Source organism: Manis pentadactyla, chromosome 6 (genome assembly GCF_030020395.1).
Source record: "Manis pentadactyla isolate mManPen7 chromosome 6, mManPen7.hap1, whole genome shotgun sequence".
In the NCBI taxonomy this organism is placed as follows: domain Eukaryota; kingdom Metazoa; phylum Chordata; class Mammalia; order Pholidota; family Manidae; genus Manis; species Manis pentadactyla.
In genome coordinates this window covers 126,562,713-126,851,070 of record NC_080024.1, presented here as the reverse complement: position 1 = coordinate 126,851,070, position 288,358 = coordinate 126,562,713, and the positions used below count along the sequence as shown (strand labels likewise).

At 37.5% G+C, this 288,358-nt stretch overlaps 1 protein-coding gene across 1 annotated transcript; it reads left to right on the top strand.

Annotated features, from left to right (window-relative positions):
- Nucleotides 1–12,568: 12,568 nt before the first annotated feature.
- Nucleotides 12,569–13,642, top strand: LOC130684246 (uncharacterized). Its single transcript, XM_057504359.1, has 2 exons — nt 12,569–12,665; nt 12,889–13,642. Exons 1-2 carry the CDS (start codon nt 12,569–12,571, stop codon nt 13,491–13,493), a joined length of 702 nt encoding a protein of 233 aa, XP_057360342.1. The 3' UTR covers nt 13,494–13,642.
- Nucleotides 13,643–288,358: the final 274,716 nt, after the last annotated feature.

The following is a 288,358-nucleotide window of genomic DNA, read 5'->3' as shown; positions in this document are numbered from 1 at the left end:
CCCTCCGGAAGGCCAGGCTGCTTTAGGGAGGGGATGTGTTCCATGCCAAGTCAGTTGGTAGAACTCCCAGATCTGAGAACAACCTGAAGTATTAACTGGGAAACACAGACAGAAGACAAATTAGATGGAGAAGGAAAACCTGGTGAAGTGTGTGTGTGTGTGTGTGTGTGTGTGTGTGTGTGTGTGTGTGCATGCATGGGTGTGTGTTTAAAGAAATTTGCGGTCTGTGAAAGGGCTGGTTGTGCAGATGGTTCATATTCATAAACTGCAGATTAGAAAAATCAGATCAAGAGAGGAATTCATGATAAAGAGACTGTATCAGGAATTCATTAAACAAATGTGACTTCACAGGGTACAACCATGTTGTCATTGTTGGAGTACAAGTAGGATAAGTAGGTAAAAATATTTAAGATGTATTTGCTTGAAGAAGCCAAATATAGTGACCTGAGTGGAGAGAAGTGAGTAGAAGATGAAGAAGACAGACAAATGAGATTATTTTAATACAGAGGATGAAGCTGCTAACCCCCTCTGAAATTCCCAGACAACACCTGCTGGGGTAAGTAAGCATTCTCTCCACAGAGAGTGAAGATGCAAGTGCTCATGTAGAACACTTTGCGGCCTTACGCAAGTAGCATTCGTACAAAAGGACTCCATCACCTAGTTCTGCTAATTCCAGGTATTTCCCAAATGTCCCAAATGGAACTAAGCCCACTCTTACTGAGTACAAGAAATTATTTGGTGTACAATTTTTTCTCTAAAGGATCCTACAGAGTCTGACTTATGCTCCCACAGATTTTTCTCTATTCAGTTACTTTCTTAGTTCCTATTGATTTTTCCAACATCAGTTTAAAGTCAGATACAATCTTTGCAACAATTCCATACCAAGACCGTGACCATCAATATGTTTAAACTGCCATAATAGCTGTGGCCAGATGGTGCAAACATCCCCAAACTTGTGTAGCATTGTTTGTTGCATAAGGATTCCCAAGTATCCTTAACTTTATTTCTACTCAGCTCTGGGCATTTAGTTACTCAGTCATCCCAAATTCCAATGCTGCTTAATAAAAATGAATGCTTCATATGGTTAGATAAAAATTTTGACTTTAATTTTTGTGTATATCGTTTGTAAATAGCTGCTAAATTTTAAAAATTGCATAGCATATTCTGGGCCAAACATGGTGTTATTTGTTCAATGATCACTTCTTGTGAAATGACTTTGTGCTTCTTAGTTGAACAGATGTGAGAAATGCCATCGCTGCTATAGAAGGGTTTGCAATCCAGTATGGAACTAGACAGACAAGTAGCTATAGCTCAGTAATTCTGTGAATGAGGTGTGCAGACTACACAAATGATGGTAGTGATGAAAATAATTAATGTCTTATAAAGTCCCCAGCTAATGTTAATACAAACCGCAAATAACCGGGGCCTCTGTGGATCTAAAGTGTAACTGAATGGACACATTAGTACAATAATAATTCTGCCATTACACAGGTTAGTGTAAATAACTTCATTTCTAACTTCTCTCTGAATTCTGTTCCCTCTACCTTAGATAGATTTTAAATTTCCCTGGGCTTCAGTTTCAATCTACATTTATACAAGGGAACTGCTTTCTCTCCTGGGTCTGTTTGAAGGACTAATTCAGGGAGGCAGTGGGGCTTTTGGGAAAATAACTCAATCTGGTGTCCTTACATTTTCCTGGGGGCAGCCTTGAATCTGTGACCAGTGCTTCTTGCCTTAAATTGTTTCCTGCTTTCTTATTCAACTGGTTAAAATTAAAACATGGACATTTGTGTTGGCAGGACTATAGTGAGAATCTTGAGTTCAGGGGTTTGTGTCAAACAAAGAGACCAGGATAAGAACGATTTATACATCATTGGTTACATATTTTGGCCAAGATGAGAAAAGCACAATCAATACTCTGTATAATTGTTGATTAGTAATAGTGTTTCTGCTAATTATATTCTGAGATGTGTTAGGAAAATTTTATTCCCCTAGAGAAAGCTGCTCAGGAGTTATTTTATATAGTATCTATATTGATACTATAAAATTAGAAGTATGGGATATAAAAATGAGAAAATCATTATTTAATCTCAGAAATTGTTTTTTTTTTCTTTTTTAATTTAGCATCCATGAAATAGATGCAAAGATTATTACTGAAAAAGAAAGTTGTCTGAGCTTTTATTTACCAATGTCTTACAAACTATAATGAGCAATTCACTTTGTGGCAGCTGGACACAGGCTGTTGGCATCTTAACTATCAGGCCCAAGAATGAAATATTGATGAAAAGGCTGGTTGATAAGGGGTTTCACTAGAATTTATTCAGAGGGGGGTAACATAATCATTCACCAAACCTAGTGAAGCTTAGAACCTTAAAGTTTTCTTATGGGCCCCAAATCTAGAAGGAAGTCTTTCCTTCCTACATTCCTTCTTCTTTTTTCTCTTTTTATTTTATCCTGAAGAAATGGTGTCTCCAGATACCCCATCTGAACCAGTCTGGAGACACCTGAGCCCTAGAAATTCTGCGAGGTAACCATGGAGATGCTGACATGTTCTCTCTCAGTTCTCAATGACCACACTGCTATCTACTGATGTGAAGAGCCACCCCACCCAGTGAACTTCATGAACTTGGACTTCAAGGTTCTCCATTACCAGTATGAGTGCTTGCAAAACACATGTTCCACAGCCATCATTCAGGACTAGTGGAATCACTGGACTTTCTATCCAAGCCATGTAAATTTCAGACAATTTCCATTTCACAAACATTCAGTGTTTTTTATAAACTGAACATATTAGTAGCAAAAATATAAATAAAATATACTCCATTGGAGGTGGGAAATCCAGTGCTTAAGAGCAGTAATAATGACAATTGTGTGCTTAACATACGGCTGTTGTTATATAAAGTTCTTTGTTACATTATTACATTTAATCTCCACAACACATCAATGAGTTAGTTTATATTACTATGGTCTTGTTTCAGATGGGAAGTTAAGGCTTAAAGAGATTAAATAATTGTCAGAGTCATATAGATTCAGACCCAGGCAGTCTTACTGCAGAGGCCAAGCTATTAGCCACTGTACTTTCCTCTCTCTGTATCTCATGGGAGGTAATATGTCTCATCCCTGCTTAGTGAGGTGACACCAAGGTGTTTCAATTTCACAATGTGATAATGTCATCATGCTGTGAGTAGGGCCACAGATTCTGGCTAGCTTTAACTACTCACAAAGTATCTTGGAGATCTGTAGGCATTATTCCACAGTGTGGACTTATCTATTCCTCTGCTTTGTTTGCAAGGTATCACTGTCCTCTTCCCAGCTCTGACCCCATTCTAGGACATGGTGACAGTAGTTATTACTCTCAGAGTCTATCTCTTCTACATATCCATAAAAATGACCCATATACCAACTACACTTCAATTTAAAAAATACATTTAAAAAAATGACCCATATTTCCCATCCAGTGAAGCTAGCTTCGGCTTGAGAAATTCATTCAATTTCAAAGCTTCCTGATCAAATCTAATCAAAGCCCAGGGACATCAGAATCTTACTCCCAGGATTCCTTCTTTATATATTACCCTTAATCCAGTGGCCGAGGCAAGAACAAAACCAAATACAGCAGCACAGCTATGCTTCACCAATGTCTAGGTTATCTTCCTTTCCCCAGGGATCTTTGCCAAAGTATTTAATTTTCACTCAAAGCAAAAACTACTTTCTGTAGCAAATATGGAAACTTGCTTAGCAAATGGAAATCTATTCCATCCTAGTTCTATCACAGAAATTTGTCCACCGTATTTGCCACCATAACACTGAACATTCTCGAGACCATGCTTTGTGGGTGAAGCTTTTGACAGGCACCTTGTATGACATGGCCAGGGGAAGCTCCCCCTATAAACAGACACTATATGGTGTTCCCACGGCATCTCTGCTGCTCTGTCATCACTAAAACCCTGCCTTCTTGCTTATGACTCTCATTGCACATTTCCCTGCAGGGCTTTGCCTATAGGATCATAGTGTCTAAGAGTCTCCCTTACCTCCACCTTCTGTATCCACAGGAGATGACAGTGAACTTTTACATAACCACTAACTGATGCTAGGGTTTTAGAGTGAAGACCCTGACACACAGAGAAATATGGGCTAATAATTAGTCTCTTACTACATGGTGTTTCCAATTTAATGTCTCTTCCAGTACTTTGGGAGAAGATCTGGGTGTTTTGGAGGCTTGAGGCCTATCTAAATGAACAGTGTCCTTAAGAAAACAATATAAAACACACAAAAGTAAAGATAAAGAAAAATTATATACTATTATGGACAAAAAATCAGGTACAAAAATTAATACAGAGTATAATAAAAGAAATCAAGTTAAATAAAATGTTTTAAAAGCTTAAGAATCCCACAGATATTCCTATATACAGATATATGATATCAATTTTTAAAAATATTTTAATATAAAGTATTTTTTAAATTTTTAATTGACACTATAAAATCAAGTTTAAGTGTATTAATTCATGAATTTTAACATATATAGATTAATATAACAAATATACAGAACAGTTCATCACACCCCAAAATTCCCTCATATTTCTTCTTTTTGGTTAAGCACCATCCTCTGAAAATCTAACCCTTGGCAAACACTGATTTGTTCTTCTTCCACATAGTTTTGCCTTTTCCAGAATGCCATACCAATGGAATCACATACTACTGGAAACTTTTCAGACTGACTTTTTTACTTAACACAGTGCCTTTGTGATTCATCTAAGCAGTGGCGTGTATCTCCAGTTCAGTCTTCTTTATTGTTGAGTAGTATTCCATTGTGTGAATGGATCCATAGATTAATGATCTCTTCAGAATATTTTTTTTCTACATTTTGTGACAGCACACTATTTATAAGACAAAGACTTTGTCATATTCTAAGATAATAGAAAATTCAGTCTGTCTTCTGGTATGACTGAAATTTGATTTTTACTGCTGATATTTTTTAAAAGTCTGTTTCATGAATTTGTTTTGGTAAATTTGAGCAAAATTCTCAAACTCTATCAAAGTTATCAAACTCTATCAAATATCCTTAACCTTGAGCAATATGTTTTGGAAGAACTTTCTGCAGACAAGTTTTGGTTCCATATATTTGTGATTTTGTACATGCAACTTTGATTTTTCTCCAGTCCCATCCCCCTTTGGATGTTAGGTACCACATGGCTCCTTCATGCTGAGGTGTGGCCTCTGACCTGCACCTTCATCATCATGTCATCAATCCCTAAGTCAGCACAGGGGGCAGTAGGAACAGTCCTGGTAGCCATGACTACTCTGGAATGGCTAGCAGGGTCTTAAACATACATGGAAGGACTGCTAATCACAAACTATTCCATTATATACTAACCAAAAGTATCCCCAACTTAGCTTCCTCCTAGCTGGATCCTAAAATTTCCTGTAGTCACTCCTATGCCATCCCCAGAAGGACACTGTCTGTCATGGGGAGGAACTCAAATTGCAAATAGAGAATGGTCTTAACTGATAGGAGTTCAAATATCTTATTCTGTAAATGTGTAAATATGTAAAACCCAGAGATTTCATTCTTCATCATTCTGCTGCAGCACCCTCCACAGAAACTAGGCCACAGCATTAAGCCCGAGGCCCAGCTGTCTCTAGAAAACCCATTCCATTCCCATGTCACTCTCAGAGCCCCTGCTCTGGGTACAAGAAATGTCACTGCATAGTAGATCCTGTAATTTCTCTTTTTAGTTTTAGAGAGAGTTTCTTAATTGCTCTCTTCTTTCCCAGGCCTCTCTTACCCAGGGTTTAAACTGGTGACAAACTCTATGCTGTTTGCTCACCACTGCCAACTCTTTTCTTTCTCCTTCTCTCTCTTTCAATCTTTCATTTTGTCCCTGAGAATCTTTGGAACATTTCTCACATGTGCTCCCAAATGAATTAGGACACTTTCGAGGAAACCTCAAAGTATTTCTTGTGCCTCCTGTTGCTTGTCTGTGCAAGTTATGTAGAGTTTCAGCGGTCTTGGTAGATGCTAAAAAACACTCTCCTATAACACCGCCACCTCTAGGGGGCTTCTTGGGAGTGTAGCCACGACCTGTAGCTCTAGACTGGCTGTTTCTGGAAGGGTCCACTGGTAAAGCTATATAAAAAACAGCGGTGCTGTCCTGGGGTAGAGAAAGATCTTGTTTCTTACTGGTGAACAAAGACCTGATTAACTGCTTTGAAAAATCAAACCAAGAAAAAATAACACAAACATGCTAAGATAAGACGTTAACAAGCTGAAGGACCCTTGTAAGCACAATATTTCCCTTTCCAGCTGACATGTAGATGTTAAAAGTGTTCTCTAGAGACAGTTCTGTAGTCTTTATTTCCCTAAGAGGAATCTTCTGATTCTGGGAAGCATCTTCTATACATTATTGAGATGGATAAAATACAGTCTGAATGAGAGTGAACTTATTGCCTAGTGAATAACCATAGTGCAAAATGTATGCATGTACAACTGTTAGTTGGAAAGGAGGTCCATAACTTTGGGCTTTAGGGCACTATTTTTGGTCTTGTGTGGTTCAACACAAAGATAAAGAATAAAATATATTACATTTATGGAATGAGAAAATTGTAAAGGGTAATCAGCATCCCCTGTGGTAGAATCAACTTTATAAGCTACTAATAATTTTGGGGCCCAATAATTCTTGGCATTGATTCTGAGGAAATCATCAGTACTGTAAATGATTATTCATGTACCAGAATGTACAAGGGTTATTTATTAAAGCAAATATTGTGAAAAGATTAATAATCACTGTATTAGTTTGCTAGGGCTATCATAACAAAGTACCACAGACAGGGTGGCTTTAATGATAGGCATTTATTTTAACACATTTCTGCACACTGTGAGTTTCAGACCAAGGTTTTAGCAAGGTTGGTTTTTTTTGACTCCTCTGTCCTTGAGTTACAGATGGCCATCTACTCCCTGCTTCTTCCTATGGCCTCTCTTCTGTGTCCCTCTGTGTTCTGATCTCTTCTTCTTGTAAGGATATCAGTCATCAGGTGTTAGGGCACACCCTAATGTCCTCATTGTTAACTCAATTACCTCTTTAAAGACCATGTCGCCAAATACAGTCCCATTGTGAGATACTGGGGGTCAGGGCTTCAACATATGAATTAGAGAGGAAACAATTCAGTTCATAGCAGTCACATAACTGGAAATTCATTAAAATCACTATGGTACAGGTACTTGATGCTTTTCAGATACTAAACATAATGATATTTTGTGAATATTTAAGGATGTAAGAAAAGGTTCATGGTAAAGAGTTAATTTTAAAAATGGGTTATAAAATTCTTCAGCATATAATACCAATTTTATAAAGTTATACATATACAAAAACAGATCTATATTATATACCTTAAATTAACCTAATTTTTGTCCCATCTGTTCACATGTACCTAACACCTATATCAAATCTCACTGTCAAACATTTCATGGAATTGTGTGAGAGTTCAAAGTTCAAAGTCATCATCAAAGGTGCATCCTCTAAACCTGGCCAAACAGTCCTCTGGCCTGCCCCAGTGGCCCTGAGTCCCTTCAGGGGCCACTGCTCCTCCGGCATGACAGTGATGCCATCAATCTGCTCCGGGCATAGCAGTGCACTCTGCCCTGCTTCCTCTTTCTGGGTCCAGGGTTAGCCCCAGACACTGCTTGCGCCCACTGCTCTCTGGTTACCTTCCTGGGGCCCTGTGACACCACACAGCTCTCTGAGGGCCATGGTTGAACCCAGCAGTGTTATCTTCTGGTGAAGTGGAGAAGGGTGTCTCCTTCCCATTGCATTGCCAATTGTATTGCTTGGGTCTGATAGGGTAAAGAATTATAGGTGAAATAGCATTTTCTGTTTCAAATTGTATCTCCTCTAGTCCCTACAGCTCAAAGACATGAGTTAAAGGGGTTAGGCTGCAAGACAACCCAAGAGACAGGTACTTCTGAAGGATTTCTACCTAATCTACATCATGGTGCTTGGATCCTTTATCTTTCCAAGAGATTTTCATGAAGTTTACTTAGACTCAAGCTGGGACCCCTAATGTATGCATATGTGCGTTTTCATCACCATTTGTCCCAAATAATTTAACTGATTATATGTACATACATCCATTATATAACAAAACTACCCATTGCTATTTCCTCTGGGTAATCAAATAATCAAAGGTATTTAGTTTTCACTTATGCTTTCTTATTTAAAAAGTTCTCTTTAACAAGCACTTGTTATTTTTGCCTGGTTTCATTTTAGACCTCTAAAATAGAGGGGAAATACCATCAAAAAATAAATAATGAAAGAGCAAAAGCCAACAGGCCAGAGCTAATAATGTCAGTTTTACCCAATTTAAATTTAAAATTCTCAGTTTACTTAAATATTATTTTCATTTGTACAGGACAGGGAGATATGGTTTATTTTTCATATAATATGTAAATGTCCTGAGATTTTCATTATTCTCAGCCCAGAAAGAGTCCACATCCAGAGGAGAGTGAACAGGGACTGGCCAAGACTGGGGATAATATCTTCGTAGGTAGAAGTGGGAGCACCAACCATCATTAACCTAAAGAGGAGAGGACTTAGACATCTTAGCGCTTTTCACAGATGTGTTGGACTGCCTCCTAGGACAAGGATTAGATGGATTTATTGGATTATATAGGTATATCTAGAAGGCAAAACTAAGACCAACATTTTCTTCCCTTTAATATAAGCATATTGACAGCTTACTTACAGTATGCCAGGAAATGAAGATAATTTAATCAAATAAATACATTCTATAGAAGCAGGTATCTGCTCAATACAATTTTAAAAGGACTTTCTATCAGTTTTTCTTAATAAAACAGGTTGATTTTAATGTACTGAGTCTCCCATCTCTCAAATGTTCTGAGTGAGACTGTGTGACCACCTCCTAGGAACACAATATCAGAAATTTCTGAATCCAGGTAGCCTGGAGCTATGTTGCTCTCAAACTTTAGTATTGAGCAAAACCACCCAGAGGTCCTGTGAAAACAGATTCCTGGGCACACCCCCGAAACTCTGCTTCAGCACAGCATTCCCATTTTGAGTAAGCATGCAAGAGATGCAAATGCTGTTGGTCCATGGAGGACCATGCTCGCAGCAACAGTGGCTGATGTTACGATTTCCCAGGTTCTTCTTTCCAAGGTCAGTAATCCTAAGAGAAAAATGTCTGCATCCTCAAGTGTATTAACTTCAGCTCACTGCAAGGGGAAAGAGGTTGAGGGAAGGAAAGAAACACAACTGATCAAGAGCAGAAACTGCCCTAAGTGATAGACTTGTTTCTCAGGCATTGAGATGTTTAGAAGACAAAGTTTCAAGCAAGCTTCCCTGGATGATTTTTGTAAAATGCTTTCAAATATAATTTTTTTCTAAGTTCCCCAATTACACTCTACACAGTTCTTAGATTGTACCGACAAAGCTTTAAAAAATGATGCATTTACTACTTGCAGGCAGCAGTCTCTGGAGCTGAAGCCTCCATGCTAGTGATGTGTCGCAGCTGGTTTCAGGGCTGTGTTGAAAGCTTCAAGCTTTGGCACGACTGAGCATTAACTCAGCATTAAGTAGAAGCTTTGACACTGGAGACTGCAAACTTGGATGGATTAAATACACATTTTGAATATCTCACAAAATACTAGCAGTAAGGGGGAGATAGAGATTTTAAAAAAATAGAGAGCTAGAGAGCAAATAAAAAAAGTGCAATGTAAATTAGAAGATGTTGGTCTGGCAAATCCTAGCTGTCCACTTTTACCACAGCCTCCTTCCCATTCAGACCATGCAGCATTTTTGTCCACCTTTTCTACAGGAGTGTTTCTTTGAGATTTTGGCCTATATGTGTACCACTGAAATACAATAAAAAATATTTGTAATATGACAAACTCTAATCTAGGACCTTTTATTGTTGAAGAGATTCAAGCCTGCTCCTGACCTCAGTACAGCAAATAAAGTCATCATACCATATTCATTCAGTATCTTCACATAGGTTACTGAAGTATAGTACATTATAAGTGCCATCTTCTAGTTCTATTGTGCATATAACTTTTTCACAACAGTTTCACAGATACTGACTCATTTGATTCTTAACATAATCAACGTGTTAAAATCAGGCTTATTTCACCATTTCCTGGAAAAAAGATATTTGAGTATCTGAGGGATTTAGTTCATTGCCCAAGGTTATATAGAAGATTTAAGGAAGTGTCAGGGTAAGATTCCAGTTTTACTGAAATCCATTCCACAGACTTTCCCCTCACTGTGCATAGCCATAGGTTCCAATTAGGTATATACTACCCTTTTAAATAAAATCTTAAAAAAAAGTCATGTGTTTACTTTCAATTCATATATGTGAGAGCCTTATAAAGATTCTAGACAATCTCTTTCCAGAAATAAAATACAATAGTAGTAAAGGACAATAATGCACTATTGTAAACATGCCAATGTTCTTAAGGCAGGGATTTAAAAGATGCCCTTTAGAGCAAGACAATTACTTTGCCAGAATTCCACTCTAAGTAGATTTATCAGTTAAATAAAGCTGATTTCTATCTTTCCATTCCTTCCCTCTCTCCATCACTTTCTCTCTCTGTTTCTCTCTCTGCCTCTCTCTTTTTTACTGTGAGTGGTGCTGGGGTCAGGGAACTCTGGAAATGATTAAGAAACCCAAGTGGGCTAAGAAAATAGTAGGTCATGACAGTACATTTTCATTGTAACCCTGTATTAAGTAAACAGCCTCTCCAGATAAAATAACATTTTGGGATTTACATGCATATCTACAAATTCTAACACAACTATTTGAAGGTATTACTTCACCAAGCCATCTGGCTACTTTTTTGCTTGCCCAATACAACCATCAGTTTGGTTTTTATCATTAAACTGCATTGGAAATTGTCTAGATGTTATGCTGATACAGCCTAAGGCCCATTTTCTTTTTCATAATTCTTCAACTTCCAATAATTACTTGTGAAACATCTAGTCGTAAATTTCTGGGTTAGAAAGACATACGATCCTTGTTTACAAGAAGGTTAGTGAATAAGGGAGGACACATATATTGCACACAAATATGTGCAATAAATTGTTACAGATATACAATAGAAGTTTATATAGGAACAAGTGCTGCCCAAAGAAAAAGGCATCAGTTGTATCTGGGCATGGTAAGAAAACTTGCATAATAGACCTTTAGCAAAGACATTTAATTAAGAACGGATCTAACAGAACCTGTATTCATACAGGTTTGAGCTGGTAGAACTCCAAAGTGCAAAACACAACATTTATGTCTTTAATCTTACCAGTGAAGAAAATGCACTAGAATTTGTAGCAAGTCAAATGATTCCCACTAGGCAAACCTACTCTGAAAGTACGATTCTTGAGGAGAAGATTCACTGGGGCCTTACAGGAAGGGTTACAACCCAGTATCTGGGAAATAAGGTGACAGGTATTAGACAGAGAGCCCAAAGCCACTAGGCAGGGAAGTAACTGGCAAATGAATGGAGCAGAACAGCAGAGAACGTAGGAGACACTCAGACGGTGGGCACAAAGAAGCTTGCATAGGGTCCTCTCCCTGCGCCATTCTGCAGACTAGGGAACAGTGCTAAGAACAAGACCAGGTTCCATGCCCAGAAAATTGAACTGATATGATTCCCTAATCAGGGAGAGGGCCTATAACTCAAGAATTATAGGTAAGGTAATTTAGTATGTGCTTATCCTGTTCATGTGGCACCTCATGCAATCTAAACAGTGATTTTAGGAGGCAGATATGCCCCTTTTTATAGATGAGGAAACTAAATCTCAGGAAATTTAAAGAGAGAAAAATAGCAAAGCTAACAATGCTGGATCACTCATCTCCTGCCCAAAGCCTCCAAAATTCCCTGTAACAAACAAACAAACAAAACCCTGACCTGTTTGAAGCCTATGGGACTGTGTCTCTGCTATGAGGATGTGTTTGTGTGCACATCCTGTGTGTACGTGTGCCTGTTTCACAGGGAAATAAAAAGTGGGAAAGGGGAATGAAGATGGTCAGGTTATTACATTACCCTTTAAGATTTTAAAACACGGCATTTATGACAATCATATTGTGACCCATCTACTAAAACATAAAAACATGGAAGCCTAATCTCCCTAGGTTTAGGATGCAATTCTGTCTCTGGAATATCAAGTAACAGTATCGAATGCAAAGGCTGCCTTTGACTGAGGACACTCTGAGAAAAAATTTTCCACTGCATGTCAGCGTATCTGCAATCAAAGTCTGTATGTAGCTGTGATTTTTTTTTAATCCTTTCACTTCTTTCTGCCTTTTTTTCTTCATTATGTCCCTACTTCCCCGCCTCCCAAACACTTTTCTCTCCTCTGTGGAGATGGGAACCAAAAAGAAATTGATGCAGTGGCGGGTTTAATATGACATTTGAAAAGTGACTTTTTGATTTTCAATTAACCTTGCACAAAGAGGAAATATTGAAATTCGCCCCTTTGTTCTTGGCTGGATCTGCAGACAGGATGGTTGGTACCAAGAACTAAACGGGTTTGGGGTGGGGCCACGGGGAAGAAAGAGGCAGGAGAATATGAGAGAGCCTGGCACCTACCAAAGCGCGTTGCTTCTGTTCGCACAAAATGCGACAAGATCAGCCTGTAGTAATTACTCTCAGAAGAGGGAAACAGGTAGGGGAGAAAATGTTCCTGTCATTTGTTTGACTTAATTGTATACTTTTATGAGCCGTCTGTCTGGAAGGATTAAAGTTACTTTTAATAACACTTCCTTTCAGAAAGAATTTGGTTTGAAGTTTCCCAGCAGGGCCTCCCAGTAGGCAGCAGGGCCCCTTCCCCGATCTGCGTCCCCCTCCTCTCCCCTTTGCTTCCTTTAAAGCCCCATTGTCGTTTGCAGAAGAAAGCGCTGCTTACACCAGAACACAATGCGCAAAGTTAACTCCACTCGCGTCCTCCTTCCGGATCCTCTACGCAACTGCTGAAACGGCGTGGTCCGCCCCCACCCCAGGAACCCGTGAGCACTGTGTATGCAAAGCAAAGCCGCGGGCGGCTGTGCAGCTCGTTAGGCGGCGCGTGGAGAGCCGCGCGGCGGCGGCGACCAGGGTCCGGACCCGCGCCCGCCACGTGGGTAGGGCGCACACCGCCTTCGCCTGCCGCCGCTTTCGGTCGCTTCTCCCCTCCTGTCTCCCGCGCTGTGTGCCCGCCTCTGGCCCCCCGGCTCTCCTCGCCCTCGCCTCCTTCCTTCTTTTGTTTTTGTCTGCGTCTCCACTCGCTCCGCGGTCGCCCTGCAGAGCCTGGGGCCGGGGCGGCGCGGGGCGCGGGGCGGCGCTTGGGGTCCCCGCGGCCGAGCCCAGCCGGGCCGGGCCGAGCCCAGCCGCCAGCGCCCGCCGCGGGGAGACGCGCCATCCCATCCCTAGATGGCAGCAGGATCCTGAAGCTGGCGCAGCCCGCTGCAGCCCTCGGGTTTGTCCTGCGCAGATTGCCCGGGGGCACGGCGGCTAAACAGCCCGGCGCCTCCCCGGAGTGCAGGTCAAACAGAAGAGCGAGCCGGACAGCCGCAGCTGGCGGGACCTCGGGGTCAGATGCTGCCGCTGCGGACGCCACATCCTCGCTTTGCCCAAGATGTGCTAGTATGTTAAAAAAATAAAATAATCGAGGGGAGTTTAGCCTCCTGGAGACGGTGTCTTGTTAAAAAACAGTGATTCGGACAATGACAAAAGTCCTCGAGATCAGAGTGCGCACAGGACACACACACACACACCACCAATCCGCGAGAACTCCTGGGAAAGCACTTGCTTGCCCCAGAGGGACGGGGCCGGCTGTGCAGGACGGCGGCCGGCTCCGAAGATTGGCTTCCGTTCCAGCTTCTTCCCTACAATCCTGAACACTCTGGGGGAAGGTTCTTTCTGTCCCTGAGCCTCAGTTACCTCATCTGTAAAATTGGGGTTCTTAGGCAGTTTTCAGCTCTGTGTACATACAAAAGATTGTCAGTCAGCATTATCGAGAGGAACAAAGAAGAGAAAAATGCACTTTGGCTTGAAGAGCCTCAGTGCTGCAGCGTTTGGCCCAGAAAAGGGAATTTTCCTTCATAGGATACATCCAAACAGTGCAACAGTGTTTACTATGATCAGCCAGAAATTACTTATGTGAAAACAAAGGGCAGAGGTTGTTTCAAAATGTAAAAGCTGGGGACCTTTATCTCTAAACCACTTTGATTATCTACACCCAGGTCCCATCATTGACCTTGTCATCATCTGGAAATCCTACAGATCAGAAATCTTTATTGCCAGAAACTTGCAGCAGCCTGATACTTGTGTCCCTGAAGAGTCCCAGGATTAAATAGGAAAGGCAGAAATTACCCTGATGGATGGTATTTTGGAAAACATTACTGTTAACATGGCATACAACACACTGTGTGAGTCAGGAAATTTTCTCACTGAGCCTGACTCAGAAAGAAATACTCAAAACACTTTTTAAATCTCTCATAATAGACTCTATTCTCTTTGCCATGAGTTCTCTACCTTTCTGGTGCCATGGCAATCTTTGTAACAAAAGAAGCAGTTGGATAAAGGTTTCTGATGCTCATCTCTTTATTTTGTCTGGTGTCTTGTTTCTTTTACTCTTCCCTAATCCACAGTTTCATCAAATATACCAGGGCAAGAAATGTCCTCTCTTTCCCCTGCCTCAAAGAATTATGTAATATGTGTGAAATATTAACTAATCTTTATTTACACCAAACAGATGATAGTTTCACAGTCTACAATTTTGTTTAGTGGAGGTTTTATCGGACCCAAACAAAGAAAAGCTTTTCCAAAGTGATATTGAGGTGACAGGAAGGTGGGGGAAAACAAGAAGATATTAAACAAGAGTCTAGCCATTAAGGGTCACCCTTCCTTAAAAAGGTCGTTGCCCAATTATGGCATTGGAGGCAAATCAGAAAGGTTCCAGTCATTTGTATTCTTTCCTGTTCTGCTTGAATATTAGATCTATTTAATGTTGCTGTTAGACCTCTGAAGCATCAGCCACAATAATATTATATCTATAATTTCAGCAATGTTATGACACAATATTGACTCGTCACATACCACATCTTTAGAGCTTTCTAATAGCCACTCTCATAGGGATGGTTCTCCAATCTCAAGATGTCCTCCACTTCGATGATCCACAACGCTATCCTGGAAATTGATTTCCCACCACTCTCCACCTTACTTTTTCCATAAACTTCGCCAATATGATCTCTGAATCATTCTGAATACCCTTTACCTGCTCCTCTAGAAAAAATACACCACTAACCAAGAACTTCTCATGAAGAAATGTGGGGAAGAAATCAATACTCCAGTCTGCATTCTTTCCTTCTAGAGTCAGAGAACAAGACTGTTGGTAAAAATCACACAGCCTTTCTTATTGTTGCCAAAGTCATAGCATGCAATCTCAGATGGACCCTTTATGTTGCCTGATACTTTATTTACATTGCATATTTATTAATCACTGCTGGCTTTATTTGCCCCTAGCTGTGTTTTTCTCCCTAGTATCTTTAGTGCATATGCCAAAGCTTCGGCCTTCTCATAATCTCTCCACCTAAGACCCTTCCACACATCAGATGAGCCCCTCAACTGCTTCACACAGAATTAAAGCCTTTAGGCAGAATGTAGACCAAAGCCCTGCTCCCAGTCTAAATGTTTGTCTACCAGTCATCCTCTATTACCTCTGGTCTCAAGGGAAAGAGGCACTTTATCTGCTGCAAGGCACCCTGTCCTGGAATTCTCCTAATCCCATCTTGATCATTTTATCCCAGGACTTTCTCTCTCTCTCTTCTGACTCCCTAGCTACCCTCACGAACTACCACAATTTCCTTGTCTTTCTCTTCCCAGTCCCTTTTCATACATGCATCAATCATCTTCTGGACTGTAGATGTCGAATACTGCTGAGCAGCTCACAGGGTGGCGCACACGCCCCACCGCTCCACCGTGCCTCTCTGCCTTTGTCCACGCATGTCACTGCTGCACAGTGACTTACCCACACTCTTTTGTCCTTTCTGATTCTTGCTCAAGGTTAGGAACCATATCCTATGACAAATTTTCCCTAACATCCATAACAAGCTAAGTCCTATTCCTTTATTTCACCTTGGCAGACAGCACATGCCTATATCATAGCAGTTTAACACAGTAGACTATGAGCTCCCCAATGGCAAAAAAAAAAGTGTCTTATTTGTCTTTATGTCTTTAGTGCCAAATGCTTGCCCAGGCACATCATATTAAACTTGATTTTAAGTGTTGTCAGTCATATTGCCTCTACACCTGTCGCTTTCTAAGAAAAATGTTTGCTCACATTACCCTATGGAACAGAGAACTCTGAATGCTATTTGGTATTATCTGTCCCCTTTCTCATTTCAGTTGTTTGGACTGTCCTGAGTACTATTCCCAAGGCTAGCCAATCTAACTGGTCAGTGGTCTATGAGAGGGCCTGGTAAAATAACAATTTAAGATAACAATCCATCCCAAAGTCTCATACAAAGTACCAAAATGTGAGCTAGAACCCATGTCTCTTCACATTAAGACTGATGTTCTTTATAGACCATTTCTGTGCTTTGCTCCTCCCTGTATATAACCCAATGGCATTGTGAAGGTGAATGTCAAATGATTTATTACTTGAAGTACAAAGGACCAAAAGTGTATATTTAAATTAGAGTCATTCATTGAGGATGTAAGTTAATGATCATAGTTGACTGATGTTTACTATAAGCCAGGAAGTTACTACTGCATCACCACCACCACCATCATCATCATGGATACTCACCAGGCACTGCACCAAGGGCTTTAGATGTGTGATGTGTTAACCTCCCTAATAATCTCTTGAGGTAGCTGAGGCACAGTAGTTAAGTAAATTGATTAAATTACACAACTAAGAAGTGGAAAAGTGGAAGCCTGCTGGAGGTAGATATAGTCATGTGCATTATCTCATTTGATTCTCATGGCAATTTTAAACAGTAGTATTCCTTATTTTGTATATGAATCTGAGGGACAGTTGAGTAATGTTTTGTGCTAGTAGCTAGTACTAGTAGCTAGTAGTTAGTAGTAGACCCTGTCATGTCTGATATCAAAATCCATCAACTCTTATATTCTAAACTGTATTATGTCTCTGTCTTTCAAAATGAATACAGGCACACTTTGTTTTATTGTAATTCACTTTATTGTACTTTGCAGATACTGTGTTTTTTCAGACTGAAAGTTTGTGGCAACCCCATATTGGTCAAGTCTATCTGCATCATTTTTCTAACATTTGCTCCCTCTGTGTTTCTGTGTCACATTTTGTTAATTCTTTCAATATTTCAAATTACTTCATTATTACTATATTTACTATGGTGATCTGTGACCAGTGACCTTTGATGTTACTATTGTAGTTGTTTGGGGGCAACGTGAACCATGCACATGTAAGATTGTGAAATTAACTGATAAATGTATGTTTGTTGACTGCTCCATGAACTGGCCATTCTTTTATTCTCTCCCTCTCCTCAGACCTTCCTTTTCCTCAAAACACAACAATATTGAAATTAGGCCAATTAATAACCCCACAATGGCCTCTAAATGTTCCATGAAAGAAAGAGCTACACATATCTCACTTTGTCATAATCTAGAATTGATTAAGTGTAGTGAGAAAAGCAAGCTGAAAGCAGAGGCTGAAAGCCAGCCTTCTTGTGCCTAACAGCTAGCCAAGTTGTGAAGCAAAGGGAAAGTCTTGAAGGGAATTAAAAGTGCTACTTCAGTGAACATGTGGATGATAAGGACACAAAATGGCCTTATTGATGATATAGAGAAAGTTTCAGTGGTCTGTATAGAAGATCAAATGAGCCACAACAGTCCCTTAAGCCAAAACCTAATCCAGATGGAGGCTCTAACTCTCTTCAATTCCGTGGTGGCTGATCAAATTGAGGAAGCACAGAAGAAAAATCTGAAGCTAGCAGAGGTTGGTTCATGAAGTTTAAGGAAGAAGGCTGTCTCCATCACCTGAAAGGTATAACAGCAAGTGCTGATATAAAAGCTGTAGCAAGTTATCCAGAAGATTTTAGCAAAGATGATTTATGAAGGTGGCAATGCTAAACAATGGACTTCTGATGCAAACAAAAAACAAAATGCCATCTAACTCTTTCATAGTTAGAGAAGTCAACATCTGGCTTCAAAACTTCAAAGAATAGGCTGACTTTCTTATTAAGGGCTAATGTAGTTAGTGACTTAAAGTTGAAGCCAGTGCTCATTTACCATTCAAAAATCCTAAGGCCTTAAAGAATTATGCTAATTCTACTTGGCCTGTACTCTATAAATGTAACAATAAAGTCTGGTGACAGTGCATCTGATTACACCATGATTTACTAAAATATATAAGCCCACTCTTGAGACTTACTGTTTAGACAAAAAAGGATTCTTTTCAAAATATTATAGCTTGTTGACAATGTACCTGGTCACCCAAGAACTTTGATGAACATACACAATTAGATCAATGTTGTTTTCATACCTGCCAATACAAAATTGATTCTGTAGCCCATGGATGAAAGAGCCATTTCAACTTGAAAGTTCTAGTATTAAAGAAGTACATTTTGTAAAGCTACAGTTGCCATAGCGATTCTTCTGAAGAACCTGGGCAAAGTTAATTAAAAACCTTCTGGAAAGTATTCACTGTTCTAGATGCCATTAAGAATGTTTGTGATTCATGGGAAGAGGTCAAAATATCAATATTAGCAGGAGTTTGGAAATTGATTTCCACCCTCACGATGACTTTGAGGAGTTGAACACCAGTGGAGGAAGTCACCAAAGATGTGGTGGAAATAGCAAAATAACTAAAATTAGAAGTGTAGACTGAAGATGTGACTGAATTGCTGCAATCTCAAACTTTAACAGATAAGAACTTACTTCTCTTATGGATGAGTAAAAATGTGGTTCCTTGAGATGTAATATACTCCTGTTAAAGATGCTGTAAAGATTGTTTAAATGATAACATTGAGTTTAGACTATTATATACATTCAGTTAACAAAGAGGAAACAGTTTTTGAGAGGATTTACTCTTATTCTGAAAGAAGTTCTACTGTGGGTAAAATGCTACCAAACAGCATTTCATGCTATAGAGAAATCATTCGTGAAAACAAGAGTTAATCAACGTGGCAAACTGCACTGTTGTCTTATTTTGATAAATTGCCACAGCCACCCTAACATTCAACATCCACCACCCCGATCAGTCAGCAGCCACCAACATGGAGGCAAGACCCTCCACCAGCAAAAAAGATTGTGATATGCTTAAAAGCTCAAATGATGGTTACATTTTTTAGAAAAAAAGTATTTTTTAATTAAGGTGTGCACTTGTCTTTTTAGTCTTCATGCTGTTGCACTCATAACAGTTTATATGCACTGAGAAACCAGTAAGTTCCTATGACTCACTGTATTTCAATATTTGCTTTATTGATGTGGTTTGGAATCAAATCTACAATATCTCTGAGGTATGTCTGTATTGAGGAATGAGTAAGTTGTTACTGAGTATGAATCATTAAATTATTTTCATATAGGATATTTTTTGTGCTTATGTAAATAATGGATATCTTAGGGAAAATTTCAACAATACATCAGGTAATAATAATAATAATAATAATAATAATAATAATAGTAATAAATACATCAGAGAATAAGCTAGTATTTCCCAGTCTGGACAGGGTCTTCAGGATCACTTCAAAGAGGGAAATTTGCCTTTAGAATCTTCCTATGAATCTTTCAGTTGCAGCTTCTCACCCCTTCTCCTAAAACTTTCCAAAGTTGTCCAAAATTTTTCCTAGGAAATAAAGTTATTATTCCTTTGGATAATTTTGCTTCAGGTGCCTCCTTGCAAATAAATTAAATCCGTGTCACTCTGTCCTATACGTAGGAGTAAGGATTACAGGAAACCTGAGGCAGAGCTACAGCAGTGGCCAGAGAGTCAGAGAAGAATCCCTGGAATGTCCCTCCTCAGTACCATAAATAGAAAGCAACACTTACTGATTGTTCTAAGAGAATGTTAATGAGCAAACAACTTTTGCTTTGTTGGAAAGCTTAGAAAATCTGTTTTTCTATTGGTGGAGGAGGAAAGGATTAATTTGGATAATGAGCTGGAGGTGTAGAAATGAACAGCAGATTGATACTTGCCTCCATCCAGTGACAGAGGAAGTCAAGCTGTTTCTCAAAATAAAATTACTGGAAGGGCAAAGAACCTAGGTTAGTGGACCTGCCCTCCAAGAATTTTAGACTCTAAGATTCTTGGGAAGTCTAACTTTTCTATTGGGACTCTGTGGCTGAACATGAGATGGTATGGTAGAAATAAAGGAAAGAAGGAGTCAGTACTTCTACAGACTGGGAAGACCTGGACTACAAAAGCATCCTATAGACACTGAGAAGGATTTCACTGAATTAGGAACGCTGATTTTACAGTGATGCCTTGAGGCCAAAAAACAAGAACTAATCTCTTCCCCCTTGGCTATGTGAGAGAGCTAAGACTGGCTGGATAAATTCTTGTGCCATTAAGAAATTCCAAAGGGAAAGTGATTTCCAAAGGATGCTTTTCTTCAAGGAGGTTTCAGCAGGTAGTTAGATTAAGGGAAAAACTAAAAAAATGAAGGGTATATGATTCTGAATTTGTAGAAACAGGTCATATTGATCATGCCCTGAAATTATGGAGCTCTGATGACCCAAATATCCATTGTTTCCAAGTGGATGAGTTTCTAGGGCTAGGAAGAAGTTGTAGACAGGGGTTTTTAAATCACAACACAGAGGAGAACCAATCAACGTGCTCATATTGAAAACCCTCCTGCCTCTATAAATCACTGCCTTCAAACCATGACACTTTTTATCAACAGCTGTAAGTATTTCTCAGTATTTATCTCATGGTCAATTTTAAAAAGACTTGTTTTTCTAGTTGGAAAAGTTAAATCTTACAACAACCGAGAGATGTCGTTTGTTTCAGCAGCTGCAGTTACTGACCTAGGAATGGTGTTGATCACATCTGACACAGAAGCGACTCCAGGTAAGCTTCATGTTCTGCAACATAATGGCTTTAAAGCCTGCTGCCTCCAATGAAACTTACTCCAAATTTAATATTTCATCACTCTTGGAGCATTTCTCTGATTCTTTTAATTCTTGTTATCTGCAGTATTCATCTTATTACTTTTTTATAGATCACTTTACCCTACTGTTCGATAGCATGCATAAGGAAACTTACATTCTCAAGACAATATAAAGTTTTCAGAAACGCACTTAGTGCAATGTTTATCAAATTTTGTTCAAAGGATCACTATAATTTCATAGGTAATTAGGGGTGTTTTATAGGAAATAGGTAAGAAGTTGTGTTCTTTTAAGCATTTTGACAAGTTATCTATTTAAAAATTGAATGTAACTTTTGATTATCAATTTGACTTTTAAATTCAAAATTTTGAAATTCATTCTCTGGATTTATCGCAGTTTACTATGAAGAAGTTCTTAACATCTTCCAAGTTTTTGTAATTATGAATAAGGCTGCTGTAAACATCTTGTTCAGGCTTTTGTGTCAACATAAGTTTTCAACTTCTATGGATAAATACCAAGGAGTGAGATTGCTGGATTGTGTAGTAAAGATATGCTTAGTTTTGTAAGAAACTGACAAACTCTCTTCCAAAATGGTTGTACCATTTTGCATATCCACCAGCAATGAATTTGAATTCTGCTTGCTCCATAGCTTTTTCAGAATTTGGTGTTTTCAGTGTCCAGATTTTAGCCATTCTAATAAGTGTGTGCTGGTATCTCCATATTGCTTTAATTTGCATTTTCCTGATGATATTTGATATGGAGCATCTTTTCATATGCTTATTTGCTATCTGAATACGTTCTTCGGTGAGGTGTCTGTGAAGGTCTTTGGACCATTTTTTAATCAAGCTGTATGTTTTCTTACTGTTGAGTTTTAAGGGCTCTTTATATATTTGGATAATAGTTCTTTACAGATTGGTCTTTTGAAGATATTTTTTCCCAGTCTGTGATTTGTCTTCTCATTCCCTTGACATTGTTTTTGCAGGGAAGAAACTTTTAATTTTTAAGTCCAACTTAGTGATTATTTCTTTCATGGATTGTGCCTTTGGTGTTATATCTAAAAAGTCATTGCCATACGTAGATCATCTACATTTTCTCCTTGTTATCTTCTAGGAGTTTTATAGTTTTTTACACTGAGGTCTTTGACCCATCTTGAATTAATTTTTTGTGAAGAAGGTAAAGTCTATATTTTAATTTTATTTTTTTTCATGTGGTTGTCTAATGGTACCAACATCATTTGTTGAACAGTTTATCTTTGTCCTTTAGTTGGAAGTCAGTTGACTATATTTATATAGGTTTATTTCTGAACTCTCTTTTCTGTTCCATTGATCTATTTGTCTATTATTTCACTAACACCACATATCCTTGATTACTGTAGCTACACAGAATGTCTTAAAGTTGGGTATTGTCAGCCTTCCAATTTCGTTTTTTTCCTTTAGTATTGAGTTGGCTATTCTGGGTCTCCTACCTCACTATTATAAACTTTAGAATCAGTGTGTCTATATCCAAAAGATATGTTGCTATAATTTTGATTGGGATTGCATTGAGTTTATAGATCAAGCAGGGAAGAACTGACATCTTGATAATATTGTCTTTCTATTCATAAGCATGAAATACCTCTCGATTTATTTAGATCTTTGATTTTGTTCATTAGGGTTTTGCAATTTTTCTCATATAGATCTTGTACATATTTTGTTGGGCTTATAGCTGAATACTTTTTTTATTGGGGTGCTGAGATAAATAGTAGATATTTTTAATTTCACATTCAAATTGTTCATTACTAGCATATAAGAAAGTGACTTTTATTAACCTTTTATCCTACAATCTTGCTATATTTGCTTATTAGATTTTTTTATCAATTGTTTCAGATTTTCTATGTAGCCAATCATGTCCTCTGTGAACAAAGAGAGTTTTACTTTCCCCTTTCAATCTGTATATGTTGTATTTCCTTTTTTTGTCTTATTTCATTAGCTAGAAATTCTAGTATGATATTGAGAAGGAGCTGTAAGAGGGGGCATCCTTCTTTTGTATCTCATCTCAGTGGGAAAACTTCAAGTTTCTCACCATGAATTTTCATGCTGGCTATAGGATTTTTTTTTCTCAAGCAGGTAAAAGCAAAGAGTAGTTTAATAAAACAAAGTTCGTACTCAAGCAGGGAGTTTAGGCATGCAGCAGAGGTGAGCAGTGAGCTGTAGTTTTTAAAACATATTTTTTATCAGGTTGAAGTAATCCTTAGTGGCCTTTTCTGCAATGCAAATGAAAAACTGGGGAAACTTCCTTAATATGTAAGATGGAGAAATTGGGGTTTGAGCAAAGATGGTTGAAGAACCATATCCAAAGAATGTTCAAGAATAAATCACTATCAGTTTGGAGAGATGTCATTTGGTAGGGGTATGGAGTTTTATATCTGGTTACTTCTGTTTAATATTCTTATCAGCATGTTAACTAAGAATTGCTTATCAAAACTGTAGATTGTATATAGTTAAGGAAGATAGTTAGATATATCAAGTCAGCACATCTATATTGGCTTCCAAATATATGAAGTACCTTGTCAGATATTGTGGGGGCTCCAAAGATGCAGCATGATCACTAATCTGGATAAGAATACCTTTCTTTAAGGGATATAACTTATGTATGCAAGCAAAAAGTGTCAGGTCATTAGAGGATGTCCTTTCTCTTACCTCTTCATCTGTCATTCTGTGTCTTCCTCACCACACCAAGGATATTGGATTCTGCTTCTTTCTTCAAAACTTCCAAGCACCCTTAATGGTTTTGAACCTGATGTTTCTTTCCACAAAATACTCAGTCCATCTATTCAACCCCTCCAACTGCCTGCTGTGTACTCCAGTCCCACCAAAACACACACAAACATTCACATATACATTTTAGATATATTCTAGATATTTTACACAGATTACATAAAATGCCACTGTACAAGTACACTATTTACCATCTTATTTACTATCTTAATATCCTGCTTTTTACCTCACAGAATTTGTAATTACACATGGATTTGCATATGTGAATTTGTATATATTTGTATAATGTCTGCTTCTGTATGATCAAAGGAGGCTTCCTGTTTTGTTCTTCACAATGTGTCTAATAACTGGACCAGGTCTCTATATATTGTAGATGACATATTTGCTATAAGAATGAATATAAAATTGCTGATGTTTACTGCCCAGTTGAGTGAAGACAGTGCTTGCATAAAAGTGGTGACATCTGAGCTAACACTTGAAAATTGCATAGGATTTTATAAGCAAAAATTGAGAGAACTAATAGACCCACTATGTTCCCCACTATCTAGCCTATGACTCATGTATTTCATAAAGTTTTGACTGCCACTTTCAAAAATGGCATTGATAAATGAGAGTTCAAGGGGAGAAAAGCAACCCAGATAGTAAAGTGCAAGACATATCAGATGTGACACCAATGAAGTACTTGGATGCTTTGTCTGAAGAAATGAAGACGTGATGACAGTTTTCCATCATTTTACAAATATAGGAGAGAGAATAAAATTATTTTTTGAAACTCTAGATTAACATATGACTAATGGCTAGACTTATTGGGAACCAAAATAGGATTCAGTATGTAAAGACTATTCTGATGAGTATAGTGAGCTAAACATAAAACCAGCTGTTTCTTATATATTGGGATCCTTGATTTTGGGAGGGTTCATGTGGGCTGTATGATCTTCTACTTAAAAGTTATATAGGGAGCACTGAGCTGGGTACCTGATGCCACAGATGATCTTAACTCTCGTCGAACTCTTATTGGTTCTGAGTGGCAGAGATGATGTTTATACTTGTAAAATAAAGATGATGATAATAATTAACAATAATAGTAATAATAATAATAGTCCTATGAATTGCTGAGAAGATTAAATAAGAAAGGTATCTTATAAAATACTGTCATATATTGGGTAAGAAATCACAACAATGATAAATAATGTTTATTAATCATTTATTAACACTCGGCACTGTACTAATCACATGTTGCATTGGATGCATTAAATATTGTTTATTTTAATGTTTCATAATAAAATAAATGGCTGCTCTTAACTGAATGACAGTTATGCCCTCTAGATCATGGTAGATTCATTCTGCTTTCATTTTTTTTCCCAGTTGCTGTGCTCACTCAGTACAGGGACCACCCACTGTAGTCCATGTTTGAGTCTGCAGCAACACCGAGAGGGCTATAAACACACCACTGTTTCTCATATGTGCACATGCAAGAATTGTTTAATTCAGAAATAGAAATTGGCCCATGGTGTGGTGATTAAAACCATTAAATAAGAATCACTAGAACTTGATTCTAGTCACTAATTTATCATTAACTAGTTATGCCACCTAAACTCACAGGTTGTTTGCATAGATTGGAAGTGAGAGTTATTTACCTTTGTCCATTTTATTTCTGTTATCTATTTTAGGTCAATATTCTGCTTTCTCCTTAAAAGACGACTGTCTGATAGAACTGAAAATTGTAAACTTTAAAGTCATTTTAAATGGGAATCTAAAGAGCTAGCAAATGAATTCTAGTACTAGAGGACTGGTATGGGAACAAATTTATGCAAATGCAATGCATAGATTAGACTGCAGAGAGTCAAATGCCTTAAGAACAGAAATTATAAGACAAGGCAAACAATTTAGAGAAAACTCACTTTCTCATTAGGCAAAAGACAATAGGATTTCTTACAGATAAGGAATTCTGGGTTATCTGTAATTTGTATCTATTCTTTTGTCCAGGTAGAAACTAAATATAAGCATAGAAGTCCTTAGGTTTTAAACTACTTTCAAATTTTCTTCCTAGGACATATGTGGTGGTAGGGCAGGGACATGGAAGGAAAGCTCTGGTACCTGAAGATTCCTGAGAAGCTTTAGCAAAGTGCCAAGAAGGTTTAATCCATAACTCTTCTCATTGTGATAGTTCTCCTCCAGCCTGGTTACAGAACCACTGTTGGAATAAGAAGTCATTGATCACAGGAAAAAAAAAAAATGCATTCATATTTGAATAGAGGTGTATACAACAAACAAGAGGAAAGGAAAGAGGGATGAGAAATGATTATAACTGAGGTCCTATTTTTTATGACAAAATGCTTAGGAACTTTATCTTCCAATGACTTAAATATTAACCTGGCATTTATAGTAAGAGAAAACTGAATTTCTGAGAGTTAAAATTGTTAAAATTTCTCCAGTGTCCAATGTCATGCCACTACTGAGGTTCTCAGAGGTAGTATTTCAGTAAAGACCTGCACATGCATGTTATCATATGTAACATTATTTAATACTTTTAATTGCTATGCGTAGTTGTTTTAATATAAAGTTCAATTCCTACAGAAAAAGTGAATAATCTTATTTCTGAATTAAACAGAAACTTTTTAAAAACTAGTGGTTTAGACTATACATTTACTAGCAACTGTGGCTTGAGTGTGTTGGTCTAGGGGTGGGGCAATAAGTCAAGAGTCAGAGGTAGACTGCAGCCAGATTATGGGGATCTTCACAGGTCCCAGTGAAAAATCTACATTTTATTTTAAATATATCAAGAAACTGTTAAGTTTCAAACAGGGAAGACATGATGCTATTTACAGTATTACAGATTGGGCTACTGTGTGAGACAATGGACCATGCAACGGCAGGACAATGGGTCTGGAGGCCCTGTAACACCCAGTGGACAGATGACAGAGCTTTAGTAGATAAGGTTGGCAGAAACAGGGATGAAAAGAACTAAGCAGGTCTCAGATAGGATTTGATAGCAGAGTCAGCAAGTCTTTTGTGAGTTTTATGTCAAAAGAGAAGAAAGAGAAGAATCAAGGGTACCTTTTTTTTCTTTTCTTTAAATTGAACAGTGGACTTGTTTGGTCAGTGGGTTTGCTAGTGGACATGAGACAAACTGAGAAAGAGGTCACTGAGGGTGAGGGACGGGAAAGGTATTGGAGAGTTCTGTTTTGAGTATGGTGAATTTGAGATGCATATTAGAAATCCCTTAGAGATATTCTCCTGGAGATGGGGGAAGAGGTCAAGGCTAGAGACACAGTTTGGGAGTCATTATCATATAGATGAATTTGAGGCCATGGGAGTAGATAAGATTACCTATGGAGAGGAGCTACAGGATCCCAGGAATGAGCCCTAGGGCACTTCAAATTTTTAAGAGCAGTATTTTTCCTTAAATAAATGTCTTTCTATTTAACTAGTAGACCTAATTTTAGAAGTTTTCTATTTAAGGGTAGTTAAGCCAAAGCAAAGCAATCAGTATTTTTTCCTTGAAATCTTTAATCCCTTTGCCCTGAAGGCCATATATAAAGTTATAAATAAGTTTAATAAAGGAAATATAAAAATACACACAGTTACACAATTTATTTAAGAGCAGCTTTTTGATTGTTGCTTTATACTTGGTAACATTTCTGTCTTTGGCCATTGCCTGTCATTCAGCCTTTCCTAATAAAAGATTGTGATTGTGCATGTTATTATATCTTCCCAAATTCAGAAGGAGGCATTAGGTTGTATGAACTGTATCCTCATGAGTTTAAACCCTGTCAGAAGTACATCTAGGGTGTACCTTTGTCGTTGAGCAATTGCAGCCCAGTATTACTAAAATCTCCTTTAAGCTGCTCATTGAATAGCACGGTGATGCCATTTCCATCCCAAGTAACTCCCAGTTCTGAAGCACAGTGTTATTATACTGTATCAATTCCAAGGCCTGCCAGCTGCAGGTTTGAAATAGCTGCACTCTGTGAAACCCAACTTTTAAATCCCAGGAAAGGGAGTTCAGCCCTTTTATTGTCCTAAAATAGACCAATGTGGTATGGCACAGTAAGGGGTCTTTCTGATGGCACCTTCAAAATTACCATCCCAGTATTCTATGTGGGAAATAAAAGTCCTGGAAAACTTAACACAAGCAGGCTTTTTGGGCCTGTGGCTCTTGAACAAAGTCTTTTCAGTTTCTCCTTGTCTCTGTACAGCATGATCCATGACTGCTTATCACCTTTGCCTGCTGAGGGGAAAATTGCAATATTTCCAAAATCTCCTGCCTGGCCTTAGTGCATCTCCATATCTATAGGTGTTTCCAAGGGGTGAAGAGAAGTAGTCCATGTCCATATCAATAAGTGATTGCAAGGGTCAGGGGAATGAGGATATATTTGGACCAGAGAGGTTTGGTGGGATCCCTTGTTACAGCCAGGTTGCAAGAGACACAGGTGAGCAGAAGTGGATGACTGCTTGCAAGCTATAAATGGTTTCTCCCACTTCATTTCTCCCTTTGACTGATTTTGGCTTCAAAGGTAATTTTCCCCAGACTGGGAACTTATTTGACCCCCAGAGTTACACCTGGCATAGGGACTATTATTATGAAGGTGCATGGCTATTTCATCTGCCTAGCTATAGTGAGGGGGTTGAATTGCAGATGTGGTTTATGATTGGTGATAAAGGGATTGGTTGCTCAGTTTTAAATATCCAACAATGTTGCATAAAATACATTCACATGACTGTACAGGAAATAGGGTGGAAAACTGAACTGTGTCATTTCCCAGCCAGATTTGTGTCCTGAGGTACACTACTCAAAAGCCCACTCCTCAGCCCCGCTCCCTTTTCTGACTTTTCACAAATACATACAGTTGTCTTCCTTCACATTTTTGATGTTCATATCCAGTGCTTCATTCTGTGTCTAACAGGAAATACTAAAATCCCCTTCCTGGGTTGTAAATCTGGTTCCTGGTGAAGGGAGTAAGCTTTCCTGCTCTGCAGAGCTGCCTTCCAGATCTGCCTCCTATTCTGTTTTCTAATACTTGCATGACATCCTTATCTTTCCTGCTTGTATCCCCAGTCTGCTTTCAGGTCTGACTGTTATTATCTGAGGACAATCTTACCATACCTGTTCCTGTGGCCTCAGAATTCCTGAGGCCTTTCCTCTGTTTTATCCACTCCTTTCATCTTTGGGCTCATTATCCCTAGATTTTCTCTTTTAACTGAGTTTCATGGTTCCCCTATTTCCTGAAAGTAAACAGTTTTATATCTGGCTCTAGAAAGTCAAAGTTTTACAGAGAATAATTTTCTTATATCCTTTAGAACATGTACCTCAATTTGCTTTGAATGAAAATGAGAACATCTGTGATGATATTTTTCTAAAGTACAAACATTAATACCATTCCTGATCCTCTATTACATTTTGTAAAATAATTATCTAATGGATGTTTTTCATTTCATTATTCTTACCATATTCATACTTTTAAAATATAATTTAGTTTTTCCTTTGAGAATTAAGAAGGATCTGATTTCTTTTTCTTTTCATATCCTGTCTCATTGACCTTTCTAAAGTAGAGGTGATGACCTGTAATATTTTTTTCTATGCTGATCTCCCACTTCCTGTGCCAGTTTTCAGCTCTTTACAAGTAAAGAAGTTAATAAAGGAAAGAGAGGGAACTTTGATGTTGCCAACTCTTAAGCAATTTAAGCTGTGACTTTACTAACCTTAAAGTAAATGAAACCAGATCCAGTAGCTGCACGATCAAATGCTGTTACAGGATAATTTAGTCCAATTGAATATTACAGTAATAGGGGAAATGGATTCTGTGCACACTGAAGTTTCTGCTTCTCCAGAAGAACTGAACTGCTGAATGCCTGTGTACCCCATTGAAAGTATTTAAAATACACCTCAGTCTGTTGTATGAATGTGAAGGTCAAGTCTCTTGATCTAGCTTTCTGCACAATACCTCCAAAATGAAACCACCCATTTTCACCTTTTTAAAAAGTTCAAGTGTCATCTGTATAATTTCAAAGGGCTGGTTTAATTTCACAAATGGATTATGTTTCATAAAATTATTCCCTTCACTTAGCTTTATTGTTCCAAAGATCCTATAGAAATTAACAATAAATGACTGACATACAACTGAAGTTACACATATGCTAACTTACTAAGCCACTGAGAGTCTACTATAAATGTTAACTTTCCTTCTATGTAGTGAATGCTGAGTTTACAATTTTATGAAAACATCTTAGTTCCAAAGACACATGTAGAAAAGATGTGGAAAACTACTGAATGTGAATCAGGCTTAAAGATGGTGGTGTGAGAGGTGAGATAGAAACCTCCCCCCAAAACCACATATAATATGACAATATAGCAAACACTTCTAATCCTGAAAGAGCAACAGGAAAGAGGGCTGCTCCAGACTTTCTACACCTGGGAAAAACAGCAGACCTCAAGGAAAAGGTTAAAGTACCAAAGCCATGTTCCAGAGTGATGCAAGCCATTCCCCCACCCCAGCTCACCATCAGGAGGAAGAGAAAAGGAGCAGGGAGGGGATGGAGGCTTACAACTGCTGAACATTCATCCCTGGAGATCTTCTCTGAGAGCACAAACCTACATTACATGGTGCTCCTGAGATTAGTAGGGTTGGAAAGCTAAGACAGGTGGAATACTTGAAAAGAATGAGATTCCAGCTGCTTGTGAAAACTCATATCCACAACAGGCAGATCTGGAACAAAAGAAAGTTGGGCAGTCTGAGAGACTTAACTTTAACAGCGAGACAGCTGCTTAAGGGGCAAGGATTGCACAGAGCCTGCTGCTCAGGACAAAGGACAGGGGAATAAAATTGTCTGGGTGCACTCTGTCTAACAAGTTGGGAACTTAAAGGAGCCTCAGGTGCTCCATCCTCCTGGATGGTTATGCAATTACAAGGCCCCCATTTTGATACAAAGCCTGCTGTGCCTTCCTCCCAGGCAGCACCAGCTTGTAAAATGTCTGGGCCTACCATTGCACCAGGCCAGCCAGAGGTTGGCCCCACCTGTTGTAACTACCAGCAGATAGCATAGAAGCTTCTCCTTGTGTGCTCAGCCCACTGGCCTGGGCAGTGGAGGTCCTGGAAGTGGAGGCAGGCACTGCAGCAGGGAAGAAGGGAAAAGCTCTTTCCTAACAAAAGGCACCAGTGCCACTCACCTGAGACCCCTGCCATTGTTCCAGGGGCTGAGCAGCTCCAGAGAGTAGAGCTTTTAGGCACTAAAGGGCAAGACTTAAAAATATGAAATGTCAAAAGAACCTGTTTAAAACCCAAATCCCACCAACACCAGAAAGAAGGCCAAGTGAAACTGAAATCAGTAATCATCCTGAAAAAGATTTCAAAATAACAACATGTTCATGGAGCTACAGAAAAATATTCAGGAAATCAGGTAGGAATTCAAGAATGATATTCAAATGTTGAAGAATACAGCATCTGAAATGCAAAGTAGATTAGATGGAATAGAGGAGATGGTAAATGAAATATATATTAGAGAAGAGGAATACAAAGAAGCTGAGGCATAGAGAGTTAAAAGGATCTCAAGGAATGAAAGACTATTGAGAGAACTGTTTGATCAATCCAAACAGAACAATATTCACATTATAGGGATACCAGAAGAAGAAGAGAGAAAAAAGGATAGAAAGTGTCTCTGAGGAGGTAATTGCTATGAACTTCCCCAATCTGGGGAAAGATATAGTCTCTCAGGCCATGGAGGTGCCCAGATATCTCAACACAAGGGACTCAAGGAAGACAAAACCAAGACATATAATAATTAAAATGGCAAAGATCAAGGATAAGAACAGAATATTAAAAGCATCCAGAGAGAGAAAAAAGATCACATACAAAGGAAAACCCATCAGGCTATTATCAGACTTCTGAACATAACTTTACAGGCCAGAAGGGAGTGGCAAAATGCATTTAATGCAATGAAGCAGAAGGTCCTTGAACCAAGATTACTCTAACCAGCAAGATTATCATTTAAATTTGAAGGATGGATTAAATGATTTCCAGATAAGCAAAAGCTGAGAGAACTTACCTCCCACAAACCATCTCTGCAGTGTATTTTGGAGGGACTGCTACAGATGGAAGTGTTCCTAAGGCTAAATAGCTGTTACCAGATGAAATAAAGCCACAGTAAAGAAAGTAGACCAATTAGTTACTCAACAGATGCAAATCAAAACATCTACCCACAAAGTCAGTCAAGAGATAGACAAAGAGTATAAAGTATAATGCCTAATATACCTTAAGATTGTGTTTGTAACAGTATATTAAGTGAGTTAAGTTAGATTGTTAGATAGTAAGGAACTTACCCTTGAACCTTTTGTAGTCACAAATCTGAAGCCTGCAATGGTAATAAGTACATACCTATTGATAATCTCCCTAAATGTAAATGGTCTGAATGCACCAATAAAAAGACATACAGTCACTGAATGAATAAAGGAACAAACCCCAACTATATTCTGCCTACAAGAGACTCACTTCAAACCCAAAGACATATACAGACTAAAAGTGAAAGGATGAAAAAACATATTTCATGCAACTAATAGGGAGATAAAAGCAGGAGTTGATGTACTTGTATTAGACAAAGAAGCTTCAAAACAAAGAGAGTTACAAGAGACAAGGACATTACATAATGATAAAGGGGGTCAGTCCAACAAGGGGATATAACCATTATAAATATCTATGCACCCAATATAGGAGAACCTACATATGTGAAACAAGTACTAACAGAATTAAAGTGGAAAATAGAATGCAATCCACTCATTTTAGGAGATTTCAAAACACCACTCACTCCAAAGGACAAATCAACCAGACAGAAAATAAGTAAGGAGACAGAGGCACTGAACAACACTAGAACAGATGGACCTAACAGACATCTACAGATCACTCCACCCAAAAGCAGCAGGATACACATTCTTCTCAAGTGCCCATGGAACCTTTTCTAGAATAGATAATATACTAGGCCACAAAAAGAGCCTCATTAAATTCAAAAAGACTGAAATTGTTCCAATCAACTTCTCAGAACACAAATGTATGAAGCTAGAAATAAACTATGCAAAGAAAACGAAAAAGCCCACAAACACATGGAGGCTAAACAAAATGCTCCTAAATAATCAATAGATCAATGGCCAAATTAAAACAGAGATCAAACAGTGTATGGAGAAAAATGACAACAGTAACTCAACACCCTAAAATCTGTGGGACACAGAGAAGGCTGTGCTAAGAGGGAAATATATTGAAATACAGGTTTACCTCAGGAAAGAACAATCCCATATGAACTGTCTAAATTCACAATAAAACAAGAAGAACAAATGATGCCCAAAGTCAGTAGAAGAAGGGACATAATAAAGATTAGAGCAGAAATAGAAAAATCCAGAAGAATAAAACAATAGAAAGAATCAATGAAAATAGAATCCAATTCTTCACAAAAATAAACAAAATAGATAAACCCCTGCCAAACTTATGAAGAAAAAAAGAGTCTACACACATAAACAGAATCAGAAATGAGAAAGGAAAAATCACAATTAGCACCACAGATATACAAAGAATTATTAGAGAATACTATGAAAACTATATTCTAACCTATTGGATAACCTAGAAGAAATGGATGACTTTCTCGAAAAATACAACCTTCCAAGGCTGACCTGGGAAGAAACAGAAAATCTTAACAGAACAATTACTAGCAACAAAATTGAACTGGTAATCAAAAAACTACTTAAGAACAAAACCCCTGGACCAGATGGCTTCACCACTGAATATTATCAAACATTTAGAGAAGACCTAAACCCATCCTCCTTAAAGTTTTCCAAAAAGTACAAGAGGAGGGAATACTTCCACACTCACTCTATGAGGCCGGCATCAGTCTAGTATCAAAACCAAGCAAAACACCACAAAAAAAGAAAATTACAGACCAATATCCCTAATGAACATAGATGCAAAAATACTCAACAAAATATTAGCAAATCAAATACAAAAATACATTAAAAAAATCATCCATCATGATCATGTAAGATTTATTCCAGGGATGCAAAACTGGTACAGTATTTGAAAATTCATCAACATCATATACCACATCAACAAATAGAAGGACAAAAACCACATGATCATCTCCATAGATGTTGAAAGAGCATTTGACAAAATTCAACATCCATTCATAATAAAAACTCTCAACAAAATGGGTATAGAGGGCAAGTACCTCAACATAATAAAGGCCATATATGACAAACCCACAGCCAACATCATACTTAACAGCAAGAAACTGAAAGCTTTTCCTGTAAGATTGGGAACAAGACAAGGATGCCCACTCTCCCCACTTTTATTTAAAATAGTACTGGAGGTCCTAGCCATGGCAATCAGACAACACAAAGAAATAAAAGGCATCCAGATTGGCAAGGAAGAAGTTAAACTGTCACTGTTTGCAGATGACATGATACTGTACATAAAAACTCTAAAGAACCCACCCCAAAACTACTAGAAGTAATAACTGAAATCAGCAAAGTTGCAGGATACAAAATCTATATACCGAAACCTGTTGCATTCCTATATACTAACAATGAACTAAAAGAAAGAAATCAGGAAAACAATTCCATTCACAACTGCATCATTAAGAATATAATTCCTAGGAATAAACCATACTGAAAGAAGTGAATGACCTATACCCTGAAAACTACAAGACACTCATGAGAGAAGTTAAAGAAGATACCAATGAATGGAAATACATCCCGTGCTCATAGATACGAAGAATTAATATTGAGAAAATGGCTGTCATGCCTAAAGCAATCTACAGATTCAATGCAATCTCTATCAAAATTCCAAGAGCATTCTTCAACAAACTAGAGCAAATAGTTATAAAATTCATATGCAACCACAAAAGACCCCAAATGCCAAAGCAATCCTGAAAAGGAAGAATAAAGAAGGGGGGAATATGGACCCTGACTTCAAGCTCTACTACAAAACCTCAGTAATCAAGATGGTTTGGAATTGGCACAAGAACAGATCCATAGGTCAATGGAACAGAATAGAGTCCAGATATAAACCCAACTATATATGTCCAATCAATATATGATAAAGGATCCATTGATATACAATTGGGAAATGACAGCCTCTTCAACAACTGGTGTTGCCAAAACTGGACAGCTACATGTAAGGGAATGAAACTGGATTATTGTCTAACTCCATATAGAAAAGTAAACCCCAAATGGATTGCAGACCTGAATGTAAGTTATGAAACCATAAAACTCTTAGAACAAAACATAGGCAAAAATCTCTTCAATATAAACATGAGTAACTTTTTCCTGAACACATCTCCTTGGGCAAGGGAAACAAAATAAAAAATGAACAAATAGGACCAAATCAAACTAAAAAGCTTCTGTGCAGGAAAGGACACCATCAGTAGAACAAAAAGGCATCCTACAGTATGGGAGAATGTATCTGTAAATGACATATCTGACAAGGGGTTAACATCCAAAATATATAAACAACTCACGCTCCTCAACACCCAAAAAGCAAATAAACCAGTTAAAAATGGGTGGTGAATATTAACAGACAATTCTCCAAAGAAGAAATTCAGATGGGCAAAAGGCACATGAAAAGAGGCTCCACATCTCTAATTATCAGGAAAATGCAAATTAAAACAGCAATGAGATATCACCTCACACCAGTTCATGTGACCAACATTGAAAAGACTAGGAACAACAAATGCTGGCAAGGATGCAGAGAAAGGGGAACCCTCCTACACTGCTGGTAGGAATATAAACTAGTTCAACCATTGTGGAAAGCAATATGGAGGTTCCTCAAAAAAGTAAAAACAGAAATACCATTTGACCTGGGAATTCCACTCCTAGGAATTTACCCAAAGAAAGCAAGATCTCAGATTCAAAAAACATATGCCCCCCTATGTTTATTGCAGCACTGTTTACAATAGCCAAGATATGGAAAAAACCTAAGTGTCCATCAGTAGATGAATGGATAAAGAAGAAGTGGTACATATACCCAATGGAATACTATTCAGCCATGACAAGAAAACAAATCCTACCATTTGCAACAACATGGATGTAACTAGAGGGTATTATGCTCAGTGAAATAAACCAGGTGGAGAAAGACAAATACCAAATGATTTCCCTCATTTGTGGAGTATAACAATGAAGTAAAACTGAGGGAACAAAACAGCAGCAGACCCACAGACTCCAAGAAGGGACTAGCGGTTGCCAAAGGGGAGGGTGGGAGAAGGAGATTGGGCATATTATGATGGCTATCCATGGTATGAGGGGTGGTCACAGGGAAGTCAGTGAAGACAAGAAGTGACTGTGTGGCTTCTTAATACACTGATGGACAGTGACTTCAATGGAGTATGGTGGGGACTTGATAATATGGGTGAATGTAGTAACCAAAATGTTTTTCATGTGAAACCTTCATAAGAGTGTATATCAATGATACTATAATAAAAAAATTTAAAAATACTCAATGTGGAATAAAAAAATAATGAAATTCTCATCTCATGGTCATATAAAGAAGAAGGAAGTAGCTGCAAGCACTAAAAAGTGAGTATTTATCCTGAGCTAATACAACAAATAGGAGAAATCTTAAACAAGGCCAATAACCATTATGGTTCTAGAAAGTAAATGAAAAGAAAAATTTCATACCCATAACAGGGAGAAGCAGGAGGTGAAGATAGTTTGTGGAGGGAGGGTAGGACTTGACACAGTAGGTCCAGAGAAGAAAAGAATAGAAATATTTAAGGAAAGCATTGATAAATATAAATATACAGAATACACTTCAAGAATAGTGAATAATATTTACTGTAATATCAAATATAGTAGGTATGTGCATAGTTATTTTGCACAGTTTCAGAAAAGAGAGAGAAGAGACATTCTGGATACCCCTTCTAAATTGGCATCTCAAATAATTGTGTAAGCCAGCAAACAAAGTTTATCCGAAGGTATTTGTTTCTAAATACAGCCACTGCAACTGTATGCATCCTATATCTGGTCCGTAAACTATTTTCATAACGAAAGGCTGAATTATTAGTGTGTGTTCAATAGACATCCTAACAGATGCTGCCCAAGACCTGTTGTTGGGCAACATTCATATTACAATCTCCCCTTGATGGTGCAGAATATGTTGACTTAATTCAAGCCATTGAGTGAGACAGTGTGGCACTGAGAACATCCTACCTCAGATACTAACCTCTAGTGCTTTCAAAATCTTAGGGTTCGTCCCTGATTTTGTGCTGACTATTGCCTTAGACAGAGCTCATGGCATTCATCTATGCACCCATCTATCCATATGTGCACACATCATCTATTGAGCACCATTCTTTATCCAACACAATTCTAGGAGCATAGGAACATATAACAAAAAGTATTCAAAATTGCCTTTCATCTCATAGAATCCATCAACATTTTCCAAAAATCACATCAAAGTCTCATTTTCATTCTATTTTTCACAACATAATGATGATTAATCATTCTGGGCATAATTTGCTAGCTCTAATAGTTCCTTTGTTTTCATTCCATCTGCTTGCTACCTTGCTTACTTTACATCATAATCAAAGATTGCATAATCTCTCATTTTTTTCTAGAAGCACCACTTTGCACACATCATTTTAGCAACGAAAATCTCTTCTTATGCCCTTTACTTCCTGCCTTTTTTTTAATCCCTCCACTTTCAAATATACATATCCCAATTCCATTCACAGTTTGATGCCTACAATTAAAATGCCACTATCCTTGTAAGGTTGCGTTAGTGGTGTCATTCCCTGCCAAAACCATGAGCTTTCAAATCTCAAAATGAAATTTGAGACTCATTTTCTTCATAGACCAAACAAAACTTAAATTTATGTGCATAAACTGGTGACCAGTTTTCTTTTTTCTGAAACGAAGATACAGTCAGGTATCCAGGGACACCCCTTTGAGGCCTGTCTACACAGTGAATATTTACCATCCTTTTCATCCTTTTTGTCATCTGCAACATTCTATTGGCTTCCCTGATGTCCCTATCATGATGATGATCATCATCATCATTAGACTCAGATCTTCTGAGTTTAACCGAAAAATTCAATTTGTCCAGGCACAAAAGCCTCTGTGCCTGTGACTATGTCACCTTCTGTATAAGCAGGAAGAGGATAAGGAAGAGAAAATATTTAAGTTGAAAAGAAACATTAAAAAGAGTGCTTATTTAAACATATTCTAAAATATGTTTGTCTAGTTGGCCTAACTACTGACTTAAACGCAATAAGAAGGCATTTTAACACCATTAGTATTTGGATTTCTGCCAGAGAAGGCTCCTTGTTTTATATCCCCTTAGGCTGTACTGATGAAACTACCTAAATATGGGGTTGAATAGCACTTAATTCATTTTAAATACTGAAGCAACCAGTAAAGTGTATCAGATGATGAAAAAAATAAGACTTTGGAGGTTAAAGAAAGTATTCTAACTGGGACTTCCTTGCTTATTTATAAAATGTGTCGTGGAGTCATGATGAGGACTCGCCTTTCACCAGGCAGTGGTTTCTGGCAGGACTTTGCTTTGTTCTAATAGCAGTAATGTTGCTGTTTCCACTGGTGTGTTTTTCCAGACGTCCCACTCCAGTTATAACTGCAGCTGTGGCTGCTAGGCTGGTGGTCCTGGCGGTGGATGGAGTAGCAGCATGCTAAAATCCTTCCCATGCATTAAAATTAAGCAGTCCAAATTTCAGATGCAAACAGCTCAGGGACAAGATGCTACGTGCTTCTAAGTGTTTTGTTGAGAGCCAGTGTTTAAGTAAACATTACAAATTATGGTTGTCTAGTAAATAATACGGACAGGAGTCCTTGAGAAATTTATTATTCATAATATACATCATTTTGTCAGCTGGATCATGTTGCTTTTTTCTCAGAGAAATTGATGGAGGTTTTGGTTTGATCACCAGCAAGGAAAAGTAAATGCTCTTCCAAGACCCACGCAAGGCCATGGTTTAATAATCTCCCAACCTGAACCTCTGTCAGAAAAGGCAGCCCAAAGAGGTAGCCCATCCTCTCTTTGACAGTGGCTTCCGGTGCTGGTGAGCTCAGCTGCTACCTTCTTGGAAGGGTATGTGGTCAGTCAAGGGCCTCTTCTACTGTGTTTGCCCTGAGGAGTCCAGTAGCGCTGCTTCACAGGACTTGAGGGTAAGTCACTTGGGCAGACTTTCAGTTGAATGTGTTTCTTCTCTTTCAAGCCCTCTCATGTATGTGTGTGTGTGTGTGTGTGTGTGTGTGTGTGTGTGTGTGTGTGTGTGTGTGTGTGTGTGTGCATATGTTTATATGTGTAGTTAAGTGAAATAAAGTTTGAAAATAAATTTTCAACCACATCTGGAGAATCCTTTCTTCTTTTTTCATTTATTGGCCTGCATAATGCCCTTTCTGTTAGTATTTTTGTTTCAACATGGAAGAGTATTTGGCTTCTAGTCATGAATTTGTTCCCTTATGAAGTGAATATTCCCTGCACTCCAGCTATTGAGTAAGTACTATACTGGACCCTGGAAGACAGACAGGCAGAGAAATAAAAAATTCAATAATGTACTTACTATGGTAGAAATAAGAATGTTTGGGAAACAATAAAAAAAAGCAAAACGAAACAATTCAATCTGCCTTTCAGATCAGGGAGATCTTCCTGGAGGAGGTAAACCTTTAGCTGAGTCTTAAAATAGGGGTTATAACTATAGAAAGAGAGGTCAAATAGAAGGAAGAGTAGGTTTAAGGTCAAAGAGAAGAAAGGGAGGCCACATCAGGGAATTGCACTCTGTCGGGCCTGCCTGGAGCTCAGCCTTATATGAAGGTGAGACAGGGAATGGGGTATTGGAGAAAGTGAAGATGCTAGCTTTGGTATATGGGAGTTATCTGTGAGAGAGGAGACTAGAAAGTACTTTCTTAGTTTCCTTTGTGGAGACAGCAAAATCAGTTTTCAGCTTTCTCATGTGTAATATGAAGTATAGGAGTCCCCCATTATCCATAAAGGGTGTGTTCCAAGACCCCCAGTTGGATGCCTGAAACCTAGGATAGTATTGAACACCCTATATTTTTTCCTAAAAATACGTAACTATGATAGAGTTTAACTTATAAATTAGGCACAGTAAGAGATTAACAACAGTAACTAATAATAAAATAAAACAATAATAAAATCTATGTGAATGTGGCCTCTTTCACTCAAAATATCTTATTGTACTGTGACAATATGTGATGATAAAATGCCTATGTGATGAAATGAAGTGAGGTGAATGACATAGGCACTGTGACATAGTGTTAGGCTACTTCTGACCTTTGGACAATACTTGAGAAAGAGGATCATCTGTTTTCAGCCATCAGTAACTAAAACTGGGGAAAGCAAAACCGTGGGTAAGGGGGCAGCTACTGTATTCAGACTTTGCAATCACCAAGGCCTTTTCCAGCTATAAGATTCTGTGATTCTATGAATTTTTGGTACCTTGCAAGAAAACATGAAAGCATTTATGAGCATATGAGTCAATATTCTCTCCTGTAAGATGAAATGATTTCATTATCCAAGATTTGTATTAGGGACATTGCTATGATATTAGATGTGTTTCACAAACAATCATGCCACATTACTATTAAAATTGTAACTATTGTTGGTATAAGGAGAAAAATAGATATTTGTAAATACTGTTATTCATGGAGAAAACGTGAGCTCTCTCAACTTGTGTTTGAAATTACTTAGTAAGTTAAATGTTAGTTGAAACTAGTTTCCTGAAATGAAAGGCAAGATGTTTTAGTAGAGTTATAATGGTGAAAATTCAAGAAAATATTATTATTATTTATCAATGTAAAAGCTACACCTGTAAGATTTAACTTTGGAAGTATTTATATGAACAGAAGAAATAATTTACCAATTTTCTTATTTCTCTGCTTCACAATAGAACTTCATGTTTGCTGTTTTCAGCCTCATCATTATGAATAATTTCTATGTCTTCAAAATGTCAGTCAACTTACACTTAATTAGATATATGAACATATACATCCAGACACATACTTTGTTTTCTGTTACCAGAAATCTATAATTACTGTAAAAAAATGACTGCATATGTAATTTTATCTCAAAGACCTTTTCCAAAGCCCTTTAACAAAAAATTGAGTCAAGTAGTTTAATTATTTAAATATTTAAGAAAAACCCCACAAAGGACCTGAATTATTTATTCAGAAACACATAGCCAACCCAATGATGAGATGAGAACAAAATTTGGTAGTTTAGAGCCATTATACTGACCTTTAGACATATTGGCCCTATGGAACGCATTAATATACTGGTCTTCAAGTATTCCATTTTTACACTGTATAGACTAGAAAGGTTTAGAAAATAAGTATTTGGTTATAGTCAAAGTAAGCAATCTCATTCATTTAACATGTATTTAAAACATGACTAAGTTTTTCCAGGCATGGAAGTAAGCATTGAAATTATAAGAGCAAAGCTCTGCAATCCTTATTCCCAGGAGTTCATAGTATCATGAGGATATTATCCTGTAAATTTTCAATGGCAAGCTTTGGAATACATGCACATAGGAAATAAGCTACAAGTACTTTGGAAGGAGTGGATACAACCCAATTTGTACAGGTCTTGGAAGGTTCCCTGTGGGAGTGATTTTTCAACTGAAGTCCATGGAGTTAGAAAGAGAAGTTTGGGATTCTGAGAAGTATCAGAATTTGCAGGTTATGTGGAAGAAGAAAAGTGCAAAAACGTTTGGACAGATGCACTATAGGGATGATACAAGATGCAGGAAGCATGATTTTATGGAAGCCAAGAGCATAGAGAATTTATAGAACAGAATGGTTGTCAAAGTTGAAGGTTATGAAGAAAATGATCAGAAAGCAGGTGATAGATTTAATAACAACATCATTAATCTCTTTGGCAAGGGTTAATTCATGAAATGATAGGAATAGATTCCAAGAAGCAATGGATTAAAAAGTCTCTGTGAGGTAAAGACAGGTGGCAAATCTTTTTATAAGTGCGGTTATAAAAAAAAAAGAGGTAAGGTGGAAAGAGGGACAGGTTTGTGGGAGTTGGGTTTTTTGTTTTTGTTTTTGTTGTTTTGTTTTGATCTTAATGATATAAGGGCCTGATGATGTTTAAATACCAGTGAGGAGTATTTGGGATCAGGTGTCAAGTAGAAAACAATTTAAGATAAGGCATATTTGACCAAAAGAGGGTTGAAATTGTAAGGTTCAAGGCAAACAGTAAGCAATAAGCTTTAGATGAGGAAGAAGGACTTTTTCAAACACAAAGAATGAACTGTTAGAAGGCTGTCTTGTAATCAAGTACTGAAAGTTGATGTAGTGCCTGTCTAATATCTTCTACTTTCTCTGCATATAGTATATGGAGCCAAAGCTGGAGCAGAAGGGACAGGGTGTTGGAGATGAGATGTTTTGAAACAATGCTGGATACAGCACAAAGGTCTTAGTTATGCCTGGATATGCTTAATTTATATTCATATGATATTGAGTGATTTTTTCCAACAGTATTTAGAAACCAGGTAGAGAGGGGGCTCTTAGACGGACAACAGGGATGATATGTTGAACAACAGAGGGCAGACTGAGTGGTAAGGGACAGGAAGATGGGAGAAAGATGATAGCAAGAAAAAAAAATAAGCAGGTGAACACACTGGAGTATCAATGAGATTGGAATTTAGATGTATTTGTGATAATAACCAAGGAAAAGAGCTGAACAACAAGGTTGGAATTTCATAGTCCAGAAGTGGAGCAGGTTAGTTAGTTCTGGTCTGGTTTAGTCTGGTTTTGGTTTTATTGACAAAGCCTAACCATTGGCCTTGAGAGTGGGTAGCTGAAAATAATGAAGTTACTTACTGAGATGAAAATTTTAAGGAAATGAAGAATGAATGAGTGGGATGAGTGACAATGACATCATGTGAGCAGTGGTAAAGTCCTATTTCTCCCCAAGTTCTAACACTGAACTTAAATGTCTGACAAAACCCTCCTGTGTGTTCTGGCTCATAACATCTCACCATCCTACACTCCACCTCTCTTGTCACTGTCAATGACCACTGTTTAGTAATGTCTGCACACTGTTTACTGGGGGATAGGACATCCACCACCCACGGAGAAAAGTTTAGAGAGGCAGGCATGCAGTGAGATGTTAGAAAGGAGTATATATCATCTGAGAAAATACAGCCCAGTTTGGAATAAAAATTCAGGTGACAGGAGGGACTTAAATTTGGGACTGGGAAGCATTGTGGGTAAGATCAACTCTCCAAATCTTTCCAAACTAAATAGTCCCTGTGATGACCTAATAGATGGAGAAAGGGCCAAGGTGGAGGCAGAAGAGAACACATATCCTTTCTAAAAAGGGTCACTGGTGTATCTACCTTAGTGTGGGTTAAGAGAGAATCCTACTCTGCTGAGAAAGGCAGACTATAGGACTATTTAGTTTCCAAAAGTCTTACCAAGTATGAATTCTCTTTTCTCTCCTTTTTATCTCATTGCTTCCCCTCCCTCTCTTTCCCCCTCACTCTGCCTTTCCTTCTCTTTCTTTGTTCTGTCTTCTCCATACTCTTTTCTATTTCCTATCTCTTCCCTCACCAGAAAAAAGTAAAATTCAGTAAAGCAGAGGGATATAAAGCTGTGGCCAAGGAATCTCTGTTGAGACTTTCTTTGCCTCCTGTGGGCACTGTCTAGAAGGGTCCACAGTGTTCTCTGCCTGACTCATGATTAACTCATGTTACAATCCAGCCCAAGGCCAGCTGGCTTGGCTTTCAGAAGCAGCTCCTTGCAAACATGGTACCCTTAATTCAGCTTGCCATGACCTTTCAACAAAGTGTAATTCTGCAAAGCTCATACTGGTGCTTTTTCCCTCGACCTGCAAGTAACATGCAGACACATATGGATGTACTCTTACGTTCGTCTGTGCCATCTGCCCTCTTCCAGTCTCTGTCACTCAGCCTTTGCTCTTTGACTGCTTGTATGTCCCATTGGAATGGCACATATCCACTTCCCTCATAATAAAAGAAAACTCATTCCATATATGATTGTCAAATTCTGAAGTCCTCAGCCAGCTAGAGGTTCCCATCAATTGTTGAGCAGTGACTCATTTCATTGCAGGACATCACCTTTTCCTTATTTCAAATAAAGTGGCAGCTGGAGGGAATTGGCAGGGGTGCTCTCCTTTCCTCCTTGTGGGAGAGATTAAAAAAAAAAAAGGAAAGAAAGAGAGAGAGATACCTTCATGAATCATGCAAGTTGTCTCCTACCATGCCAAGGAAATTTTCTTCTCTATACTACCCATCAATACCATTGACCTTTGTCATAAAAAGCGGGTCGCTTATATCTATATCCCATTAAAAGGCATCATCTTACAATCACTTCTTCAGTACTATTAAAGTCGTGTCAAAAAGAATCATTGACTTATTGTCAAACACTTCCAACCTTCCACATTAATGTACCTAGAGACACCTCACTAATCAGCAGGCAAACAATGCCAGACACCCAGGAAAGCCCAGGGAGCCAGAGAAAAAAAAGTCTCTGATTTTACCCTCCCTGGCTGACCTATACATTTTCTCTCTGTCTTGTGCATTGGCTTAGTTGATGATATTTAGTTTAGCACATCAGTCCTTATATATTTAGAATGAATACTACTATTTTTGCTATCACTGTCTAAAACATATCGGTAGCTGAAATTCCATAGTACTTCAGGGGATGCACATGAGTCTTCATGACCCCTCTGACACTAACACGGCAGTGGGTATGAAATTGGTGATAAATGACTGCTTGTTGAATATGTCTTTTTGTAGAATTAACAGAAAAATAGAGTTGTGAGCTTGCCAGATGACAGAGGTAATTGTGTATGACATGAATTCGAGGAAATAAAACAATTCTTTGGTCTATCAGTCAGGTAAGGCTTCCTGCAAAAGGAGATTTCAACTGGGGACTTTAATAAAGGTGGAATTTGAATATCTGAATAGGACCAAGGAGAGATTTCTGAACAGGAGCTAGTAAAAAACTAATTCCAGACATGAGAATATGCAAGGAAGTGGGGAAATTATGTCTTGTTGAGAATTAGGAGCAAATTGGTGACATGATCATTAGAAAGACCACTTCACATTTCCAAGTCCAGTGATCACACAGAACTATTCAATTTCATTGACTAATCTCTTTTTTGAATCATATTTTTTTCCTTAGATCTGCATGACACATCTATGGCTTTTATTTTAGCTCAATGGCTGTGTGATCCCAGTGTACTGGATGGGTTCTCTGGTTTCAAACACTAAGTGTTACAGGGTATAAAGGTTAAGGCCTAAGGTCCCCTTTTGTGATGTCTATTCTTTATCCCCAAGTATTTTTATCCAGTTCCATTTATATGCTGGTAATTTCAAATTTATATCTCTATTTCTCACCTTCACTCAGAACTTCAGATACCTCCTGGACATGTCTTTTATCATGGCTTAAGTGGAACTTTTGATTTACCTTCCAAAAATCTGGTTCCAACAGTCTTTAGTGAGTTAGTTGATAGGACTATCATCTCTACCTAGCAACTCCAGCTAATAAACTGAAGAAATTTTTACTTCTTTTCTTTCTCTTACCTCTTAATATCCAATCCATCAACAAGTAGAAACAAAAGCAAAACATTTCTTTCATCTATCTACTTTTTTTATAAATCTCCATTGCTATCATCCTAATCTTAACCACCATCATTTCTTATTTGGACAACTACAATAGACTTTAACTGCCCTCTTTGCTTCTACTTTATATTCCATTCTCCACCTTATATCCAGAATAATCTCAGAGAGTATAAAGTAGATCATTGCTAAAAAGTCTGCAATGGTTTCACTTAACACAGAAAATAAAACCCAGTTCCTTATTCTGGGTTTCATGACGTGACCCTGATGCTTTCTCTCCCCTTGGCTCACTGGATTTAAGTCACCCTCTCTCATTCTCTCATGTCCTTTGAAATAACCCCTGCCTCTGCCTAGAATGTTCTCCTAACGGATCTTCAATGAGTAGTTTCCCCACTTACCCATAGCCTCATGAGAAAGATCTGCCATGACTGTACAATTGAAAACTGCCACTAATAAATAGCTATGACTTGCTGTTCAAAGTGTGGTCCAAGGACCAGCAGCCCTGGCATCACATGGAAACTTCCTATAAATGCAGATTCTGGAGACTCACCCTGAGACAACAGAATCTGAATCTGCATTGTAACAAGATCCCTGGTTGATTAACTTTGCACATTACAGTCTGAGATGCAATAATCTAGCACATTACGCTCCTTTATTTTTCTTTTGGCATTTATATTTCCAGACTTCCTCTTGTCTGTCAGTGTGTATGTGTATGATACTCCTCCACTGAATATAAGCTCCATGAGAATATGGGCTTCATCAGCACTGCTCACCCCAAACATACCTAGGGACAAGAGCAGTGCCTGACATCCATATAGTTTGTTGAATGAATAAACAAAGCACCCACATTTGTCTGAGGCCATACTCGTAAGGGAAAGAACTGGGATCCAGACTTTTCCATTCACCTCACAACTCTCAGTTCATAAAATAAATTATGCATATTTGTGTCTCTTTGGAAGGGTGAGAGGGGTTCATAGTCCAAAAGGCAACACCTTCAAACTGAACTGAGATTGAATAGAATGCCAGTTGCTCTTCAGCCTTCTTCTAGAACAACTGCAATATATGAGTTCCTGAACATAGTCCCCAGGTTTCCTGTGAGGGGCTCTGGCCTGTGTGGAGCCACAACTGAAGATAAAGTTGTGTTTACTCTCTTGACAGGACAGTGGATTCATTTCATTGAGCTGTTTACATGCAAAGAATGATTCATAGCAGGAGGACTGACAGACTGGAATGAGGGGTACATGTTGTGATGAAACCAGGAAAGAGTAGAACAAAAGATGGAGGACAGTACGTGGGAATGTGAATGGCTGGAAAAGTCAAATTCTCCAAGAGATACATGGTTTTGTGGGGGAGAAAGAAGGTATAATTCTACTTTTCTTTCCCCATAATTATTTTGTTTCTATGTCATCATATCACATTCTTATTGCCCCACATGTGACAAATATGTAAATCCAAAGAGTCAACCACTGAATATATAATACATTTTTACTTTCCCAAACATTGACTTTAACTCTGCAACCAATGCTAAAATGCGCAGATTTTCATTTTCTCCATTTGTTGTTTTCCCTTCCAACATTAGCTCCCCTAGTTTTTCAAACAAACTTCATTTCCAGAAAACTTACATCTCTACCACAGAATAGAGCTAAGCAGCTCAATCCACACACTTAAAATCAGAATTTGCAAAGGTAATTCAGACAGGTTGTGGCTCTTCTCTTTTATAAAAGCAAACATAAAGTTAGCCTTAGGTATAAATAAAATGGAACCAAAAATGTGACATGAAAGATGAGCTCTGAAGTGGAAAAGGTAAAACAGATTGCTATATTTTGGGGGGTAAAAAAGAAAGAACAAAAAGAAAAACAAATGACAACCAAAAAGAAAGTGGTGTTTGTCTCATGAGCCCATGGCTCTGACTGACCACGAGAAACTCCGCCCTCCTCTCCTAATCATTATCTGTATTTCAGATCTGCCGAGACTGTCAGGCTCCATCTTCAGTTGTAATTATTGGGAGATTTCATTGATGGGAGTGGTCATCAAAACCTTCCAGAGTGAAAACATATGTCCTCGTGTCTGGAAAGACAATTTGAATATGCTTATATCATCATACTTTGTTTAACTAAAGGCATTTCAAAGGAAATTAAGATAGTAATATAAATATGGTTGAAAAAATTATAAAAAGAGCCCATTCTTTCAAAGATGTGGTTCAGATGTCCTGTGCACCCCAAAGTCCTCACAACAAATTTAAGGAACTTCACGCCCTCTCTGCTCTTTTTCTGGAAGTTTAACTCCTATGTTCATGTTGAATGATCTTAGCAATTACTTTTGGACTAGGCTGATAGATCTATTTGGTAAAAATAGGCATCTGCAGATGAGTTGGATTCCCACACACATATACATACACTATGGACACAGGCTAGAGGACATTTAGGAGAACAACATTAAACTCAACTGAATGCTTTTCAAACCTATTCGTTATGCTCCTGAAACACATTTCACTTTGTCTAGACCCTAAAGAGGCAAAGGCAGCAGTGGAAAGAACAACAAAAAAACAATGAATAGCAAATCTGGTGTTTTCCAACTCAAGAAGCTGCAGTTGATTTGAGAAGTGGCAGAACATATAAGCTGCTTCCAATTTTATTCATGCAAAATCTTCCATCCCAGCCTTTGTATATGCCTGGCCTCACACATCACGGTTACACACCAAAGCCCCCAGGAACTAGGATTTTAGATCAGTGTCTGACCATTTATGTTTTTAAAAATATCCTGAAAATGCCAGCACTGCCCCAGCTAGGACTGCCTCCCCCGTGTCCTGCAGCTGGAGTTGTCAGCATCAGTAATATACATGATGTTTGAACTTCTTCCACGTGACTTACCTGCACACTCACTCTCCTGAAAAATTTCTATGTCTGCCCACCTGCTGTTCAAGTACGGAGAAGAGATGAAAGATTCTTTTTCCCTGAAATTTTAAAGAAATGAAAACAAACAATTGCAACTGAATACCTCTTGTGTCAGGATCTCTTTTGCCCCATCTTGTCATTTAACCTGCTAATTCTCGTGACATCTTTTTTTAACAGAATCAGATCCATTGGAAATTTTTTTAAATGACTCTTGTGTTGGTCTGATAGGCTGCAGTTATTACAATATGACACCTAAAATAGGTTTTTGCACCTAACACTTTTTTTGGGGTGATAAAAATAATTGTAGCAGCTTCCAAAGGATGATTCAAGGAACCTAATCTCAAAAGAACTAATGCACAAGTTTTACTGCTTTTCTCATTAAAAAATGGGGAACCTTCCTCTGCAGTTCCTCTGAGCAATCTTCTTTAAGCTCTTGACCACACTACATTTATTCATTCTTTCATTTGATTTTTGATTACTCATTCGTATTTTTTTCTGTATACTATTACTCAGGGATAATATGTGACAAAAGAAAGATAATTTAAAAAAATGAATTTCCCTCACTTGTACTCAAGGAACTTATGTTTTAGGGGGCATGAATTAGATATACACACAGATATACAGGTATTTATATAGGTAAAATAACAATGCATTAACTAACAGTGCAAGATTTGGGTATATAGATAACATTTGGTAGTATTAAGTACAAAAAAAATGGTCTGGGAATTTAGTGAAGAGATTATTTGTATAGGCAGAATATTCAAGAAGATGGAAAACTTCAACTGGGTATTTTATAAAGAGGTAGGATTTAAATAATTGGATAGAAGTGAAAAGACATTTTCCATATGGAGGCACTTGATCAACTGCAGGGAGGTGGCCATGCATGTAATTCATTAAGTGGGAGTGGTTAGTGTGTAATAATGACATTCTTTTGATAGTTTAAATTATTTATTTGCTCCACAGGTCTTATATTTCTGTAAGTATTCCTAAGGCATTTTAGTTAGACTGAAAGTCTTAATTTGTTACAAGAAACTCCTTTATGCTCAAGAAATAGTAGGGTGGGGAAATAGCAAAGGAGTACATAGAACTTACTGTCCCGGAAGTCAGGAGAGAGAAGCCTTGGTGCTGGGATTCTCTGGGGGAGGAACCCCAGTTGCAGCATTTCTAGGAATCACAATGGCAAGAATTTGTGGCGGATATTCCTTCCGGCTTTCCATTGGTCTATTTCCTTAATCTTTGCTTCTTTTCATATACCTAGTTGTCTTACTTCTCCCTCTATTCCTTCCCTCTTTACCGTGACCTGTGTTTGCCTTATCATTTCTGTGTCTCTTATCATTTCTCCTCCCTGTCTTGGCTTACTCTTGATATAGGCTTGTAACTTCTCACTCCCTACTCTAACTAATGAACTGCATTCAGTGTAAGCTCTCTCTCATAACTGACTGACTTCCTCACCACCCCCATCCCCTATCTTTCTCCATTCTGTTTTCTAAAAGCAAGAATCTAGTTGTTCCAGGACAGATGGTTCATTTCAGGCTGTTCATGCACTGTTAAATAGCCTAACATTGGCTGCCTTTTTGGAGCACTTCCTATCTATACAGTTATATCCAGGGAATAGCAGGAAACAGGCTGATGGGGGCTCCTCTCTCAAAGAGATCAATGTGATCAGTGAGCAGTTCAGCTTTTTTAGAAGGGGTGTGGTAATGGAAGTCACCATGGTTGACACATCTAATAGACAACATAGAGAGAATGCCCATTTGTGTGGTAATGAGTTTGTTTACTATGCTATAGTACAGTGATGGGATGTTTACTTTCATTAGATCATTTAATCTCCAAAACAATCCTGCAAATAGTTAATATTGTTCCCATTTTAGAGATGAGGAAACTGAACCTCAAGAAAATTAAGCAATTTTTCCCAAATCAAGTAACTAAAAATTGATGTAACTTGGGTTTTAATGCATTCATTGAACTTGAAAGAGGATTTGATTCATCCATCCCTAACTTCCCCACTCCCTTATTACACAACTCTCATAATTTCAGAGGAAATTTAATCCTGTATGTGGTAACTTCAAACTGGTGTAATCAATCATTTGATGAACCAAATAATTGCTTTTGCTCTCTCATTTGCTTTGATTATAGACAAAATTGGGTAACACTGGTTCATATTTGTCAAATGTGAAACTAAGAAAAAAAGACTTTTAAACCTATTTTAATTTTAAAGTACTTCTTTTGAATTATCCATTGGTTCTAGAGTAGGATGCTCTACAAGTATGTTACTGATGATATTGCTTAGTAAAACTATTCCTTGATGTCAGAGACTGTTTTTTTAATGAACTTTTGCATAAAAAGTCAAAATTCTCCTAACAAAAATACTTGCGCTTGTAACCATTTAGCAGTAGTAACTTTTGGTTTAGGGAATATGACATATTTTTAAATCATTGCACTATAATCTGAAACAGGAATGCATGGAGTGTTTTCTGAAGTACTGCTTCTTCCTGGACATTCTAGGGTGTCTAAAGTAGTATTCATGGTTTCTGGCTTAAGTGAACATGAAACATTTCACATGTGAAATGTACTCAGAATAAATAGAGCATAAAAATAAGGTATAATGTAGGTAACAAAGAAAGTATGATGGGATTAGTGGTTAAATAATTAAAATAAGAATTTTCTTTCATTTTAGGATTGGACATTCCACAAAATATATATTTTTTAACTCATTTTATAAAAATCATCCATCAAAAATTCCAATTGTTCTATTCCTGCCTTCTTCCTCAGTTCCACAATAAAGACATTTGGTAATTAACTTTTTCTCTATAGTAAATATCTAGTTATCTTTTAAAAACTAAGATTTTTTTGGAATAATAGATAGATCACCCATATCAGGTTTTACGTCTAAAGAGTGACTTATTCTGTTAAAAAACAGAAGGTCCTCATGCCTTCCATCCAGTCCTTGCTTGCTTGGACCCCAGAGAACATGTGCACCAAGATTTGCTCTTTTCGTGCTTCAATTTTCTATAATTATGAATGAACAGGCAGGCCACAGAAAATGTGGTATTCTTAAGGGTGGGAGGAAATCTGTTCAAATAGTTCCATTTTCCTCTCCTAAGATATTTTAAAGATCTCATGGACTTCTGACATTTATGATCTAACTTCTGGCCTTCTGGACTTGGAAAACTTAAGCTCTTTTTAACAATTTCAAGGATAAGTTTATTACCATTGGAAGAACAAATCAAATGCAAAAAAGTTTATTACCATTGGAAGAACAAATCAAATGCAAAAGATGTATTTCAGCTACAAAAAGTTGGGTGTTTGGGGATTCCGAGTGCTTGAGTATCTCACTTAAGATATCTGAGTGTAAAGATTACAGTCTGAACTCCAGAAGCCATCTGAACATTTCTATTGCTTGGGATTCTTTAACTTAAGGATTTCTGCATTTCAACAGATCTAACATACTTTCAACCATTCTTTCTTCCAAGTTAACTTCTTTTTCATTATATTGTAACCCTGGAGGGAAAAATCCCGGGGCAAAATACCTTTGAAACAGAAATCAGTCAAATGGAAGAATAAAGTGGGAGAAACCCGCTTATTTCTTAGAAGCAGTTGTCTCGCGTCTCTCTCAACCCTCCTGCAGAGGGAGAGAGCTCTACTCGACTTCTCAGGTCCAGATAAGCCCTCGCTTGCTCTTGTAATTACCTACTGATATGGAGATGGAATACTTCTCTCCACCCCTTGGAAACACCTATGGATATGGAGATGAATTAAAGCCAGGTGAGAGATTCTGGAAATATTGCAATTTTACCCACATAAATCTTCTTGAAACTCTATTGCATTTATATCAGCCTTTTTTCCCCCTCTATCCTCCATGATCTTGAATTTACTACCGTCTATCTTTAAGCTGTATTACATATTAAAAAAAATAGTTTTCTATTTTCCATGTTTCTCATTTACCCTTTAGTAATGTGTAGTCTCCTACTAATTTCAAATATTTTTCAAATATTTTATTTCTTCAAGTTCCATTCACCCAAATCTAGCTAATAATACATAATCTCTTGCCCCTTGCTCTTATCTTTAAAAATCTTTTTGTTTATGTTTAACACAATTATTTTATATTTTGCTTCTGATAATTATAATGTCTGAATTCTTAATTAATCTGATTGTAGTATTGCTACTTTTATTTTTAACTCAAAAGTATATATGTGTGCATGTACATTTCACTATGTGCTTCTCATTACCTTAGAACATCATCTGTGGGAATTCTTGAATCCTTAGTAAAAGTAGTATTTGTCTCAGATGAACTACAATTACTTAGTCATTGAAGGGGGTTGTATGTTAGGTGGGGGTTGATGGGAAGGCATTACCAACCATCTCGGGAACAGTTAAAATGAAATTCACTACTTGAGGTTTTTTAGACCAAACAGAAGAGTGAAATAAGATCACAAACCTATATGAAGGCTGGCTTGTGATTATAAATTCTTTAGGAATATTTTCTTTACTTTTCCATCTGCCAGTGCCAAGGTCAAGACAGGCAAGTTTTCTTCACTTCTTTTGTGCAGAGAGCAGAGTCCTTTGGGTTCCTAACTTTATGCAATGGCCCTTTATTGGATTCTCCACCTTGACTTAGCCTCTGCTTCATCTTTTATTTCTGTGCCTTTTGCTGAAATACTTAAAATTAAAACAGGTTTTTGTACCCAGTTACCTCCCTGTTTTCCAGTCTTCACTTCATTTTGGGAAAAAAAAGAGTTTTTAAAAATGTGTATAATATTTTAGAGTCATTTCTTTTTTTTTTTCCCTCTTATTCAAGTGGATCACTGGGTTATCTTTTAGGGAAATGAGACTATATTTGATAATCAGCCTGATACCTGATAATCTGACAATTTCAGTATGTCAAAATAGAACTGAGCTATGTGTAAAGTTGCTCCCTTAGTTGGGCAATTACAAAGAAGTCCCAGGGTGCCAATAATAGAGACCATCAACTGGTCATCAGCGTCGTCTCAAAGATCTGAAACTTGTACTAGTACAACCTGTCTCTTACCACCATCTTCACTACCCTAACACGAGGGAAAATTGTTTTTCCTATCTTCTCAGAAAATTTTCATATGGTCTTGTTTGTGGTTTTTGTCTACATGACTTTCTTGGATGTAAAAATTAACTTCATTTCACAGTTATAAAGAAAGTGAGAAAATAAGTGATATTGAGACCACAACTTCCATTCAGAATTCCATTTCTTCCTATGAATGACCTGGATAGAAATATACCCTACAAAACACTCTTCTTGGAAAAGAGGTGTGAAATACATTCTTTCCTTGGTTATCTTCTTATCAAAGATACAATCTAAACTTTTCTTTTCTGTACTGTTCAATAGTTTCAACCTATACAGCTTTATTTCCCAGGTTTCTTTCCATTTTGCCCCTTGAGAAAATTACTTACAGTTATCTGAACATGCAAAGATAGTTCTTGCCTTTTTTTCTTTCAATATTCGTTCTCCCCTATTTTTCAACATGTTGAACTCATGCTCCAACACCTATCTTAATTGCTCATCTGGTTATAATCCTTCCTGAATCCTCTCTCTATCCTTTGCCCTGAGAAGTGTTCATCTTTTCCTTTAGGCTATCTCTGTACCTTTTATTCAGGTCTATTAAAATAGCTATCAGTCATAATCAAACAATTTATGTATATTATTCTCTCCCTTAATGACATCTGAGCTCCTTAAAGGTGAATGGAAATTTTTTCATCTTTATGTATTCAAAGCTAGAGAAAATTATAATTACTCAATAAATGATTGATTAATGAATTAATTAGTTAACATAGAAGACAATGTCAGTATCTGCTTTCATGAGCTTAGGTATGTATGATGACCTAAAATTAACACACATAAAACACTGATCCACCAAATCAGTCAGAGATCCACAAGGTGTAATGCAGAACCCAGCTGTTACCGAGACTTGGGTGTTTACTCCAAGCTCAAGTCCATCAAGTACTGCATGTCTTCTCCCTTGAATAATTGTGACATCAGCCTGGATGCTTGAATCCCTTCCTTCTTGCAAGATCCTGGTTAGAGTATAGCTTAATATATACAGAAAGGGATATACTCTAGGGTTGATTTGATCACATATGACGTTTTCCAAAATTCCTAGTAGATATTAGGTCAGACAAAGCTATTCTCATTTTACAGGTCATGACACTGTGTTCAGGAAAAGTTAATGTTTCAAGATTAGTCTCTACACAATTACTGTTTATTGTTTGCATTCACACGGTAGTGGAAGAACCAGGACTAGCCTCCCAGTAATTGAAATCATGGTCTAAAAATCAGCAGCCATAACAGGCTGCCTTCATATAACCAAATCTAAATATTCAGCCCAGTTATCTGATCATGCTAAGATACTGAGCAGTTGAAGGGTCTCTTTTTTTCCCCTTACTCTCCGTAAAACCACTGCATTGCTAAATGAGGATTCTAGCTGGGCATATGAATATGTTTTCTTTGAACATTGCACTTAAGCCATAGTGTTTTTTTCTTTGTAGTTATTCTTTGGTTTGCTTTGGTTTCTGTTTTTGTATTTTTTGCTTTGCTTTGCCGGAATTTTGTTAAAAACCAAACAAAGTAAGAAAATAGCTGTTGCTCTTACATGTTCATGGGGTTAAAAATAATTAAAGAAGGTTATTCATCTTGCCCATCATCTTAGGCCACTATTCTAGATAAGAAAGGAAATTGAACAAATTTCTGGTTAGTGGTAGGAGTGAAGAGGTGCTTATAAAAGAAAGATTGAATTTGGGTGGCAGCAGGGCCTATAAGGGTTGAGGAGCCTTGGTTGTTGAAAACTTTGGGGATAGCAAACAGACATTTGTTTGTAAGTTGCCTGGGTACTGGGAGGCATCCGAACGACTATGAGGTGATGTTCAACCCCATTGTGTTTATATGAATGCACATCACCATTTCCCGCAAGGAAGCTGATAACAGCACCGTGATGCTTTGCTATAAAATGCACTGAACATTTTCCTGCATGCTTTACTCCCTTTAAAATGGCTCGGGAACAGGCATGGCAAGTGCCATTGCCCCTCTGTAACATTCTCTTTCCCCAGATGAGAACCCATTGGAACACTCCGTAGGGGTTTTTCACAGCAAAACTCTTGGCATAGACAACCAGTACAAATGAGAAATTTTTCTTTAAACCCAGCAGGTTTAGGGTTTTGTGTTGTGGGGGTGGGGTAGCGTTCATTGTTTTTCTCTTTTCTCTGTATTTCTATGTTAAAGCTTAAAGGAGCAGATAAAGAGCAAGGGGATTTAATTATGCATAAATGGAAGACAATGAAGAGTCCTTAGGAGTGTAATTAGCTGTGGATGTAGATGTGTGCATCCTTATAGCTGCATTTTATTTGCACAAGAATATAAAAGTTCAAACATACACAGGTTTAGGACATGTTGAAAGATTTTTTGGCCATAGAGGCACATTCAGAGGTTAGCACTGTACTTTGCAGATACCATGTATTAACACTGAATTCATAAAATGTAAATGAAAAGCTGTCCCAGCCAATAACAACAGCAATAACAATACCAAACATTTATTCAATAAAAGCTTCCCTTCTGTAGCAAGATAACAATGTTTAAATACACTGGATAATATTTGTAAAAAGAACCATGAAGAAAAAATAAACTAAAATCTTAAACCTATAGCTAGAATTCTACTCATAATTCAATGCCTTCTGCTTCTAAGCAGTCCAGGGGTGGAAGCTAGAAAAACATTGATGCAATTGAAAAGAAGGATCATGTCACTGGGATGTGAGAAGTGAAAAACTGCTACATTATGATTGAGATTCTGTATAACAAATATGTTCCTCTTTATATATGTTTTATTAAAAACATATCAGTATATATTATATTATGCTTGCTTATGGTGATGGATTCCTGCAGCCTGGGAATTCTTTTCACTTTTCATAACCATTCTTGATAACCTGTCCTAATACTTAATAATAACCTCTTTCCTGTCAACAGTTATTGCTCAGCCTCGATCACCTAAATACTTTCCTTTTTCCTCCTGGTTCGTTTCTGCCTGATCTGTCTTTGGTGAAACTAGAGGACAGTTAAGCTCTCTAATTTCCTTTATAACTGATCATCTTTTGTTAGGGTTCTTCCCAACTCAGACCCTGTGGCAAAGAGGTCGAGTCAATATTTACCCAGAGTTGGGGAATTTCTCTCACCATGAGAAGGGACAAGCAAATCTCAGCTACCCAGGTTTTAAAGAACATTTGGGTGAAAGATTATCAAGGTACTTAATGAAAATAGTCACTTAACCAATCAGAAGTATTAATCTACTGGATGAAATGGACAGGGAGAAAGAGACATATTAAACCAGGAGTACCTTACCTATCTAGGCAGGCCTTACTGAGAAAAAAATCACCAGTGAATTGGGGTTGGCAGCTAAGAAAATAAGGATATAAAGGTCAAAGATGGAATAGGAGGAGCTGGGAGAATCGTGCGGAAGTGAGGTAGAGCAGCAACATGGGACAAACATCATAATTAGTTTTCCTGCCTATGATGAAAAATGCTGAGTAAAATAGTATAATAAGAGCAGGAGGGACCCCATCTTAAGGCCAAGATACCATTTTAAAAACCAGGGAGGTACGAGGTAAGATCCCTAACATTTTATGGTCATTAGCTAACAACCAACCCTGTCTTAAGCCAGGGTGAGCAGTTCTAAATGATTTGTTTTCATTGCTTGAGGGTAACCATTATCTTAGAGAAGAACAGGATCAATAAATTCCTTGTGTTGAGTTTATCTTGCAGAATATCTAGAGGACTGACTCCGGATGGTGATATAATGTCTCTCACCAGAGAGAGACGTCCTGAGACCACATGTCAAGCCTGTGCTCCCCTGGCCCTTTACCCTATCCTTGAAATCCTTAGAAGACACAAATCCTAAGCCTTTACGTGTGCCCCTTCTCTGCTCCAGGCTCTCCTTTCTTCAAGTGTGCACTTTGCCTTAAATAAAGCCTTCTCACTGCTCATCTTACTGTGTTCTGTCTCCCTGCTCTTCCAAGCCTGCCAGGAAAACCCTTTCACAGTAGTAAGCATCTTTGTTACTTTGGTACTTCATTGAATTTTTTAGACTTAAGTACTAGTCTTATGTCTCTCTCTCTCTGTCCTACTTCAGACAAATAAGGAAGGGCTACTGAGGTCTTTGACATGGACTTGCAAGTTGCCATCACCTAGGTGACCCAGCGGGACTGCAGCTGTATGATCATGCTTTTTAGTAGCCTGCCAAAAAAATCTTCTTTCTTTTGCCTTGGGAAGTTCTCAGACCATAATCTCACTCTATGCAGTGCTACATAGCTCCCTTAATCTTTGGGTGGTAGGGGCTTAGTTCCCAGGCCATGCATATTCAAGCTGACACTGTATGCCATGGGACCCTGGCTTCAGGAGTTGGCAAAGGATCTGCCGTACACTGACCAGGAGTTCAGTGAACCTTCCTTTCCTCCTCTGTTCTTCATGATTCTCTACTGTCTTCACAACTGCTGCCGTTCACCACTACTCTCACCTTAATGAATTCATTCTCCTCCTTACACTCATTGGACATGTTTGTGGATTCTTTCTCAATAACATCAAGAATCCTCTCCCGGACTGAGTTCCCACCAAGCACTCAGGGAGTCCTGGGTTGGACTGCCTGACAACAGAAGGACTGCGCTTGAACATGCAAGCAAATGACAGTGTCAAACTTTACCTCAGCTCTGTGCTCTCAAAAAACAGTGACACTTAGGAAATCTCACCACCCTTCTGTTTTTGGCCAATCACAAAAGACAACTTGGCCCTCACATATTTTGAGATACGACCCACGTCCATTCTTGCATATGACTCCCAAAGGACATGAGGATCACTCCTCTATTTACCTGCCTCTGTAAGAACCCAGGTCCCTTCATTTTCATGGAGATGTTCCTCATTAATGAATACTATTCAATAATCCCTATTCAATAACCCAAATAAAACCATCTTTTTAATTGTCCGGTCCATTTTATCTTTTACACAATACACAGTTCTTCTAAACTAAAACTACCAGTTGTATCTATGAAGATGTATTCCCCAGGGTATTGCCATACAGGAAGCAATACTGTCCAAGTTTTAAAAGATGAAGGAGAAAAGAGTAAGAATAATTTAGGACTATTAAAATTGTCATCTTTTTTGAAGAATCTTCTTTTAATAGAAGTGTCCCAGGGTCAGATGAACTGGTTAATGTGTCCTGACTCATCCCCAAGGTCTAGACAACAGATGTGAATAAATAATATGGAATGAAAGAAGGTTCTCAGCATGGAGGATTGTACAGTCGAATGTGAATGCCATTTCTGTTATCCTCCTACAGTTCTCTAAGAGTTAACCTTGGGGCAGTAACCATTAGTCTGGAGGTGGACTTAGTTGGAATGGGAAACATCCTCTTTTTCTGAGGATGGAGGTAAATGCAGACACTTTCACATGCACTCAACCACTAGTCCTACTTCAGCCCTGAGAGCAAACTTCCCCCTCACTGAATTCTCAGTACCTCACCTTGGGATGCACATCTACTTCACTGAGCTCCAAGAGCAGATAGTCTGTTATATAGAACCAATCATGGTTGCCAAGTATAAGACAAGGGAAAGGGTAGACTGGGGATTAAAGGTGGATTTCTCACGGCTCAGTCTCTCTGTTCAGGGCTCCCTGTCTCCCAGCAGGCTCCCAAGTCCTTCTCCAGCCAGAGCTTGCTCCCCTTCCTCCTGCCCCTTCCTGGGAGGAACTCCATGGGCAGGCTCCTGATGACTGGCAGGTGCCTGACCAATTATGTACCAGGAATGGAGGGGAGGAGAGAATGGCTGCTACTCTCCACCCATTATCCCTGACCTGCGATCCCCTGACACACCAGCAGTTCTGTCCTGATAAACGTCACATTGGTGTGCGAACAGGCTCTTATATGCATATCACTATGAAGGCCAGGCGGGGATTCAGGTTGAAAACTTCCATCTACTCAACAAATATTATGTGTACATACCATATATATGTTATTACATATATGTAATTAATTTGTTATTCCCATATTTATATATGATGTTTCTGATATATTTTGTGAGGAATCATTATTCATCAAACTGTACTCTCTGTTCTGTACTTAGCTTTTTAATTTACTAACAAATACATATTGAAGACCCTTCATATCCATACATAAAAGCTACCCTATTATTTTTAATAGCTGCAAAAATTCGTCAGATGATGTGTCATAATATATTTAAGCAATCCCTAGTCATTGGGCATATAGGTTGTTTCTGATCTTCTCAAATAAAAACAGTGTGTGGAAAGAATTTCCTTGTTCACACATATTTATTGAGTGTTTGCCTATAGGATTATCTGTAGGATAAATATCTTGAAAAGGAATTTCTGAGCTAAGGAATAAATACATTTGTATTTATGACAGATATTACTCAGTTGCCTTTGACAAGTGTTCAATTTTATACTCCTGCAGTGTATTCTCACATTCAAAATGACACACTGTGGAATCAGCTTTGTGGTCTGAGTATACAAATAATTAAAATGCAATTTCTTTTTTATTTCTCTTGTTTTGAATAATTACCTTTTCTAACGGGTATGTCACTTTTCCAAGTAGGAAGTGGTCATCTTGAATGCCAGAGTATTCCTCTGTATTGCCTCCTCCCCTTACCCAGTGTCTAGTACATAGCCCTATATATGGAAAGTACTCAAAACAGTTTTATTGATTCGCTGATCCTCCTCAAGCATTGATTAGGTGTGACCAGCACTTAAACACACTGTGCCAGACTTCTTTCCTTCTCAGTTTCCAAGGTGGCCTCATTAGGAATAGAAATGATTTTCACCTCCCTATCTGTGCTGTTGATATTTGTGTTTAAGGTGAAGATAAATATAAACTCAGTTTTATGTGTCAATAGAATGAAAGAGAACATATGTAAATGAACTCCTTGACAGGATGTAGGACTTAGAGCTTCTTTTGGGAATTCTTCATTTGTGAGGCATGTTTTCCCCCAGGGGAGTAAAACAAGATTTGATTCCATTTTTTTTCCCTAAATTAAATTAAATTAAATGGTCATATAATCCCCAAAGGGAGACATACTTCACGTTCTGATAGGATGATGGCTTACTCCAAAGCAAGTAACTTTTGAATAAATTGGAGCTGTCTCTGATGAGACATCGAGGAGGAATTCAATTGATGTACTGGTTTAATGAGCAATGTTGTTAAAAATCCATCCCAAAGATCATGGTGTGTTCATGGCAGGTAGTTTGGTATAAATGTTCAACTGAGGAGAGTGTCACTGCAGTGAATGCTGCTGATGTTTGAATATTTCTTCATCATTCCTCTATACTCCTTGGAGACTAAATAATAGGTTGAAGGAAATAATTCTTTATTTTTAATCATAAGTCTTCTAAAATGACATTTTTTACCATTTCTTAGTCAACACTGATTTTTATTTTACCAAATTTACTGAATCTTGTATTAAAATCAGGTATTTTTTCCCCCGTAACTATGAGCTGCAACATTGCATAATACAAAGAATTTAAAGAATGTTTATTAAGTGACTAGTCCTATGCTCTGTACTATAAAAGCACAAGAAAAAATAAAGATAATTTCTTAATTACAGAACAAAAAATATAGCAAAAGGGGCATCTGTTATAAGGATTAGAAATAATACATGTACATCTGTAAGCACATAGTGGGTATGCTGGAGGTTTCAGACTTGGGGATCATCACCTAGAATCCCTATTACTTCCTTGAAATCCATCTCAGTTATTTAGGCTTTTATTTTCTATGTGATTCCTATCACCTTTCTCTTTCCTGGAACCCCTACTCCCTAGTCAGGCCCATGCAAGTGGCCTATGATTTCTTCCCTGGGCTCACTCTGTCCGCTAGAGCCAGATTCCCCCTTCTTAAGTTCTGCTTTCATTTCCCACTGAAAAAACTGAAGGCCCTGAACATTAAGTATCCATCATAACTGGGACATGTCAGATTTGTTCATTTTATCCCTTCTTCCTCCCTTTCACATAGTCTTTCCTCGGTCACACTGCACTGCTCAGCATGTGTCCAAACAACCTGTGTGCTCCCTCCACTGGGTCTTCTATCATGAAGTGTCCTCATTGGCCATGTAAAGTCCTTCAAAGTCCACTTCAAGTGCAACTTGTAACCACTCACCTTAATCATATTTCTCTTCCTACAACTTTTCATACTCTTCTCAGAATACTTAGCACACACTTCTTTTGAATTATAGCTGTTTGGTCCCATTCTCCATTTCTGTATATTAAATTTCACTGGAGACAAAGGGTGTTTATTTTTCTGTTTTTTTTTTTTTTGTTCCAGAGACTGGATTTTATTTGCCTTGAACTGCAGTGAGGCATAGTGCATAAGGCTAGATTAGACTGCCAGAGGTTCCATTCCAACTTTGCATTTTATTCTCTGTTTCACAAGTTTGTTATGTCCAGCTCAGTTTCCTTAATTCCATTTGTTAATATATTTATTCATTTATACAATAAAATGAATAAATAATTGATTCAAAACATTACCTAAAAAGTGAATTCAAGCAAGTCCTATGTGCTGGGAGTGCAATGGTGAACAGGCTTTGGTGGGCCTGGGACCTATGCGCTCACACGGAGCCCTGAGTTGAGAGGACCCTTCACCTGGCTTACTGTTCTGCTGCCATAATCTTGAAATCCTTAATTCTTTAACAAGGGACCAATATTTTCATTTTTCCTCAGGCCCCATTAATTCCATAGCCAGTCCTGATGGTGAATAAGATAAACATAGTCCATGCTCTTATGGTAATACAGGACATAAACGAGAAGCAAATTAGGAAGTAAAACAGGAAAATATCAGTGATAAGTGCTATGAATGCCTAGGTAGCAACTTTAAATCTCTTGGTCACTGAAAGCCTCTTAAGGTTACATGTAAAGCTGAGACTTGAATGATAAAACTTACTATGTAAAATGCTGAAGAATATTCCAGGTAAAGGAAACAAAGAGTGTTTAGATGTTAAGGCAGGAATGAATGGGAGGGTTTATAAAACACTGTTCTTAGGAAAGTAGCATGGTAGAGAATGATTAAGTCTAAAGATTAGCATGAACCAGATCATTAAGGCTAGGATACGGGGATTGCCTTTTATTCTGAATGTGATAGGAAGCCATTATAGGGTTTATAGTGAGGACATTAACTTTGATTTATATTTTAAAAGATCATTCTTTTCAATTATATGAGACTGAAACAGGCATACCAGTAAGAAGACCACTGCAGAAGTCCAGACAAGCAGTGATGTTGGATTGAAGCACGATGTACATAAGCAGCTGGTGGGAAGTGTAAGTATTTAGGGTATATTTTGGAGATAGAATTGATAGGACTGCTGATAGACTGAATGTGGGTGATGAGCAAAATATATGTGTCAAGGATAATACCTAGATTTTTGGTGGTGATACTACTTATTGAAACATAGAAGATGGGCAAAAGTAATTTTAGAAAGTGGTAGTATGTGTTTTCTCAGACATCAGTGTGGGAAAGTTAAGAGGGAAGGTGGTTATCACAATCATAAAACAAGGATTACAGTACCCACCTCATATGATTATTATGAATATTCAATGAGATTATATATGTAAAGAATTATGTCCCGTGCCTGCCAGATAGAAATGCTCAATATATGTTTATGGCTATTTCTGAAATACAAAGTCAAGTATAATTATAGGCTGTAATTCAGAGAATTTCATAACAATAAAAGTAGCTCTGTGAGGTCTAAAGGAATAGCTTAAATGGAAGAACAGAAAGATTTGAAATAGGAGAAAGGATAAGGAGGTGGGACTTTTCCTTCTCATTAAACAAACTTTTTTTTACTCATTAATCCTCTTACTTTGGAGTCTTTCTCAGAATAGACGAGCCAAAGGCACAACTAGTGATATAATTAAAAATAAAGACTCTTCATTGTATCAAGGAGAAGGTACACATTCCGCACTATGAGAGAAGAATCTATTTACAAGCATTTCTTCAAATATTCTGTAATTGGCACATGATTCAAATTCCCACCATTATTCCTATTTAGTGGGATCTGGCTTTATCTGGGAAGCTGCAGAGCTCTTATTGTGACAATGAAGGTAGCATTTAATATGTAACATCGTCTGTTTTAAATGTCCTTCTGGCATTCTGTGTGTGTAAAGCTGTTCTTATCCCCAGCAGGGATGCCTGGCTCTTGGAAAAGCTGTTTTAACTTACCATTGGCTGGTAAGCATGGCAGAGACAGTCAGTGAGGACTAGACTTGCTCATTAGCTAACAGACATCTAAATGTCTTTTGGTGTATCTTATTCTCCTTTTTATTTCATCTTTGGATATGGGAAGTGCACCTTGAAGAATTTTAAATAGCATAAATCATATATTATGATATTTTTAACTATTTGTTGTCTTGCATTGAGATTACTGACAGCTATATTAAAATATTTTTGAAGTTTGTCTTTGAGTATCATCTAAATGTTGAAGTAATGAACCTATTCCCAAGTGTAGGGTTATTTGCTAGCTAATATGTTAGCGTATTTTGGAATACAAAACACAGCAAAGAGAAGCCTCCTTGGAGGTGAAAGATTTGACTTTAGCTTTGCACTTGTTCCAGTGGCCCTGAATCATTTATGATCTGTAAAATGGATGCAAAACCATGTGGCCTTATTGCTGCTTCTGTACCTGGGTAAGAATCAAAAGACGAAACAAAACAAAGTAGTGGCTGTGCATACAAATTGCAGTGACAAAGTGTCAGATGGAGAAGGGAATATTATAAATAGCATTTTTACTGACCTAAGTCCCCCTCGGGGTCTCCCCAAATCCATCCTCTGCTGACCCTAGTTGCTCCAAAGCATTTTCTGTAACATATTCAACTGTCTTTTGCATTGTCTCAATTCTATTGCTCTGCATAGGAAACTAAAAATACATATCTCACAGATTTGTGTTACGCTAGATGATCATTTAAATGTTCAGATCAGAACCCCTGGAATTTTCCATCTGCCTTTCGTCTGCTGGGCTGGTTCTAGAAGGGGCACTGCTGAGAGCTTCCCTATGGGTTGGCTTTGCCAGTGGGTGTGATTGAAAATCTGTAGCTAACACTTGGAGAAACAGGGTAAGGGGATAGTTAATAAAGGACAAAAATAGAGATCAAAAAGATATAAACACACATCACAGTTTGATCTCAATATCATTTTTTTAAATAATACATTTGCACATTTTCAAGATCAGCCTCTCCAGGGTTTCTTGCAGGGGACAGATATTCTTGTAAGTTGCAAGGAAGCTGATCTAGTTTTAAAGAAAAGGGTAGAGGTGGCAAATTGCCAATTAGATTGTGGGTGGGGGTGGGGATGGGAGAGTGGAGACCGATGTTCTCAACGTCAAGAAATTCATGCTGATGACAGAGAGAGGGTGAAGACACATTTTAGGCTTGTGAAAAGGAAGGCAAGCCAGACGTAGGAGGTGAAGCAAATCACACACTTGCTTTTTGTTTTTGCTTACAAAAAGAACCCCCCTCCTCAAAACATGGAAATCATTACACAGAATGTCCAAGGCAAATTAAGGAAAATAATTATTGTAGCTGATGAAGCAGAAACCCTATTAGAGCTAAATGCTGCTTCACAGTACTCAGCGGTGCAGGTTCTGAACTAAATGCATTTTTCAGCATCTTTAGTGTAGTATATTAAATTAAGTTTTTAACCACTTTTCTCCTTCCCTTTCTTTTTCTTCCCACTCTCCTCCCCTTTCTTCAGTCTCTAGGGCAGGTAGTGCAGGGTTAGAAGTCTCTAGAATGTGCTCCAAGAAAAGCACTGCTGAACAAGAAATCCTTATTGCCCATGTCCTTTTTCTCTAAGATGAAAAGTAAATAAAAACCTAGAGGTGTAATTAATGGTAGAGGGTTGGGCTTTAAAGTGGCAAGGAGTGAACTGTCACTGCAGAAAATGGGGCAGAAATGAGACTATTGAGAAGCAGAGGGAATTCTGAAGTAGGTCTCACTTTTTTTTTCTGTTTTCATTTAAGAGAACTCTTGCATCTTGAGAAAGATGTATCTGATCCCCATGTTCCCCTACTCTCCAAAAAAACAGGTCTGAGATGGAGGAGATTTTTGTTGATTTGGAGTGTATGTGATTTCCTTATTTCTTAGCTAACAAAGTACCATTATTTTTTTAAATTGGTGTTGTTTGGCAGGTGCATTTTTTTGTATTATATTTGGAGGCTTTAAGTCTACCAGTATATAGCTCTCTAATTAGACAACAAGTTTGTCAAGTATGGGGAATTGAGTCTTGTCTGGCTTATATATCCCTTATACTCCAGCAGTACTTGCCATTTTTGACCATATGCCAGAAATGCATTATGTACAGAGAGGAGTGCATTACTTTGAATTTTGTTCTAGGAAGGTTTCTGCTGAATGGAAGCCCCTATGGATGCTCTGTGACCTTGTACTCTCATTTCCACAACACACTGTGTCAGAGTCACCAACACTCTTCTTTCTGTATAGTGTCCAGTCCTCTGTTAGTTTAAGAGCAGTGTTGCTAATTCCACCTCATCCAGGGGAAGACACGGGTTGCACGCAGGCCCTTCCCATTCCTGAAGACCGGCCCACTAGTTGGCACGTGTTGTTTGTGCCATCTGTTCATTCCCAGTTGATGAGGGACAGGAATCATGTTGAAACACTCCAGTTCTCATTCCAGAGTTTTCATCAAAGCTTTGCACATAGCAGGCACTCAGTAAGTCTGATAACAATTTTGATTATTTAAAAGGGGTTTCAGGTTAGATAATCCAACAAAGATTGAAATGTGTACTTGTTAATAAGCCTCCACTTCTCTCAACCTCCCAGAAAGATCAGTGGAAGGTTGTGCCTCAGCGGCAGCAAGTACTCACCATCCAACTCTTCAGAGGAACATGGGTTCACTTTTTGTCTGCAGACATCAGTGCCTGCTCCCTGTCTGTGTGAGGTCAGGGGGAAACGGCAGCTTAATTTCTATCACTGCCTAGGTCAGTTGAGAGTAACCCTAGTTCTCCTGAATTCTAGTAAAGTCTACAGTCCAGGCTTCCTCTGTGCCAGGCATGGCCTTAACTGTGTTATGGGTATTTATGTATTTATTTTTCACAAGAACCCTATGTGATAGATACCATTGTTTTTCCAATTTACGGATAAGAAAAGTGAAGCTTTGGCGGCTAAGTAACTTGCCCCCCAGCTGAGCTGGAGTTCAGTGAGAGCGTGTGGCGCTGGTGTCCAGGTTCTTAACCCATGTACAACACTGCCTTTTGCTGGGTGATTGTTGCAGGGATCAGAACTGGTATTATATAAAGAATTGGTGGAATGCATTTTGTTTTAAAAAAGAGTATGAGGCATTTAGAGAGTACTTTAAAAATGAAAGAGCTCACCGAGAACTAGAAAGATGGTAGCTTGAGGACTCAGCCTAACGTTGCTGCCTTTGAAGATGGTGAAAGAGAGTCATAAGCCAATGTATGTGGGCCTCTACAAGCTGGAAAAGGACCTAACCAATTGGAGAAACTGTAGAGAAGTTTATTGTGAAGGACAACAGGAATATTCTATACATTTACAGCAAACATAAAGAATACTTGGACTGAAATAGTGCACTATTTTAAAGTAATGTGATGATGATGACTATAAAGTTTAGAAGAATACATCTTCTTGATTCAACCTAATCCAAATTGCTATTTAAAAGTCAATTTTCTTACCAGCATTTTATATCATTCTTACTCATTTTCACATGTAGTTACCAAGTGAAAACTGGCATTAAAAAATAAAATTCAACAAAGTGAAAAAAAAAAGTAATGAAAAATCTCACCAAGCTGGGCCATATTAAGCCCCCATTCCCTCTGACCTCACTTGGTTACTAGCTGAGAACCCCAGATTTTTCCCTTGCTATTAGCAGACAGAGCTGGAGGCAGACTCACATGCCTCGTTCTGCCCATTACCTCCTGAAGACTGGCTGTGGCTCTTTTTAGGGATACATTTTTCTCTGTGTTCTCTGTAGTGAGTCAGGAGAACTGACTCTGAGAAGGGTTCTGAGGTCTTTGTGCAGTAGTGTTTAAAATGCAAGATTCTTGTCTGAGAGAGAAATGACTTGAGTAGCCTAATGCAAACCCCCATGCTGCTCTCCAAGCAACTGTGAGGCTGGCAGACCTGGCAGGCAAAGAAGGGCCTTGCGTGGACCATGATGATATATATTCAGGAGCAAGGAAGACTTGATTCTGCTCCTTGCTGGTAATAATACCTGCCAGATTGTGAGCGATCAATAGCGAACTTTGTTAATGATGTGGAATTCACTTCTGGCATGCTCTGCACAAATACATCCGCAATATATTGTTAGTGCCCTCAACTACAGGCCTGTGCAGACACAATTTAATTCAAAGCCTGATTATCTTTTCCTTTTTTTACCTTTATAATTGCAATGTTGTTGATCAGCTTCTGCTTTCAGTAAAATTGGCAAACCCTGCAGCATTGCTCTGAAACAATTTATTTGGCAGCAAGCATCAGAAAATCACAAGATGGCGGTAATGAAATGACAGTAGGTATTATGGTAGCCCAAAGGAAAGCAGGTCACACAGTCCTGGAGTCCACATTTTTAAGAAACACAAAGTGGGTGGATTACTTTTGGAAATTATTAGAGAAGTATTTATAAAGATTCCTTTCCAAAAGATGAATCCAATCATCATCCCATAGACAAGTGTGAAGTCATAATGGTAAATGTTGATTTAATATCTGCATCTGAGTCTTGCAGTAAAAGACAGAATTGCATTAGAAAGGCTGGCCTAGAACTGGGTAGACACGGAAACCTAATATCACAGCAAATAAATCTGGCAGTACAATTTAAAGCTGAAAAGAAATAGAAAGATAAATGATGTCATAAAAGATTCACAGGGGCGTTTTTAACTGAACTGCTAAATATTTTAAAACAGAATAGCCAAGGCCATTTTGTATTAGAAACCCAAATGAGTGGCTCTCTCAATTTATTAAATTTGTTCCCTCAGTGTGTATCAGGCCTGTTCTATCTGAATGGTACTGTACTGGGCACTAGAACTGTGGAATATTACCCAAGGAGATTACTGGCTGGTAAGGGAGCCCACCAATTTAAATATACACTGTAAGTTAGAATAAGGATATGCTGGTAAGAATAGTATATTGTCATTTTGGCAAGCCCATTTTAAGGAAGAAGTCTAGAGATGCTGCCTCCTACCAAGCTCCTATGCCTTTTGTTAAATGACCAGCTGCCCTGGATACAACCAGGGACAAGGCTGCATCCAAAGACGCATATATTGGCCACCATAAAGAGGTCAGTGACTATTGAAGTGGCCTTTCTGAGCAATCTCATCTGATCATCTCTTTAGATGGAATGCTGGGATCCAGAGAGAGGATGGGAAAATGCCAGACAGCAGTAGAAATGCATGCAAATGGCAGGGATCATTTCTAAGAGATGGACTCCCTGCAATGAGTTGCCATAAAATACTGCCTTATGATCCATTGCTCATACGTTGTCAGGAAACAGAACCTTCCATGGAAGGGCATACTGTGTTTAGACCTAGATGAGAGAATATAAGAAGGGCCTGGAATGTAATAAGCAAAGGCATTTTTAGCTTTAAAGGAAGCTGCATTGGGGAAAATAGATTTCTAAAGCCCCCTTGAGGAATGGCTGATATGCTCAAGGCCACTGTTAATGAAAAGAAAAAAAAAAAAAGACAGACACACATGCAAGAGGATCCTAAATTTGCAGCCATCTTTTTTAATTGAACATTTACAAACTTTTAAAACCTGGAAGACTATTTAGATAAAACTAGATAAAACTTTCAACAGGCAAAGTTTGAGGTATTTATCTGGACCGAAACTGAGCTGAGTAAATCACGGATGAAAGTGAGGAATTTTTTTTTTTTTTTACTTACACTCCAGCCACCACCTCCAGTGATTTCATGTGTTACCCGACACTATCAGTACCAATGGACTTTGAGTATAGTTGACGGAAGTGGCTATTGAAGTACTGGTGTGCTTTGAGGGATGGCAAGGAGGCCTCACCTGCCTAAAAATAGCACACTTGCATCCTGTCACTGGAGTGATGATATCGGGAGTGAAGGCAAATGCAAGTACTCTTAGGAAGGAAATTTTATTTTGATCTGTTTTCTATTTGGTAGGAATTCTGTTATTAGATCTATTTAGCCTATCAGGTAGTAAGCATGGAAGAGGATGGGGATGGGGACTGCTTTACGTAGGGTGCATGTTGGTGGGGGCGCCAGGCTGGTGAGGAGAGGTGACAGGACATCAAGGGGGCTGAGCAATTGCCCTAGGCCTTGTTTGTCTGGAATTTCATGGCTGGAGAAAGGTGCTAAAAGAAGTAGAAGATATTGATCATAAGTTTCACTGGTGTTCCTGATTATGCCCAGGACTGCCGATGCTAAGAATCTTCATACATGCACACATGACATAAACATATTTTTTCTTAACAATCTACGCTTTCACTCAGTCTTGCTCAGACTTGGGAAACATGTCTTCTTACTTCCTTCTCATCCTTTAAAAATCCACTATCAGAAAAGAATCTTAGAACAGTAGTTAATATTTGAATATGACCTACTTATATAAGGCTTCACCTGTGCTCCTTTTGGGGTGATTTGTAACTGAAAGGGCACAAATCCTAAGATGAAGAAAAACTTTTAAAAACTGTAATCTTAAAATCTCTAAAATCATGGAAATTTGTTGAAAGAAGGGCTTTGAAAGTGAGGCTATCTTCTCAGGGCACCTCAAATCACCCTACCAATGCCAGGCCCAGCTATGCTTCAGGCAGGGCTGTGCTGATCTGAGTTAGAGACGCCTTCTCTCTCCCTCTACCCTGGCGCACCTTTTTCGACTCTCAGGAGTAGACAGGCCAGCACTGGAGAATTTGGCCTCTGTCTTGATTTAGTCTATGCTTAAAATCATGTATACAAAAAGGAAAAACTCTGGTTAATAAAGGTGTATTTTATAATAAAAACTCCACCATATGAAACACTCAGTGAAAACTGCCAATTGGCTAAATCTCTTTTTATTTTGCGTTTGAGTTTTGATGACTAAAGGTAAGAAAAATATGAAGATGAGGGATAAGGAGACAAAGTGAGGAACAGTGACTACCTAACTTAGATATAAGAAAAATCATCTTAGGCTCTGTCTTGGAATAATGCCTTACACATCTTTATATACATCTTTCTTCCTGAGCCTATTAATCAGTTTCAAACTTATGCACAGAGGTCCTCCAGAGTCTTATATTGGCTAATTAATTTTTAAAAGACAGAAGGAAGGAAAGAAAGACAGGGAAAGAGGGAGGAAGAGAGGCAGAAGGAGAAAAAAAGGAAAGAAAATCAGTGGTGTTTCAAGACTCTCCATATAGAAAAATGGAAGTCAACTCACATACCATAGTAAGATTTTTCAGCACCAAATTTTGAAATTGAAAACTGGGACCCTCAATGACAGAGAGAATTTAATTCAATCAATTTATTATAATCTTATAAAAGCATAGGCAGTTACCTTTTGATCTTCTGGTTTATATTAACAATGGAAAGGCTAAATATCCTGAAAAAAATCTGATTAGTAAAATAATTACCATAATACCTACAGAGGTACCCCTATCTTTTGGGCCCACACCTTCCAGGTCACATCTAAAATTCATGTATATGTACCATGAAAAGTAATACTATGATTATAGTTATGTATAGTTACCTACTGAAAAGTTGCCTTTTTAAAGCTGCGTAATAGATAAGAGATCTTGGTTACTCCTTATTTCTCTCAAATTGCTACTTTTTTATATGTTAAAAACAATTATAAAATATTTCAAAACTAGAAAAAAAAATAAAACCATGTACTATCCCATCCCATTATTCTACCACATTAAATTCTTCTATTTAAAAAAAATCTGAATTAGTATACTGTCTTTATGTTTGTGTTTCACATATGATGCTAAGAAATTTGTGCATAAACTTGCTTCTGTGCCATTAGAGAAAGGGTGGGTATTTGTCTCCTTACTGACTTTGACATCTTGAATGCTGTGGGATGAAAGTCTAAAAACTATTTCTCTTCTGTAAGTCATAAAATGTAAGACACTGAAAGCCTGCACTCATGTTACATCTAGGTGGTGCGTTCTGGAATAGCTTGACTAACTTGACTACAGGCACCCATCACTCAGGGTCTTCTATGTTTTCAGTGTCCCTTGAAGCCAAAAATCTTAGCAACAGTAAAAATGGAACATTCAAATAAGGCTCTTAAGTCTGACTAGGCCAGACATTAATGACTTTGATTTAAATCATTTCAAACATCTCTAAGTAGTGTCCTTTTTCTCTAAATCAGAGCTTGGCAGGTACACAGAAGTCCCAGGCTGAATCTTCATGTACCCATCCCCCAGAGGAGACAGGACCTGCACATGCACCATCCCTGGAAGACCAAAGGTAGCTTGGGGAAGCTAAGAACACCGAGCCACTTACCAAGGTGAGAGAGGGGCTTCTTTACTCCTGGGTAACTCAGGGCACTGTCCGTGAAGTAGAAACCAATGTACAGGAAGAGATAGCAGGTAGTAGGGTGGTTCTTCATCCTTACTGACTCTGTGTTCTTAAAGCCATGATCATGGTACCTACACTAATTTGCTGACCCATATATAAGATAATCAGGGCCACTGCACTGCACAGTTCCAAGGGGCGCCATTCCTGCTGTGACCTGAGTGGCTAGGGCTGCCTGGGATTATACAATCCACAGGCCAGATGACGGGACCATGTGGGCTCTTTTCCTTTGTATTACAGGAATGTTGAATCTCCAGTTATTACTACCAAAAGTTTTCGTGTTTTTTTTTTCTTTTTAATTATGCTATCATAAATGGCACAATATTTGGGAACAAAATGAAGTTAATTTTTAATAGGAAATATGTAATCTTGAGAAAAACAGGGATGATAGTAGGGAAAAATAAGATATACAATTGACCCTTGAACAGCACAGGGGTTGAGGCATTGAACCAGTGCATAATCGGAAATCTGCTTGTAACTTCTGATTCCTTCCAAAACTTGACTACTAACCACTTACTGTTGACTGGAAGTCTTACTGATAACATAAACAGTTGATTAATGTATATCTTACATATTAGGTATATTATACACTGTATTCTTACAATAAAGTAAGCTAGAGATAAGAAAATGTTTTTTTTTCAAATTATTCAAATCTCCAGAAATTTTTCCAATATATATTGAAAAAAAATGTACAAGTGGAGCTACACAGTTCAAACCTGTGTTGTTCAAGGGTCAACTGCAATTATTTATCATGTGAAGTCCTAAACTAAAATGCGGATATTGAATGAGTATTTTCATCAAAATGGACAAGAAGCTAAAGTCTAAATAACTAGAGGGAAATTATTTCTGACTTAAAAAGTCAGGTGTCTTTCTGTTCCCCAGAAGGATAACTATCCTTCTCTCAAAGATATTCTTTCCTTGGTTCTATATTTGGGAAGGTGTTACATTCTTTTTGTTGCTGCTGTTGAAGTATAGTTGATATACACTCTTATTCTATTGGTTTCAAGTATGCAACACAGTGGTTTAACAGTTACCCACTGTGGGTAAAATTGAAACATTTCCAGAATCTCTTACCTGGCCTTAATACATCTCCATAACAATAGGTGTTTCCAAGGGGTAGAGAGAAGTAATCCATCTCCATGTCAATAGGTGGTTACAGTGGGGAGCCAAGGCACATCTGGGCCAGAGAAGTTTGGTGGGTTTTCTTTTTGGAACCAGATCACAAGAGACACAGGAGAGCAGAAGGGATGACTGCTTGTAGGCAATAAATTGTTTTCTCCCACTTTATTTCTCTGACTGATTTTGGTTTTTTGGTTTCAAAGGCAATTTACCCAGGCTTGGAATATATTTTTCCCCCAGATGTACACCTGGAAGTAGTTAGCAAGACCTCTGAACCCAAAATCTGTATTTATGTGTGTGATGCTTGGGCAGGCTGCCCCTAGAGATGATGGGAAGATACCCAGATACCCCCCTGTGCATGGTGGGGAGGGTCTGGTGGTTGCTGCACTGATGGGTGTCAACTCACCCTTCCCTCAGCAGGTGCTGCAAGTACCTGTCACACCTCAGGGAATCAGTCACTTCTGGATTGGAAGACAGCAGCCATCAGGGCAGTTTGGACTAAACAGGGTGATGTGTGCCATAATTACCCACAACATGGAAGTTCAGAGACCCCATTCCTGCCACTGTCCTATAACAGGTCTACTCTCTTGCATGCTTCCTACCTGATGGACAAGATTTGCCTATCCTGGTGTCATTAAAACATGTATCTTATGCCCTTAAGTTTATTTTCTTCTACAGTTCCTATGGCCTGAACCCACCCTCTGGCTGCAGCTGCCACATGGTGTTTGCTCTGAACTCCCTACCTGTTCTGTTACTGACACCTGTAGAATGGGCGAGCTATGTACATATTCTGCATAGGAGTTTGAACCTAGCTGAATCCTTTGGCTTGAGGATTATCATGATTTTGTTGTTGTTAGTGTATGTTATAAGTCTAGTTACAGTGCTCCAGTTTCTCACATAGGGGGAATTGCAGATGATGGGGAGAGAGTAGATTGTGAGGTGAGATTTCTGGAGGGGTGGACTGTCGGTAAAATTGTGATATTTCTAGAATCTCTTGCCTGGCCTTAGTGCATCTCAATATCAGTAGGTATTTCCAAGGGGTGAAGATAAGTGGTCCATCTCCATATCAGTAGGTGATTACATGGGGGAGTGAGCATATCTGGACCAGAGAGGTTGGGTGGGTCCCTTTTTGCAGCTGTGTCACAAGAGACATGGGTGAGCAGAAGTGGACGTCTGCTTGTAAGCAATAAACTGGTTTCTCCTACTTCATTTCTCCCTTTGACTAATTTTGGTTTCAAAGTTAATTTGCCCCAGGCTGGGAAAATATTTTCCCCCTGGAGTTACACCCACATTATTAAATCCTCACCCCCAGTAGCGCAGTTACTATCTGTCAACATAGAAAGATGTTACAGAATCATTGGGTGTATTTTCCACACTATACTTTGACTCCCATGACCAACTTATATTACGATTGAGAATTTCTGTGCCCCTTTATGCCCCTCTCCTCTCCACCCATGTGTCCCTCCCCCATATCAGTAACTTCTCAGTGTCTATGAATCTACTGCTATTTTGTTCATTTTGTTCTGTTTTTAGATTCCACAAAAAAGTAAAATTGTATGGTATTTGTCTTTGTCTGGCTTATTTCACTTTGCATAATACTTTCTAGGTTCATGCATGTTGTCACAAATGGCAAGATTTCAGGGAAGGTGTTACATTCTGTAATTGTTCTAACTCCTACTGTCTCCTGTCTATACTTCTTCCATTTTTCTTCCATATTCTCATGTTACTCCCATGGATTCAAGTCAGAAGTTTGCACAAATGAAAAATACTTCAGCTGACTCCCAAGAATGTGTAAGTTGCTACTAAACGTTTTCCAGTTGATGGTGTCCATATTTGACTCTGTATCATCCAGAGTAGCAGGCTTTTGGTGGTATTGACCAAGAGTATCACTGTTGAACAAACAAAATCAGTTTATACTGTAACACAACACAGGGATTTGTTTCAAAAGGACCTTATATTTTTTTGCACATCTCCTCTAACATAGAAATTTGTGGCATTTGCAACTTTCAGACCATAAGGGAATATTTGTGCCCACATTTTTGCCACATACTATATTGGATACAGCAGTGGACTTTGAGTCAACTGGGAAAATATATGTATATTAGTCTTGGCAATATGACTGTAGAATGGTTTATTCAAACACTTGCATCCCATGAAAACAAAAGATTTGTTTCTCCACACCACCCCATTCTTCTCAAAATGAAAGTGCCACATACAATGCTGCTGAAGAACATAAACTTGACTTTTTCATCAAATCATAAGGTATGACTTTAGAAAGGGCAGAGAGGGAGAAAAGGAGAGGGGAGGAAAGAGAAAGAGAGAGAGCACTAAATTAACCAAAAGACATTGACTCAGTCTGCCTGCAAGTGGTGAGAAACGCTGGGTTCCTTCTAAGGGTTCCACATGTTTCTGTAAGCTTTTCTATTTCTTTGGAACAGGTTGCCCTAAGCTATGCAATTGCTTCTCAGGGCAGTAGACATTTCGCTGGGAAAGTCTGCATTTGTTCTGCTTTTCCAATTTTCTACGGTGTGACATTATAAACAATGATAGGTTTCACGGACTTAGTAGAATGTTCTGTTGTCTTCAGCCTCTCGGCCTTGCCTGCCTGCCCCTCGGTGTAGAGCAACAAAAGCTCAGGCTGCAAACCGTCCTTATCACGTGACCCGCATGCCAACAGTCTGCCCACACTCAGATGTGGGTGTGGGGAGGAGGGATTATTTCTTTCTCTCTCTATCTGATTACACAGTTTTTGTTGCATATTTATTCCCAGGATCTTCAAAGCAAGGCTGTGGTGCTGTGTAAATCACTAAACCACATCCATTCTTCTGGAAATGTGGTGATTCAGCTGAGTACCTGGGCACTTCCCCCACTGTCACTTCCTCGTTTGACAGAGGCTGAAACCTCATCAGCCAGAGCCCTCACTCAAATTTGGAAGGAATTAAATTACTTCAGTCCAGACAGTATGTTTTCATGCTGTGAGTGGATGCAATTCCTTAAACTAGCTTGGTAACATAGAGATAGTGAAGTTCTACATACTTTTCCCTATCCATTTTTAATTGTTTCTTCTTTTTTTTTTCTCCCCCTCATCCTACTAGGGAGTGTAGAGGAGTAGTAGAAGGGAGAAGTCAAAGAGAGGGGTGAAGATTTTCATTTTGTTTACACTTATTTTCCAGGTAGTACCTGGGCCAGTATTTATGATTGTCACTCAGAGGCCACCTCTTGCTTTATGCAGAGAATACACCACTTAATGAATTCTCTCTGTCCTCCAGGCCCATGGCCTTTTATGACTGGGTCAGTGGGGTTTCCTCAGATAGCTGTCACTTTGAGAGATGACAAAATTGTTTATCTCCCTGCAAGGAAAGCTTGGATATGTACATATATTATGGCCTGCTCCCTCAGAATTCTAAGTCCTACAATGAAACATTGTGGCAGACAGCCATATCAGGACATTTTAGACCTTTTCTGTCAGGAAAATTTTCCTGTGCCATGGCATGGTGGCAGAGGAAAGGACCAAGGACAACTGAAAAGGGGTTTATCTTTTGAGCAAAAGCCAGACCTCTTCTCTGAGCAGAAGAGGAGGTGGCATGAGTAACCCCAACCTGGGGCTAGAATAAATGGGGATTTCCTAACCAACAGGCATAAATTTCCATTCTGCAAGACAAATAAGGTCTAGAGATGGACTGAACAAATTTGCACCTATAGGTAACAATACTGTATTGGGCACTTAAAAAATTTGTTGAGGCTAAATGTCATGTTAAGTGTTCCTACCACAATAAAAAAAAGGAAAGAAATGTTGTGGCCTCTCAGTGAGATACGAAATATCCTCTATCTCAAATATGTCCCTCTCACAGGGTGGTTGAGGCCCCAGTGCCTCTATTTAGTGAGTTTTTCTTTGATTTTAAGAGGTAGTACCCAAACATATCACTATGAAGGAGGGGAAAAGGCAGGAAAGCATTACATGTTTTTAGAGTGCATCCTGTCTGGGAAACAGGTGCCTACAACTGGAGAAGGGCCCTCAGATGGCAGGAGTGGGAAGTGGCAGGCACTGTTCTCCCTCAGCTGACACCGGTCATCTTCGAGTCCAGTTCTTAGATATTAACCCACCAAGGTCATTGCTGAGATGCTCCTTATTCATGCTTGTATGACCCTTCTCTGTGGTTTCCAGAGCTCACATGGGGGAGCAGGAATCTTTGCTGTTACTGTACCAACAAGGATGTGGGGTACGTGAGAGGCTGTAAGTAGCCTTTCTTTGCCAGTCACAACCCTTTCTTCTTTGATATTTCTTTGTCTTCATAGGGATCTACCCATGAAGTTCAGGGACTTCACTGGAGCCCAGTCGTACCCTTGCTCAGGGCTCTTCCCCTTGCCGTGCTCCACTCTCTCTCTCTCTCTCGCTCTCTTCTCATGACTCCTTCAGACAGAGATAATTTCTTAAGCCCAAAGAGTGGGGGTGCTGGCCTGGAAATGCATCTTCCTTCATTTTGGCAGTCCTTGTGCTATTTTCCCTGCCACAGAGGCAGCAAACTGGGAAAACATAAAAAGGCAAAAAGAAGATACGAAATAGAAAAATACATAATGTCACCACTAGGACCAGCATACGTATTTCTGCAGGCTGTTAACAGTAAACTGGCCACTGTGTGGGCTAAACTCTAGGCAGACCTTAGGTTGGCTGATACATCCACCAAGAGGTGTCTGTTTCTGATTCTTATGAAGTTCCTTATGAACTAGCCATGGCAAAGCCAAGTGTTTCCTTATTATCAGGAATTCCTGAAACTTGAGAGGAACTTCCCATTTGTGGCTGCTTTATCAGCACACAGCAGACTTCTTTGGTCTTTTTGTTCATTCTGTCCTCTAACTGAGCTTAAGTGTCATAAATGAAAGAAGGTGACTTTATACCTGGCCTAGTGTGCCTGGTCTGGTCCTGGAATTGTGACTTCTGTAGAGCTCCATTTGTGGAGAAAATATCTTGATGTTCCAGGAAAAGGGAAGATCATGAGGAAAGGCAAAGACCACATTTTCTTTTAAGAAATGCTTTTCTATGCTGTGAAACAGCAAACTATAAACTGGGCTTAGAAAAGGAATGTTCTCAAAAAATGACAATGACAGCTCCGGCTTTAATTCACTCCTCTGACTCTGACAATAAAGTGACAAATGAAATCAGTGACAGTCTTGGAGTAGCTATTGCTTCAGTGGGTAAAGAATGTGGCCCTCCATACCGACAGACACATGCATCATTGGAGAAAGTAGTTCTTCCTTACCAATTATTCAAATTTGTATTGAATTTTGCATTTACATATGAAATACTTGATCTAAAGATTCTACCTGATACAAATGCCTCCAAAAAAGTAGGCAGGCAACATAACTATATAGTGTCCCCATAGGTACTATGGGGAGTGGTAGGGACAGAGAAAAACTAGAGAGACATGACTGGTCTAAAAGCATTCACACACATAATAATGTTAATGCTGTGTCTGCCTATATTAAACATAGATTTGAGTCATCTCTATAAAATCCCTTCTTGAGAAGATATTAAGATAGTAGGAAAAAAACAAACATGATCATGTACATTTGCTGTTATCCGGCACCTTAACAATCTGTGGTTTCTTCTCATTTATAAGAGGATAAATAAAGGTTCTAAGAGACTATATGCCTTGTCTAAATTTATTCACATAGTGGGGCAGAGCAAGCAGTCAATCACGAAATAAATACTCTCCCAGTGAAAGTGTCATTTTAACACCATCGTGGCTGCCTGCCTTAAATATCTTGTCTAAGTGCGTGAGAAGGTAGGCCAGTTGGGTGATTTTGACAGAAGATGGGAGGTAGACAAACTACTCTTAATCTGGGTGGGTAGAAGAGATTTTACTTTTGTTAAAGGTTAGGTGGGGATTGAGAGTACACGCATGATTGCATGAGGAAACACTGAAGTGTCTTGAGATTTAGGTAGTATTGCTAAAAGCTTGTATGTGGGAGGAGAAGGAGGTATGATGGGTTAAACAAGGTATATTGGCCAAAAGGTGGAAGAAACTACGTGTGATCTTTACTAGCAAATAAATGTTAGAAATGGTTGTTATTTCCAATCCATGAATAAAACCATAATTTTCTTCATTACTCCCAGCTTTAAAACTGTGACTCTGTTATTCTATTCAATAATGTTTCAATGGGTAAACTGTCCATAACTGTATAAAACAAAGGACCTGTTTTCTGGTCAATATGAATACTTAACTCTAGGTAATGTCAATGGGAGGAGAAGTGAGGAAATAGAGAAAAATATAAGGTATTTTTAATTTTGGAGAGCATTTGCCAATGTTTCATAGAATGTTATAAAAGAAATTCATTCAAATTGGCTTGGATGTGAGTCTTGTCATATGCGTCAAGGTCTTTCAGAAGAGTCCAAACCAATAGTGATAAACAAGACTGTTTCTTGCCTGGACGTGGCTATTACTGAGCCAAAGACTGTGTTTTCTGAACAGCAGTCCTCAGTTAGTTGCTCTAGTGGGCACCACACCATGGAGACCCCTTTCAGAGTTTGACTGCATAAGATTTCACCTGAAGAATTGGAAGACAGGAAGAGGCTTTTGTTTGTTTCATTTTATGTTTTTTAGGAGCCAATAATACTTAGCTAGCTTTGCAAATAGCCACCAGCCCACTAAAGAGGCCTCAGAGTAGGTCTGATAAACATGACCTGAGGTGATAGAATATAGAGCTCCCCTTACAATTGGATTTGTTTACATTTATTATTCCAGACCCACACAAAATAAAAAAGCAAACATTGTAAATCCCTCCAGTATTTCTGTGTATCTTTCTTCCCACTAAAATAGTTCCTATTTGTTTAAAACTTAGAGCGTGCAAAGCACTTTTTCCTACCAATTTAGCCCTCAACATCCCTATAAGCTAGGTCCTGTTATTATCACCACATTATAGATAAGAAAATGAAGAGGATCTTAAACTTCTAAGCTACTACATAGAGAGAGCTTGTAACTTCCTTAAGACTCTATTATAGTCAACCAACTTAACACTCTCCATGTATATATGTCTTCTCTATCACATTGAAAAATAAAATGGAAAAAGAAAATAACTTCTAAAAGGGACAAACATTACTTGCTGTGCATATCAATATAGTAACTTAGAATGAGTGTGATCTCTCCCAAAATTGGCCTTTCAAATAAGCATTAGAGTTTTAAAAATAAATAAACAGGGTTCCACTACAAATGAAACTTGAATTATCACAAGCAATTTGTATGTGAAAGGTAAAAATACGGGATATTGTTTTGTGATAGCAAGTCATTCATTGTAAGGGCCATTCCAAGGGGCAACATCCCTGAGGTTTTAATGGGAATGGCTGCCCTGGAGGTGTGCAGCCCGGCAGCTCTGGTCATGATGCCCTTGAAATCATGATACACGAGTGTTGGCCTAGCCCCTGAGCCTTGATCCTAAGGCGACTGTTGTCAGCACTCCTACCCCCCCACCACAATATGGTATATGAACAAAATAATAATGAAAATATTTCAGATATGCTCCATATGTGAGTGAAATGCTGGGAGCAAATGAAATGATTTCTTTTTATCCTCTGTACACCCAGGTGTTTAAAAATTTTACTTGTCAATATACAGTAAAATTGGCTTTTTCTTTTTTTTATTTATAATAAATAACTGAGTTTTCAGATATACACAGAATCAGGTAACCAGCACACCATCTGGATACAGAGCAGTTTCAGCATTCCTCCGAAACCTTCCCTGCGCTGTCCCTAAAGCAGGGCAGCCATCCTCTCTTCTTCCTCACTCTGGTTTTGCCTTACAGACTGTCCTACAAATGGGACCATACACTCCGTGACCTTGAGATTTTGCCTTCTCTACCCAGCATAATCCTTTACGGCTCATTGCTGCTGCTTTATGTTCCAGTAGTTTGTGTCTTTCAGTCAGTGCTAGCACTAGTATTAGCAATATCCCACTGTATAGATTTATCACAGTTTGTTTATCCATTTATTTGTTGAAGAATATTTGGGTTGTTTGCAGTTTGGTCAGTTACAACTAAGTCTGCTATACACACGCATGTAGAAGGTTTTGTACAAATTTTTTTTACCTCAGGTAAATAGCTAGAATTATAATCACAGTGGCACATAGTAAGTGCATATTTAACTTTATGAGAAGTTTCTGGAAAACAAAATGGTTTTCTAGAGTGATTATAACCTTTAAATCCCATCAGGAATATATGAGAGTTCTAGTTGTTTCACAGCCTCGCCGACGCGAGTATTATTGCCAGCTATTTTTGCTTTTGTTTATTATTGCCCTGAAAGATGTGTAACAGTATCTTACCATGGTTTTAATGTGCATTTCTCTTATTTCTCTAATGACTGATACTGCACATCTTTTCATGTGCATATTTGCTTTCTGTATGTCCTCTGCAGGTGTGTCTGTTCAAATATTTTGCCTATTTTTGACATGTTTGTTTGTTTCATTACTATTTAGATTTTGTCATTTTGTCATTATTGTTCTTAATAATTTTATGGGGTTTCTCTCCAGTATATTACTACACAAACTTGGGGTATATGTGAATAATTTTTAGTATACTCTGGATACATACTGTTCGTCAGACGTGTTTGCAAAGATTTCCTCCCTGTCTATAATTTGTCTTTTCATTTTTTCTAACAATGTCTTTCACAAAGAACAGTTTTAAAAATTTTGATCAAGTACAGTTCTTTTTCTTTTAAGGACTGTATTTTAGGTGTCTTATCTGAGAACACATTACCTAACTCAGAGTCACAAAGACTTTCTCCTGTTTTCTTCTAGAAGTTTCATGGTTTCATGTTTTACATTTAGATCCATGATCCATGTAAGATGTGAGGTTTAAACTAAAGTAGTCTTCTTTCTCTATTTATTTATTTACATATGGAGGTCCAATTAACCTGATGCTATTTTTGAGAAGACAATCCTTTTTCAATTGAATTCCCTTTCATCTTTGTCAAAAATCAATTGGCCATATTTGAAGGGAGGAATCTGTTCCTGGACTCTATTCTGTTCCATTGATTATGTGACTATACCTTTATCAATATCTCACTATCTTGATTATTATAATTTTTTAGTAATGCAAAAATCAGATAGCTTGAGTACTCTAGCCTTGTTCTTTTTTTCAAAGCTGTTTTAGTTGTTCCAGGTCTTTTGACTTTCCATATGCATTTAAAACCAGCTTTTTTTGTGTGTGCATATATCTATATATCTATATCTGTATCTATGTATCTATATATATATTCAATGTACATATCTATATGTACACAACATATATATCTGAACTATATACAGTTTTCTTTATATATGTGTGTGTGTGTGTGTGTGAGTGTGTATATATATGTACATATATATGGAATTTTATGCAGAATTGCATTAGACCTATGGATCAATTTGGAAAGAATTTATGTAGCTATATCAAGTCTCCCAATCTATTAATGCTATATGTATATCCAGTTACTTGGGGCTTCTTTAATGTCTTCAATCAGTGTTCATTATTTCCAGCATATAAATCCTACACCCATAACTTTAGATTTATACCTTACCTAAGCATTTCATTCCTTTGAAGTTATTATAAAGAGTTATTTTTAATTTGGGTTTCCAATTTTTTTTTTTGAGATCTCATGAAATTTTCTATATAGATAATAACATAATTTATGAAGAGTTTTCTTTTTTTTCCTTCACAATCTGTATGTATTATAGATTCATTTTTCTTGTCTTATTGCACTGGCTAGGAAATTCAGTATGATGTACAAGAGTTGTAAGAGGGGATATCCTTACCTTATTCTTGATCTTTGGGAGAAATAATTCAGTTTTTTATCATTTGAAATATTGTCAACTGTAATTTTCCCATAGATGCTGTCTATCATGTGAAGGAAGTTCCCTTCAATTCCTGATTTGCTAGTATTTTTATCATATATGTAGGTTGAATTTTGTCAAATACTTTTAGAGCATCAATTGATATGATCATATGGGTTTTTTTTTCTTTACTCTGTACTATAGTAGATTTCGTTGATTGATTTCCAAGATTTGAACTAGCCTTGCATTCCCAGAAATTGCACATGGTCAGGGTGTATTATTCTTTTTATGTATCTCTGGGTTTGGTTTACTCGTATTTTAGTCTCATAAAATAATTTGGGAAGTCTTCCCTCCTATATTTCTTGGAAGAAATTGCTGTTATTTCCTCTTTAAATGTTTGGTAGAATCCACCAGGAAAACTGTCTAGGTGTGGAGATTTCTTTTTTCCCAAAGGCTTTCAGTAAAAAATCCCTTTTCTTTAATAGGAGTATTATTGTTTTCTACTTATGTTCGGTGAATTTTTTGTAATTTATGATTTACAAAGAATTAATATATTTAAGTTATCATTCTTACTTGTATGGAATAATTTACAGTATTCCCTTATTATCATTTTAGTGTCTGTGCATTCTCCAGTGATATTCCTCTTTAATTTTTGATATTAATGAGTGAGGTAATTTCTCTTTTTTAGTTTTAATGTGGTTAAAAGCTTATTAATTTTACTGCTTTTTTAAAAATTGGCCTTTGCCTCATTTTATTTCAATTTCATTGATTTCTGCTCATAATTATTTCTTTCCTCCTACTTGCTTTAGGTTGTTTCTTTTTTTAAATTTCTTTAGGTGGAAGCTTAAGTTGGTGATTTGAAACATTTCTTCTTTTCTAACATAAGCACTTAATGCTATAAATTTTCCTCTAAACAGTATTTAGCTCTATCCCATAAATTTCAGTATGTTGCATATTCATTTTCAACCAGTTTAAAATATTTTCTGGTTTCTTTTTTTTTGAAACATGAGACTTTTTTTTGAAACAAACATGGATTATTTTGAAGTAGCTGTTTAGCTTCCAAGTATTTGGAGATCATCCAATTATCTTTATATTATCAACGTTTAATTTAATTCCATTCTAATCAGAGAATGCACAATATTATTTAAATTATTTTAATTTTATTGATTTATGACACTAGGATATTTACTCTTTTAGTTGATGTTCCATAGGCACTTGGAAAGGATATATTATGTTGTTATTGGGTAGAATGTTCTATAAATGTCCATCAGATCCCATTTTTTGATAGTATTATTTATTCTTCTACATCCTTGCTGGTTTTTGTCTAGAAGTTTCAATAATTATGGAGAGAAGAGTATTGAAATCTCAAAATATAAATGTGGATATTCTATTGCTTCTTTCATTTCTATCAGTTTTTATATCATGCATTTTGAAGCTCTTCTTTTTTGATTCATACGCATTTTGGATGGCTAAAACTTTATGTAAACATCTTTCTTTATCCCTAATGATATCTTTTGCTCTGATATCTACTCTGACACACATTCATAGAATCACTCAAATTTTCTTTTGATTAGAGTTTGCATTGAATATGAATTTCCATTTTTTTACTTTTAACCTATTCATATCATTTCCTTTAAAGTGGTTAAATGTAGGCAGTAAATACACTTGAGTCATTTGAAAAAATATATTCTGATAGTCTTTTTTTTAAATTTATGTGGCCAGATTATTTATATTAGCATTACTACTGATTTATTGAATGTAGGACTACCATTGTATTGTTTGTTTTCTTTTAATTCCTCTTTTGTTAATTATTTTGCTTCCCTTTTCTTCCTTATTTGGATATTTTAATGTTTTTAGTACTCTTTTTAATTAATTTATTGAGTTTTTTGCTATACCTTTCCACACAGTGTTTTAAGATTGCTCAGGATTTCAACATGTATTCTTAAAATTTAGAATCTGCTTATAATTAATGTTTAACTACTTCAAATGAAATAAAGATAACTTCTCCCTATACCATCTCTCTTTATGTTGGAATTATTGTTTGTATTGCATCCACTTATACTGAAAGTTCCTCAGATAATGATATATACTTATCTTTCAATCATCATTTTTAAAGACTAAGAGGTGAAGAATACTTTATTTACCCAGATACTTCTAATTTACACTGTCTTTCCTTCATTTCTAATGTTCCAAGTTTCCCTCTGTATCATTTCCCTTCCATCTGTAAAGCTTTTAACATATCTTTTAGAACATATCTGCTAGATATTAATTTTCTTGGTTTTCTTCTGTCTGAAAGCATATTTATTTCACCTTATTTCCTAAAGCAACTTTCCCTATATATGGACTACTAGTTGACAATTCTTTTACTTCAATACTTTATACATTTTGTTTCATTTCTTATGGCATCTATGGTTTCTGATGAGAAGCCCACAGTTATTTGAATCATTACTCCCCTATATAAAATTTCATTTTTCTATAGTTGCCCTCAAGACTTTTCTTTACCTTTAATTTTCAGGAATTTGATTATGATGTGTCTGGGCATATATTCCTTTGAGTTTATCCTGTTTGGATTTTAATGAGCATTTTGAATCTGCTATAACTCCCATCAGATTTGGGAAATTGTCAGCCATTGCTTCTTCAAATATGTTTTATTCTTCATGCTCTTTCACCTTTCTTTCTTGGACTTCAATGATAGGAATATTTGACTTTTGGGTATTATCCAACAGGTCACCAAGGCTCTGTTTACTTTTTTCAATTTTTCTTTCTGTTGTTAGATTGAGTAATTTTTATTGATCTGTCTTCATGCTCATTGACTCTTTTCTCTGTCATCTCCATTATTTTATTGAGCCCATCTAGGGAAATTTATTTTCTTATATTTTTCAGCTCTAGAATTTCCATTCGGTTCTTTTTTATATCATTTATTTCTTTGCTGAGACTGTCTTTTTTTTTTTAAATTTTAAAAAATGTCTGTCTGCCTGTTCTTCCTGGAGCATAGTTATGATAGCTGCTTTAAAGTCTTTTTCAAATAATTTCTACATCCAAGTTACTGCCGAGTTGTTATCTGTCAGTTATCTTTTTCTCTTGTGAGTTGAGATGCTCTGTATTCTTTGTATGTCACATAATGTAATTGCTTACTAAACATTTGACAATAATGAAAGTCTGGGTCTTGTTTTAATCCTATGATGAATGACGGTTGTTTTGATTTGCTTTGCTTTGTTTTTGCATGCATTTGGCCATGTTACACTCAAGATGCAAGTTCTGATCTGACTTTTATGGGCTTTGTTTCTAATGTGAGTTCAGTTTTTTTTTAAAGCATTAGCATTCTTATTCTGATAAGACCGGCTATTCTGTTGCCCACCTGAGACACGGGTGGAGATCTACTCTGTACCTCAGTACTCATTCCTGTGGTGGTTGTTTACAGTCAGATTCCTACATGAACAACTCAGAAGTTAATCTGTATTTCTTGTACAATATAACAGGATCATTTTCTGCATTTTCCTCTTCACTTCAATCTCCCTGAATTCTCTCACTCCCTGGGTATTTCTTGGCCATTTCTCCAGCTGGAAATTGGGGACTTAATTTCCTTTCTCTGCCATGTATTTCCAGAGACTATATATGCATCCAGGTACAAGAGGTAAACTGAAAGAGAGAGAGAAAAAAAGAAGTGGGGGATAAGGAATTTGATCTATGCTCTGTGTCCACAGTTGCCCTCATCAGAATATTTTTCTTTCCTCTGCATTTTAGATTCCTGACTGGCTACCACTGCCATTATTAAGAAAAATAAAAATAACAATAAGGTAATACTAAGGTAGATGATCGCCTCCCCACTTACTTACTTTCTTTAGTTTTAGGAATCTTTTTCAACTCCTTAGGCCAAAAGTGAGTGCTTATTTTGAAATTTTTCCTGTCCACACCTCTTGTACACTATGGGTTTCAGGCGGCCTCTGAGATCAGACACGCCACCAGTTCAGTGCAACTTTGAATTCCATTTTCCTTCCCCAACTGTCCTGCTATCACGTACTTCGCAATTCCTCAGATGCTCCTCCATGAAATCAAAGATTAATAGTTGTATTCAGCAGAAGAGACAGCAGGAGGTCTGCTCACTTCAATTTCCCCAGAACTGGAACTCCCAAATTAAATGAATTTAAAGTAAGTTAGAAAGAAGGTAATGTGATGACAGAAGGAGAGTCAGTGACAGAATGTGACTATTGGTATATTGCTGGCTTCGAAAATGGTGGAAGGGATCACAGATAAGGAGTCAGGTGGTCTCTAGAAGCTGGTGAAGGCAAAGGAAACAGATTATATTCTAGAAACTCTGGAAGCAAGAGGCTCTTTTGACACCTTGACATCAGTCCAATGAGACTGATTTTCTTCTGACCTTCAGAAACTGATTTGAGAAGTGAAGCACATCCAAGTGTGGCTGTGATACCAAGGGGATGAAGATGAACAAAAGTGCAGGTTAACAGACACATGCAAGTCAAAGAACAAGTATGAAGCAATATGCCAGAGTGTGGAATAAATACATAAATGGGTATTGAAGTCATACAGGGTAATTGAAGGACTTGGATAAAGAAGAGAACCAAGAACATAATTGGGTCTAATGTCTTCATTAAATAAGATAATTTGGAGGATGGTCAACTCAGAGCACAAGAACTTCAAAAAGAGGACTTTTTAAGAAGAAGAAGTAATCATTTGGAGCCAACAAAAAGGGAACTGATGCCACTTCCCAATCACGGTTGCACAGGGAAAGAGGCTCTGGTGGTGCTTGTGAAAGTGCAGGATAAATTTCTTTTAACCATATTACCTGGTGAGGTATAGTGAAGCAGATACACATCCAGAGAGAGACAGGAAGAGTTTTATACTTTTTTAGTCAAAGTTCCCTGGGGAGATGACAACCACCCAGCACCACTCAGGGGAAGCATCAGGGTTGGTCATGAGGGAGAGGGAGAGAGGGGACTGTGGGCGAATGCCTTCACTGTAGTTTCTGTCGGAAGGAATAGGTACGGCAGAAGAAGTGGGTTTAAGATTGGCAATCTGAATAATCATGTCAGGCTTTGGAACATGGGGCTCTACCTGGTCGTCTGATACCCGGCCCCGGGGTGATTAGGGTGGGTGTGTGGTGGCCGGGAGTGTGAGAGCCCCATACAGGAGGCAGCTGGGATTGTGAATTTAATGGGCCACTCAAGAAGGGGAACCAACCAGCTTCTAAGCACTGCCTCAAAAATGGGTCAAGACAGCATTTTAAAAACTATAATGCAAAACTGTAATACTTTCCATGCACTAATTGAATCCTTAAAATATCAGCATAAACTTGTTATAATAACTTAAGTGTCTTGGCCAAAATACTGTTGTATATTTTCTAAGGAAGAGAACTTTTATTTTTCAGATTTTTATTTTACCATATTTTTATTTTATAATATTTTTATAACTATGCACAAAATGAAAGGAATGTTACATTTCCTTATATTTTTAAATGAAATCATATCCAGCTCTGAGACTGCTCTTAACAGTGTAAGCTTTTTTTCTTCTTGTCTTTTCTTCTAGCCCCCATGTCACCATTACCAAGTAGAGGCACCCACCACTTTACCTGAAGTTCCCAAGGCCATGATGCTTAACATTCCATGCCTAGGCCCTGCTATGCCTGGGCACTGGTCCTCTGCGGCATCATGGCCAGTCATGAACTCTCCACCCCATCTGACCCTTCCAGCCCTGAGAACCCAATTTTCTGCCAGTCTGGTATTAGCATCTTCCCTGAGAAGCAGCAACCTTCATCTCCTTGCAGATAATCCAACAGTATTATTTCAATGATACCTATAAATCAATGTCTTGTTGAGGATTTTCATACTTGCGTTTGCACCTTTTTTATTCCTATGATTCAGAAATACAAAAAGGTGTGAATTTTCCCCTGGGATGAAGAAACTCTAAATGTAATTAGGTCTGGGAGATGGAAGGAGAAATGTATACTTTTTTATACATCCTAAAAGGAAGCAGAACTTTTTTTTTCATTCATTTGCAAATAAATACACAGCAAAAAAAAAAATGAGTGATGTTTTATTAAAGAAAATATTAAAATGAGAATGCATTTCCTCAGCACAAACATTGAAATAGGGTTGTAAAGTTTACCTGGGATTTACAAAAGTTATTGTGTGGGTGAGTTTAATCTGAGGGAAAAACCTGGTGGGAGGCTGAACAATGTACTATTAACGTAACAATAAACCATTTTAAAAACAAAACAGACAAAAAAAGCTAAGTTAATTTCTCCAAAACAATAGTCAAACACTTAGCATTCCCAACTACTCTTTAATGCATTTATATAAATGGAACAAAATAAAAATAACTAAATAATTTATGGTCTCAGATCACCATAGAACATTGTACTATTTTTTCCATGAGTCAATTTGCCTTCGCATTTGCCAAAAGGTCTTTGAAGAACCTGCTTTAAGGGTAGATAAGAAATATGTACAACTAAGCAAAGAAATAAGCACTTTACTTGTATAGTAAATCATGATCAGTCAACATCAAAATTAAAGATACTAATGATTTTCTAAATACTTGAAACAATTCACCTTTGAGGAGGTACCTATTTCCCATCTACGTTAGCAATATCATTTATTTTAACTGAATTAAAAAATATGGCCTTACAGCTAGATACTGCAATGACAATTTCAGCCTACTCAGTGTCTGCATAATCACCCATTTAAAATATGTTAGGTTCACAGTAATGAGGTTTCTCTGCATATCTCCTTTAGGCATATTTTCATTTTTGCTTGCTTGTTTGCTTTTGCACATATCAGCTTATAATATTAACATTTGTGAAGTCTTTTATTTTTCTAATTAGGAAACTTGACTTTACATGCAAATCATAATGTGATGTTGAATGTTTAAGTTGGTTATATATCATATCCATTGCAGTGCCCTTTATTTAAATACTTAATGTAAGTTATAAAACAAAGCAGTTTTCTAATCATATAGGGTTTAATCACTTTCCTTCTTGCATGTATCTTGAAAACTCTCTCATGTGTGGTTTTCAGAGTCCTAAAACAGAGTCACAAATTTCATAAAAATATTTTTCTAGGAACTTAGCACTTATCTATTTAGCTCTGATCCAAAGACACTGAATATTCCCTCAAGAATGGCTTGTGATTAGAATTCTGGAAGAGTAAGAGCTGGTGAATATGTGTGCTTTGTTAAAGAAGATTTAATTATTTCATTTGCTTTAAACGCATGCCTAGGACTGAATAGGGAAGGTATACAAAAGCATCCTTGGGGCATTTTGGTGTCTGGGGACTGTGGGAATACAGTGCATGTGGATATAATAGTCCAATTGTTACCTCAGTCAATTGTTAATACTTTGGAAACAATCAGATCACCTCAGTCACTATTTGAGGAGGAGAACAATGAGCTGGAAGCCACATGGGGGAAATGTATGCTGCTGAAGTCTGGTCACAGAGAGTTTTTACATCAACAAGGGGTTTCACCATCAAACCTCCGAGCTGGAGGACTGATTTCCTGAGTGTATTTTTAAGGAATGCCCATTGGAGATATTTTCTATACAATGTACAACATTTTGACATACTTTGAAGCAGCCAACAGCAGAGAAGGATCAGAAAGACGTGCATTTTTAAGACATTGCTCATTCTAACTCACTTTGAACTTTAAAGCCTCTTTTGCAGCGACAGCCGGGTCTACAGTGGAAGATCAAACTTGTAAATCACAGCTTGAAATGCCCATCCAGATGAAGTCATGCAGAAAACGAAACCTATCTGACAGAACAAGTGTCTGGTCAGGGAAACAAGACAACGTCCAAGAAAAGAGAAATGAGTAGATCATCATGGCTCATGTCTCTTCCCTTCAACTCTGTCCTCTTCCTAAAACCCGGCATCAGGCCCCAAAGCAGGAATCCTAATAGTGAATGAAAACAAGGCAAGCGAAACCCAGGCTGAACTGGGCAGAGGATTCCATGGGAACTCTTGGTGGCTGGCTGAGCTCAGTTTGGCTGAACACATACATGCAGGGAGTAAAGGAGTGAGACGACTTGGGATCTTCAGGGCTTGCCGATGTGCACCTGTTGCATCTAAAGATCTGGCAGCTTTCAGAATAAAGCCAAATGAAGTTGAAAGAGGCCATGACCCTCCTATATGATCCCAAACATCTAGGTAAATATCTGTCTTCTCACCTAGATTATAAACTTGTTGAAAGGAGAGGTTACTTCAGAACTCTTTATTACTAGTCCCAGCCCCTTGTACTTCTGAAACATCTAGTATATGAATTTTTGTTTAATAACTATTATTTGTGTGTGTGTGTGTGTTTTGTTGCCATTCACTAACCAGCTCTTAATATTAGTTGAAAACTTCTGTTTTGTTTTGTTTTTAAATAACTGGTGTTCATGGAGTTCTCAGCATCCCTTTTTTTTAGGCCACTAAAAAACTTTATAATGAAGGGAAAATGTCCTCTCTCTGCCCTGCATATTTTGAATTAATATTTCCTGGCAAAAATCATTAAGAATGACTCATTCCTCTAGTTTTCCTTTTCCAGGGCAGCTGCTCCTCCCAAGCTGTTTCAACCGTTCTGATGGTGAGTATTCTCATGTGCTTGAGAGAAATGGAGTAGAAACTTATTTTATGTGACCTATAATTTTGTAATTTGTATTCAGGAATGCGTAGTGTCTATTTAGGAAACACACCCCTTTTTCTTAATTCCTCTGTCTTAAATCTCTGTCATTTACTTGGACTAAATGACTTCCTGGATTACATTTGCTTTAAAACTGAACTGACAACAGAAGATAAAAATATAGTGGACTCATTCAGAAATAAATACATTGAGTTCATGAAATATTAGAGCTGTTGGAGATCCTTGTTTGACCCTTGGGGACATAATCATAGTGAGGTTAAATAGCTTGCCCTAAATTGTCCATGTAGTTGTCTGCCAATGATTGTAATGGAATTCAAAATCCCTAAATTGCGATCCATTATGTTTTCCAGTAATTCACAACTGCTAATTCCTGCCCTCAAATAATAGAAAATATAAATTTGTATGTATTGGAAAACAAGCAACTCTCAAGAACTACTCTACTAGGGATGGTTTCATACCTACATATTATTACATTATAGAATACAATTTTAATACACTTAGAAATCTTTACATTTAAAATTGTGTTTTCATATACACCATCTCTTCTGTTTCTCATAAATTTGTCTTTTCATTATTCTCAGACTGAGACTCATGAAGGTGAAAGGGTGAATCTGAGATTCAAACCTAACAGTTTATGCTTTTAGTTTTTTGCCCTGGTCTTTAAAAAAGATGCCCAGAGTCCTAGTCGCCTCTGGTAGACACAGGCCTGCTCTCTTTATATCATTGAAGGCCTGTATCCATATTCTTTCTTCTAATAAGGTAGAAATGAGCTCTTTTTAGAATTTAAAGCTAGACTATGCATTTAGAATTATTTAAATGAGTGAGTGAAGTGACAAGAGTCCTTGACTTCAATACAAACTGCAGCTTGCCTTAACTTGATGTTTGCCTTATCCTAAATCAGTTTGTGAATTTAACTTTATAGGTTATATCTGTACAAATAACTAACTAGGTTTTTTTTTTTCTGGTCAGAGCTAAAAAATAATATAATATAATAAAAAATGATGTAACAATTAATAGAATTCTATGTTGCATTCCACACTGTGTGGCTCCTCATTTAATATACTTAATGAACATCCACTGTCTTAGTATGATAAAATGAGTACCCAGGGAGAAGCCACTCATAGTGTATTTGGGGATCATTAACTACTCACATATACACAATTACAATAAATATGATATAATGAAATTTGATATTGAGTAATCCTAAATTTTCCCTTTCAAAGTCAGCATTCATGTTATCAGAAAGTGCACTGGAGTTCCTCTGGTTTGAGATCACTGGTTAAAATGTTAAACCTCCTCTAAACATTTCTTTAGTACCTCATATGTATCAAGCTCTATGAGAGGCCCTGGGGAGTCTCAGAGAGTTTGTACACAGGCCCATCTATTCAGATAGAATAACAAATATAAAGGCCTAATTGCTTTCCTTAAGGAGCTTTAGGTCTTTGAAGAAAATAGAGACACAAGTAAGCAAGTAAAATGTGTTAAGGTCAGGGATCTGATAGATATAGAGAGAGGACTCCAAAAGAACCCCCAAAAAGGAGCATAGATTTCAACAAGGGAGGAAGCTAAAGAAGGACTTCTGCAAAACAAGACCCAAGCTCAAAGGTCTAGAGGACTGATGGCCATTGCAGCAGAGAAACCATCATGGACAAACACAAAATGAAAGAGACAAACCCTTGAAAACAAAAAGTATTTCGGCGAGGCCAGAGCACAACATACAAATTAAGTAGAACTAGACAATGAAGAGCTGCTGACATCATATTGAGAAATCTGAAAGTTATGTTAAAGCTTATGGTCCATGACAAGCTTTAGAAAGATTTTACTGGTATATAAATAATGCCTTCACCAAAGCACAGGAGATGATATAGAAGTAGGCAAGTCTGGAAGCAAAGAGGCCAGGTGGAGAAGTAATTCATAATCTGGAAAAGACATAGGGATGGTGTGACCAAGACAGTGGTGGCCAAGAAAGGAGAAAAATGAATGGAATTTGGAGAGTTGAGAAAACAGAACTGAGAGGACTTCCTGATTCATCAGATGGTAGAGGTGTGGTCAAGGCAGGAAACTGGAGTGAGGTTTATGCTTCTCACTCAGAGAAGGGAGGGTTTGCTGTGCCCTCTCCTAGCAGTGGGAGCACAGGTGTGAGAAACAGCAGGAGTGAGAAGCTGACCACTTCAGAAGCAACAAGAGAGATAGAGAGAGAGAACAGGACTGTGAAAACCTGCAAAGATTGCTTTACTTGAATTACTTCCAAATTTCTCCAGAAAAGGCAAATTGAAATTGTGGGGGGGTGGTGTTTTACCACCAAGAAAAATTTGTTTATAATTTTTTCAGAGTGGCATTCCCTGAAACTGCATGGACTTGAATGTGGACACTTGGAATCACCACATAGGATTGTTTCTAACATTATACTGTAGGGTGAAGAGTTAGTGTCTGCTTCAATAAGAGGCATCTCCCAAAGCACAAGTCTACACTTTCAAGAGTGGGCAAACTCCCTCGCATAATTCAAATAAGGAAATCAAATACATTATTGGCAGGAAACCAGCATATGAACAGACCTGCAGACTCACAGAGCTCATCTTCACACTACTTCTTTGAAATCCTACTTCTGCTTCTCATTCCTACTCAGAGGCCATCTCCTCCCTGAGGCTTTTCTGATCACCTCCGTTGAAGAAGATTATCTCCGTCCTCTGAAATCCTTGAATGCTCTGTGTCACCCTGAAAACCTTGATCATGGATTACTTTGTTATGGCTGCTTTTTTATTTGTCACTTGTACATGCCTTACTGTCCTGGTGGCCTACATGCCCCTTAAAAGCAGCTGTAATTTCTAGGCAGAGCTCATTGGACCTCTATACTTAACCACATAATAGATGTACAGTTAGCTAAAGGATTTGCTAAATTAATTTTTTAAATGGTGCTTTATTTTTTGGACACTCACACTGGGAAATGCCATCAGTACTTCATATAGCTCCTTTAAAAGCTAACAGTTTTAATGAAAATGTCAATCAATTAATCTTTATGGCTATTGAAGGCCATTGCAACTGTATCTTAATGAATTTGAGTGATCAGATGTTCTCCTTTAAGAAAATCTTTCCAATAGAAGTGGCCCAGTTATTTCAATAGAAGTAATAGATAATGTTCTGGGATAAGGAACAGAATTAAGAGCCCAATTACAGTTTAACTATGAAATAGTGGGCTACATAATTTACAAAATTGATGTTTCAATGAGCATGGCTGTTTCCACTATGCGTGTGTGTGCATGCATGTCTATGGCTCTGTGTTTATAATGTAGAGCAGTGTTTTATCTTAATTTGAAACAGCTACATATTAAGAGGTATTGCATGTATGATGCTATAGGAAGGCTGGCATGGAATTTGGAAAATGACATTCCTAAGAAGTGGTTATGATTTTATTTTGTGCTGTATCTGAAGACCTAAGAAATAATGGAAAGAAAATAAAACTAATTTATTAAAATAACATAAATCTATTCTGCTTACCTACTACTTTCCTGAACTGGTCAAACATACAGGTTGGGAAAATGACAACACAAAAATGGAATGTATTAAAAGGCCTAGTGAAATGAAATTTTGAGAGAAATTCACTGGATCAATCTGTTACCAAATATTTACCAATTGCCCACTCTGACGTTATCTATAAGAAATGCTATATTACTAAAATGTATTTACAATTGTTCCAGAAATGTCCTTTAAGGAATCAGATCAAAACATTGTGTTCTATTGAATCGCCATGTCTCCTTAGTCACACTCAATCTGAAATGGCTCCATGAAAGCCTTTCCTTGACTTCCATGATCTTAACATTTTTGAAGATTACAGCCCAGTTATTGTGTAGAATGACCATCAGTTTTGCTTTTTCTGATGTTTCCTTGCTATGAGATTAAGATTATGCATCCTTGGCAGGATTCTCACTCATAAACTCACCTACTGGGTGCTTCTCAATACATTGTTCCATGTGCATGTGCTGGGGCTTGGTCCCATTGCAGCTGATGCTTATTTTGATCACTTGGTTAATGTGATGTCCAGCAGGTTGCTCCACTGTGATATTACCATTCTTCCCTTTCATTTACTAAGTACTGCACATTTTTAACAAGTCCATAAATATATTCTCAGGGTTTGTATATGTGTCAGGGATGTGTCTCCAGGGTTTGGTGTAGTGAAGGAGGTTAGTCTTGGCTTCTTCTTTGTCAAGAAGGTGTTTTCACTTTAACTAAAAATCATTTTGTAGGCTAGATCACAAACCCACCCCCACCGCCTTTTTCTCTCTCTTTTAACATTCTACCTGTATCTTTTTTTTTAATTTAACTATCATTGATATGAAAATCTTATGATGGTTTCACATACACAAAATAGTGGTTCAACCTTCACCCATATTATCAAGACCTCACTCCCTTCATTGCAGTTGCTATCCATCACCATAGTAAGATGTTATAGAGTCATTAATTATATTCTCCACACTGTACTACTGTCCCAGTGACCTACCTATGTTGTGCTTGCAAATGATAGTGTCCCTTAATTCCTTTCTCCTTCCTCACCTATACTCCCCTTTGGTAACCATTAGTCCTTTCTAGATGTCTATGAGTCTACTGACTTTTTTGTTCTTTCTTTCACTTTGTTTTTATGCTCCACAAATGGATGTAAAGATTTGACATTTGTCCTTCTCTGCCTGACTTATTCACTGAGGATAATACCCTCTAGATCCATCCATGTTGTTGCAAATGGCAGGATTTCTTTTCTTTATATGGCTGAATAATATTCCATTGTGTATATGTACTACATCTTTGTTCATTCATCGACTGATGGACACTAAGGTTGTTTCCATATCTTGGCTATTGTAAACAGTGCAACAATAAACATAGGAGTGCACATGTCTTTTCAAATCAGGGATCTTGTTTTGTTTTGTTAAATTCCTAGGAGTGGAATTCCTGGGTCAAATGATATTTCTATGTTTAGTTTTTGAGGAACTTCCATACTGCTTTCCACAGCGGTTGCACCAATTTACATTCCCACCAACAGCGTACGAGGGTTCCCCTTTCCTTTCTCTGCACCCTCGCCAGCATTTGTTGTTCCTTGTCTTTGGATAGTGGTCATGCTAACTGGTATGAGGTGATATCTCATTGTGGTTTTAATTTACATTTCCCTGATGATTAACAATGTGGAGCATCTTTTCATATGCTTGTTTGCCATCCATATTTCTTCTTTGAAGAAGTGTCTGCCCAGGTCCTCTGCACATTTTTTGATCAGGTTATTTGTTTATTGGGTGATGAGGTGTATGAGTTCTTTATATATTTTGGATATTACCCTCTTATTGGATAAATCATTGACAAATATATTCTTCCATATTATAGGATGCCTTTTGTTCTACTGATGGTGTCCTTTGCTGTATGAAAGTTTTTAGTTTGATGTAGTCCCATTTGTTCATTTTTTATTTTGTTCCCCTTGCCCAAGGAGATGTGTTCAGGAAAAAGTTGCTCATGTTTATATTCAGGAGATTTTTGCCTATGTTTTCTTCTAAGAGTTTTATGGTTTCATGATTTACATTCAGGTCTTTGATCCATTTCAAGTTTACTTTTGTGTATGGAGTTAGACAATAATCCAGTTTCATTCTCTTATATGTAGCTGTTCAGTTTTGCCAACACCAGTTGTTGAAGAGGCTGTCTTTTCCCCATTGTATACCCATTATCCATGGCTCCTTTATCATATATTAATTGACCATATATGTGTGGGTTTATATCTGGGCTCTCTGTTCTGTTTCATTGATCTATGGGCCTATTCTTATGTCAGTACCAAATTGTTTGGATTATTGTGGCTTTGTATTAGTAGATCCCCTTTAAGGTTTAATAAATAACAATTTGATAATGGTAACTTCACAAGAAACTAGAGACAGGTGGTTCAAAAAAATAAGAGAACCAAAATATCAGATCACAACATTGCTTAGTGAATCCTTTAAACTTCTTTAAGTGTACGTTTGTGATTCCTCCTTATTTGGTACCTGTTATATGCAGCCTATGTGACAGTGAAATGAGAACATGCCTGCATGTCACCATACAACTCTAAAGAAACTCCTGTATCCCGGGTTGAATATTCTGTGGATTTTTACCTCTTACAAACCTACTAGTCCTACCACTACCTCTGATATATAATAGTTGCTCCACAAACATTTGTAAAATGAATGAATGAATAAATGGGCAAATTTCAAGACTGGCCTTAAAGCTAGTTTGTTTTCCAAAAGTACTTCTGACAATTTATATGGAAACTGTATGTTAAGCATAAGTCTGAGGGTTATTGAAAACTCTTGAATAATTTAAAATATCTACTCATAAAAATATAAACCTTGAAGAGACCTACAAGCCAACTTTCATTTGGACTGTGTTTATTGCACTTTAATATCAAAGTTTATTTCAAAAAAAATCAAAGAAACTGTTTTGCACCCATAAAAAAATAAGAAGCATTGACTAGGACTTCTTAAAAAAATCAATTCATGATATTATTGTTGTATAGATACACTCTTAGAGATTTTAGACAGAGAGTCAGGCAAATAAAAAGTAGGTATGCCATGAACTATACACTTTGAGATGATGAAAGCCTAGCAAATATACAACTTTCCTTTGTAAATTCTTCACTGAGGCTCACACACAAGAAGTTAAGCCTAAATTTTCATCTTTTCCCCTATATCTCCCCAAGATATTTTAAATGTATTCTTCTTACCTAAATTCTGTCCCAAATCAAAAATATTCAGGTAAAAACCAATGTACTGGCATTTTCTTTTACTTCTGCTGTGTTTCATTCATCTGTGAGCTAAGCTAGAATGAATTCCAAAGACTCGGAAAGGATTAGGTTAAGATATAATCTTGAAAATACTTAATAAACATAGGGAACTGGTACACATAACATCTAGCCAGGAATCCAACTGACATCTACTCAAAGTGGCCCCCTGTGATAAGCCTAGAGACTTGCTGAGTATGAATTCTCAGATGTGATTATATTATCCCTCCATTTCCCTAGCCACAGGGGTAGAGAATTTGCCGGCACGTCTCAATGCCAGTCCAAACAATGATATGACTTACTGCTTATAGCCATGACACACATTCCTCATCAGAAAGCTTCATGAATGGAAGCTCATTAATCAAGCAGCCTGAGAGGCAGAGTGGAGACAGAATCTGGGCTTGGGAGGTGTCCAGAAAGTGACGGGTGCAGAAGCATGCATTTACTGAATTGTCCATCAGTGCCTGGTGTCAATAGTGCTTTCTCAATACCTTCTCTGCCTAATACTGCAATTCCAATTTAGGCATCCCTAATTATTTCACAACCTGTATTGTATGTATCAGGTCCAAGACAGATCCTAGCCTTTGCTCTCAGAAAGACTTCTACTTGAAATCCATCTTTTCCACATATTAAGTTGTGGCTTTGGGCAAATTATTTGAACATTTGGATCTTTAATTTTCTCATTTGTAAAACTGATTTTTTTTTTATCTAGAGGTATTGAGAAGATTTTATAAGATGACATAGGCAAAGGACCTAGCAGGGTTAAATTATAGTGCTTTATGTTAATCCCTTGAGAAAAAAAGTGTGTTATTCTTGTTTCCCCAAACCATGATCATTTCTCTATTATTTGGTTATATCTTACCATCATCATCATCATATCCACTTTATTGAGTGGTATCCCACATGCTATCTCACATGCTTGCATATGTGTGTGTATGTATTTATATACATTAATATCCCTTAGTCTATGGATATACATATAGTTAATAAGTATATTATATAAATGTAATTAAAGTGATTCATTTACTTTAAACAGATAGTATTACATTAACTCTGTGACTAAATATTATTATTCTCATTTTACAGCTGAGGAAACAAAATCTGAGAGAAATTAAGAAACATTAGTAGGATAAAGTGACTAGATAATATCTAAGCTGAATTCAAATAAGACTTTTTAACTCTAGCTCTGTATTGAAGGCACTATGCAGCAGCATGTCTACAAGGAGGAAAGACTGAGGTTTATGAGCCAGTCAGATCATTTGACTCATATTAGCTGCTGATTTCATTTGGAAGAACTGGGTTCTCATTCTGCAGCCAATGGGCTGGACAAACATGGACCTGTAATATAATTTCTCCAGGCTCAGTTGCCCAATCTCTAAAATGTGGGAATATAAGAGATAATCTTGAAAACCTTTTCAGTGATGTAAAGCATTGGCAGTTAATTAATATATATTTGAAAATATACTAGAAATTGAATGTGCACTTCAAGATAATGAATTGCACTTAAAATTTCACATGCAGGAATATTTAGCTTCACTTCATATTTATGCATGTAAGAATACATTTCAATAGTTATATATCTCAATGTTCTCTATATAATAAAGGCGTTTGATATTTGTGTATAGACTCTTGTAGTATGCAACTGCCCTCCATCAAAATGTTTCTTGACCACTCAGTGAGGAAAATAGGTAAACTGAATGTCCCTTTTAATGATGAAAATACCCAGTGTTTGAGAATTTGAATGGGTTCATGTTTGTGAGTGTATTTGTCTTCCTCAGGACTCAATCACTATTGTAGTAGGTTGAATAGTGTCTGTGCAAAATTCATATCCATTTGCAAGTTCAAAATGTGACCTTATTTGGAAATAGTGTCTTTGCAGGTATGATTAGTTTAGTTAAGAAGAGGTTACACTGGTGAAGGGTGGGCCCCTACACTTAATAATTCCAGCCTTCAAAGAAGAAAGGGGACACCAACACATCGACAATCAAGGAAGAAAGCCATGTGATGGGAGAGGCAGATGAATCCTGCAGTTTACAAGCAAAGGAATTCCCAGCATTTCTGGCAGCTACCGGAAGCTAGAAAGAAGCAAGGAAGGATTGTTTCCTAGAAGTCTTCAGAGAGAGCATGCCCTGCCAATACCTTGCTTTCAGACTTCTGGTCCCCAGAACTGTGAGGGAATAAATTTCTGATGTTTTAAGCCACTCAGTTGGTGATATTTTGCTACAGCAGCCCTAGGAATCTAATGCAGCTACTAAGAGGCAGAGGTCTCTGTAACATGTATTCTGATGATGTTAGCCTAGACTCGCCTGAGACCAGTGGAGACAGTGCAAATGAATGCACTTAAAGAATTAATTTTTTCATTCTACAGCCATTTGTTGAGGTAATTGACATGACCTAATTTGCCCTTTTTTAAAAGACCTTAAACAACATGGTAACGAAGTTGGAGGCCAGGGAGCCCAGGAGGAGACTATACAGCAATCCAGGAAAAAGGATGGTGGTGGATGGATCCAGCTGTGTAGTGGTGGAGATGGTTAGAATAGTGGGGTTCTGGCTTTACAATATACTGTGACAAGTCTTGGGCATAAGTAAGATGCAATGATAGAAGGTTGTATTTAGAGAAAAGAATGCTTGACATTGAGATTTTAGAGGGGTGAATTTTACTACTGATAGTTTTGACAATGGGATTAGATGATTGAAGTGAGGTGGAAGAAAAGAACTTTTGAAGTACAGAGGAAAAGCAAAATAAGAAGCCAAACATTTTATATCTGCTTCTAAAATAATCGCTGGATGTGACTGGGGGCTGTATGTCATCCCCCCTCAACCCCATAAGGACAGATATTGTGTCCCAGCCATCTTCAGTTTCCTAGTGCTTGTCACAGTCCAGGTACTGAAGAAGTCAGGAAATGCATACTGCAGGACTGAATTACTAGAATTAGAATGTTATCTGTTTCTGATTAAACTGATTTCCAAAAGAATTTCTACTTCAAGTAATTAGTGATGTGCCAGTGTGGACACACTGATGATACAACCAGAAGTAGACAAGAGCAATATACTTCACACACACACACACACACACACACACACACACACACATACACACACACACTTAATCACTGATCCTGCATTTTGGAAAAGCACAATATAAGGACACATAACTGACCCAAAGTGAATGCCAGCAGAGAGAGAGGTAGTGTGTCAGTCTATGACCCAAGGCACAGGGAGTCTGCTGTCAGCAGGAGCTTTCATGGTAGAAAAAGAGGTTGAAAGCCACATTCTCCATAAGTAGTATGTTTATGTATTATTCACAGTAGCAAATAATTGCAAAATGTCAACATTTCATTTTCCTCTTAAGAGCTTCTTTTGATTAGTGACCTAATTAACCATTAAGGAGAAAAGGTTTTTTAAGTATAAATATGAAAAGAGAGAGTGTTTCCTAGCAGCAATTTGTGATCTTAAAATGTCAGGCAGGCACATCATGTAGGTGCTACCAGCTAGCACTTTTCAAATATGACTCTGTGTCAGGAATATGTGGTGCGTATGTGTTTTTTTCTTTTTTTTTTGTCTTTATTCTGAAACAGGCAATGCAAATATAGATATGGTTGCCCAAGAGATTTCCTTCCCTTTTTGAAAACCCTTCAACATATTCTCTGACAGCCTAGGAAAGGTTGTTTTTAATCTATTTAATTTGAGGCTGTATTCTCTACAGATGACACATTTCTCTTTCGCTTTGTGAGTATATAAGGAAAAAAGACAAAACTATCATAAATGCATACATACAACACATACACACCAACATTTACAACAAATGAACAACTAAACACAACACATAGAAACACGGTGCACATACATACAATACACTTATGATACAACTTGCTTGCACAAACATATACACAACACACACACCTAAATATACACAAAACAAATATATAAAATGCATGTATTTATATGTTCTCAAATGTATAATACACACGTTTCTACACACTGATACAAACATTACATGCATATAATCACATGGCATATTTGCATATAAATTTTAAAGGTACTTCCCTAAGACTTTATTCCACATGTCAAGGTGTGACATCTCCTGGGAGATCTCAGCTGGAAACATTTCTGAAACAGCCTTTCTCACAGCTGACAGTAACCTGACCTTTCATTCCAGCTGCCCACAGGGACAAGGGATGAGCAAGATGAATAAGATGGGAAAACACAAACAAACATCTATAACCGTGTAGCTTTCTTCTGCACATCAGTTTTAAATGTATTCCACCTGACTTCCACCCACAATGAGATAACAAAGTTATATTATTAGAAACAAAAATGTTATAAGAACCTCCTTTTGGAGGTGATGATTAAAATCAGAGTCTAGAAACTACACCATATTATACAAATTAACATAGATTATTTTATAAATTTTCTTACAACAAGAAATGCATAAAATCTTAGCATTTAGTTCATCTCCATCTAAACATATTCTCCCAGTGTTTTACACACACATACAGAGTCTTTGTAAATAAACCTTTCAAGACCAAGTGCTGTTTTAATTATTTTTTCCCTTCTGAACCACCAAGCATAAATGGTATGTGCTAATAGTTTTTGGTGAATAAATGAATTCGTCTTCAAGAATAAGCATTCAGATTGAATTAAATAATTGAATAGTTCGCAAGATTTGTGATTTATTTAGCAACTATTAAGACCCTGCTACATGCCAGGCAATAACTCAAGGCTTTATTAGGGAGCAAAAAAGAGAAAATTCTGCTTTCCAGGAGCCTCCAGACTAGTGGCAGAAACATATATGACAATAATTTGAGGTCAGCACTATGAGGGAAGTATAAAACAGAAGGAAAATTGAATCAAACTAAACTTTGAGGGTCAGGAAAGCCTTCTCCCATCTCTGACCCCTCCTCACTCCCTGAACATAGCTTTATTTCTAGAAACAGGCATTTGAAGGCCTATGAACAAAGACAGTCACACTAATGGTGAAGGATCAGAAATATACATAGTGATGTCACAATGTCTACAGAGGTTGGAACTATCTGTTATGAACACTATTTGTGGTGAATTTCCACAGGAAAAATAAACAGCCTAAGAAGCCTTTTCAGATCTCAGTTTAGATACTGTCACCACCATACAGTTGAATTCTGTAGAGCCAACTTGTCTCTGTTGGATTAAAAATGTTCCCCATTTTCTATTTCCTACTTTTGTCCTTACCTTAGACCTCCAGCTCTCAGTAAGGGCTCCAGATGCTGAAAGACTTTTTTTTTCTAACTAAAGTATACTTGATATGCAATATTAGTTTGGTTTCAAGTACACAACATAGTGATTCAACAGTTCCATGCATTATTAAATCTTCACCTCACCTAGTGTAGCTGAAAGCCTTTTGCATGTCTGTATGGATGCATATCTGCATAGGCCTGTACGTTGTACATGTATGCTTAAATATATATGTATCTGAGTATATATACATACACGTATGTGCGTAAACATATCCTCCAGCTCTTTGGTCATGACCAGTTGGCTTCAACATGTGCCTGGAGTGTCTGAGCAAGATTTATTCCAGAAGTCACTGGAATTTGGCTCAGACACTGGTACTTCCAAAGGTCCCTTGGAATTGACTTGTACCCAGCCTTCTCTGTGGGAAAGATGATCTCTAGAAACAGTAGGAGAAAATGTCTCTAGGAAGTTGACTATACCAACATCCAAAGAGACTGACACCAGGCATTTCAGTTCTGAGCAGGCAACCGGACCCCATTCTTGGGGAAAATAACTATTTTCTCCTATGTTCTTAGCAATTGATCAATTTTATCAGATCTTGGGCCATTTTTTTACTTTTCAGCTTAAGTCAATAAGTGACCCCTTAGCCCATGGACTCCCAAACCATGTGGATGAGGGCAGTATTGTCATGCACTCTGTTAATGAGGTGCAGAACATGTGCCTGCCCAATCACATGCTCCTAATGGCAGTTCCTTACTCATTTGCTGGTGAAATATTGTTAGATAATTTAGGCATATCTTGGAATGACAACAGTGACAAGAAGAAAGCTTCAATAGCTGGCCTAGTTAGGCTGTTTCTGAAAGCAGCTTCTTGCAGACAGCATCAGTTGAGCTACTTGACATGTTCAGTTCTGACTTTTGCCCTGGAAGGTGTTTTTGTTTTTTGTTTTTTGTTTTTCTCTGAACTTAAGGTAAGAGACAAAGGACCAGTGAGCTGCACAGAAGTTATTCTTCCCCTAAACTTTGTGTATAGTCTTTGAGAATGGAGATTCCAATGGACTCCTAACCAGTCTCATCATTTCATATTTATATGCTCTCAGAAAGGTTTAATAATCTGGGATTTGAAAATGATATTACCAATAGTACAATTGGTAAGAGAAGAATAGGAGAAAGAATACATTAAGGATTCAGGGAAAAGATGAGGAAAGAAGGAAAAAAAGAGAGAGAGAAAGAGAGAAGGAAGGGAAAAGAGAGAGAAGAGAGAAAGAAGGAAAGAGAGAGAGGGAGAGAGAAAGAATGGAAGAAAGAAAGGAAGAAAGAGAAAGAAAGAAAGAAAGAAAGAAAGAAAGAAAGAAAGAAAGAAAGAGAGAGAGAGAGAGAGAGAAAGAAAGAAAGAAAGAAAGAAAGAAAGAAAGAAAGAAAGAAAGAAAGAAAGAAAGAAAGAAAGAAAGAAAGAAAGAAAGAAAGAAAGAAAGAAAGAAAGAAAGAAAGAAAGAAAAAAAGAAAGAAAAGGAAGGAAGGAGGGAAGGAAGGGAGGGAGGAAAATAAAGAAATGTCAGAGATACATATTAGGAATTCTCTGGGTTCTGGCTCTTAAAGAAAAAGGAAAGTTATCTTCAATCGTTTGTAAAAGGAAAGAATGAAAAGAAACAAGGTCCTTGGCCCAGCAGCTTCCTATCTCACCATCCACAGGTGGGAGCCCGTGACAGCCCCTGTGTGGCGAAGATAATGTCGCTCTCCAGAAAGGACAAGCAATGGGCTGATTTTTCACACATGCTTCAGAGTCCTCTAACCAGACAATGTCTAAGCAGGCTGTGCAGAGGAAAGATTGGCAAATTATGAAAGCAGAGACTGATTTTCTCCTTTATTGCCTAAAAGCAGATGAAATTATCCTTACATAACAAGCAGCTGATAATTCTGTACCAATTGTCTGAACCCCAGTCTGTCTTTTTTCCTGTTTATGGTGTATTTTAGTCTGATTTCATATCTAAATCTCTTTTGGTTACTGAGAAAACTTAGGTGACTCCTCTGAACCCCTGGCCTTTAGCAAATGAGGGAAGATGCCCTTACCAGGGGCCCCTTTTTCAGCCCATCAGCAGTGGCTAAACTGACTTTTTTACTATTATTTTTCTATTCTATCAGTTACTGCAGAATGTCTGTCAATTACTAGGTTAGTTTCCACAAAACTCAAATCCCCAAAGATCTCCAAGTATAAATCGTAGTGACCAACTTTTAATTTAAAATTTATGGAAGTGAGACATTTAAATACATGGTTTCAGTGGCAACAGATTCCCAAAGCAACCTCATTCTTGAAATAAAATGTCTTTCTGGGATGATTCTGCCTGTATTCTGTTGAAGACAGAAGGGGAAATGTTGATTCTTAGTTACATCTTCTCCTCTCCAAGACATTTGTCTAAGAGGTCAAAGGAACTTAAAGACTGACAAAATTACTGAATTTCATTTTGCAAGGTGCACTATTCTACGTTGATTTGGGTAATGCAGTCACTATTTTTTCTGCTCTGTCTACAGAATTTACTCAAAATCTATGTATTTTCACTTCCACTGATATTTAATTCAGCTGCTATCACCTCTCAGATGGACAATACCAAGACCCTACAACTGGTCTCCATACTTCTACTCTTGCCAACCTACTATCCTTTCCCCATAGCAGCAGTTACTTAGAATTATGTCATTTTCATACCTAACCATCACCAGTGACTTCCTATTTTCATTTGGATGAAATCCAGTCCCATATTCCAGGTGGGCCTCATGATGAGCAACTGCTTGTTTTTTCTATTACATTCTGATTTCCCTGTCCTTGTTTGCATTTGCTCCAGAGAACTCTTTAGTTCCATTCTTGGACCTTGCACTTACTATTCCTCTGCTTGAACTTAAACTTTCTGGCTTCTCAGTATCTGGAAGTTTTAGCCCAAATGTTCTTTCTCCAGGGAAACTTCTAATCACTCATTTGTATGTCACTACCTGTGACATAAACCCATGTACTGTCTTGCTATTTGGAATTGTGACCACAGACAATGATGGCTACCCAGTGATACTGTCTCAGTAGATAGTTAGTGAAATCTGAACTGAACTTCTGTCACTGGATTATAACTTTATTAGTTTCACTATTAATCTTTGATATACTGTCTACATCTAATGTTGTTCCAATCACATAACCCCATGGTTGAACATTTAGTTATTTGGAAATATTTTAAGACACAATGTTTTCCAATAAAAAATTCTAGTATGCTGTCAAAGTGTATGGCTTGCAGTAGACAAAGAATAACATGACTGTGAGCATAGAATGGACCAGGTTCCTAGCAATATGCCATAAAAGCTTGCCACTCCACTGATATGTGACCTTTATAGCTTGTAGTTTTAAAATCATATTCTTACCCAGTGCTGCATGCCACTCTCATTAAAATAACAATTAACCCTATACACTGCTGAATGGCATTAGTATCTTTTACAAGAAAAGCACATGATTTCATTTCATGCAAAATGAATACAAAAGGTCATGCAAATAACTCAACTGTTTTCTTTCTATAAGTCCCCATATGAGCTGGAAGAAAACCAGCACAACTTAATTCACAGGAACATAAGCTAAAGCATTCATAAGGAAGATAAAAGTGGATTAATAAAAGTAGGGGAATTTTACCTGTAGAGTGGCATATAAAAGATGCAGAATTAGCTACCAGAAGCCATACATGATAGATGGATACAGATTTCAATCTGTGCATGGGTGAAAATTCAAATAACCCCAGACGAAATCAGTTTATTCTGCTGCTTTGTTAAACTCAAACTTGCAGCCCTCGGTCATTTGCATTTACATTAATGACTTTAATATTAATGCAGTAGCTTCATTACCACATATAGCTATTATTTGATTATTCAATTTGCAAATAGGTATTTCTGTTTTTAATAATGATAATAAAACCATTTGAATTTGAAGAGTTTGGAGCTGAGCTAACAAATCCAACAACTATTATAAAGTGTTAAGAATGGGGTAAAGGGGAATATTTTATTTATAAATACTTGACATAGAACTCCATTTTCATAAAATGGAATAGTAGCATTTCATAAAAATTCAAAGACAGAGAGATGTATTTTTCAAATTTCTACCTTCTTTGAAATCAAGTATTAGGTAGCATGATTTAAAACTTAACTCTTGGTTTATTGTAGTTCAAATGCAGTGACTGTGTTCTTCTCCAAATGGAAAAAACATGGAAAATGTCTTCCAATACAAATAGAAGATTTCTAGTGGACAGACCCTTAATATTTCTGTAGCAATTGTTTGTTGTGGAAATCAGCCACACAATTTAGCACTTAATTAAAATTGTGCATAAGAGTACCATTTGTCTGAGCATGGTTTGGTGGATGGAATTAAAATATTAATGAAAGTGTATTTTCAGAAAGACCTTTGGATTCATACAGTACAATTTCCCAGCTAATAGGAAGTCCTTATATGGCACAGATAAATATGGTCATTTGGTTGAGCTGTAATATTTCTAGTGATGGCATCATCTTCATCTCTCACTTTATGTAGCTCCAAGTAATAGAAGTCTTTTTGTATTGAGAACAGAAGTACAATAGATTCCTGTAGCACAGTGCTTCTACTCTGAGAGTACTCACTGTATATACTCCTATTCCACATAGAACCCTCCAAATATTTTAAGACCCCTGTTTGCTGGAAAACACCTCAACCATTCCTCAAAAGACAGAGTTCCTACTTGCTTAATTATAAAACTAGTCTCTAGCTCCATGTCTTGCCTGGATTCATGTTTGTAACTACAATGTGAAATCTGGAATTAAGTGTAGTTTTTTAACCATGTTCTGTTACTCTTTTGCTTTCAAGGTGCCATAATTCTACTAATGTAACTCAAATTTTGTTAGTCTTTACACAGCCACATACTTCATCATTGGCTCATATTATCTTGCAGTCAAACTGTCTTTTATTATTTTTTTAATTATAATGTAAATCTTGTACATCTCTGTAGCTCTGGGGGAAAGAGGGGGTCCGCCTCCCAGGACAAGTTCCCTACGAATCTGCTGAAACCAAAGGAGGACAAGGGGAAGGGCAGGTTGGGAGAAAGAGCTCTCATTACTCACAGCTTGCCTGAGTTAGCTAGCCAGGCCCGGCTCTGTCTGTCCTCTACCCCCAGGGCTCACAGTCTCCTTGCCCTGCCTGTCCCTCTGGCAGGGAAGAACTCCATGGGTGGGTCCTTGGTGACTGGCCAGTGCCAGACCAGACAGGCCAGAGAATGGCTGCTTTCTTTCCACGCCTTGCCCTGGATCTAGAGGAGGCTTTGCTGTAATACACATGCATTGATACATAAATGAACTAAGGCCAGGAGGAAAATTCTGGAAACTCTGGTTGAAAACTTGCATTTACCCCATAATCTCTTAACCAGAATGTGGTGATTTTACTTGCTATGAAGTCCAAAGAGAACAAAATGTGTCTTGCTTATCCATCCTTCCTGTCAGAATCTCCCCTCATTCTCCTCACTTCACATTCATTAGTCATTTGGTTCTCTGCTTGTGTTTATGTGATTTACTCCAGTTTATACACACAAAACGTTTCCTCCATATTTTCTTTCTCCCAGTCTTACTGGACGTATAAAGCTCCTATCATGTGTTCTCATCATGTCATATTTCCTAATCAGGCTAGCCCACTGTGTTCTCACTCTGTCCTCTAAAATTTCAAAGCAAAAAAAAATCCCTTCCTTTGTGATTAACCACACTTAGTTCTGCATTACAATGGAACCCTTCACAAGAACATATTTTGGCAGCCCAAGCAGAACATAAAGTGCTTGAAGGAAGGAATCTTATTCTTTGAATTTTCCTAACCATGCATGTTCTGATGAAGAATCCAGCAAACAAAAAGCATTCAATGGATGCATGATAAATGGTAACAAAAATGAAAAAAAAATTGTCTGCTGCTGGTGGTTAGGAGGAACCTCTGCTCGGGTCTTCACCTTGAAGGGAACTTGTCATATATTTATGAAGCCTCTTCTTTCAGGATGTTTTGATCTTTGCCTTAAGTTTTGGACTGCAGAAGGCATTACACAGGGAGAGAATGGCTCTAAGCATTGCTTCTGGATTATCTGTTCTGCTCATTTTCGAAAATAGAGTATTGCTTGTTGAGGATTGTGACATAATGAGTCATAAGAAATACATATTTGGTCATTCACATGACCAAATATATAGTCCCCAGGTATATTTGATCTTCATCCACAGTTCTGAAAACACTACAGTCTTAAAGGTAAAATGAGTGTCTTGCCATGTTAATGAGAGACTTTTGGACCCACCCAAGGGTAGGGGCTGGAGGCTGAATCAGCCTATGGCCAATGATTTAGTCAATCCTGATTATGCAGTGAAGTCCTCACAAAACTCCTGAGAAGAGTTTATCACTTTCTGCTCTGTTGGGTCTTGCTTCTCAGTCAGTGAGAGCTTCTATGCTTGGGGATCCAGACTGCCTCCATATGCCACCGAATCAAACCCCACGGGGAAAGAAGCTCCTTTATTTGGGACCTTGTCCTAGGGATCTCTTCATCTGGCTGTTAACTTGCATCCTTTATTAAACTGGTAAACATAAGTGTTTTCCTGAGTTCTGTGAATCGCCCTAGCAAATTAATTGAAACTAAGGGAGAGGTCATTGGAACCTACAATCTGTAGCAGGTAGGTCAGAAACACAGGTAACTGCCTGGGGCTTGTGACTGGCACCTGGAGTGGTGTGTGGAGGGCAGTCTTGTAGGATGGAGCCCTTAACCGGGGGAATCTGGTGCTCTCTCTGGGCAGATAACATCAAAATTGAATTGAGTTCTCCTTCACCCTGCTGGTGTTCAAGGATCACTTGGTGTTATGTGTGGGAAGACCCCCTCACATTCTTACACACACTGGAATCAGGTCCAGGGACCTGAATGGAGTTATACTACAATTACTGTTGTGTATAATATTGTTATTGTTATATGTACAGGAGAACGCATCCACACAAGCATTATTTTGATTTTTGTCTCTTGATATAGATATACCATTTAACATGTTTTGATGTAGGAATATATTTTGTTAATGCATGTCTGGCTAGACTCTGGGTATTGTCCTCTTTTGTGAAATTTTCAAATTTTCGTACAATGTGGTATGATTTGTTCTAAGAAGCATAAAGATATATGTAAATGTGAGTTTCCATGTTTCCCCATACATAACATTTTTTGAGTGTCTAATATATGCCACTCAACAAGGTAATTACTGTGATTGCTTCGATTTTGTAGATTAGGAAAGTGAAACTTAAAAAAGTTAATTAAATTCCTCCAAGGTCACACAAATCCTATGGGATGAAGATGAAATTCACATCCTTGCTGTTTTTCTCCACTTTTAACCACTCTTCTATATCACTGGGAAAGAGCTGAGAGACAGAGAGAGGGAGTTACAAAATTATTTTATCAATAGAAACAATTAGACCTTAGGGTGTATTTTGTATATAGGTTGAAATTTGTAAGAACCTTTGCAAAACTCAAGTGTGATACCAGCATACTGCCAGCACCTTATACTCACTCACAATATATTGGTTGTGTGGCTTGGTCTTGGTGACTCTCAGTCTACCAGCTACCAAAGTTCATGACCAATCAATAAAATTCCTCCTGATATTACCAGTTATGATGCTGGTTGGTAACCCTCAGATGGTTGCAGAGATTGTAGTGATTGGACTTGAATGTGTGATTCCAGTTAGGAGGGTGGCAGTGGATTCTGGGCACATGTTTCTAGCAGCTTTTCCTTAAATCACCTCATCATCCTTTCTTTCAAAGCAGGTAAGGACCTGTATTAAACTAAGCTACACTTCAGAAAATCCTAATAAACAGCCACATACTGGTGTTCTGGATTGGCTGTGGCTTCACTTAAATTGTACTTGTTGGGTGGCAGAAAGAGTAGAAAATATTCTTCATTCTCTTTTTTTTAGGGTTAAGGGTAATAATGTTTCATTTTGATTTCAGTTTTAGCATTTCAACTAATTAAGACCAAAATAGTCAAACATTTTTATTGACTTTGCATTTCAGGATAGTTTTTTGAAAACCTAGCTTAAATCCAAGGCAGGTTTCCCTCTCCCTAAGGGTGGGGTCTTAGCACCACAGTTTTCTACCGCAATTCTGAAGTGAACCAATGAATCTCAGCGAGTTCACAAGGTATCACATTCAATTAGGAAAGGAAGCAAAGGAACAACAGAATTAGAGACACACCGTGTGGCCATGGCCGAATGCCATGAAGCAGGTTCATTAGAAACTAAAGACAAACCTTTGAAAATTTCACCTGAAAAATGTTTGCATCTTCATAGAAAGGTCTGATCTGGTTTCAGTGACTGATGTGGGGGTGGGGGTGGTCACAATGACATGACTGAAATGTCATCCTTTGTTCACTGAAGCTGTCACCCAAACAACCTGAATTTGAAATCTCTTTCTTTTTGAAATACATTTTTCTTCTCTCTCTGAAAAGTCATTGAGAGGCTTAATTAATGAATTAGTATTTGCAGAAATCTTTGATATTCCAAGATGAAAGGTTTTGCATAAGGGTAAAGCATCAGCACCAGAAGTGAACTGTCATCTTGATGACAGAATGTATGAAGTGTTAGGCTGGAATACATTTGACAACTGCAATTAAAGAGGTTTGATCCTGTTTCCCTGCTCTGTTTTTATCATGTGCATGATTCCAGAGGATATGAGGCTAATAGGAAAAGTAAATTCTCATTGGCCAGAAATTGTTGATATATACACATACACATACACATTCCCCAGTGGCTAAAGCAGGTCGAAAGTTTATGGGAGGTCTCCTTCTGGGGCAATAAAAGCTTCTTTTATTTTAAATTCTCTTTTTACACCAGTTGCTATTACTCTGAAAAGCTCCTGGCATTTGGAAGGCAATAAGCAGGGCATAAAATCCATTCTTTCCTGAACAGGTCCCATTCCTAGGACTGCTTTTAAACTAACTAGTTTACAGCAAAGAAGCAGACAGCTGGGTCTCTTGCAAAGGCTCTCAGAAAAAGCAGGGCACTGGACACCTACTAACTACCTGAATGCAGTGTGTATGTATGTATGTGTGTGTGTATATATATGTTATAGATAAGCTACTAGCTGGATCTCTAACTATTTTCTTATACAACTGGAATTCTTTGTATCTGCAATATGATTTCATTGATGGAATCAATGTCAGCTGTGGATAGAGGAAATGACTTCTAAGTTTCCATTTTCTTAAGAATACCTCTTTTTTGGTTTAGGCTCACTAAATGTCTTCCTTTTGAGAAAATGCCAGTGTCAGCTCTCTCTCAAGTTAGGGTATGGAAGGAAGTGAATGTAGAGTTAGCGTAGATATTTAATGCCTTTCCTGGGAAAATAAAAGCAGTGCTCTGCCTGAATCTAAAAGACGATCTTCATGGCATCCTTGAGGTGTAAAAATCAAATGAAAGCATACCTCCTTGATTGTCCAAGTGTCCAAGGCACCACTGCATGCCAACTAGCAGCCTGTGTCTCCCTTCTTCCTTGGAAAAAATGGTCACCCCTAAGTTAAGATGGTCTCATTGGTTTGAGCCTGACACAGATGTGGGTGTCAACTGCTGAGATTCTGGAGAGCACTTTTGTAGATGTTAATAATAAACACATGACAGGTTAAGGTCTTAGAGTAGTAAGGCCAATTTCCAAACCACAGTGAAAAATACATCTAAGAACAAAGGGAACTCCTAGGTTGGAAATAGCTTGGAAATTCGTATGAATTTGGATCTGGCTGTACCTTAAATTGAGTCCTGGTCATGTCTTCTGAATGCAAACAGTACAAAACCACCTATCGAATTCTGTAACAGAATTAAAATCACTTCACAGCTAAAACATGCAATGCTTCTCAAAGTAATAAACACTTTAGTAGAGAAAATTATATTAGATTTGTGAAGTGAGCTGCTCTAGGAAGAGGATTTTATCTTTCACTTTCTTCTACAGTTTTTGAACAAGAATAGTAAAATTTACCTGCCACTACGGAGGTTACAAATATGATTGGGCAGCCTTCAACTCATTCTTCTGGGCACAGGAAGTGAGAAATATTCCAGAGAGCTAGAGGTGATCCTGTTGGAGAAGCTCAGGGGAGGAAACTGAGTGCATAGAGTATCTGCACTTTTCAGAGAACTTCAAGTCACCTTCCAAATAAGCACTAATGAAGTAATTGTCAGGGGATAAAAATGATAGAGCCACATGGGGAATAGGATTATGTGGCCATGGCGATGGCTGAAGGTATCATGCATGTGAGGAGGGAAGGGCCCCCTATTCCCACTAGGGTCAGTGAGTGGCCTACGACCATGGTTTCCTGATACGTTTTGTTGCCATCTATAACCTGAAAATGTAATGAGAGAAAAAAATTTTCTCTGTTAACTTAAATTGCTTCCTGCAGTGCAGCTTTTGATGACTGCAAGTATGGCTATGCTAGGTAATTTCTGCACAAATGGATTGACAGTTTACTAGCTTTAAAATACGTGTCCAAATCCCTCAAAAGCTTTTTTTAAACCCACTAAACAAATGCAGCCTTTATGGTCAATGGCATAAAAAGACAGGCAGTTTCATTATGAGCACTGAATAGGTATTGTATCTAGGGCTGTGTGGTCCGGAGCTAACGCAGGACACTGAGTTAAATATGGACTGTACTTCAAGGTAATGAACTATCTAGGAAATCTTTGGAGTGAATCCTCTACTCTTGTTAATTGGAGACATATAAGGGCCAGGTCCCCTAATGCAATGCCCTGTTGTTGAACAAGACCCCAGGAAATTCCCTTAAGTTATACATTTGAAAGATGTCAACCTTTTGAGCTTCCACCTCCCCTTTTACTAGATTTCTAGAAATAGAACTGTCTGTATTTTAAAGCTTAAGTGTAGTGAGTTTGAAAGTCCTTGGGTGTGTGACTGGTTTGAGGGGAGTTGTTTGGGAAATAGATAGTGCTGGCCTCCCACAGTCACAGTCACAGTCACAATAATGCCATCTGCCCAGACACAAATACACCAAGGATTGTTTGCTACCTGTAAGGTCAAATATAGAGTAAGATGGTAGTTATCCCAATTTATTATGCTTGGCAACTTGATAAATTTTAAAGGAGAGTGTTTATGTATTTTAGACAAAAACCTCTGGTCAAGGGCATTATGTACTTAGACAAAAACCTCTGGTCAACTGGCAAGCTAGTTGTGTGACATTTTACTCTCCAGTCCACTCCCTCCCTTTGCTATCTTTTATCTAATTCTTTATTAACACTCAATTTTCTGAGACTGATAAAAAACAAAGCAGTACATCCATCCTGGGAAGTTCACATTTTAAAGGAGGGGATCTTTAAACTTAGGAAACAGGAAAGTAATTTAAGAGAGATATTCTCAATGCACCTGAAATCACATTGTAGAGTGTTTAATAAACTTTGCATAAAAGTTGCTTCTTTAGTTCAGGGTGAATTTATCTGCTATTGGTTCATGACTTTTATGTCCCATCTCATTATCAATACATTGTTATAATACTCAGCCAAGAAAGTAAATTTGCCTCACGGTATGAAGATGGGAATTATGAGCCCTCAAGATGATTGTTTCGACAATTAGCAACCTCCTGTCAATCGCCTCAAGACCTAGACTGAATGTTTTAATTTGATATTTTATGATGATCTCTATATATTGGGTCCAAACTGTAGAAACTGGAGACTCCATCTAACTATAGTCTATATTCACAAGGAAGTCACCTACTTGTGTCCTCTTAGACATGCACAGTTAACTATCAGCTTTTGTTTTTTTCCAAGTACATTAATTGCTAACTCACTGCTTTCTCTGCTCCTTGCCAAATTTCAGAATCTTATTATGGGCCTACCTAGTCTCAGTAAAATCTGTCTCAAACACTAATGATTATCAAAGGTTTTAGTTATTAATATCTTCATAATAGTTAAATAAGTGTTTGCAGAACTACAATGGTCATTATAAAACAACCTGTTGTTGCAAATTTTACAATGTAAAATATTACATGGAGTATTTTGTATGTAGAAACCAGATTTTTTAAGTTTATGAATCAATATATCACACATACACATTTATAAAAGTAATATATAAAAGTTAACTAGAAGTAAGGAGTTACCATAAAGCAACTTTTATTTTTTTATTTCTTAAAAATCACTCTTCATTTAAATCTTGGCCCTAAGTAGACAACTTGAATGAAAAGGGCTTCTGGCAAGACCAGTCAAATAAAGTCAATTAAATTTTAACTTCTTCAATAGACCTCAACATTTGAGCCTAGAATTATTTATTTAAATCTAAGGTTAATTCTGGTTGTAACAGAATTTAACAGAATCCTTAAACCATTTTAATAAATATATTTTCAACAAATCATAGGACAGTCCATCATTGAAACGAAAGTTTAAATACATTATGTGGAAGACATAACTCTTTACCACGTATGTATTTGGGAATGAGAGCTATGATTTATATATGTGTGAGCTGGTGTACCTTTCATGTTGCTATTCCTATTTTATTTGGAATTTTATATGAACTAGAAATAGTTGGTATATTCCTTATAATATTTACAATAATTATATCTATAGAACTAATCATCTTCAAAACAATCTGTAATGAATATACCTCAATGCTCTAGAGCATTAATGCTTAAGCCATGTTAAAATTTCTATTTTTATAGTTATCTAAACATGGATAAAAGGCAAGTTATTTACGCAGGATCACTGTAAAATATTATAGCTTTCACATACTGTCATGCCCAGAAGTGTCCAAGAAAGGCATAGTGGTTAGCTCAGCACATTCCATTAGGTTATATTAGTATTTTGAACTTATCTCCAGTCTTCAGGAATATATTTGCTAGATGAAGACCCCGAGACAGAGGCTGGGGAAACAAAAATACAAGGTACATTACTCAATAAAAATTGTCAAAACAGGCATACAAAATAAATATATACAACCTAAATGATCAAATACAGAGCAATGTGATCACAACCATAAGAGAGGTGCTTACAAAGAAACCACCCTAAAGTGGCAATGTGATTCTTGTGCTTAGTGCTCTAAAGGGTATGCAATTGTTAAGTGAGTAGGGGAAAGTGAATATGGGCAGAGAGCATAGCATGCTTGGAAGCAGAGAGAAACCAAAAGAGGGATACATATGTCTGTGGAAGGGCAGAGGAGCTAGAGATGAGGTCTGAAAATGGGTAGAGGACAAATCATTAGAGGACCTAGCTTACCATCCTAAGTAGTGCAAGGTTTAATTGAATGGCAATGGTAACAACTTGACTAATTGCAAAGAAGGGATTGCATGATGAGATATTTGGAAATGATGAAGATGAATGCAAAAGATAAAATGGTTCTATCTTAGGAGGTAGTTTGTGGGGATGTACAGGAAGAGGTGGGTTCACAAAATGATTAAGAGGGACTTAAGACTGATAGCAAGGTTTGGGTGACATGTAATTTAATGTCCAAGGACAACAAACTTATTAGAATACATGGAGGGTATACCACTAATAATTATGCCAGAATGATAAACATAACTAGAACCTTCCTGGGCCAGCGAAGACATATGCTTAACCCTAAGGTAATTACAGGTCACATGTATAGGTCCTTCCTATTGGCCCCAGAACCAGAAGAAAGCAGCCTTGACAGTGGTATCCCTGAAGTCAAGAAGTCTGACAACTCAATATACTAATACAGGAGCTTTTACATTTAAAAGACTCTGTATGAAAAACTGTAATGCTTTAATTACAAATAATGACTTTCTAATGTTTGCCTGGGCCTGAACCCAGATTCAATAAATTAGAACTCGTAGAGGTGGAGCCTGTGCATTAATATATTTTTTTAAAGGTCCCCAAATGTTTCTGATTTGGAGCCAATATTAAGAACTACTGGATTAGAATACAACCTCCTTGGGAGAATTGTCCATTTCCTAAATTTCTTTGTAACTATTCCAAGGTCTGAATATATTACTTTATGCTTAGTAAACTTTCAACAATTACTCAGTCATTTTTATTTGATAAGCAAGGGACTGAGTTCATTTGAATGAATAAATAAGACTCATTTGTAATTGAAATAGAACTTGTGTGTAGCAAGGGCATGGTGCTAGAATGTTAGAAAGAAAATTCTTTTAAGTGGTTAAACAGACCTTTATATAATCTTATTTACACAATTAATTTACTTAGCAAACTCCTTTTCATAGATAGCACAAGGACAAACTTCAGTCCCACCACCTTCTGAATGATCACAGTCTCCATACTGGTGGGGGTCCAAATTAATGAGTTTTTACAGAGCAGATTGTTGAGCTGTCAAGACTGCAGCACTGATAGTAATAATGTAGGGCTTTTTAATCTCAGGGAATAAATGAAGTCTTCCTAGATGGTAACTGATCTAAAAGATATTTGTATTTCATACTGCTAATAAATGTTCATTAAAAAATGTTTCATTATTAATTGCACAGACTAGCATTCAGAGCTCCAGTAAATTGTTTCCCGAGTATAATAAACGTATTTAATTACAGAAGTTCAGTAGTAAAGCTTCTTTCTGTAAAGCAGTGTTATTAGGTGTGTCATGTAGTTTAAAAAACACAGAAGCAGACCTCACTATGTATGAAGGTTGTTTATACATGCCAGAATGGAGATTACTATATTATGGGATAAGTGATCTCAAATTTACAATAATCACTTTTTATTTTACTTTACCTAGGAACAGTCTGAAAGCATGATGAACTGGCCACTGGCAGGAATAAATAGTTGGCATCACTCATTTTGTATCTCTTGTGCCAATACATCACCTGTGGTTTTCTGTGGCTCTATCTTGGCCACACATCACTAAGCCATGGTAAGTTGTCTGCCCAGAACGGGAATTGCATCAAGCATATGGGTGCTTTTACATGGCCAGGACCTCTTCTGAGAAATGGACTCTCAAATTCCATTTCTGCACACCTAAAACTTGAGGTTTATTTTACATATTGTAATTTTGTGCTGGGGAAATATCACCAGTTTTGAGCTGGAGGAAAGGGAGCCCCCATAAGGTTAAAATGACAGCAAAACTAAGCAAGCAGATAGGGACAAAATAAACAGAAGGAGGCAGTTATGTGCTCAGAAGATTCACAGAGCCAAGGAATAAAACCTGGCCTCTACTACCTATAATCCTGTGACAATGGTCAAGCTGTTCTACTTCTAGGGCTCAGTTTTCTTGTACGTAAAGTGGAGAACCCCTATCTGCTTCACTCGCCTTTCTCCAGCAGGAGACCCGCTCCAGTATCCGGCACCCAGGAAACCTGAAAATGTGTTAATTCCCTTACTTTCCCCTAGAAACTGAATTTTTAAATTTGTAATCCTGTCTGCTTCTCGCTGGATCTCAGTGGCTGCTCCTCACTTTCACTGAGATTATGTTCTAGTTATTGTTTCCTCCTGAAAGACATTCTTAAGTGTGAGTTCTACTGATATGTTCTGGGATATTGGAAAGAGCTGCCTAGTGAGATAGAAAAGTTCACACTTTTGAAGAGGGTCTCAATCCACTTCAGAGAATATTGGAATAGAGCCTCACAAGTAAATGAAAAGTTTGAACTAGGTGGATTCTAACTTGCCTTCATATTTCAGATTCTGTGGTAACATTTCCTTGACATCTAGAGCAAGAGGGGACATTTGATAAAATTGGGTCTGACCCACTAACTTAAATCTCCTTGAAGACTGGAAGGATGTCTTATTCACCTTGTATTTCCTGTGACTATAATCATGCCAGACACACAGATCCTAAAATTAAACAAAATCCCATTCTTTTATAACTAAGGGTCATCAGAGACATAGAGAGGTGGAATGACTCTCCCATGTTCTTACAAACTTACTGGCAGAACGTAGAATCTTCACTTCACATTTGATACATAAAGGGCATGTAGGGAAGTGACATGTAGGTATCTTTTCTTTGTTTGTTTTAATGTCAAAGTTCTTCATCCTTGATTTCATTTTGTTGAGAAATTAAAATGTGGTTTATCAGTCTCTTGAGCATGACATAAGCAAGGTGACAGAAAAATCAACAAGAAGAGTGACTTCTTTTAATAAAGCCACATCACTTTCACTTATCTTGAGTTTCTATACAATAATGTATTTTGCCATAAACTTTGAGGTTTGTTCAGTTTTTATTCCCTTTCTTTTGGTTTAGCTCCAGGGAAGAAGCACTTCCATTCTTAAGTCTTGGCTGTCAGTGGCTTGCTTCAGACACAGTAGAAATAATTAGCAGGGGTAAGTATCCAACAAGAGGATTAGGCATTCATATGAGTAAGAATAACATCTGCACTAACATGATAAAAGTGATACAGACCATTAAATCACATACCTCAGGGCACAAACTGATCCCCAGCTGAGGTCAGAAGGAAATCTCCCCTTCTGGCACAGTATTGTACAATTAAACAAATTCGGGGTTTTATACTTTATTTTAGGAAATTCATTATCATTTTGCCTCAAAAACAAAAGCCTGTTTCTTGATTGTCTTCTCTGCATTTCCAATAACCTTAAACACTCAAGGTTGACATGAACTCTATGCTGTCCTTACTACCACAGACACCCCCAACACATGGCCCAGGAGTTTCCTGTTTCTGTTACTCTCATGAACAGTGATGTGGGTCTCTCCTCTCTCCTTCACATATCGTATCCTCTTTATGAGCAGCAACATTCATTAGGAGATGAATGGCAAAAGTTTGACATGTAAGTTTGTGTTTGGGGGTTAGTGTAAGTTTCTGAAAAGAACTCAAACTTTCTTTTATTCCTTCCTCTGTAAGTTCTGTAGTAAAATTAATAAAATATCAACATATTACCTAATGATGGCCTACTATGTAACATACATTGTTCCAGGTACTGTGAATATGGAAGTGAATAAAACCAATAAATTATTTGCCTCATAGAGAAGACAATTAGAAGACTTGAGCAGCACTATAACCAACTGGACCTAACAGTGTCCCACAGAACACACTGCCCAACAACCGCAAAGTGTACTCTTCTCAAGTGCACATGGAACATCTGCCAAAATAAACCCTATGCTAGGCCATAAAGCAAACCTCAATATATTTAAAAGCATAGAAATAACACAAAGTATGTTCTCTGGCCACAGTGGAATAAAATTAGAAATAAATAACAGAAATAAATTTGAGGAGCTCACGCATATGTGGAAATTAAACAACATATTCCTAAATAACTAATAGTCAAAGGAAAAACCAAATATATTTACAAATATTTTTAAGTGAATGAAAATGATGACACAAAATACCATAACTTATGGGATGCAACTAAAGCAATGCACACAAGAAAATCTACAGCTGTAAGTGACTATACATGAAGAAAGACTTCAAATAAACAAGCTATCTTTTCATCTTAAGTTACTGGAAAAAGAAAAACAAAATAAACCCAAAGGAAACAGATGGAAGGAAATAATAACAGAGTGGATATTAATAAATTAGAGAATAGAGAAGCAACAGAATTAAATCAATGAAACCAAAAGCTGATTCTTCAGAAAGATTGACAAAACTGACAAACTTTTAGCTAGAATGACCATAGAAAAAAGAAGACTTAAACTACTAGAATCAAAAATTAAATGTGATACCTTATTAGTAATTTGCAGAAATAAAAAGTATTATAAAAGAATTTAAACAGTTACATGCTAATAAATTAGATAACTTAGTTGAAATGAACAAATTCACAGAAACACACAAACGACTGAAACTGATTCAAGAAGAAAGAGGCAATCTGGATAGATCAGTAACAAGTAAAAATGAATTAGACTACCATAAATGCCAGGTCGAGGTGACTTCACAGATGCATTCTACCCAACATTTAAGAATTAATAATACTTCTTCAAAACTCTTCCAAAACATGGAATAGAGAAACATTCCTCAATTCATTCTATGAAACGTTTACCCTGACACAAAACCAAAGACATTACAAAAAATAAAACTACAGTCCAATATCTCTTACGAAGTATTCCAAAATCCTTAACAAAATGTCTCTTATGAAGTACTCCAAAATCCTTAACAAAAAACTATCAAACTTATAGCAGTAACTTACTGAAAGAATTATAAACCATGTCTAAGCCAAGTGGGATTTATTCCAAGAATGCAAGTTTGGCTTGGTATCTGAAAATTCATTAATGTAATACACAATATCAATAATTTTTAAAATACATGATTATCTCAATAGATGTGGAAATAGCATTGACAAAATCCAACATCCTTTTATGATAAAAAACATGCAACAAACTAGGATTAGAACTTCCTCAAGCTGATAAAGGTAATCTAAAGGGAAAAACAATCCAGCTAATATCATACTCAATGATGAAAGACTGGTTTCTCCCTAAAATGAGGAATATAACAAGGATGTGTTTCAACACATCTATTCAACACCATGCTCTAGGTTTTAGCTATAGAAATGCATAAGAAATATAAATAAAAGGCATCCAAGGGAGAAAAGAAAAAGTAAAACAATCTCTAAGATTTGCAGATAACATGATCTTACATATAAAAATCCTAAGGGATCCACTAAAACACTATTATAACTACTATATGAGTTCAGCAAAGTTGCAGGATACAAGATCAGTGTAAAAAAAACAGTGTATTTCTATACAGTAGCAACAAATATGTAAAATTAAAATTAAGAAAATAGTTTCATCTACAATAGCATCGAAAAATATATAAATAAACTTAACAGAAGTGCAAAACTTACATTCTCATACCTACAAAACACTGTTGAAAAACGTGAAGAAGGTTAAATAAATCATCTATATTCATGGATCAAATTACTTAATATTGTTAAGGAAGCAATACTCTCAAAATTAGTCTATAAATTCAATGTAATTCCCAAGAGTCCCATCTGGCTTCTTTGTGGAAATTGAAAAACTGATCCTAAAATTTGTATGGACTTGAGGGTCCCAGAGTGGCCAAAATAATCTTGAAATAGAACAGAATTGAATGATTCACACTTCCTGACTTTAAAACTAACTACAATAAAACGGTAAACAAGAAAATAGGAAACTGTCATAAGAATGGACATATAGATCAATGGAATATAATTGAGTCCAGATTTAAACCCGTATGTCTGTGATCAACTGATTTTCAACAGGTATGCCAAGACCATTCAATGGGGACATAAATAGTCTTTTCAATACATGATGTTGGGACAACTGGATTTACATATGGAAAAAGAGGGAAGCTGAACCCCCTTCCTCACACCATATTCAAAAATTAATTCAAAATGGATTGAAGATGTAACTGTAAGAGCTGAACTATAAAACTCTCAGGAGTAAATGTATGTCCAAAATAGGCAACTCTATCTAGAAAAAGTAAATTAGTGGTTGCTTAGGCTAGAGAAAGGATAGAGGAGGGATAAGAAGAAGACAGCTAAAAGGTACAGAATTTCTTTGGAGATGATAAAAATGTTCTATAATTGCCTGTGTTAATAGTTGTATCTGTCTGTGACTATGCTAAAAACTGTTAAATTGCATACTTTAAACAGATGAATTGTATGGTATTTGAAGTATATCTTAATGAAGCTATTTTATTTTTAAAGAAAAAACTTGTCAGATGGGGTTGAGCTATAGGCAGAAATGGATGGTAGTGGAGGTGGGTTGCCATTGTAGATGTGGGTCATGTGGATGACTTGATCTTACAAGTTTACACTGAATGAAACCCTATTTTAAAATATGTTGATATGTATTCTAATAACATTCAATGTAGGAAAATCTTGTCTCATTATTCTTGACAGGCATGGTAATTGGCTCCTCTGGGGGATCCGTAGAAGTAAAAGAAATAGAGAATTAGAGTATTCTTCTAATAATTAAAGATTATCCACAATGTTCATTATAATAAAAGTACAATTTAAATTTGTATTGTCAGCCCACCTCCTGCACTTCAGCCGTTAGCTCTTTCTTCTCCTTTTTCTTTTCCTTTTGCATCTTCCTCCCCACTTTTTTATCCATTGTCTCCTATAACTTTTTTCCCTTTCCTTTTCTTCTATTTCACATTTCACATTATTTTTCATTTTTCAGAAAAAAAAAGTGAAAGTCAGAAAAGGATATATACCCAGGTACTGTAAGCCAAAAACCCCTTAGTTAACTTACTTATATATATATATATATATATATTTTTTTTTTGTTTTTTTCAGATAAAGTCATATGATGACTTGAATCGTCTAGATAGGTTTTGCCTGCTTCCTCATTAAGTAAAACATGTTCATAGTTACAATCCAGGTTCCTCAGCCCCAGCACTATTGACATTTTATGCCAAATAACTCTGTGTTAAAGGAGCTGTCCTGTGCCACTGTAGGGTGCGGAATAGCATTCCTGTCCTCCGAGCACAAGGTGCCAGTAGTACGCTCACCTCCAGCCTTAGCAATCAAGGATATGTTCAGATATTGTCAAATATCTCTTGGAGGCAAAAATCACCCTTTGTTGCAAACCACTATAAATTAGAGCTGCAAGAAAAGCTCTTTTCCTGATCAGCTAACAATGTTTCTTTGGTATGTCCTTTGTTTCTCCCAGCAAAGAAAGTTGGTTTTGAAAGTATATATGAAAAGCTGTGAGAGGGCCAAGAAAATGGCTTACTTTTCATATTATCTATATTATAGGGTGTAGATCCAGTGACCCTCTAACAGTAGTGGAAGTTTTCACTTTTTTTTGTCCATATTCCGTATGTGATTGTTATGTCCTACCATCTGTGTCTTCCTTCCTGAAATTCAACGGTTACATTTTCTCCTTTTTTTTTTTTTTTTATAGTAAGCCATGCTGGAATTTTATTCTACCTTTTGCTTGTGAAAATAGCCTCTTGTTTGTTTTTTCTTTTGTTGTTTTTTTTTTGTGAGGGCATTTCTCATATTTATTGATCAAATGGTTGTTAACAACAATAATATTCTATATAGGGGAGTCAATGCTCAATGCACAATCATTAATCCACCCCAAGCCTAATATTCGTCAGTCTCCAATCTTCTGAAGCATAACGAACAAGTTCTTACATGGAGAACAAATTCTTACATAGTGAATAAGTTACATGGTGAACAGTACAAGGCAGTCATCACAGAAACTTTCGGTTTTGCTCATGCATTATGAACTATAAACAGTCAGTTCAAATATGAATACTCATTTGATTTTTATACTTGATTTATATTTGGATACCACATTTCTCTCTTTATTATAATTATTTTTAATAAAATGCTGAAGTGGTAGGTAGATACAAGATAAAGGTAGAAAACATAGTTTAGTGTTGTAAGAGAGCAAATGTAGATGATCAGGTGTGTGCCTGTAGACTATGTGTTAATCCAAGCTAGACAAGGGCAATTAAACATCCACGGTTGCAGAAGATTTCTCTCAGAACAGGGGGGGTGAGGTTCTAAGCCTCACCTCTGTTGATGCCCAATTTCTCACCTGATGACACCCCTGCAACTGTGCCTGTCTTAGGTTGTTCCTCCCTTGAGGAATCTTACCCGTCTCTGGCTAACCAGTCATCTTCCGGGGCCATACAGGGAAATGTGAAGTTGGTAAGTGAGAGAGAAGCCTTATTGTTTGAAAACGTTAGCTTTTTACTTCTTTGCATATTTATGCCCTGTGGCTTCTATGCCCAGCATTTGTCTTGAGGTATCTTTACCACTTGGAAGAATTATGATATTCGGTAAATTTGATATGAGGCACGAATTCTATTTAAGGGTTGTAATTAGGAAGGAAGAAGAAAAGCTATAGAAGTAGCAGGTGGAAGAAAACATGAGAAGATTGATTATTTCTTTGACATATCTTCTTGTAGAGTAACTTCAGCATGTATAGGTTTTAAACTACTAATTAAATTGCGCACACACATTAACATAATAGGAGTATAGTTACATAACCAAAGCATACCTGTAATTACCATCCATCTCCAGTGAAACCAAGAAAACCAGTTAGGCACCCTAGGCATTTGTGAAAACTTATCTATGATATGGTGGATATTGCCCAACTGAACTTGAACAGTCTGAGAGAAGTCAGACAAATTAAAACAACCCATTCCTGGGAACTGTTCACATCCCATATGTTCTTTTAACAGTAAATAGTCTGTAATTGTAAGATTTCGGAGCGCTACAATTTGCAATTCTCCTAATTCTTGGTTGAGTTCCAACAGTATAGATCCAGTCAAATTTGTTGTTTTACTGTATGCACAGGCCAGCTTAGATATCTCCTTCTTCATTCCCATGGCAAGTCCAGGAACCAGTGGGATGAGTGCATCTACACCTGTAGCAGTGCGTGGATCTTTGTTGGGGTTTTTTGATGGTCATCTTCTGGCATGAGTCTTCCAGAGAGTGCTGAAGTTGGAAGTTCTTTTTCATATCGAATCTTAGTTCATTTCTGGGGTAGACCAATTAGGCTTTGATCCTCTGTATAAACACAAACAGGCCCTTTGCCTACATTTTTATATGCCCTTTATACCCTTGTGTAGAACTCATTGGAGGTCACCAAACAGAAACTGCCTTTTTTTTTTTTTTGGTATCATTAATCTACGCTTACATGACGAATATTATGTTTACTAGGCTCTCCCCTATACCAGGTCCCCCCTATAAACGCCTTTACAGTCACTGTCCATCAGCATAGCAAAATGTTGTAGAACCACTACTTGCCTTCTCTGTGTTGTACAGCCCTCCCCTTTCTCCCACCCCCCCATGCATGCTAATCTTAACAACCCCCATCTTCTTCCCCCCCCATCCCTCCCTGCCCACCCATCCTCTCCAGTCCCTTTCCCTTTGGTACCTGTTAGTCCATTCTTGAGTTCTGTGATTCTGCTGCTGTTTTGTTCCTTCAGTTTTTCCTTTGTACTTATATTCCACAGATGAGTGAAATCATTTGGTATTTCTCTTCTTTCACTTGGCTTGTTTCACTGAGCATAATACCCTCCAGCTCCATCCATGCTGCTGCAAATGGTAGGATTTGCCCTTTTCTTATGACTGAGTAGTATTCCATTGTGTATATGTACCACTTCTTCTTTATCCATTCATCTATAGATGGACATTTAGGTTCCTTCCAATTCTTGGTTATTGTAAATAGTGCTGCGATAAACATAGGGGTGCATTGGTCTTTCTCAAACTTGATTGCTGCATTCTTAGGGTAAATTGCTAGGAGTGCAATTCCTGGGTCAAATGGTAAGTCTGTTTTGAGCATTTTGATGTACCTCCATACTGCTTTCCACAATGGTTGAACTAATTTACATTCCCACCAGCAGTGTAGGAGGGTTCCCCTTTCTCCACAGCCTTGCCAACATTTGTTGTTGTTTGTCTTTTGGATGGCAGCCATCCTTACTGGTGTGAGGTGATACCTCATTGTAGTTTTAATTTGCATTTCTCTGATAATTAGCGATGTGGAGCATCTTTTCATGTGTCTGTTGGCCATCTGTATTTCTGTTTTGGAGAACTGTCTGTTCAGTTCCTCTGCCCATTTTTTAATTGGGTTATTTGTCTTTTGTTTGTTGAGGCGTGTGAGCTCTTTATATATTCTGGACGTCAAGCCTTTATTTGATCTGTCGTTTTCAAAGATATTCTCCCATACTGTAGGGTTCCTTTTTGTTCTATTGATGGTGTCTTTTGCTGTACAGAAGCTTTTCAGCTTCATATAGTCCCACTTGCTCATTTTTGCTGTTGTTTTCCTTGCCCAAGGAGATATGTTCAAGAAGAGGTCACTCATGTTTATGTCTAAGAGGTTTTTGCCTATGTTTTCCTCCAAGAGTTTAATGGTTTCATGACTTACTTTCAGGTCTTTGATCCATTTTGAGGTTACTTTTGTATATGGGGTTAGACAATGATCCAGTTTCATTCTCCTACATGTAGCTATCCAGTTTTGCCAGCACCATCTGTTGAAGAGACTGTCATTTCGCCATTGTATGTCCATGGCACCTTTATCAAATATTAATTGACCATATATGTCTGAGTTAATGTCTGGATTCTCTAGTCTGTTCCATTGGTCTGTGGCTCTGTTCTTGTGCCAGTACCAAATTGTCTTGATTACTATGGCTTTATAGTAGAGCTTGAAGTTGGGGAGTGAGATCCCCCCTACTTTATTCTTCTTTCTCAGGATTGCTTTGGCTATTCGGGGTCTTTGGTGGTTCCGTATGAATTTTTGAATTATTTGTTCCAGTTCATTGAAGAATGTTGCTGGTAGTTTCATAGGGATTGCATCAAATCTGTATATTGCTTTGGGCAGGATGGCCATTTTGACGATATTAAATCTTCCTAGCCATGAGCATGGGATGCGTTTCCATCTGTTAGTGTCCCCTTTAATTTATCTTAAGAGTGACTTGTAGTTTTCAGAGGATAAGTCTTTCACTTCTTTGGTTACGTTTATTCCTAGGTATTTTATTTTTTTTTATGCAATTGTGAATGGAGTTGTTTTCCTGATTTCTCTTTCTGTTGGTTCATTGTTAGTGTATAGGAAAGCCATAGATTTCTTTGTGTTGATTTTGTATCCTGCAACTTTGCTGTATTCCGATATCAGTTCTAGTAGTTTTGGGGTGGAGTCTTTAGGGATTTTTATGTACAGTATCATGTCATCTGCAAATAGTGACAGTTTAACTTCTTCTTTACCAATCTGGATTCCTTGTATTTTTTTGTTTTGTCTGACTGCCGTGTCTAGGACCTCCAACACTATGTTAAATAACAGTGGGGAGAGTGGGCATCCCTGTCCAGTTCCCTATCTCAGAGGAAATGCTTTCAGCTTCTCGCTGTTCAGTATATTGTTGGCTGTGGGTTTATCATAGATGGCCTTTATTATGTTGAGTTACTTACCCTCTATTCCCATTTTGCTGAGAGTTTTTATCATGAATGGATGTTGAACTTTGTCAAATGCTTTTTCAGCATCTATGGAAATGATCATGTGGTTTTTGTCTTTCTTTTTGTTGATGTGGTGGATGATGTTGATGGACTTCCGAATGTTGTACCATCCTTGCATCCCTGGGATGAATCCCACTTGGTCATGGTGTATGATCCTTGTGATGTATTTTTGAATTCTGTTTGCTAATATTTTGTTGAATATTTTTGCATCTACGTTCATCAGGGATATTGGTCTGTAGTTTTCTTTTTTGGTGGGGTCTTTCCCTGGTTTTGGTATTATGGTGATGTTAGCTTCATAGAGTGAGTTTGGGAGTATCCCCTCCTCCTCTATTTTTTGGAAAACTTTAAAGAGAATGGGTATTATGTCTTCCCTGTATGTCTGATAAAATTCTGAGGTGAATCCATCTGGCCCGGGGGTTATGTTCTTTGGTAGTTTTTTGATTACCGCTTCAATTTCGTTGCTGGTAATTGGTCTGTTTAGATTTTCTGTTTCTTTCTGGGTCAGTCTTGGAAGGTTGTATTTTTCTAGGAAGTTGTCCATTTCTCTTAGGTTTCCCAGCTTGTTAGCATGTAGGTTTTCATAGTATTCTCTAATAATTCTTTGTATTTCTGTGGGGTCTGTCGTGATTTTTCCTTTCTTGTTTCTGATATTGTTGATTTGTGTTGACTCTCTTTTCCTCTTAATAAGTCTGGCTAGAGGCTTATCTATTTTGTTTATTTTCTCGAAGAACCAGTTCTTGGTTTCATTGATTTTTGCTATTGTTTTATTCTTCTCGATTTTATTGATTTCTTCTCTGATCTTTATTATATCCCTCCTTCTGCTGACCTTAGGCCTTATTTGTTCTTCTTTTTCCAATTTTGATAACTGTGACATTAGACCATTCATTTGGGATTGTTCTTCCTTTTTTAAATATGCTTGGATTGCTATATACTTTCCTCTTAAGACTGCTTTTGCTTTGTCCCACAGAAGTTGGGGCTTAGTGTTGTTGTTGTCATTTGTTTCCATATATTGCTGGATCTCCATTTTGATTTGGCCATTGATTCATTGATTATTTAGGAGCATGTTGTTAAGCCTCCATGTGTTTTTGAGCCTTTTTGCTTTCTTTGTACAGTTTATTTCTAGTTTTATGCCTTTGTGGTCTGAGAAGTTAGTTGGTAGGATTTCAATATTTTGGAATTTACTGAGGCACTTTTTGTGGCCTTGTATGTGGTCTATTCTGGAGAATGTTCCATGTGCACTTGAGAAGAATGTATATCCTTTTGCTTTTGGATGTAGTGTTCTGTATATGTCTATTAGGTCCATCTGCTCTACTGTGTTGTTCAGTGCTTCCGTGTCCTTACTTATTTTCTGCCCGGTGGATCTATCCTTTGGGGTGAGTGGTGTGTTGAAGTCTCCTAGAATGAATGCATTGCAGTCTATTTCCCCCTTTAGTTCTGTTAGTATTTGTTTCACATATGCTGGTGCTCCTGTGTTGGGTGCATATATATTTAGAATGGTTATATCCTCTTGTTGGATTGAGCCCTTTATCATTATGTAGTGTCCTTCTTTATCTCTTGTTACTTTCTTTGTTTTGAAGTCTATTTTGTCTGATATTAGTACTGCAACCCCTGCTTTCTTCTTGCTGTTGTTTGCCTGAAATATGTTTTTCCATCCCTTGACTTTTATTCTGTATATGTCTTTTGGTTTGAGGTGAGTTTCTTGTAAGCAGCATATAGATGGGTCTTGCTTTTTTATCCATTCTATTACTCTGTGTCTTTTGATTGGTGCATTCAGTCTTTTTACATTTAGGGTGACTATTGAAAGATATGTACTTATTGCCATTGCAGGCTTTAAATTCGTGGTTACCAAAGGTTCAAGGTTAGCCTCTTTATTATCTTACTGCCTACCTTAGCTCGCTTATTGAGCTGTTATATACACGTGTGTAGATTCTTTTCTTCTCTCCTTTCTTATTCCTCCTCCTCCATTCTTCATATGTTGGGTGTTTTGTGCTGTGCTCTTTCTAGGAGTGTTCCTATCTAGAGCAGTCCCCTGTAAGATGTCCTGTAGAGGTGGTTTGTGGGAAGCAAATTCCCTCAGCTTTTGTTTGTCTGGGAGTTGTTTAATCCCACCGTCATATTTGAATGATAGTCGTGCTGGATACAGTATCCTTGGTTCAAGGCCCTTCTGTTTCATTGTATTAAATATATCATGCCATTCTCTTCTGGCCTGTAGGGTTTCTGTTGAGAAGTCTGATGTTAGCCTGATGGGTTTTCCTTCATAGGTGACCTTTTTCTCTCTAGCTGCCTTTAACACTCTTTCCTTGTCCTGATCTTTGCCATTGTAATTATTATGTGTCTTGGTGTTGTCCTCTTTGGATCCTTTCTGTTGGGGGTACTGTGTATTTCTGTGGTCTGTTCGATTATTTCCTCCCCCAGTTTGGGGAAGTTTTCAGCAATTATTTCTTCCAAGATACTTTCCATCCCTTTTCCTCTCTCTTCTTCTTCTGGTACCCCTATAATATGGATATTGTTTCTTTTGGATTGGTCACACAATTCTCTTAATATTGTTTCATTCCTGTAGATCCTTTTATCTCTCTCTATGTCAGCTTCTATGCGTTCCTGTTCTCTGGTTTCAATTCCATCAATGGCCTCTTGCATCCTATCCATTCTGCTTATAATCCCTTCCAGAGTTTGTTTCATTTCTGTAATCTCCTTTCTGGCATCTGTGATCTCCCTCCGGACTTCATCCCATATTTCTTGGGTATTTCTTTGCATCTCTGTCAGCATGTTTATGATTTTTATTTTGAATTCTTTGTCAGGAAGACTGGTTAGGTCTGTGTCCTTCTCTGTTGTTTCTGTGACCTTTGTCTGCCTGGAGTTTTGCCTTTTTATGGTGATAGGAATAGTTTGCAGCACTGGGACAAGTGGTGGCTGGAAGAACTTTCCTTCTTGTTGGTTTGTGGCCCTCCTCTCCTGGGAGAACAGCGACCTGTAGTGACTTGTGCTGGGCAGCTGTGCACAGACAGGGCTTCTGCTTCCTGCCCGGCTGCTAATGAGTTTCTCTCTGCTGTTGCTGTGGGCGTGGCCTGGCTCGGGCTGCTGCTCCAAAGCCATGGAGTCACTTTGGAGACGGAGCAGCCGGGAGGCTATTTATCTCCTTAATTGTCCTCCGTGCTCCGTGCAGCCCAGGGGATTAGGGTGCCCAGTGATCCCCGGATTCCCTACCTCTGGATTAAGTGTCCTGCCCTGCCCCTTTAAGACTTCCAAAAAGCACCTGACAAAACAAAACGACCACAAAAAAAAATAAATAAATTTTAAATTAAAAAAATAAATAAATTAATTAAAAATGGCCACTCGTTTTTCTTTATTCTCTGGCGCCAGCCTCAGGCATCTGCTTACTGGTCTTGCTGCCCTGTTTCCCTAGTATTGGGGTCCCTATCCCTTTAAGACTTCCAAAAAGCGCTCGCCAAAACTAAACAGGAAAAAAAAAAAAAAAATTGGCTGCTCGCTTTTCTTATGTCCTCTGGCACCAGGCCTCCTGTACCCTCTCACCATTCTTGCTGCCCTATTTCCCTAGTATCCAGGGCCCTGGACACACACTGTGTCTGCGCTCTGGCCCGGGTGGCTGGGGCTGGGTGTTCAGCAGTCCTGGGCTCCCTCTCCCTCCCGCTCTGCCTGCTCTTCTCCCGCCGGGAGCTGGGGGGAGGGGCGCTCGGCTCCCGCAGGGCCGCGGCTTGTATCTTACCCCCTTCGCGAGGCGCTGGGTTCTCTCAGGTGTGGATGTGGTCTGGATGTTGTCCTGTGTCCTCTAGTCTTTATTCTAGGAAGAGTTGTCTTGTTATATTTTCATAGATACATGTGGTTTTGGGAGGAGATTTCTGCTGCTCTACTCACGCTGCCATCTTGGCTCCACCTCCTTTTCCTTTCTTTCTTAACCCCAACACATAATTTCCACACATCCAGTAGCTTCCTGTTTGATTATTGAAGTAACTAGCGTTCAGTATTTGAAAGAATTAGTGTAAATCTAGTCTGAGTCTAGCAATAAGCAATCTTGCTTACATATGTCTACTGCCTGCTATCAGCAGCAATGGCTTACCTAAAGATAAATTATGAAGTAGCTCATTGTTTCTCCAGACTTTATTTTTTGTCTGGCTATCAATGATATCTGTTTTCCCACTTATTCTATTCTAATTAGCAGGGCAATAAACACCTACTTCATGCTTACTATGTACAAGGCATTACACTAGGCACCAAAAATTTCAAAGACCAATAGAAAGAGATTCCTAATAATCAGAAGACAATAAGAGAGTAGAGAGCACAAGGCACCCCCTGCCCTGGTATAAAGATTGGGAGAAATCTCAGTTGTTAGCTGTACCCTGTACTTCATCACTTTGTATTTGAATCAAGTCTTTACAACAACCTCTGAGTATCTGGGTTATCAAGAAAAATGTCATCTTGAAAAGGTATTGTCATTAAGGTGTCCCATTTTACCTTTCTTACCATTTTCATAGTTAGAGCTTTCTTTCTGGTATGACATCTCTGTCTTCAAACTTTTCAACACTTACTTATATTTAGATATCATATACTAAGTCAAATCCTTCATGTAAATAATAATTTTAAACATATTGAAACATAATTATTGTAGCATTCCCACCCTAACATTTTTATAAGTTAAAATTTTGTCTGACCCCAACAGTTTGTTAAAGGGCATGACTCAGTGTCCTACTTGTCATCCATAATTCAAAGATCATGTTAAGTGTCTAAATGAGGAGTGTTCAAATTCTAACACAAGACTTAACATTTGACAGCAAATGGCCTTGTATTCCTTAATATAGCAAGGCAACTAAAACATACCTGTAGAGGGTGGGATGGACTTCCCTCGAGTCAGTGGACAAACTTCTCCACACAGAAGCAAAAATAGACCAGTTTCCAGATAGTCAAACCACGAGTTTTTCTAGAAGATTTGCACATTTTCAGTAAGGCCACATGATACCCAAGATGGGGGTGAAGTCCAGCCTCCCGCAGGCATTGTGTAACTTGTTATCTCTGAGTGCAGTTGTCCAGCAAGGCAAAGAAGTATGTCCTTTGGGGTTGGAGCAAGGGAAAGATCAAATGAGTAATATTTCAAACATTTTTTTGAATTAAAATGCATGGTTTAGGCTGTATTTCAATTATCAGCTTGACATTACTCTTTAAGCAAATGACTAGAGTTAACAAGAGAGCTACCACATTTTGAATACATTGATTTTCTGCTTGGTCTAAACTCTAAATAGCCCATTAGAAAGCTGTGAATCAGACAGACTCAGTGTACCTAATACTTCCTGCAATATATTACAAACTAGAAACATTCAAATCTTTGAAGGTGAAATGAATTAAAAGCACATGATTGTTACAACTTCAATATATAAATAGTAATGGCATACTAGCTCTTATCTGGCAATTTAAAAAATAGTTCACATTTTGTTATGCACGTCAACCTAATGCATAAAACTACAGAGCTTAAAGGTATAAAGAAACACAGATTTATTTTTCCAAATGACTGTGAAATGAAATGAATACTTAATTGAACAGTTTCCAGTTACAGAATATGCTGATGTTGCCCTCCATTATTTTCATAAGTAGCAGGATATTTCTGCGGCTATGTCTGTCACTTACATCTTGGCATGACACTGGTTGTCCACATTTAGCCTGGCCCCCATTTTATTGATCACAGGAATATCTCATCAGTTTTAAATAGTATTCTTTGAATTAAGAATTAGTTATCCTTGCTTCGCTCTACTCCCAGTGTGACAGTGTGACCTTGGGGAAATGGCTTCACCTCTCAGTATCTGAGTATCTCTAAAATTACATTAATGAAATGATAGCACGTATCATGTCATTGAGAAGGGTAAAGGGTGATTATAATGACACAGCATGTTGTTGCAATTATAGCGTCAGGAAAGGAATCCATGCAATGTTTCTGAGGCTTCCTCTTTTCCAAACACTACAAAGTATATTTCACTATATTTTGGTTCTGAAATTTAAACATTAGAATTGAGAAAGTGAAAGGAGACTTTATCTATTTGATGTGGTTATTTTGCATATAAATTGTATTTATTGATGCAAAACACCTCCCAGTAATTTTTCCAAGCTGTTTTCCTCACATAAATCCAGGTATCAGATGGTCTTTGAGCTAAGAAAACTCAAGCGTGGATGATTTTAAGTCTAGCATGTGAATAGCAGCATACAAAGATGGAAGCAAATCTAGAAGGAATATTTCATTTACACCTTCATCTGCCTGGTAGAAAAGACAATGTTAGTCTTGACTGAACTCTCCCTTTACCTTTACTGGCCCTTACACTACTACTGGCACACCTACCACACCTGTCAGTTTAATAGCTTTGAACCACCATCTTACTTCCAAAAGAGCCAGGAGAGACTTTTCTCCCAAACAGTTTTTCCAGGAAGGCTCAAAAGCCCCTAATGTACTGCTCTCACTGCGTACTACAGGACAAGTCAGGGCTCTAGTTTCAGGAATCCAAACTCATGTTAAAGTTTTAATTAATGATTAAAAAACAAAATGAAAATGTGATCCATTGTCTTACTCACTGATTATTTGCAATAGGTCTATTTGAAATAGATCAACAGCTTTTAAAACAGATTTCAAAATCTGGGGGGAAAGAATGGAGCACTGGATAATTCCCACTCATTTAAAATCATTCTCCCTGTACAGTCACAAATTGAGCCTCGTTTGTTAGGTCAGCTATGATAGTGCGTCACTGGAAAGGTTGGAAACGCAGTTGAGTCCACTTGGCCAGGCAAACTTCAGGGATTAGTCATTCTTTGCTTCATTATATTATGTTTAAATAGTCTTTTGTTTCAATGAGGGAGAAAGTGTAGAAAATATAGCAATGAAAGTAACTGAACGAATGAAAATATTTTCTTGGGGGGAACATACGATGAGGCTCTCCAGTCTGTAAAAATCAAAGCTGAATGGACTCAAAGTCTATAAAATGAAAAGAATAGAGAGAGGATTGAGATGGACTTACTCATCAAATTCCAGAGAACAAAGGGCCCCTTTTGAAGGTTGAAAAGGAAGGATTTAAGATAAACGGAAAGAACTATTTTTAACACAGTGGGGGATAAACTACTGAACTCATTATCCCAACTACTTCTATTCATTAAATATATAAATAGATCCAGACAAAGATTCGTTGTTGAGTAAAGATCAGTAGTGGGTTACTAAGGAATGCTCAGGTTTAGTAATGGTTGGGAGCCTTTGCATTATGGTCATTCATACCTGGCTTTTAAGTTCTAGCACAGCCCTTACTGAGCAGACGACTTAACCTTTTTTTTGCATCATGCCACAGAGATAATAACTGCACGTCTGTTTTAGGGCTGTTGGAGTGATTAAATGAGATGAAGCATGTTAACTTCATGGTGGCATGGGATGACAATGGAGGAGATGAAGAAAATGAAGAAGGTGGAGATGACAACAAAGAAGATGAAGAAGTCAAGGATGAGGGGATGGAGGGGGAGGACGAAGGGAAGAAAAAATGATGACAAAATCTTTTGAGGTTGATGTCTTGCTGTTCTCAGCTGATCTGAAACAGGATTATTTCTGACGCTTGCAGGACAGTTCTATCCACCAAGGCTTTACACTGTTCAGACTTTAAATATGGCCCCATAGATGATAGATAGATAGATAGATATAAGGTAGTATTATTTATCCATGACTTAGAAGGAAATCTTGCCATCTGTGTGGGTCAAATTTGATGGTTTTATGCTAAGTAAAATAAATCAGACAGAGAAAGACAAATACTGTATGATATCACTTACATGTGGAATCTAAAAAAAGCCAAACTTAGAGAAGCAGAGGGTAGAGTGATGGTTATCAGGGTCTGGGGGGTAATCAAAAAGGGAAGATATTGATTAAAGGGTATAAACTTCTAGTTCTGAGGATCCAATGAACAGCATGGTGATTATAGCTATTAATACTGTTTTGTATACTTGAATGTTCCTAAGGTAATAGATCTTAAACATTCTCACCACTAAAAAAGAAATAGTAATTATGTGATGGGACAAAGGTGTTAACTAATGCTACTGTATTGGTCATTTTGCAATATATAAATATATCAAACCAACACATTGTACACCTTACACTTGTGCAATGCTATATGCCAATTATATCTCAGTAAAGCTGGGAAAAAAGGAATTTGAGCCAAGCATTTTCTTTCACCCTCTTAAGTCCTTCCTCAGAATGGTCTAAAATGAAGCATACTATCTTTAAAGTTATATCACTTAATATTTGCTCTTCATGATTGAAAATATTTTAATTTTATTACTTCTTATTTTTGTTATTTCCTTATATGCCATGTAGCTCTTCTTTTCTAAAAATATATTTTTCCTATTTATCCACTACACATCCACACATTCTTCCTAACATTCACTAAAGACTCACATGAAAAGGACACCCCTACAGACACACGCACACACACCCCTCCTCTCTCTGTCTCAGGAACACACATCTCTAACTCATGTTGTGGCTCCTTCACACTTCAGGCAGAGGTCCTGACACTTAATTTGCATAATTCTTATCTGTCCTACACAGGAGGAAGCAAAGGGGTCTGGGGGCAATGGAAAAAATACTGTTGCAGTTCAAAGCAAGCTGTCTTTTTTTTTTTTCTTTCTCTCTCTCTCTTTTTTCCCCTTCCAAGATAAATAGAAATAGAAAGGACAAGCAGTTTTGATTAGCATTTAAAATGTTGTCAATTTTTAATGAAAGCGTAACCTCAAACCATCAACTTCATACAAACTGGAGACAAGGTTGCAAACCGAATGCTAATATATTTGGCACACTTTCTCACACTTGTCCTTCTGTGAACTTTTCTTGTTGCTAATTTGTTATGTCAGCCCATATTAGTAGGTTTCAAAAGTCCAAACTGGCAAGTGTGGTGACCCAAAGAGAACCAGTCTTTGGAAGATCTTTAAATCGCATAGGAGCTGAGCAATTTATTAGCTGTGTACCTATAGTCCAATAGACGTGACAGTATTCGCTTGGAGTAGTTGCCAAGTTTCAGGAGTAATCTTCAGAGTCTTTCAAAACCTGTTTCTGAATGTGACATTTTCATTCAGGAAATAAATGCTTGCCAGTTAGTCAACGACATTCATTGCATGCAAATCATATATTTGTTCTACCCTTTATTGATAAAGCACAAAATAACAAAAACAAAGCAGGATACAATGATTTCCCTCAAGGAACTTACATTTTTAATAGCAAAACAAGAAAACAAATATGAAGAGGACATTAAAACGCTGAGAAAAATTTATAAATAAATATGAACAAATGAAGAGGCAACTGCTGAGGGGAATTAATAATGATGGTGTTAGTATCCATACACAACTGAATGTAGACTGCAGTGTCCTGTCTCAGAACAACAGCTGCTTTGTGACCTAGTGCAGACAGCCTATGCTCTCATACTATTAATTTACTTAGAGAAAGCCTGGTAATAAAATAAATATATCAGGTTATCTCTGATAGCACAACAATGGAGGGGGAAAACAATGAGCCACATGACACAAAAAACATGAAACATTTGGCCTCCGAGAGGTTCGCTTGAATCTTATTTAAAAGTCAAGAATACAGCCGAACTAGTTTCCACTTCGGGAGGATTAAAAACAATATTTATTATTTAGGTCAACTCAGATTTATTGTTCCCTCTCCTTTTCTCTCTTTAATTCAATGACACTTTCTGCAAACCAGAGTGCAGTTTTAGAGCCCACTTGTAACAGGCAGTCTATGAGTTCTATAAACTAGGTAGATCTAGTCAGAAAGGTCTTCAAACACAGGATGTTACACATCCCCATATGTTCCTGGGGAACTGCATGTTTTTCAGTTTTCCCTGGGAATGGGGCTTGAAGAACATTATTTTCCTCAGGTGCACATCCTGATACTTTGTCTTATTGATTCTAAGTGGGCCTATAGATATTAGTTTGTCACAAGTACTACATGCTTATTTGCTTTCTGTTTATGTATTTTAACAGGGATATGTGGTTCTTTCTGGGCAAACAGGCACATATTCACTCCGCTAGTTTCTATTCTTTTCAAATTCTTCCATTACCTCTGGGGACTCATACTGGGGAGAATGTTATTTCATTATTATCATGGGAGAGTTTTCTATTAGTATCTAATGTTAAAAGAAAATATCTTATCAAAAATAGAACTTAATGAGCTCTGCATTTTATTATGAATTGAAATGTGAAAATAGGTAGAAAGAAAATCAAAGATGGAGGCTCTTAACATTCTAATGTGCCCCTAGCACACTTAAAAAATAATAGTCTTCTCTTAAAAGTATACGGTCATGAAAGTAATATAGATAAGCTTACAAAAAAAAAAAGCATATTTACATTGTCATTTCCTAGCTGTATTTAACTCTAAAACATTAATGTCATATTAAGTGTCAGGTTAATTTAGGCAGAAACACACACACACACACACACACACACACACACACACACACATACACACACATACACATCTTTATTAAAAAGAGGAATTGCAAAAGAAGATATGATGGAAGAATTAAAACTAAAGGTCATGAAATTTGATCATCTCCATATTTAAGGTTACTCTTAAGTACTCTGCAAATAACAAGGTGCTTTAGTGCCATGCCTGCACTTTTGTCTCATTTAATATGAAACCCGTGAAAGATTGTTCCTGAAGTCATTATCTTCAACTGTTAAGAGCATAGATCATGACTAAGTGACTGAAGTGCCGTGGGAACTCTCAACGGGATCCTGTGCAGGATCTGATATATGTCTCTTGGTATTCATCAAACTCAAATTACGGGCAAAAGAAAAGAAAGGCAGAACTTCAATTTTTGTGAAGTTTCTGTCCTACTTCTGAAATGCAGGACCAAGGTAAGCTGAGGAACTGATGTCCAACAAAATGAAAATATAATTTTAAAAAGTCATGTGAGAGGAATTTTAAGTATTCCTGTGAGAAAACTAGATTAGTCTTCTTCAGAAAGATGTACACTGAACATTTTTGAAATAGTAAAGGTTTTAAGAATCATGCCTTACTCATTTCCTTCCTCTAGGCAAAAGTTGGTTAGTTTATTTAAAAGTATGTTCTGAATACCTAACATTCCTATAAATGGACATGGGAGAGTCAATCATAAAATAATTTTGACTTTGAGAAAAGATGTAGCTGACGAGAGCGGTCAGGGATGGCAGCGTGGAAAAGGATGCATTTGAAGTGTACTGTAAAGGAAGGGTGTGTGTGAGAGGGACTTCTAAGCTGGAAGAAGTCAGCAGTGACTCCACAAAAGGGCAGACTAGGTGGGTTGATTCTGACACATTGACATATCATACAGGAGAATATAGTGTGCATCTGAAAGGAGTTTGGATTACTTGATGAAGACTTACCGATGTAGACTGGAGGCATGGAGAAGCCCATTGGATGTTTTGAAGAAAGAGAATGGTATTAATAAAGTAATTTGGAAGAATGACTCTACTGGAAGGAAATAGTGATAAACTGGAATGGAGAACCATTGGGGGAAGGTAAATGGATTAAGAAGTTGTCAAAATAATATAAGGCATAGAACAATAGGGATTTCAACTGTGGTAGACATTGGAAAGAAAAGAGGAAGAATATAAAATAATACCAGAGGAATACTCTCTACACTGTAAGTGAGAGACATAGCCAGTAGAAGGGAGAAGCAAACTATGATTATTTCAGGTTCAAATGTGGTAATAATGGGAAAGGTATGTACTTATGTATGTTTGTCAAGAGAGAAAGGAGTCTTTGAGTTACATATGAGGCATTTTCAGTTTTGCCTTGAGCAAAAGTAGTGTGCAACAGCTAGTTGGAAAACTAAGTTTGGATGTTAAATCAAAGATTTCCAGCAGAGATTTCGAATAGAGGTCTCCTGAATAAAGAAGGTAGTCAGGTAGAGAAGATTTTACCACAAAAGGCTAAAAACAAAAGAACAGAGAACGCGGTATGGCAGACTTAATAATGGCCCCCAAAGATATCCATGTCCAAATCCTTGGAAACCATGCATATTACGTTCCGCAGTAAATGGTCTTTGTATCTTCGATTAAGTGAAGGCTTTTAGGAAGTGGAGATTATCCCAGCTATAAACGTTATCGCAAGCGGCTTTGTAAAAGAGAGGCAGAAGAAGATTTGACTACAAAAAAAGGGAAGGCTACATAAGGATGAAAGCAAATATTGGACTAAAGCAGCCACAAGCCAGGGGATGCTGGAAGACTATTGAACATGCCAGAATCAAAGAACAGAGCCTCCCTCAGAGCCTCCAGAATGAACTAGCCCTGCCAATACCTTGAATTTTAGCCCAGGGAAAACTGATTTTGGACTTTTGGGCTCCAGAACCAAAAGAGAAAAAAATTTTATTTTAAACCACTAAGTTTGTGGTAAATTTTTGCAGCAGAGATTGGACCCTAGTAGACAGGGTATATATAAAATATATGGAAGGAGAAGGAAGAAGTAACAGAGAAGTAAGGTGAGTTAGGTGTGTCCAGTGAGTCACAGAAGTTAAGGGAGGAGGTTCAAAAGACGTCCCGGTATTAAAAAATACACAGAAATTCTCCCAAATTAGAAGTTTGAGATGCAGAAGGGTGAAGAGAGTCAGATATAAAGATTTTTCTTTCAAGATTTTAAACATCTCAGTTCTTACTCAGATACGAAGAGAAGTTTGAGCTTTCCAATATATAGTTCCAAAGTCAGCTATTTTCTGTTCCTTGATGACTTTTTTCTATTTTGTTTTATTTTATTATTTTATTATTTTATTTTATTTCATTTTATTTTATTTTCTATTTTTCTATTTTTTATTAAGGCATCATTGATATGCACTCTTATGAAGGTTTCACATGAAAAATATTGTGATTACTACATTCACTCATATTATCAAGTCCCCCCATACCCCATTGAAGTCACTGTCCATCAGTGTAGTGAGATGCCACAGAGTCACTACTTGTCTTCTCTGTGTGAAAATTGTCTTCCACGTGACTCCACACACACCATGTGTACTAATCATTCCCTTTGCTCTCCCTCCCTACCCACCCTGCCCCACTGCTACTCACAATAGGGTAAGCCATTAGTCCCTTCTTGGAGTCTGTGAGTCTGCTGCTGTTTTGTTCCTTCAGTTTTTGCTTTGTTCTTATGCTCCACAAATGAGTGAAATCATTTGGTACTTCTCTTTCTCCACCTGGCTTATTTCAGTGAGCATAATACCCTCTTAGCTCCATCCATGTTGCTGTAAATGGTAGGATTTGATTTCTTTCATGGCTGAGTAGTATTCCATTCTGTATATGGACCACCTCTTCTTTATCCATTCATCTACTGATAGACACTTAGGTTGCTTCCCTATCATGGCTATGGTAAAAAGTGCTGCAATAAAAATAGGGGTGCATATGTCTTTTTGAATCTGATAACTTGTTTTCTTTGGGTAAATTCCTAGGAGTGGAATTTCTGGGTCAAATGGTATTTCTAATTTTAATTTTTGAGGAAACTCCATATTGCTTTCCACAATGGTTGAACAAGTTTACATTCTCACCAGCAGTGTAGGAGGGTTCCCCTTTCTTCTCTTCCTTGCCAGCATTTGTTATTCCTAGTCTTTTTGATGTTGGCCATCCTTCCTGGTATGAGGTGATATCTCATTGTGGTTTTAATTTGCATTTCACTGATAATTAGTGAAGTGCAGCATCTTTTCATATGTCTGTTGGCCATCTGAATTTCTTCTTTGGAGAAGTGTCTGTTCATATCCTCTGCCCATTTTTTAATAGGGTTATTTGCTTTTTGGGTGTTGAGGTGTGTGAGTTCTTTATATATTTTGGATGTTAACCCTTTGTTAGATACATTGTTTACAAACATATTCTCCCATACTCTAGGATGCCTTTTTGTTCTGCTGATGGTGTCCTTTGCTGTACAGAAGCTTTTTAGCATGATGTATTCCCATGTGTTCATTTTTGCTTTTGTTTCCCTTGCCCAAGGAGATGCGTTCAGGAAAAAGTTGCTCATGTTTATATTCAAGACATTGTTGCCTGTGTTTTCTTCTAAGAGTTTTATCATTTCATGAATTACATTCAGGTCTTTGATCCATTTCAAGTTTACTCTTGTGTATGGATATAGACAATAACCCAATTTCTTTCTCTTACATGTAGCTGTCCAGTTTTGCTAACACCAGTTGTTGAAGAGGCTGTCATTTCCTCATTGTATATCCATGGCTCCTTTATTGTATATTAATTGACCATATATGCTTGGGTTTATATCTGAACTGTCTATTCTGTTCCATTGATCTATGGGTCTGTTCTTGTGCCAGTACCAAACTGTCTTGATTATTGTGGCTTTGTAGTAGAGCTTGAAGTCATGGAGCATAATCCCCCCAACTTTATTCTTCTTTCTAAGGTTTGCTTTGGCTATTTGGGGTCTTTTGTGGTTCCATATGAATTTTAGAACTATTTGCTCTACATCGTTGAAGAATGTGATTGGTATTTTGATAGGGATTGCATTAAATCTGTAAATTGCTTTAAGCAGGATGGCCATTTTGATAATATTAATTCTTCCTATCTATGATCACAGGATGTATTTCCATTTATTGGTGTCTTCTTTAATTTATCTCATGAGTGTCTTGTAGTTTTCAGAGTATAGATCTTTCCCTTCTTTGGTTTGGTTTATTCCTAGGTATTTTATTGTTTTTGGTGCAATTGTGAATGGAATTGTTTTCTTGATTTCACTTTCTGCTAGTTCATCATTAGTATATTGGAATGCGACAGATATCTGTGTATTGATTTTGTGTCCTGCAACTTTGGGGAATTCAGTTATTAGCTCTAGTAGTTTTTGGAGTGGATTCTTTAGAGTTTTTATGTACAATATCATGTTATCTGCAAACAGTGACATTTTAAATTCTTCCTTACCAATCTGGATGCCTTTTATTTCTTTGTGTTGTCTGATTGCCAAGGCTAGGACCTCCAGAACTATGTTGAATTAAAGTGGGGAGAGTGGGCATCCTTGTCTTGTTCCCGATCTTAGGGGAATAGCTTTCAGCTTCTAGCTGTTAACTATGTTGGCTGTGGGTTTGTCATATATAGGGGTACTTTCCCTTTATACCTATTTTGTTGAAAGTTTTTGTCATGAATGGATGTTGAATTTTGTTGAATGCTTTTTCAGCATCTATGGAGATGATCATGTGGTTTTTGCCATTTTTTTTGTTAATGTGGTGTATGATGTTGATGTATTTTTTAATATTGTACCATCCTTGCATCCCTGGAATAAATCCTACTTAATCACAATGAATGATCTTTTTGAAGTATTTTTGAATTAGTTTTGCTACTATTTTATTGAGTATTTTGCATCTGTGTTCATCAGGGATATTGGTCTCTAATTTTCTTTTTTTTGTGGTGTATTTGCCTGGTTTTGGTATTAGAGTGATACTGGCCTCATAGAATGAGTTTGAAAGTGTTCCCTCCTGCTCTACTTTTTGGAGAACTTTAAGGAGGATGGGTACTAGGTCTTCACTACATGTTTGATAAAATTCAGCTGTGAAGCCATCTGTTACAAGTAGTTTTGTTCTTAAGTAGTTTTTTAATTGCCAATTCAATTTCATTGCTGGTAATTGGTCTGTTGAGATTTTCTGTTTCTTCCTGGGTCAACCTTGGAAGGTTGCATTTTTCTAGAAAGTTGTCCATTTCTTCTAGGTTATCCAGTTTTTTAGCATATAATTTTTTATAATATGCTCTAATAATTCTTCATATTTCTGTGGTGTCCATAGTGATTTTTCCTTTTCCATTTCTGATTCCGGTTATTTGTGTAGACTCTCTTTTTTTCTTGATAACTGACTGGGAGATTATCTATTTTGTTTATTTTCTCAAAGAACCAGCTCCTACTTTCATTGATTCTTTCTATTTCATTCTTCTGTATTTTATTTATTTATGCTATAACCTTTATCATGTCCCTCCTTCTACTGTTTTTCGGCCTCATTTGTTGTTCTTTTTCTAGTTTCATTTACTGTGAGTTTAGACTGTTCATATGGGATTGTTCTTCTTTTCCTGAGGTAGGCCTGTATTGTAATATATTCCCCTCGTAGCACGGCCTTTGCTGTGTCCCACAGATTTTACAATGTTAAGTTATTGTTGTCATTTGTCTCCATATAGTTCTTGATCTCTGTTTTATTTGGTCATTGATCCATTGATTATTTAGGAGCATGTTTTAAGCCTCCATGTGTGTGGGCTTTTTGTTTCCTTTGCATAATTTATTTTTACTTTCATTTCTTTTTGGTCTGAGAAGTTGGTTAGCAAAATTTCAATCTTTTTGAATTTACTGAGGCTCTTTTTGTGGCCTAGTTTATGATGTATTCTTGAAAATGTGCCATTTGAACTTGAGAAGAATGTGTATCCTGCTGCTTTTGGATGGAGTGTTCTTTAGATGTCTGTTAGGTCCATCTGTTCTAATGTCTCCTTTCTTATTTTCTGTCTGGTTGATCTGTCCTTTGGAGTGAGTGGTGTGTTGAAGTCTCCTAAAATGAATGCATTGCATTCTATTTTCCCGTTTAATTCTGTTAGTATTTGTTTCACATATATAGGTGATCCTATATTTGGTGCATATATATTTATAATGGTTATATCCTCTTGTTGGACTGACTCCTTTATCATTACATAATGTCCTTCTTTGTCTCTTGTTACTTTCTTTGTTTTGAAGTCTGTTTTGTCTGATACAAATATTGCAACTCCTGATTTTTTCTCCCTATTGGTTGTATGAAATATCTTTTTCCACCCCATCACTTTTAGTCTGTGTATGTCTTTGGGTTTGAAGTGAGTCTCTTGTAGGCAGCATATAGACAGGTCTTGGTTTTTTATTCATTCAGTAACTCTGTGTCCTTTTTGATTGGTGCATTCAGACCATTTATATGTAGGGTGACTATCGATACATATATCCATATTGTCATTGTAGGCTTTAGATTCATAGTTAACAATGGTTCAAGGGTAACTTCCTTACTATCTAACAGTCTGACTTAACTCACTTAGTGTGCTATTACAAAAACATCTAAAGGTTCTTTTTTTGCCCCCTTTTTCTTTCTCCTCCATTTTTTTATATTAGGTGTCATACTCTGTACTCTTTGTCCATTTCTTGACTGACTTTGGGGATAGTTGGTATGATTTGCATCTGTTTAATAATTAATTGGTCTACTTTCTTTACTGTGGCTTTATTTCATCTGGTGACAGCTATTTAGCCTTAGGAACACTTCCATCTATAGCAGTCCCTTCAAAATACACTGCAGAGATGGTTTGTGGAATGTACATTCTCTCAGCTTTTGCTTATCTGGTAATTGTTTAATCCCTCCTTTAAATTTAAATGATAATCTTGCCAGGTAGAGTATTCTTGATTTGAGGCCCTTCTGCTACATTGTATTAAATATATCATGCCACTCCTTTCTGCCCTGTAAGGTTTCTGTTGAGAAGTTTGATGATAGCCTGATGGGTTTTCCTTTGTATGTGATCTTTTTTCTCTCTCTGGCTGCATTTAATACTATTTCCTTATCGAAATGTTTACCATTTTAAATATTATATGTCTTCATTTTGTCTTCTTTGGGTCCCTTGTGTTAAGAAGTCTGTGCACCTCCATGGCCTGATAAACTGTCTCCGTTCCCAGATTGGGGAAGTTTTCAGCAATTACTTTCTCAAAGACACTTTCTATCCCTTTTCTCTCTTCTTTATCTGGTACCCCTATAATGCAAATATTGCTCTATTTGGATTGGTCACACAGTTGTCTCAATATTCTTTCTTTCCTAGAGATCCTTTTTTCTCTCTTTGCTTCACCTTCTTTGTACTCCTGTTCTCTTAATTTCTATTTCATTTACCATGTCCTCTACTTCATCTAATCTGCCTTTAAATCCTTCCATTGTATGCTTCTTTTCAGATACTATATTCCTCAACATTTGTATCTCATTACTGAATTCCTCCATGAGTTCTTGAATATTTTTCTGTAACTCTTTGAGCATGCTTATGATTTTTATTTTGAAATCTCTTTCAGGAAGTTTGATGAGTTCAGTTTCACCTGACCCTCTTTCTGGTGTTTGTGGGTTTTTAGTTTGAACCAAGTTCCTTTGACAGTTTATATTTGTAGGTAGCACCTTCTATTGCCCAGAAACTCTACTCTCTGGAGCCGCTCATCCCCTGTAGTGATGGTGGGGGTTGCAGCTGAGAGGCACTAGTGCCTTTCAGGAGGAAAGAGCTCTTTCCTGCTTTTCAGTTGCAGTGCCTTTCCCCACTGTGAGGGCCAGTGGACTGAGCATGCAGGGAGAAACCTCTATGCTTTGCACTTGTAGCTGCCATAGGCAGGGTCTCCCTTTGGCTGGCCTGGCACAATGTCAGGGGCAGCTGGTTTGCAAGCTTGTGCTGGCTGGGAGGAAGGAACAACAGGGTGTGTATCGCTTTGGGAGGCCTTCTAGCTGCGTTGCCAGCCAGAGGGATGGAGGGCCTGAAGCTCCTAAAGGTTCCCAACCTGCTGGGAGAGTGTGCCTGGACAATTTTTGTCTCCCTTTCCTTTCTCCTGATCAGCAAGCTCTGTGCAATCCTTGCCCCTTTAGCAGCCCTCTCATGTTAGGAAGTATTTCAGACTGCCTCCTTTCTATTGTCCCAGAGTAGCCATATGTAGATCCTTGTTTTCCACAAGCAGATGGAATCTTCCACAAGCAGGCTATTCTGCCTGTCTTAGCTTTCCAACCCCACTAGTCTCCAGAGCACCATGTAATGTAGATTTGTGCTCCTAGAGCAGATCTCCAGGGCTGTGTGTTCAGCAGTCATTGGCCTCCACCCCATCCCTGCCCTGTTTCTCTTCCTATGTCTGGTGAGATGGGGTAGGGGAAGGACTTGGGTCCCTCAGGATCACAGCTTTGTACTTTACCCTATTCCTTGAGGTCTGTTGTTTTCTCCAGATGTAGGTAGTCTGGCACCACTTTATTTCCTGTTGCTCTTTCAGGATTTGATGTGTTTGTATATTTTCATATTACACATGGTTTTGGGAGGAGTTTTGCTTCTCACCTCTCACTCCACCATCTTTAATATTTAAAAGAAAACATTTTTCTATGTATCTCACTGGCCTTTAAGATTTTGTATTCATATTTGGAGACAGCATAAAATATAGTAATGCTCTCACTGGGAGATGCCATGTGAGCTGCAAGATGTTGGCAAGCTAGCAGACTGAACCACTCAGGTAAACTATTAGCTTCTAAGTCTCGTTGTTTAAAGTTTCAAGGAGTTAGAACTACCATTTTTATACCTAACTGAATAATAATTCCTTTCCAAGTCTCTGTATTTCATAAAATGATGGTTTAGATGCATATGTGTGTGTGTGTGTGGTTCATTAATGATATAACAATAAAGGAACTTACATAAATTCAGATTCATAGGTCTGTGTATGAAGTTGTCCTGGCTTCCTACCTGACCTGACCTTGGAATGAAAGGATGTTTACATCAGTGATGAGTCTATCAGTTCTTGATGAATCACAATGCATGCTTATGTTTAATCATTGCTGATAGTAACATCTGACAGCAAGGAGAGAAAGGAGAAAAACCTAAAGCAACTGAATTCTATTTAACAGATGAGAAAATATATATATATTATAAATGACTATTTTTGCATATGGATGGAGTGAACTGAAGGTTATTCTGTATATTTTTATAAAGCATATGAAATTACAGAGGATGCATTTATTTCCTTTTGAAAATAAGCCCTGAAAGTATTTCCTGATAAGTCCTTTAATTTAAGATACCAGAATGGATTATCTTTTGACTTTTTAGCATGAAAATTTCTTGTCCTGCCACTTGCAAGGAGTGGGAGTTTCTCCCTCTTAGATTAAAAATGATTTTGATTGGGTAGAAGATAGGGTAAGAAAGTCATTGATGTCACTAGTCATCTTAAGGGGTCAGGGACGGGGTGGGGTTGGTGGTGGAGGAGGAACAAGCAGTATTGTTTTAAGTAGCATGCACTCCCTCAACACACCATCCTCTGGCCAAAGATATATGTGCTGAACTCTGCTGGACAAATGATTGTATTTTTTAGTAATGGAAGTCTTCCATTTCTGTGTATACAACCAGGAAATCATTTTCTTTACCAACACAAAGCAGAGCAAAGCAACATTTCATCAGCAGCTTGAATGCACATTTTCTTCTCTTTAAGATGATACAGATTTCTCTGCAAACCAGTCTGATGGGTCACAGTTGAGGATGTTTTCAAAGGAATGTGACTATGTGGATGCACTAGCTTTTGTGTAGCCATGGTAACACCAAGCTTCTTCTCTGGTGTCTTAATTTGGAAGAGGGTAGGGAAAATAGCATGGGACCTGATAGAAATTCTGTTTCAAGCTGGGAATGGAAGGGGACGCTATGACTATGGTGTGTAAGTTGTCTTTTTCATAAGGGTAGACCTTAGGCAACCTCTGCATTTTTCTCCTCATCTTTGCAATCTACTGGCACTCTTAACCACAGTTTCAGTTCTAAGTAACATTTGAAAAGAATTCTAAGTAATGTTTGAATGGATTTCTGAGCTTCCACACTGACTTAAATCCACTGGAACTTGAAATTACACTCCCAGGCCTAGCAACAAAAACCAGTCTCCCAGATAAAGTTGCTAAGACCAGCTCCTTACTCCTCCACACTGCTCATCTCCGCAAACATTTCCCAGCTCTCCTTAGTGACAACAGATTTGGTCCTTTTTCCATGGGAACCCTAATCACTTGTAAATCATCGTAGTCATTAATTACTCACTCAGTTGTGCCCTCAGTCCTAGGATTTATTAGTTCTATTCCTTCAAAGCCCCAAGTCAGCTTCTCAAACTCAAGCCTCCCATTTGAGTCTATCCCTCTCCTGCCCTAGATGATTCACTGTCCCCACAGAGAGATGTCTGACAAGGCATGAATGTAGTTAGATCATGAATTGCTTTCCCATTTCCGGAAATGGACTGTTGCACAGTTTTGCTGTATGTGGAGTGTATGTTTGGAAGCCAGGTCTGAGGGTTTTTCTTGCCTTGGGAACTGTGGATACAGTTCTCCTTTCTTGAAAGTCAATTTTGGCTGGGAGTTGGTGAATAGCCTTTCTGAGGATCTCGGCTGCTTCCTGTTGCCTCAGACCATTATGGTGGAGGTGCCATAATGCTTTTGTCCTGAGAGAACAAAGAAAGTAAAACAAAGCTCAAAATCACTTTCATGCAGTTTTGGGTCCCAAATCATTAGCTGCCTCCTGCTTGCACTGTGGTGGAAGGCTACCACCAGTAGGCAGTCTGTCCCTCCACACTGCACCTCCCCGAGCTCCACGGCAGGACTTTTCTGAGACATGTGCTGCAGGGAAATGGAGAGGGACACTGGCTATGTAGGCCATAGGTAGCCTAGGAGAAGAAGATGCCACTCACTTCTGTTTTTACCTGCATTACAGTAACCTTGTTCATGGGATGCTCACTTGAGGTGGAGGAGGAAGGGGCTCAGGCATTGGTGTTGGCCCTGACATTTGGTGTAGAGGACAGAGGCTTCACTAAGTTGTGATTTCTACCCCAGCAAAGAGGTTCCCCATAAAGAGCTGGGATAGGGGCCTTTTGGGGGAGTTCAGCATTATATGCAATTAATCCATATTGTACTCACCTGAAGTATTTCTGCATCATACCAATATTCTCTTGTTTCTGCATCATACCAATATTCTCTTGTTAACCATTTTATCTAAATTGGAACATTTCCAGGAGCTGACTATAAGCATGTGAAAGTAGCCTTAGTTGCTATTTTTTGAAACTTCAGTCAATTCACAGGGATGATTACATTCAACTATTGAGGGAAGAGTTGACGTAATCTATCCAAATGTGTTCGTGAGTCATCGCTGAAAATGTTTGCATCCAAGGACTGCTGTATCTGGCTTTGATGTTTTCTTTTCCTTTTAATTAGCAATCTTCTCCTCTTGTATAGTGTGTGTGTGTGTGTGTGTGTGTGTGTGTGTGTGTGTTTTATTTCTCATCAATTTAAGGTTTCTCTCCTAGAAAAGATTCCTACAAACATAACCACTATCTGAATGGTGAAATCAACAGCACAGCTTACACAGTTTTTAATGAGGTGAGACCTGTTACCTCCTCCATTTCATAAGAAATATTGGTGCAGGTATATATTTTTAAATGTTAGGACAGATTGCATGGAAAAAGTATAAGGACTCCATCTTTTACGGATTGGAAAAATTCTTGCAATTTAGTGTCAACAAATAATTTTTGAAATAATCATTTTATAGCCATTCCCTTTCTATTACTTAGTTGTTCTTGCTGCTTTATTTAGACTCTTTGCCATGCAAGTGTTATGTAAGCCTTACTCAGCTTATGTGGTGATTTTAAAATGTTTTAATGTTCCATTTGACATTCCCACTGGTCCCATTTCTTGTGCCAAAAATGTATTAATTCACATATCAATATATATGAACATATAATCTTGCCAGTCAGGGATATAAATAAATATTTTCTGTGCATAATTGCAAAAGTCATTATACAAAGAAGATAGGAGAAGAGAGGGAAGGAGGGAGATAAGAAGAGCAAAGGAGAAAATGAGAAGAACATAAAACAAAAGAAAATGGAAATAAGAAAGAATTTCTAAATATGGAAATAACAAGATGGAAGTAATTTTCGAGTTAAAGATGGAAAAAGAGTGAAGCAAACTCAGTGATTGGGGAAAGTAAACAGCTAAATCAAAAAAATAGGCAAATAAAGTATTAGAGAAAAGAGGGAAAGAATCAGATTAGGGAGCAATCACAGTGCACAAATGAAAACAAAAAAGACCTTATGCTTTGGTAATGGGTCATTTCAATGTAACCAAAATGCCCTGATGATTTCCTGTACTCTCAGGCACATTTTTTCTAATTTTATCAAAAATATTATCCCCCAAGTATTATTCTTATTAATGTTCTCTTCATTTCTGCAGGAGGTATAAAAATAACTGATGAGTGTGGGAACATAAGCCGTGTGGTTAGTGAGGCAGGGGTGATAATTAGAACATGCTGTACTATGCAGTAAACAAAGCTATTATGAACGAGAGAGTTCTTTATGGAGTGTTTAAAAAGAGGATGGAAATAATATACTTTCCCTTGACTGACTTAAAAGCTCAGCTGGTTTCCACCCTGAGAAATCAAAAAAGCAGTTGGAGTAAGTCAGCCAGTGGATTTGAAATCTAGTTAAATGCAACCACAAATATTATTGATAGATGTTTTATTTCATAACTAATTTCTTCATATATGATATCTTTCTAATTTCTAATACTTTTCCTGTCCTAAACTTCTCATTTTTTTAGCTAAATCTTAAAAATTTCATAAGGTTAAGTCATTGAATGAAAATGCTTCATGATTTTTGAATCCATGTTTTCATCAGTTTTGGGGTTTTATTTACTAATTCCTTAATAATTCTGATAGAGAGTTCTGAAAATGTGAAATAGTATTTCTAACCTCTGATCTTATCTTGGACTTCACTTGTCACACTACCATTTATATGAGTCAACTAATTCTCTGGTTCTGGAACTATTCATATTTTCTACTAAGCTCAGTATGTCCAAATGTCTATACTTGGAAGACTTTTTCCCATGCTATATCAAACTCATGAAATATTACCCATGTGTTTCCTCTTTTCATTTACTCCCAAACCCTAGTTATATCTAGAAACTTGTGTTATACTTTTTCCATCTCATCTAGGTAGTTAGACTGTTACCCCATTTTTTTCAGAGTACAAGTTCTTTTAGCTACTTTAAAACACCATTTGACCCACCCAAAAAAAATTAGAGTAGAAGAATTATTTATTAAAGAACCTTAATAATCTGAAATTGTGCATAGTTTCTTAAATTCCTTTCTTTGGTAAATATTGCTAAATCACTTTGGGTTAGCCACTATTGTCTAGGGAAAAGTGATACATATAGGTGTTTTCTGTGGACAGAAACCCTGGAGAAAATAATAAAATAACTATAATTACTGATACATCAAACTATAAACAAAGTAGGTAAATGCTTTGGTAACACAGGTAACCTAGGGAAAGTTATGGATGGCTTTATAGGAGCAGGCACCTTACCTGGTATATGGAAATGGAGAGACAGATGTGGAAATGGGGACAAGACACAAAGTGACTTTTTAGGTAAGGAAATTAACATCACTTCCTTCAAATGCAGACTTTTAAGGCCTGACATTTGTAAGAAAGAGTTGAAAAATTCTTCCTGAATTTATTTAAGTATGCATGTGCCCAACACAGGAATTGGTTCCGGGGAAGATAAGCAAATCATTGTCCTTGTCTCTATAGAGCTGATGATCTACCAGGAATGGTACAGAGGAGCTGTAAGCACTCAAGTGCACTGAAAATAATAAGAGCTGTAATAGAAGGACATATAGAGGACCACGGGCCCAGAGGAAGCGAGACAGTTTGCAAAGGACATGGGGTCTAGGGGATTCACCCATGGCAAAGGCCCTCGTACTTGTCCCCTTCTTCTTCTCTTGCCTTATTGTCTATTCTCCACTCATCAGTGAGAATGATCTCTTTGGAAACTTAATGCTAATAATACCTCTGCCTACTCTGGATGCTACTGTGGCTTCCATCCTTTCTTGCACACAATCCACAGGCCTTACCCTAGTATCCACACCCCTGCCATTTGGCTTCTAATAACTGTCCTGCCTCGTCTCCCTTTCCTCCCTTTCCCAATAAGGGCCTTTCTGCTATTCCTTCAACTTTTACATGCCCTTGGGACCTTGCTCTTCACTCTGGTGTCAATACTCACTCTCCTCTCACTTTCTTTAGGTGTCGGTTCAAACATCTCCTGCTCAGAGAGGGCTTCCCTAGTCAAACAATTTAAAACAGCCTCCTCCTCTCCGTATAAAATTGGTTTATTTCTTCCATATCATTTGTCACCTCCTGCTATTCTATTATGTATTAATGTCCTTGCTTTTTGTCTATTTGTTTTTACACAAAAAATGTCAGCTCAGTGAGGGCAGAGACTTGGTCAGTGCTGTTCATTAAAATACACCCAGTGTCTAGAACAAGTGCCTGTTAAAAATGAAGACCTTCAATATATATATTTTTAAATAAATGAGTAAAAGAATAGGGGGCAAGTCCTAAGAGAAATTGTAGACATTGACTAAAAATGGTTAGAAACCAACATGTTCACTAGGTCAGAATTACTTTCCAAAAATTAAAGATTTCCTCATTAGTCTTTCTGGCCTTATGAGGTAGGATTTTTGAAGATATTCAGGCAAAATGTGAGTACTCATATGTTCAGAGGAATTCTTGCTATAGGAAAAAAAATCTATGTAATTAGACACAGGTTGGATTAAATAAGCTCAAAGTCCTTCCAACATTAATAGTTCATGATTCTATAGGCAAAAGTACAGGATCACAGGAGGCCTCTGGTCTAATAAAGGGTTTTTAAAACTGCTTCAGAAAGTAATAATTTCTTGGGATCTGAATCTTCGTGATAAATAAAAAGTTGTGATGAAATTATTTTTGAGAAATTTGAATTAAACAAATTGAAATAAGCATCTGGGTAGAATGAAATTAACTGTGAAAAGGTAATGTTAATCTTCAAAGCAGGAATAATCATTTTCAGCATTAACTAGATTTCTTATGTGAATATATTTGGTATAGATGAACTTATACACTCTGGAAAGCACTTTTTTCTAACAAAACAACCAAGTTGACAGGACTTAGAAAATGTGCAAAGATTTGCTTTCTCTGTTCCCTCTTTTCTGAGTCCCTTTCTGTACCCTACTGCCTACAGAAACTCAGAAGTTCAAGCTTTTCTGAATTTCACATATCATGGGAAACAATCTGATAAGCATTTTTTCAATGTTCTCTTTTAAAAAAAGTAAAATATAATATATTTTAGAAATTATTCCATGTAATAACAGTATTTTTTAAAGAATTTAAACAGTAATAAAAGTAACTCCCTTCTCTGCAATTTTTAAAAATAAAATTCTAAGTGATTTCATCTTTAACTTCAGAAATAATAAGGCAGACATGATAATCTTTACTTTGCAGAGGAGGAAAATTGAGACTCAGAAAAATAAAATATCTTGCTCTTGTCCCAGAACTATTAAAGATAGAACCAGGACCTAGATATAAATATTTTTACCCTTATGTTCAACACCATGAACTCCTAGGGATACCAGGAGGCATTGCGACATCACTGATGGGGTGGCATCTGTTGGAGGTTGCTCAAACCATCTCAGTACACTTCAAATGAAAGTTCAACATGATGCATCTATTAAGAACAAAAACAACTGAAGCTGCCCCTCATCCCCACCCCACAAGATTATCTGTGTGGTCTGGGCATGGGAACAGAGAATGGTAGCTCCCTAATTGGTGGGGGAAGGTCACTATTGCACTTGTTTTGGTTTCTCTGCACTGAGCCTGACTGCTATGCCTGTCCTCCATTACTGTCAACAATGCCTGAAACAGAAGAATTGTTTTTAGTAGTGAAGACACAATGAAGCTTGAATCTGGAAGCCTTGCCAAACATCTCCCCTTTCTGAGCCTCCACTGAGACTATTTTTTTTGTTTTTTGTTGTTGTTGTTGTTGTTACCAACCATACAGAAGGTCAAGAATGAAAGGCATGATGATAAACTCACTTGTAAAACTGTTCTAACAAAGCATCTGTGAACTGCTGCTTGATCAAAATGACAGACATCAATCAGAATAATAACTTCAAATATGAGATTTTCAATTAGTGAGTGAACATAAATAAGCGTGTCTGGAAAATGAGCATAAGGGATTTTAGACAGAGACAGCCCATACATAACAAGAGGAAGGAGGGCAGCAAGGAAAGGTGTGCTGTTCAGCAAATGCGAAACAGCCCCCAGAAACCAGGGTCAAAGAAGACCTAGAGAAATCAGCTTGGAGAGGAACAGATACCTACACACAGTCTATGCATGATGCTTTTGAGCTCCTGTATAGGTTATGAGATCTGCAAACAGGATTGGTTTCCATTTTGTAAGGGGGCAGAATAAACCTTCCTCTGCTGACTAATACAGCTTCTCAGATCTCCTCAAAAGATGTGACATGTTAGACAAATTACCAAAACAGAAAGTTTAGCACAGTTGACGGGATAATTTTTAGGGATAAGAAAGAGAAAAGAGCAATGTTATAAAGATCAAGGAATTTTCCAAAGTTTCATTTGGTTTTTCAGCCAACTAAATAATCCAGAGTTTGGTTCACAGTGGTTAACAGCAGAGTAAAAAAGTGATTAGCACAACTAAGACCTAGAAGGTGTGACAGACTTACTTTTCAAGCATAAACAAGATAAGAGGAAAGAAGGAGGTGCTTGGCTGGCAGGGTGCCTCACAGACTGTGACAGAATCTGGAGAGGAGTAATGCCTTTTGAATAAGCCCACCCACCATCTCAGAGAGACCTAGGTGTCATCTTACCTAGGCTACAAGCATTCTCCAGAGGACAGGTCAGCAAGCCACAATCCCACCTTTCCACTGACACCTCCTCTCAAAAAGCCCGCTGAAAAACCTGGCCATAAAGAAACTCTTAGCCTGTAGAGACACCTTCTTTGTTCTGCTGGCCAGGAAAGGGGGGGTCCCTTTCAGGTTTAGCAACAAACCTGCTTGGACTGTTGAGTTCGCATCCCCTCCTTTCCTTTCACCTGGTGCCGAAACCTGGGAGTGGGAGCCGAGAGCAGGGGCTCTTTTGTAGCCTAGGAAGCAGCTCGTCCTGGGCTAACGCCTAGATCCTGAGAGCCTCCTGTGTCTGGCCCGCTTTCCCTTCCCTCCCTCACCAACACGCCCTCATGAACTCCAGTCCTGGGACCATCTTACCAGACCTCACCCTACACATCCACCACCAGCCGCCATTCCCAGGAGGGTAAGATTTTGGCCTCTCATCTGCTTTCTCTTGACACTGAGAGAAAGTTGGTCCAGTCCCCTTTTCCTTTCATCCTTTCCCTTCCTCTCTGTTCTCCAGCTGAGAGCACCATTAGGAGACCTCCTGCACTCTGACTGGGGGGACGCTTCCTTTCAGCGTGCAGGAAAATCTCGTCCAGATCCGGGAACCTTAAGACTCCCCTTGGGAAGCTGATCGCAGGGAGATGTCCCGGTGGCCTGTTCCCCAAACCTCGGCCAACCTTTCTCACCCTCCCATGGCAATTCTCCCTCAAAAACATCGGGAGACACCCCTTCAACTCTCTCCTATGTAATCTTTCCCAATTGGGATTAAAAGGAGATATTCTACTTCCGTGTGGCCCAACATAAACATGGTCATTGGTTACGCTGGTCAGCTGAGGGAAATTTCAATTCCCCTATTCTCCAAGATCTTAGTAACTTCCTCCAGAAGACTGGCAAATGGTCCGAGGTTCCCTAAGTCCAAGCCTTCACCTTCCCTTTGTTCTCTACTTAACTCTGACTTCCCACTGAGAACCCACCTCTCCAGCCTCGCCTGCAGCCTGCCGGAGCAACATAGCCTAAGACCAAAACCGCTTCCTCTGCAGGGTGGATTTTTCCTCACAGCTGCCTGACTCATCCCAGGCAAACAGAAATGATCTTTCCTAACTAGTTTGGTAGTCTCCCCAGTAACCTTAGCTTTCTATTGTCCCCCGACGAGGCCTCCAGATCTTCGGGAGGCTTGCCTGGCCAGAACACTCCCTTTATGCCTTTTGCATACTCTGTACCTTTGCTGACTCTAAGAGCTCAGGTGAGAGCTGAACAAAAACCCTCTAAAAGTTCTCCTCGCTGAACAAAAATCCCCTACCGCTACCCTGACAACATGGCACCTTTATCCCCCTCTTCCCTCCTCTGTTGACTATCAAAGCCTGGCTGACGATCTTCCACTTTATAATCCTCCTCCTCCTCCCCAACAGCCCCAGAAAAGTCCACATCCCTCCTCCCCACCGTCAGCTGCCCCTTAACATCCTTCTCCCTCCTCTTTTCCACTGGCCCGCCCCCCACCACCGAGCCCCAGCCTCAGACACGCTCTCCAACTCTTGTTTCCCACCCAATACCTCCCAGACCGCTTCTCGCCCTGTCCTACCTCTCTGTGACTCTGTGAAGAAGCAGGCATTGAAAGGCCGTTTGTGTTCACGTCTCCTTTTCAATTAATGATCTGGAGAATATTGAACAAAGATCAGGAAAGAGTTCCTTCATGTTACTCAAATGTATGACCTCACTTGTGGGGACATTCACTCTATCCTCTCATCCACCCTCACAGATGACGAGAGGGAACACCTTTGGTGTGCAGCCAAAAATCATGCTGATGAGTTGCACCGCCAACACCCTGCTAATCATAGTCAGGCAGTTCGAGCAGTCCCCAGGGCTGAGCCCCAAAACTCGGAGTGGAAATACCAACTCAGTGACCCTGGTAGGGCAAATCATGATCACATGATCACTTGCCTCCTGGCAGGGATGGAAAAAATAAATAAATAAACAGGTTAACTATGAGTACCTCAGAGAAATTACCCCGTGGGCATATGAAAACCCAGCCTTCTTTATGAACTGACTTTCAAAGACCGTGATTAAATACACAAACACCAGCCCTAACTCCCCTGAGGGCCTTTTTCTCCTACACCTCCACTTCATTTCCCAGTCTTATCCAGATATACATGAAAAGCTCCAAAAATTAGAAAATGGACCCCAAACACCACAGAAAGAGCTTGTAGACCTTTCCTTTAAAGTTTCAACAACTGGATGAGGAACAAAAAACTCACAAAGAAAATCAGTCTAAAGCCAAATAACAGATTCTGGACTCCCTAATTCGACCTCCCATCCACAAGCCTGAAAAAAGCTCCACCCCACACCCACCTAGCAACGGTTTTCGCTGTGGCAATCCAGGCCTTGGGCAAAAGTTTGCCCTAATCCCAGGCCTCCTACAAAGCTGTGTCTGAACTGTGCACAGTGGAGGTCACTGGAAAATGGATTGCCCTCTGGGGAAGTCAGCCCCTCTCTTGAGTTCTCTTCCCTCCAGGCAACCAGACACACCTACAGAGGACATGGTGACCCTCATGGCTTTGTCTTCAGTGACCAATTGACATGGCCCAGATCTCAAGGTGCCCTCCACAATGACACCAGCAGATCCACGGTAACAATGGTGGTGGCAGGAAGGCAGGTGTCTTTCCTGTTCCACACGGGGGCCAGCCTCTCTGTGCTTACTTAATACTCGGGACCTTTGCTCCCTTTCTCTATCTCAGTTGTTGGAATGAAAGGTTTAATAAAACACCAGCCCAAGCTCCTCCTCTATATTGTTCCTTGGGCCATATTACTTTGACTCACTCTTTTCTGGTAATCCCCCACTGCCCCACACCCCTTCTGGGAAGATATATCCTCCTCCACATGGGTGCAGGGCAGGCAGTCTTGACTGATATGCTTCCAGAGGGAAGCTGCTGTCCTGGGAAGGAATCAGAGCAGTAAATTTCTTGTGTTAAATTAATTTTGCAGAATTACCTGAAGGACTGAAAAGAGAAGAGATTTAATGTTTCATCAAAGATGAATATTTTGGGACCAATTAACAAGTCTACATTCCTAGCCTTTTGTCACATTCCTGAAAAATCCTTAAAAGGAGGAACCCCCAACCTTTCAGTTTGCAACTCTTTCTCTGAGGTCACCTGCATTTTCTAACTGCGTAGCCTTAAATCTAAGCTTATTTTCTGTCCTGTGAATTTGTCTTAATAACCATCAGGCTGGAGACTTTATGACAAAGAAATGTGGGTTACACTCCATTCATGGCCAAATATGGCTGGAGAGAAATGTGAGTTAAACCTCCATTCACAAGCTGTTCCTACCAAAATGCTGCCAGCCCTCATGAGAATTACAGCCTGAAATATCTGTGATCATTATGTGTCAATCTATAGGTTTGTATGTCTAAATGTGTAAATGGAAGATATTTTTCTACCTCCGATGGTACTGTGAAAAATTGATTGATTTAAAGACAAATGCTTATAAAAACGGAACCTTCCAAAACTTCCAGAAATTGTGATAGAAGATAGCATTGATGCTAATTTACGTTTAACTAAAGCAGACATGTCCTTATGGTTATCAGCTGCCTAGGTTTACCTAATCATTTAAGTTGATGTTATCTGTTAAATCTTTCAAAAATATGCATAAAGAGAGACTTGACTTTGTCTAATGTTTGATGAAGGTTTTTTGATGGTCATGCTATGTTAGATTAAAGCAAATGAGTCTTGATATGAAGTACACAGCAAAATTAGAATTTTGTTTTCTATTTATTAAAAGGACAAAGCTTTCTTGAACTATTAGTCTGCTCTTAATATTGAAAAATTGTGAAGGGTTTTTCTAATTTTATCAAAATGATTTCTTATCCCTAAGGTCTCAATGAGTTGTCTAAGTACTTAAGAAAGTGAGATCTTAATATTAAAAGAGCTAAAAGCTAAGTTGATATGTTACAGAAATACCCAAATATCCTTATATAAGCTCTCATCAAATCTTTAACCATTGCTATTTTTAAGTCTTTTGTCATTTATAGTTACTGTTTTACTCCTGAACTAGTAAATAAATAAATTCAAGCAGAGCAAAAATTAGCTACATAAAATTAAGTAAGATGATTTTAACTTTTATGTAAATGTCACTAATCTCTTAAACAGGGAAACAAGTATCTGTTTTAAACTTTTTCTCTTAAGCTAGTTTACAACAGTTTAGTAAATTATACCTTTAAAGTAGAATTGAAACATTTATCTTTCTCTCTCTACCTGATCCCTCCAGAATTTAGAAATTCTCAGTGACTATTTTCATATTTTATGATAATATTTTTATTTGCATAAGTTCAATAAGAATCTGCTCTCCTTGTGACAGGACCAATTGAAAACACTAGTTATATTACCAAGTCTTTGCTGGAATGTCATATTTGAGACAGGGACATAGACTCAGATATGAACAGACAGCTTTACGGAACTAAGATTGACTTTATGGAGCAAACAAAGCCCCTTGGAAGAAATGGTCTGATACCTTGCTTACAGAGTTCCCAGCAGCCTTACCAGTTGAGTAAGGAAGGTCACTTCCTGGCAGGTGCAGAAACTTCAAAATATCTTGTGAACCTCGAGAAGAGAGTAATTTACCCAAATCTACAGGTACTGAAGGCAAAATCTAATGGCAAGTCTGCTTGGCTCTCTGGCCTTGAGAGGTCTTTAAGAGATCAATCTGAAATTCCTTATAAAAAGTACCAGCAAAACACATTTAAAAGAGCCTGTGCCATCAATGACTGTTGTTGCTGTACTTACGTAAATAATCAGGCCAACTGTTTTAAAGCTAAACTTATTATATATTATTAAAAATGAGGGTAATTTTAGAGAGAAAGAAGAATTGTTTTTCAATAGTGCGGCCTTGTCATTATTAGATTCTAATACTGTTCATTATAAAATAGACTAGATCCTGGATTCTAGTTTCCTCAAAATGTCTAGCTGTGACTCCCCAAATGTTTCAGTTTTCTCCCATCATTTCAGTTAGAGTTTTACTATTTCTAGTCCTCATATTCAACCATTCATACTTAATCTCCTTGTCAAGTTTTTTTCCTCCAGAACAAAAAATCCAAATCCAAATGTTGCTCAGAAGAGGTTTTCAATCCACCCTAACGTTGATGAACATGCACATCAGCAACCCCGCAACTTAGTTGCATCCTCTTTTCATGTGCCCTTGTCCATGTCTACCTCTGCTAAAACAGCTTCATGACCCCTCCTCTCCCTGACAAACAGCAAGGAACTGCTGGACCCACAGGCAGGGACAATGCCCCTACTCAGCAGGAAGCAGTTACAGAAGAGTGACCAACACCCACTTTTCCGTGACAGATTTCAAGGGTACACATTCCTTGAGGGGTGAATGAGGTGGGGCAGAGACATGGGACAACCAAGATTAACTTTTCCTGTCTATGATGAAAAATGCTGAGATATAAATAGTATAGTAAGAACAGGAGGGACTTCATCTTGAGGCTAAGGTTCCATTTTAAAAAGCAGAGAGTTGAGAAGTAAGATTCCTAACATATTCTCTGGTAATCAGACAATAGTCCAACAGCCTATCTTAAGGCAGGACAGGCAGTCTTAACTGATTAAGTCCCCACTTCTTTGGCCAAGCAGTACAAAAGGACTTCCAATCTCTCCACCTTGCCCCTAGCTGCCTGCTCCAGTATGTCTATGACCTCTTGCTTTACAGCTCCTCAAAAAATGATTCTATATCCCACACTGTCTCCCTCCTTATATTTCTGGGGAAAAAGGGATGCTGTGTCTCAGAACACAAAGCTCAACTGGTACAGCAAAAGGTTATTTACCTTGGTCTTGACCTCACCCCTACCACTAACAACATACCCACGTTCCAAAAACAAGCTATTAATAATCTCCCTTTCCCCACCATAAAGCGAGATCTTCTTTCCTTCCTATGGTTTCTTAGCTATTTTAGACTCTGGATCCAAAATTTCTCACTCATGCAAAACCCCTTTATGAGGTAGCCCATGGGATTCCCAAGAAAGGATACCAGAGGCAGGCTTAATTTCTGTTTCTTTCTGAAGCCTTAAGTGAACACTCCTCAAGGCACCTGCTTTGACTTTATTTAACCCTAACAAACGTTTCTTTTCTTAACCAGAAAAAAGGGACAAGCATTAGGGCTACTCGAACAATCAGCTGGGGACTCCCTCCAGCCTGTTGCTTATTTGTCCAAACAACTCAACCTTGTGATAAAAGGCTGGCCTCTCTGTTCACAGGTCCTAGCACCAGCTGCACTCCTATCCCCGAAGCCCAAAAAAGTATTGCCCTCCACCAGCCCCTATAAGTACACTACTCACACAACCTCTCTGACTTTCTCAGCCACTGGGCTCTAACCCTTCTTTCCCCAGCCCAAGTCCAAGTCATACACTCCCAGCTTCCACAGCACTCACCTTCTACCCGTCCTGGCCCCATTCTCCTTTATCACCCTCCTTGTTTTCCTTTCCTGCTTAATTAACCTATTCCAAAGACATTTACAGAGTCGAATGGCAGCCATCTCCTGGGCAACTACTCAAGAACACCTCCAAATGGCTTTTCTGCTACAAAATATCAGAAAACCCCTTCATTGCCCCCTCTCAACCAGATGTAGCCAAGAAAAGAATGGCAAAAAAGATATCTTCCAACGCTCTTTTAGAGCCAGGAATGACAGAATCTGGACAGGAGTACCGCCTTTTGGAATAAGCCCACCCACCATCTCAGAGAGACCTAGGTTTCATCTTAGGCTACAAGCATCCTCCAGAGGACACGTTAAGCAAGCCACAAGCCTGCCTTTCCCCTGACCCCTCCCCTCAAAGAGCCCGCTGAAAAACCTGGCTATAAAAAGCCTCTTAGCCTGTAAGAGACGCCTCCTTTGCTCCACTGGCCAGGACAGAGGGGTCCCTCAGGGTTAGCAGCAAACCTGCCTGGGCTGTGGGATTCGCATCACCTCTTTTCCTTTCAGACTATACAACTGTTGTAATTATAACAATTTCAACAAAATGAAAACTTCAAAACTTTATATATTCTGCCTTTCATCAAAAAGTTACTGAAGGTCTTTTCAAACAATAGCCCATTTGTCTTCACAATACTCTTGTGATAGAGTTGAGGATGTGTGTGTTATTAGCACTTTACACTTCCATTGAATTTTCCATATAAGGAGATAGAAGTGGGGTAGACTGAGATTGTAAAGTAGAAACCACTTAGAATGATGGATGGTTTTAGAGGAGGGTTTTATCATGACTGAATGCACACAGCAAGAAATGTATATATATGTATATATTTATATATGTATACTATGGAAGAGAAAGAAGAAAGGAAATAAGTAGCCATCTGCCTTGGTGAGCCTCTTTGCTGGCTCTTTTTTTCCTCCTATCTGTGTACCCAGTTGCTCTGACTTCAGTGTCTGAACACATTGAACAGAGTCTCAGTCTAGTTTCCCATCTTAAAGAAACAGAAATCTGGCTTTTAGGCACTCTTCTCCCATAACTAGCCCAGTACCCCTTTGTATTTATCTAGTTTCTGAAGTAAGTGCCCCATAATGGTTCCAGAATCTTCTGCATTGCCCATATTCCTCTGGATATCCAGGCTCCAGAGCTGACTTTCTTAGCAGGTGAAGTCAGATAAGAACATGAAAGTTTTATTAAAACCATTTTAGACCTGCTTTCAATCTAATGAAGACACGGTTATCTTAAATAATCATGCATTGCAAGGGGCTGAATTAAAGAGTCCTTCTGGGCATACAATATTCCTGGATAGTTTCTTAGTTATTTCTTGCAATCTTGGCTCTACAATAAAAGACAGAATGTGAACTGTTTGTAATGATGCAGGTGGACCCTCAGTTTGATTACCTAGTTATAACTAATAATCAGCAGGAACTCTTTAAACTTTATGATTTATGGATGCAATATAAGATGTATAAATGGCCACAAAGCAGAGCAGAATTATCATATGCACAGCAGCATACAATAAATAACCATTAATGATCAATGACCTAAGCTAATATAGAACAATAGGAGAAAGTTGGAATGTGCTAGCCAATTCCTGGGCATCATGGGAAAGTTCATTTTTTTGTATGGCTGTTCCTGACCTGAGAAGTAAAGTCATTATTTTATACTCTACAGATTTATGACTTCTCTTTTATTACCTATCATGAAATTTTTAAAACATAAAGAACTGTGTTCTACTATCCAGATTTATCAAAAGTAAAATTGTTTTGAGGATTATAATGTTGCAGATTCAATTGAAATGGCCTTTACTTCTCCTTAACCCATTTTGCTCTTTCCCTCCCCTGAAGTAATCAATATTTTTTAATCTGATGAGCATCTTCATATTTGTATATTATACTGTTAATGCAAATGCTTATATGCACATGCAACATATAGGATTGTGTTGTACTTAAAATCTTTATGCAACGAGCATTACATTATAAAAATGACATTTTAATCTGGTGTTTATTGTCAAATTTTCCTTTAAAGGTAATTTTTATACAGTTATTATTTATTGTATTTTGTTAATTATAAGTTTAATCAGGCAAAATTTCAACCAAATGGAAATATGACCAAAATTAATATGACCTACATCCCTGAATGAACAACTGGTGTTAACATATAGAAAATTTTTGCTATATTTGTTTCAGATTTTTCTCCCTTTCTTTAATGCAAGGAAACATGACTGAGACTAAATTCCCTCTTCAGTCCTTTCCTCTCTTCTCTCCCTAGATAAAACTATCCTGAAGTTGGTGGGTGTCATATCCATATATGTTTTTATAATTGTATTATTTATCTGTTCCTCCACAGACAATAAGGTAATTTTTGAATATTTACAAAATGTTATCACATTGCACATGTTCTTCTTTTCAACACTTTATTATGAAAAACTTCAAACATACAGCAGTTAAAATAATTTTTATTGTCAATACCTATACATCTACCTCCTAGATCTTGTCATTGGCACTTTACTATATGTGCTTTATCACATCTCTATGTATCTATCTCTTTATCCATCTATTAATCCATATTAATGCTTAGATGCATCTCAAAATAAATTTCAGAAATCATTTATATATTCTTTTGCAATTGCATTTTCACTCAACATTGTATTTAGTTGGTTCCTTTTAACTGTTAGAAAGTATTCCATTGTAAGAATAAATAATAGTTTGTTCATGTCTTCTTAGAGATTGGAAATTGGGTGAATTACAATTGTTCACTATTATTAACAATAATGAAATTAACCTAAAAGAATTTGTCTTCTTGTTTAACTGCACGAATTTTTCCATCAGATAGGTCTAGAAATGGAGTGACGGATCATAGAGCATGTATAATTTTAATATTATTTTTTCCATATATTGTTAAATGGCTCTCCAAGGTAAGTTTAAAATTTACACTCCTATATGCCATTATAAATGTTCACATTCACTCACATTCATCCTTCCAAATATGTTAAATTATCAGGTTTCTAAATTTTATCTAGATGATGGCTGTCAAATATCATGTTGCTTTAATTGAGATTTTCCTGATACGCAGTGAGACTCAGCATATTTTCTATCAGACATTTGTTTTTCATCTTTGTGGAAGTATTTGTCCAGATCTTTTCTTATTTTCTATTGTATGATTTCTCTTTTCTTTTAATTGACTTGCAGATATAATTATATATTGTGCTTAGTAGGCTATTATCATATATTCACTGTCAATTTTTTTCTAATAATGTGGCTTTTCTTTTTATTTTATTGAAAATTCTTTTATCATGTGAAGCTTATTTTATACATTTACAGTTGTGTTTTGTGAATTTTGCTTAAGGAGTTCTTGAAATTTTGAATTTAATAAATATATTTTGGTTTGTTTTCTTCAGAAAGTTCCTAAGTTCAGTTTTTCACATATAGTCTCTTTTTCATGTAAAACTTATTTCTGTCTACTTCATAACTTAGGGACCTGCATTCAGTTATTTTTCCCTGTGAGCAGGTATTTTTCAAGCAATATTTGTTAGAGAGTCTCTCACTGGTTTTTAATACCTCTTTTGTCATCTATCAAGTTCTCAGATATGAGTAGGTCTAATCTGGGTTTTTCATTCTGTTCCATTGGTGTAGTATGTCTGCATTGCTTCAGCATTACAGTGTTTTAATAAATGTTGAGAAGTAATAAAACAAGTATTTTTTCTACCTACTTTCCTTTTATTCTAGAGTATTCCTCCAAACGGTTCCTGGGTCAAGTCCTTTGAATTACTCCATTACAAGTTTGTTTGTAATTGTATTGAATTTATTTGAAACTTTAGTTAACATTAATATATGTTTATGTAATTTTCATACACATCTTTGGTTATATAAACCTTTTTTTATGCTCTTCAAAACTAACTTTTTCCTAAATTTCTTATATCATTTACACCATTTATTACATGTATGTCTAATTATCTTTTCACTTTTGTTGCCATTTTTAATGGTATCTTTTGTAATAATTTCAGATTTATTATTGCTGACATGTAAGATTGTAAATAAATGGTAGATTTTTGAAGATAGAGCTTATATATTGCTAACTCCCTTGTTAATTCTAACTAATAATTTGTATCCTCCCTTATAATTCTTAAAAAATAAACCTTTATCATTGAATGTTAAAATTATCTGTTTGCTGTACCACATCATTTAGATACCCTTGATCTTGTTAAAGGCATGCCCCTCCTTTCTTATTTTGCTACGTTTTTATTTACCATCCATAATTGCTTTATTTATTCAATTCTTCTTCTACATCTACTTAGATATTCATAATATTTCCTTTAATCTGTGATGTAAAACAGTACATTTTCTGATTAAACCATCCTTGCATTGTTGGTAGAAACCCTAGTTAATTTGTTTGTGGGGCTGAACATAGTTTCTAAGTTTTTTTTTAATTTACATTCTTATTCATGAGTGATATTGGTCTATCATTATGTTTTCTTGCATTGTTCCCACAATGCAAAATAGAAGTTATCCTAACCCTATGAAGTAAATTGAGTATCTTTCTTACTTTTTCTAAGACAATAATTACATATGCTTCTAATACTATCTATGTATGATATGTACAAAATTGAGCAGAGAGAAGGGGAAGATGGAATTATTCATTATTATTCTAGTTTCTTTAATACATAGGTTTTGTTTGATCTTTCTATTTCAGTTTACTTTTGAAGTTTACATGTTTCTGTCAAATTTTGTCTTATTCACAGGTATTATTCACAGTGTCAAGCCATAATGTTTTAAAAATGAATATTCTTTTTGCATTATAACTTTTTGTTCATAATATTCCTTAGCTGAGGTACTTTCACTTCCTAAGCACTCTTACCAGTTTTTAAAATTTTAATTTATCTATTTTAGAAAACAACTTTGCATTGTATTAGTTATTATACTTTTTGTGTTGGTTTTTGTTTTCTGTTTCATTAGTGTATGCTTTACTTGTTATTTTCTTTCTTTTATTTTTTTTGTACTAATTATATCCTGGCTTTATCAATCAAAAGTTTACTCATAATTTGTCAATCTCCATTTTTTAAACAGATAATTTAGAGCCATATATTTCTATTTAATTTAAATAGCATTTTACCTCATAAAGTTTGATGTGTAATGATGTACTTGCTATTTCCTTCTAAACATTGTTTAATTTTTATTTTTCCTTTCACTTAAGACTTATGTAAGTATATAGGCTTTGAAAAGGATATTCAAACTCTTTTATTATTTAATTTTAGTCTCTTTCTTTCTTTCTCTCATTTTTTAATCAATTTATGTTTCTTTGTTTTAATGTATCTTTTTTTAGCAGCACAATGGATTTAAAAAATATGCATTACATTTTCTGATATTAATAAGGAAGTTTAATATGTTTGTAATTACTATGCTTGTTGATGTATTTGATCTAATATCTACCACACTTAGTGCTTTCTGTTTATAATATTTTTCTTTGCCACCTTTTTATTCTCCTCCCCATATTTGCTTGATTATCAAAATTTTATTTTTCTTTCTTTTTCTGGTTTAGAAGCACTATGTTGTATTTCTGTTCTTCCAATTGTTGCATTATATGTATATGCATATATATCATAATCCCTTATTAAAAACATAAATTATTCATTAGGTTCTCTTTCAGAATATGTCAAGGAAAATTTTATATTTTAACTGTAGACTGAAAATATCCTCTCAAGCATTCTTATTATTTATTATTTATAATTTTAGTTCTGCCTTTTGAAAGACACAAGTTATTATTTACTTTTTACATTTATAGTTAAATAATTTTCAAATATATTTTATCTATTTCAATAATGCTATGTTTCTCAGATTCTACTTCAGTTCTTGTTAAAGTTCATCCTTTATGAGAGCTTTCCTTGAAGACCTGTGTAGTTAATTCAATATTTACATAAAACAAAATATAGCTGAGTTTGTTCAGGCTTCCATAATGCTGGGCATAAAATTCTAAACTGATGAGTCATTCACCCATCAATTTGATATTATTACCTATTCTTTAGTGACACCTCCCACAGTTATGACAAGTCTACTATCTGTCCAATTGCTGTCTCTTTGTAATATATCTATTTTTCTATTTTTTCCAAGCTTTGATATCTGCTATTTTTATCATCATAGGTTATTCTTTGTATATGCCATCTATAGGATTTGGAAAGTAACAGGTTGGGTTTGTGAGGGTGGGTTATAAGTCTGAAAAACATTCTTTCAAACACATTGAAAATATCAGCCTATTTAATATCATAAGAGTCCTCTATTACATACTAATGTTATGTTAGGTTCTAATGTTATGCTCATATTACAGATGAGAAAATGAAGACAACTCCCCTTCAAAAAAAAGTTTATTTACAACTTTCAATTTTTAGACTTGAACCTGAAATTCTTCAATCTGAAAAAAGAATTTCAGCCATTGTGCTTTGAATATTGTTTGTTCTAATTCTTTTTCATCTTATCTTTGAAAACTCATTATAAATAACTATATTTTAAGGCCATGCCCTGCAATAAGCGCACGGCAGTGATATGCATAGTACTGAAGGGAGATAGAGTAAGTAAACCTGACTCAGTAGCCATTTGGATAGGAATCTATGTTTCTCTCAATAGTATTTTTCTCTCATCCTCTGGTTAGTGTAACAAGGTGCATATAGAATGTGATTCTCATCCTTTACTTCATCTGTTTCCATTTGCTGTATCCATGTGTGTCCTTGTAAGGAAACACATGCTGGTTTTGATTCCGATTCCTTTATTGAATGTATTGGAAAACTGATCAGCCAGAAGATCCTGCAAGAGCTTGCTCTGATGAGCCCTGCAGAATGATTTAGCCAGAGTGTGCTGGTCTCCATTTTCTCACCTATGTAATATGCATATAACAGTACCTGATTAATCAGACTCTTGATGATATTAAATAGGTTGGTATTTTAATGTACTTAAAAGGACTTTTACTGGAACTATCCTTCCCCTCCCCACATATCTCCATCCTACTACTCTCCAAGTCTTATTAACATTATTTCCAAAATATCTCAAATCACCTCTTATTGTCTACCCTACTGCTGCTTTAGTTCAGGCTTGGCTATTGCTCATCTGGACTACTGTAATAATTAGCTCATCTGGACTACTGTAATAATTTCCTAAATGGTCTCTATGTCCCCAGCTTCTTTTTACTGTAATCCATCCTCCATGGTGCCAACAAAATTCCTTTCTAAATTGCAAATTGGTTTACATCACTACTATTCAAATTCTAGTGTCTTCCAATTATTTTCACAGACCTTTACATGACCTACTTCAGTTTCTGGCCCAAACTTGTTTCTTCAGGTTTCTTTCAGTTCATGATTTCCTACTTATCCCTCTTTTTAGTTCTCCTGATTTGTATTCCGTTCTCCAGTTGTTAACGTTCTTTCTCTCCCCTGTGTTTGGGACCATGCTGTCGCCATTTAGAACACCCTATCCAGCGCCGTCCTGCGGGCTGGTCTTCCCTCACTTCCCAAAGCCAGCAGGAGCAGCCAGCACCTCCTCTTCCAAGCAGGGATTTTTAATGTCAATCCCGAGGCTGAGATCTAGGTTCCACGTCTATTTTGCTGAAATCAGATACTTTAACACTTATTCCTCAATATTGTGATTGCTCATTTTGTTGTCTGTTTCATTGATTCTAAGGTGAACTACTTGAAGGTAGGAACAATGGGCTGTTAATCTCTGTATTAGAAAAATAACCACCTGGTTCCTAGTGAGAAGTCCCACAAATATTTGCCAAATTTAGGAATAAATGATTCATTTATGTTGAATTTCAATAAATGATTCACACTGAGGCTTGTGGAATAAGTATGGTTATTATTAGTGAATTAGAGTCCCATAAAACTTATTTTTAATACTACCATTTAATTTAAAAATAAAGAGTAAGTATCTATCTGGTAGACAATTTTCTACCAGCTATGGGCCATATATGAAGAAGATCATTTTGGTCTGCATGATCTTTTCTGAGGTATTAAAAGAAACAGTTAAAATTTCATACAGTATAACACATAGCACTATTTTGAGCCTTAAAATCAATAATGGTTTGTGGATTTGTTTCTAAAACTCTAACAGATACTTTAATCTACTCCCTTGAAATAAATGCTTCATAAAAATATCATGGCCATTACCTGTGCCAGCCCACCCACCTCCATTATCTGTACTTTCATGCCCTCTATACAGCATGGCCACCCTTGGCCCTTTGGCTGATGTATGCAATTCCTATTAATTTCAGAAAACGGCAACTGCTAAAGCAGTAAGAGTGAATTTAATTTAAAAAGTGCAATCATGTTCTGCCTTGTGCAGAACTGGACTTGGAATTATTTGTGACTGTGATTTAGCATTATTTCTGGGGGGAGAGTCACCCTGTTTAATACTAATAGTCTTCCCAGGAAGTTTCATTAGAGTGAACTGCAATTTTTATTGCTCTGGATTTAACAAACTCCAATCTAAACTCTCACTAGAGACCTCGTGCCTCTTCCCCCATCATGAGCGCCTTTCTCCTGAAATGTCTCTGCTCAACACTCCTGACAACAACCTGTCTGCAGATGCACCAACAGCTGCTCCTGCTGAAAAATGGGCTTGTCTCTCTCACGGGGGCTATGATTTCTGGCATATGCATGCCTCCTACTGTCTCTTTGGTTTTAAAGCAATTTTCAGCACACCTGCTTGCTTGAACTTTACTGACAAGCTCTCTTAAGAGTTCACTGAAGAAAAAAATATCCGTTTCCTAGGTAATTCCCTATAATTCTAAATTTCACTTTAAATCTCCCAGTAAAGTGTTTACCTCTGTGGACAGAGAGACAATCTGTGTTGAGACAGTCCCTCTGCCTTGGGCAGGATCTCATCAGCTCTCATATCAGAGCAGATAGAGAAAGAGAAGGTCCATTAAGGCAACAAGGCTGAGTTGTTCCTACTGCCAAAACTGTTCTGTAGAGTGCATCTGCTACTGCCATGTCTAGTCTGGATTTAACCATCACCTAAGAGATTATATCGCACTCAAAAAATTCTCCTTTTGGATAGTTCTACTCTTTTGGTTTTGATTCTACCAGCTTTTCAACATGAGTCAATCTCCTAGAAACACTACTCAGTTAATTTTTACTCTACTTTCTAGACTTACCCTAAAGAAGCTCTCATAGAGTTGCACTTTGAATTATGTATCAGGAGCATTTGTATGGCCACTGTCCATAAGAGTCTTCTCAGTCTATCCATGGGTCATGCAAAAAGGGGCTACTTAATCTGATTATACATAGCCACCCAGCAATTTAAAGATTTCTTTTTCTTTCTTTAGTTTAGTGGCCTGGTGTTAATAGTCTCAGTACTCTATTTAAGAACATTGCTCAATGTCAGAAACCACTTCGGATTTTTGCTCCTGTGGAACTGGTGTATGGTCTCAACTGTGGCCAAGATCACTGGGTCAACCATTTTCAGCATTTTAAGGTCAGTGAATTGGGGAGTAAATGAAAAAGTTTCTAAAGCAAGCTTAATCAGCTAAGCTGTATTGAAAATAGTGAGAATCAGTGCTCTAAATGGAATGGTAAGGAATTAATAATAATATCATCAAAGTAATGAAATTATAATCTATGTAGGACATCTCAAAACCAAAACCAAAAAGCATTCTAAAAGTAGGTGATGGATGGACATGGGTGGGCCTTTTGTACTTAGAATACTAACACAATATCCCAAACAAAGCAACATCAAAATGCAGGAGAAACAAGGCAGTCCATACACAAAAGCCAGTGTTCTTAATCCTTTGTATATGCAATGTAGTCATCTGCATATGTAGGCATCTGCATATGTAGACAACGAATGACCTTTGTTTAAATAAATATGAAGAACTTTTTGTTTGATTCATTTCAATTCCCTCTTCTAGTGAAATTCTCTGCTGCAAAAGATTAAAAAATAACTTTTCCTTGGGTGAATAGAGTGGAAAGTTGAAATAATATTAGCTGCACAACTACTATGAATTATATTTACTTAAAAAAGAATTGGACTTCATTACACATTGATGCAACGGATATTATTATCCCCATCCACATTTGATTGGGCTCAGAATCAGTGTAGAGACAGGACATAAACCCTGCAGATTCAGATTATAGCTAAAGCCAATGTTTTTTTTATTCTGTTCTACTGCCTTTTAGGCTTCAGTCTTCAGCTATAAAGTATCTCAGTTACCAAAATCACATTGACTCTGGTACCATCCCTCACTTTCTTTTCATCTTACATATTTTTATTTATTTTATTTTTTGGTGTGGTATCAAGGTTTATTTTTTTGGTATCATTAATATACAAGCACATGAGCAACACTGTGGTTACCAGATTCCCCCCATTATCAAGTCCCAAACACATACCCCATTACAGTCACTGTCCATCAGCATAGTAAGATGCTTCTCTGTGCTATACTGCCTTCCCCATGCCCCTCCCCCACATTATGAGCATAATACCTTCTATTACCTCTTATCCTTGCCTTCCCACCCACCCTTCCCAGTCCCTTTCCCTTTGGTAACTGTTACTCCATTCTTGGATTCTGTGAGTCTGCTGCTGTTTTGTTCCTTCAGTTTTTGCTTTGTTCTTATGCACCACAGATGAGCGAAATCAATTGGTACTTGTCTTTCTCCTCCTGACTTATTTCCCTGAGCATAAGACCCTCTAGCTCCATCCATGTTGTTGCAAATGGTAGGATTTACTTTTTTCTTATAGCTGAATAACATTCCATTCTGTATATGTACCACATCTTCTTCATCTATTCATCTACTGATGGACACGTATGTTGCTCCCATATTTTGCCTATTGTAAATAGTGCTGCAATAAACATAGGGGTGCATATGTCTTTTTGAATCTGAGAACTTGTTTTCTTTGTGTAAATTCCTAGGAGTGAAATTCCTGGATCAAATGGTATTTCAATTTTTAGGTTTTTGAGGAAACTCCATACTGATTTCCACAATGGTTGAACTATTTTACATTCCCACCAGCAGTGTAGGAGGGTTCCCCTTTCTCTGCATCCTCGCCAGCATTTTTTTGTTTCTAGCCTTTTCTATGTTGGCCATCCTAACTGGTGTGAGGTGATATCTCGTTGTGGTTTTAATTTGCATTTCCATGATAATTAGCAACATGGAGCATCTTTTCATGTGCCTGTTGGTCATCTGAATTTCTTCTTTGGACAACTGTTCATATCCTCCACTGATTTTTTAATAGGGTTATTTGCTTTTTGGGTGTTGAGGCATGTGAGTTCTTTGTATGTTTTGGATGGTAACCCCTTGTCAGATATGTCATTTACAAATGTATTTATACATACTATAGGATGCCTTTTTGTTCTTCTAGTGGTGTTTTTTGCTGTACAGAAGCTTTTTAGCATGATGTAGTCCCATTTGTTCATTTTTTATTTTGTTTCCCTTGCCCAAGGAGATGCATTCAGGGAAAAGTTTCTCATGTTTATATTTAAGAGATTGTTGCCTATGTATCTTTTAAGAGTTTTATGGTGTCATGGCTTACATTCAGGTCTTTGGTCCATTTTGAGTTTACTTTTGTGTATGGGGTTAGACAGTAATCCAGTTTTATTCTCTTGCATGTAGCTGTCCAGTTTTGCCAACACTAGTTGTTGAAGAGGCTGTCTTTTCCCCATTGTATGTCATGGCTCCTTTATCATATATTAATTGACCATACACGCTAGGGTTTATATCTGGGCTCTGCAGTCTATTCCATTGGTCTATGGGTCTGTTCTTGTGCCAGTACCAAATTGTCTTGATTACTGTGGCTTTGTAGTAGAGCTTAAAGTCAGGGATGTAATCCCCTCTGCTTTATTCTTCTTTCTCAGGATTGTTTTGTCTTCTTGGGGTCTTCTGTGGTTCCATATGAATTTTAGAACTATTTGCTCTGGTTTGTTGAAGAATGCTGTTGGTATTTTGATATGGATTCCATTGAATCTACAGATTGTTTTAGGCAGGATGGCCATTTTGATGATATTAATCCTTCCTATCCATGAACACAGGATGTATTTCCATTTATTGGTATCTTTTTCAATTTCCCTCATAAGTGTCTTATAGTTTTCAGAGTATAGGTCTTTCACTTCCTTGGTTAGGTTTATTCTAGGAATTTTTTTTTTTTTATACAGTTGTGCATGGAATTGTTTTCCTAATTTCTCTTTCTGCTAGTTCATCTTTAGTGTATAGGAATGCAACAGATTTCTGTGTATTAATTTTGTATCCCTCAACATTGCTGAATTCAGGTATCATATATAGCAGTTTTGGAGTATATTCTTTTGGGTTTTTTATGACTCTTCATCTTATTTTATTCTGTTTCTATGCCTGTACAAGAAGGCAGCTGTCATGGAAGCAGGAAGTCCGGGGATCGGGAAGGAAACCAGCTACATTTACACTCCAGGTCTGCTTCATGCTAGCTCTATGAACCTGGGTGAAGAAATTAACTCTATGAAACTCAGGTTTCTCATCTGTAATGTGGGAGTAAAAATGCTTGGAAGAGACCTGCTGGGAGGATCAAATACCTAGCAGACAGTACATGTGCAGCAAACATTAATTCCTTTCTCTTTCACTGTCAATTTGTCAGTTTCAGATTGGATACAGTCTTCCAGCTTTGACCTTCTCTCTCCCTTCTTACAAAATTCAATTCCATTTACTTAGCATCTGAACATAATTGACACTTAATGAATACGTGTTGAGTGAATGAAAGAACTCTTCAAGACTCAGATCAAACATCCTCAGGACTCTGAAGCCCCAGCCCCACTCTTGTTAAGATCTGTGACTGTCTTATATCCCCACAGCACTGGTTCATGTACCTTCATAATGTTTAGCATGTTGTCTTTTAATGGTTAGCTCCTGGATTTTCTCATTAAATGATAAGTTTCTTAAGCATGTTATACTGTTCTTTGTAAACATAGCACTTAACAAATATCTTCAGATATTTATATGATAAATTATTGTTTGGAAATTTTAACCTGAATCATTAGGATAAGTGGTTAACACTGATTTATCTAGTCAGTAATATCGCTGAAAATATTTGAATGCAATATGGGTGTTAATTAAAGAAATTCTGATTCTAACTTAGCAGGAATATGAGTATATTAGTTTTCTTAGATTTATATCATAGTTATATTCCTTATTTAGGCAAGAGTTTTATTTTGATCAACCCTATGTTTAATGAGTGTGGGTGCAAAAGTGTTGGGTATATGTTGTCTATGAATAATTCTTTAGTAGGTTGGTTTATAAAACAAAGAATTGTAAAAAATAACTCCCATAATCAACTTATTCAGTAAATAGTACATTTCTGTATAACAGGGTCCTTCATACACTGAGACATTCCTGAAGTCATATATATATATAATCTTGAACATAGGGAAAAAATCATCATTTTAAACAGTCTTGCTCTCCATGGAGAGGTTGTTTCCCCTCACCCTCTCCCAGCAGATTCAGTCTGATGGTGGTGGCTGCTATGCTGCTCATTCATTAGGTGGGCCCTGAAAGCAGATTCATTTCTTTTCCCTCAGATATCTCCACAAAAGGGTAAATTCTAGTTAGCAACACTGCATCCTGGGGAACATGAATTAACTTTTGAATAGGTATAAAGCTCAGATATCCACTTTAAAATAGGGCCTGCTAGCCTCATCTAATTGTTTCAGAGAATTCTTTGAGTGGTAAAAGCATTCCATAAATAGGAGAGATTCACTGCAATCATATGGGCTTTGAATTCCACTCAACACTCTCATTCCTTCCAAATTCACCAGAAAACAGTTTCACTTCACTTATAAAAAATATGAAAGGACCTTTCAAGGTTGTTGCCTTCTCACCTTCCCTACCTATACTCACCGTTCCACCCATTGTGGCTCAGAGCGATTTCCCACCCCTGCCAGTTCCTCATGCGCTGGCCCTCTGCTCCAAGCTGGCTGACCACTAACCTTCCCCACGGACGTTACTTGATAATGACATAGTATCTTTCCTGGATCTCCGACTTGTTTTCAACTTTCAATTAATTATGAAAACCCCTCCAACAGAATTTCACATCATAAACGTGTCTTTGCCCTCTCAAACCAGCCCCTCCCCAGGAAGGTAGCTGAGTACTTTGCCTATTTAGAAACCTGGCCCTGCTGAAGGAATATCTCATCCCTGAGAGGTCAGAGCTTCTCCTTGGGCTGACCCAGAAAGTGGGGTCCTGCCAAAGTCAAGGCTGACTTTGAGTTCCCTTGGAAATACTCATCAGAACTGGGAGGCTGCCCATTAAGAGAACTTGAAAATACGCTTGGCTTTGGGAGGGTGATTCACCTCTAGGAAAACCCATTACTTTCCTAGATCCCTGCTATATTCTCAATTTCTGCTTTTTTATGGCAAATATAAAGTGGTTGAAACTCCCACATACTTTTCTTTCAGCATCTCTGAAAATTGTTCAGCCCTGTTCAGGGCTTCAGCAGTGATAAAAAGCTTATTCTGCATATTCCCAGACAGCGAATGGCATGAAACACACCTAATATGACTGCCCAGTGCATTGACATTCACATTTAGTACGCAAAAGCAAGTCATTTCTGAGGGAGGGGGCTCGGTTCGTTCTGTAATGCTCTGAGACAGTCCTGCCTCTCCTGCTGCAGCTCCTGACAGATCTTATAAAAGATCGTAAATTACTATCTGTTGAAATATATGAATTTAATGGATTCCATTAATGCACACCTGCACAGAAGAGATTTCAGGAGCCCAAAGATATGATCAGTCAAACAGCTTTAATAGTTATTAATTACAGAAGCAGACTATTTATCCCCTGCCTACATAGAAATCTGCAAGTAGTGTAACACACTTCAAGGCTTTCAGGATGGAGGAAGGAAATGGGCTTTGGTTGAAAGGATCAAACACTTATTTTAGCTAATGCATTTCCATGCTGAGAATTTTTTTTTATTTACTTATGGAGAGAGGTCACTACTTTTGTATATGGATTTTAAGTAATTTAATGTCATGGAGATTGTGAGGTTTTTTTAAAAGAATCATAAAATAATGTTTCAACCAGTATTTAATATAGGCCACTTCTTTTTAACTATAAGTGCTTGAAAATCAAAATGTTTAGATAAAAACCTAAACTTACCACTCAGGAAAGTCCAAGTCAAATTCTTATCTGTAGTTTGGACAATATAGCTAAAGAGAGGACAGAGCCTTTTTCAGTGCCAAACCAGTCTGTGAGTCTGCAAAATTTGATGGCAGAAACCAATGGGCCAAGAACCACGCCTAAAGACTGAATTCACTAAGACACTCTTCTCTAATGACACAACCAGGGAATATGCTCTGCACCAGGGTCAGAGGTGGATCATTGACTTACATTCCTGAATATCATATCACTTATTTGGCTAGGGCTGTGCCTCCAAAGGGCTAGGCCTTTAGAACTTGTTTGGAATTATCTTTAGTATGATTTATCCTCCTGGATGAGCTATATTTTGTGGACTGCAGATTCTGTATCCAAGTCATCTTTCCATTTCCCACAGGCCTAGCAGAGTGCTAGGAATATGGGTAATAGTCTATGTATATTTATTTAATCAACATTAGAGACTGATTTGGTACATAGACCTTCATTTTGCTATCTCTCCACATAGTTTCCTATGTGAATAGGTCCTACTGCAGTTCTACTTCTATGAAGCCTTTAAAGATGATTGTAGCTTGCCCTATTCTTTCTTTTTCTGGATACACACAGTTCATACTATGATTGCCCTTCCTAAAGACCAGTCCCCAAATTAGCAAATACTTATTAAGCACTTACTAGGTGCCAAGCTCTGTTATAAATACTTTCAATTATCTGTACATCTAAAATCACAACATCCTCTAAATAGGTACCATTATTATCCTCACTTTACAGATAGGATAGGTTAAAATCAGGGCAGGGGCTGGAGATTTAAGAATGAGAGTGGGAATAATTCAGCAGAATGTACTCCCTCACCCAGTTCACAGTGTTTTGACACAGGAGGCCATCCTCACCTATGTGCGCCATGGCAAAGGCTTCTTAACTAGTGTCCAAGTGCCTACTTCCAGCTAACCAACCACCACAGTCTCTTTGTATAATGGGAAGTTGCTCATGTCATTCCATGGCTTAAAATCTTCTATAGCTGTCTCATTGCTCACATCAGAAATTCTAAATTCCTTCTTCTGACTCCAAAATTCCCCCATGATCTGCCCTGGTACACTCTGTCTTCATAATTCACTCAGTAATTTGATTATCTCCTCCTCTGACCTATTCTACTCTGAGCTACTTTTAGTTCCCCATTCTCTTTGGCTAAGGAAGCTATTCTCCCTGTTGTCGTCCTGTAAAATCACTCATATTTTAAGAACCACATCAAACACCACCTCCTTCATAAAATATTTCCTTTCTCCCCAGGCACAATTAAACATTCCCTTTTGTGTCTCCCTGCATATGCTGCATATACTTCTATCATAACAACTATAATGTTTTATTACTCTGATTTGTTTATGTGACTGGCTGTACCTACTAAATTGAAAGGTGCTTGAGAACAAGGACAACTTGATCAGCCTCATACTTACATATGTAACTAGCACATAGTAGGTGCTCAGGAATTAGTTGTGAATGAATGAATTAATGTATATTCAAGGAAATGTAAAAAATATATTATTGGATAATGTGAGGAGAGGAAAATATGATGAAGACATTTTTTCCTCCTCTAAAGAACTGAAATAATGTACCTGGTTTGCAAACAAACTGCAATAACCTTGCTTCTACAACCCTGGTGATTGGGAAAATCATCTCCATGCAAGAAGTTTCTATGTGTACAAATGTGGCTTAGAGCAGGTGGATGTGGAATGTGTAGCTAGTGGTTATAACTGAGTCCCCCAACTACACCATTCTTGGCCTAAGTATGTCCACAAAAATCACTGATTGAGTTACATGTTGCACCGACAGTATTACATTTATAGGAATAGCATATTCCTTTGCATAAGTATAGTGGTGCATTTTGACATCTTTAATTTGGCCAGAAATTTAATGTAGTGGAGGAGGCCAAAGTTGTATTACTATTCAATTCATGGCTATGAAAGCCAAAACGGTGGTTAGTAATGGAACCAGAACCAGCACCTAGCAATTCTGACTCCCTCTTCTATTTTCTTCAATATGCAATATAACTGTCCAAATGGAAGCTATATTGACCGCAATATTGGCAGGTAAAGCTGGCCAAATTTAGCCCATGGTTTCAGTAATAAATATCACTTGACTTAATATAATAAAAAAGATATTGTCATTTCTGAAGTGCATATAGCTGATTATATGAGTATAGAACATTTTTGTATGACTAGCTACTTGAAAATTAATTGTCATTATCTTCATCATTGACATCATCATTATCAACCTTGCTAGCAATTTTATATGATATGACAATTCCTGACTTGTTTCACCTTCCCTGATTGTCATAAAAGCCTTGTGAGATAAATGTTATAATACCCATTTTAAACATGAAGGAATCAAGTCTCAGATGTGTTAGTAATTCACTTGGTAAGTTACATGGCTTGATTTTGATTTCAGATATTATAACATGAAGTACATACTCATTGAATACCTGCTGTACCCTCAGACTTTGCAATGGGAGTCTTATACCTCTTTCCTGGTATTTTGTTTATGGCATGAGAAGAACTCTATCAAGCCCAAATCATAGGATTTTAGCAATATCTCTTTGTTAAGCATCTATCACAGGCAAGTGTGTATGCTACACACCACAAGAAATAGCCAGGCAAAGAGGACACAGTCCTTGTACTATAGACACTTATGTGTCATTGGAATAATAACAATGGAATAAAAAGAAACATTTTCAAGGATAAAAATAGAGGCTAATCTGGAAGGAAAGAGATAAATACTATTGAGACATATACAGTGAGTACTGTGGAAGTCTGCAGAAAATAGTAGTCCATTATTTCTTAGAAACATGGGATCTGGGAATGGATGAAATTGTACAAAGGTGTACAAACCTAAGCTTCTCCAATGTTTCAAATCTTCCCATGGCTTCCTATTGTCTATAGAATAAAAACCAAAAAACCTCAAGGTTTCTGTATCCTGGCTTCTCTACTGCACTAGCTCCATCTTGCATCATGAGAAGGCTCCCGCTGTTTTTACATTTCTCTAATCATAACACATAGAACACATATTTTTAATATTCTGTTCCATTACATATTCTGGTTCTTTTTCCTACACTGTTTTGTTTTTTACCTTGTTTTTCTTAAAAGGCCCAGCCTAAGTGTTTATATAAAGATATCTTCCAGCAACCCTCAAGAGAATGTATGGTTCTCTCATCTGCCAGTATACCCTGTCTCTCCCTCCATAATGGAATTTTTGGTCATCCATCTGTTTCTCCTACTAGAATATCAGCTATTCGAACTATTTGAAGTCAGGGACTGTAACTTATTTGATCTTTATATACACATCACTGAACCTAGTAATTGTCAGATATTCGTTGAATACATAATGGGTAGATCCTTTAGATAATAAAAAACAACTCTGTCATTAAAACAAACACACAGCTTCAAATACAGAAATTTCTTCTGCATTAGCCCTGAGAGACAGTCACTTCCCCTTTAATCCCTGCCAACACAGGGGTGGCTACTGTTTCAAAACAAACAGTAGGCCCAAATCATTTTGCAGTTTTCCCTTTACAATCATATACACGGCACCCTTTAAAATGATTAAAAACAGTAATCATGTTCTTTCTAAGTTCCTTCTTTTCTAGAACAAACACCTGATTTTTATTCAATTATTTCAGGAATGACATAGCTACACACATTTGGTCCATCATTCTCTGGTCTAGGAGAACTTTGTCAGGTTTCCATTTCAAATGATTTCCTGGTGTCTGCTTGTAACTCTCCCGAACACTTGGTAGAAACAAGGAGAAAAAAAGTCAGAATTGGCCTGGAGCTCAGAGCTGTCTTAACACTGGGAAAGGGCTCAGAGGAGTCTTCTAAAGTGAGAAGGGTAGATTATTATATTGCATTATTAATATGCAATGGATATGCATTTATTCATGTATGGTTGGCTCTACCTTTTCAACATTAAATTACTTTCTACCTTATGAAAACTTAGTTCCAAATGCTTTTCTGAAGTGCAAATTGTCCAGGGAGAAAAGATTGTTCTGTTAGGTTGCTATTTGAGGCCAGCCCTAGGTAAAATAGTGAAGCAGATGAAAATTTTTTCTAGGTATCTTTCCATCCTGAATGGAAAAGAAAAGAACAAAAATAAAGAAAGCTCACCCCACTGAGGGATCAGTGTCCTCATTTTATTTTTGCTCCCCATTGTTGCTGTGACATGCATACCCCAACTATTACACAAGCACCCTATGTTCCTTTTTTCTATGAGGATAGGATAGGCATATGCTGCAATAAAAAACAACTCCAGTTCTCAGTGGCTTAATACATACAAATTTACTTCTTGCTCAAGCATATCTCACCTAAGTACAAATCCACAAAGCAACTATCTTCCAAGTGGTGAGACAAGGCTTTGTAGACAAGTCATTTAAAATCTCTGGGTCTCATTTTCCTTCCTTAAAAGATGAAACAAACCCAAATGATACAAAGATCTTTTTATCTTTAAAATTCTAAAAATTCACGGTTTTGTGTTTGTTCTCTATGCAGTTATCAATTTAATTTTTCTTTCTCTCCCATCTATTCTTCCTTGCTCCTTTCTTCCTTCCTTTTTTTATTTATTCTAAAAGTATATCCTGATGACCTAGTGCACATGGGCCTCTGAGTGAGATACAATAAGCTTCATGGTGCTTGCTGCTCAAGAAAAAAGAGAGGAAATGGATACACACATAAATAATTATACACCAGTCAGAAGATGCCAAGCTGTCTTAAAAATAATTCAAAAACCGTTCACCAGGGCACTACCGAAAAGTAAGTCTGAACATAACTAATCAGGAAAGAATCCATGGGTGAAAATACTAATATAAGAAAACAAGGTGAATCTTCTCAATGGAGAAACTCAAAAACACAAAACAAGAAACAGCCTCAGTCAGAGGGTACTAAGAGGTGGACCAATGGGCAGCAGCCAGAGTTTGGTTTGGAGGGATCCAGGCCGTAAGGTCGACAGGATGGATGGGCTCAGATTGTGGAAAACCTGAGAATATCACCCAGAAAGGATCGGTGGCCCCACTATTTTATGAAGGAAAACACCACAATGAAAAAGGAAATTGCTTTTGTAAATGTTTAACAACATTTTTGATATATTTAATATTTAATATATTTAAAATTTAATAATTTAATATATTTAATATTTAAATAAAATTTAAAATAACAATTTTAAAAATGGCATGAAGAAGGCAAAACTGAGGTTATTTGGAGCAGAGATATGTTTGAAGGGACTAACACTACATTGTAGACTGCATGGTGCGTGGTGTGTGTGTAGGAATTCCCTAAGAGTGCTGTTTCTCTTACACACCAACTTGGTTAGGCCATGATGACGCATTCTTCCAGCAAGCAGTAGTCTAGGTGTTCCTGCGACAGTTTTCTGTCAATGGGATTAACATTTATGATCTGAGCCCTTTAGGTAGAGGAAATTTCCCTAAGTAATATGTGTGGGCCTTATCCAGTCAGTTAAAGGTCTTAAGAGTAAAACACTGAAGTTTCCCAGAGACGTAATTCTGCCTCAAGATTATAAAATAGAAATCCTGCTGGGTTTCCGGCCTATCCGCCTGCCCTACAGCCCCCACAAACCCATGAGCTAACTCTAAACTTTCTTTCTCTGTAGAACCTTGACCGACACAGGTGGGCAGGGAAAAGCAAACGGGGACTCTGCCCTCCTCTGCCCTGACAGCAAGCCTAATGTCCTTACACCCCTTGCTAAAACTGACAGATCTGATTTAAATTGTTTTTGGGTAAGTGATGAGGATCGGTTCCAGAAACATCATTTCTCACAGAAATTCTTCCTCTTTCACCCAGTAACTGCTGCCAGAATCTGTTATTATTTAATTTTCTATATGTTGACACCCTACCTCTCTAAGTGCATTGCTGTGTCGGTACAAAACCTCCCCCACCCAAGTCCAGTTCTTTCAGGCACAGGTTTGCTGATTTGAAGGGAGAAGTGCAGTTAATGGAGAATCTGAGCTCTCAGAAGGCACAACAAGCTCATCCCATGCAGGGCACAGGTGGCCCTGGCAGTGCTGGAGAGGGCCCAGCAGTTGCTGAGGCGAGAGGGCCTCCACACAGGAGAGGAATACCCATCCTTCTAGGTGTAGCGCAGAACCACTTCTATTGTTTCCCATGAGTGCCCTCATCTCGCTCGGTGCTGAATAAGTGATATAACTGACAACTAAGAAGCTGGCCCAATCCATTTCCACAGACACTTCAATTTGGACTACAGAATAATCAGACCCCAGATCAGATTGAACACTTTCTTGTCTCTCAAATAGTGAATATTTAGACACAAAAATGATCAATTTAGCATGTGTTCTTTCTCTGTCTTTGCCTTTGTTTGCAAACTTCTCAGTGGCAAATGTGTTAATATAATTTGTAGCAAAAGGTGCTTAGATCAGGAGATGAGAACTATCTCTCTTTCCAAAAATAGATCCCTCATCCCACATGTCATATCAAGGGATTGTGAAAAGCAACATGCTTTGCAACACAGTGAATTTAAATAATTCTTTGTTGTTCAAAACCTTATAAAAGTTATTTCTACACTTTTTCTTAGGAGCCATATTGTTTTACATTGGCCAAGTTTAACTTCCCTCCTACTGTAAAAATGTACTTTCTGTGCTACAAAAGTACCACAGAAATGGTGGGAGAGAATGCTGTAGTGACAGCTAACGGCTCCTTGGAAAAAGTTTTTTTTGGTGCAAGTCTGAAAGACAGAAAATGTTTAAGTGAGGTGTGTCCAGAAACACTCTTTTGTTGCCTGCTTCAAAAGATTTACTTTCAGATTCCTTATCAGGAGCAAGTTTAATCTTCTTGTTTGCCAAAGAGCAACAGTAACAATAATATTTTCTTGTTTTAAGAAGTAGAAGAGAAGAAGTCATATTTCCTTATCGTTAGTTCATGTCTTATTTATATCTCCATCCAAGGATGTGAAAGTTCCAAAGCGTGAAGCAATCATATTTTTAAGGCATTCTCACAGCACGTAGAGGTCAGAGTTAGAATAAACCTTCAACATAAGGTGATAGAGAAGGTTTTGGAAAAAGTTATCAGAACTGAATTTTCTCACATGGTAATGGGCCTCTCAGCATAGATGTTGTTTATTGTAAGCGCTAAGCCATACTAAATCAGTATGTTTGGCTTTGATCCTGTCTAGCATCCCCCAATAATCTCCTTTCCATCTCTTCAAGGCATATCTGTCCTACAAAGGCCTGACAGAAGTCTCCTCTGAGTATGTCAAGGACTAACCCCTTTGGACAGGTCATTTATTCATTTAGCAAATATTTTTTGAGGGTTTAGTATTAAAGTCTGTCTTTACAAATCCAGACTACATTCCATTCTAGGATGCAGGTGTTTTCTAATCGATTCTTAAGTCTATTCATGGCGTACATTCTCCATGGAGCGAGAGCATGTTACCTGAAACTCTAAGACTTTACAGTGGGGATCAAAATCCACAGCTATAGCTTTAATCCTGCCCAGATCATGGGGCCACTTGTACTCCAAGAGAAATTAGAAAAGGGCAAATCCCCACTGTCTCACAAGGATTTCATACTATTTGGACCTTAGAATTTCAATTTATTTTTCATTCAATGATTCATTGAGTATCTACCCTATTCCAGACATGAGGATAGGGCTGGACGTGCAAAAAGTAAGGATACATTGACACATTTCTCATCCAGACATTTCTAACTAGGCAGACAGTAAGTAAAGGCAGGATTTAAAATCATGTGGGAGATACTGAGATAGCAAGAGTCCACTCTCTAATTTCCATGGTAGTATGACACTCAGAAATGGAGTTGGCTCCAAAAATGTTCTTTTTTCTGCTGAGCCCTAGTATAGCTGGGTCCTCATGCTGTCAGACACTCCTGAAACTCCCTGCTTTCCAGTCTGACTGTCAAGATCTTTACAAACCCTCATCTTTTGTTCCTCCTCTTTCTTCTACCTTCATCCTATTTTTTTTTTTTGTAGATAATTATTTTTTATTGAAGGGTAGTTGACACACAGTATTACATTACATTAGTTTCAGGTGAACAACATAGTGATTCAACATTTATATACATGACAATTCTAGGTACCAGCTATCACCTTACCAAGCTGTTACAATATCTTGACTATATTCATTACATCCCGGTTACTTATTATTTTATCATTGGAAGTGTATACTTTTTTTGTGTGTGTGTGTGTGAGGGCATCTCTCATATTTATTGATCAAATGGTTGTTAACAACAATAAAATTCTGTATAGGGGAGTCAATGCTCAATGCACAATCATTAATCCACCCCAAGCCTAATTTTCGTCAGTCTCCAATCTTCTGAGGCATAACAAACAAGTTCTTACATGGAGTACAAATTCTTACATAGTGAATAAGTTCTTACATGGTCAACCCACCTTCATCCTATTTTATCAGTTTGGACCTTAAACTTGATTTAGAATACTAGTTAATCCTTCTTTTACTCCATTTACATTTTCCTTAGTAGAAGGGTCTTGTAGTTCACACTCTGCTCCGCTACGTGCTTGTCAATTTCATGGCACATTTTTTTGCTGGGTCTTCTAATTTATTTAGATCCGTTGAGATTCCAGGGGTCATCCCACTGCTACATGAGCCAGTAATAAGCCTTTGGCACTGATATATATTAAATAAAATATTTTTTTATATCTATTATTTTACAAAGTGGAAAGATGGCCAGAATTTGTTCCTATGCTGCCTATCTCCTTTTGCAATCCATCTTTATATATTAGAAAAAATATGCAAAAAGGAAAGAGCACTTAAGTCAATCATGTATTATTACCAGCTGGGATATTAGCCCCCAAGCTCACGTTAAACTTTTATCCTCTTGCATCAGATAGGCGCTCAAGGACATCATTTGATTCTTAACTGAACTAAATGTAGGCCTAGGGGTTTACTCTACAACCCAGTCCAAAGAAGCCCCGAGTCCTTTGTTCCATCTGACATCAAAAGGGCACTGGTAACCTAACATGGAGGATACCCCAGGATCAGCTGTAGTACACTCAAGTCATGAGTTGAGAGACAGAAGAAGGGAACTGTAGAATAACAGCACAATACATGATTAATTGAAGTGAGGGAAGGAGCACGTGTTACTTCCTGATTCTGTTCATATTCACCATTTTCTTCCCAATGAAATGTTTACTCAAATATGGTTGTTTGGGGCACTTAATGACTAGTTTAACTGGCAATGCATATCAGACTGTTTCTTTTGCAAGAAAAGGCTGCATGTGTAAGGAGGTTAGAAGGGAGGGACTGGTAGATGGAGGAGAAAGGAAGAGAATAAAGGAACTTTACTCCACCCAAAGACATACCATTGCCCTCAAGAACTTGTTTGATTCTGGCATGAACACCGATGTCTCCTTATTTGTATGACACTTCAATCCCTAGAATAAAACCAAGAACCAGGACAACCTCTGAATAACCAATACACTGTAAATACCTGAAGCTTCATGCCTTTATAAGGGACCTTCACTCAAGACCTATTTCAATCATTTACCCAGATGTCAGAAAATAATGCATTATATTCATCATTCGACCTCTTTACTTTGGAAAGCTTTAGAAAGATTTCAAATCAAAATGGTTCAAACATTTTGATACTTAAAAGAGTAAATTTTAGTTATCTGAGTATATGAGGATATGACTGAAATTTGTATTTTAAAAAATGTTTAAAATTCTAAGATTATATTGTATTATATACATGTTATTGCCTTATTCAATACTATTATGATAGTCATTAATATTTTTCATACATGCATAGAATGCTAAGATCTCGGCCACCAGCCTGTGAGGAAGAATGTGGCTAAAGTCAAGACCAACAGGTCAGGAAATGAGGTACTAATTTAGCATGGTCTAATCATTAAGAGCTTATATTTAGGCCCAAAACTTGATTCACCACTTTTTGGGTGTATTGCCTAAGCATGCTTGATTTACTAATGTATAAAAAAAAATGTTAATGACTATAGTACTTAGTTCATGGGTTATCATAAAAGTTAAGTGAAATAATGTATACAGTCTTTAGAATAGTGCTTGAGACATAGGAATTACTTAATAAATGTTAGTGGTTTTATTGGATTGGCCTCCAAAGAGTGTAGCTAGCAGCATCTATTTCGATGTTTCTAGATGTGTCATTGTCTCAGGCTTGATTTAGGCCAATGTGTGTATCTGAGGGTGTGCAGCCCTGCCTGTGGGAGCACACAGCAGGAGACTTTGGGCAGAGGCAATAATGGCAACCTGGTGGATGGCAGCACTGTAGTTCCAGATGGGACCTTTGGCAGAGGGTCACAACCATGGCTGCTGGGGTCCAACCCCCAAGGCAAGATAATGAAACGCTGACTAAGAGTCCAAAGTGGAGATCAGCTTGGTAAACAAACAGATGTCAGAGGTTCACTCTACATACTCTAAGTACTGAGAGTTGAGGATGATTGCCCTCCCGGTGGTGTCTTCATGCTGATGCTATAATGTTCTCAATTCTGGGGGGGCCAAGATTGGCTACAAAAGTGCATTGGGCTGGAACTGCAATTTGAAGGGTCTGCAGATGAGTGACTTGGGGGAAAGCCATTTTAGAACATACAGTGGTATTCCAAGTATTGTCTCATATCTCTCTCAGTTCAGAAATATCAAGGATGAAGTTCAAAATACTGTCCCCTAAGCATGAAATTTATAAGTGATGGAAGCCGGCATAGCACCTTACTCATCCCTCCCAGTACAGTCTACTGCTTCTCCTTTCAGTAGTGGTGTTGGCCCAACTGTGGTTGTATGTATATTGAATCTCTTCCAGTTGGAATGTAAAGCGGATGATGTGTTGGACTACTTGTAGATAGCCAAGACTGCTGCACAATAGTGCTCCATAAATGATTATTGATTAATTTATGGATTGCTTTAGTATAGTCTAATTACCTCATGTAACTGTATCCATTTATTGCTTGTAGAGGATAGTGATATTTAAAAAATTAAAATGTAAAGATTAGGTTGTAATTGTAGGTAAGAGAAACAAAGTATACTTACACTGAAAATATTTGGATAATATTTTTCCTTAAATTCTTTAATTTATTTTATATTTTATGGGTTAATGTGTAAATTATTCTGCCTAATTAAGTTCTGATGGCATTACGTAGAGGAGAGAAACAATCGTATATTTATATGTCCAGTGGGGAACATAAAAAATTAAATTGCAAAATATGTAAAGTAGGCACACATTTAAATTTGTTTCAGATGCATTAATGTATGATAGATCAATAGTAGAAGTTTGTACTGCTTCTTGCTATAGGGTTCTTGCACAGAAAATGGAATTAACTTCCTTTAGTTTAGGTAGAATGAAAACTACTTTAAGCTGAGTTTCCAGAATCACAGTGGGAGCACTTTACTTCTGCCATGGAAAGGTAGTTACTGAATCAGGGGGCCTGGATCAATGTTACTTCCTAACCCATCAACTCTGCTTTGATCCACCCACACAAAATGATTTCTCTGCACACTTCTACTTTCCCTACATAATTGAATTATAAATCAATTAGTTTGTAAAGGAGCATCTGATTGGTAGAACCTAAAAATGTCTTCACACCATCTTCAAGGAAGCCAAATTATACAGGTTTATGTGGTTTTTACTATAATTCTATAATAGAAAAGTAGAATTTATATTAATTGGAAACAATCATACTATGGAATGGTGTTTTGAATAATCCCACATGTTAAGTACCTACTTTAGATGTCACAGAAAGAGATAGACATTAGGAATGTTTTATCATTTGTGTTTTATTTCATGCCCAACAGAACATCCTCAAAAATCCACTTCTGTCTGATGCATTGGACTAAATAGACTGTGTGTATCTAAAATCTACATGGATTTTTTCTGATGAAAGAAAAGCAGCTATCACCATGTTCTTTTGTTATTAAAAGTTTCCTTAAGTGAGAGGGGGGAGAAAGATGGTGGTGTGAAAAGTGAGGCAGAAACCTCCCAAAATCACATATAACATGAAAATACAGCAAATAAAACTAATCCTGAAAGACTGACCTGAAGACTGCAGAACAGATTGCCTACATCTGGAGGAAAGAGAAGACCTAATAAAAAAGGGTAAAGTAGCAAAGCTGCTATCCAGATGGACCCAAGCCCATCACCCACCCCAGGTCAAAGGCAGAGGAAGAGAAATGGAGTGGGAAGTGAGTAGAAGCCAAGGACTGCTAAACACCCAACCCTGGAGATGTCATCTGGAAGCATGAGCCCCCATTATATAGTGCTCTGGAAATTAGTGAAGTTGGAAAGCAAACACAGGCAGAATACTGGGAGAGACTGAGATTCCAGCCACTTGTGTAGAACAGGTTCCCACAACCAGCTACTCTGGGACAAAAGAAAGGCAGGCACTTTGAAATACTTCCCAACAGCAAGAGGGGTGCTAAAGGGGCAAAGATTACACAGAATTTGCTGCTCAGGAGAAAGGACAGGTAGACAAAATTTCCCAATACCCACAGCCCAGCAGGTTGGAAACTTTCAGGAGTTTCAGACACTCCATTCCCATGGCTGGCAAAGAATCACTGAGGCCCCCCCTGAGATATGCAGCCTGCAGCTCCTTTATCCTGGCAGGTACTGCTCTGCACACCTGCTGCCACAGCCATCATACCAGGCCAACTGGAGGGTAGTTCTACCTATGGTAGCTACATGGACATAATGCTGAGGCTCCTCTCTGAGCACTCGGCTCACTGGACTTGGAAGTGGAGGCAGGCACAACAGCTGCAAAGTAGGAAAGACCTTTGTCCTCCTGATAGGTGCAAGTGCCTTGTGCCTGTGACCCCCACCATTGCTCCAGGTGCCGTGAAACTCCAGAGAGTAGAGCCTCTGGGAACTAGAGGACACAGCCTACACAAAGTAATTATTCCATAGAAATGACTAGCAAAATAAAATGGCAAAAAAATTTTCTATGAACAAAAAATCCAATGAATGCCAGAAAGGAGTAAGTGAAAGTGAAATCACCAATCTTCTTGATAAAGATTTCAAAAATAAAATACTCACAGAGTTACAGAAAAATAGTCAAGATCTCAAGGAGGACTTCAAGAAAAAGACAGAAACTTTGAAAAATACAGTATCTGAAACTAAACATACAATGGAGAAATTTAAAAGTAGATTAGATGAGGTAGAAAAGATGGTAAATGAAATAGAAATTAGAGAACAAGAAAACAAAGAAGCTGAGGCACAGAGAGAAAAAAGGATATCTAGGAATGAAAGAATAATAAGAGAACTGTGTGACCAATGCAAATGGAACACTGTTCACATTATAGGGGTACCAGAAGAAGAAGAAGAGAGAACAAGGTAAAGAAAGTCTCTTGGAGAAAATAATTGCTGAAAATGTCTCCAGTCAGGGAGGAAATAGTATCGCGGGTCATGGGAGTGCAGAGATGTCCCAACAAAAGGGACCCTAGGAATACGACACCAAGATATATAATAATTAAAATGACAAAGATCAAGGACAAATATAGAGTATTAAAAGCAGACAGAGAGGAAAAAGACCACATACAAAGGAAAGCCAATCAGGCTATCAACCGGCTTTTCAGCAGAAATCTTTCAGGCCAGAAGGGAGTGGCATGATATATTTAATACAATGGAACAGAAGGGTCTTGAACCAAGAATACTCTACCAGCAAGATTATCATTTAAATTTGAAGGAGGGATTAAACAATTTCTGGATAAGCAAAAACTGAGACAATTAACCTCATACAAACCATCTCTACAGTGTATTTTGGAGGGATTACTATAGATGGAAGTGTTCCTAAGGCTGAATAGCTGTTGCCAGAGAAAATAAAACCACAGTAAAGGAAGTAAACCAATTAATTACTAAGAAAATGCAAAATTAAATCAACTATCCACAAAGTTAGTCAAGGGAAACATAAAGAGTACAGAATATGACAATTAATATATAAAGAATGGAGGCAGAAGAAGGGAGAAAAAAAAGAATCTTTAGATTGTGTTTAAAATAACGTAATAACTGAGTTGTTAGACTTTTATTTTATTTATTTTTAATTTTTTATGTTTTATTTATTTTTTATTTTGGTATCATTAATGTACAATTACATGAGTAACAAGCATTATGGTACCTAGATTCCCCCTATTATCAAGTCCCCACCACATACCCCTTTACAGTCACTGTCTATCAGCGTAATAAGATGCTATAAAATCACTACTTGTATTCTCTGTGTTATACTGCCTTCCCCACTGTCCCACCCCTGCTACATTATGTGTGCTAATCGTATTGCCCCTTTTTCCCCCTTATCCCTCCCTTCCCACCCATCCTCTCCAGTCCCTTTCCCTTTGGTAACTGTTAGTCCATTCTTGGGTTCTGTGAGTCTGCTGCTGTTTTGATCCTTCAGTTTTTGCTTTGTTCTTATACTTCACAGATGAGCGAAGTCATTTGGTTCTTGTCTTTCTCCACCTGGCTTATTTCACTGAGCATAATAACCTCTAGCTCCATCCATGTTGTTGCAAATGGTAGAATTTGTTTTCTTCTTATGCCTGAATAATACTCCATCATGTATATGTACCACCTCTTCTTTATCCATTCATCTACTGATGGACACTTAGGTTGCTTCTATTTCTCGGCTATTGTAAATAGTGCTGCAATAAATATAGGGGTAAATATGTCTTTCTCAAACTGGGCTGCTGCATTCTTAGGGTAAATTCCTAAGAGTGGAATTCCTGGGTCAAATGGTATTTCTATTTTTAGTTTTTTGAAGAACTTCCATACTGCTTTCCACAATGGTTGAACTAATTTACATTCCTCCCAGCAGTGTAAGGGGGTTCCCCTTTCTCCACATCCTCGCCAACATTTGTTGATGTTTGTCTTTTGGATCATGGCCATCCTAACTGGTGTGAGGTGATATCCCATTGTGGTTTTAATTTGCATTTCTCTGATAATTAGCCATGTGAAAGTCAGACTTTTAGATAGTAAAGAAGATGCCCTCGAAAGTTTGGCAACAATAAATATAAAGCCCATGATGGCAATAAGTATACACTTATCGATAATCACCCTAAATATAAATGGACTGAATGTATCAATTAAAAGATGCAGAGTCACAGAATGGATTAAAAAAAAGATCCATCTATATGCTGCCTACAAGAGACTCATCTCAAACCCAAAGACAACATAGACTGAAAGTAAATGGATGGAAAAATATATTTCATGCAACTAACAGGGAGAAAAAAGCAGGAGTTGCAATACATGTGTAAGACAAAACAGAGTTCAAAAACAAAGAAAGTAACAACAGACAAAGAAGAATATTACATAATGATAAAGGGGTCAGTCCAACAAAATGATATAACCATTATACATATCTATGCAACCAATATAAGAGCACCTAAATATGTGAAACAAATACTAACAGAATAAATAGAATGCAATCCATTCACCTTAGGAGACTTCAACACACCACTCACTCCAAAGGACAGATGAACCAGACAGAAAATAAATAAGGAGGAAGAGGTACTGAACAACACATTAGAACAGATGGACCTAACAGACATCTAACGAACACTCCACCCAAAAGCAGCAGGATACACATTCTTCTCAAGTGTACATGGAACATTTTCTAGAATAGATCACATACTAGGCCACAAAAAGAGCCTCAGTAAATTCAGAAAGATTGAAATTTTTTCCAACCAGCTTCTCAGATCACAAAGGTATGAAATTAGATATAAATTATGCAAGGAAAACAAATAAGACCACAAACACATGGAGGCTTAACAACATGCTCCTAAATGATCAATGGATCAAAGACTAAATAAAAACAGAGATCAAGCAATATATGAAGACAAATTAAATTAACACCTCAACACCTGAAAACCTGTGCAGTAAACGCAGTTTTAAGAGGAAAGTATATTGCAATACAGGCTAACTTCAAGAAAGAAGAGCAACACCAAATGAAGTCTAACTCACAACTAATGAAACTAGAAAAAGAAGAACAAATGAGTGCCAAAGTCAGTAGAAGGAGGGACATAATAAGGATCAGGGCAGTAATAAATAAAATTGAGAATAATAAAACAGTAGAATCAATGAAACCAGGAGCTGGTTCTTTGAGAAAATAAACAAAATAGATAAACCCCTGGCCAGACTTATCAAGAAAAAAAGAGAATGTACACACATAAACAGAATCAGAAATGAGAAAGGAAAAATTACTATGGGCACCACAGAAATACAAGGAATATAGAGAATAGTATGAAAAATTATATGCTAAAAAATTGGATAAACTTGAAGAAATAGACAACTTTCTAGAATAATGCAACCTTCCAAGACTGACCCAGGAAGAAACATAAAATCTCAACAGACCAATAACCAGCAATAAAATTAAATTGGTAATCAAAAAACTACTTAAGAACAAAACCCTTATACCAGATGCCTTCACTGCTGAATTTTATCAAACATTTAGTGAAGACCTAGTTCCCATCCTTCTTAAAGTTTTCCAAAAAGTAGAAGAGGAGGGAATATTTCCAAACTCATTCTAGGAAACCAGCATCACTCTCCAAAACCAGGCAAAGACACCACAAAAAAAAAAGACAATTACAGACCAATATCCCTGATGAATATAGATACAAAAATACTCAACAAAATATTAGCAAACCGAATATAAACATACATCAAAAAGATCATCCATCACGATCAAGTAGGATTTATTCCAGTGATGCAAGACTGGTACAATATTAGAAAATCCATCAACATCATCTACCACATCAACAAAAGGAGGACAAAAACCACATGATCATCTCCATAGATGCTGAAAAAGCATTCAACAAAATTCAGTCACCATTCATCATAAAAAATCTCTCTGCCCAATTCTTAGAGCATTTAACATATGTATCTTACAATTCACCCCTTAATGTATCATCTATTCTTTGTTGTTGTTTATTGTATCGTAATCCTTTTACTCTGCTCAACAAAACTACAAGTGATATAAAGTTGTTTGAGATAAATACAAATTATGTTTGAGGTAAATACAAATTACAATAGGCAGTGTAATGGGTGCAAGAGACTGGGCTAAAATTTTGTAAGAACAAAAGATCCATCTATATGCTGCCTACAAGAGACTCATTTCAAACCCAAAGACAACACAGACTGAAAGTAAATGGATGGAAAAAGATATTTCATGCAACTAACAGGGAGAAAAAAGCAGGAGTTGCAGTACTTGTATAAGACAAAACAGACTTCAGAAACAAAGAAAGTAACAAGAGACAAAAAAGAACATTACATAATGATAAAGTGGTCATTTTATCATGTGTTCTAATCAGTTTGCCACAAACTTCTGAGTGTGATTAACTGAATTCTGTGTACCTTAGAGCCATTAAAAAATAGTAATATGATAAAATTCTGCAATTGGAGTGAAAATAGAGTTGCACATATAGAATAAGCATATTAAAAACCATTATGTATAAAGGGAACTAGGTTCTTCACTAATTCATTTCTTTTTATGTACTCCTTAAGCACTTACGACGACCTGAGAGGTGTTTCCCATTGAGCTGGGTAGTAGGAATTTATAGGTGGGAAATGAGCAACCTCTTACTTCAAGAATCCCATACAGTGCTGTGCAAATGAAGCACTGGTGTACAGTATGAGACTCAGAGAATAGAAGTGAGTTCAAAAAGCTAGGTGAAAGTGAAAGTTCAATATTAGTGACGGATAGGCAAATTATAATGTGTAAAAGTCTATGCAAACTGAGGCTGATTCCAGGATGTATAGTACCTGGAAAGAACAAGGGAGATGGTAATCTCACTGTCCCCAGGAAGTCAGACCAGAAGAGGGATACCGTTAGATTCTAAATCACACATATTATGAAAAGGATTAGGAAATTATGGTGTACTCTGAGTGGGGCATGTGAGATTAAAAGGTATGGAAAAAGCATCCTGTAATGAAAAGTGACAAAAGAAGAATTGAAATAAAGAAGAGATAAAGATAATTATATTTAATATTTGATGGACTCATATAGGGAAAAAAACGGTTAGACTTACACTGAAAACATACACAGGGCAAAATGGGAGTTGATGGCACAATGAATAGGAGGCAGATTTTTGGCTGAATAATGGGAATGTTCTAACAGTAAAAGCTGTCCAAATTAAAATGTGCTGCTTTGGGAAGGAAAATCCTCAAGTAAATGACCAACTGTTCATTTGGAATTTTTTCTGCACCATGTCTAAGGTTCTTGCAATATCTATTACTGATAAAGATTTTGAATAATTTTACTATAATTGTATCTTAATTGCCACAGTGCTTATTGATAATCTATTATCTTCTAGATACCACATTAGTAACTTATAATTAGCTAAAGTAGTTTGTGATTGTTGAAATGGGACACTGACAAGACTGATGGAAAGACACCAACACACCAAGTTAAAGGATTGGGGAATGTAACTGAAAGTAGGAGCATATTCCCGGAGGAGGTCAGGCTTTCTAGGAACCCTCAAATTCCCTCATAAGGACACTAAGCTGCTGTGGCCACCACTTCAGTGAGAAATCAATTGGTGCAAGAAGTTCTGTTATATTCACAAGTTTTTTAACTCTACCATACACTGCCTGGTGGCTGTAGAAACTCTGTAAGAGTGGACCTGTGCAAGGGAGCACAATCTCAGAGTTTGCTATTTAAGTGTCATCAGAGGGTGAAATCCCAGGAGTAGGATGCCTTAGCAGACTTTGGCTCCAAGCTTGGTGATTTCACAGGGACCATTGACTGGGAGGAACCACAATTTTAAAGGATGGGATGGGCAATCTAGCTCCAGATCCCAAACCCCACAAGAATATCAAATTCTCAAAGGGCTTTTAAAAAACCTTTCAAATAGAGGTATTGATGAATTAGACCAAGAAACAAAAATGGCTGATGTTCCCAATCTGTAAGGAATCAGACCTGCATTTGCATACATAGGGAAATCATAATAATAACATAGTTATATGCATCCACATTTACTTTAAGGGAAACATGCTTATTTACAGCTACCTCTTACATGTCTATTCCTCCCATGGGGCTACATGGCATGGAGGCAGTGCTCCTTTCTTATTCACCTTTGCACTGCAGAGTGTTGTGTTCTAATCATGGCGTGCACAGGGGTCAGAAACATGGAATTACATAGTAACAGGAGAAGCACCACATTGAGGGGTCCAGAAACTCCAGGAAGAGATTCTGGCCCCCTGTATGAATAATGAGAAACAGATACTAAGCAAGCAACTTTCATTACTATTTACCTAGTAATTTACCTTGGGTGCAGAAATCCTGAGCCACCAAAGTAAGACCTGATTCTGGATTATCTCTAACAGAACTAAAATTAAACTGACACCAAAAATTCTCTGTAACTATAACAGGTACAAAAGATAATGGAATTGAACCATCAAAGTGTTGAAGTTTACCCCAAAGATGTCATAGACAAAAATCTAAAGTAAGCTAACAGACTGGAAAAAAAGATATTTCAAAGACAAATAAACAATAAAGTAATATACACTGGGTAGAAGTTTATCAAATACACACAACAGCTGAGAAACAAATATTTGGCCAGCTTTGAATGTCAATATCATAGAATCAATTTCCTATGTCCAAGGCTGAATCTGAATTTTGGCAAAAATAAACTAGTGTTTCAATTTACTTATTGAGTATTAGAATGGTCTATTTTAAAATTTTGACATCATGGTGCCAGAGCAATCATTTCTCTGCACTATTAGCTACTAATAGCTTCTATAGTAACACTGATGCACTAAAAGTGAAGTTCATTTGTAGCAGACATGTCAAAACATCACTAGCATATTTATATTCACCAAAATGTTATTCAGAGGGAAAAATCAGTAGCAATTCTAGAAGGACTTTTTTTTAAGTTTGGGTACCTCTAAAAATTTCTTCAGTTTCAGATATTGAAAATAGATGGCCTCTCAAAATTATTTCAAGATGCTTAAAATTTTGGCCTCCATAGATGCAAAGGGACAAGAAATCATCTTAAAGTGTGCTTTTAAAGAATGTTATTTTGAAGTTGCTTAAGTTAGAAGAAAATTATTTTGAGCTTTTTACTTCTCTTCCATCTTTCTTCTGGTCTTTATACTCTTTACATTCCTTACTATTTTGAGATCAAAACTGATCTATCATGGATATTGTTGTACATGATTTTTCAGTTTTTCCTCTCTGTGACATTTAGAAGTAGTAAAGTTGAAAATCTTCTTTTAATTCATCCTCACAAAATACGAAGACTTCTCAAATTGAACTTTATTCTTGAAAGACTCTTAGCCTAAGCTGAATTAAATAATTAAAAATTAAATATAGCTCTTAATACTTCCATTGTGATATAATCTAATTTCTATTATCCTGCCTTTTTATTAGCATTTAAATTTTTATAAACATTTGCTGGCTCAAAACGGATATTATGTTCTTGTTAATGTTATCTATCTAATACACTCTCTCATATTCATAACAGCTAATATTGTTTAACTATTTGGAAGTTCTTAATTTTTGTACACCACATTAATAGCTTTCAAACTCAGCATTAATTATTTCAGGATTTTATTATTGTAATAAATAAATATGCTTATATTTCAAATGATTGAAGAAGCCCATGGAGGTTTTCATTACAAGTTGTATCTAGAATGCTTATCTAAATTTAAAATAGATATTAGTGAATACTCAGACACTAACAATCAATTCAAGGGCCACACCTCATTCATGCCCTTAACATCACTGTGCTGATTAGAGATGATGAGAATGTGTGACCACACTACTAACGAGCAGGCAGATAGATGATGAAGGTGCCAGAAATGAAGTAGGAATTTGGTTACTTTGTCTTTCAAAATCTGAGTTAGAGACTGAAATGAGGTATCATATTTTCTCTGAACACTGAAGCCAAAGTTAAACACTGAAAAGAAGAATTCCTACATAAAGTAGAGAAGAAAAACAATAGAATAATGGCCTAAGTCTTCAAACAGTCCCAAGAGGAAACTAGAGTCATCAATAAGCATGTGAAAAGCTGCTTAACCCTGCTGGTAATCTGGTAATGAAAATTAAAACAGCGGTGAAATGCCATTTCACACACATCAGGTAGGAAAAAAATTAACAATAAACATCAAGCAATGGTGAGAATATACGTAAGTGGAAAGGCAGAAGCAATTTACTAATACATGGTAAATATGAAAATTCACATATCTAGCAAGCTGCAATTTCTATTCTAGTCTACATCCTAGAGAAATACTGTACATGTTCACCAAACATAATGTGGGAGTTAAGTTGTGGGCAAGTAAGGAAATACTATATAGCAATTAAAAAAGAGTAAATTGGAATCTACTTTTGTCAAGTTTGAAAAATACAAAAAAACATAATTTTGAGTAAAAAGAGGAAGTTTCAGAATGACAACTCAAAATAATTTTTGTATCATATTTTTTAAGATACCATGTCTTTTATGATTACAAACAAATAGAAAACATATAAAATAAACTCTTGGGAAAGTTGCATAACAAGTTTTAAGATAGTGATTAACTTAGAAGAGGGAGACAAATATAGCTATACTACTGTATTAAAAAATAGATGAAAGATTAAATATCTGGAAAGCTTTTTTTCAGATGATGAAACTAAGGTACAGAGGAATGAAGTAAATGGGTCTAGCACCTATGGTCTCAATTATTATGCTACATTGTGCTTAATGGTTAAAATATTTTGCAAGATGCTGGGAAAGAAAAGCCATTTCCACTACTTGGCAGACAGGTGTTATGAGCCTGTTTCTAGCTGACTGAAGTCACCTTTACCAGGAATATTCCCATGACTCCAGAAATGTAATGGAGGAAGGACATCCAAGTATATAATTCAAATTAAAGAAGATTATCACATAAGAATTAACAATTAAATGTTCACCATAAAGTGAGAGAAATGTCTGTGCAACCCTGTCAACTAGGGGCTGGCTTGGTTTGGTACATAGTGTCTCTGTTTAGGAATTCCATTCTGGCCTTTCTCAGAATGTTTATATGGCTTCCCATAGTCTGAGAAAAATCAGTTAAGAAGTTGGGAAAATGGAAATGTATTATAACTTTGTGAGATTTAAAACTTAACAAGTGGAAATAAAACGGAGATCAAGCAATATATGGAGACAAATGACAACAAAAATTCAACACCGCAAAAATCTGTGGGATGCAGTGAAGGCCATGCTAAGAGAGAAGTATATTGCAATACAGTCCTACCTGAGGAAAGAACAATCCCATATGAACAGTCTAAACTCACAATTAATGAAACTATGGAAAGAAGAACAAATGAGGCCCAAAGTCAGTAGAAGAAGGGATATAATACAGATTTGAGCAGAAATAAATAAAATCAAGAAGAATAAATCAATAGAAAGAATCAATGAAAACACGAGCTGGTTTTTTGAGAAAATAAACAAAATAGATAAACTCCTGGCCAGACTTATCAAGAAAAAAAGAGAGTCTACACACATAAACAGAATCAGACATGAGAATGGAAAAATCACTATGGAAACCACAGCAATACAAAGAATTATTAGGGGATACTATAAAAAATTATATGCTAACAAACTGGATAGCCTAGAAGAAATGGACAACTTTCTAGAAAAATACAACCTTCCAAGGCTGACCCAGGAAGAAATAGAAAGTCAAAATAGACTAATTACCAGCAACAAAATTGAATTAGTAATCAAAAACCTACCTAAGAACAAAACCCCTGAAACGGACGGGTTCACCATTGAATTTTATCAAACACTTAGTGAAGACCTAATACCCATCCTCCTTAAAGTTTTCCAAAAAGTAGAAGAGGAGGGAATAATCTCAAACTCATTCTGCAAGGCCAGCATCACTCTAATACCAAAACCAGACATAGACATGAAAAAAAGATTACAGACCAATATCACTGATGAATATAGATATAAAAATCCTCAACAATATATTAACAAACTGAATACAAAAATACATCAAAGAGATCATTCATCATGATCATTGTAGGATTTATTCCAGGGATGTAAGACTGGTACATATTTGAAAATCTATCAACATCATCCACCACATCAACATAAAGAAGGACAAAAACCAAATGATCATCTCCATATATGCTGAAAAAACATTTGACAATATTCAAAATCCATTCATGATAAAAACTTTCAGCAAATTGGGTAAAGAAGGCAAGTACCTCAACATAATAAAGGCCATCTATGACAAACCCACAGCCAACATCATACTTAACAGTGAGAAGCTGAAAGCTTTTCCTTTAAGATAGGGAACAAGACAAGGATGCCCACTCTCCCCACTTTATTCAATATAGTTCTGAAGGTCTTAGCCATGGCAGACCACACAAAGAAATAAAAGGCATCCAGATTGGTAAAGAAGTTTTAACTTCACTGTTTTCAGATGATGTGATGTTGTACATAAAAAACCCAAAGAATTGACTCCAAAACTACTAGATCTAATAACTGAATTCAGCAAAGTTGCAAGATACAAAATTAATACACAGAAATCTGGTGCACTGCTAAACACTAATGATGAACTAGAAGAAAGAGAAATCAGGAAAACAATTCCATTCACAATTGCATCAAAAAGAATAAAATACATAAGAAACCTAATGAAGGAAGTGAACGACCTATACTCTGAAAACTATAGGACAGTTATGACAGATATTAAAGAAGATACCAACAAATGGAAATATAACCTGTGCTCACGGATAGGAAAAATTAATATTGTCAAAATGGCCATCCTACCTAAAGCAATCTACAGATTCAATGCAATCAGTATCAAAATACCAACAGCATTCTTCAACGAACTAAAGGAAGTAATTCTAAAAATTCATATGGAACCACAAAAGACCTCAAATAGCCAAAGTAATCTTGAGTTGGAAGAATAAAACAGAGCAGATTATGCTCCCCAACTTCAAGCTCTACTACAAAGCCATAATAACCAAGACAATTTGGTGCTGGCACAAAAATATACTCATAGACCAATGGAACAGAATAGAAAGTCCAGACATAAACCCAAGCATACATGATTAATTAGCACACAATGAAGGAGCCATGGATATACAATGGGGAAATGACAGCTTCTTCAACAACTGGTGTTGGCAAAACTGGACAGCTACATGCAAGAGAATGAAACCACATACACAAAAGTAAACACAAAATGGACCAAAGGCCTGAATGTAAGTCATGACACCATAAAACTCCTAAAAGAATGCATAGACAACAATCTCTTAAATATAAACATGAGCAACTTTACCCTGAACGCATCTCCTTGGGCAAGGGAAACAAAATTAAAAAATGAACAAATGGGACTACATCATACTAAAAAGCTTCTGTACAACAAAAGATGCCATCAGTAGAACAAAAAGACACCCTACAGTATGTATGAATACATGTGTAAATGACATATCTGACAAGGGCTTAACATCCAAAATGCACAAAGAACTCACACGCCTCAACACCCAAAAAGCAAATAACCCTATTAAAAAATGGGTGGAGGATATGAACAGACAGTTGTCCAAAGAAGAAATTCAGATGGCCAACAGGCCCATGAAAAGATGCTCCACGTCACTAATTACCATGGAAATGCAAATTAAAACCACATTGAGATATCACCTCACACCTATTAGGATGTCAAGGATGCAGAGAAAGGGGAACCGTCCTACACTGTTGGTGGAAACATAAACTAGTTCAACCATTGTGGAAAGCAATATGGAGGCTCCTCAAAAAACTAAAAATTGAAATACCATTTGACCCAGGAATTGCACTCCTAGGAATTTACCCAAAGAAAAGAAGTTCTCAGATTCAAAAAGACATATGCACCCCTATGTTTATTGCAGCACTATTTACAGTAGCCAAGACATGGAAGCAACCTAAGTGTCCATCAGTAGATGAATGGATAAGAAGAGGTGGTACGTATGCACAATGGAATACTATTTAGCTATAATAAAGAAACTAATCCTACCATTTGCAACAATATTGTTGGAGCCAGAGCATGTTATGGTCAGTGAAATAAGTCAGGCAGAGAAAGACAAATACCAAATGATTTCCCTCATTTGTGGAGTATAACAACAAAGCAAAACTGAAGGAATAAAACATCAGCAGACTCACAAACTCCAAGAAGGGACTAGTGGTTACCAAAGGTGAGAGATTGGTGAGGAAGGTAGGGGAGGGAAGGAGAAGGGGATTCAGGGATATTATGATTAGTACACATGGTGTGGGGGGGATCATGGGGAAGATCCCCCATGGCACAGAAAAGCCATAATAACCAAGCTATAGCACAGAATGTGCAATAACTATAGCACAGTGCAATAACTATAGCACAGAAAAGACAAGTAATAACTCTGTGGCATCTTAGTACACTGATGGACAGTGACTGCATGGGGTAGGGTGAGGGACTCAATAATGTGGGTGAATGTAGTAACCACATTGTTTTTCATGTGAAACCTTCATAAGAGTTTATATCAATGATACTTTATAAAAAAAAGTTACAATCGGCCTTGAGACTGTATTAATTCAAAGGAATCTTCTAATGTCAAGTCAGAGGAAGAGCAAGGAACTAGAGACCTGCAGAGTTGAAGGATAGTTGCCATTTTGGGAAGTCAGGACAGCAGTGCATAGGAGAGAAGTGGTCACAATAAAACCAATTTTCTTGTAATTAATACTGTGTTAATGTGTTTGTGTTCCTTTCTTGTATAAAAATGTCATTATTGAAAATAAAACATATATTAATAAATTTACATGCACTATATGCATTATACAAATCCTGTGAATAATGTTCTAAGAGCCTGTGGTAGGTAGTATTATGATCCCCAAAGATGCTTGCACTCTAAATGTGAAACCTTTGAATATGTTACCTTATATGGCAAATGGGATTTTGTAGATGCAGTTAAGTTAAAGATCTTGAGAAGGGAAGACTAACCTGAATTATACCAGTAGGCCCAATGTAATCGTGAGAGTCCTTAAACAATGGAAGAGGGAGACAGAAGATTAGAGAGAAAAAGATTTGGAAATACTACACGTCAAGCATTGAAGACAATGAAAGGCGCCACTAGTCAAGGAATGCAGGTGGCCTCTGAAGGGGAAAAACAAAGAAGTGGATGTTCCCAACAGCTTCCAGAAAGAATGAAGCCCTACTGATGCTTTAGTTTTAAGCTCAGTCACATTTCCAACCTACAAATTGCAGATAATAAATTCGTGATGTCCTAAGCCAATAATTCTACGGTGATTTCTTAACAGCGGTAATAGGAAACTAATACAGAGTTTATATGAAACAATAATTTGAACGTGCTTTTGGATTCACTCTTAAGAGTTCAACCACAACAAAGTCAGTGAAAAATGAAAGAAAATTTTCCTCATCTGTAATATTTGTCAACATACAAAGATCAAGAATATGGAATAGGATGAATAACATTTTCTTTTAAAATAGCTTTTAAATATTTGTGGTATGTCTTTCACCATTTTAAATTCTTTTATTTGATATTTATTTTGATTAAATAGTTAATATCATTATTTTTATGTGTTACTGAAATATGCAATTTTGTCAGAATATATTGATTCATAACAATATAAAACTATGCATTGATTATTATATCTTTTCCTTTTTTTAACAGAAAATCTTCTAAAACTTCTTCTAACCCTGTCATTGAAAAATGATTCCATTTATTATTACTGTGGCTCACTGTAATTGTAAAATATTTAAATAAATTGTTATGAAAACATAAGAATATCTTATGATTTCAGGAATTCCTGAGTATTCCTGGGAATGTTGGTTTACTTTTCCTGATTCCAGAGATAATTTGTGTTTGCAACTTGACATCTCTACATAGCATGTGCACGACAGTGTGACTCTTGTAGGTATAAAACTTTCTAAGAGTACATCCTTTTTTGTGTCCACACATTCAAACCTACACACTCTAAAAACTAAAGCCTGTCACATTTTTTGTATCATTCAATCCGTAGTAGCAGAAAACAAATTGTTACAAACAACAGAAATGAATTGCTGGAAAACTATGATACACCAATGATTATAATCATACCAATTCTATTTTCTCTTTAACATAAGAACAATGTTTGAAACATTTCACATTTATGGTACCATTTGGTAGAATAAAAAATAATTGAAATAGATCTGAGAGAGCTAGCTTTATTGAATCGCTCTCTATTCCTGAGACAGATTTCACAGTATTACCATTTGAGTCTCCCCAACTTACAAACAGGAGAGCACAGACTTGGAGTAGCTAAATTACTGACACAAATTCCCCAATTCCTACCTTATTTGATACTCTGAGCCAGGCATACAAGTCATCATCTTAGGAGATATGAACATTGTCTTTTAATTAAATATTTCTGGGATTGAAATTGCTCATTGTGTTCTACTTTTAACTATTTCTACAAAGTGAATGCCGTGTAATCCAATCACTGACAGACTAAACCCTTGAAAGAACACCTTTTCATATTATGTTTTTCATTTTTGTGATACAAAATCATAGTGATCATATACATGACCAGAGATTTCAGAGACTTTCAGGAAAATGACAAGCTATTCAGACACAACTTTACAGATCAACACTTCCTCTGCCCAGGGGCTGAGATGACGCCCTTCCTGCTACAAGGAAGTGTGTATTGGACATGAGTGTTCCTTAGCAGCTGGGGCAAGTATGCGGACCTCTGGGAATGGTTTCATGACAATTCCATCTTAAACACAGAAAATAAACTTCTACTCCAATGTCCTAATTAAGACTTCTGAAATTGAGATAGCAAAAGAAAAAGCAGAATCCGTTCTCTTTATTTAGACAAGCTGACAGAAAAGTGTAATGGAACATCTGTTGTGTAGTATGCTTAAAACAAAACCACAACAAACAAGCTTTTTCTGGATTACCTGAGGTAGAGCCTCTGCATTTTTGGACATTGACTAGACTGAGGCCCCCAGCTGCTCTGCATTTTCCTGTCTCTAGTTAATGGGCTATGTCCTTTCTCTTTCAATTTGAATTTCTTCCATATTCTAACTGTCCACTCCCTCCCTTGGTCTCTCAAAAAAAAAAAAGAAAAAAGAAAGTAATACCATTGAGACAAATAACATGTCCTTTTGTTAGAATAATTAAACTTTAATCATGGAATATTTAAGCTGAAAGGATCTGTAGTGATTATCTGTTTCAATCACTTCCATTTTTAGAGTCACAAATAATACCAAAGTGATTTTGGTATTACCTGCATATTACTTTTAATCCAGAGTTCTTTCTACTTAAAAGTAGATATTATGTTTAAATCTTTCCTGCCTTTTCTTTCTCTTTTGCTAAATTTCAGGATATCAAAAATCTAGTGTGGGCTTACTGTCACACTGCTTACTATCACACTTTTTTAAAGCCAGTCAATCGTTAGAGGAATAAAAAGTTCTGTAGATGGATATTTAATTACATAAGAAATCAACAAACATGAGGCTTTGGTGAAGCCATAATATTTAAGTTTGTTACAAATCATCAAAAATATGTCAGAAGATAGATTTCATGAAATACATTTAATTACAATGATAAACTTTTCTGAGGTATTCTATAGAGAATAGTTTGAAATACATGTATATATTATTGTATTGACTCAAGCCAAAGTTCATTCTTCAGTAGATGAAAGTTTGTGTGCCCCAGCACTTTTATTCATTATAAACACTGCAATGCAGCTTTTCCTTATAGTATATTTCCTCTCATAATAATATAATTATATGTGTACCTGTGTTTAGTGTATCTCTACAAGTTCCATATCGGCAAAGTCTAGTCTGAAATTGTTCATTTATTTTGAGTAATTATTGTAATATGATGGCATTGAACCAAAGCTGTCAAAGCTAAATGTTTTCCTTAATGGAAGCCCTTTGATCTCCTTTGACAGTCATAGATTTAGGAGATATGTTGGGACTAATTTCAGTTTCTATTGCATGAATCTGTTGTGTTAATGGGAATAATGATATTCATTATGCATTTACTGAGTGCTGATTATATGCAAGGTTCTGGGTTCAAAGAAACCTGAAAGTTCTAACACTTTCTCAGTTTAATAATAAATTTGGAGAATGCAACATAGAGCATATTTGAAGAATGTTATAGATTACATTTTGTCTGTCGAAGAGATGTGTTATTAGCCTAACCGTTCCCTATGAAAGTGGCATATTGAGAAATAGGGTCTTTGCAGATGTAATCAAGTTAAGATGAGGTCATTCTGGATTAGGATATGCCCTACTCCAGCACGACTGGTGTCCTTAGAAGAAAAGGAGAACAGACACAGTCACAAACAGGGGAGAGTGCCATGTGAATACAGAGGCAGAGTTTAAAGTTAGGCCCTTAAAAGACAAGAAACATTTAGAATTACCTGCAACCACTGAAAGCTATGAGAGAGGCATGGAACAGATTCTCCCTCAGACCTTCCAGTAGGAACCAACTCTGCTAACACCTTTATTTCAGACTTCTACGTTCCAGAAATGTGAGAAAATAAATTTATGTTTTTTTAAACCTCCAATTTGTAGTACCTTGTTACAGCAGTTCTAGGAAACTAGTACAAAAATTTAGTGTGATATGCTGAAATTTACACTAAAGCAATAAATAGATGGGAATTTGAATTCCAGCTTTTCTAATCAATGACTGTGCGACTGTGCAAGTTACTTACCACTTCTACTAATTAGTTTCTTCATTTAGAAGATGAGTATTATTACACATACTCTAAAACTTACTATGAGGATTTGAGATACATTTAAATTATCTAATAGGTGCCTGGCAAATGATATGTATTCAATAAATTATCGTTATTACTCATTGCCAAAAGCACTTAACTATTCTTAACTTTTTTGGTGCTTAAGATGAGAATTATAATGTGAATGAATGACAGTTCCTTCACTTTTAGTTTACACTGCCATTACAACTCAGATGTGCACTGTTCAAATGCTCAATGATACTTTGATGATGTACTGGTTTTGAAAGCAATTGCAAAGTTGAATAGCAAATACCTAACCTATCTTTTTTCTTAATTATTTAAAAAATGGGGAAAAGAGGTTGATCATTTGCTTGAAATTCACAAAAATATGCAGCTCTTTAAGAGCATGGAAAGGTTTCAGTTGGCCCTTGTCTAGGAAGCATGACCCAGAAGGCACCTTTCAAGTGTAATGCCCAATCTTCACTGGCTGTTCAAAACACCAGTGATTGTTCTTTGAAACATTGGAATCTGTCCATGGCTTTTTAGCTATGTCTCACTGAAAGTTAGAAAGTTGAATTAAATTAAACATTTGTTAGTAGTGCTTGCTCATTAATTCATTTCCCTCTTTGTAAATATGATGTTTAATAAGCAGTGAGAGGATTCCTGTCCCATTTGATTGATCACCTCTAAACTACCTGGGACAATTCCTGTTGGTGAATGAGAAACATAAACTCATTTATCTTTATATCATATCTGTTACAAATTAAAGTAAAAACATAGAGTTTGCACACTAAAATGGTTCTACTGTGGAGCAATGTGGCTATAAAACAGCATGCTAACAAGCATGACATGATGAATGGAATACAATAAACTGCCATGATTTCCATTTTTCCCCCAGCCTATTTCATGACTCTCTCCCATTGAGGACACAGTAACCATATCCAGGGAGTCCAGTAAGCCATGTCTAGGGCAGTGACCCTCAGCTTGACCAGGGTAGCTGTTCAGCCATGCCACGATGAAACACACTGGGTCTCATGAGACATCATTTCCACACCTCTCTTAACACTGCATTTGAATGCACCTCCTGACAACCACAGGATATGTAACATTGGTAAGAGTTGGGAATAATGTTACAAGGGGTACTTTGAGCATGAAAAGGCAGATGGAGCAAGGCCAGCAACATCTTCAGACTTCCCAAGAACAAAAGCCAAGGTGAGTGATTTGCATTTTCCTACATTTCAAGGCACTGTTACAATAAGGTTATAATAAAGAAGTGGAGAGTCATTACATTGCAGAGATTTTAAGTTTGAAAAGAGTTCCCAGCGCTGATCAAAAACCATTTAATAAACTCTATTTTTTTTTTTAGATTCCATCTATACTCTAAAGGAACTTGTGATTTGGTAAATATGAATTATATGGTGGAAATCCTCTTACAAAGTACTTTACTGTACTATGGGATTTTTAATAATGTAGGTCAAGTCCCAAATTCTGTGTACCAAGCAATATCTGAGTCTGTCATTCACTCTGTGCCATAAAGAGTCCATCTTTCCCATTTCCCTAGGCCTCTCGTAATCTAAATTCTCCACATCATATTTATATATTCCTAAAATGTGAACTTGTCTGACCATTTGTTTCATTTTCCTAGAATATTGAAGGTATCTTTTTCAGTAGGATAATACAACTTTGACCATTTATTTTGGTTTCTTTTTGAATTAACCTTATGTCCCAGTTTTGTGGAAGGAAGGAAGGAAGGAAGGAAGGAAGGAAGGAAGGAAGGAAGGAAGGAAGGAAGGAAGGAAGGAAGGAAGGAAGGAAGGAAGGAAGGAAGGAAGGAAAGAAGGAAGGAAGGAAGGAAGGAAGGAAGGAAGGAAGGAAGGAAGGAAGGAAGGAAGGAAGGAAGGAAGGAAGGAAGGAAAGTTCTTTGTCAATAGACACCAGGTTCAGTGACTAGTAGACTCCTGAGAAATACTGTAACAAGTTAGTGGCAAACACAGTAACTTACTAGCGAATCAAATAAATATTCTGTTGATTTTCTTTATGAGCTGAGTAGGATGAGGGTTATTAAGAAGCCATACCCAAAAGACCACGATCAGGGTGTTTTCCCCTCTACCCAGGATAGAGTAATAGCAACTAGATTTACCTTCTCACCTGAACTTACTTAAAATATAGACAGCACATATTAGACAAAATTTCTCAAGATGCTGAGAATCAATTCATGAAAGCCAGTGATTCTTATACAAAAGAATCAAATAACATGACCCTTTGGTTGTCTCTGCTTACTGCTGGGAGAGACTTGCCAGGTTGCAATACGGAAAGTGAGAACCTAGTTGGAGCTCACTGGATTTGTTGAGCTGAGGTGATGGAACTGTAAGTCCAGGGAAGCCAGGTGGCTAAAGTTTGCAGAGCAGAACATTTGAGAGGGAGAGTTACGCAGAGACAACTCTGTGACCTGCAGAGGCAGCCACTCAGCGTGTTCAGCTGAGTTCTGGTCAGCAAATGAATGTGAGGAAACTTCCTAAAGTAGGGAAAAGCTGCTCCAAAGGATTAGAGGGAACAATCTATAGAGTTCACACCCCGAAATAGTTTGTATATGCACCAGCCAGAGGGAAATTCCTCATAATTCATGGGACAAAAAGTAGAGAAGAGATTTGCCTCAGTAGTAAAGAAAAATAACCCTTAGACCTTATATTGTTTTATCCTACCTGACAAAGCCCTATGGCAAGACCAGAAGAGTTCCAGTTTCCAAGTGACTGGACTGTATACCAGAACAAAACTCAACAGTATTTATAGGAATATAGAAATACAAAAATATTCAGCACCTGACAAGTTAAATCTACACTGTTTGGTATATAATCAAAACTACCAAGCATGGAAAGAGGCAAGAAAATAAAATTCCTAATAAAAAGAAAAATCAATAAAGGGAACCTGACCCTAAAATCACACAGATGATAGACTTAGTATAACAGAACACTAAACAGTTATAACTGAATCACGTGTGTTCAAGAAGTGGGAGGAAACATGGAACATGTTAAACAGAGACATGAAACATATAAATATAACCTAAATGGAACTTGTAGAGATGAAAATTATGAAGTCTATGGTGAAAAATATACTAGATCATATTAATGGCAGATTAAACATTGCAGAAGAAAGTGAGTTTAAAGTCATTGCAATATAAATTTTCAAAAATGAAACAGAGAGAAAAGAAGAGAGAGAGAACCACAGGAAAAAAATGAAGGGGGGATAAGTGAGCTATAATTAGAATCCCCAAAGGAGTCAGAAAGGAACAAATGGTTGGAGAGATAATGGCCATTTATTTTCCAAATTTGGTGAAAACAAAAATTCACAATCATAGAATTTTGATGACTCCTAACCCCCAAATAGAAGAGAGCTGACATGTTACACCATAATCGAACTACTCAATACTATTCAGAGAAAATCCTAAAAGTAGCTGGAAAGGAGAGTGGGGGCGGAAGGGATGTAGTGAACAGGAGAACAAAGTTGAGGATGATGGTAAATTTCTTATTGGAACCAATGCAAGAGGACATCTTTAAAATATTAAAAGAAAAAAATTCAACCTAGAAATTTTTATCCAATGAAAATACCTTCCATAAATGAAAGAGATAGATATAAATACTTTTGCAGTTGTATAAAGCTGAAAGAACTCATCACCAGCATATCAGCATTACCAGAAATGTTAAAGGAAGCTCTATTACAGAAAATAAATATAGACCTACAGAAAGAAAAAGAAAGAAGATGTCTTGATCTACACAAAGAAAAAGAACAAAGATTGGAAATCATGATTAGTTGAACAAATTGAAATATTTCTTATTATTTGAATCTTGAAAATATGCTGGACTATTTAAAGCGAGAATAACAATATATTATGGGGTTAAAGGATACACAGAACTTATATATATGACAAAACTAATATAAAGTCCACCAGGCAAGGTATGGAACCATATAATTGAAATATTCTTACAGTACACATGGCATATCACCTGGGATATTATCAGTTAAAGCAATCCTAAAGATAAACTTTAAACAACCACTAAAGTCCACTTGTCACAAAACAAGGAATTATAACAACAAGACACAAAAGAGACAAACTAGAATTATTTAAAAATAATTATTCCAAAAGAGGGCAGAAAAAGAAGAAAGAGGAACAAGAAAAAAAATAGACCAAACAGAAAATAATCAGCAAAATGATAGTTAAACCCAACCATATCAATAATCACAATAATTAGAAATAGTTTAAACATTCTAATTAAGTCAGAGATTGTCAGTTGAATAAAAAGCTATACAAAAGTACATGATACCTACTTCAAACCCATATATGGAAACCCACTTTAAATATAAAGATACAAATAGGGTAGAAGAAAAAGGACAGATAACATACCATGCTAAAAATGGTCATTGTCAAGTATAAAGAGACTCATGTCATATGATTAAGGGGTCAGTTCATTAGGAGGAAATAACAATTATGAATACTTACACACAAAAAATCCCTCAAAATATAGGAAGCAAAAGCTGATACAGCTGCAAAGAGATATACATAAATCTATACAAAGACTTGTACCCAAGTTCTCATAGCAATTTCTAATAGCCAAGAACGCAAAACAACACAAATGCTCATCAGTTGGTTAATAGATGATAAATAAGTTGTGGTATGTACACATAATGGAAAACTACTAATTAACAAAGGAATAAACTATGAAGACATGCCAAAACATGGATAAATCTCAAAATAATTATTCCGAGTGAAAGAAATCAGACAAGAAAAAGAACTTTCTACATGATTCCTTTCATGTAAGATTCCACAAAATTCAAACTAATCTATAGTGACAGAAAAGAGGTAGGTGTTGAGGGGGTAGGGAGGAGAGATGAAGACTAGCAGATGCGAGAGACCACAAAGGGATGTCAGAAAACTCTTATGAATGATGCACATGTTTATCTTGATTGTGGTGATGGTTTCTTGGATGTACACATATATTTACAAAATCAACAGTGTAAAAAGAGAAATAGACTCATAGATCCAGAGAATAGACTGTTGTTTACCACAGGGGAGGGCATGAGGAGGATGGTTGAAATGGGTGACGGAAGAAAAAAATTAGGAAGGATGTTTGATATTGTGATCTGGGTGATAGTTACATGAGTGTATACACATGTCAGAATCCACTGAGCTGTACACTAAGATTTGTGCATTTTATTGTATGTACCTCAATTTTTAAAAGTCCGTGGTTTAAATATATGTGTAGTTTATCATATGCCAATTCAATACTGTGATTAAAATGTATTGTTGATGCAGCTAAAGTGAGTTGCCACAAATTGCTGTTTTTGTGGTCCACGTGAATATCACCTAAAGATGATATGAACACATAAAGCGGTCCTGCATGTCTTTGCTTTCCCTTCAGTGTTTAAATTTGATTTTTTTTCATTTACTCTAAAATAAAAATAACTCTCCAATTTTAAATTTATTATAAATAAAAATTAATGTTCTAGAGCTTCACTGTCCAATATAATAGCCACTAAAGACATTTGGTTATTTAAATTTAAATTAATTAAAGTTTTAAGAAAATTAAAAAATTAGTCCTTAGTCACATTAGTTATATTTTAAATGACCAACAGCTAGTTGTGGCTGGTGGCTACCTCCTTGATCAGTGCCGCTATGGAACATTTCCATCATCTCGGAAAGTTATTTTGTACCATGGGTCAAGTTTATTATGCACTTAAAAGTACAAGAAACAAGGTTGCTCACTTGAGGTCTGCTTAAGATCGAAAGCGTCTTCTGTAAGTCAGTTCACACAATCTAGCCTAATTTATTTTTCATTAGTAAATTAATAGAATTAACCCTATATAAGGTTCCTTTATGTTCCTAGCATTTATGATTCTATGAGTTCAGTGTTCATTATTGGGCAAATAGCTGTGGATGATTTTGGACACCATGTGTCTCTCACACCAAATTTGTGAACATCTACCACTTCTTAAGGTTTCTATTTGATATGTATAGGGCTGATGAGTAAGTAACTTCACTCTATCTTCCTTGCCCATCTATGCTAATAGTCATCTTTGATAGTATCTATGTAGAGTATCTTACATAGGTTATTAGGTTGAAGAGGGCAGTGGCATTATTCACCTTGAACTTCTCTGTTCCTGAAGTCTGGCCCAGTGCCTCATACATAGTGAATATGTAATATATTTGTATTGGCTACATTAATAACAGAACTTCTACTCCATCTGATCTGGCAAAGCACTCCTAAAGAGACTGGGATCAAAAGTCATCATAACATGCCTCTTCAAATTTTTTGATATTTTACATAGCTCTCCTGATTTTAAGTCATTCTGTCTTCTGGGTCTCATGACCCCCTGTCAATATCTCTATTATGTAACTTACTACCCTGTAGTGTAAATTTTTATTTAGTGTCCAGTGATGTGAGCTTCTCAAAGGTTACTGACAATATCATTTTTTGTAATCCCTCAGTTATGGCGTGTAAGGTATATTAGAAGCTCAATAAATGTTAGTTTATAACATTTATGAAATGTGATGTCATTCACCATTTCTAGTTTGAAAAGAAAAGCTCAGGAATATTCATAAAGTCTCTCTGCTGCAGGTGACTTCAGCAACTGACCCAAACACTTGATTTCAGAATCATACCAAAGCACAAGATCTCATTTTTCCACACAATTTTGGAGAATGGCCAAAGGCACCAGAGAGAGGTCAGTATCAGAAATTTATACTCTTAAATTAAGGATCTTAACAGGAATTTTGTGCCCTAGGGAACACATAAAATCTTAAGTTAAACATGGATTCTTCATGAGCTAACACTTATTCTCAGAATTTTCAGGGTAAAGTTAAACTTCTGCCCTTCATCCAATGGTTTATTTTTTTAATGTGTGGTAATTACTTCAGTTTTATTTTTAAACTCTAAGGCATCTAATTAAAATTCATCACCTATGAATCTCAGTTCCTTGAGGAATCAGTAGGTCTCCAAAGCCCCAGTCTTAACCAATGCAGTCAAGTAGAAAAAAAAAAGAGATGAAAGTTCTCAGGCATTAAATATATATCTAGATTTATATAATATTAAATCTCATTTTAAAACAAAAGTTATTTTCCTAAATTTATAAGGATACTATACTTTCATTAGTAGCTTTTTAATTTTATGCTAGAGATGTTATAGTCAGATTGGCTTCAGCTGGATAAACATTGGCCTATAAGGTATGGTTGAAAAATAGACCTTGGTCAACACAGTATTGAAGGACAAGATCAAAACTGGAGAACTGACAATACCCAACTTCAAAATTTGCTATAAATCTACAGTAATTTAGGAAATGTGTTGCTGGTGAAAGAAGAGACAAATGGAACAATGGATAGAATGAAGCACCCAGAAGTAGATCCAAGTTAATGTAGTCTAATGATCTTTGACAAAGGAACAAAAGCAATAGAAAGGAGAAAAGATGGTCTTTTCAGCAAATGAGGCTGAACAACTGGACATTCACAAGCCAAAATGTAAATCTAGACAGACCTTAACCTCTTTCACAAAAATTAACAAAAAATTGATCACAGACCTAAATGTAAAATGCAAAACTATAGAACTCCTAGAAGATAACATAGAAAAATATCTGAATGACTTGGGTTTGATGATGACTTTTAGATACAAAATAAACGGCAAGATCTATGAAAGAAAGAATGTATAAACTAGATTTAATTAAAATTAAAAATTTATTCTCTGGAAAAGACATCGCTAGGAGAATGAAAAGTCAAGACACTGACTGGGAGAAAATATTTGGAAAAGGCACATCTGATAAGTGACTTAGGATATAAAAAGATGTTCCATATTATATATTGTTCAGGAAATGCAAATTAAATCAATAATGACATACCACTACACAACTATTAGAATGATCAAAATCCAAAACACTGATGACACCAAATGCTGGAAAAGACTTGAAGTAATAGAAACTCTCATTTCTGGTAACAAATTAACCAATTTGGTAGGGGATGTTGATAATAGGGGAGGTTATGCATGTGTAGGGACAGGAAGTAAATGGGAAATCTTTGTATCTTCTGCTCAATATTGCTGTGACCCTACAGATGCTTTAAAAAAATTAGGTATGTTGAAAAAGAACAGCAAAAATCTTGCAGCATGGGCCTCATCAGTCCCTGTCATGATTGTATGACTTTTCTAAAGGGCTTAGTCCTTCCCACCAAGGAGTTCACAATAAAAATACTGTTGAGAATGGTAAAATATTAAGGTTCATATGAATAGCTAACCTTTATTACGTATCAGCCCAGATGTGGATTACCTTGATCAGAAGAAAAACCAAATGAGGATAAGAGGCTCTCTTTCTGAGAGGACGCCTAGGTTAGACATTATAGCCTGGATGGCCTTATCTTTGTCAGAATTTTCTGGAGAAACAGAACCAATAAGATTGGTCAATTTTAAGGAATTGGCTTATGCAGTGGAGGAGGCTTGGTGAGTCCAGAATCTGATAGGGGAGGCTGTCAGTCTGGACACTCCAGAAAGATCTGCAGTTCAACTAGAAACATAGCTTGCTATAGAACTCGGAATTGCTAATGTTCCAGGCAATCAGGAAGTAGTCTGCTGGAGAGTTGTCTCTTGCTGGGGTGGCCATTCTTTTGTTCAGAGATTTAGCTGATTGAATGAAGTGCACCCAGATTATCAAGGGCAATTTGCTTTACTCAAAGCCCACTGATTTAAATATAAATCTAATTTAAAAAACACCCTCACAGAAACATCTAGAAAAATATTTGACATATCTGGGTACCGTCAGCTAGACAAGTTGACACAAAATTAACCATCACAGGCCTGAATAACAGGAAGCAATTATAGAATTTGATGCAATGATCACTAATGGAAGATTCAACCATGGACAAATATACGCTGTCTGGTTTTGTTCAATGTTACAAATATTCATAGGAATATAGTCTCTACAAGCAGAGGGAAAGAAAATAAAAAAAATTTGTCAGATATTATTTGGAACCTATTTCTCTCTTGAGAGGAGATAACAGAGCATTTTTCCATACTTGAATATTAAATTTCAGCATGCCTGACTAAACATGGATCCTTTCCTTCTCTTCCTATTCAATGTGATTCTAGAAATGAATACACAGAGAGCGAATAGGTAGATGAAAGGCAATCAGACAATACATACAATAAGTTAAACAACTTCTTCCTTTATCCCTTTGCATTTTTAAGTGTTACATATTTAATTGAACTTCTCCCAGACCTTTGCACTGCTGGCTATTTCTTACCATTGGTGTCACTCTTGAGAGAACTTTTTTTGCACCTCAATAAAAAGGTATATCCCAGTTCCTATGGGTCACATGATACCCTTTTGTTTATGTCATAGCAAATATCACTGACCCACACAATACATATCACAATTTGACCCTTTGAAATGCAAGATCCATGGAGGTAGTGGGCACCTCTTGTGTGTGTCCTTCACTGAGAAGTGTCTGAAACAGAAAACATGTAATATTCAATGCATGTGTAGGAACATGAAGTTTGGAGTATAATGTAAATATTTATGCTCTAAATTTATAAGTAGAATTAGAGATGCCTTTGTGGAAAAATGTAAAGTTGTGCCTTTGAAAAAAATATTTCCAGCCAGTCAAATGCCAAGTATATATAACATTGATCTATAAACATAAATTAGGCTGAAACCAAGCTAATTCTAAAACCCTTCCTTTTAAAGGTGAGGTAACAGTGAACCAAGATAAGCTAGAACTTCCCGTAGTTTGATCTGCTATAAAGATAACTTTTAAACATCAGAGCAATCAGCAAAAGAAAGAGCTGTCTTGCTATACAGGCTATACAGTACATACAGCGACAGAGTTTTTAGAATAGCTTTTTAAAATCAAGTTCTGCATAACTTTATTTCACTCTGAGATTCCAAATGCAGTATCAAAACAAGGTTCTAAGGATAATAATTTAAAAATAAGATTTAAAAACAATATTCAGTTTAAATCTGCTGTACCTTAAGTACTGTCTAGAAAAAAAAATATATAGTAATACACAATGTATTCAACTTGTGATAGTTGGTTTCCACTTTCATAACTCTTAGTTTACACATAAGAGGAAATAATGCTTGATTTTCTTAAGCAATGGAATCAAATAAAATTGCAAATGAAAGATTTTTACAAGATGAAGTCTTTCAGAAATAATATAACATATTTGGGAAAAGAGGCAATATGAATCCAAAGAAAATATTTGAAAGAGATGCCAGAGTCAGAATTTGGTTGGCCTTCAGTAGTACCAAATACAAAACCCTGAAACATGAGGCAAAATTCTCAAAAATATCCCAGTTCTTTAGGCTACTTTGGAATTATCTGCATTCATAGAGGATACAATTCCCATTTAAGGAAAATCTAGTCTGTTTTCATCCTAGGTAACCAAATTCCTCTGATGGTATGCATATTTCAGGATCCCACATTTGAAGAGACAAATGGAGGAACTATTATTTGCCCTGAAGACGGCCATAGCAATTTTAGTACATTGAAATCCTAAACAATTTTTGAGTTCTAAAAGCCACTCATATGGGGATGAGGTTTTTGTTTGTTTGTTTGTTTTGCTGCTTTCTTTTGGTTTTTTTTTTGTATCATTAATATACAATTACATGAGGAACATTTTGGTTATTAGATTACTCACATTATCAAGTTCCCACCACATACCCCATTACAGTCACTGTCCATCAGTGCAGTAAGATACTATAGAATCACTCCTTGTCTTCTCTGTACTATACTGCCTTCCCTGTGCCCCCCCACTACATTATGTGTGCTAATCATAATGCCCCTTATTTCTCTTTTCCCTCCCTTTTCAACCCCCACCCCCACACAGTCCCTTTCCCTTTGGCAATTGTTAGTCCATTCTTGGGTTCTGTGAGTCTGCTGCTGTTTTGTTCCTTCAGTTTTTGCTTTGTTCTTATGCTCCACAGATAAACGAAATTATCTGGTACTTGTCTTTCTCTGCCTGGCTTATTTCACTGAGCATAATACCTTCTAGCTCTATCCATGTTGTTGCAAATGGTAGAATTTGTTTTCTTCTTCTGGCTGAATAATACTCCATTGTGTATATGTACCACGTCTTCTTTATCCATTTATCTATTGATAGACACTTAAATTGCTTCCATTTCTTGGCTATTGTAAATAGTGCTCTGATAAACATAGGGGTGCATATGTCTTTTTGAGACTGGAAAACTGCATTCTTAGGGTAAATTCCTAGGAGTGGAATTCCTGGGTCAAAGGTATTTCTATTTTTAGTGTTTTGAGGAACCTCCATACTGATTTCCACAATGGTTGAATTCGTTTACATTCCCACCATCAGTGGAGGAGGGTTCCCCTTTCTTCCCATCCTCACCAGCATTTGTTGTTGCTATTCTTTTCTATGTTGGCCATCCTAACTGGCATGAGGTGATATCTCATTGTGGTTTTAATTCGCATTTCCATGATAATTAACGATTTGGAGCATCTTTTCACATGCCTATTGGCCATCTGAATTTCTTCTTTGGAGAATTGTCTGTTAATATCCTCTGCCCATTTTTAAATAAATAGGGTTATTTGCTTTTTGTGTGTTGAGGCATATGAGTTCTTTATATATTTTGGATGTTCATGTCAGATATGTCATTTACAAATATATTCTCCCATACTGTAGGATGCCTTTCTGTTCTGCTGATAGTTTGTTCTTTGCTGCACAGAAGCTTTTTTAGCATGATGTAGATCCATTTGTTCATTTTTTATTTTGTTTCCCTTGCCTGAGGAGATGCATTCAGGAAAAAGTTGCTCATGTTTACGTTCAAGAGATTTTTGCCTATGTTTTGTTCTAAGAGGTTTATGGTTTCATGACTTACATTCAGGTCTTTGATCCATTTTGAGTTTACTTTTGTGTATGGGGTTAGACAATAATCCAGTTTCATTCTCTTGCATGTAGCTGTCCAGTTTTGCCAACATCAGCTGTTGAAGAGGCTGTCATTTCCCCATTATATATCCATGGCTCCTTGGGGATGAGGTTTTGAAATCACTTAATGTAAAGGATGTTTGAGGATAATGAGTATTTAACTTTAAGAAGACTTAGGAATTTCTTAGTTTTCTTTAAATTTAAGAAGAGTGATTATATTTATTTTGAACATACTGCACAGAGAGTGGTCAGAAGTAGGAACAATACCCTGACAATGTAGCTATTTCAGGTTAAAACAAGGAAGAAAATTTTAATAAGTAAAGCTGCCAATTGGATGTTTCAATATATTGAGTTGTCCAACCCTAGAAAGCTTAAAATTAACTAAGTATTAATGTGATCCTCAGTATTGTAGTGAATCAATCTCCAGGTAACTAGTTAAGCCAAACAAACTCCATGGTTCCTTCTAAAGTTGAGATACAATGAGTTTTGATGATATTTTTCTACATTCAACATGACTGTTAGAGCCAGATGACAGCTCTGTAATTTGTACACATACAAGAGCTTGGGTGCTTTTCATATTACGTCCCAGCCAGAGTCTGCACATTCCCATTAGGTATAAAAGACCTACCTGACTTATCACAACATATATAATCCCTCCTCTGATTTAATCAGTATACTCTGGAGTCATATTCACCTCCTCCAAAGAAATCTGATTCCATTATTGGATTATTCCAATTCTCAGACATTGTTTCTTTAGACTGATGTGCTAGGGCAAATGAGTCCTCTTTCTTGAGTCTCAGTTTTCTCACCTGTAAAATAAGGAGTTTAGTTTCCAAGTTCTATGCATTCCATATAAGCCTAGTCACCACCCAAGGCTAACCAACTATTTAAAGAAAAGTGCCATGGTTCAGTTCAGACCTCCATTGAGTGTCAATTTATGAGGACTATGAGAATGTAAGTCTCATTAGGTTATAATTAAATCTTGTTTTTAACCAAAAACTACATTACCCAGCTTGAACACTCATCTTGTTTATTAGACTTGGCTTTGAATGACTTTTGGCTATCTTGAAAAATAGAATCCATCTGTGAGAGATGAAGACTTGCCACTACTGAAGCCTTTAAAAGAGGACTACAGGCTTTGGAGAAAATCTAAAAGAAGAGTTCAAACAGTGTTCTGAACTTTATCAGCATCATTAAAATAATGGTAGAATTGCCCAAGGGGCAACAATCATTTGAAGGTGTTAGTTCTAAAACAAAAAAAAATAGTGACATAGCATTTTTCATTCACAAAAATATTAAATAACCATATCAAACAGCATGTGAGAGAGAAGTAACATAATAAGCCTTACAGAAGTCCAGAGGAGGGAGGGTATCACTTCAGTTGAACAAAGAAGGTTAAATGGAAAAGATAAAATCTATCCTAGACTTTGAAGAGTAAATAATTAATATTCATTGTTATTTGAATAAAAAATATATTTTACTTCATCAGAAGTTAGTAGTTGGTAATACTAACTAGCTTTCACTCACAAAAGAGTTGAATTCTGTGGAACTAGAATAAAACACAGTTAAGCTTCCCCTTGGAAGAGGTTTTAATAGGACAGCATCAGGAGCTACAGTCAGAGCAAAGGGGGAACAGAACAAAGCATGGTTCTCACTCTTTCTGCCTTGCTAGCTGTATGTTCAGTCCTCTTGCTCATGAAGGCCAGCACTTTCCTAAAGTAAAATCTCACCCACTACCAACCACTACCACCATGGATACCCATAAACAACATCAATGAGAAACTGAAGCAAGGTCTACTCTTCTTGATAGGGACTCCACAGATCCAGATACATGTTTGTTTACCTTAAAAGCTATTTGGTTCTTAATTCCTGTTTGCCTACTCAAATTTGCAGGTTATTTTGTTTCTGTTTTTTTGTTTTTTCCTAGAATGATGTTACAAACCAGTATTCTGGCTTTTATGACCATGCAAGAAGAATAGCTATTAAGGGACAAGACTGTCAGGACATTTAAAAAATAGAGATGAGTTTACAAAAGAAGACTAGAGATGAAGAAAATGATGTTTCCTTACTTAGAATTGTCACTCAAATGAAATCTACTTGTTCTTTCTATGTCTCAAAGAGAGCAGGGATGGGGAATCAGTAAACTGGTGTGTCACATGTATGCAAATCTCTAAGTGCTCTAAAGGTCATTTGCAATCCACATGGCTTGACATTTGCCTTCCAGAACACTTAAAGAAATATTTTAATTAACTCCAAAAAAAAAAAAAACATAATCAGACTTAATTGGAATTTATGCCGATCAAAATGTTGAATCTAGGATCTAGGTAGCTGGAAAATAAATGATGCAAAAAAACATTTGATAGTTGGTGTCAGTAAATTAAGGTTGAGAAACACTTGTAAAAGGAGTCAGAACTTAATGGATAAGAGTTTGCACTTCATAAGAATTTGTTTTAGCAATATGGTAGTATTTTTCTGTCCCTGCTTTCCCAAATTCTTAATTTATTGAAAATATGTCAAAAATGAATCAATAACAAAACTTCTTTCTGAAACAGGAGGCTTGACAACAAATACTGTCCAACTGTCATTGTTTAAGCTGCAGTTTACTTATGAACAATTGAATCTCATTATTTCAGCCAAATTATGTTTTACTGCAGTGAGAAACCAAAAAAAATAATAATTTAAACCATTTTTTTCTGCACTTCAGATTTCGGTGATACAGAAAAGTATTTTTCTCTCAAGAAAACAACAATACCTTTTTAGTCAAGGGGAATATCCCAAGAATGGTAACCAGAATGTTGTGCTGACCAAGAAGCAGGGGGAAAAATAGCATTTTAACAAAATCTTTATCATCTTTATAATAACTTAAGAGACTGATTGTCAGCATACAGAAAGTCAACAATAGGTATTTCCAGAAGTTACGTGTTTGACAGAAAAATGCAAGGAATGTTACATCTTTCAGAAGATTTGTCTTGTTAAATGATTAAGTATCATAATAATAAAACTACTGTAAATTGAGTGAGGTAATGTGTTAAATTTTTGCAGCATTATTTCTTTTGTCACAAAAAAATACTATGAGGTGTTTCTTCAGATGAAAAAACTGAGACTGAAAACAGTAAGCAATTTGTTTGAGGCTACCCTGCAAGTGAAGAGTTATGCTGCCATCTCAGTAAGTAGCTGCACAGTTCAAACTGCTTAGAGCAAAAACAAGAAAAGGAGGAATGTTTCATGAACCTGAGCTGTCCAATGACAGGTGTACCCTCAATATGGCAAAGAAATCATTGAGATTCAGTCTCTTTTCTCCATCATTTGATCTATTTTTCTTTCCGTGGTCTTCATTCTCAGGCAAGATTCTTACATGCTGGGAAAATGGTGATTAGTACCCTAGGTCATATCTGTGGAGGTAGACATTATATACTCTGAGAGATAGAAAGAATAAAAGTATATTTCATATACAACTACTCTAGTCTTGTTCTGAAGTTTATGTTAATACTGAACGTGGCACTTTCTCCCACCCTATATGCACCTTTTAAAAAGACTACAGTCTCTGTCACTTGAATCCAGTGTATTTAATGGTATTTCAAGATGGCCTTACATAACTATTCTATCAAATTTAAGGTTCAAACATTTCTCTCAATTCAGAGATTGGTCCATTTATTTCCTTTTATCCTAAAAGGTGACTGGGTACAGGGAAAACTCATGAACCTTTATGGAGATGGCTAGAGGTGGCTAGCTTCCATGCCACTTTCATTGGCCTTTGCAGGGATGTCCCTTGCCTGCTTGACATAGGCTGTTGGCTCGTAATTTCTAGCTTCAGTGATTGGTTATTTAAGCAATTATCAGTAGTAGATTTCACTATATAGAATATTTTTTTCAACTAACATGTTAACGTCTCAGTCTAACTTCCAGGTAATTAATCCCTCACATCACACCCCTTGAACATGTATACATACCTAAGAGGTTACTCTTCTGTATGCAAAGGTTCATAATCAAGGACAGAGTTAAAACTTCTTCCTTACTGACATCTATTTTGAATTCTGGCAATAACTTCAAATTGTATTTTGCTTTTTGTTTTTTGTTTTATTTTTCCACCTAAACTTTCTTCTGCAGTACCTCATGAACATAAATGTATGTTGCTCAATTATATTCAGTCTTTACTCTCCCCAAGACAGATACCAAAGTCCTGAGTCTAGCATCTAAGACCTTTAATAATCTGAACCTGACATATATTTCCTAACTGTTTTTTTTTTAACTAACATCCCCATAAACCATTAGTTTAAAAAGTTTAGGAAGCCTAACATTTGAGAATATTGCTAAAAATTTAGAATTGCTTTATCTGCTCTGGATTTTGACTCAAGAAATCTGTATTTTAAATGAGCACTTTTGTTAGTCAAGATGGTCTAGGTTCCACTGCAATAACAAGCAAACCTCCATAGTTGATTTTCTTGATAAAATATGCAACATAGGTCAGTTGGAGATTCTTCTCCCAGACCAAGGCAGAAATGTTACCATATGACTCAACTGTGGAAAAGAGAATGTGCTGAACCACTCACAAGCTCTTAAAACTTCCACCCAGAAGTGACATGCATCTCTTCTATTTATACTTTATTGAGCAAAGCAACTTTTGTGGCCATATCTAACTGAAGATTATAGGGAGCTATTTGGCGAATGGTATTTATGCAACCATTCTGAGGACTTCATTTGGAGACACAGCACCATGTTTTTTATTTGCAGCCAGCCTGTCCATTAAAACTTTCAAAATCTGTCTTCAGTTTTCCTCTGTGCATTTGAATATCCATTACTCATGTTTAATTTATCTGCCCTGTTTCTAGGTGCACCAGAAATTCCAACTATAAGCTCATCTTCTGTAACTAAGAAGTCAAAGGCATTTCCTGCTCAATAATTTATTTGCTTTTATTGTATTTTTTAATACTCAACTTGTTCAAAATAATTTAACGTATCTATAATGTATAATCTTATTTTTAAGAAAATAGTCTTTCAGCAATCAAATCAGGGCAAAAAGAGTATAAAAAAAGTTAACTTAATCTGCTCTGCAGAATACAACTACCAATAGATGATGTTCTGAAAATTTCTTTATAAATCAGTTGTTTGAAAATCTTTTCTATTTCTCCATTGGGACAATATTATAGTGATTGAGATTTCTGAAATAGTATTCCAATACCTAATTAACTGTTTAGGCTGTATGTTCAAAATAACACAATGTAAAATAAAGTAGTATAAAATGAAACACAGCATTTTTACAATGTTAGTAATTCAGTAGAACAAAAAATGCTAAAATTCAAACCAAATATTTACTATGTATATTTTAATCTAATACAAAGACAAGTCTTTTTAATTAGAGAAGAATGAAAAAGCAGGTAGAGATTTGGCAGATATTTTGAAGGGGACTTGTGAGCATTTTCATGGATTTATATGTTATTGGCAGTGGTACTTAATTATTCCTAATTGCCACTTGAATTTGCATGATGTCCTTACCTTAATAGAGATATATCACTAAAAATACTTCAAAATTTCAAACTATGATTAGCCCACTGTTCAAATCATGATTTCAATAATGAAGGTGTGAGTAAAAAAGTTAATGAGAAAGGAAATAAGGTGAGAGAAAATATACTGTGCTCCCAGGAAAGAGTTTTAACAGATAAAGAAAAAAACAATGTAATTGAAGCAATGTGTTTACATTGTAAAAAAGTTGTATGACAGAGAATATGTTAGCTATTGCTAGCAAACTAAAGAAGGGAAAAGGAGCCCGATCCATTTGAGAGAAAAAGTTCATTGTGGTATAGAAACACTTGAGTCAGACAATTTATATAATCCAGGGCCAGAGAAAAGGGGAGAATAGCATTACTTGTTTGGTTGTTAAAGTAATGAGTCTGAGTGGGACTTGAGCTTGTGAGATGACAGGAGTAGGGGTGGGAAGATAAAGGAGGAGACAGAGGAATGAGCGGAGAAGGTGCATAGGAGATGTTTTCTTTAGTATTTAAGAATGACACAGAGCAAGTATCATTCTCCCCACTGAAACTTCCTGAAGATGAGGTAGGTGTTCCCACAGTGCCACATCCTCTGATGAACCTAACCCCAAATCTGTATCTGTCTTTCATCTGTCAATCAATGGTGTCTGGCAACGTTCTGGGTAGATGCATTTGCTGGTCTTCACTGCATTATGCCCCCACCTGCCATTCCTTCCTGCCTTACTCCAATCGTGTCTTCAAGCTCAATCCTGGGACTTTCCCCAAAGATCACAAACTGGATTAGAACCTGGACTATTGGTGAAGACAGAGCCGGAGAAAAATTGGATTTGCAACAATCCCAGCAGGGCAGTGACTTGATTTAAACAAATCAAGTGTATATTGAGTGCCTACTTAGAGATCAGATGTTGTGTTGTGAAATTTCACATATATAATTTCTATTTAGCATTAATGATCATTTTTCAGTAGCCATAAACAGGAGCCAGAAGGGGCTAAGTGGCATTCAAGTCAGAGGAGGCAGAACCCAGAGCAGAGTCACGACACCTGAGGATGATGGAGAGGGCAAACCCTGGGGTCTGAAAGGGCGCCTTTTGTGGCCCTGTCTTTTCCCACTTCTACCTTGCATAACCCTCAAGGAACCCTTATACATCGAAACTGGCTCTTAGAGCCTTCATCAAGAACATTAGGCAATCTCTTTTGTGTCAAAGCCTTGGGATAAATAAATCCATTTATTTCCATATTATTCAATCAGATATTGAACACCTCTATGTGCCAACCACAGGCCTAGGCTTTACTGGTACATGTCAGTAGAAGCAATAAATGTCACACTGGAATTACAGGTATTAGTCAAGAAATGTGAGTTGGCTAGAGATATCAAGCCTTCAGTCTCCTCTGAATTCAGACAATAATGTCTTATTTCCTCAATTTCCCCTCTCTTGATTACTGAAACACTGCTAGGTTGACAACAATACCACTAAGTCCAGCTGACCAGGTTGACCATACCTGAAATGACGGGAGGATGCTGAAGGGAGCAGACATAGATGCTGAAGGGAGAAGGGCACAGCCGAGGCACACAAAGCCTTGAGGGGTCTGTGTAGCACCTTGCTCGGCAAATACAGGAAGAAGGCCCCACAGAGATCAGGAGTAACTCTAAGTTTAAACTAGAACAGGCCTTCTTATAGGAGATCATCACAGGATAAACACATTCATGAAATCTAGTTTTATGCAATGGTGAGAAATTCAAAACATTATTTTATACATTTTTAAAAAGTACAGCAATCTATCACCCATTGTCTATTTATCTAAATCAGTGACAATCACAAAATATTTGGGTAAAACAATATCCAAAGCTACTCTGGTCCTTTCCTGAAGCACAGAGTTATCTGTCTATTCTCCTCTGCAGAAGGGCAGTGGAGTAGAAGAGCACCAGGGCGTGCCTATGAGAGCTCAAGCTCAGGGTGGAAAGGCCACCTGTTAGGTCTTCTTTGTCCAGAAATATTCCTTATCTTCTTCTGTCACTCAATTTTACTCCTGAGACATTCCTTCTTTTCCTATATCAGGACCCACCACTGTCACTTCCCTTGGAAACACAGATATCTCCAGGAGCAGCAAAGCTGATGGAAGTCACTCCAGGGTTGTTGATTAGTTGATCAGAAAGCCATCCTCCTACATGGCAAGCTCACAGCTTTAGAGTAAGGGACTGAGCCAGGAAAGGCCAGAAAGACCAGGTTTGGCTGATGCTTTGCTATGAGTCAGTTTGCTCCCCCAGGCTCTTCCTGTGCATTAAGCTGACAGGTGGAGGAAGCAGGCAGATCACGGTTTCTCGAAGTGTGGCCCCCAGACCAGTGACATAAGCATTACTTGAGAATTGAGTAGAAATGCAAATTCTCAGGCCTCACCTCAGGAATGCTGAATGAGAAACCCTGGGGCTGGGACACAATAATGAGTGTTGCAACAAGCCTTGTAGGTGATTCTAAGTCATGTTTAAGAAACACTGACCTATGGGTGGCTCCACTGGGGGCCCACCCTGTATTGGTGTTTCAGGTAATCACCTGAGAGTCAATGAGTTTCTGTGCTCTCCTGAAATCAGGCTTTGATGTCCTAGAGAAAGGACCAGAATAAAGCCTCCAGTGATGCGAATTATTCTGTGGCAGAGGGTGGGGCAGGATGAAATGAGGGGGAATGTGGGTGTTGTGAAAGGCAGTCCAGGCATGAATAGGAAAGGATGGGGTACTGTAGGGAGACACACATATTACCATTTCTTCTGGCTTAGTCCTAGCTCAACTTCAGTCTTTTCCATGACAGAACTTCACACTGGTGACTCCTGGGCTGCAGACCGGGAATAGGGACTGATGGGTTTTTGTTTTAATGTCTGTGAAGTCGTAGCAGCAGGTCAAGCTGCCTCCCCATTTGTGAGTCTTCTTTCACCCCAACTTGTGCTTTTCTTTCTTTTGTAATGAATTCTAACATACTTACATCTTTCTAGGGATTAGACCTGACAGTAACAGCCTACAATAATGTGAGCATGAGGTCATACGACAATATATGAGAAGAACAAACTACAATTAAGCCAACATAATTGCATACAAGCAACACCCTCCAAAGTAGGAAACAATAAATCTTTGGCTCAGAGTAATGAGGGACCAGGAGATGAGAACACTGGAACAGCTCACTCAAGCAGTCTTAAAATTCAGTGACAAAAAGACAGAACAGAAAGTCACTGTGGGTGCCTAATCTCAAGAAATCAGCCTGCTGCCCATGTAAGACATGTACTTTCTAAGGTGCATCACTATTACTAAGCATTTAATTCCCTCCTGGCCTGTTGTTGGATGAAGCTGGACCTTTATTACTGGCGCCAGTGTTCAATTACCAGGGTGACAGGGAACAGCCCTATCAAGAACTACCCAAACCGAAAGCCAATCAGTGAGATATTAAAATTAAGTCACAATTCATTCGGTTTATTTGTATTTTTGTTCCAACAACCAGCAGAGTTTTTACTTACCTTCAAATAATATTTAAAACTCTCCAGTGCCTGTGGAGTTGAAGCTGGTTGAAGCTGGTTTTTGTTTAAGGGTCTTTTCTTACTGCAAGTCATCCTGAAAGCTGACTTACTCTCAGAGAGGGAAAGCAGGTATGAGGCACTAGGAGATCCATGCTAAAATGAATATGCTGATGACTTTTAACCTCTTCCTGGTGGAGAAGCGAAGATGCCGTTATTGTGTAAACATGGAAAAAGAGCACAGAGGTAGGTGCTTTTACTTTAGAAATTGCTTGTCTACTTGCAACTCTATAGCAGAGGATTAAGAAACTTTGGCTCAGTCGATTTGTTCCTGTATTACCTATGTCATAAACACTTTCTTAATTCAGACATTAGTGAACTAACAACTTACTTAATCACTCAAAAAATGTTTAATGAGTTTTTATTAGGCTCTTAAACGTGGCTTGGTTATTACTAAATAGTTCACGGTATAACATTCCTTTCCCCAAAGAATATATAGTCTATGGTGAGAATGGGTTGGGTCAAAACTAATAGACCTGTCAAATCAAAGACTACTTAAGTGTCTAATTCTGAGCTACAGATTATCAAACAATAGGGAGGCATATAGAGAAATATATTACCATAGAACAGAGAAGCTGAAAATGCTGGTTTTGAGCTTGACTTGAAATTCTTTGCAAAACAGCAAAGATACTGCTCTCCACTTTCTTCCTTGTACTTTTCCTGCAAACCTGCAGTAATGGGCACTACATTTTCAGTCCAGTTTAAGGGACCATAATCTCACAAGAACATGTATTTTCTAAGAGTAGATTTTTGTAGGATGCACAGGAAATCAACAAAAATTCAGTTATTATCAGTCAGGAAGCCGGGTAGAATTTTAAGAATCTAATTGAAATCTTAAGAAAACTGACTTTTAAAAATTTCCCTAAGTGAAGAAAAAGAAGAGTTAGATAGCAAAGCACAGAGAAACGGAGATGGAGAGACAGAAAAGTAATAACAAAGAAATAGAAAGAAGGGAAACATAAAGGGGAGGGGAGGAAAAAGACCCCCCCAAAAAGAAAAGTTGAGAAGGAAAAGTAAGGATGTTTGGAATATTTCATTTTTTTGTGTGTCATTTATTATGTTTTAGAAGCACATCCTGGGGGTTGTGAGTATGTGTGTGTGTGTGTGTGTGTGTGTGTGTATGCATGGGTGTGTGTTTGTGTTGGTAATTCTCTAATTGATCTCTCACCTTGTGTACGATTGGAATTACGACTGTGATTGGCCAGTTGTATTTGAAAACTGGTCTCATGTGGGAAATCCTTTGCTATTCATTACAACAGGAGGAGCAGGGTTGTACATCTTTTGGCTTCACTATAATGACAAACAGAGCTCTGGACCCCTTGCCTACGCTTGGTATCTGCTAACCTATTGACTTGAATACACAGAGTTAGTATAAGTCTCCTTTGACCCAAAATTAGTTGACTTTGAGGCCAGGCACCATAGACCAAAAAGGTAAACCCAGAGACAAATAAGAATGAAGCTACAAGGACAAAGGATATTAGGGGACTCTCTCTTACCCCAGATATGGAGCAGGCATGTGTTAGAAATACTTGTGCTTACTAATGAAACACATTTCATTTACCATTTCATCTCTTTTGCTTAACTAAGGAGAAAATGTGCATTATCTAAAGGAGCCAAACAGAATGAAAACACAAAAAATAAAAGAAACCATTTTGACTTATATCTTGGCAAATATCCAACTTTCAATAACTTGAAGATTTAATATTATTACATGCACAAAAAATAAAGCCTAATGCTCATCCAAGCATATTTCAATCAAAACTCTCTCTGGGAACCTTCCTACTGACAATAGAATTTTGTGCAAAATAAACAATAAGATGCAAAAACTATAGTAAGCAGTTTAGGAAATTACATATCAAATATCTTCTTAAGAGCCTGGGGTCTTACTGAGCAGAAATTTTGCCTAACAGAGCTCATTGCATATGCAGATTTAAATAATTCACTTGTTTAAGAAATCTCCTGTTCTCTCTCTATTTACTAAAGCACTTCTGCAGTAGGTTGTTGCCAGCAGGCATGCCGGAAGTTAAAGGGAAAAAAAGATAATGTTTCTGGTTTTGAAAGAAGTGATAAGAAAATAAGTAGAAAGTCTAGGATTTTGCAGTAAAGTCAGGTAACAATTGTATATCAGTCAAAATCTGTCCTCCATAAGCTTGATTTTGAGAAACCAGGATAATTCACATAGATATGCATATAATTACACTGAATATTCGTGAGGGCCTGGTTAGCTACCTAGCCAACGGATGTTCTATCTCTGCTATTAGACAAGTGAGGATCCCAGAGAGAGAGATGTTATTCAAGGTCATAAAACCAGTGAATATGAGCACTGGAATGAGACAAAAGGACTTCCAAAGGTTTTTTTTTTTCACCACTCAGAGATACCACACCTGGCATCCTGTATGTGTGAATAAATCTATATAAAATCTTAAATATATGTGTATATGTGTGTGTATACTTTTAGACTTCCAAGTTATATAGACTTCAATCAAGTTGAATAAATCTCCAGTTGTCTTATGTACTCTGGTGATTAAGCCAATAATAGAATAATAAAATAAAAAAATCAGCAATAAACTAACCAGATTTTCTCTAAAGAAAGAAATTAACAAAATCAATGTCTACAAAACAAGTTGTACTGAGGTACCTATTCAGAGGTTTTGGAATGAAAGTCCAAATAGAAATAATCTGATAACCAAAATGCTTAAACTTTCAAAAGACACATTTTCATTTAGTCCCATTTTTAAAGAATTTTTCAAATAAATATGTATTAGAAGTGATATAAAAAAGTTTTTAACATCTTTTTTCAGGTAAAACTGGCCCAGCATCTAAAGCAATTGTTGATAATAAAAGCACATATTATGTGGGCTTACTTGGCATGTTCTCTGTGATTTCTATACTCTGTTTTATTCTTCCTGTTTTTCTCTGTAAAAATTTCACAGGCTTTCTGAGACATCAACTTCCCTTTTCTAAAAATCACTGTGCCTAAGACAATGGGAAATCTAAAGTAGAAGACATTGTCCTGCCGCTAGTTCACATGCTTCCTGGGATAAGGTGACCTTTATAGAGGAAAAGTTAATGCCAGTTCAAGGCTGTATCCTGTTCAGTGATAAAAGAGTGACATGGAAGAAGAGCTGCTTTCAATCAAATGTGGGAGATACTGTCCTGAGCTCGGGAAATAAGGAGGTTTTCCTGGGAAGACAGACTTGTGCAGGATAGACACTGATGAGAAAAGAAAACATTCATTTGAAAAAATGTCTGGAATGATGAAAGCCAAATTATTAAAAGTGCTTTTCTCTGATAAGATCTGAACAACTGTGGCTCTTGAATGACAAGAGACTTAAAAGTTTGGTTTATATACATCTTCAGTTATTGAAGTTTTTACAAAAAAAATATACATCTACATATTATTGGTATAGTTTTATAGAAAATAATATGTTAGGGTTTACAGGACAGGTGGAGAGTTTGAACAAAGTAGTGGGAGATGGATGTCACGCAGCATTGAGGGAATATTGAGTCAAATGGCTAGAATTCATTGGGTGGGGTTTTGGTAAAGTGTAATGGTAACAGAATTTGTACTCAAGATTAAGAAATGTTATGAAATAAGTTTGGAAACTCATTACCTAAGGTAAGTCACATAATGGCTGAAACCTCATTCATTATGTAATTCCTCATTTTATTCAAGAAATATTTATTAAACATTAACTCTGTCACAGAAATTGTTCTTGAGGGGGAAAATAGCTGAATTTTCTAGGAACATGCATTCCATAGTGGGAGGGGGTATGGTATGTAAATTAATGTTGAAATACATTTTTTATCATATATACTTATGGTCCATGAGAAAAATTAAGGGGATGTAAAAGGAGATGAAATGTGTAGCTACCATTATTAATTGGTGATATGAACTATGATATTAATGATGATAATAATGATGAAAAATCATAATGAAGGGAAATAAAGTGGATCTCTACTAAATAAGGTAAATAAGTACTAAATAAGGTAAATAAGTACTAAATAAGGTACTCAAAGTACACTAGGTTACCCACATACAGAGTTGTAATACAACAGTTAAATCTCAAGACTTCTCAGAATGAGGCAAATGATAGTCGGGCAGGGCTCTCGTAAATTTCAAAATCCTCAATACAGCTCAGGCACTTAGACAGACCTCAGCTGATCTCACTGGTTGTGCCCTGGGCAAATGAAGCTCAAAAATACACCAGTCAGATAGACCTCAGCTGCTTTGACTGGTTGTGCCCTAGGTAAATGAAGCATTGTACTTTCAACCAATCAGGATTGAGTTGTGATGTCATTAGGTGGTAGGACTTTCTCCTCTCAGGAGGCAATATAAACCTCAGACATGGCCCTAACAGCATCATCCCTTGGAATCCCTCCTGCTTAGCAAGAGTTCTTGCTTTATCTTTCACTCATTAAAAGCATTAGTGGTTGCTCCTTACTCTTGTCTGCTGAGTTCATTCTTCATTGACTCCAAGACATGATCATGGGAAAAAACAACATTCTGGTGGGTAACAAGAACACCCTAAAAAATAACACAAAGCAAAAAAAAAAATCTGCTATAGGAGAGGGAAAATAATTTCCCTTCTAGGTTCTTGACTAAGGCCCCTCTGTAACAAAAGACAGATTAACAGGAGAAAAAGAAAGAGAAGTTTAATAATGTGTATACCTCCTAAATAAATGGAAGAGACCCAGGAAAACTGAGTAATTCACCAAAATGACAAAGTCATCACACTAAATACCATCTACAGCTAAAGAGAAAAGAAGATTTAGGGGGCAGGAATGGGCGGGCAGCTATGGGAAGCTATCGGGAGAAGCCTGGAAAACAAGTATGGTTGGTAGGCAGACCTAATCTGCCCTCTCCATTAGTTAGAGATCTTCATGATTTCCTCACCTTTCTCTTCATGACACACAGAGGAAGATGACCTTATAAAATGGAGATTTCACTTAAAAACATAAATGTCGGGGCGAAGCCAACATGGCGGCATGAGTAGGACAGAGGGAATCTCCTCCCAAAAACATATATATTTTTGAAAATACAACAAATACAAATAATCCTAAAAGAGAGACGAGAAGACACAGGACAACAGCCAGACTACATCCACATGTGCGAGAGCCCAGCGCCTGGTGAAAGGGGTAAGATACAACCCCTGGCCCGGCGGGACCCAAGAATGCTTCACCCCAGCTCCGGGCAGGAGGAAGAGGGAGCCCAGGACTGCTAAACACCCAGCCCCAGCCACCCGCACCAGAGCACAGACACAGTGCATGCGTGGAGGGCTGCAAACTAGGGAAACAGGGCAGCAAGACCTCTGAGCGGGTTCCGAAGCTGATGCCCCTGGGACAAAGAAAAGCGAGTGCTTTTTGAAAGTCTTAAAGGGACAGGGACATAACAGCTAGACAAAAACAACACAGGTCACAGCCCAGTGGCTGGAAATTACAGGGAAAACCAGGGGCACTAACCCCCTGGGCAACAGCTCTGAGACCCCCTCACGGAGGTAAACAGCCAAACAGCCCCCCTATAAATTACACCGCCGGGCGCTGCAAAAGCAGAGAAGCAGCCTAAGGCTGGTCACGCCCTCAGAAAGGGAGCTTCCTCCACTCTGGCCGGGCAAGAAACAAAGACCCAGTCTACACGCAATTACCCAACACAAGCCACTAGGGGTCGCAGTTGTCCCAGTAAAGAAAGGCCAGTAGCAAGTGAAAATTTTGGCCCTCCCAGCTGACAGTCAATAGCACCTGTCAACATGAAAAGGCAAAAAAATATGATCCAGACAAGACTAAACCAGACAGCTTCGGCATCTGCTACATCTTCCCCTGAGAAGGAACCTGGGGAGATGGATCTAGCCAGTCTTCCTGAAAAAGAATTCAAAACAAAAGTCATAACCATGCTGATGGACTTGCAGAGAAATATGCAAGAACTAAGGAGGGAGAATTCAGAAATAAAACAAGCTCTGGAAGGACTTCAAAACAGAATGGACGAGATGCAAGAGACCATTAATGGACTAGAAAACAGAGAACAGGAATGCAGAGAAGCTGATGCAGAGAGAGATAAAGGAATCTCCAGGAATGAAAGAATTTTAAGAGAGCTGAGTGACCAATCGAAACAGAACAGTAACTGCATTATAGGGGTACCAGAAGAAGAAGAGAGAAAAAGAGATAGAAAGTATCTTTGAAGAAATAATTGCTGAAAACTTCCCCAAACTAGGGGAAGAAATGGCCTCTCAGACCACGGAGGTACACAGAACTCCCATGACAAGGGATCCAAGGGGGGCAACACCAAGACACATAATAATTAAAATGGCAAAGATCAAAGACAAGGACAAAGTATTACAGGCAGCCAGAGAGAAAAAAAAGGTTACCTACAAAGGAAAACCCATCAGGCTATCATCAGACGTCTCAACAGAAACCCTACAGGCCAGAAGAGAATGGCATGATATACTTAATGCAATGAAACAGAAGGGCTTCGAACCAAGACTAATGTATCCAGCATGAATATCATTTAAATATGAAGCAGGGATTAAACAATTCCCAGACAAGCAAAAGTTAAGGGAATTTGCCTCCCACAAACCACCTCTACAGGGCATCCTACAGGGACTGCTCTAGATGGGAGCACTCCTGAAAAGAGCACAGAACAAAACACCCAACATATGAAGAAGGGAGGAGGAGGAATAAGAAGGGAGAGAAAAAAAGAATCATTAGACCGTGTTTATAATAGCTCAACAAGCGAGTTAAGTTAGACAGACAGAAAGATAGTAAAGAAGCTAACCCTGAACTTTTGGTAACCACAAACTTAAAGACTGCAATGGCAATAAGTACATACCTTTCAATAATCACCCTAAATGTAAATGGACTGAATGCACCAATCAAAAGACACAGAGTAATAGAATGGATAAAAAAGCAAGATCCATCTATATGCTGCTTACAAGAAACTCACCTCAAACCCAAAGCCATGTACAGACTAAAAGTCAATGGATGGAAAAACATATTTCAGGCAAACAACAGCAAGAAGAAAGCAGGGGTTGCATTACTAATATCAGACAAAATAGACTTCAAAACAAAGAAAGTAATAAGAGACAAAGAAGGACATTACATAATGATAAAGGGCTCAGTCCAACAAGAGGATATAACCATTCTAAATATATATGCACCCAATACAGGAGCACCAACATATCTGAAACAAATACTAACAGAGCTGAAGGAGGAAATAGAATGCAATGCGTTCATTCTAGGAAACTTCAACACACCACTCACTCCAAAGGACAGATCCACCAGACAGAAAATAAGTAAGGACACAGAGGCACTGAACAACACATTAGAACAGATGGACCTAATAGACATCTACAGAACTCTACATCCAAAAGCAACAGGATACACATTCTTCTCAAGTGCACATGGAACATTCTCCAGAATAGACCACATTGTAGGCCACAAAAAGAGTCTCAGTAAATTCCAAAAGATTGAAATCCTACCAACCAACTTTTCAGACCACAAACGCATAAAACTAGAAATAAACTGTACAAAGAAAGCAAAAAGGCTCAGAAACACATGGAGGCTTAACAACACGCTCCTAAATAATCAATGGATCAATGACCAAATCAAAATGGAGATCCAGCAATATATGGAAACAAACGAAAACAACAACACAAAGCCCCAACTTCTGTGGAACACAGCAAAGCAGTCTTAAGAGGAAAGTATATAGCAATCCAGGCATATTTAAAAAAGGAAGAACAATCCCAAATGAATGGTCTAATGTCACAATTATCGAAATTGGAAAAAGAAGAACAAATGAGGCCTAAGGTCAGCAGAAGGAGGGACATAATAAAGATCAGAGAAGAAATAAATAAAATTGAGAAGAATAAAACAATAGCAAAAATCAATGAACCCAAGAGCTGGTTCTTCGAGAAAATAAACAAAATAGATAAGCCTCTAGCCAGACTTATTAAGAGGAAAAGAGAGTCAACACAAATCAACAGTATCAGAAACGAGAAAGGAAAAATCACGACAGACCCCACAGAATACAAATAATTATTAGAGACTACTATGAAAACCTATATGCAAACAAGCTGGGAAACCTAGGAGAAATGGACAACTTCCTAGAAAAATACAACCTTCCAAGACTGACCCAGAAAGAAACAGAAAATCTAAACAGACCAATTACCAGCAACGAAATGGAAGTGTTAATCAAAAAACTACCAAAGAACAAAACCACTGGGCCAGATGGATTCACCTCAGAATTTTATCAGACATACAGGGAAGACATAATACCCATTCTCCTTAAAGTTTTCCAAAAAATAGAAGAGGAGGGGATACTCCCAAACTCATTCTATGAAGCTAAAATCACCCTAATACCTAAACCAGGCAAAGACACCAACAAAGAAGAAAACTACAGACCAATATCCCTGATGAACGTAGATACAAAAATACTCAACAAAATATTAGCAAATCGAATTCAAAAATACATCAAAAGGATCATGCACCATGACCAAGTGGGATTCATCCCAGGGATGCAAGGATGGTACAACATTCGAAAATCCATCAATATCATCCACCACATCAACAAAAAGAAAGACAAAAAGCACATGATCATCTCCATAGATGCTGAAAAAGCATTTGACAAAGTTCAACATCCATTCATGATAAAAACTCTCAGCAAAATGGGAATAGAGGGCAAGTACCTCAACAGAGTAAAGGCCATTTATGATAAACCCACAGCCAACATTATATTGAACAGTGAGAAGCTGAAAGCTTTTCCTCTGATATCGGAATCTAGACAGGGATGCCCACTCTTCCCACTGTTATTTAACAAAGTACTGGAGGTCCTAGCCACGGCAATCAGACACAACAAAAAAATACAAGGAATCCAAATTGGTAAAGAAGAAGTTAAACTGTCACTATTTGCAGATGACATGATACTGTACATAAAAACCCTAAAGACTCCACCCCAAAACTACTAGAACTGATATCGGAATACAGCAAAGTTGCAGGATACATAATCAACACACAGAAATCTGTGGCTTTCCTATACACTATCAATGAACCAACAGAAAGAGAAATCAGGAAAACAACTCCATTTACAATTGCATCAAAAAAAAATAAAATACCTAGAAATAAACCTAACCAAAGAAGTGAAAGACTTATACTCTGAAAACTACAAGTCACTCTTAAGAGAAATTAAAGGGGACACTAACAGATGGAAACTCATCCCATGCTTGTGCCTAGGAAGAATTAATATCGTCAAAATGGCCAACCTGCCCAAAGCAATATACAGATTTGATGCAATCCCTATCAAATTACCAGCAACATTCTTCAATGAACTGGAACAAATAATTCAAAAATTCATATGGAAACACCAAAGACCCCGAATAACCAAAGCAATCCTGACAAAGAAGAATAAAGTAGGGGGGATCACACTCCCCAACTTCAAGCTCTATTATAAAGCCATAGTAATCAAGACAATTTGGTACTGGCACAAGAACAGAGCCACAGACCAATGGAACAGACTAGAGAATCCAGACATTAACCCAGACATATATGGTAAATTAATATTTGATAAAGGAGCCATGGACATACAATGGCAAAATGACAGTCTCTTCAGCAGATGGTGCTGGCAAAACTGGACAGCTACATGTAGGAGAATGAAACTGGGCCATTGTCTAACCCCATACACAAAAGTAAACTCAAAATGAATCAAAGACCTGAATATAAGTCATGAAACCATTAAAGTCCTGGAAAAAATCATAGGCAAAAACCTCTTAGACATAAACATGAGTGACCTCTTCTTGAAAATATCTCCCTGGGCAAGGAAAACAACAGCAAAAATGAGTAAGTGGGACTATATTAAGCTGAAAAGCTTCTGTACAGCAAAAGGCACCATCAATAGAACAGAAAGGAACCCTACAGTATGGGAGAATATATTTGAAAATGACACATCCGATAAAGGCTTGACATCCAGAATATATAAAGAGCCCACACACCTCAACAAACAAAAAACAAATAAATCAATTAAAAAGTGGGCAGAGGAACGGAACAGACAGTTCTCCAAAAAAGAAATACAGATGGCCAACAGACACATGAAAAGATGCTCCACATCGCTAATTTTCAGAGAAATGCAAATTAAAACTACAATGAGGTATCACCTCACGCCTGTAAGGATGGTTGCCATCCAAAAGACAAACAACAACAAACGTTGGTGAGGCTGTGGAGAAAGGAGAACCCTCCTACACTGCTGGTGGGAATGTAAATTAGTTCAACCATTGTGGAAAGCAGTATGGAGGTACATCAAAATGCTCAAAACAGACTTACCATTTGACTCAGGAATTGCACTCCTAGGAATTTACCCTAAGAATGCAGGAATCAATTTTGAGAAAGAACAATGCACCCCTATTTATCGCGGCACTATTTACAATAGCCAAGAATTGGAAGCAACCTAAATGTCCATCGATAGATGAATGGATAAAGAAGATGTGGTACATATACACAATGGAATACTACTCAGCCATAAGAAAAGGGCAAATCCTACCATTTGCAGCAACATGGATGGAGCTGGGGGGTATTATGCTCAGTGAAACAAGCCAAGTGGAAAAAGAGAAATACCAATGATTTCACTCATCTGTGGAGTATAAGAAGAAAGGAAAAACTGAAGGAACAAAACAGCAGCAGAATCACAGAACTCAAGAATGGACTAACAGGTACCAAAGGGAAAGGGACTGGGGAGGATGGGTGGGTAGGGTGGGATAAGCGGGGGGAGAAGAACGGGGGTATTAAGATTAGCATGAATGGGGGGTGGGAGAAAGGGGCGGGCTGTACAACACAGAGAAGGCAAGTAGTGATTCTACAACATTTTGCTATGCTGATGGACAGTGACTGTAAAGGGGTTTATGGGGGGACCTGGTATAGGGGAGAGCCTAGTAAGCATAATATTCGTCATGTAAGTGTAGATTAATGATAACAAAAAAAAAAAGCAGTTCTTGTGTGGTGACCTCCAATGAGTTCTACACAATGGTGTAAAGGGCATATAAAAGTGTAGGCAAAGGGTCTGTTTGTGTTTATACAGAGGATCAAAGCCTAATTTGGCTACCCCAAAAATGAACTAAGATATGATATGATAAAGAACTTCCAACATTAGCATTCTCTGGAAGACTCATGCCAGAAGATGATCATCAAAAAACCCCAAAAAAGATCCACGCACTGCTACAGGTGTAGATGCACTCATCCCACCAGTTCCTGGACTTGCCATGGGAATGAGGAAGGAGATATCTAAGCTGGCCTGTGCATACAGTAAAACAACAAATTTGACTGGATCTATACTGTTGGAACTCAACCAAGAATTAGGAGAAGTGCAAATTGTAGCACTCCGAAATCTTACAACTACAGACTATTTACTGTTAAAAGAACCTATGGGATGTGAACAGTCCCCAGGAATGGGCTGTTTTAATTTGTCTCATTTCTCTCAGACTGTTCAAGTTCAGTTGGACTATATCCACCATATCATAGATAAGTTTTCACAAATGCCTAAGGTGCCTAACTGGTTTTCTTGGTTTCACTGGAGATGGCTGGTAATTATAGGTGTGCTTTGGTTATGTAACTGTACTCCTATTATGTTAATGTGTGTGCACAATTTAATTAGTAGTTTAATACCTATACATGCTGAAGTTACTCTACAAGAAGACATGTCAAAGAAATAATCAATCTTTCCATGTTTTCTTCCACCTGCTACTTCTATAGCTTTTCTTCTTCCTTCCTAATTACAACCCTTAAATAGAATTCGTGCCTCATATCAAATTTACCGAGTATCATAATTCTTCCAAGTGGTAAAGATACTTCAAGACAAATGCTGGGCATAGAAGCCACAGGGCATAAATATGCAAAGAAGTAAAAAGCTAACCTTTTCAAACAATAAGGCTTCTCTCTCACTTACCAACTTCACATTTCCCTGTATGGCCCCGGAAGATGACTGGTTAGCCAGAGACGGGTAAGATTCCTCAAGGGAGGAACAACCTAAGACAGGCACAGTCGCAGGGGGCCATCTGGTGAGAAATTGGGGATCAACAGAGGTGAGGCTTAGAACCTCACCCCCCCTGTTCTGAGAGAAATCTTCTGCATCCGTGGATGTTTTATTGCCCTTGTCTAGCTTGGATTAACACATAGTCTACAGGCACACACCTGGTCATCTACATTTGCTCTCTTACAACACTAAACTAAGTTTTCTACCTTTTTCTTGTATCTACCTACCACTTCAGCATTTTATTAAAAATAATAATAATAAAGAGAGAAATATGGTATCCACATATAAATCAAGTATAAAATCAAATGAATATTCATATTTGAACTGACTGCTTATAGTTCATAATGCATGAGCAAAACCGAAAGTTTCTGTGATGACTGCCCTTGTACTGTTCACCATGTAACTTATTCACTATGTAAGAATTTGTTCTCCATGTAAGAACTTGTTCGTTATGCTTCAGAAGATTGGAGACTGACGAAAATTAGGCTTGGGTGGATTAATGATTGCGCATTGAGCATTGAGTCCCCTATACAGAATTTTATTATTGTTAACAACCATTTGATCAATAAATATGAGAGATGCCTTCACAAAAAAAAAAGAAAAAAAGTTCACACTTCCAATTGTAAAATAAATAAGTAACTGGGATGTAATGTATAGCATAAGGAAAATAGTCAAAATATTGTAACAACTTGGTATGGTGATAGCTGGTGCCTAAAATTATCATGTATATAAATGTTGAATCACTGTGTTGTACACCTGAAACTAATGTAATACTGTGTGTCAACTACCCTTCAATAAAAAATAATTATTTACAAAAAAAAAACACATAAATGTCTTTTACCGAAGGGTAACTTCTACTTGTTTTTCAGAACTTATCCTACATCTGCTGTTCCTTAAAAAATTATCAATATGCCAAACGGGCAAATTTGAGGGTGGCAAATTCTATCCCCCTTCACTACTTTCCCAGACAACTCTTTGTAAACTATTCAAGTGCAAACCGCCATGTTAATGGCCTTCATTCATACAATCAGTTTATCCAAGAGGAAAACAAACAAAAACAAAAATAGACCTATATACACAGGACTCTGTTCCACAGCTAGTCTGTAGTTTTACTTTTATAAACTTAACCTTTATCATTATGCAGACAATCTATACAAAACTGATCTCCATTGGATATGAGCAAATATTCAATTACATTCAAGCTAAATATCTCAGTTATTCCTTGACATTGTTAAAAAGAAATCAACCATACAAATACCAAGAGGAAGAATATAATTGGTAGATGGAACAACTGGGGCAAGGGCCTTAAATTAAAATACTTTGTACTGAGATGTAGAAAACTAGGGAGAAAGCAAATTTGGTTGGGGTGAGGAGTGAAGCCATCAGGAACCTTAATTTGGCTATGCTAAGAATTCCATGCTTCTCTTCTTTCTACAAGATTAATCCCATTTTGGGGGGCTCCACCCTTGTGGCCTCATTTAAACTTAAATGCCTCCCAAAGGCCCCACCTCTGAATACCACCACGTTGGGGTTTAAAGATTCAATTTATAAATTTTGGGGTGAGAAGGCTACAAATATTGTGTCTGTAACAGATGGTTATTAGATTTACATGTGAAGGTCAAGAATGTGGTGAGAAGTTCCAATTTGGTGTTTTGGAAAGAGAACAAAATGGAATATATGGATGTAGGAATCACAGTATGTAAGCATTTCTGTAAAGCTGTGGGACTAGGTGAGACTGTGGGGAAGGGGAAAGTGTATATAAGGAAGGAAGAGGGATCAACATTCACTTATAAAAGCAACAACGCTCATCAACCTGAGAACATGCAAACAGATTGTCAATATCAAACAAATTTCTTTCTGGTGTTTTTACTGAAGTTAACATGAGTACAGGTCTTGTCATCAATCCTTAGGCTTATAGGAATCAACCATTTTTGTTTAATTCATAGTTAAGTGTATCTTGGCATATTGATTAGTATTAATCAAACTACAAGAAAATGTTTTAAAACAGCCAGAATTCCTGTTTTTTACTTGAAAATGGGAACTTATCCTAGAACAACCTCCTCAACTAGTTATCCACCAAGGTACAACTTGGTCAAGATGTTAAAATTGGTTTATGGCAGATCAAAGTCCAGATTTTAAGGCATCTAACAACCTAATTCTTATGCAATGAGTAAAGCAGTAAATCTCAGGTTTTTAAATTAATTAATAATTTGGCAAAGAAAAGAGAAATTGGGTTCAAAAACACCTGGCTTTGAATCTCAATAGTATAAATTACTACTGACTTTAGGCAAATTATTTAACATTTCTATAAATTATTTTCCATACCTCAAAAATGGGAATAAAAATAGAATTGTTATTAAGATTCTTGTGAGAATTAAGTAAAATAATGAATGTGTGGACGGATTAAGCATGTGACAGGCACACAGTAATCAGTAAATGTTGCTACCAAATTGTTAAAGTCAGAGGAGAGGCAATATGCACCATCAGGGATTCAAGCACTTGGACTTAAATTAATTTAGTTTCCTCAAAATCTTGTGTTCAAATTTGAAGTATATATTTTTTTAGTTATATTTCTCTCCATAGCAATCTGTTTATATTGATATGAGATTATTTTCCATCAAACGAATGGATATATTGACCCTCCAAGAAAAGTCTGTGCTTTGACAGACCATTAGATCTCTGCTCCTTACCATCCAGCGTGCCATGAGTAAAAAGGGGTGTGTGAATGTAGAGAAAAGCCCATCTCAAAGTCTTAATTTTGTTGGTTAATATTAATATAACATTCATATTTGTAACATACACTCTTGATCTCTCAGATAAAAGGATGGAAATATCCTCATATTTTCCATATTTATCTATCATCTCTTATAATAGACTATTTCTTCAATAAGTTTTCACAGATGGATGTTCTTAGATGAATTCTTGTGACCTGAGTCTGAGTGACCTTTATTGATCTGTCATACTAAATCTAAGGATATGCTTTACAAATACAAACTGGAGAAAGAGGGGAGTTTAAATTCATATCTGAACTGGAACATTCAGGTAAATAATATAAAGAGTTTCATATGGATAAGGATACACTTAGGGTTGTGGTTATGGTCTAGGCACACACACACATACACACACAATTACTTTCCCCAAGGTCTCCATGTTTTAAATATTTTTTTTAACAATGTACCTGTGACATTTTTACTAATTATAGGTAGATACCATTTGCCAAAGTTTCTAATCAGCACACAGTAACTTCAATCACGTCACTCCAACAAGAGGGAGCAAAACACATGGTGCTAAAATATGCCACTTTGGGATGTGAATAATTCTGAACTCAAGACAATCAGGAACAGTCACAGTCAGGAAACATTTTTACCTCTCCCTTAACTACCTAAAAGAATCTAGGTAGGGGGCCTGACCCATAAAGAGAGTTATTATCAGAGATAACCTTTTTTTTTTTTCAGGACTTACTTTTTTCCTCTATTTATTTACTTACTTACTTACTTATTTATTTATTTATTTACTTATTTATTGAGAGGGTATCTCTCATATTTATTGCTCAAATGGTTGTTAACAACAATAAAATTCTGTATAGGGGATTCAATGCTCAATGTACAATCATTAATCCACCCCAAGCCTAATTCTTGTCAGTCTCCAAACTTCTGAAGCATAACTAACAAGCTCTTACATGGTGAACAAATTCTTACATAGTGAGTAAGTTCTTACATGGTGAACAGTACAAGGGCAGCCATCACAGAAACCTTTGGTTTTGCTCATGCATTATGAACTATAAACAGTCAGTTCAAATATGAATACTCATTTGATTTTTATACTTGATTTATATGTGGATACCACATTTCTCCCTTTATTATTATTATTATTATTTTTAATAAAATGCTGAAGTGGTAGGTAGATGCAAGATAAAGGTAGAAAACAGTTTAGTGTTGTAAGAGAGCAAATGTAGACGATCAGGTGTGTGCCTGAAGACTGTGTTAACCCAAGCTAGACAAGGGCTATAAAACATCCACGGATGCAGAAGATTTCTCTCAAAACAGGGGGGGTGAGGTTCTAAGCCTCACCTCTGTTGATCCCCAATTTCTCACCTGATGGCCCCCCTGTGACTGTGCCTGTCTTAGGTTGTTCCTCCCTTGAGGAATCTTACCCGTCTCTGGCTAACCAGTCATCTTCCGGGGCCATACAGGGAGATGTAAAGTTGGTAAGTGAGAGAGAAGCCTTATTGTTTGAAAAGGTTAACTTTTTACTTCTTTGCATATTTATGCCCTGTGGCTTCTATGCCCAGCATTTGTCTTGAGGTATCTTTACCACTTGGAAGAATTATGATACTCGGTAAATTCGATTTGAGCACGAATTCTATTTAAGGGTTGTAATTAGGAAGGAAGAAGAAAAGCTATAGGAGTAGCAGGCCGAAGAAAACATGGGAAGATTATTTCTTTCACATATCTTCTTGTGGAGTAACTTAAGCATGTATAGGTTTTAAACTACTAATTAAATTGCGTACACACATTAACATAATAGGAATATAGTTACATAACCAAAGCATACCTATAATTACCAGCCATCTCCAGTGAAACCAAGAAAACCAGTTAGGCACCCTAGGCATTTGTGAAAACTTATCTATGATATGGTGGAAATTGTCCTACTGATCTTGAACAGTCTGAGAGAAATCAGACAAATTAAAACAACACATTCCTGGGGACTGTTCACATCCCATATGTTCTTTTAACATTAGATAGTCTCTAGTCGTAAGATTTTGGAGCTCTACAACTTGCACTTCTCCTAATTCTTGGTTGAGTTCCAACAGTATAGATCCAGTCAAATTTGTTGTTTTACTGTATGCACAGGCCAGCTTAGATATCTCCTTCTTCATTCCCATGGCAAGTCCAGGAACTGGTGGGTTGTGTGCAGCTACAACTGCAGCACCGCCTGGATCTTTGTTGAGGTTTTTTGATCATCATCTTCTGGCATGACTCTTCCAGAGAGTGCTGATGTTGGAAGTTCTTCTTCATATCATATCTTAGTTCATTTTCGGGGTAGCCAAATTAGGCTTTGATCCTCTGTATAAACACAAACAGACCCTTTGCCCACACTTTGATTTGCCCTTTACACCATTGTGTAGAACTCATTGGAGGTCACCACACAGGAACTTTTTTTTTTTTTTAAGAGAAAGGAATATTATCAGAAAAACGTACCTCCATAGCCGATCATCTGACACCCTTTAAGTGATCAAAATTAAGGATATTTAAAGCATGCATTAATCGTTGATTTACAGTTAGTTTTATCCTATCAGGGAGTAATCCCCCTTTTCTTTCTTTCTTTTTTTTTTATCATTAATCTACACTTACATGAAGAATATTATGTTTACTAGGCTCTCCCCTATACCAGGTCCCCCCTATAAACCCCTTTACAATCACTGTCCATCAGCATAGCAAAATGTTGTAGAATCACTACTTGTCTTCTCTGTGTTGTACAGCCCTCCCCTTTCTCCCACCCCCCCATGCATGCTAATCTTAATACCCCCGTTCTTCTCCCCCCGCTTATCCCACCCTACCCACCCATCCTCCCCAGTCCCTTTCCCTTTGGTACCTGTTAGTCCATTCTTGAGTTCAGTGATTCTGCTGCTGTTTTGTTTCTTCAGTTTTTCTTTTGTTCTTATACTCCACAGATGAGAGAAATCATTTGGTATTTCTCTTGTTTCACTTGGCTTGTTTCACTGAGCATAATACCCCCCAGCTCCATCCATGTTGCTGCAAATGGTAGGATTTGCCCTTTTCTTATGGCTGAGTAGTATTCCATTGTGTATATGTACCACATCTTCTTTATCCATTCATCTATCGATGGACCTTTAGGTTCCTTCCAATTCTTGGCTATTGTGAATAGTGCTGCAATAAACATAGGGGTGCATCTGTCTTTCTCAAACTTGATTGCTGCGTTCTTAGGGTAAATTCCTAGGAGTGGAATTCCTGGGTAAAATGGTAAATCTGTTTTGAGCATTTTGATGAATCTCCATACTGCTTTCCACAATACTTGAACTAATTTACATTCCCACCAGCAGTGTAGGAGGGTTCCCCTTTCTCCACAGCCTTGCCAACATTTGTTGTTGTTTGTCTTTTGGATGGCAGCCATCCTTACTGGTGTGAGGTGATACCTCATTGTAGTTTTAATTTGCATTTCTCTGAAAATTAGCGATGTGGAGCATCTTTTCATGTGTCTGCTGGCCATCTGTATTTCTTTTTTGGAGAACTGTCTGTTCAGTTCCTCTGCACATTTTTTAATTGGATTATTTGTTTTTTTGTTTGTTGAGGTGTGTGAGCTCTTTATATATATTGGACGTCAAGCCTTTATCGGATCTGTCATTTACAAATGTATTCTCCCATACTGTAGGGTTCCTTTTTGTTCTATTGATGGTGTCTTTTGCTGTACAGAAGCTTTTCAGCTTAATATAGTCCCACTTGTTCATTTTTGCTGTTGTTTTCCTTGCCTGGGGAGATACGTTCAAGAAGAGATCACTCATGTTTATGTCTAAGAGGTTTGTGCCTATGTTTTCTTCCAAGAGTTTAATGGTTTCATGACTTACATTCAGGTTTTTGATCCATTTTGAATTTACTTTTGTGTATGGGGTTAGACAATGGTCCAGTTTCATTCTCCTACATGTAGCTGTCCAGTTTTGCCAGCACCTTCTGTTGAAGAGACTGTCATTTCGCCATTGTATGTCCATGGCTCCTTTATCAAATATTAATTGACCATATATGTTTAGGTTAATGTTTGGAGTCTCTAGTCTGTTCCACTGGTCTGTGGCTCTGTTTTTGTGCTAGTACCAAATTGTCTTGATTACTATGGCTGTATAGTAGAGCTTGAAGTTGTGGAGTGAGATCCCCCCTACTTTATTCTTCTTTCTCAGGATTGCTTTGGCTATTCGGGGTCTTTGGTGTTTCCATATGAATTTTTGAATTATTTGTTCCTGTTCATTGAAGAATGTTGCTGGTAATTTGATAGGGATTGCATCAAATCTGTATATTGCTTTGGGCAGGATGGTCATTTTGACGATATTAATTCTTCCAAGCCACGAGCATGGGATGAGTTTCCATTTGTTAGTGTCCCCTTTAATTTCTCTTAAGAGTGACTTGTAGTTTTCAGAGTATAGGTCTCTCACTGTTTTGGTTAGGTTTATTCCTAGGTATTTTATTTTTTTTGATGCAATTGTGAATGGAATTGTTTTCCTGATTTCTCTTTCTATTGGTTCATTGTTAGTGTATAGCAAAGCTACAGATTTCTGTGTGTTAATTATGTATCCTGCAACTTTGCTGTATTCCGATATCAGTTCTAGTAGTTTTGGGGTGGAGTCTTTAGTGTTTTTTATGTACAATATCATGTCATCTGCAAGTAGTGACAGTTTAACTTCTTCTTTACCAATCTGTATTCCTTGTATTTCTTTGTTGTGTCTGATTGCCATGGCTAGGACCTCCAGTACTATGTAAAAAAGCAGTGGGGTGAGTGGTCATCCTTGTCTAGTTCCTGATCTCAGAGGAAAAGCTTTCAGCTTCTTGCTGTTCAGTATAATGTTGGCTGTGGGTTTATGTTATATGGCTTTTATTATGTTGAGGTACTTGCCCTCTATTTCTATTTTGCTAAGAGTTTTTATCATGAATGGATGTTGAATTTTGTCAAATGCTTTTTTAGCATCTATGGAGATGATCATGTGGTTTTTGTCTTTCTTTTTGTTGATGTGGTGGATGATGTTGATGGATTTTCAAATGTTGTACCATCCTTGCACCCCTGGGATGAATCCCACTTGGTCATGGTGTGTGATCCTTTTGATATACTTCCGAATTCGGTTCGCTAGTATTTTATTAAGTATTTTTGCATCTACATTCATCAGGGATATTGGTCTGTAATTTTCTTTTTTGGTGGGGTCTTTGCCTGGTTTTGGTATTAGGGCCAGAGATGATAACTTTTTATGTTTAAGACTTATCTGTTTGGCAGGGCAAACATCTAATTACCAAAGAACTGCTCTTATTTTTCTGTGAATTACTCTACTCCTCTCAGAATTCTGAGACCCCCAGCCCACTCCTTATCTGAGACGACATATAACACTCAACTGCTCTATTTGTCCTTTGGTCTCATATTATTATGAGGCTTCTGTAGGTATGCAAATTAATTTGATTTTCTCTTGTTAATCTGTCTTTTGTCAACTTAATTACTAGACCAATGTGGGTAAAATTGCAATATTTCTAGAATCTCGCACCTGGCTTTAGTGCATCTCCATAAATATAGGTGTTTTCAAGGGATGGAGAGAAGTAATCCATGTCCATATCAGTAGGCAATTACAAGGTGGAGTATAAGGTCAGGAGAGGTTGGGTCGGGTCAGTTTTTGCAGCCAGGTAGTGAGAGACACAAGTGAGCAGAAGTGTACAACTACTTGTGAGCAATAAATGGGTTTCTCCCACTTCATTTCTCCCTTTGGCTGACTTTGGTGTCAAACGTATTTTGCCCAGGCTGGAGAAATATTTCCCAGCCATCAGATTTACATCTGGCAGTAGTCAGCAAGACCTCTGAACCCAAAATCTGTCTTCATGGGCAAGACCTTTGGGTGGGTTGCCCCTAGAGATGGTGGGGATATATCCAGAACACCCCCATGGATGATGGAGGGTGCAGGTTCACCTGGGAGCCCCCAATCCATGGGGTTTCAAATTGCACCTCCTAGAGGTGTGGGGCCTTCCTCAGAATTGGGGAAGTTTGGAGACACAGTAAGCTGTAGAATTAGCCCTCCATGAAATAGAAAACTGCTTGGAGGCCCTGAGTGGCCATGTAGCAGCCAGAATAGTGGGATGACTTTTTACTGAGATAGTGAGAGGTGTCATCAAGGAGAGAGACACATACTTCAGCATCGCTTGGAAGAGCTGGATGATGACCTATGGGATGTCCTTAAGAAAGACAGGCATTTATTATTGATAAAACAGGCCACACTCCTGGAAGATACATTAGCAGCAGCAAGGGAGGAGGCAGCAGGAGAATCCTTACGCAGGAGGCCATAGGGAAGGTAGGGAAAGAACAGTGTCTTCAGTCCCAGAGATGGTAGAGGAGATGTCGAGAAAGGATGAGTGCATGGGTCCAAGAGCCAATGTGTTGCCAAGGCTAATGCCCAATTAACTAGCCAATTCTGTACTAAAGGTCAACCTGGTTGTAATTAAGAAAATAAAAATGCAACAACCATGGTCTTCTTAGATGGAGGAGCACCCTCTTCCCAGGTGTGGAGCACTCCATCCTCCAACCCTGTACCCAGGATGAGCTGGTGAACATGAGCATCTGGTTTCAGCAGAAGCTGTTGGAACCTCTGCCTACACGGCTTTTGCATCTATGGAATATGGGGGTGGAAAACATTGTTATGCTGGGTTCTGAAATGGGTTGATTGGCTTCCCTGATGACTCACCAATTGCTCCAGCAGTAGTTGCAAAGAGCCTATCACACTTCAGGGAATCAGACAATTCTGAATTGGTTGACAGCAGTTATCAGGGAAGTTTGGCCTACTCAGGATGATTTACCATATTTATCCACTAGCTGGGAAATGTACCCAGAGCTCCAGCAGGTGTTATGGGAGCTGAGCATGAAAAACATCTTCTATAATGTGTACCCCGAGGGCCCCAATGAAGAGTTGTTCACCACAGGAATGAGAAATCTGGTGCTCTATACAGCTTCCCCATCTGTCTTTGGCCCAGGTACATTGGCTAGAAGGAAAGCCTGCCTCTAATATAGCCCAATTGTTATGTCAGTGCTTGTTGCACACGGGGCAAAAAACAATGTGGGTGAAAGACTGTCAGTGGGGCTTGCCATTGACCTTTGAATAAGTCAGCAGCAGAGCCCAGAAGGAGTGCCTTGTGTGCTCTAAGAGGGACTTACACCAAGTCCCACAGCAACATGGGACAATAGTAAAGAGGCCGAACTTTTTGTTAGTTGGTGGATAGACTCTACTGGGCCTCTGCCCATATCAGAATGATATCGGTATGCCATGACTTGTGTGGACACAGCTACTGGACTGTTAGTTGCTTTTCCTGCATGTTGTGCAGATCAGCAAACCAACAAGAGGGGCCTAGAGTGTCTCTTGCAACCTATGACTGGCAGCAGGTGATTGAGAGTGATCAAGTCACCCACTTTACTGGAAATGCATTATAAGAATGGGTGTAGCAATTAGGAATAATGTAGAAATTTACCATATAACCTTATCCGGGAAGACATGATAGAGAAGTACAATGGTTTGTTGAAATCTGGCCTGAAGAAGGATACCAATAGTCTTTGGGGCTGGTCAGTTCACTAATGGACAGTGCTATGGTGTTTGAATGAGAAGCCCTGAAAAGGAGCCTTAAGCCCTGTGGACATACTAACACACATTGCTGCCTCTCCTATAAAACTGTATGTGCAAACCAAAGAGCAGCTATTGAAGCCAGGATATGGCCAGCAGAGCAACGTCCTGCTGCCAGCCCCATCTGCATTAAACTACAGAGAGTCTGCTGAGTAGACGTGGACCTGGACATTTTTACACATGGACCAGCAATGTCTGGCCCTTCTGGCACTTTGGGGGAAAGGCATGGAAGCTGGCCTCCTGTGTGTTCCTGGAATAACAAAACAATGGCCTCCAAAGATAACAATAGTGTACCTAAAACATTCAGGAGGTAAGAGCGTCTTATGGGAAAGTTTTATGGCCAGTGCATGTACCTCCCATAGCCCTATATACCGACCATCTGTAACTCGCACAGGGAGGTGGATGAAAGTCTGGTATACTAGACCAGGACGAGATCCCATTCCTGCCACTGTCCTATCACAGGACCACTCTCTTGCATGCATCCTGCCTGATGGACAATATTCACCCATGCTGGTGTCATTAAAACATGTACCTATTGACCTTAAGTTTATTTTCTTCTATAACACCTGTGGCCTGGACTCACCCCCTGGCTGAAGCTGCACCATGATGATTGCTCTGAACTCCCTAGCTGTTCATCTACTTACCACCTGTGGGTTGGGCAAGCTATGGACTTTATCTGCATAGCACTTTGAACCAAGCTGGAGGATTATTATGATTTTATTGCCGTTGTTATTGCATGTTATTAGCCTGGGTACAGTGTTCCAGTTTTCTCACACAGGGGCCATTGCAAATGATGGAGAGCTAGTAGATAATGAAGCGAGATTTCTGGAGGGTGGGCAAAATTGCAATATTTCCAGAGTCTCTCCCACCTAGCCTTAGTGAATCTCCATAAAAATAGGTGTTTCCAAGGGATGGAGAGCAGTAGTCTATCTCCATACCAATAGATAGTTACAAAGTGGATCAAGGGCAGGAGAGATTGGGTAAGGTCACTTTTTGCAGCCAGGTTGTAAGAGACCTGGGCAAATGGAAGTGGACAACTGCTTGTAGGCAATAAATGGTTTCTTCCACTTTATTTCTCCCTTTGACTGATTTTGGTTTCAAAGTTATTTTGCCCATGGCTGGGAAAATATTTTTCTCCCAGAGTTACAACCTGTCAAAAGAATTTAGAAAGGTAGAGGAAAAATTGTCCCACCACTGCACCAATGAATTGATGTTATTTTACATAAGACAAAGAAACCTGACATTTGATAAAAGTGTGAGAAATTTTTTCTTAGTTACCTGAAAAAGGTGTTTTTTTTTAATTTTTGGGATATTTATATATTATAGATGACTTGTGGTCCTTTATCACTTAGCCCCGTAAGTCTAAAGACAGAGATTAAAATTACTGACCAGGGGTATAAATTTTCACTCTGGTACTAAATGTTGGAGAAGTATTTGGAAGTAGGGACATATCTGGTATTTAGCCCCTAAGGAGGTGTCTGAGAACTTGATCAAAGGATCAGTTAAAACCTGTTTCTTGTATGCTACAATTTCACAGAATACCTTTCTGTATTTTATAGTCTTCCTATCTATCATTGCACTTAGTACATAATTGCAAATTCCCACTGATTGATTAAGACAGTTTAAACTGGTTTACTTGCAGATTACCCAAAGGGAAATCACAGAAACAAACAAAATCTAAAAAAAATCCAAGTTCTTTAGCTTCCAGAACCTTTGGACATTTTGCAATACAGAGAACAACATTATTCAGTCACTCCATTTCTTTTTTCAAGAATCCATATATGCTATTACAGTGTCCATATAGTGTTCCTATAACTTCAGGAGAGAAAATCCCAGGGCAAAATACCTTTGAAGCCGAAATCAGTCAAAAGGAGAAATAAAGTGGGAAAAACCTGTTTATTTCTTACAAGCAGTTGACTTGTGTCTCTCCAGACCTAGCTCCAGAAGAAGAGAGCCCTCTGACCAATCTCTCTAGGCCAGATAATCCATTACTTTCCCATGTAATACTGATATGGAGATGGACTGCTTCTCTCCACTCCTTGGAGCACCTATTGATATGGAGATGCACTAGAGCCAGGCAAGACATTCCAGAAATATTGCAATTTTACACATAGGCCACTTATGCAGAAATCTTGCTTCACAATCTACACATTCCCCATCTTCTGCAATGGCCCTTGTGTGAGAAAGCTGGAGCACTGTAACCAGACTAATAACATAAAATCATGATAATCCTCAAACTGGAGGATTCAGGGAGTAAAGAGCAATCATCACATAGTAGCTGCAGCCAGTGGGCACATAAAGGCCACAGGGACTGTAGAAGAAAATAACTTTAAGGGTGATAAGATACATATTGTAATGACACCAGCATAGGCAAATCTTATCCATCAGGTAGGATATATGCAAGAGAGTGGCTTGCGATAGAACAGTGGCAGGAATGGGATCTCGCCCTGGTCCCTTATACCAGACTTTCACCCCCCTCCCTGTGGGAGTTATAGAAGCGTCAATGCATAGGGCTAGAGAGGTACATGCACTGGCCATAAAGATAAAACAAAACTTCCCCATAAGATGCTCTTACCTCCTGGACATTTTGGGTACACTACCATGATCTTTAGGGGCCACTCTGCTGTTACTCCACTGTAACTCCAGGGAGGGGAAATCTCAGGACAAAATACCTTTGAAATAAAAATCAGTCAAAGTGAGAAATAAAGTTTAAAACCTGTTTTTTGCTTACAAGCAGTCATTCCACATCTCTCTCTCTTCTGCTGTGGGAGAAATGAGTGAAATACTCCCTTCACCTTTTCAGATCCAGTAGCCCAAAATACCCAAAACTCTCATAATACTGCCACAGTGGTAGGAGTAGGGAAAGCCTGGACCTTGTCTATGAATGCTACAGGAATAACTTTAGTTTTACCCAACCAGACAACCCCCAAGAATTTGACATACATACCCTGAAGCTTGGGGCTGTTCACAGCCCATCCTTTCTCCAGTAGATGTTACAGTAGTGTAGGAACTGCCCCTTCTAAGTATGAAAGAGAATCAGACATGAGAATAATATAATCAATGTAGTGATACAGCCACAGCATTTTTGGTGTCCTCCATGTGGCCAAGTAGTGGGTTACAAGTACATGACAAATGGTGGGTCTGTGGAGGTATCCCTGTGGAAGGACAGTGAATGTTCTCTGCTGACCTTCCCACGTGAAGCGAACTGTTCCTGACTTTCCTGTGCTATGTCAATAGAGAAGAAAGCATTAGCAAGGTCCACAACATAATGATACATCCCTAGTTCATGACTGAGGGTGTACATAAGGGCTGCTTTAGAGGGGACAGCAGCTTGAAAAGAGGGTGTGACTTTATTCAGTTTTCTGTAGTCCACGGTCATACGCCAGGAGCCTTTTGGTTTTTTCACTGGCCATAATGGGGAATTAAAAGGACTATGACTGATTTTTATGATGCCCTTCTTCTCCAATTCCTATAGAGCTTCTTCACTTTTCTTGTGCACACCCCCCAGGCAATTTATACTGCTTAGTATTTGCACCCACTGAGATCCAGGCAGAGCTACAGGTGGGTACTTAGCTTGTCCCCTCAGAACTCCCTTTACCACAGGTGCCCTCAGTCATAACTCACCTGCAGTGGTCTGTAACCATAGGCCCTGCAGGATATTGACCCCCCAAATATATTCATGGATGGGAGAAATGTACACAGTATATTCCTTTGAGGGTAAATGCCCTATTGCCCTATCCCCAATGGGATTTGGGTTTTCTTCACTTTAATTGCCTTATCCCCATAGCCATCTATCACTGCAGGGGTCACTGGAAAATGCTCAGGGTTGCCATAAATCAGAGAACATTCATCTCCTGTGTCCACCACCTCCAGGACATGTTGTACATTCACAGGGGACCAATAAACTGCTAATTATACATGTGTCCTCTGGCCCCCACCACGTCCCCCAAGGTGGGGCTTTGACCCTGCCCCAAGTTGAAACTTGATGCCCAATCATCATCCTGTAGGGGTGAGGGCCCAGGTGGACCCTGAGTGCTGTCTCCAAGGAAGTCTTGCAGGGACACAGACCATACCTGGTGCTTTGCCTCCAGCTTCCATGTTCTGTACCTCAGTGGCTGGAACTGCTACTCTGGCTTTAATTGGTAGCACAGTTCTAACAGGATCTTATTGGGCTTCCCATCATGTTTTTCTTTAACTACCCCAGCCTTTATCAAATCCACCCATATCTGGGTCCTTGAGACCATCATGGGGCTCTTTGCACCTCTTCTTTTGGTCATAGTCCACACTTCCTTCCAGGCTCTTGTTTCAACTTCCCCCAGATCTGCTAAAGTACGAGCAGCCTCACTTATGGTTATGGGTTGCCCTATGTGAGGGACAAGAATAGTCACTAGGGACCCAAAGAGAGATGGGGGACCTGTATGGAGGACCAGATTTCTCATTCCTATGGTGAACAATTCCTCATCGGAGCAATGGGGGTCCATATTATAGAAGATATTTTTCATGTCCAGCTCCCATAACACCTGCTGGAGCTCTGTGTATGTTTTCCAGCTAATCGGTAAGTATGGTACATCATCCTGATTAAGCCAAACTGCCCTGGTGGCTATTGTGAGCTAATCCAGAATTGTCTGATTCCCTGAAGTGTGATGGGCATTTTGCAAGTGCTGCTGGAGAGAAAGGTGAGTTGTCAGGAAAGCCAGTCTATTCATTTCAGAACCCAACATAACAATGCTTTCTACCCCCATATCCCAGAGACACAAAAGCCATGTAGGCAGAGATTTTGATGGCTTCTGCCAATACCAGACACTCATGTCCACCAGCTCATCCTATGTATAGGGGTGGAGCATGGAGTGCTCCACAACCTGGGGAGAGAACAGCTCCTCCCGCTGAGGAACGTTGCATTTTTACTTTCTTAATTACAACCAGGTGGTCCTTTAATGCAGGAGACGCTAGTGCCTCTGGCAGTGGCCTTGTCAACATAGCAGCCCTTGGCCACACCCCCTCATCCTCTCCTGACATCTCCTCCACCATCATCTGGGCTGAGGGCACTGATCTTTCCTCCCCCTCCCCAACAGTTTCCTGCAATTTGGGCAATCCGGCTGCCTCCTCCCTCACTGCTAACTTATCTTCCAGGAGCACCACCTATCTTCTCAATTACTGTCTCCCTTTCTTAAGAGCATCCGTACATCATTGCCCAGCTACTCCAAGCAATGCCAAAGTGTGTCTCCCTCCTGCCGAGTCCCTCTCTCTCTCTCTCCTTAACACTTTCCACTATCTCGACAGAAAGAGATCTACAATCCCAGCTGCTAGCCAGCCATTCAGGGCTTTTAATCAGTTCTCTTTCTGACAGAGGGCTAATTCTGCAGCTTCTTGTGTCTCCACCCTTCCTCAACTCTGGGGAAGGCCCTACCCCTTTAGGATGTGCTTTACCCTAGACCAATTCCCCACTAGGATCTCCCCAGTTGAAAGCCCAATTTATAGGGCATTCCCAAGTGAAACTGCACCCGCTACCGTTGCAGCCACTGGAGCCTCCACACCATCCCCAGCGACATTTGCCCAAGGGCTTCACCCATGTAGGCAGATTTCTGGGTCAGAGGTCCTGCCAACTATCACCAGATATAACTCCAGGGGTGTATTCCCCAGGGCAAAATAACTTTTAAACCGAAATCAGTCAAAGGGATAAATAAAGAGGGAGAAACTCACTTTACAAGCAGTCATCTCGCATCTCTCCAGACCTGGTTTCAGAAAAAGAGCGACGTCCAACCAACCTCTCTATTCAAGATAAGCCCTCACTCACCCATGTAATTACCTACTGATATAGATGTGGGTTAAATCTCTCCACAACTTGGAAACACCCACTAAGATGGAGATGTACTAAGGGCAGGTGAGAGATTCTGAAAATACTGCATTTTTACCCACAGTTCCACATAGTGTTCCTCCCAACCCCCCACAATCTGTAAACAGAAGGATATAAAAAAGGCAGTTGTTCCCAGTAATTTACAGTTTCACACTGACATCTTGATGACTTTCCCTGAGTTATTAATTACAGCATAATGGAACCAAATCTCTAACACACCTTCTTCAGATGAATACTACTAATTTTGTCAGGTAGCTAGACAGATACGAGTTGGTCCCGCCCTGTTCTGGACTAGGTTCTCCTCCTCTCCATCTAACCCCTTGTCACCAGATGACAGAATATACCACAAACCTCTCCAGTGTATGGTTCAGACTCCTGCCTTATCAAGGCCAAACAAGATGTAAAAGGCCCAGTGAAGCTGCGAGATGACCAACACAAGTGAAGGCACACCAAGACCCAGGATGACCTAGTGTTAATTCAGGGTTCACCATACAATAGTTATAATAAATTTGCACTGTGGTTCTGCCTCCTCCACCCCCACTCCACCCTTTGGTACTTATGGGTAAGGACCTGAACACTAGGAGAAAAGGTTATAGAACCTGAGCTGTCAATCAACATGCCAACCAAATGACATAAGATCCAGGGTAGGGACTTCCCATCATTTTAGAATTAATAAAAACTGACCCTAATCCTTATTGCAGGACTGTGTCTGGTTTCTAGACAGCCTCTTCTCCACTCTTCTTGAGAATGTATTTTCACTTTGCTTACTAAACTCCTGCCTCTTAACCCTGTTTAAGTCTGTCTCTTGATTGAATACTTTCCTTCAAGAAGACAAAGAACGGATATCTAAATGAACTGGTAACAGTTTCACAATTTTATGAAAGGACAAACCCATCTCTCATTCCTTTAGAACCTTATGAATTGTGTTCACACCGATCCACTTGGACTCTTCATTTAAAACTTCGAAAGTGCAATCAAGGGCGAGTTTAGAGGACAAGAACTAAAATTAATGGGTGTCTTAGATTTGCTCATACTCTGATTCACTCTGTTCATAGTAACTTCAACTGGAAAAAGAAACTTCATTTAAAATTAGTATCATGCAGAAAAAGATTAGATATCAGTTGGTAAAAAAAACTGGGGCAATGTTTCTGTTCATTGTAATATTGATTTCTCAATTTCTGATCAGAAACACAGAATATGTCCTCAAGTCAGCCACATCATTCATTCAGTCTAGAGCTATGACTCTGTCATATCCTTGTTTTGGGAAACGATTGTTGTTTGCATCAGCTGCAATGTTTAGAGGGGTATTCTTACGAACATGTTCTTGATGACCCATTTTATTGTTAACATCTGCAAATATCTTAAACTATTGAAATATATTACATATCACTATTTCTTTATATTGCCTCTTGAGATTATGAGATTCATCTCTCTATTTCCTGATGGTCAAAGAGGTTTTCTCCATCTATTTTATTAATATTTAAACTTCGATTTAGTCTTATAATAACTGAGACAGATATTTCCCAAATTATATATTTCATTATTATATGGAAATGCTCTAATTTTAACTACTCAGTCTTCATGATTTAATAGGATTTTTAAATGTCTACTCTAAGTCTTTGTTTGATCAATGGATTTTAAATTATGTTTCTAGATCTCTATCCAGGGTCAAGACAAAAAGAAGGAAGGAAAAATGAGTCCCTTCCGCCCTATCTAACCATAGTATTCCCATTTTCACTATTTTATACATTGGGTACATATTTGAAAACTAAAAACAAGATAACCACCAGTCAAAATGACCAAATTTTAGTTCTTTAAGTAATACATTTATTTATTTTATAGATATTTGTTGTCCATCCTAAGTGTTATTTATGAAAGGAAATAATGTAAAAGAAATAACTGACACCTTCTCCCTGAGTCCTTCCCTTGCCCATTCCAAGGCATTGCCTGGAGAGTGTTTCTTTTTCTGTTCCCAACAGCTTTTTCACATGCCTTTTTAAAAGAATCTTTGTAGTACTGCAATTATTTATTTCCTATCCTCCATGTTACGACATGAATTGGTTGAGGGCAAAGACTTTGGCATTTTTCTTTGTATACATAATATCCAGCACTGAGGAAGAGCCTAATAGGTGTGTAAATCAAGGTGTTGATTGAATTTGATCTAATCTGAACAGAAGACCTCAAGAAATGATGTAAATTTCACTCAAAATAGGTAATCAAGTGGGAAAAATACTTCCCTGATCACATAGAGATTATATATTCTCTCCACAAAAGGCTGTGTGAAAGACAATTATTGCATCTTTGAAATAGTAACACTGTGCCACTTAAGGAGTCAATTACCTGAGTGATGAATTGATTCTTTCCTTCATTCTTTCATTAGGGCTGCGCTAGGCACCATGGGGGTACGAAGATGACTAGACTGTTGCATATTCCTGAGGTTCTCATAATACGAATGAGGAAATAAGAAAGAGTCAAATTGTAGCTCAAGGCAGAATATAGATGGCCAATTAGTTCTAAAGATGTATTCCAAGAGGGTTCAAAGGGAAACCGAATACCTGGGAGCACGGGCTTTTATTATGGAGTGGGGACTGAAGGTCTTGGTTAGGAATGCTTAAGCCTGAGGGGCAAATATGTTTGTGTATGTGCACCTAGATGAAAGTAGGTGGTACAGGGGGAGTCTGGACAGGGAGGGAAGATGGAGAGGACTGCGACCAAGCTCAGAAGGAGCAAGAGACCATTGGAACAATCCAAGCAGCCTGCCAGAAGCGAAGTGTTCAGATTCAATTGTTTAGTATTATTAGAGTCCATTATTATACTAGGCTTTGCATGAGTTACCACCTCCTCCAAATACACTCACTGCACAAAACAAAAAAACAAAACAACACATGAAATGTATATCAAGAAGTCCCAGGTTGCTGTACCTCCCCAAACAATAACAAAGAAAACATGTGCACTAGGCTTCTGCAATAAGAAGCAAATAGGAAAGAAAATGTAAAAACATATATGCAAGTCATCAAACATTGATAAGGATTAGTAGAGGAAGATATAAAATCTATTTGTTTTTCTTTCCTTATTTTTTTGTTTTGTTTTTTTGTTTGTTTAATGCTCACCTGCTTAGCCTGGAGGCAAGAAATGGAACTTTCAAAGGTCTCTGCAAGTAATTCTATAGCACTGCAATCAAAATGCCATAGCTCTTACCTGAGGCTTTTGGTAGTCGTACATCGATTTTTCTGCTTTCTCTTTCTGTCAGATACCAAAGTGCTGGGGTTAAAATGAGATTTGGGTAGGTTCATTTTGTAAGGGAAGAATCGAATTGTAGCACCAAGAGGGCTTTCTTTGGTTTGGAGATATTATACCCTCTTATTTGCATCCAATCCATGGCTCTGCACCCTGGTACTTTTATTCTAAACTAAATTGCCTCCTTGTTCTCCCCCTCAGGCTGGGACAACACACCGATTTAAGGACCAGGTCCTGGAGCTTGTGCTACCTTGTTTTCCAAAGTGGGTTGACAACCTCAGCATCTGGGAACTCTGGGAATACCTGGCCCTTTTGGAAACTGGGGCTCTGGCTAAAGGAATTTTCAGGCTTCTTCCCTCTGCTAACAAATTATTACTGTTCTGGGTCTCCACCTGTAGACTAAAACTGCGATCAGCCAAAATCAGGAGAGATTTGGGAAAACAGAAATGTCATTGAGAGGGCTATGCACCTCTCCATCCCCAATCCTGCCTGGGTAAAATTCCTTAGCTTGTTTGGAGAAAAAACAAAACATAACAAAACAAAGCAGATACCCACAATTTGTTCTTTCTTTGTTACTCATTTAATTTTAATAATAAAATCAGCACCTTCCTCTGTGTTTATTTGTATTTGCTCTCCTTTTGTTATCTTTTGATATTTATAAGTGGGGACATCTGAATGACCTAGGGAAAAAAGTGAAATAAGCAAATTTGGCATTTGAATGTTTAAGTCATCTTTTTTTCCCCATCTGAAAAACATCAGATGCTCATTCAAACTTAGATGTAAATGTTTAAAGTGTTAATGAGTCAGAGATTTTGCATTTTAAATACAGAGATCTTCAAAGAATACAAGCTTCCATGGTGACATTATAAACATCACTGAATTTGTGCTCCAGTGTTTCAGAAGCTAGATTGCATGAGCGATCTGCTTGTCTTCCAGGTGGAAGGATAGTGCTTCTAAAGCACAGTCAGTCCAGGAACATGCATTCGGAGCACAGAGTGCTTAGCCGCCTGGTTTTCACCCTGAGAGACTCACTCTGCACCAGTAGAGGGCTGGGTGGGCTTCCCAGGTGGGCTTCCCACAAAGGCAGGTGTTTAGTTCTTTGACACTCGCCTATTGGTTCACACACAAAGAAGGAAAAAAAGAGTCTACCACTTTGAGACCAAACAAGCAAGCAAAAGCCTTTGCTCTTACAAAGGTAGGCTTTTATGGGATAAAATGTAGAATAGCTCAACTTTCTAAAATCATCCTCCAAATCCAAACCCACTCCTTTTTATTTCTCCTTCATGGAAGTTCCCCTCTTCTCTTTGTTCACGTATTTTCTTTTTCTCTTTCTTTCTTTATTTTTACCCTTCCTTCTTTTGCCTTTTTATTTCTCTCTCCCAGGGTTATACTGGTAATATAGCAACAGCTCTCTGGGAAACAAATAAACAAACAAACCTGATTTGTTTGTGGCGTTGCTGATTTCCATGATGTAAATACCCCCATCATGGCTAATTTGGCTTGTGAGCAGGACTCAGCACATCAGCTAATTCCCTTTATCTTTCTCTCCTCCTCCTCAGCCCTCTCTCAGTCTCTCTCAGTCACACACACACACACACACACACACACACACACACACTGTCTCTCATAAACACAGGAACACAAACACCTAAGAAACCATCCATCAGAGAGATGAAGAGATGATGAATAGAGAAGGAAACCCTGCAACGGGAGAATATATTCAAGAAGCCTTCCACTTATTGAAGTGTCATTTTAGTCTCCTGGTATTTGAAGTTTGGGCCCAGCAATGTTCTACCTCTTTATTCTGTAGAGCTGGGGGAGAAAATTCAGACCTCCGCTGGGTTCTCACATTTTTTTCCTTCTAAGAAAATGTGAGCCCTAGGGAGGTGGAGAAATCTGAAGAGTGTATGTGTGCGTTTTCATTTGTTGCTTTGAGATTCAGAACTTTTGTTCTATTGCCACTTTAAAAAATACTTTTTACTCTTTAAGTCAGCAGGGAACTGGAAAGGATAAGCCCAGGACTTGGTTTCAGCCCTGGGGCACAACAGCAAAAGATTTAAATAATTTCTTACAGGTTTTCATACCTTTCCCCCCCCCACCAACCCAGGGAGTTCTAAGCATGTTGAAATGTGCAGGTATTGCTCTCAGTATTCATTTCCCACTGGCTTTCTTTCTCTTCAACATTTTCTCCTTCCAAAGCCTTTTCTCTTTCTTTCCTTTCTTTTTACATTTCCTCTTTTTTTTTTTCAGTCACCCTTTTCCTATGCTTTTCTTCAGCCTTCCTTTTAACTTTCTCTCCAACTCTGACTTCATTGTTTTAAAATCTTCACCCAAACTTCTCTTACATAACATCATCATGCAGTCTTTCTCTACTGCAATACATTGGAATGTTTTGGAGCAAGGAAAAACGTCATTAACATACATAATAAGAATAGACCAGATAGGAGTTAAGGCTGTGGAAGGAGAGGTAACATTCAGTTAAAACCTTAAGCAAACATTGGGATTGAAGTCAATATAACTGTTTGTCATTAAGACCACTCATGGTTCTGCTTCTTCCTGGCACACAGTAGTATAGGGGTCCCCTCTCCCCCTCACATGGGTGTAACCACAGGACAGACTTTGGCAGGTAGAACCTGAGTGGCAGTAACATTACATCATGACAAATGTTTTGAGAACTGATGCCACAACAATGTACAACATTCAGGGTAGTGGCGGCGCAGTCAGCATGGGTCCCAGAGTGAGGATAAAGCAGGGCAAAACCTCCGGAAGTCTTGTGGTGGAAATGTAAAATGAGCAAGAAATAAACTTTGTTTTAAGACTCTGAGATTTGGAGGTTGTTTGTTACATGGTATGTAACATAGCCTATTCTGAAGAGTATAATAACAAAGAGGAGAAAGCATAAAATAAGCTTTTGGCTTTCAAAGATTAAGAGTGTAGAAGCTCAAAAGGAAATGAAAAATGAGACTAAATTATTGTCACTTCAAGGAAGATTTCCCCAAAAGTAAAAAGATGGCTGAAAGTAATCCTGTATTTTGGATGAATGCAGAAAGTGCTAATTCCTATTGTCCATGCACATGACACATTTAAGGTCTAATGAATACTTCAGAACATTTGCATATGTTGCCGCAGTAGCCAACAGGAAAATGTGCCTTGTCAAAAGTGTTCCCATCCATGATTTGAAAATCACCACAAGATTCAACCTAAGGCCTATGCCAACCTAGGATGTAAACAAATTCATTACTCTCTCATGATATGGAATAGGTAATATTATTTCACCATTTTCATTGAATTATCTATCATATATCTATTTGAGACTAAAGTAGAATTTGGAGATTTATTTTTGTTATAGTTAATGAAAAATATTAGGAAGAGTATGAAACAGGAAATAAGAGCAACTGAGCATCTGTTAAAATTCTGCCACTAAATAACTACTATTTTAGGGAACAAATCTGAGTCTCAATGATTCTCATCTGTAGAATAATGGGTAGTCTTTAAGATCACACCTAGATTGAATATCCTTAAGAACCTGTGTAGAAGCAACAATTTATAAGAAATAATATTAATTGATCATTTGAATCACTGTGGTTTGCTGGAAAAAGACAGTCCTGTGCTGTTCCATCAGGGGCTGTCAGGAATTATGAGGGGGATATGATTTTTACCATATTTGCAAGCTAACGAGCTAGCCTGCCATAGCTTTATAGAGCTGAGTGGAAGACATGACACTCCTGAGTCAGACACCAAAGACTTTATTACTCACAGCAACAGTAGTAGTGAGAATATCAAATTTCTTGTGTTGATTCTTTAAACTCTAATTCCCACAGGGTGATGTAAAGAGGGCCAAGTAACCCCTACACATGTAGTGGGTTGCATTTTTGGAGGAAAACCCTTAGCTCAGGGAAGCCAAGTCTTTTATAATGGACATTAAGCAAGTCTGTCCTCAGCCCTAGAGAGAGACAATATCTTTATTACAGTGGCAGGAAGCATGATTGCCCTTTGCTCTGGAGATACTGTATCTGTCTTCAGAGGAAGTAAGCAAGCTGGTTCTTTGTTCTGGAGGGAGATAATGAGCTCTATTTTCCCAAGCATTTACTTATACAAAAATCTTTAGAAAGATAATCCAGATTATCTTAGTTTTTAACAAAATGTGCTTGCTCATAACACATGCAGAAATGTGTGAAACCTATGTAGAAAATAAGTCTCCTACAAATATGTACCCATTGTTCGTTTAACCGTCTTGGCTTCTGGAAAATCTTCCCATGAGTAATCTACTCCATCAGCTACTTTGATTAATCTGACAGAGGTTGAGCCCAGATCTGTTCAGTTTATGCCTTAACACATTTAATTATGAAATCCAACAGAATTCCAAGCAGCAGGATAGTATCAACCTGTAATATTTTGTCCTTAACCATATCCTCAAATTCTTGTTCCCTACCAGCTGTAAAAAGATCAAACCATTAATGTCTACCATAGAAAACCAGCTAGCTTTCTCCTTAAGTTTCTGTACTGATATTTTCCACTTGGGCCAAGGTGTTAATGCAGGCAGAGTATATTGTATTAGTGATTCCACAAATTCAACTTTGGTTTATACTTTCTGATGATGAAATCACAAGAACAATATCAAACTAAAATATTGTAAATGACATATTTCATTTACTGTATATGTTATAATTTTAAGTTTCCTTCTGCCAAGGGCTACTAAGTAAAAGTCTTACTCCTTTATAAACCTTAGGCCCCTTTATTTAAATAAAAAGTGAGAAGCATGCTTTCAAAACATCAAGTTGGGCAAACCCTATTTGTAGGCAGAATAGATATTTCCCCACATGGTGTGCAGATAAGCAGGTCTGATAGAGATAAATTCCTGTCACTTGCCTGCCATTGTTTCTCAAATTTCCACCATCAGATAAAATTTTGTTTATATCTGTTCATAAGATATATATGTTATAATTAACTTATATTTATATCTATGTAAGGGAAAGATTTCCTGCTCAAAGCAAATATACTTAAAAAGAGGAACGCTCTCAGTCTGTGTTTATTATCTATACATTTTCAATTATTATGAGATCTTTTACACTGTGTAAGAAGATTCTCATGAAATGAAACCCACAACATGTCAGTCTTGAAGAGAGAAGAATAAAGAGAGAAAGATCTAATGGGGTAGATCGGAAAATATAAGAAAGCATGGTGTGGAAAGGAGGACAGCAAAAGTCACAATTTAAGAACACAAGGTGTTGGCAACATGAGCAAAAAAAAAAACACTGTAGAGATCAGATGGTATCAACACCTTCAGTTTTGCCTATTAATGCCATTTTATTAATTGTGAAATGACCAGTGTCTGGAAGCTCAGCTTCTCCTGTGATGGAGTGGCACCACTAAAGCATGCTGGCTCCTCTCACTTCAGAACAATGTTGACCCAAGTCCAGTGAAATCTATCAACACCCCATCTCTACTGACTCATTTAGTCACCAAAGGAGGCTTGCAAATCAATTCAAAATAGAAAAATGGGAAAGTGCCCAAAGTAATGGAGAACAGAAAGACATACCATGTAATACTTCTAGGACCCTTTAAAAAAAATTTAAAGCAAACTGAAAGAAAAAAAAAAGGAATTCATTTTTAGGGGAAGTCTGAGCACAAGACCCATGTACCAGGTGCCCAGTAAGTAAAAGACAAAACCTTTCATCTCTGGGAATGCTGGATGATACTGATACTGTAAAATCTGGGAGTGGTTTTCCCTACCACTGCCTGAATACCTGGCTCCTGCATCTCACATCCATAGCCCAGATTTTTTATCACAGAAGCTTAAGGGAGGCATGCAGGGCTCAGCTGTCAGCCTGTGTTGACACCACACGGCAAAGGCTGTTCAAATGGACAGATTTTCAGTGGAATTATGCTTAACTCAATCGTTAGTCACTCACCCTTTATGGCTTATCCACTTTAATTTGTCTACCTTGTTTGGTCATTAGTTTTGTCTAGATGTTATATTCATTATTCTGTATTGTATCCCTGACATTTCAGTTTAGGAGGTGATTGTTTACCATATACATTGATTCTCCCGGGCACTCAAATATTCCACAATCGATACTAACAAGATAGTAACTACGAATAGTCATTATTTGGCTATTTTGGAACACATTCTCCATCTCACTTTTAATGCAGTCTTATGTTTCCAGTCTCCTGGGGACTCTCATATATTCCTTTTGAAACTTTACTCTTTAATGCTACCCAGAAAAAGCCTTTGTACCTCTTTGGAATGAATAAATACAAACTATCTCAGGTGATTTAAATCTCTCTCTCATGTGCCTTCAAAAATGCAAACTTTGCTTTTATCAACCCCATATTTTGCACTTTCAAGAGAAAACACTGCAACTGGCATAGGTCCTCTTATCAGCCTGTTTTACAGATGAGGGGACCAAGGAGAGACAGGCCTGTCTTCTAGGTTCCTAACAAGACACAGACACAGAAGGAATGTATTATGGATGTTGTAGATCATTTGTCTGGCTTGTTTGCTATTGTAGTTTTTGTTGCTGGTTTATCTATTCACTGTACCTAGAGTTTCCATGTGGCCTTTAATTGGGACTGAGCAGGAACAGTTACTCCTGGGGCCTATGTAAATATGCACAGCAAAGTTCTGGGAGTTTGCTAAGTCCAGAGCAACCAACACCTTGGTCCTAAGGAAGAGACCAGCACAGCTACTCCTTCTACTCTTCTGACTTACTTGATAATTTTTTTCAGAGTGGAGCTACCACTGGTATAACCATCATTGCTCTGCGGCAGAGAAATCTGTGGAAGCCTCTTGCGATTTTTAGACATAGTCCATATATTGTCAACACTAATGTGTATAACATTCCTTCTCTAACTTGAGTCCTCGTGCAGCAACTTCATATAATAATATAGTATATATAATAATATAACTTGGTATGAAAACAGACAAGCTAGCTTTAGACGGCTATGGTTTCATAAGTAGACCTAAAACAGGTCTGCTTCATGCTATTCTAAAAAGACCTTCCTTATGTCAAACCTCTAAGACATACTGACAAACAAAATGTAAAATGTGGCTGACTTCTGTAGGATTGTGTGAGCGATCGAGCACCTCTGGCCAACAGCCAGACCATCTAATACAAGGTCTCTTGCACTGTGCTTCACTGCCCCCTGCTCAGAGGTTTGCTTTGGAAGAGACAAAACATGGGAGAAGAGGAGAGCAAAGGGAGTCTTGCCCCAGCCTCTTGTGAGGCCCACACACTGGAGGCTTCATTTCGAGCACCAAGGGGTCACCTGTCCTTAGCCAAATTTTGTTGGCAATACTCTGTTATCATCTCTTCCACACAACCAAAACAAAAAATACCTTCAAGGAAAGGATAAACCCCAGAGTAGAATACAACTCAGTGTATTAGGAATCCAGATTAACTCAGATGTCTAGTCCAGGGAGCAAAATATTCAACCTTTAAATAAATACACAATAAAAATAGCACATGCTTACTATGGGGTTACTGGACTGTAGCAGCAAATGAACTGAATAAAATTTTATGGCTTCTTTAACATGCTGAGGTTTTTGCAGTGTCTTCCATCTTATAGCTTAACAACATTTTGCAGTCTGCTATCAGTGAAACTAATAGTGCAGATGAAAATTTTATGAAAAATGGGGAATCTACATTGGTTTTATATTATGTCAGTGAAATGAATAAAGATCATATTTTGGCATTAACAGCTAATGGTAAGGAAAGGAGTGGGGGCTGCTTACTCCATTTTTGGCCCCAGAATTGATGTTTTTTAAAGAGTCGGCTGTAATTATGATATTTGAATGTCATTATCATTAAACTGATGAATTATTTAGAAAGAAGGTGAACAAGGCGAAGAGTTCCTGAGTGTGTTCATGCATTTTAGTTGTATTTTGCCAGTTGAGATGCTCCTTTCAGAGGGCGGTATTAATCACAGGGACGGTGCAGATATGCTATTATTATTTCTCTCAGCAAGGTCAAAGTTTTCTACCATAGAGCATTTGGGGGATAGAAGTAGAGGAAATGGGGAAGAAGAATTGCTAAATAATCAATCATATTGCAAATGCTGATAGGAAATAGTCCCTACTGTTTGAAATAGATTATTTTATATCTTCCATTTGAGTCCTGATAAGTTGATAAACTTTCTGGCCTCCCACCTTGATTGGCTCCAAGAAAGCTTTTTGTTAAGAAGGAAACATAATTTGAAAAAAAACACAAAACACAAGTCTATTAAAATATTATGTGGATGAGAAAAATATTTAGTTTAAGATATAAACAACGTTGCCTGCAAACCTTTTCCTTGGTTCAAATGGCAAATTAATAATGAGCAACCTTTATTTTTAAATTTCTCTTTCTTCTACTCCCTCTGTAAGAAAAATTATCTGCTTGTTTTCAGTTGTTTCATTTCTTAGGAGACTGTGAAATAATTTTCTCTCTGGGTGTCCTTAAAAAATTACATTTCATTTACTATGCTTAGATTGGTATGTCCCTCCCTTCAGAAAGAAAGTTGCTACTTTGCTTCCAGTCTTTGATAGATACTTATTAAGTATCAAGCTACATAATTTTGTATACCATACAAGATGGAACATATGGGATTTCTACTTTTGGATGATATAATTAACAATGTATCATATTTTAACTTCATCCTATAAGATACATTTTTGTATCCTACAGATTGTTGTGCATTTCATAGTGTGTGGTATGAATACTTTTGTTCTAGAACATACTGAATGTTCTTTCTTGGTCGTAAACATCTTTGCTTTCCTGAAGAACTTGGAGAATTCCACAATTCCAGTGATGTGACAGCTCCCATCTACTGTTATTTCTGTGACATTTTTTTACACTTGGGGGTTGATACTGTTTTTCCTGGGATTCTCTTTTGATTCAGGCCCCAGAGGAGAACAAATTAGGAGCTGTGTCCTTGGAGTGGTGTTTGCATGTATGATTTTAGGGAAGACTGTAAAGGATCATTTTCTTCCATCTTTCTGCTGTCCATCTCAGTTTATTCAGAAGAGATCTAGGAATGCATGACCCAATTCCTGTTTGGTATGAAGAATATGTATTTGAATGGACCTTTTCTACTCTAGATTAGGGGAAAATGAATATGGAGTCTATTGACATAAACAACACTCAAATCCCAGTAAATTGTTAATCAGTATGACAATATTAAAACAGGGAAATGCAAATCAAAACCACACTGAGATATCACCTTACCTATTAGATTAGCTGTTATCAAGAAGTAACACATGTTGGGGAGAATGTGGAAAAAAAGGAACCCTCCTGCCCTGTTGGTGGGAATGTAAATTGGTGCAGCCACTATGGAAAGCAATATGAGGTTCCTCAGAAAACTAAAAATAGAAATACCATAAAATCCAGTAATTCCACTTCTGGATACTTATCTGAATAAAATGAAGACACTAATTCAAAAAATACCTCTACCCCTATGTTCATTGTATCATTATTTACAATAGTCAAGATGTGGAAATAAACTGAATATCCATGGATGGGTGAATGGATAAGAAAATGTGGAATATAAATATATAATGGAATATTATTCAGCCTTAAAAAATAATGTAGTTTTGCCATTTATGACAACATGGGTGGACCTCAAGGTCATTGTGCTCAGTAAAATAAGCCAGACAGGAAAAGACAAATGCCATATGATTTTACTTATATGTGGAATCTAAAAACAAAAACAAACTAAACTAAACTAAACAAAAATGAAAACAAGCTCATATGTATAGCAAACTCATTCCTGGTTGCTTAAGGCAGGGTATAGGGGTGGTGGTGGTGAGTGAAGTAAATGAAGGGGGTAAAGGTACAAATTTCTAGTTATTACAAAATAAATAAGACATGGGGATATGATGTATGGGATGGTGACTATAGTTAATAATACTGTATTACATATTTGAAAGTAGGTTGGAGAGTGAATCTTAAAAATTCTTGACACAAGAAAAAAATCTTGTTACCAAGTATGGTGACAAATGCTAACTGGAGTTATTGTGGAAATAATTTTACAATATACACAAATATCAAATCACTGTGTTATATACCTGAAACGAATACAATGTTATGACAATTATACCTCAGTGAAAAAAAAAAAGACCCCAAATTATTTTCCCTTATTAATTTTTTTGTGAATTTGTCTTTCTTCTTATATTTTAGTCTTAAATATTTATGGTCAAAAATTTCCTTATATTAACTTGAAGAACTATCCTACATTACACATACTACTTATTAAGCAAATTTAAGTTTTAAAAAAATATTCTTAACTCACGTCACTTCTAGTGTAGCATGGTATTCCCTTTCATCTGTTTTACTCCAGTGCTTCAAATACCTTAAGGGTTCACAAATAGAGTCCCAAATACACACATAAATACACACATACTCTCTCATTACAAGTGTATAGCAAAGAGAAGCCAGTCAATGTATTAATTTATTCAGTGTTATTTATACTGAATGAATGAGATTTTGTTTTTCCAATAGTATTTATATTTCATACTGTTTAATTTATAATAAAGAGCAGGGATCAGCCACACATTTCTTGCACATGAGATTTTTTAAGCACTGGAGCTCACACAAATTAACAAATGATTAGGCTTAACTAAAGAGTAAAAGCTGGATGTTAAGTAAGTGATAATATTTTGTTCCTTGTTATTAAACATTAATTCCTATAAAATCGTTAACTCTTATTTGCATGTCTCTTTTCTCTCTTGACTTTTAATTAATAATTTTTTTAGAAATTTGATATTATTCCATTTTTACGCTAGGTGTGATCTAAAGCGAGTTCTACCTTCTTTCTCAACAAAAGTACAACCACATACTAAAATTTGAATACTATGCCCATAGGATGGTAGCCATTTAGTTATCAAGAGTCACATATACTTACATTGTGTCTACATTCTTCTGGCATTATGTAGTCAGTATTGCATATTGGGGACTCAAACAGCTTTCCAAGAAATAATCAATATAGTTTGATTCCACTGATATGACTTAAGCTTACTTAGTTTGATTCCACTGATATGATTTGAGCTTATTTGTTTGCTATTCTTGCTTATTTGTTATTTTTATTTAATCCTAGTTTAATGGGTCAAATCACATCACTTTATTATTTTTTTAAAGTTGTAAGAATTGACTGTTCTAACTTGAGAAGGGTAAAAAAGGGTCAAATATTTTTATTTATTTATCATACCACTACATTTGTAACAGAGAGGAGGAAACAGATCAATTACTTCCTTCTGGAGCATTCCAGGATCACAGTTAGAAAAAGTATTTCTTTGGGATTTCATCAATCAATATTGACAAGATTTCCATGAAATGGTTAGAACTGAGATGCCATGCTGAACAAGTCAAATGTGGCTGAAATTCACCCGTCGAAGAATGATGAGGGTATTAAATTATCCATGGGCTCTAGTCAAGCAATTCAATACTCAATCTGCTCAAAGCCCAAGGAAATAAAAATCACATAAGGAATTCCAGTTTGAAAGAATATTTTCTTTTTAATTTCTGACGTACAATGGCAGGCCATCTGACATCATGTCACATCAGCTTAATTCCCTGGCTGCAACAGACCTGTTGTGCCATATCAGTTGGGGAAATGTACAAAGAGATTTTTGTCCTCAATCAGATTTCCCTGGTATCAGTCTGGACAGCAAGCAGTCAATCCCAATTGAGCGCGCAGATGGAGACAGAGCAGATTAATAAGTGGATCCTCTTTATCTGAAGAGCTGGCAGGCATCGTGGTTCGCCAGGCACCTGAGTTATATTTTAAGATAGGCCAGCACACTGAGCGTTTACAGAGGGGAAATGGAGTTAGTTGGAAGATTGGCACTGGTGGGGAACACAATGTGGGAGGTGGAGCTCAAGGCATGTTTTGATGGAGTCTGAGGATTTGGGACAGTGGAGGATGGAAAATAAAGAGTTGCAGTCCCTGTTTTGCCATTTAGATTGAAAAAAATTGAATGTACCATGGAAAACACACAGAGCATATTTGGGTAATGTCTCTGCACCTGCTGAGGCATTTTAGTTTTAAAAACTTCCAACATCATCACTGCGACTATACAACCATCATCAGGGCAAAATGCAGGGGTTTTGTTTGTTGTTTTGCAGTTTACACAACGTAGGATCTTCTGGAAACTACAAAGGAAGTAGAGAAATTAGACTTGCAAACAAAGCAAGGAAACACCATCTATTAGGTTCAAATATTAAATAGTAATGCATGTCTTTGTGTGTGTGTTAAAAATTCATTAAACTAAGTTAAAATCAGAACCCAAAGGAAATTATTTTGTTTTGAATAGAGGAAGCATGTATACCACATGTATAACACATTTATAATCATCCCCAAGATTTCCAAATAATGCTGCCTTGAAAACAAACCTTTTTATATCATAGTCATGATGTAATCAATAATTTAACTTACATTTTGAATATTAGTCTGTCTCAACCAATCTTTTAGTCCCTAAAAGATATAGAGAAACATTGTTACTACATTTTCCAGGGTATGGATTCCGAGTTTGGATTATAGGGAGGTCCAACTTCAATTCTTAACTGCAAAAACAGGATGGCCTACTTAAAATATCCTATTTGCAAATCTTAATCCTGATTACCAATGAAGTCTAAGGAAAGTAAATGAGGATTCAGCATTTGACTACTAGTTCGTGGTGAAAATATAAGGTACAATTAAAAGAAAATATAAATTGTCCAACTTTCAAAAATCATATCATTTTTCTTTTACTCCTTTCTCTCTCTTGGAGGTAGGGGAGAACTCTTGGGAATGTGCCACAGTAGCCAACTGAACAAGGCAAGATGGAGTGATTCACACTCACAGGGTTTGCCTCAACACTTGATTTGACAGCTGGAAGTCAGACTCTTTTTTGCTTGCGTTGTTTCCAAGAGTAAATACAAAAGACATTTGAAAAGAATAATTTGGGACCTCTAGGGAATATAGGGTATTGATTAAGATGAACTGTGCAAGGCTAAGGGAGCAAATTTCTCCTAAAATGAGATTAAGGAAAATTAAGTTGCATGGGAGCATTGAAGGAACAATATGTGCTTAATATGGAAAGGTTTTAATGTCTCCTAGAGTTCTTGAATCCTCAGCTCTCAATGTCTTAGACTTTGTCAGCAATTAAATGGTTATCTGACATGACAGTGCAGCATGGTGGGAGTTTCCTTTGTAACGTCTATATGGGAACAGCTATTTTCTTCCCTTGGAGGACAAGGGAAAAAAATATTGCTATGATATAGCTCATGTATTCTGAACTTTTTTCAAGTCATTTGAGGAAGCAAAGAAAACCAAGGAAGTAAAATTAGTCTTCATATTAAAAGCTGAGGTGATCCTCAAGCCCAGAGGGGACTGTGGCTGTTGTGGTGCGGCCATCGCAGGTCCAGACCATGATGGAGCTGCAGTGGGCAGCAGGCCTGGAGGGAGTCTTCACAAATTTGTTCTGTAAAAGCCTGGAAGGATCACTAGATCTAGAAATATTGCTCAAAGACATCTACCTCAGATTAGAAATGTAAACATCTTTGTCTTCCTTCATTCTCCTCATGCCCAAAAGAAAAGGTTTGAGTGTTTTTGTTCTCATCATCTACCTCTCCTACTCTCAGTATGGGGAGGACAGCTATAAAAATGGATGATCAAAGGGATTAAAGATGGCGGCATGAGAGGAGAGACAGAGGCTTCCTCCTAAAATTGGATACAATTAGAAAATATAGTTGGTACAACTAATCCTGAGAGAAACAGGAAAGAGGACGGTGCCAGACTGCACACACCTGGAGAAAAGAGCAGACCTCAGCGAATGGGGTAACGTACCAGAGCTGTGGCCCGGAGGGACCCGAGCCCCTCCCCCACCCCAGCTCACTGGAAGGAGGAAGAGAAACGGAGCAGGGAGGGAGTGAAAGGCTTGGGACTGCTGAATATTTGGCTCCGGAGATCTGCTCTGGGAGCACAAACCTACATTTCATGGTGCTTTCATGATACTTGAGTGATTATGGGGTTGGAAAGCTAATACAGGCAGAATTCCTGGAGAGACTGAGATTCCAGCTGCTTGTGGAAAGCACAGATCCATATCCGCCTGCTCTGGGACAAAAGCTTATACCTCTGTGCTCGGCCCATGGGTTCAGGCAGGGGAGACAGGCAAAGCAGCCAGGAAACGGGGAACAGCTCTTTCCTCCCTCAAGGCACAAATACCGCTCCCCTGTGACCCCTGACATTGATTCAGGGGCTGAGCAGCTCCAGAGTAGAGCTTCTGGACACTAGAGGGCGCCATATACAAACATGAAATGACAAAGGAACCTGGTCCAGAGTAAAATTATTAATACAACTCCCAAGAAAGATTTAAATGACATGGACCTTGTGACTCTTCCTGAAAGGGAGTTCAAAATAAAAATCATCAACATACTAATGGAGGAATGGAAAGACATCCAAGAACTCAGGAATGAATTCAGGTCGAATATCCAATCGCTGAAGAGCACAATGGAGGGTATTAAAAGCAGGTTGGATACGGTGGAGATGAGGATAAATGAAATAGAAACTGGAGAAGAAGAATACAAAGAAGCTGAGGCACAGAGAGAAAAAAGGATCTCTAAGAATGAAAGAATATTGAGAGAACTGTGTGACAAATCCAAACAGAACAATTTTTGCATTACAGGGACATCAGAAGAAGAAGAGAGAGAGAAAGGGATAGAAAGTGTATCTGAGGAGGTAGTTGCTGAAAACTTCCCCAGTCTGGGGAAGGAGATAGTCTCTCAGGCCATGGAGGTGCACAGATCTCTAACACAAAGGACCCAAGGAAGACAACACCAAGACATATAAGAATAACATTGGCAAAGATCAAGGATAAGGACAGACTATTAAAAGCAGCCAGAGAGAGAAATAAGATCACATACAAAGGAAAGTCCATCAGGCTAACATCAGACTTCTCAGCAGAAACCTTACAGGCCAGAAGGGAGTGGCATGATATATTTAATGCAATGAAGCAGAAGGGCCTGGGACCAAGATTACTTTATCTGGCAAGATTATAATTTAAATTTGAGGAGGGATTCAACAATTTCCAAATAAGCAAAAGCTGAGAGAATTTATCTCCCACAAACCATCTCTATAGTCTATTTTGGAGGGACTGCTAAAGATAGAAGTGTCCCTAACGTTTAATAGATGCCACCAGAGGAAATAAAACCACAGTAAAGAAAGTAGAACAGCTAATTACTAAGCAAATGCAAAATTAAAATAACTATCCCCAAAGTCAATCAAGGGATAGACAAAGAATACTGAAAATGATACCTAGTATATAAAGAATGGAGGAGGAAGAAAAAGGAGGAGAAAAAAAAAAGAACCTTTAGATTGTGTTGTAACAGCATACTAAGTGAGTTAAGTTAGACTCTTAGATAGTAAGGAAATTAACCTTGAACCTTTGGTAATGACAAATCTAAAGCCTGCAATGGCAATAAGTACATACCTTTCAATTATCACCCTAAAAGTAAATGGACTGAATGCACCAATCAAAAGACAAAGATCAATAGATTGGATAAAAAGCAAGACCCATCTATATGCTGCTCACAAGAGACTCACTTCAAACCCAAAGACATGCACAGACTAAAAGTCAAGGGATGGGAAAAGATATTTCATGCAAACAACAGGGAGAAAAAAGCAGGTGTTGCAGTACTAGTATCAGACAAAATAGACTTCAAAACAAAGAAAGTAACAAGAGATAAAGAAGGACATTACATAATGATAAAGGGGTCAGTCCAACAAGAGGATATAACCACTATAAATATATATGTACCCAATACAGGAGCACCGGCATATGGGAAACAAATACATAATTAAAGGGGGAAGTAGAATGCAATACATTCATTTTAGGAAACTTCAGCACATCACTCACTCCAAAGGACAGATCCACCAGACAGAAAATGAGTAAGGACACAAAGGCACTGAACAATACACTAGAACAGATAAACCGAAAAGACATCTATAGAACTCTACATCCAAAAGCAACAGGATACACATTCTTCTCAAGTGCACATGGAACATTCTCCAGAATAGACCACAGACTAGGCCACAAAAAGAGCCTGAGTAAATTCCAAATGATTGAATTTCCACCAGCCAACTTTTCAGACCACAAAGGTATAAAACTACAAATAAATTGTGCAAAGAAAGCAAAAAGGCTCACAAACACATGGAGGCTTAACAACATGCTCCTAAATAATCAATGGATCAATGACCAACTTAAAATAGAGATCAAGCAATATATGGAAACAAATGACAACAACACAAGGCCCAACTTCTGTGGGATGCAGCGAAAGCAGTCTTAAGAGGAAAGTATATAGCAATCCAGGCATATTTAAAGAAGGAGGAACAAACCGAAATGAATAGTCTAAAGTCACAATTATCGAAATTGGAAAAGAAGAACAAATGAGGCCTAAAGTCAACAGTAGGAGGGACATAATAAAGATCAGAGAAGAAATAAATAAAATTGAGAAGAATAAAACAATAGAAAAAATAAATTAAACCAAGAGCTGGTTCTTTGAGAAAACAAACAAAATAGATAAGCCTCTAGCCAGACTTAAGAGAAAAAGAAAATCAACACACATCAACAGAATCAGAAACGAGAAAGGAAAAATAATGATAGACCACACAGAAATACAAAGAATTAATAGAGAATACTATGAAAATCTATATGCTAAGAAGCTGGAAAACCTAGAAGAAATGGACAACTTCCTAGAAAAATATAACCTTTGAAGACTGACCAAGGAAAAAACAGAAAATCTAAACAGACCAATTACCAGCAATGAAATTGAAGCAGTAATCAAAAAACTACCCAAGAACAAAACCCCCAGGCCAGATGGATTTACCTTGGAATTTTATCAGACATACAGAGAAGACATAATACCCATTTTCCTTAAAATTTTCCAAAAACTAGAAGAGGGGGAATACTCCCAAACTCATTCTACGAAGGCAATATCACCCTAGTACCAAAACCAGGAAAAGACCCCACCAAAAAAGAAAATTACAGACCAATATCCCTAATGAACGTAGATGCAAAAATACTGAACAAAATATTAGGAAACGGAATTCAAAAATACATCAAAAGGATCATACACCATGACCAAGTGGGATTCATCCCAGGGATGCAAGGATGGTACAACATTTGAAAATCCATTAACATCATCCACCACATAAGCAGAAAGAAGGACAAAAACCACATCATCATCTCCATAGATGCTGAAAAAGCATTTGACAAAATTCAATATGCATTCATGATAAAAACTCTCAACAAAATGGGTATAGAGGGCAAGTATCTCAACATAATAAAGGCCATATATGATAAACCCACAGCCAACATCATATTAAACAGCGAGAAGCTGAAAGCTTTTCCTTTAAGATCAGGAAAAGACAGGGATGCCCACTCTCCCCACTGTTATTCAACATAGTACTGGAGGTCTTAACCACGGCAATTAGACAAAACAAAGAAATACAAGGAATCCAGACTGGTAAAGAAGTCAAACTGTCATTATTTGCAGATGACATGATAATGTGCATAAAAAACCCTAAAGATTTTTTTAGACTCCACTCCAAAACTATTAGAACTAATATCAGAATATCAGAATTCAGCAAAGTTGCAGGATATAAAATTAATATACAGAAATCTGTGGCTTTCCTATACACTAACAATGGACTAATAGAAAGAGAAATCAGGAAAACAGTTCCATTCAAAATTGCATCAAAAAGAATAAAATACCTAGGAATAAACCTTACCAAGGAAGTGAAAGACCTATACCCTGAAAACTATAAGACACTCTTAAGAGAAATTAAAGAGGACACTAACAAATGGAAACTCATCCCATGCTCTTGGCTAGGAAGAATTAATATCATCAAAATCGCCATCCTGCCCAAAGCAATATACAGATTCAATGCAATACCTATCAGATTACCAACAGCATTCTTCAATGAACTAGAGCAAATAGTTCAAAAATTCATATGGAAACACCAAAGACCTTGAATAGCCAAAGCAACCCTGAGAAGGAAGAATAAAGTGGGGGGGATCTCGCTCCCCTACTTCAAGCTCTACTACAAAGCCACAGTAATCAAGACAATTTGGTACTGGCACAAGAACAGAGCCACAGACCACTGGAACAGAATAGAGACTCCAGACATTAACCCAAACATATATGGTCAATTAATATACGATAAAGGAGCCATGGACATACAATGGGGAGATGACAGTCTCTTCAACAGTTGGTGCTAGCAAAACTGGAGAGCTACATGTAAGAGAATGAAAATGGATCATTGTCTAACCCCATACACAAAAGTAAATTTGAAATGGATCAAAGACCTGAATGTAAGTCATGAAACCATTAAACTCTTAGAAAAAAACATAGGCAAAATGTCCTGGACATAAACATGAGTGACTTCTTTATGAACATATCTCCCTGGGCAAGGGAAACAAAAGCAAAAATGAACAAGTAGGACTATATCAAGCTGAAAAGCTTCTGTACAGCAAAGGGCACCATCAGTAGAACAAAAAGGTACCCTACAGTATGGGAGAATATATTCATAAATGACAGATATGAAAAAGCGTTGACATCCAAAATATATAAAGAGCTCACACACCTCAACAAACAAAAAGCAAACAATCCAATTAAAAAATGGGCAGAGAAGCTGAACAGACAGTTCTCCAAAGAAGAAATCCAGATGGCTAACAGGCACATGAAAAGATGCTCCACATCACTTGTCATCAGAGAAATGCAAATTAAAATCACAATGAGATATGACCTCACACCAGTAAGGTTCGCCACCATCCAAAAGACAAACAACAATTGTTGACAAGGTTGTGGAGAAAGCAAAACCCTTCTACACTGCTGGTGAGAAAGCAAATTAGTTCAACCATTGTGGAAAGCAATATGGAGTTTCCTCAAAGAGATCAAAATAGAAACACCATTTGACCCAGGAATTCCACTTCTAGGAATTTACCCTAAGAATGCAGCAGCCCAGTTTGAAAAAGACAGATGCACCCCTATGTTTATTGCAGTACTATTTACAATAGCCAAGAAATGGAAGCAACCTAAGTGTCCATCAGCAGATGAATGGATAAAGAAGATGTGGTACATATACACCATGGAATATTATTCAGCCATAAGAAGAAAACAAATCCTACCATTTGCAAAAACATAGATGGGTATCATGCTCAGTGAAATAAGCCAGACGGGAAAGACAAGTACCAAATGATTTCTCTCATGTGTGGTGTATAAGAACATAGAAAAACTGAAGGAACAAAACAGCAGCAGAATCACAGAACCCAAGAATGGACTAACATTTACCAAAGGGAAAGGGACTGGGGAGGATGGGTGGGAAGGGAGGGATAAGGGTAGGGAAAAAGAAAGGGGGCATTATGCTTAGCATGTATAATGTGTGGGGAGGGGCATGGGGAGGGCTGCAAAACACAGAGAAGACAAGTAGTGATTTTACAGCATCTTGCTATGCTGATGGACAGTGACTGTAATGGGGTTTGTAGGGGGGACTTGGTGATGGGGGAGTTTAGTAAACATAATGTTCTTCATGTAATTGTAGAATATTGATACCAAATAATAATAATAATAATAATAATACTATTAAAAAAATTCAGAATAAAATGGATGATCAGTCCTTGAGCAGCCTTCATATCCTATAGATCAGTAAAGGATTTGTTATATCTCTGGAAAAAACGTCGACCTGTGACTTCCATTATAAATACTACCAGAGATACCAGCAAGGAAATATAACCATATAGCTTCTGACAGACTATCACAAAAATAAAATAAAATTAAGAAGTAAAAGTAAGATTTCCACTATTGTAATGTAACACTTCCACTTCTTGCAGTCGAAATTGCTCACTTGAATCTAATGTGTCCTATAGAAAGCTGGTCCTGCATGAGGGCAGAAAGATGAGTAAGGAATTATCATCCCTGTCAACAAGAAACTTCAGGTTTTAAATGGGAAGAAAATACTCACCTTCAGTAACCATGATATATTAAGTGTTACTCTGTTGATTTAAAAAATAGTCTAAGGAAGAGAAGAAGTGTATATTTTAACAATTTCTTATAGTAGATGAAACATTTTTCATATTGCAAACCTTTATGACTTTACACTTTAGACTTTTAGACTTTAAATGTGTTTAGCCTGAGATTTGCACTTGGGACCCATGCCATAATTTTCTTTCTTTTTGTTGGTTAAAAAGATGTTTCCAATATTTTCTTATTATAACTGTAATAAACATCTTTTAACATAGTATTATTTTCTTCTCTTGTACTTACAATAATTTTCATGAGTGTGATTGCTGTGTCAAAAGTATACAAATAGCTATTTATTTATTTGTTTTCATGGAGAAATCCTTTAAAGTCCATCTGGTTTTCTTGAATTCCTCTAAAAATATGTCACACTGAAGAAATGTCCAGTTTCTTCTAAAGGAAACAGAGGAAGACATTCTGTGGTGGTTTTGACTCCAATATCACCTAGTCAAATTTATTTTGTGTATTTGGATACCCTCACTCTTGAACTTGAAATACTCTTACTAGTTTTCTCTTCTTGTTTTATCTTTTTACCTTTCCAAGGTCTAGCTTTTCTTGGCTTTAATAATTTGGTTGGTGTTAATGTTTTCTCACTACTTCTCTACCAAATTCTGTCTTTGAGCAATACTCAAAACTTTCTGAGCTCTTTCTATACATGGTGAATACCAAAACACCTTCTCCCAGCTTAGCCCACACCTTAGTTCCCTCCCTCCTATAGAAAGCTGCAATAGTGAAAATACTGGAGAGTGGTCTTAAGAGGCTGAAAGAAAGAATACAGTCCTGTGTTGTCTGTGTGATTTTATTATTAATGCTTATGTTCTTTTAAAGCCATTAAAATTATATATATATATATATATATATATATATATATATGTAATTTTATTATCATTAGTCACAAATCACAAAGATTTGTGACTAATGATAATAAAGATTTACTGTTAGATAGAGGTTTTCACTCTAAGGCAGTCATTGTGCTCACACTCTGATAATGACAGGAAGGACCAGGTGAATGGATGGGGAAGGAAATAATGAGAGATGAATATAAATTGAAGGCTTTTTTCATGGTAGGTGATAGCATATTATTTTCAGCTAAGCAAAAATGGTAGGTATATCAATTCCCTTGGGAAATTTTCTGAAGTTTATTATGTACTGAACTCTCATGCACCATTCACCCACTTCCTGTGAAGCAGGCAGCTTGACAGCCAACTCTAGAGCCGGATGTAGGTACTCTGACTGGTTGAGTCTCCGTGGTCTTGCCCTCCTGCTGCAGCTGGCTATTGGAGGTAGGCAAGCTACGTGTGGACTTAGCTGGGAGAGGCTGTGACTTGTATTTCCTTGTACTTCTCTGTTATTAGAATAATACTAAATACAACAAATATGTTAATTAATGGATTTATGTTTAATGTTAAATATCTGACTAAGATAGCCTTTAGTCTATTATCACAAGAGGCCCTCAAATAGCATTTTCTACTTTAGATCCTTAATTATTCTACTATTATTCACAATCTTATTGGATGACCACCAGAAGAAGCAAATATGTTTGCAGGTGCTAGGATTAAAATTAAAGTTGTCAAAGACAATTGTCTTTGAAGAATAAACGAGATAGACTCATGATGTGATTAAAATGAGCTCCCTGATATCAAAATGAGCAGAAACCAAAGAATGAAAGCAAGTGCAAGGCCCTGCCTCCTTATATTTTTAATTAAAATCTGTGGCAGCCTCACTTTCTTGATAACTACAGGTCTTACCTTCTTCCCAGAACAGAAGCTCCTTCATTGTTTTCTTTTCTTTTTCCCTTGATAAATGATTCAATTTTTCCCAACTTGGTTGGCAGAATGGCCAACATTAACTGTTCATTTGTTTAAATTAACAGAGTGTGGTCAGTTGATTCCCAAAGGAGGAGAGGATGTCAAACAGGTCTAAAATGGCATCATTTAAGAATACAATCAATTCATTATGTTTTTCATAAAGTTCGCAAATGCACGCATTAATCATTATGGCGTGACACTGAGCAGGAAGCTCTTACCTAAGCAAGTTCTACTCTACAATATATCTTTAGTGTTTAATGGCCTTTGCAACTTAGATTTTATTGCGTGCTCACTCATCTGTTGTTTTATGAGCCAGTCTGTGTCTTTGTGATGAACTGATTAAGCAACTGGTTTTGAAGTTAAATTCATAGACAAGTCAACACTCCAACACCATCCATATCTAGCTAAGGACTTCACCCATTGTGATCTCATCCCTAATATGTAATGTCAGGAGGGGGGAAACCTTCTGGAAGAACTTAAGGCTGCTTAATACATTAAAGAGTTGAAGAACTCTAGACTGTAACTGAAAAAAGAGAATATTAAGGGAATGTCCTGGTGGCCATCTTCACACTTGCAAAGGGTCATCTATGTTAAAGTAAAATACAGTCACTCTGTATGTGCCAGAGAACAGGCAATAATCCTATGAAAAAAAAAAATGAAGATCGAAATAAGAAAGAACTTTCTCAGTATGCAACAATGAAACAAATTAACTGGAGAAAATTTGAGTTTAGTCAATGAAATGATTCCGGAAGAATCTGGATGAAGACCTGTCAAGGGTATTGAAGTTAATCATGCATACACTGCAAGATTGGACTTAGTGACCTTCCCAGTTAGAATCCATGGTGTTAAACATTATTTAACATTTAACAATCTTATCTCTTACTAACCTGTCTGGTAAAATAGCCAGTTTGATTGTTTTCTCCCCCGCCTTCCTTTCTATTTGTGTTTGTTGAACTTTTTTTTTAGTTCAACTTAAACCTATTAATGATGTTATCTCTTATATATAACCATAGTCACAGCTTCAAATGTTCCACCAATGCAAACAGAAAGCTCACATCTAATTTAGTACCACAGGGTATCTTAATAGCCTTTTATGTTCAGTTGCGTTCCCTGGTTAGTATGATGCTACTCTTCAAACTAACCGGCTTACATCATCAAAATTGAAGCTAGTTTACCTCATTTTTTCTTAAAGAAGGAATTAAAAATTACTGAAGTCTTTATATTAGAAGGAAATTTACACTTTCAGGTGATATATATTAATAAATAGGATACAAGATAAGAAAAACACTTTGAGGATATTTCCAATTCATCCTAAAATACCAATATTAGCCTTAAAGCCCACCTAGAGAAGATTGTATGATTTCTCCAAAGCTTTTAAAAAATGTGTTGACTAAACAATATCCGTTATTTCTTTAATTTAATATAATTTGGGTTCCTTGAATATGCAAAATAGTTTGCTTCTTTTAAAGATTTCTCCTATACTTGTAGAATGCAATTAAATCACCCCCTAGCCTTCACCCCTCTGTATTAAATTAGAACTCTTTCCTCCTCAGCACTGTTTTTTGCCAGCTCTTTAAAGATTTATGCTGCTTTCTGCTGAATTCTTAGTCAAAAGTACTTCTATATAAAACTGGGGCTGAATTCTTTACATGTTAAAGCTCATACTGCCCTTCTAAGATTGATGTATATCATCATCTACATTTTAAAAGTTGAGGAAGAAGTTAAAGAGGAATTAGGCCTGTCATCATTAATAGACCCTGAGTCATGGCTAGGATTAGAAATCAGAAGCTCTCACCACAAATAATAAAGAGATGAACAGCAACTTCATCACTCACCATTCACCTAACAGGTTGCCCTCCAATATCATCTTTATTTTATAGCGCTATATTTCTTACCTCTGGGGATCTTTGTGAAATGGATGGGATGATCGGCTGGGCTGTGATGGATGAAACCATGTTGATTGCTTGTTTTCCGAGATTGAAGACTCTCTGAATGTTAAACCATACCCACTCAGTGGTGAACAGACTTTAAGGCAGCGCTCTGACCCCGACCTCCTGGGATCTGTTCTTGTATAATCTACTTCCCTTGAGTGTGGACATCGTCTGTGACTTTCTCCTAACCAGCAGAACATGTAAAGGTGATGAGAATCACTCCCATGATTATAATTATACTATGTGATATGTGCTCTGTCTTGTTTGTGAACTTGCTCTTGTTCTCATATTAGCCTAAAGAAGCAAGTTGTGAACTGTCTGTGGAGATGGCCACAAAGCAGAAAGTTAGGGAGTTGAGGATGGTCTGCAGGTGAGAGCTAGCAAGAAGCTGGGGATCTCAGTCCTGTACAGACACAAGGAAATGAACTCTACTAACAATCAGATGAGCTTGGAAGTGGATTTTTCCCCATTAGAGCTGTCAGATAATAATGCAATCTGGCTAAAAGAGACCTTGACTGCAACCCTTTGAAGGCAAATCAAAGGACCCAGATAAGTCACACCCAGATTTCTGATGCACAAAGACTGTGAGACAGTTCTGATTCTGTAGCTTAGTAGTCATTCAGATTTTATGCAAGGCTGTACTCTGCAGTTCCCTTCTCAGGCTGTGGGTAAAATTGCAATATTTTCAGAATCTCTCACCTGGCTTTAGTTCATCTCCATATCAACAGGTGTTTCCAAGGGGTGGAGAGAAGCAAGGGCTTATCTGGACCAGAGAGGTTGGGGGAAGAATCACTCCTTTCTGCTGCAGCAGGAGAGAGAGACATGGATGACTGCTTGTAAGCAATAAATGGGTTTTAAACATTATTTCACCCTTTGACTGATTTTACTTTCAGGTAGGTATTTTGCCTCAGGGTTTCACCTCCCTGGAGTTACACAGACATACAGGGCCCCTCCTGCCTTTCTTGGATGACCAAGTCTTCCTAGTTCAGTTTTCCATGTGCAGCATTATACCTTAAAAATGTTCTGGCTCCTGTACTTTCTCACCCATAAAGATTCACCAGTAGGAAATCCTTCTTTGTATTAATATTAGATGATACTTGCTGTCATGTCTAGTTCTTTTAAACCATTGCACTAGATTTCCACCTAAATGAATCTACTCAAACTAACCTTCCACTTAGAGTGCCCTACTGCGGTACATTTAACTCATGGGATGTAGGCACCTGACCAAAGCATGCTGAATTTGAACTTCCAAAGAATAGGAAAATATCCTTGTATTTCAAGATCCGCCTCAGACCTTTCCACTTCAGTTTCCTCATGGTCAAACTTGATGACTCATCCTCACAAATATTATTTAATCTGAAACTTTTAGGATCCATTCCAACTCTATAGTACTTCTTAAATATCACAATAAAAGTTATTATTTTACTTATATTGTGCTAATCACCAGTTAAAAACCAGTTAAAAGTGAATGAAAACTCTAACACTTAGAAGTGTGTCTTTGTTATGAACTGATTAAGCAACTGGTTTTGCAGTGAAATTCATAGAAGGGGTTCATTTGTTTTCCACTATTATTATGTTGAAAGACATTTTTGAAAAGATTCAATGTTCCAATGCTAAATATGGAAAATGACTCCCCAAGTAAACGTAGTGAAGGGAGTATTTTAAGGAGAAAGGACCAGGTCCTTAGGAGGCCAATAGATTATGTTGCCTCAACCTCATGATTCAGTATTTACTGGGGAGATCATTTAAGTAACAAATGCAAAAGAACAGCTGCAAGTTTCCATGGGGTGGAGGTAAATTTAGGTGTGAAAGGAAGCTAATTGCCTTTGTGTGTGCCAAACTTTTCAGGTGCTAACAAGATCCTGCACAAGGATCCTGGGGGAGCAGGAAGGGGAGCCTGAAATGTGCTTAGGCTCAGCTATTGACTCACATCCTAAAATCAGTCATTTTTTTTTAAAAAAGGACCTTGACTGAAGTTGAGGAGAAGAAATAAGGGTAATCTATTGAATGTCGAGCTATGCAAATAAAATTAACTTGGTTTAAATAATATGCCTAATTCTTTCATAAGAAATAGAGATGGAGTCTATGTCAAATGCTTTGACCAAGGTGAATAGAACAAGATTTAGAGTTTCTAAAATCTCTGCTCATGTCTAGAGAGTGATAAATATGTGGCCCACAATTTCTACAATATTTTGGGAGAAGATCATTCTAAGTTCAGAAGTAAAGTAAAAGTTATTTCAACTATTCACTGTGACTTTGAATGCATATGAGTGTGTGTGTGTGTGTGTGTGTGTGTGTGTGTGTGTGTGTGTGCGTGTGTGTGTGTTTGTGTTGGTAAACTTTCTGGGTAAGAATCACGTTAAAAAGCACCCAGGACTCAATTCCATATACTGATGAATTAGTTGAATGTCCTCTTATAATGATTTGAAATGATAAAGTAGTGAATAAATCAACTAGTTTTCAATTATGTTAGACAGGCAAGTGCATTGCCATGGGAAAAAAAGATTTGTTTTAAAAGTGATTAAATCGGTAGCATCTGTCACCTGTCCTATTGGTTGTTTGATGGTGGACCTATGCACATAGGATATCCCTATTTATGCCTTGACAGGTTAACTATGGGAGGGCCTAATGACAGGACAGATAGATTTTCAACTCTGGGATTTAAAAAAAATTAATCTATTTACCATCCTTCTTGGCTTTAGGACTGGACTATTTTCTAACAACAACACAGATACATGTTATTATTCAAATTGTCCCCTCTACAAGTGATCCCCTACCACTTGCATCAGTTCTTTTTTTTCATCCAAAAGATTATTTAATTTACTGATCAAAGCTGAAGTACTATCATGAAGATGGCACCAGGAGAGCAAAGTACTGAACAAAAATATAAACAATAGTTAAATAGGAAATAAATTGAACAATCATAAGCCTTTAAAATTTTTTATGTTAAGCCCTACATATCTGTCTTCCAGATAATACCATGCAAAACTAAATTGATAATAATAATGCAAGTCAAAATCAGTAACTAATGATGGTAAAATATATTTAAAAATATATATAGATATTATCTTTCAATAGAAATTAAACAGAAACCCTCCTTCACACCTTCATATTCACTTTTTTTGGTTTTAGATTTTTTCCTTTTGACTATGTAGCTTCTGTTGAAGAGGGATACAACTCAGAGAAAGAGAGATCAGAAAACTTAGTTTTTCTTTAAGCACATCAAACTGCTTCTAGCCTAGTGATTCTCAATCTTGGATGCAAAACAGAATCACCTAGGGAGCTCTTTGAACTATCAAGACCATGATCACACCCCAGACCAATTAAATCAGATTTTCTGGGGGTAGTAATTTTTTTTTATTAAGTATTAAGGTATCATTGATGTACACTCTCATGAAGGTTTCACATGAAAAAACAATGTGGTTACTACATTCACCCATATTATCGTGTCCCCCACATGCCCCATTGCAGTCACTGCCCATCAGTGTAGTAAGATGCCACAGAGTCACTATTTGCCTTCTCTGTGCTACACTGTCTTCCCCATGATCCCCCCCACACCATGTGTGCCAATCATCATACCCCTCAATCCCCTTCTCCCTCCCTCTCACCCACCCTCCCCCACCTCTCCCCTTTGGTAACTGCTCATCCCTTCTTGAGTCTGTGAGTCTGTTGCTGCTTTGTTCCTTCGTTGTTATACTCCACAAATGAGGGAAATCATTTTGTACTTGTTTTACTCTGCCTGGCTTATTTCATTGAGCATAATATCCTCTAACTCCATCCATGTTATTGCAAATAGCAGGATTTGTTTCTTTCTCATGGTTGAATAATATTCCATTGTGTATACATACCACCTCTTCTTTATCCATTCATTTCCTGATGGACACTTAGGTGGCTTCCATATCTTGGCTATTGTAAATAGTGCTGTAATAAACATAGGAGTGCATATGTCTTTTTGAATCTGGTATCTAGTTTTCTTTGGGTAAATTCCTAGGAATGGAATTCCCAGGTCAAATGGTATTTTTATTTTTAGTTTTTTGAGGTACCTCCATATTGCTTTCCACAATGGCTGAACTAATTTACATTCCCACCAGCAGTGTAGGAGGGTTCCCCTTTCTCCTTCCTCACCAGCATTTGTTTTTCCTTGTCTTTTGGATGTTGGCCATCTTAACTGGTGTGAGGTGATATCTCATTCTGGTTTTGATTTGCATTTCCCTGATAATTAGTGATGTGGAGAATCTTTTCATGTGCCTGCTAGCCATCTGAATTTCTTCTTTGGAGAAGTATCTGTTCATATCCTCCACCCATTTTTAAATCAGGTTATTTGCTTTTTGGTTGTTGAGGAATGTGAGTTCTTTATATATTTTGGATGTTAACCACTTGCATCAATTCTTTACACTTAATTTATTCAAAAATTTTCAGTCAGGGCTGGAGGGCAAGTATGATGCTGACATTCTAACGAACGAACAGAGCCTCCACTCCAGCTACATGGCCTTAAGTGGTAATTCTGGAAAGGGTAAAACACACTATGGAATTTTCCTAAAATATTCCACTCCCTATATCTATTTGCCAAACTTCATTCTCTGTATTTGGTCAAAAGCCACTTGTTGCAAGGAGTCTTCCAAGATTCCTCCATTCCTTATTTTTCATAGTATTTTGTTTACATGTAAATTATAACTCATCCCCTATCTTAGAGCTACTTGTACTTTCATGTACGTCTGTGCCACCTCTCAGCCCAGAGCCACACATTTCCCTGTGTCTAGAAGCCTCTATTCATGAAAAGTCAAAGCACTCTGGCAACTTTCAATCTTTCTAGGCATCTCCACTCATTCATTCTCACCCATAGTTATCTTTTTTCCTAGGCTTGATGTTGCATGCAGACACATTTTCCTTAGATTTTGCTTTCTTGTGGCTTCTGAATTCAAGCACAAAAACATTTTCACCTATGAAGCTTTTATTGGTTATAGGAAGACAGATGGGAAAACAAAAATAAGAAATACATAGGAGGACAAGCTTATCCTAATTACTAAAGCTCTTTTACTTATGACTTTTCTTCTTGCCAGTTGTGTTTAGATAGACTTCTCACATAGGATTTAAATCTTAAATGTAGGTACTTTCAAATTCCCTATCTCCTGACTTGCCTTTAGGAAAAACAGCATGAACCTCTTATTTTTGAAGGCCTTGTTTCCTCATTATGGACCTTATGATGTAACAAATGATGCTACCTTTGTCTCCAAAGATGAATTATATTTTTAGAAAACCTCTGTTGTTACTCAGCCTCTTTCTCCAGCTGAGATATTTATTTCTGAGAGTTTCTTCATTTCCCCCTGAAAGGTAAGCTTTTGAAGAGTAGACATCAGGTCTTTGTGTCTATATT

Excerpts from the sequence above, each read along its gene's own strand:
- LOC130684246 (XM_057504359.1), top strand. The coding sequence starts at position 12,569 with ATGAGAGAGCCTGGCACCTACCAAAGCGCGTTGCTTCTGTTCGCACAA. Across the intron at positions 12,666-12,888 it reads CTCTCAGAAGAGGGAAACAG|AAGAAAGCGCTGCTTACACC; the intron begins GTAGGGGAGAAA and ends TGTCGTTTGCAG.